Below are 288,358 nucleotides of genomic sequence, written 5' to 3' on the forward strand. Positions count from 1 at the left end.
AATCATAGTTCAAATCCTTTTACTGCTCAGTCTGAGATGACTTAAAAGTGGCAACGACTAGAGATTGGAAGTTTCTTACACCCCTAATTTTGATATGTGTCCCACTCAGTAAGGGAATAATGCAGACAAGTGTGAGGTTTTGCACTTCGGGAGGACAGACCAGGGTGGGACATACCAGTGGTAGGGCACTGAGGAGTGCAGTAGAACAGAGGGATCTGGAAACACAGATCCATAATTCCTTGACAGAGGCAGCACGGGTAGATAGGGTCACAAAGAATGCTTTTGCCACAATGGCCTTCATAAATCAAAAGTATTGAGTACAGGAGTTGGGATGTTACGTTGAAGTTGTACAAGATGTTGCTGAGGCCTAATTTAAAGTATTCTGTCCAGTTCTGGTCGCCTCGCTGCAGGAAAGATATCAGTAAGATTGAAAGAGAGCAGAAACTATTTACAAGGATGTTACCAGGATTTGAGGACCTGAGTTATAGGGAAAGGTAATGTAGCAACCGAGATTCAGGCAATTTGCCCATCAGTTAAAATATGCTTCAGTTTTTGAAGTCTACCCCATTTAAAGGCCTTGTATTCGTTGGAATGTGTTGTGTATGTGGCCTGGTTACACAACAATGCTATTAGTAAAAACACTGGAGACGGGAGCTAAGGTTCATAGTTCTTTACCGGCAGAAAACCGAACTCAGCACACACATACAGATCATTACGCACCTAATAGTGCATGCTCAATATGCGCCTAATAGCGCATTCAACGACGTGTTACTATAACATAAAGCAGTCCCTCAATATACTGCAGGCGATACAGTACACTCCTCCCCTTTTATTTTAATAGTGTATCAACTGTTTTCTTTTACTGGGGCATTATGCTAAACAGATATGTTTACTCTTAACATACGAAAGCCTACCATTTGTTTACTTAGTAACTTAATAATATCAAATTATAATGAAGTAACATAATAATATCAAATTATAACAAGCCTTTTTTTAACTTCTGGTCTAAAACCCATTTATAACTCAAGTCTCGGGGGTGGGGGGGGTTTTCTCTACCTCTCCGGGTAACATCTGTCAATAAACATGTTTGTTTTAATACAGATTTCCATATGAAAGTCATGAAAAGTTCACCTCTGAGTATAGGGAGTTAAGAAGATGTGCGCCTCCAACTTGCTAAGAGTTCTAGGCAGATCGCCTCCATATAATGTAAACTCCTCTGTGCAGCTGTCCTAGATAGAAGGAGATTAGTTATATAGCTCTCGTTACAGTTCAACTCTTTGAGTAATTATGCAGAAAGTTTAAAGTAATAACTCATCTCCTTCTACCTTAGGTCGCGAACTTATCAATGACCCCTGCTGTAGACAACTTCCTGGAGGTCCAAGACACTGACTCCAACAAAGAAGGGATCCGTATGCTCCACGACCCCTGGACTAAGTGTGTAAATGTAGGAGGGGTCTATGTTGAAAAATAAATGTGTGAGGTTTTCTAAAATTGACTCCTTCTACCTTAGGCCACGAACTTATCAATCACCCCTCGTATACGCGTCTTTGTGCTATCACTTGTCTTCCTTACCCATATCTCATTTGTTCCAACTGAGCTAATTACACAGCCAATCTTCATATTCTCCTTAGATTCCAAATAGATAGCCTGACCTTTATGATACCATCTCTTGTCGTAATATAACTTCCCATCTTCTACCCGTGCTTCATATCTTTGTGCTGGTGTTTCAGCAGGAGTGTTGGGAAGATGCTCAGGAGAAGATGGAGATGCTGGTCTTTTCGGAGATTTAAGCTTATTGAGAGTTCGCAGATCTTCCATTATCTGTTCATCTGTTAACAAGTAATTTAACTGCGCAGGTGCAGGTTTTCATCTTTTGTCTGTAATTGGAGCAGGGTCATTAGGTTTCCTCCCTAGTTTCCTAGTCATTATTGGCTTTACCTCCATAGAATCTCCTGTGAGTTCCATTGTTAGCCTCTCATTCTCAATCATCTTTTTCTTTTCTTCTAACTCAATATTTTTATCTTCAAATTCCTTCACTGCTGCTTTCTTCTCTTTAATATAATTCCTTCCCACTTGTTCTGTCTCCAGTTGCAGAAAAAGCTCTGCATTTCGTATTCTTTCATAGAAACATAGAAAACCTACAGCACAATACAGGCCCTTCAGCCCAAAAAGTTGTACTGAACATGTCTCTACCTTAGAAATTACTAGGCTTACCTATAGCCCTCTATTTTTCTAAGCTCCATGTACCTATCCAAAAGTCTCTTAAAAGACCCTATTGTATCCGCTTCCACCACCGTTGCCAGCAGCCCATCCCACGCACTCACCACTCTCTGAGTAAAAAAACTTACCCCTGACATCTCCTCTGTACCTACTCCCCAGCACCTTAAACCTGTGTCCTCTTGTAGCAACCATTTCAGCCCTGGGAAAAAGCCTCTGACTATCCACACGATCAATGCCTCTCATCATCTTATACACCTCTATCAGGTCACCTCTCATCTGCTGTCGCTCCAAGGCAAAAAGGCCGAGTTCGCTTAACCTATTCTCATAAGGCATGCTCCCCAATCCAGGCAACATCCTTGTAAATCTCCTCTGCACCCTTTCTATGGCTTCCACATCCTTCCTGTAGTGAGGCGACCAGAACTGTGCACAGTACTCCAAGTGGGGTCTGACCAGGGTCCTATATAGCTGCAACATTACCTCTCGGCTCCTAAATTCAATTCCACGATTGATGAAGGCCAATACACCGTATGCCTTCTTAACCACAGAGTCAACCTGCGCAGCTGCTTTGAACGTCCTATGGACATGGACCCCAAGATCCCTCTGATCCTCCATGCTGCCAAGAGTCTTACCATTAATACTATATTCTGCCATCATATTTGACCTACCAAAATTAACCACCTCACACTTATCTGGGTTGAACTCCATCTGCCACTTCTCAGCCCAGTTTGGCATCCTATCAATGCCCCGCTGTAACCTCTGACAGCCATCCACACTATCCACAACACCCGCAATCTTTGTGTCATCAGCAAATTTACTAACCCATCCCTCCACTTCCTCATCCACGTCATTTATAGAAATCACAAAGAGTAAGGGTCCCAGAACGGATCCCTGAGGCACTCCCCTGGTGACCGACCTCCATGCAGAATATGACCTGTCTACAACCACTCTTTGGCTTCTGTTGGCAAGCCAGTTCTGGATCCACAAAGCAATGTCTCCTTGGATCCCATGCCTCCTTACTTTCTCAATAGCCTTGCATGGGGTACCTTATCAAATGCCTTGCTGAAATCCATATACACTACACCTACTGCTCTTCCTTCATCAATGTGTTTAGTCACATCCTCAAAAAATTCAATCAGGCTCATAAGGCACGACCTGCCCTTGACAAAGCCATGCTGACTATTCCTAATCATATTATACTTCTCCAAATGTTCATAAATCCTGCCTCTCAGGATCTTCTCCATCAATTTACCAGCCACTGAGGTAAGACTCACTAGTCTATAATCTCCTGGGTTATCTCTACTCCCTTTCTTGAATAAAGGAATAACATCCGCAACCCTCCAATCCTCTGGAACCTCTCCCGGCCCATTGATGATGCAAAGATCATTACCAGAGGCTCAGCAATCTCCTCCCTCGCCTCCCACAGTAGCCTGGGGTACATCTCATCTGGTCCCGGTGACTTATCCAACTTGATGCTTTCCAAAAGCTCCAGCACATCCTCTTTCTTAATATCTACATGCTCAAGCTTTTCAGTCCACTGCAAGTCATCACTACAGTCACCAAGATCCTTTTCCATAGGGAGTACTGAAGTAAAGTATTCATTAAGTACCTCTGCTATTTCCTCTGGTTCCATACATACTTCCCCACTGTCACACTTGATAGGTCCTATTCTTTCACGTCTTATCCTCTTGCTCTTCACATACTTGTAGAATGCCTTGGGGTTTTCCTTAATCCTGCCCGCCAAGGCCTTCTCATGGCCGCTTCTGGCTCTCCTAATTTCCTTCTTAAGCTCCTTCCTATTATCTTCTAGATCTCTAACATTACCTAGCTCTCTGAACCTTTTGTAAACTTTTCTTTTCTTCTTGACTAGATTTATTAGAGCCTTTGTACACCACCATAACTTTCCTGTCTCATTGGAACGTACCTGTGCAGAACTCCACACAAATATCCCCTGAACATTTGCCACATTTCTTCCGTACCTCTCCCTGAAAACATGTTTCCAATTTAAGCTTCCAAGTTCCTGCCTGATAGCCTCATAATTCCCCTTACTCTAATTAAATGCTTTTTTAACTTGTCTGTTCCTATCTCTCTCCAATGCTATTGTAAAGGAGATAGAATTATGATCACTATCTCCAAAATTACTACCTTTGCGGTTCTGCTTCTCAACTTCCTTCCTAATTTCCTGTACTCTATTTTTCAGGACCTCTTCCCTTTTCCTACCTATGTCATTGGTACCACCTCTGGCTGTTCTCCCTCCCACTGCAGGATATCTTGGAGGCGTTCTGAAACATCCTGGACCTTGGCACCTGGGAGGCACACCACCATCCGAGTTTCTTTCCTGCATCCACAGAATCGCCTATCTGACCCCCTAACTATAGAGTATCACTACTGCCTTCCTCTTCCTTTCCCTACCCTTCTGAGTCACAGGGCCAGACTCCGTGCCAGAAGCACGGCCACTGTTGCTTCCCCCAGGTAGGTTGTCCCCCCCCCCCCAACAGTACTCAAACAGGAGTACTTATTGTCAAGGGGGACAGCCACAGGGGTACTCTCTAGTACCTGACTCTTCCCCTTCCCCCTCCTGATCGTTACCCACTTGTCTGCCTCCCGTGGACCCGGTGTGACCACCTGCCTATAACTCCTTTCTATCACCTCCTTGCTCTCCCTGACCAAGCGAAGGTCATCGAGCTGCATCTCCAGTTCCCTGACTCGATCTTTACGAGCTGCAGCTTGACACACCTGGTGCAGATATGGCCGTCTGGGAGGTTGGGAGACTCCAGGACCTCCCACATCTGACACCGAGCACAGAAAACTGACCTCACACACATACTTCCTCCTTTCCGTAAATAACACCGGTAAACCTACCTCGCCTTGTCCCATTACCGCCTAAGCCCACTGTATTGTTGATCTAGTTTCTTCATCCTTTTCTGCTACTCCTGCAAAGTGCCTTCCTGTAACTGCTGTAGCTGTCTTTTGGGAGATGTCAATTTCTCCTGGTACATCTGCTCTTTTACTTCCAGGTAGTCTTCATCATCCTGCTTATTAGCTATATCTGTCTCACTTGCATCCTCTGTATCTTCATCCGAGTCGCGGCCACGGATACTGCGTTTGTCCTCATCATCGACGCTGTCTAGCTCCCCCTCATCATTGTAATAGTTGACAATGGGTGAGAGAAGAGCTGCGGACATCTTCCCCACCAAACTGCCCTCCTTTGTTGACACATCTAGTGCCTTGACGGTGTGCCAATCCAACTGAATTTCCCTGAGCCATTCATGTCCCAGCAATGGTGGTCCTCCATTTTTCAGTATAGAGGTTCAGCTGCTGTGTTTTGTCTCCGTAGGTCACTGCCACTTTAATTTTACCTTTGGGATGCACTTTCTGTCCTGTGTAAGTCTTTAGCAGTAGTTTAGTTCGTTTCAGAGGTATGTGAGAATAGTCATTTGTAGTTGTGTACAGAGATCACTGTTAAAGCTGAGCCTGAGTCCAACTCCATTTTCAGTCTCATGCCCGCCACTTGTGGAGTCATCCATATTACTCTTCGATCATCTGTCTCTTTCACGCTGTGAAGTTGTAGACTAGACAATTCACTTTCATCTTGAGTCATTTTCATCAGAACTGCTTTTTTTCATTTTGTGCACATTGTTGTATTTTCCTTTCTGGGGTTTCTTGTTTCTCTGCATTTTGTCCCTTTTCTGTTGTTTACTAGCTTTGCATACTCTGCCAGTGTGGCCGTTTGCCACAGTTTCTGCATTCTTTGTCTTTAAACCAACAGACATCAGGGTCATGTGACCTGTTCCCACAACGGTAACATTTCACAAGATCACAAGACAAAGGAGAAGTAGGCCATTCAGCCCATCGAGCCTGCTCCGCAGCTCCCCCATGAGCTAAACTATTCACCCATCTAGTTCCAATTTCTGGCTTTTTCCCCATATCCCTTGATACCCTGACTAATTAGATACCTGTCAATCTCCTCCTTAATCACCCTCAATGATCGGGCCTCCACAGCTGTATGCGGCAACGAATTCCACAAATCCATGACCCTCTGGCTAAAAAAATTTCTCCTCACCTCTGTTTTAACTGGGTACCCTCTAATTCTAAGACTATGGCCTCTTGTCCTGGACTCACCCACCAAGGGAAACAACCTTTCCACATCTACTCTGTCCAACCCTTTCAACATTCGAATTGTTTCTATGAGATCCCCTCTCATTCTTCTATACTCTAATGAATACAGTCCAAGAGCCGACAAACGCTCCTCATATGTTAGCCCCTGCATTCCAGGAATCATCCTCGTAAATCTTCTCTGAACTCTCTCCAACATCAGTACATCCTTTCTAAGACGGGGACACAAAACTGCACACAGTATTCCAAATGAGGTCTCACTAATGCCCCATAGAGCCTCATCAACACCTCCTTACTCTTATACACTATTCCTCTTGAAATGAATGCCAGCGTAGCATTTGCTTTCCTTACCGCTGATCCAACTTGGTGGTTATCCTTTAGGGTATCCAGCACGAGGACCCCCAAGTCCCTTTGCACTTCCGATTTTTGAATTTTCTCCCCATCTAAATAATAATCTGCCCGATTATTTCTTCTTCCAAAATGTACAACCGTACATTTGTCAACGTTGTATCTCATCTGCCATTTCTTTGCCCACTCTCCTAAACTGACCAAGTCTTTCCTTCATTTCTGTTCAGTGACATTTTATTCATAGCATATTCCAGAGATTTTTGTTGATATTGCAATGTTCAGTGCCTTCTCATATGTAAGATCTTTTTCACACAGGAGCTTCTTCTGTGTGGTTTCACAGTGCATGCCACACACTAACCTGTCCCCCAATGCATCCGATAGGCCAGCTCCAAATTGACAATGTTCTGATAATTTGCACAATTCAGCACAATATTCAGAAATGCTTTCATTTTTGCTCTGATTCTGTTTGTGAAATATAAATCTTTCAGCAATGACCAGTGGTTTGGGGGTTAAATGCTGTTGGAGAGTGTCTATTTGCTTGAACATTTTGTCAGCTGGCTTTTCAGGGGTTAACAAGCTCCATAGCAGCCCGTATGTTTTTGCTCCCATAAGACTGAGTAAGATGCTGGTTTTCTTTTCATCATTAACACCGTTAACCTCATAATATCACTCCACTCTCTCAATGTAAGTTGCCCAGTCTTCAATGGAACCTGTGGAATTCTTCGTGATCGCCTCCTCATTGCATTGTAATGTGGATTTGAATTTTTCTCCCTCCACCCTATTCCGTGGATAGCTAAAACTTTTCAGCTCGCCAACTTAAAACTTTAAGAACTGTTCCTAAGCTTGACGGTTTGGGAGCCACAAATGCATTACACTGTTAACTCTTCTGTTTAGAAGGGTAATTTGTTTAATTTTCTATATTTTGAGTAGATACTAGTAAATATAGTGGTTTAACATTAAACCCTGACTCAGTTTGTGGTCTATTGCTGCTGGTACGTAACACAGCAGAAAAAAAGGGGCAGTGCTTGGGGTCAGATAACCAGAATATAACTAGGAAATAAGAGCAAAGTGATTATGGTGCAACTTTATAAAACTGGTTAGGCCACTTCTAGAGTACTGTGTGTAGTTCGGTCTCCAGACTGTTAAGATGGAATCAATTGCAGTGCAGAGGAGATCTGCCAGGACATTGCCAGCATTGGAGCATTTCACTCATGAAGCGAGACTTAATCAGAACAGAGGAGGCTGAGGATGAGCACGATGGAGGTATACTAAAATACATGGGGGAGATCCTACTGGTTCAGCCCTGCCTGCTTAACTGTTGGCTAAAGATAAGAGGTTTCATCACCTGGCATATCATACTAGACGTGATTGGAGAATTGTTAGTACTCTACCAGGGATTTTATTTAATTCCATGGGTCATCAGGGAGGAATGGCATTCTGTACCGTATAGCCTACAGCATAATAAGGGACTACTTTATGTTTTAGTAATATGTCGTTGAATGCGCTATTAGGCGCATATTGAGCATGCGCTATTAGGCGCGTATTGATCTGTGTGTGCCGAATTCAGTTTCTGCCAGTAAAGAACCATGAACCTTAGCTCCCATCTCCAGCGTTTTTATTAATAGCATTGTTGTGTAACCAGGCCACATACACAACAAATTGGCGACGAGGTTAATGAACCTACATCTTATTGGAATGCCGTGTTTTAGTTGATAACGACACTCTGAGGAAGAGCGCAAGGAACGAGCCAAGGAGCGGGAGAAGGAGGCAGAGCGAGGCCGTGAGTCCAAAAGGAAGCGGGAGCACAGCCGGGGTCAGGAACGTCAGGAGACCAAGAGACACAGTTGGAGCCGCAGCACGTCCAGCGGAGACCACAGCCGGCGCTGACCCCCAGGGGCTGAGGGTCTGCCTGCCCTAGAAGGGAGATAAAACGGAGCGACACACACATCTAGACAGAGTGTGCTGGTGACGCTAGCAAAAAGGACACGTGAGTCAAAAAAAAAGAAAAGGGGAAAACGGGGCTAAATTAACATAACAAAGATGGCAATGATTGGAACCATTACAGCATTTGGACCATTGGAACCATTGGAGCATTTGTGGCTCCCAAACCGTCAAGCTTAGGAACAATTCTTAAAGTTTTAAGTTGGCAAGCTGAAAAGTTTTAGCTATCCACGGAATAGGGTGGGGGGAGAAAATTGCAAATCCACATTACAATGCAATGAGGAGGTGATCACGAAGAATTCCACAGGTTCCATGCTGAGAAAACGTAGTAACAGTCACAGAAGATCTCAGCCGTTGAGTTTTTTTCCAAAATCCACGTAGAGATATTACAAGGCGACAGTCACGGAATATTCCTTAGCACAAGTGGTCACCACATAGCATACCCGAATCCATGTAAGGGTTAACGAAAGTGGTCACCACAGAATACTCCAAAAATCCACGTATGGATCATAAGTGACAGTCACATATCCAATATGCACTGTGTGCCACTCATTCACCCAATTCTTTGAGCATGGGAAAGTATCAAACTTCACCCATTACTGTAGAGAGCTCCTGCTCGCAGTCCGAGGTCTTAACTCCCTCTCTCTCTCTCTCGGAGTGTCCCAGCAGTCTGTCCGCATTTTGTTATACTGACGTCATACTCCTGCCTCGTCCAGGTGCTTAAAGTGATGCCCATAGTAAACGAAACCCGTGGTCACGTAACATGCTGCCTAGCTCTTCACTGTTATCAATGTACCTCCATGTTGTCCTATATCTCCTGTCTCTTTATGCACAGTACTGCTTCTAGTAGTTAATTTCTGAATGAGATATTGAACCCATGAACACTACCTCACTACTTTTTTTATTTCTATTTTTGCATTACAGTACTTATTTAATTTACTTACTACAGGGCATGCCCTTTTCTCACTGTTACCATCAGGTAGGAGATACAGAAGCCTGAAGGCACACACTCAGTGATTCAGGAACAGCTTCTTCCCCTCTGCCATCCGATTCCTGAATGGACTTTGAAGTTTTGGACACTACCTCACTTTTTTTAATATACAGTATTTCTGCTTTTGCACATTTTTTAAAATAATCTATTCAATATACGTAATTGATTTACTTGTTTATTTATTATTATGTTTTATTTTTTTCTCTCCCTCTGCTAGATCATGTATCGCATTGAACTGCTGCTGCTAAGTTAACAAATTTCATGTCACATGCCGGTGATAATAAACCTGATTCTGATTCACAGGTTTTTAAATTATGTACTACTGCCACAAAGTCAATTTCATGACATGTGCTGGTGATATTAAATCTGATTCTGATGTCAGGGAGGTATTAAATTTTAAGATTGGCTGTATGTTTAAAACTTTTTGGCTGGCAACAACTGAGGAAAGTACTGTTAAAATCGCAAGATGCATAATGCTAGTAATACAACAACATGTTTTATAAATTTATACTAGAACCATACAGATAAACAGGTCTGGCAACTTTTAAATATATCCCTTTATAAAAAGATTCACATGAAACACTGACTGCATAGGAAGATTTTTATTACATAATACATTATTTACAATTCTGCAATGGTCATTACGTGTAATTAACCAGTGCACGCAGTTGTTTTTGTTTCCCTCGCACTGGATTTAAGATCTCCAAAGACAAAGACAAAAATCTTTTCAAAACTCTTACCACTTGTCAAGGGCGAATAGTAATTAGGCCTGGAGTATACAAACTTAGACAATAGCAACTGTAAAATATCTAGTGAACAAACTCCAGAAATCACAGTGACCAAATTAGCTAACTAACCTTTTCAGGTAGAAATTACCCAATCAGGAGCCCCAAGCATTACAAAGAATACCTGACCTGCCAGATTTCCAGCTCCAATGAACTTTTAGTCATCCAAAATTGTTTTCTTGTGTACGCACAAAGAAGTTCCTGTGTCAGTAGCTTAATTAACTCTTCCAGTATTGAGAAATGCAACATTTTTTTCGCACCCCCAAAAAAAAAAACACTGGCCTGGGCAGAAATGCCGTATCTGGCCAGATGAGCCCTAAATCCCACTGGAACGTACAGCTACTGTGACACAGATACCAACAACACAGTAGACTAACTGTCTTCTCTGTATGTGGAAACTAACAAGGTGAAATAAAGCATTATATTAAACAGTTAAAGCTTGTAATATGTACAGTCTGTTAATAACTAGTACAGAAAATATTATTAACAGTCATCATGAATATCATACTGAACATTGTGAGTCACAACCTTTAATCAGTGAAAAACAGGAGTTGCCATCTTCAGGCTTGGAATGTTAATGTTGAGGTGAAATCTTTATCAGTGACTTATTTTAGAAACTTTTTTAAATTACCGACACTGTATATAGAAAATAATATAGCAATAAACGAATTTAAATACACATTCAGTTTTCTCAGTCATAATTTAGATGGGATGGAGGTGGTTTTTGTTCTGGATTTAACTGAGGTGGGTATCTGATATGCAAAAAAAAAGCTTCCAAAAAATCTGTCCTTCATCAAGACAGTTTAGTCAACTCCAATTTACTAACTCTCGAGATTTTTTTTGTGAGACAAGATGGGAAGTGACACATAAAAGAAGCCCCTGAGGAAAGAAACAAATGCATAAGACCATAAGAATTAGGCCATTCAGCCCATTGAGTCTGTTTCACCATCCTATCATGGCTGATTTATTATCTCTATTCAAACACAGTGTCACTATTCATGCCAAGGGATTTTACTTCTCAGTAAACCTTGATTGTACAATATAATAAGAAATAAACATGTCTTTGATGCCACCTCTCATCAAAGTGGAGTCATGATCCCAGTGGAAGTTATGGATCTGGAAACTGGGGTGAACTAGTCCCTAACATTAGCTGAGGCAAATGATCCTACCCTCATCCAATTAATGATCAAGATTAGCAGTAGGGCTGGATTTGCTTTTCCCTTGCCCAGGTAAATTGAAACCAATTACAATATAACTGATAATTTGTAATATAAGGAGCTTTCATTTTCCAGACTATTGAATGTTACTTCCAATAACTGGGGAAACAGCATCAGGACAGGAGTTGGAAATCAGGACTCCAGTGGACCAATAGGAATACAGGAACCAAGGCCCTGGTGTACCAATGGGAACACAGGAACTGGGGACTGGTGTACCAATGGGAACACAGGAACTGGGGTCTGGTGTACCAATGGGAACACAGGAACTGGGGTCTGGTGTACCAATGGGAACACAGGAACTGGGGTCTGGTGTACCAATGGGAACACAGGAACCAAGGCCCTTGTGTACCAGTGGGAATACAGGAACTGGGGTCTGGTATACCAATGGAAGTACTGGAACCAGGATCCTCAGGTATTAATGGGAATACACGAACTGAGGCCCTGGTGTACCAATAGTAGCAAAGGAACCAGGACCTTGTAAGGTGATGCCAAACCTTTGGCATTTCTGAACAATCAGATAGTGGACTTGAGGAGTTTTACTGTCCATCTGAAGTGCCTCGGCCCCAAAACATCGACTGCTTATTCCATTCCATTGATGTTGCCTGACCTGCTGAGTTTCTCCAGCATTTTGTAAATGTTACACCGGATCCTGAAACATTTGTTTTATTGAGATATCTTATCCACCCTATCGTATGAATTAACGTTTATTAAAGACTTCTGTGAATCTGTTATTTACTTGCTCAGAATGTTTTACTTTTTAAATTTTGCTGTGGACTTCTTTACCTAGAGAGGGACTTGAGTTACTAGGTAACCGTACCACCAGGGAGTGACACGGTGCTCGAATAAACCTTTTTTTGCACCATTATTTTTCCCAAATAAATCAAGGTACTATTTATCATCTGATAAAGTTTGCACCTCAAGCAGACCCGGATATGTTTGGCAATCAGGCAGATTTGTATAGAGGAATGTTTTACTCATTATTTGTGTAGTCAGACTGCAGTATAACAGACAAAATTACAAGATGCATAGCTTGCTGTTTTATTACATTCAATCAACCACTTCAAGGAGAGATGTTTGCATATACTACAACTGCACATACCAGTAACACAATTAGCCTTTCCATCGGCCATAATGGATGCTACAATTTGGAAAGGAAATCACAAATGAAGTAGCATAATATCGAAAAAGAATTGAGGAAATCTGCCGAACACTTGAATACTATCAGAGATCAATCAACATATAGAATAAATCACAAGGAAGGTGAAACAAGCAAATATTCTAAATGACAGAGAGAGAGGGAAAGAGAAGAGAGAGAAAGAGAGGGAGAGAGGGAAAGAGAGGGCATAAAGAGAGAAGAGAGAGAGAAAAAGAGGGAATGAGAGGGGCAGAGATAAAGATAGAACTAGATAAATTATATAAGAAGGCAAAAAAAAAATGGTTAGCCAAATTGACAGCAACTTTTTGGGTCAAATATCTTTTTCTGAATGCAAAGCTTTTTCTTCACTTTTATGTGACAATGGTTCTAAACATTTCAACTTGCCTCATTGAATGCAAGACAGAGTGTGCAGTTGTGACGTGTCTGAATCTCCTACAAATAACAAACAATGATACTGCACGTTCTCCTGAGTAAATCCTACTAGTCCAAACATAAGAAAATTTGTTATGGCTTGATAAAAGTCCTGTCCAACATTTTCTGCCACTTAACAAACCTGTGAAAACAGCAATCCCAAGGTTTTATTTTCTCTCTGGCAAGTAATGTTGGTCTACATATTGGCATATACAATGTCCTTTGGTAGAAAACAACATTCGTTAAACTTGGAAACACTCATACAAAAGTTTATGAATATCATTTGAAATAGTTCACTTCTTTAAAAACTACTTTGCCATGTGCTGCCTGTGGCAACTGCAGTCTGTGTCTATCAGCACCAGGAAATCATCTGATGAAATTTGTATATCTTGATTTCATTCGAGAATTTATATTGTAGTCACTTTTCAGCCAAACTATTAAAAGTCCTGTCTAACAGATACAAAAATAATTTCACAGTAAATCATTTTGCCAAATTTCCACTATCCGATTAAATGATATTAATTTATGGTCAACAGAAAATCTGCAGATGCTGGAAATCTAAAGCAACACCCCCAAAATGGTGGAGGAACTCAGCAGGCCAGGTAGCACCTATGGAAAAGAGTAAACAGTCGAACTTTTAGGCAGAGACTGAAGAAAAAAAAAGAGAAGCCAGGGAAAGAAGGTGAGGGGGGGAGAGGGGAGGGGCGGGAGTAATACAAGGTGGTAAGGCAAAACGTGGGGTCCAGAACGAGGGGTCACAATTTGAGGATAAAGGGGAAGCCTTTTAGGACTGAGATTAGGAAAAACTTCTTCACACAGAGAGTGGTGAATCTGTGGAATTCTCTGCCACAGGAAACAGTTGAGGCCAGTTCATTGGCTATATTTAAGAGGGAGTTAGATATGGTCCTTGTGGCTAAAGGGATCAGGGGGTATGGAGGGAAGGCTGGTACAGGGTTCTGAGTTGGATGATCAGCCATGATCATACTGAATGGCGGTGCAGGCTCAAAGGGCCGAATGGCCTACTCCTACACCTATTTTCTATGTTTCTATGTTTGAAACTGGGAGGGGGAGGAGGAAGTAAGGAGCTGGGAAGTCAATTGGTGGAAGAGATAAAAGGCTGGAGTAGGGGGAATCTGATAGGAGAGGACAGAGGTCATGGAAGAAAGGGAAGGGGGAGGAGCACCTGAGGGAGGTGATGAGCAGGTAAAGAAATAAAGTGAGAGAGGGAAATGGGAATGGGGAATGGTGGGGGGGGGCATTACTGGAAGTTCAAGAAATTTATGTTCATGCCATCAGGTTGGAGGCTACCCAGGTGGAATATAAGGTGTTGTTCTTCCAACCTGAGTGTGGCCTCATCGCAACAGTAGAGGACCATGGACTGATATGTTGGAATGGGAATGGAAAGTGGAATTAAAATGGGTGGCCACTGGGAGATCCTGCTTTTTCTGGTGGATGGAGTGTAGGTGCTTGGTGAAGCGGTCTCCCAATCTATGTCGGGTCTCACTGATATACAGGAGGCCACACCTGGAGCACCGGACACAGTATATGACCCCAACAGGCTCACAGGTGAAATGTTGCCTCACCTGGAAGGACTGTTTAGGTCCCTGAATGGTAGTGAGGGAGGTGGTGTTGCACTTGTTCCACTTGCAAGGATAAGTGCCAGGAGGGAGGTCAGTGGGGAGGGACGAATGGACAACGGAGTCACGTAGGGAGTGATCCCTGCGGAAAGCAGAAATTGGGGGGGGGTGGTGAGGGAAAGATGTACTTGGTGGTGGGATCCTGTTGGAAATGGCAGAAGTTACGGAGAATTATGTGCCGGACGTGGAGGCTGGTGAGGTGGTAGGCGAGGACAAGAGGAACCCTGTCCCTGGTGGGACGGCAGGAGGGTGGGGTGAGGGTAGACACGTGCACAAAGGAAGAGATGTGGTTGTGAGCAGCATTGAATGTGGAGAAAAGGAAGCCCCTTTCTTTGAAGAAGGACGTCTCCTAAATTTATGGTCTTCAGGGTAGAAACAGTTTTCCATAATGTACAGGCAAGGACAAAAATTGATTTTCTAATACAAATTGGGTTTAATTAAATTTTTGTTATTCCTCAAGGTGCCTTGTAGTGCATCGGGTGGCAACCTTGCCATTTCTTTAGCATTTTGCCTGTTTTTTACGAGGCCGAGTTGCTAGCTCAACTCTCAGCCCAGCGCGGATAGAAAATGAGCAAACAGCCAGCCGGATTCGAACCCGAGACCACTTGCTTCGAAGTCTGGGGCGGATACTTTAATTAAATTACTTTGGATTAACGGTAAACTATAGATTGTCACAGAACACTTCCTCATATTTGACATGCATGCAAATCTTTCTATAACCTTTAACAATTAATTCAAACATTAACAATGATTTTTACATATTCTTACTGTACTGCATGTTAAGCATCCTTTTGCTGTATGTTTCAACAGTCAATTTCTGAAGGAGTCATCAGTAGCACAGGAAAACATGCTCGGCAACACAGCAGCATAGAGCAAGATCAATGCTGGAAGCAGAAAAGATCGAAGTTGAGGTGGAGGAGCAACACTTTACATTCCATCTGGGTACCCTCCAACCTGATCGATTTCTCCTTCTGGTGAACAAAATTCCCCGCTCCCCCCTTCTCTATTCCCCACTCTGGCTTTTTACTTCTTCTCACCTGTCCATTACATCCCGCTGGGTTCCCTCCTCCTTCCTTTACAATTGTCCATCCTCCTCTCCTATCAGATTCTTTCCTCTCTGGTCCTTGATCTTTCCCACCCACCTGACTTCATCTACCACCTGTAGGAAAAGGTGCAGTCGACGTTTCAGGCCGAGACCCTTCGTCAGGACTAACTGAAGGAAGAGTGAGTAAGGGATTTGAAAGTTGGAGGGGGAGGGGGAGATCCAAAATGATAGAAGAAGACAGGAGGGGGAGGGATGGAGCCGAGAGCTGGACAGGTGATAGGCAAAAGGGGATACGAGAGGATCATGGGACAGGAGGTCCGGGAAGAAAGACAAGGGGGGGGGTGACCCAGAGGATGGGCAAGAGGTATATTCAGAGGGAGAAAAAGGAGAGTGAGAGAAAGAATGTGTGCATAAAAATAAGTAACGGATGGGGTACGAGGGGGAGGTGGGGCCTTAGCGGAAGTTAGAGAAGTCGATGTTCATGCCATCAGGTTGGAGGCTACCCAAATGGAATATAAGGTGTTGTTCCTCCAACCTGAGTGTGGCTTCATCTTTACAGTAGAGGAGGCTGTGGAGAGACATGTCAGAATGGGAATGGGATGTGGAATTAAAATGTGTGGCCACTGGGAGATCCTGCTTTCTCTGGCGGACAGAGTGTAGATGTTCAGCAAAGCGGTCTCCCAGTCTGCGTCGGGTCTCGCCAATATATAAAAGGCCACATCTGGAGCACCGGACGCAGTATATCACCCCAGTCGACTCACAGGTGAAGTGTTGCCTCATCTGGAAGGACTGTTTGGGGCCCTGAATGGTGGTAAGGGAGGAAGTGTAAGGGCATGTGTAGCACTTGTTCCACTTACACTGATAAGTGCCAGGAGGGAGATCAGTGGGGAGGGATGGGAGGGATGAATGGAGTCGCCAATATACAAAGGCCACATCGGGATGCTGAACATCACCCGACGCAGACTGGGAGACCGCTTTGCTGAACATCACCCAACGCAGACTGGGAGACCACTTTGCTGAACATCTACGCTCTGTCCGCTAGAGAAAGCAGGATCTCCCAGTGGCCACACATTTTAATTCCACATCCCATTCTCATTCTGACATGTCTATCCGCGGCCTCCTCTACTGTAAAGATGAAGCCACACTCAGGTTGGAGGAACAACACCTTATATTCCGTCTGGGTAGCCTCCAACCTGATGGCATGAACATCGACTTCTCTAACTTCCGCTAAGGCCCCACCTCCCCTTCGTACCTCATCTGTTACTTATTTTTATGCACACATTCTTTCTCTCACTCTCCTTTTTCTCCCTCTGTCCCTCTGAATATACCTCTTGCCCATCCTCTGGGTCCCCCCCCCTCGTCTTTCTTCCCGGACCTCCTGTCCCATGATCCTCTCGTATCCCCTTTTGCCTATCACCTGTCCAGCTCTTGGCTCCATCCCTCTCCCTCCTGTCTTCTCCTATCATTTTGGATCTCCCCCTCCCCCTCCAACTTTCAAATCCCTTACTCACTCTTCCTTCAGTTAGTCCTGACGAAGGGTCTCGGCCTGAAACGTCGACTGCACCTCTTCCTACAGATGCTGCCTGGCCTGCTGCGTTCACCAGCAACTTTGATGTGTGTTGCTTGAATTTCCATCATCTGCAGAATTCCTGTTGTTTTCATCTACCACCTTCTAGCTAGACTCCTTCCCCTCCCCCCAGTTTAATTCAGGCATCTCCCCACTTCCCTCTCAGTCCTGAAGAAGGTTCTCGGCCAAAAACGTTGACTGTTTACTCTTTTCCATAGGTGCTGCCTGGCCTGCAGAGTTCCTCCAGCATTTTGTGTGTCTGCTGTTTTGGATTTCCAGCATCTGCAGATGTTGTCATGTTTGAAAAGACCTAGTGATGTACTCAGAAAAACCATTAACTAAGGCATGTTGTGCAACTAGCAGCAAGGTTTGAAATGGACAGGAAGGTCATTAAACCGCAGTGGCAAAACACTAGGACTAAATGATTGAGGATGTTGTATGGATTATTAGAATCATTAGATTTGGAGGCAAAATTGGAATGTTGAATGGACTGGAAAGTCAGCTGTTGACTGGTATGGATAAATGTCATGAGAGAGAATGAAAAAGTATGTGCGCAATATTACAAAAATGTTAAGAACTGCTTTATATTTAATCAAATGCAAAGCAGTTCCTAACATTGCTTTTTTTTGACAGCTTTGCTCACATAATGTGGCATTTCTTTGGTAAGAAAGCTAAATTACTCCTCAAGTTAAACAAGCACATTATTTGTATCACTTAAGTATAAATGATCCACGTTATGTGACAGTATATTGTTAAATACCTTGTGATTTGATTTCCCAAGAATAATAAGATTTTCCTTTTGTCATTTAAAGTACCTGAATAGAGATTGAGAGTAATGAAACTGCTTTGATATCACTGAATATTCCTGTCGTATGGTTTTCAGTTTATTAGTCTACTTTTGTGCAATTATTCATGAAATATTTTTCCTAACATCCTTTAAGATTAGTTTTTCTTTAATACATAGTTTGATGTGACAGCAAATGGAGATAAAGAGACCAGGATTTAGAAAGAAGCAAGTGTTTCAATTCTCCACAGCTAAACTACACATCTACGTCAGTAATTTAACCTCTGATTTTGGTCATGGATATGAAGTGTTTATAAATCACAATTGCTTTCTTGAGATTCAAATAAGATAATTAAGTAGCAAATTAATCTCTGAGTGTAAAATAGAAAAACAGAAGAAAAAGTCTGGGCACTTATGCCAGGATAACTTCAATTAGATAGCCTGAAGAGACTTACTTTGGCTGAATTACCTACGTTATTGCAAATAGCTTAAACAATGTTTATTTTATTTTATTTAGAAATGCAGTGTGGAACAGGCCCTTCTGGCCCACCAAGCTGCGTTGCCTAGCAACCCAGTGATTTACTTGTTACTGCTCATTACCCCGCTGGCACTTAGGGCAGCAATGAAGGTCCTCCAGCTCTGGTGGTGTTCAGAACACCCCTCATCGGGCAGTAGATTTAACCCTAGTCTAATCGTGGGTAAGTTTACAATGACCAATTAACCTGCTAATCGATACATCTTTGGACTGTGGGAGGAAAACAAGAGTACGTGGAGGAAACCCACGTGCACATGGGAAGAACAGATAAACTTTCTTATAGAGGACGCTGGAACTGAACTCTGAACCTGTACTAATGTCACATTAACTGCTACGCTACCGTGGCTATCTATGTATTGCATGCTGTTGGAATATTAGAATATTTTGATTATTAAGAAAAACAAAAACATAGGATCTATTCAAGGAAATCATGGACTCTGAGGCAAAAAGTTTACATGCATTTAGTACTACTTAGAGCAGTGGCTCCTAATCTTTTTTACGCCATGGTCCCCTACCATTAACAGAGAGGTCTATGGATCCCAGGCTGCGAAACCCTGATTTAGAGTAATGCATGATGAAAGGAGTCAGTGTGAAGTTAAACACCAACAGGAACGTGTTGGGCAGAACGGCCAGTTTTTATTACAGAAATGGTGTGTAATGCTATGTAAAGATGTTTACTTTCAGCTGGGAAATAATTACTGTCAAATCTGCTAGACAAGAAGAATAAAAGTGTGGCCTTGGCTGATTTTAAAACCCAGGAAAATTAGCACCTTGTACTTCTGATGTTTTAGCTCAGTGCAGATAGCACAACGTGACTTAATACAATAAAATGCAGCAGCACCACTGGCTCAATAGGGAATAAGAGCATTCCTATAATTTAGGAAAGCAAATGCCACTTGGGCAACCAATTAGGATAACACAAAGCAAGTTTTCAATATAGTCACAATAGGCATTTTATATACACACACAAATATATATATTTATAAAGTAGGGATGTGCAAACACCCTAACATTTGCTTTTTTTTTCTAAAAATGTCCATCAAACCTCATAATGTTTAATGAACAGGTACTACCTACTTTCTTATGTCCTTAAGTGCATCATTCAGAAATATTGTCACATTTGGTTTAGCAGTGCAAACTAGTCTATGGGAATTGTCACTGGTGGCTATAAAATGCATATTCAGGATTGACTGATTCCATCATATAAGTTACAAACATTGCCACAATTCGCAATCACTATGTATGGTTCCTCAGTCCTCATATCCATATTTTGTAATGCACAACTTTTATATACAGTAATTTTCACAAAATAAATTTCCTGAACAAATTGTGCTTTATAATTAGTCCAAATCTTGGCAGAAACATAGTGCTTAAAGGGCAAGAACTGTGAATAATGATGTGTGCTCCAAAGCCAGGAGAGTCTTATTTGTGTTCCATTGAGTGAAGCTTTTGACACTAGAAAGTGCATTTTGACTACTGCTTTCAAATAAATGGCATCACTATTGCACTTTTTTTTGATTAAAAATGTTCTCATTAACTAAAACATACTTGTGTAATTTAGATATTTTTGTTATTAGTCAGAGGTATTTTCCCTGTTTGATTTTACAAGCTAAAATAACAAAATTTGGAGATTATTCCTGCCTTAGGAACAAACTATCTCAGAATTCCTGATGACTTCAATAAACTAACCATACTGTCATTTCACAAGAATTATTGAAAAGCTATTGAAGTTGGCTGAGGGTTTCCTTGTAACTGGTTTGTAAATAAATTTTCCAATGCACTTAATGGAGTAATATTAACAGAGTAGAAATGCCCCAAGGAAAATTCTTTGAACCCCTGAAACATTCCACTACAACCTAGATATCCAAGTTGGTTTCAAATTAACGATCTCCGCAAATCATCAATAAGGAAAGGCAAGCTTGTCCCTTGGACTTTCCAGAGTTACAGACCACATTTACTTTCTGAAACACTAAAGAAGCTAACCCTAATAGCATCAATTGCTTTCACAATTTTAAATAGTTTTACAAGGTGATAATGATAATGACTTCTAATCTTGTCAGGAATTGCTGTAAAACTGAGGAACATATTAAAAAAAACAGCTGAGCTACATGCAGTGTCTTGCAATGGCAATGTTATTTGGGTGGACCTAATGAAAAATGGATATACTAATTGGCAATCATTCATGTTCCCACAAGGAAAATGGTTTCAGTTATTCTGTAAGCACTTAACTGGCTTAAACAGATTAAATTAGTGGTAAGCATCATATAATTTACAGTTTTATTAGCCAAGAGAAACAATCAGCAATTTATGGCTAATTTTCAGCCTCACAGCCTTCTTAGAAATCTAATGGTGTGGGTAACCACTTGTTCCAGAATCTACTCAATTTTCACTCCATTAATTTCAGGCATGTTCTTCAATAGGTTGAGCTGTTCACTCTTTCAACTCTCTTCCTTGGTGCTACTGACAGTGAACACACACATCAAGATTCTGCCCTATGTTAAGTGCGTTGCCTGCCACACCAAAAATGCGTTGTGCAAGTTTGCTAAGTCAGAAGAGGACTGGAGCCAACATGACAAAATTTAAACAAACCCTGGCACCCTCCAGTGGTAACGATAAACAAAACTGGCATCAATTCAATTGCACATTCCTTGTTCAATAATCCAGTTCAATGCACATCCCTAACAAGTCCACTAGTTTGTCAATCAGAACTTTGTAACATTTGTTACATTTTTTTTTGCAAATATAAAAACAAAGGTTCCTAGCCGATGTTCCACAAGGCCTTCTTAATGTTGCAGCAGAATCAGTTTTGCTTTCATAAAAGTTTATCGCACCAGTAGGGAGAAACAATTTCATCCTCCGTTCCATGGGACCCTGATTGTGCACGTCCCTTAACATCCCAGAAAATAAGACATACTGTACATTCCAATATCTTCAAATAGGATGCAGTATTCCACGTGTTCACCTACATCTAAGTAGCTTATGTGAAGAAAATATAAGAAACACCAGCAGAAGGTAATTAGATTTTTTTTTTACCAGAGTAGTGAAATATCAAACTTGGTATCACATAGAGTGATTAGAGCAACTTTAAGAGGGAAGGTAGATAAGTGCATGAGGATAAAGTACGGAGGAATGTTAATAGAATAAGATCAAGTACTGTAAGTTGTAAGAAGGTTTGTACTATAAAATCTTAAAGGAATTGCATGTAATACTGCTTAGAAAGATAGTGAAGTCATGACAAAAATATAAACCATGTGAGTGTTTCACTTTGTCAACAAAGTGTTCAAAGCCATCAGGCTTCCTGAGAAGCCTCCATGACCAAACGAAAATCTGCAACACAATATCTGGTCAGTCATACTTCAAACCAATAAAAAAGCACGCTACCGAACCGCCTCATCACTCCACTTGCTTATAGCAAGATTTCCAGGTAATGCATCTTCCGTCACAGAGATGTGAGCAAGCTTTATTCTGCTCAGTTCCACATAGACTTCTCGTAAGTGCATCTTGTTTGATATGAGTGTTGCTGCTACAGTTATAAATTTATTTAAAAAAAACATTTAGTGCTTCAAAAAAAAAACATTCTTAGTAGCTGCCCAAACAAAAAAATTCTTCTCAAAGGCTTTTCACAACTCGCCTCTAATCAATAAATCTCTGGCATGCTTTCTTCCAACGGCAGGCAGTGCACCACATGTCTCGGTTTTCCATCCCATACACTTTTCGGCATTTCTTTCCTTCTCCACGGATCTTTCTGGGAGTGAGAGAGACAAAATTTACCTTTGTGCTCTTAGAACTTGCTCTCCTTTCAGTATGGCACTTTTAATGAAAAACATGAGAACCACTGCCACGATAACTAATGACCATCTAATCAAGATGCACTTTCTCAAATCACTCAGTGCAGAAAACCACATTAGGCCGTTTCATCTGTGGATTATTAATTACTAAGGTAAACATTTCCGTTGTTTCTCATTAATAGACTCACCTCATATTTTATTTGCTTGACTTAGCTGAATAATTAATTTTCAGTTGAAGTTAAATTACATTTGCTTATACAGTATTAATCACTGAACCTCAACAAATTGCAAAGGATTATTTTGGTGCAGTAAGCTACCAAAATAGGCTAGAAAATCAAGGACAATTGCTTATGGTCTTTAAATGTTCTGGCTTCTAAGTTGTTACAGCTGGGGGTAGTAATGGGGACAAGCTCCCACTGCCTATTAAATGCTCCCAATGGCGTGCGCTTCAAATAGCCTCTGCCAACCCAGTCCAACTCCTGGCCTTCATGTGTGGCTTAGTTACTAAGCCTGGTGGAACGGTTTCTACTGACAGGGGAAGGGACAAAGGCAGGTTACTGGCACTTTAAAATCAGTTGCTTCGGGCAGATGGGGCTCGTCAGCCATGGTTGGCAGCTCATCTAGAAGGAAGACTCTGATCTCAAACCCCAGCTGTTTTGTGGCCATACCCACTCATAGGGAAGGCTTCGGGAGAAAACTGTGAGGGAAGGTCCAGAGCTGTACTCCCTAAAGCAGGGGTCCCCAACCTTTTTTGCACCGCGGACCAGTTTAATATTGACAATATTCTTGCGGACCAGCCGACCGGTGGGGGGGGGGGGGTGGTGTTCAAGTAGGGTTAAACTCACCTCAACATGTCTTTTACAGTTAGAGTTGCCAACTTTCTCACACCCAAATAAGGGTCAAATCCTGACGAAGGGTCCCGGCCGAAACGTCAACTGTACCTCTTCCTATAGATGCTGCCTGGCCTGCTGCATTCACCAGCATTTTGTGTGTGTTGACGGGACACTTTTGTTTACCTCGAGAAAGACTACCATGACCATGAAGCCTTGTGCGGTCACCTGTGTGCGCATGCGCGCCGATTTTTTCCCACAAATCAGTTTTGGCTTAATCTTCCTGACTACACTGTACATACATTATTTCTATTTATATAGGCTGTGTACTTATCATATCATTCCTGATTTTACTATATGTTAGTGTTATTTTAGGTTTTATGTGTTATTTGGTATGACTTGGAAGGTTATTTTTTGGGTCTGGGAACACTCAAAAATTCTTCTCATATAAATTAATGGTAATTGCTTCTTCGCTTTACGCCATTTCTGCACGTAAGGTTTAATAGGAACGCTCTACCTTAGTGGGGGAAATACAGGACAAGGGCGGTCCATATAGGACAAACCAATTTAGCCCAATATACGGGAGGTCCCAGCAAATACAGGACAGTTGGCAACCCTATGTTCAAGTTCAGCAGTGCGTGACAGGGAATGAGGAAAGGTGCAGCTGACTCATATTGTTTCCTTGCAGCCCAGTAGCACATGCTTTGCGGCCCGGTGGTTGGGGACCGCAGCCCTAAGGCAGTCTTGCACTGAGTTCAACCATGGCTAGTAACTCCTGCAACGTTGCTGGTGTCAAACTGTTTCCATCTCTGCCATTCCTTTGGGGTCATCAGCTGTGTGGAGTTGTTACGTGTGCAAAATCTTGCTCTCCATATCGTAGTGCCTCAGCTTGTTCCAGACAGCTAGAACACAACATCTATGGTCGACATTGACCAATGGAGGCCTCAGAGTTTAAACATTCCATCAACTGTAGGCTAATGAACATTTTATTTAGCATCACTTGCTGGGAAACTCAGAAATGTGCACAAAGCCAAAGGTATTCTGTGTTACTGGGAAGGCCTTATAGTTGGAAAAGCTGTCCCCCACCACTGACCAATGTACAAGCGAATCAGAGAATTGACCTAGCCAGGATGGGGATTGTACGGTATGAGGTCGAGGCCGGAGATTGTTAGGGAAGGTCAGGGTGAGTTTCAAGGTCCCTGTGATTAACAGTGGGCTGAAATGCAAGGAAGGTGTTCTGTGGGTGGATTGATGGGTGGGGAACGGCTTTGGTCAGGTTACTGGAATCAGAATGGGAGAGTCTGGGAAGGAACAGGAAAAGTACATTCTTCAGAGGAGATCAACTGAGGCTGCTTTATAGAACTGAATTCCGTGGGCTCGAACATATTCAGCAAGGTACCCTTGAAGTGACGATGAAACAGGCATTGTATAAGCAGAAAAGACTGCTTCTGCATGAGGGGATGGCAGACAAAGTAAAAAAAAAAGCCTAGGTATACAATGCCTCACTGCACGTCTCTCTTCCCTGTAGAATTGCAGGTTTGAAGTACAAAGGAACAGGGGGAAAAAAAACTGCAGAATGCAGTGAGTCTCAGCATTTCTTTTAAATCCCATTTTTCACTAAAACTGAATCACATAACACACAAAGCTAACAAGCCACATAATCATATTTTAGGTGCACCTTTTAATAATAAATGTCCAGAATTATACAGTATTGTGCAAAAGCCTTGAGCACATGTAAAAAAAATTCTGTACAGCAAAGATGCCTTCAAAAATAATGAAAAGTTTCTAAATGTCAGAAAAAAACTATAAAGAGCTGTAAACAGTATAAATCTACATCAAATCAATATCAGATGTGACCACCCTTTGCCCTTAAAGCTGCATCAATTCTGTAAGGTTGACTGTTGAGCAGTTTTATAAGAAAATCGGCTGGTATTGTTCCAAGCATTTTGGTGAACTTGACATAGTTCTACTGCAGACTTTTGTTGTCTCTCCAGGTAATCCCAGACAGCTTTGATGATGTTGAAATCAGGGCTCTGTGGAGGCCATCCCATCTGAACTCCTTGTTCTTTGTGACCATAGCCGTGAGCTTGAGGTTCTTGTCCTGCTGCAGAATGAAGACTGTACTGACGAGACTCCTCCCTGACGGTCCTGTGTGATGGATGAGAATCTGCTTGTACTTCTCAGCATTGAGGATTCCATTCGTGCTGACCAGATCAACAACTCCATTTGTAGAATTGCAGCCCCAAACCTGCAGGGAACCTCCGCTGTGCTTCACTGTTGGCTGCAGGTACTTATCCATGCAGCGCTCTCCAGCTCCTCTACAAACTGCCTCCTGTTTAAGCCAAAAATTTCAAATTTTGACTCATCAGTCCTGAGCACTTGCTGCCATTGTTTAGCATCTTGGTCCTTGTGTTTTTGTGCGTAACTGAGTTTCTTGGCTTTGGTTCCACTTCAAAGGAATGTTTTTTTTTGGCAGCAACTCTTCCATAGAGACCACTTCTCACGGGACTTCTCCGGTGTGTAGAGGGGCATACCTGGGCCCCAGTGGTTTCTGTGAGGTCAGAACTGATAGCAGTACTTCTGATTTAGAAGGGATGCCAGTTTGATGTATCTCTTGTCTGCTACACTCAGTGTTTGTGGCTGACGACTGCATTTTTACATCCTCAACCTTGCCTGTTCCTTTGTGCTTCTTCAGAAGAGCTTGGACCACACATCTTGAAACTCCTGTCGGCCGTGAAATCTTGGGAGAGACTTTGCCGATGCAGGACGACCACCCTGTGTTTTGTTGCTATGCTCACTCTTGCCATAGTGTAAGAATTGATGATTTGAAGGTTAAACGGTCACGTCTGCCACACCCTCACCTTTCAGTTTGGTTGTCCTTCGCCCAGTTTGGTTCCTTCTACACCCATTTCTGTTTCAGTTAAATCAGTTTAGTTCATTCATTGATCACTAGCACCAGTTTATTATATTTGTTTAATCAAGCACTGGGTAATATACCTACAAAGTAATTAAGTTTTTAATTTGAAAAGTGGTCTATCACTTAAAAAGTTACTTACTTTTACGAAATACAAAAATTTCTCTGTAACATTTAATTTTTTGGGCATCAAAAACATGCTCTTTTCTACTGACACTAATGCAGAAGACAAAATATAAATATCAAAACAAAGTCTCTATAAAAAAATCTCAGGTGCCCAAGACTTTTGCACAGTACCGTATACCAACAAAATTATTTCTCAATTCAAACAAGAAATGGCTCATTATTAAAAACATGTAATACCCTGAACAAAAGGTCACATTTTATTCTGCCTCTATCAACTTTGTTTCATGAGTAAGTATTTTGGGTCAACTATAATGAAAGAAATGTGTTTTGAATGGTTTGCAATTGGCCTTGACGATGTATTGTGCACTGACAGTGAGCAATGTATACTGTACCTTGCTCCAACCACAGGTCTTGGTGGAGAGGAAAGAGAAGAGATGGGCTGCTGTCGCTGTTCTCCAGCATTCACGGAATGACTATGGGTTGGCGAAACCTAGCAACACAGAGAGAAATTTCCATCAGTCCCACTGACTTTCGACTCCAGTGGCAAGTGAACTTAGCAATCCCACCTTATGTTAGACAGAAAGCCTGTAAAATGAAGCACGCATTACACTCTGATGATTTATTTTAAAAGGGTGTACAAGATTAAAATTCTTTTAGAAATGTAGTTATGTCTTCTGCCATATGTTCATCAAAAGACTATATATCCTCCAAGAAAATATAAATAAATAAACCTTCTTTCTGAGTCACAAAACACTTCAGCACAAAACCAGGTTCTTTGGTCCATCTAGTCTGTGCCGAACCATTAATCTGTCTTGTCCCATTGACATGCACCCGGATCACATCCCTCTCATCCATGTACCTGTCGAAATTTCTCTGAAATGTTGGAATCAACACCACAGTGACCACTTGTGGAGGCAGCTTGTCCACGCTCTCACCACCCTCTCTGAGTGAAGGAGTTCCCCTTAAATATTCCACCATTCACCCTTACCCCATGACCCCTAGCTCTAATCTCACCCAACCTCAGTGGAAAAAGCCTGCTTGTATTTACCCTATCTATACCCCTCATAATTTTGTATTAAATCTCCCCTCAATCTTTCACTTTCTAGGGGATAAAATCCAAACCTATTCAACCTTTCTCTATAACTCAGGTCCTCAAGTCCTGGCAACATCCTTGTAAATTTTCTCTGGGCTCTTTCAGTTTTATTTACACCTTTCCAGAAGATACTTCACAGGTGTACGTCCTTAGAAGGAACCCATTATTGGAGAGTTTTGAAAATAATTCAATACCAATATGTATTTTGATAGCCAGAGCCCATCAATTTCAATGGCTATAAATTCTAACTGTACAAAAAGCACTCTTTGCATGTTAAAAGTTAGTTTCAAATTGTATAGTCCAGAATTTACTAACAAGAGTCATTGTCTAAATAGAGTAGTTGAAGAGCCGCACAGTATCAAACTCGGAGAGTGGTTTAATTTTCAACTTCATCTCATAGTCTAAGTCTAAGTCCCACTTAAAAGGGGAGGAGACGATGGCAGCGTGACGCAGTGTGCGTGGCCGCTCTGAAATGATATCATATTTGTAAGTAGGATGCTGTGCACAATCCTGATTTGATGGAGACAGACGTGAGAAGCACAGAGGAAAGTCTGGAGAAACTTCTGAAATGCCCGCTTCACTGCTGCTGCTACTGTGCCATTGAGAATCTCCGGAGCGGAAGGCCCCAAATTCTTGGCTTTGCCTATTTCCTATTGCTGGGGTCGGGGTCGAAGCGCTTGGCAAAGATGGTGCTCGGTGCTCAGTGTCGGAGGGCTGGTCGGAGGCTCGGAGTTTTTGGACAGACTCAAGAGTCGGCTGTCGTCGGGTGCTTCCAGGGTGCTGCATCGGCAAGTTTGCGGCGCTGGAAGCTCATGGCAGAGAGAGTTTTTTTCTTCCTTCTACCGTCTGCGTGAGATGATGAGACTTCCGAGAGACTTTGAGACTTTTTTTTACCGTGCCCATGGTCTGTTCTTTATCAAATTACGGTATTGCTTTGCACTGTTGTAACTATATGTTATAATTATGTGGTTTTTATCAGTTTTTTTTAGTCCTGGTTTGTCTTGAGTTTCTGTGATATCATTCTGGAGGAACATTGCATCGTGTCCTCATAATCTAATCTAACCTAAATGTATAAGAAGAGAACTTAGACAGGCACCCAGTGATGTACAAAAAAATGCTGTACTGTCAAGAGACTGTGTATGGGCTAAATGTTAAATTGGAGATTAACATTAAACTATTAAACTAAATACATTCTCAGCAGTATGTTACTAATCTCAAGGCATCATTATCCTGTGTCCTGGCCAATATCTACCCCTGAGGAACTATCACTAAAAAGCTCATTGGAAGGTGATTGACCTGAAGAACACTAGCTCTGTTTCTCCCTAGATGGATGCTGCATGAAATTCTCCTATCACTTTGGATCTCCCCCTCCACCTCCAACTTTCAAATCTCTTACTCACTCTTCCTTCAGTTAGTCCTGACGAAGGGTCTCGGCCTGAAACGTCGACTGTACCTCTTCCTAGAGATGCTGCCTGGCCTGCTGCGTTCACCAGCAACTTTGACGTGTGTTGCTGCATGAACTGTTGAGGCTTTCCAGCACTTCTTCTATTTTTCAGATTTTCAACGTGCAGAATATCACTTTTGCGCTTACAATAACTTACCTGGTACCTTTCCCACTGCTGCTTTTGACAGGTTGCTGTTCACAATGTGGCTGATTGCTTCCAGGTTAAAATAATGATTATACATCAGAAAGGGACCTTACTTGCTGCAAGGCATACTAGGAAGTTTAAAGGTTTTAATAGGTGCAAAATAATACCATTCTTACTTCTGTTGTTTTAAAAAAATCTTCTGGGGTAATATTTAACCACTGTTTGAGAGGTAAGCTAACCAAGTGGATCACAAAGCCAGTATAGTAATAGATTCCATCACGAGTGGAAGATTTGCTCTAAATGTCCACAACCCACTCAGTAAAGATAGAAACTACTTGCAAAAGTCCTTACTGATTGCATGAAAATTAAAGTTGTTGTACTGAGAGCATCCTGAGCAGCTGCATCACTGCCTGGTTCGGAAATTGCACCATCTCAGATCGCAAGACCCTGCAGCGGATAGTGAGGTCAGCTGAGAAGATCATCGGGGTCTCTCTTCCCACCATTACAGACATTTACACCACATGCTGCATCCATAAAGCAAACAGCTTTATGAAGAACCCCACGCACCCCTCATACAAACTCTTCTCCCTCCAGCCATCTGGCAAAAGGCACCAAAGCATTCGGGCTCTCACGACCAGACTATGTAACAGTTTCTTCCCCCAAGTCATCAGACTCCTCAATACCCAGAGCCTGGACTGACACCAACTTACTACCCTCCACTGTGCCTATTGTCTTGTTTATTATTTATTGTAATGCCCCACTGTTTTGTGCACTTTATGCTGTCCTGGGTAGGTCTGTAGTCTAGTGTAGTTTTGTGTTGTTTTACGTAGTTCAGTGTAGTTTTTGTATTGTTTCATGTAGCACCATGGTCCTGAAAATCGTTGTCTCGTTTTTACTGTGTACTGTACCAGCAGTTATGGTCGAAATAACAATATAAAGTGACTTGACTTGACTTGATAGAATACAGTGGTACATAACATAGTAATCTATGAATATCCACTGGTCCTGAAACTCTAAAATGTTTTGGGGCATGTCATTACAACTGGTACAATAACCCTAGGGAACAGGAGTAATCCATTCTTGGCATTAAAAGTCCAAGGGAACACGCATGGAGAATGCCCAATGCAATATCCTCTGCCAGTTCTAGCATCCCCTCTTTTATAGACAAGACAATAAGATGTAGGAACAGAATTATGCCACTCTACCCATTGAGCCTGCTCACTCATTCTATCACGGTCCATTTATTTTCCTTTTCAACCCTATTCTCCCGCCTTCTCCCGTGATCTTTGAAACCCTTACAAATCAACAGCCTATCAACCTCTGCTTTACATACTGTATACCAAATGACTTGGCCTCCACGGCTCTCTGTGGCAATGAATTCCACAGATTCAGCACCCTCTGGCTAAAGAAATTCCTTCTCATTGCTGTTCTAAAAGGATGTCCTATTCTGAGGCTGTGTCCTCCGGGCCTAGACTCTCCTGGATGAGCAGCCAATTGTAGACTGAAGTCAGCATGGTCTGCCCCATCACAACTGGTGTGATCTGGTTCAATTTCCCCTGGGTGCTGTCCAAGACCCATGTATCCTCCTGCCTTCTGTCGAGCACATGAAGGAACTCCAAGGGAGTTCAATAATTCTCTTAATGTATCTTTGTACAGCAGAGTCCCCCTTGTTACTTTCCACCACAAAAAAAAAGTTTTACATTGATTGCAGAGAACCTTAGCATTTCAGATGTAACAAAGCTGGGGTTTTCCCCAGCTTTCAGCTCCTGTTGACAACTGTGCTGGATTAAAATTTCCGGGCAAGATGGCAGAAGTTTCCTTTTGTGCTTTGGAAATGTGGAGATTTCATATCAGTTGAAATCTTGCATAAACAGCCTTCAAGAGGAAATAAAAAAAAGCCTTAGCGCTCAAAACAATAGGATGCTGGTTTTGAGTCATAGGATTTACTCAGCAATGATCGCAGCTATGGGAAATCTTAACCAGACAGCACTACACTGGTGTCAAAGTGACTGTGAATGAAATAGCCAGCAGCTCAGGGTTGGCACATGAATAGCCCACATGCCCAAAATGGCATACACAAATATTTTGCTGCCATGTTACATGCAGTGTTGCCTCCCCACCTCGTTTCATTAGACCCCCGCCCAACTGAAAGTATTTAAACATGACGCTGAAAATGGCACTTTTAAATATTTCCAAACATTAAAAAAAAATCAAATGACAAATATTAAAATTCTTGAAAAGTCATTCAGAGCCTTCCAATGCAACTTATGAGTATCACTGGTTCAGCTACTGGACGACTTTCTTTAAGATTCGTAAGTTCAGGTCATTTGAAGAAACTGATAAATCCATGAAGTATGCAAATAGTGTAACATTAGTCATGGGAGTGGATTGATTTGGATAATTTTGAAATGCAATGAACTGATTTACAGAGCAGCTCAGTTTGGAGACAAAAAGTTGTCGATTTAAGAGCCAAACTAGAAAATATTAAAAGAGGGATGGATCACTAAAATCAAATCTGAATCTCTGAAATCCCATACCTGAAACATTCAAATGACTGAGAAAAATATCAGTGGCAATATTAACATTTCTTTGGACCATAAGAAATAATATATGAAAATATATTTTCATCACCATATGTAAGTCATAAACACAAGATTCTGCAGGTGCTGGAAAACCAGAGCAACACACACAAAATGCTGGAGGAACTCAGCAGGTCAGGCAGCATTGATGAAGAGGAATAAATTATCTACATTTTGAGTTGTGACCCTCCATCAGGACTGGAAAGGAAGGGGAAAGAAGCATTCTGTGTGTGATATTCACGTGAGTCATTGTTTTCAGTGATAAACTTGGTCAAGTCCAATCACTGGAGTAGACTTCCTGAAGGAACTAGTACTATGCACGGCTCTCAAAACAACCAAATACAAGACAGCTATAAAAATATTTGTCATTGTTAGTGCAGCAACACAAGTCCTACTGAGAGTAAAGTGTGTTCATTTTCCTTTCCTTGATCTTTTCTGAATAGGCACCAAAGCTCATATTTACACATTCACATTTCTTATACGTATGAGGCACAACATCAATGCTATTTAGAAATGATGTTAGTTTTCAATTGTCTTTTTAAAAGATTAATATCAATAAATTTTGAACAGGTTTTCTGAAGTGTTTCATTTATTTCAGTCTGTTTCTGTTATTAATAGTAAAAGAATGAATGCACCTAAAAAAGCAACAGGACTCAGCCTTTTTCTTTAAAAGAGTCCATAATAATAATAATAATAATATTATTATTATTATTAAGAAGGGTCCTGATCACGGGTCTCGGCCCAAAACATGGGCTGTTTACTCTTTTCCATGGATGCTGTCTGGCTTGCTGCGTCCCTCCAGCACTTTGTGTGGATTGCCATGATTATTAATTCCATAAGATCGTAAGATATAGGAGCAGACTTGGGCCATTTCGCTCATTGAGTCTGCTCCGCCGTTTGATCATGGCTGATCCATTTTCCCCCTCAGTCCCAATCTCCTGCCTACTCCCCGTATCCCTTCATGCCCTACATAATCAAGAATTGATCAACCTCTATACACCAGTCATTGAAAGTGGGCATGCAGGTACAGCAGGCGGTGAAAAAGACGAATGGTATGCTGGCATTTATAGCGAGAGGATTTGAGTATAGGAGCAGGGAGGTACTACTGCAGTTGTACAAGGCCTTGGTGAGACCACACCTGGAGTATTGTGTGCAGTTTTGGTCCCCTAATCTGAGGAAAGACATCCTTGCCATAGAAGGAGTACAAAGAAGGTTCACCAGATTGATTCCTGGGATGGCAAGGACTTTCATATGAAGAAAGACTGGATGAACTGGGCTTGTACTCATTGGAATTTAGAAGATTGAGGGGGGATCTGATTGAAACGTATAAGATCCTAAAGGGATTGGACAGGCTAGATGCAGGAAGGTTGTTCCCGATGTTGGGGAAGTCCAGAACGAGGGGCCACAGTTTGAGGATAGAGGGGAAGCCTTTTAGGACCGAGATTAGGAAAAACTTCTTCACACAGAGAGTGGTGAATCTGTGGAATTCTCTGCCACAGGAAACAGTTGAGGCCAGTTCATTAGCTATATTTAAGAGGGAGTTAGATATGGCCCTTGTGGCTACGGGGATCAGGGGGTATGGAGGGAAGGCTGGGGCGGGGTTCTGAGTTGGATGATCAGCCATGATCATAATAAATGGCGGTGCAGGCTCGAAGGGCCGAATGGCCTACTCCTGCACCTATTTTCTATGTTTCTATGTTTAAGTATACCCAAAGACTTAGCTTCTACAGCCCCCGTTGCAAAGAATTCCACAGATTCATCACTCCCTGATTACACAAGTACAACCCTCATCTCCATTCTAAAAGGACACCCTTCTATTCTGAGGCTGTGTCCTCTGGTCCTACACACCCCACTATAGGAAACATCCTCTCCACATCCACTCTAATGAGGCCCTTCAACATTAAAAATGCTGGAGGGACTCAGCAGGCCAGGCAGCATCTATGGAAATAATTACAGTCGACGTTTCGGGCTGAGACCATTTAGCAGGATGTCTTCAGTCCGGCAAGTTAACTGTACGTTTTTCCATAGATGCTGCCTGGCCTGCTGAGTTCCTCCAGCATTTTGTGTGTGTTGCTCAGATTTCTAGCATCAGTAGATTTTCTCGTTTGGCTTTCAACATTCGGTAGGTTTCAATGAGATTCCCCCACCCACCCCCTCCATTCTTCTGTATTCCAGTGAGTAGAGACCCAGAACCATCAAACACTCTTCACATGACAAGCCTTTCAAGCCCAGGTAACACACACAAAATGCTGGAGGAACTCAGAACTCAGCGGGCCAGGCAGCATGCTTGCTGAGTCTTTCTTAGCCTGACTTCTCCCCTTACTTTCCAGTCCTGAGGAAGGGCCTGGGCTTGAAACATCGACGGTTTACTCTTTTCCATAGATAATTATTTAGAACTCTCAACAATATAAAAAATTTCACCATGCCTGTCCTATAACGTTACCGGAGCAGGCCAACAGGAGCATCCCCTTCAGCTGCTCTTCGGGCCTGATATTGAAACAGTGAGCTTTGGCTTTATGCAACGTTTACATCTGGATGGACAAGAGGTCAGCGCTCCTCCATACTCCACACTGACATTAAGTGAGAAAGTGTGCTCAGTGTGTGACTTCAGAGCCTCGTGGGAAGGGACTGAAAACCAATCAGAAGGTTGTATTACATGATGCAGTGTGACCTCTCTACAAATCATTAAGTGGATAAATGGCTACTAGGGTGGATTCGCTTCAGATCCTTGTCCCACAGAGTTTTGAGCGTAAAGTCTGTCTTTTTGCATATTTCAGTGAAAGTGTTGATAATGGGCCGGGACTCGCCCTCTGGGTGCACATTAGCACAAGTGTTTTTGTGTATTGCATTCAAGTCCTGAGGTTTGGCCGCCCTGGGTTCTGGAGTGTCGTCCCCATAGGCTGAACAGCTTCCACCCAGTTCTGAAAATTACCTCCACTCTCACAAGTGGTTTGTCAGAACAAGAACCTGGAAAACCTGAACCACTTCCCATTAATTAGAGAGTCACCTCTTGCCACAGGCAAACCTCAGTGCAGACTTTGATTGATTAAGAAAAGTCAAATTTGACCTTGCCTTGTACAAAACTCAAGCTTCATCAGGGAGCAGTGATCTCTACCCCCTTTATATCCACTGAGATCTAGACTATCGACAGCAGCTGACTCAAGACACTGGAACATACCAAGAACAGCATCTCCAGAAAGTCTTCCAAATTCATGGCTTGGCTAAGTGAATTAATGTCAATGTCCTCTCTCAAACCAACATCCACAATATTGAAGATGACAGGGTCAAAAGAAAATTTACTATCGAAGTATGTATATGGTAGCAGATACTACTTTCAGATTCATTTTCTTGGAGGAAAAATAAGCAAATACAGTAGAATTTATGAACAACTATAAAATAACAAATACTGACAAACAACCAATGTGCAAAAGAAGACAAATTGTGCAAATAATTAAAAAAAAATAATACTGAAAACACGAGTTGCAAAGGCCTTGAAAGTGAATCTATTGGTTGTGGAGTCAATTGAGCACTGGAGTGAGTGAGTTATCCAGAATAATGCAGGATTTCAGCAGATCAGGCCGCATCTATGGAAAGGAATAAACAGTCAATGTTTCAGGCCAAGGCCCTTCATCAAGACTTGAATAAAAGGAGGAAGAAGCCAGAATAAGATAGTGGGTACGGGGAAGGAGTACAAGCCAGAAGGTGAAAGGTGAAGCCAGGTGAGGGGAAAGGTAGGTAGGTGGGGGCTGGGATTGAAGTGGGTCTCATCTTGGCGGTAGAGGAGGCCTTGGACCAATGTGTCGGAATGGGAATAGGCACTGGACTTAAAATGGTTGGTTGCCGGGAGATCTTGCCTGTTGCAGACAGAGCAAAGTTGCTGTGCAAGGTGGTCCCTCAATCTACGTTGGGTCTCAGAGACGTAGAGGAGGCTGCACCAGTAGCACCGGATACAGTAGACAACCCTGGCAGACTTACAGGTGAAGTATTGCCTCACCTGGAAGGACTCTTAGGGGCCTTGAATAATGGTGAGGGAGGGACAAATAGACAAGGGAATCACATAGGGAGTAGTCTCTGCGGAAAGCAGGGTGTCTGGTGGGGGAGGGGTGGGAGAGACGTGCTTGGTGGTAGGATCCCGCTTGAGATGGCGGAAGTTGAAGAGAATTACGTGCTGGACGTGGAAGCTCATGAGTGGTAGGTGAGGACAAGAGGTTACAGGAAGATAAGCTGTCTGGGAAATGGAGGAGATGCAGATGAGGGCAGCATCAGTGGTAGAGGAAGAGAGGACATCTCTGATGTGCTGGGAAGGAAAGCTTCATTCTGAGAACAAATGCGGCAGAGACGGAGGATCTGGGAAAAGGGAATGACAATTTTACAAGTCACAGAGAGGGAAGAAGCACAGTTATTCACACTGGTTCAGGAGCCTGACGGTTGAGGGGTAATAATTGTTCCTGAACCTGGTGGTGTGGAACCTAAGGCCACTTTTTGTAGAATTTTCCATTCCCGGGCACTGGAGTGATATAGTCACTCTCCATCAGCAACAATGAGCTAGTCACGTTGATCACATGACTGACACCATACAAGTAACCCAACTCTGTCGTGTTAATGGATTACCAGGTGGACAAAGGAAAAGATTCAAAGGTGTAGTCATAGATTCCACAAAAAAATGCAACACCCCTACTAACTCCTGAGAATCGTGAACAGGTGAGCACTCGGAGTGGAAACAGAGAACTAGAGATGGTATGAGGAACCTCCATATCGGGAGCAGACTGAAGTGTTGTGGAAGCCCAGTTAGGAGTAGGTCACCGCACAAACTATCCACCTGCTGCCCTGTCTATGAAGAGTCTAAGGTTTCCCTTTGGGGCTCACCACGAACCTCAGAACATACAAAACATGAATGGTAGAAGGGCACCCTTGAAACTGAGAAGGCTACTGGCAAAAAGTTTTATTTATTTTTAGAGATACTGTGCGGTAACAGGCTCTTACGGTGCAATGAGCCCGTGCCGCTGATTTACACCCACGTGTGCAATCAATTAGCCTACTAATGTGAAAGAAGAGAGAATCTGCAGATGCTGGAAATCCGAGCAACACACACAAAATGCTGGAGGAACTCAGCAGGCCAGGCAGCATCTATGGAAAAGAGTAAACTGTCAACCTTTCGGACAGCTAATCCGTATGTCTTTGGAATGTGGGAACAAAAGCGGAGCACCTGGAGGCAACCTGTACGGTCATGGGGAGAACGTACAAACTCCTTACAGCGGGAATTGAGACTGGCAATGAAATAGCATAACGTGAACCTCCTACATTACCCTGAATGCTGTTCATTGATAGTAAAGCTTTTGTGCCTCCTCTCATGAATTAAAAAGAACATTATTTAAAATACGAGTATTGGCCAACTAAGGACAAAACAAAGTGATTTTAATCTTTATAAATGTTCCTTTGTGCAATAAAGATTCATTCAACTTATTATGGTCAAAAGAAGCAAAACATGCTTTTAGAGTACAATGACAGCCTACATGCAGTAATGAAGCCATGCTCATTAGTTCCCAGTATCAGGAGGATACATAATGAGCTTTTGAGTTAGTTCAATTTTGCCAGAGGGGGTGGACCTTCAATGGAACAGTGCAGTACAGCCTTGCAACAAAGACATTAATTGTACATAACATAATTCTCAGAGCTGACAAACCCTCTCATTAGTATGCTCTAATGGGCAAAACATGATAATTCTCTAAGAGACATTGAACACAATTACTATAAATCACAATGCTCGTAGCACTAACCATGCTTTCTACAGAGGAATGAGCGAGCGTCTGTACTGTATCAAGTCCTAGTCTTGCCCAGTGAAAGGACTGACTATGCTTGCACTGGGCATCATTATTATGTTCCATGAAAATAATTGAAATCCACAATAACTCTCCTCAAATTGTCACAAGTACTGAATGCACTCATTTTCAGTACATTGAGAATGATTATTATAGGACATTGTAAACTGCTTGTTTAGATCAATGACACTGTGAGGACAGACATTAACTATTGCTGGAAGGGTTATGTCCGTAATTATAGTAAATCATTTCCATCAGCACTGTCATTTTCCAGACAGCGTTGATACTGATGGTCGTCTGTATTCTTCACGAGCACTGGGATACAGATCAATGGTGATCACTGTACCCAGTGTGGTCACTGTTTTTAGGAGATGATCATTAATAGAGGAAAGCACTCTGTAGAGTTCCTGTCATTCCCTCATCCTCCCAACGCAGATCGCTCAAGGATTCAACCACACCTGCAGAAGATGACAGAAAAAAGAGCTTCAAAACACGCTGTTTGAAGCTATAATTTATTAGACCAAAGATAGGCTGATCAAGCTGGGGGTTTTCCCTTTGCAGCTGAGCAGGATGAGAGGTGACTTGATAAGAGTTGTACAAGATGATAAGAGGCATAGGTCGAGTGGATAGCCAGAGACTTTTTGTCAGGGTGGAGATAGGCTATAAAAGGGGGCATAATTTTAAGGTATTGGGTGGGAAGATGGCAGGGGTAATTTTTTTTACACAGAGAGTGGAGAGTGCATATTCCTGGAATGGTGGTAGAGGCAGAAACAGTAGAAGCACTTAAGAAACACTTGGAAAGGCAGCTGGATGACAGAAAAATGGAGGGAAGAGTTAAAAGGTTAGCACAATATTGTGGGCCGAAGGGCCTGTAAAATGTTCTACGAATGCAATGCCGCATCTCTAATGTCCAATGTAATGTTTGATTTCTATAGTGGCACATCTACATTCCAGTAATAAACTACTTTCTCATTGTTTTTAAGGTCTATTACAATCTGTACTGCCTTTGATCATCACCAATCAGTCTGGACCATAAATATCCACAAATAGTAAGCAAAGGCTAGAGGGAGAAGGAATGGGAGGATTTTTGTTTTACATTGCTTGGTTAGAGTTTCACTCAATCCTCAAGTATCAACTAGAAAAGTTCACATCAAGACAGCTGGTGTGCTTGAATGGAAGTTTGCACTGAAGCTTTCAGACTGACACTTGGCTTGCTGGGATCTCATTCTCAGTGTCTCCAATGAACGGTTTTTTAAACACTGGCAATACTTTCACAAGAAGTACCCCAAGACTTCCTACACAGTTCTAACCATATATTGTCTTCAAAATATAAAATTTGGTTTCTACAGTCATTGAATGAAGAGCAGCATACACAAGGGAAAGCACTAGTCCATTTCCTCTTGCAACCCACATTTCAGTCTCGAGCTGGGATCTCCAACCTTTTTTATGCTATGGACCAATACCATTAAGCAAGGGGTCTGTGGACCCCAAGTTGGGAACCCCTGCTCTACAGTTTCTTATTGGTATAAACTTTGAGCACATTATTGTCACAAATTAATATTGGAACATGAACATTTGTCTCATCTCAATCTTAAATTGCAAAACCAACTCACCGAGTCTAAAACACTGAATTCAAGATTCCCCGGAGTGGCTTAATTGCCTGACATCATCAATCTTGTTAAGGTTTTCTAACATTTTGATATATTTTAATAACTGAAGCAGAATGTCACTGAGGACCTTTCCTTTATAAATAAAAGCAGCATTATACCACAATCTACTACTGGAAATTAGAAGAATGACCTTATATTTGTAAGAAAACAAATTTGTGAATAACAACGTCCCAAAAATTGCTATGTGATTAATGATATTACATTTTTTAGTGCAGATGCTGTTTAAAACACCATGAAAACAGTACAGCTTAATGCACTACAACCAAATTAAAATTAAGATGGAATCCTAGTTTAACGTCTCAAATAAAATTCCCACGCAGCGCTACATGGCAATACCATTTTAAATTGATATACTCAAGTTCTGTCTTGAATCTGCCCAAATTTGATAGTGTAGCATAATATCTCTGCATCCTGGCCTTAATCAAAACAGAAAATTCATCCATGTCTATCCTCCAATATGGATCAAGCATACTTCAATGAACAAAGGTGCTCAAAGAACCCAACAAGTACCTAAGTTACCTCAAATGTGAAGCGAGATGGCTTGAAACATCTTCTGTCTTGCAGTGAGACCTCCTGATCAATAATTGCTGTCACGATCCGGCCGGCCTACTCTGAAGTCTGGTCTAAGGCAGTGTTAAGGACCACTGGCGTGAATTCCCAATGGTGAAAAGAAAATGTCACTAATAACTAAGTGTGGCAATTACACCTATGACTGTGAAATGCTGAACGCTGTCCTAGGAAAGCAGCATCCATCACCAGAGATCCCCACCGCCCAGGCCGTGCTCTTTTCTCGCTGCTGCCAACAGGAATAAGACAAAAGAGCCTGAGGACTCGCACCACCAGGTCCAAGAACAGTTACTACTCCTCAACCATCAGGCTCTTGAATAAAAGGGGATAACTATAGTCACTTGCCTATCATCATTGAGATGTTTCCCACAGCCAATGATCTCACTTTAAGGACTCTTTATCTCATTATCTCATGTTCTCATTACTTATTGCTATTTATTTATATTTGCATTTGCACAGTTTGTTGTCTTCTGCACTCTGGTTGAGCTTGCATTGATCCTGTTATAGTTATGATTCTATAGATCTTTTGAGTATGCCCTCAGGAGAATTAATCTCAGGGTTGCAAATGGTGACATACGAGGGGTGATTGATAAGTTCGTGGCCTAGGGTAGAAGGAGATGACTTATTAACTTCAAACTTTCTGCATTTTCACTCAAAGAGTTAAACTGCACGTGCATGTAACAAGAGCGGTATAACTCATCTCCTTCTACCTTAGGCCACAAACTTATCAATCGCCTCTGCTGTGGACCACCTGGAGGTCCAAGACGCTCTCGTTACATGCACGTGCAGTTCAACTCTTTGAGTGATAATGCAGAAAGTTTGAAGTTAATAACTCATTTCCTTCTACTTTAGGCCACGAACTTATCCATCACCGCTGCTGTGGACCACTTCTACAAAGAAGGGATCCGTATGCTCCACGACTGCTGGATTGTGTACATGTAGGAGGGGACTATGTTGAAAAATAAATGTGCTAGGTTTTCTAAAATTGGCTTCTTCTACCTTAGGCCATGAACTTATCAATCACCCCTCGTATATGTACTTTGATAATAAAATTTACTTTGAACTTTATTTTCATTGTACCTATTTTATAAAAGGGCAGACAATGACTTTTCGCTTTTAACAGGCTCTATCACCCTCTTTCTTTCTTTTTAAATCTTTTTATTGAATAAGTATACAAAAAGGTAAGCCATACAGGCACAAATACACTGTTAGAATATAATAAAATTACAGGAGATATTAATACAGAAAAAAAAGTGATACAATGTAATTTAACCATAACATACTAAGGTAACATAATAGTATACTAATTTTTATATATATATATATCAATAGAGAAAAGGAAAAAAAACCCCCAAAAAACCCACCATGCAACTAAACTAAAGGCAAAGCAAAGCAATGGGCTAACTTGGAACCAAGAAGAGTTAAAGAACTTAAAATCACGTCCTCAAACCTGACCTCCATTAAAAACAGTAAAAAAAAACAAGAAGGGTATATAAATATGGAGCAAAAAAGAGAAGAAAAAAAAATTACATTAAATGAAAATATTGAATAAAAGATCTCCAGGTCTGTTCAAATTTAAGTGAGGAATCATAAAGATTACTTCTAATTTTCTCTAAATTCAAACATAATATCGTCTGAGAAAACCAAAAAAAGGTGGTTGGAGCATTGAGCTCTTTCCAATGTTGTAAGATACATCTTTTCGCCATTAAGGTAAGAAATGCAATCATTCTACGGGCTGAAGGAGAAAGATTACTGGAAATTTTAGGTAGTCCAAAGAGAGCAGTAATAGGGTGAGGAGAGATATCTATATTCAATACCTTGGAGATAATATTAAAAATGTCTCTCCATAAAGTTTCCAGAGTAGGACAAGACCAAAACATATGAGTTAAAGAGGCTATCTGCCCCGGACATCTATCACAAAAAGGATTAATATGAGAATAAAAGCGAGCTAATTTATCTTTGGACATATGTGCTCTATGAACAACTTTAAATTGAATTAGGGAATGTTTAGCACAGATAGAGGAAGTATTGACTAATTGTAAAATCTGCCCCCAGTCACCCACAGAAATGATAGAACCCAATTCCTGTTCCCAATCTACCCTAATCTTATCAAATGGAGCTTTCCTAAGTTTCATAATAATATTATAAATCATAGCCGATGCACCTTTCTGACATGGATTAAGGTTAATTATAGTATCTAAAATGTATGTAGGAGGAAGCATTAGAAAGGAAGAAAGAATAGTACTTAGGAAATTTCTAACTTGTAGATATCTAAAAAAATGTATTCTTGATAAATTATATTTATTAGATAATTGTTCAAAAGACATAAGGGAACCATCTAAAAATAAATCCAAAAACCGTGAAATACCCTTAGTCTTCCAAATTTGAAAAGCACGATCCGTAAAAGAGGGAGGAAAAAATATGTTACCTAAAATAGGAATCGCTAGCCCAAATTGGTTGAGATCAAAAAATTTTCTGAATTGAAATCAAATACGTAAGGTATATTTAACTATCGGGTTAGAGACCTGTTTGAGGTGTTTCAAATCAAAAAGAAGAGAGGAACCTAAAATAGAGCCAAGTGTATAGCCCTGAACAGATTGTAATTCCAATGCTACCCATTTGGGAATGGATCCTGGTCAAGTAACCAAAATTTCATATGTCGAATATTAATTGCCCAATAATAGAATCTAAAGTTAGGTAATGCTAAACCTCCATCTCTCTTAGCTTTCTGTAAACGTATTTTACCCAGTCTCGGGTTTTTATTTTGCCAAATAAATGAAGAAATTTCTGAGTCAACTTTATCAAAAAAAGATTTTGGAACAAAAATCGGTAATGCCTGAAATATATATAAAAATTTTGGCAGAAAAAACATCTTAACTGCATTAATACGACCAATCAAAGTTAAATATAAAGGAAACCATTTAGATGAAAGTTGAATAATATGGTCAATTAAGGGTAAAAAGTTAATCTTAAATAAATCTGTGTTTACAAGTAATTTTAATCCCAAGATATGAAAAATAATTATTAATCAATTTAAACGGAAAGTTATGATATAAGGGAAGTTGCTCATTAATCGGGAAAAGTTCACTCTTACTAAGATTTAATTTATAACCTGAAAAAAGACCAAATTGTGCTAATAACTCTAAAACAACAGGGATGGATTTTTGAGGATTAGAAATATATATAAGTCATCAGCATAGAGTGATATTTTATGGGACTTTAAGCCCCGAGTTATCCCAGTAATATTTGGAGATTCTCGAATGGCAATTGCAAGAGGTTCTAATGCAATATCAAATAATAAAGGACTAAGAGGACAACCTTGTCGAGTACCTCGAAAAAGAGGGAAAAAAGGTGAGCTTAAAGAGTTAGTACAGATCGAGGCCACAGGAGAATGATATAACAATTTGATCCAGGATATAAATTTCGAGCTAAAATTAAACATTTCAAGCACCTTAAGTAAGTAAGGCCATTCTACTCTATCAAAAGCTTTCTCAGCATCTAAAGAGATAACACACTCAGGAACATTTTGTGAGGGGGTATAAACAATATTTAACAGTGTGCGAATGTTATAAAAAGAGTAACGACCTTTAATAAAACCCGTTTGGTCTTCCGAAATAATAAAAGGAAGTACTTTTTCTAATCTGTTTGCTAATAACTTAGAAAAATTTTTTAGAATCAACATTTAATAAAGATATTGGTCTATAAGATGCACATTGAGCAGGATCTTTATCCTTCTTTAATATTAGAGAGATTGACGCTCTATTGAAAGGTTCGGGAAGTTTACCAAGTTTTAATGAAGCCCCGAAAACCCTACAGAGCCAAGGGATTAATGAAGGTGCGAAACATTTATAAAATTCTATGGTAAACCCATCAGGGCCAGGAGCTTTCCCCAGGTTCATAGAGGAAATAACATTCCTAATCTCATCAGTGGTGATGGGAGTATCTAGCATAGAAGACATATCCTGTGAAATCTCAGGGAAGTCTAGGTTATCTAAAAAATCATTCATATATTTAGAGTCTCGAGGAGACTCTGATTGATATAAGGAAGAATAAAAATCAAAGAAGGTTTGATTAATCCCTGCATGATCAAGTATCAGTCGATCATTTTGATTATAAATCTGATTAATTTGAGATTTAGCATAGTTAGACTTCAATTGGTTAGCCAACAGTTTGCCAATTTTATCACTATGTACATAAAATTCACTTCTTGTTTTCTTTAATTGGTTTACAATCGAGGATGAAAGTAATAAACTGTGTTCCATTTGAAGTTCAGTTCTTTATTTATATAACTCCTCAGAGGGAGCTGTAACATATTTCTTATCAATTTCCTTAATCTTGTCCACAATTACCAACTCCTCCTGCTTCAGCTTCTTCCTCAAAGCAGCAGAATACGAGATAATCTGACCACGAATATAAGCTTTAAAAGTATCCCAAAGAATGTTCACAGAAATATCCTCTGTATAGTTGATTGTAAAAAAAAGATCAATCTGTTCATTCATAAATTTAACAAAGTCCGAATCCTGAAGCAACAGCGAATTAAAACGCCTTTGTCTATTATTTTGTGTATTGGCCTGAATTTTAATAGAAAGCTTAAGTGGAGCATGATCCGAAATGGTTATAGAGTCATAATCACATTTAATCACTGAAGAAATAAGATGAGAGTCAATAAAAAAAATAATCAATTCTTGAATAGGAATGGTGAACATGTGAAAAAAAAAGAAAAATCTTTTTCCTGAGGATGCAAAAAACGCCAAATGTCCGTCGACCCAGAATCAGAGAGGAATGAATTAATCAAAGTTGCAGATTTATTAGGTAAGGTTCGTAGAGGAGCCGAATGGTCCAAAGCTGGAGATAAACAGGTATTAAGATCTCTGCCCCAGATCAATGAAAACTCATTCAAATTGGGGAACTGATTGAATAATGATTTATAAAATTCCGGATAGTCCATATTGGGAGCATAAACATTAACCAAAACTACCTTCTTATTAAATAGTAGACCACTAACCAGTAGAAATCTACCATTCGGATCAGAGATAATATTATGTTGTATAAAAGTAACTGAGGAGTCTATAAAGATAGAGACACCTCGAATCTTAGCGTTAGAGTTCGAATGAAACTGTTGTCCCTCCCAGAATTTAAAAAAAATGTAGTCTGTCCCCCCTCCGCACATGGGTCTCTTGTAAAAATAGAATTTGTGCTTTAAGTCTCCGGAACACTTTAAAAACTTTTTTCCTTTTAATAGGATGGTTAAGACCATTAGTATTCCAGGAGACAAAATTAATAATAGACTCCATAAACCCTAAAGTCAACCCGCAAAAAGGAGGATTGACGATAGGCTCGACCCACAAACCCGGAAAGGGAACAGAACAAAGAAGAGATACCGGGAAGGAGAACGCAACCAATACTTCAATAGTGTACATAGCCCAAGAAGAAATAAACTAAAACGTGAAGCCCCTCCCACCACTCCCCACCCCATGACCCCAAGGCTAAATCTAAAACAGACCAGCCAGAAAGAAGCAAGCACTAAAACTACCCCCATGACTTCCGATAGACGCTCCCTAAAAAAAAGTGTAAATATAAAAAAGATCAGCTAGTTATAAAACAGTAAAAGAATAAAAAAAGTAAATCAATTAAAACAAACACTTAATATAACAAAGAAAAAGCCAGAAAACATAAAAAAACCGCAACAAACCCCAGACCCTATGAATAAACAAAAAAAGAAATGAAAATATTAACATAAATTAGCTATGAAAACCTACAAAAAAAGTAGATTTAAAAACTACAAAATTTAAGGCCTCAAAGGAAATACGTAGAATGACGCTGAGGACATAACCACCCAGAATCCCCTAGGAAAAAGAAAGGAATGATGCAGATAGAAAGAAAGTTTAGCAACCATATTAATGAATCAAAAATAAACTTTTCTGCCCATATAAGGCAAAAAAAAATTAAGGCTGACAGATTCACAACCTCCGATCAAACGGAGATAGTTAAAAATTACGATTAAGATGTTGAAGGTGAAAATTGATCCAGATAACTCTGGGCATCCGATGGAGATTCAAAAAAATGGAGGGCTCCATCCAACGTACGGATCCTTAGACGTGCTGGGTAAAGCAGCGCTGGTTTTAAATCCATCTTGTAGAGTTCCGACATCACAGATCTGTAACGAACCCGTTGATCTTGAATTGGTTTACTGAAATCCTCCATGAACCGGAAATTAAAATCCGAAAAATCAATGTAACCTTTAGATCGAACGAATCGAAGCAGTTTCTCCTTGTCTTGAAAGTAATGAAAACGTAAGATGACATGTCGAGGTTTATCTGACTTAGACGAGTATGATGGAACTCTGTGAGCCCGATCCAATAACGGTGGTTGGTCAGGAAATACAGTAGGAAATGTATCTTTTAAAAGTTGAGAAAAAAACTTCATAGGGTTGTCAGATTCCACAGCTTCACGTACACCAATCATTCGAAGATTCTGCCGTCGCATTCTGGATTCTAAGTCAGAGTTTTTAAAGGTCAGAAAGTCAAGTTTTTTCTACATTATAGTAATTGTTTCTTCAATTTTCCCCATCTTGAATTCATTTTGTTGCGTGGATTTTTGAAGATTAGATATAGCCGATTGATGTTCCGTAATAGATAATTGTATCTTATCGATTGAATCGGCAATCTTCTGGAAATTAGTTGAAATTTCCGAACGAATCAGTTCCGTAATAGAGGTTGAAATTTCCCTTTGAATTAGATCCGATATAGCTTTCAAAGTCACCTGTGGTTCAGTCGGAGGAAGATCGGTACCTTTCGGTCTAACCGGAGGTTTGCCGTCTTTCCCATTTTTTCCATTCTTAGACATAGCAGACCTTAAAAACATCCGATTATCGAAGAGCCCAATTTGTTTCAAAGTATTGTAAAAGTCGATGCCTTAATGGTTAGTTAAAATATAGCTGATCATAAGAAAAAAACTCAGAGGTAATGGAGCGAGTCAAGAACACGACTTCACTCCATGAGCTCTACCGGAAGTCCCCCTCTATCACCCTCATTATGTAATTAGCCCCTTTTAAGACTGTTAATTGCAATTCACTCTTCCTTTCTAAGGGCTATTAACGACATAATTTTTTAATATACTGCAATCAAATTTACAAAATGAACTATATGAACACAATGACTTACTATAAGCTATGTTTGGAACATTACAGGAGGCAAAGCATACTTAGCAATTGATGTGTCAAACAAACCAAAAAATATTTCATTCATAGTCAATGATATAGCCAAGTTGTAGTTTGAAGTGGAAATTTAGGAATATTTCGGACAAGAAGAACTCAGCAGGGAATGGAGTCCTGGGTAGAAAAGGAGGAGTTATTTAAAGAATAGTAGAATCTGTGATGCCAAGATAGAGAACGTAGGTTCCATCAGTTACAAATGACTGAATGGCCTATTTAAACATTTATATTCTTAAAAGATGTTGGTGAGGCAAGAGATAAAATCTGTTCTTTTAATCAATAAATCACAATACATTATTTTTATTTTGTTAACTAGCACAGGGAAGAAAGCAATCCTTCTATCTTGAACACAAGAGATTCTGCAGATGCTTGAAATCCAGAGCGAGAGGAACTCAGCAGTCCAGCCTGAAACGTCGACTGTTTATTCCCCTCCATAGATGGTGCCTAAGTTCCCCCAGCATTTTGTGTGTTGCTTCTGCTATCTGTCACCTATTCCAAAAGATTACACCTCCCTACAGTCTGACCTATTTTGTTTATTGTCCACAATCCAATGTTCAATTAAAATGGCTTTGCTGCATTTGATACTCTATGTGACCCAAAGCAACACAGGGGCATAGAAGGACTAATCAAAACTTTGCCTAAAAAAAAATTAGTTTTAAACTTAATAATGCCAATTTAAACCATGAATCCAAGAAAAAAAATTCCAAAAGGACCTTGAATGGAATTGTCTCCCCTACATTCATTGCCCAAAAATGAATAATGTAAATCTATTTCAAAAAAGAAAACACTGTAATGCTGAAACACTTGTTCAAACTACTGTATTTGCACCAGCACGATTACGATACAAAACACTTGAGAGGGCTGGAAACAAATGCCAACCGGAAGATGTATTTATGCAAGTTGTGAGTTAGGATTGCAGGCGATATACTGTACATGTGTTTGGCTGCCAAAACATCAATGGTACTTTTAGAAAAATGCCAATATTTATCGAGTTCCTGTAGCAGTGACCAGTTTAGATCTGTCAATAAAGCAAAATCTGAAGCAATAATAGGAGGTAGTGCCATTCTGGTGACTTTATCAACGAACTCAAGCTCCTTAAGTAATCAATACTGTTGCATTATTTTAGAGAGGAAATAAGAAATTTTTCATTCAAAGCACTAATATGCATCTTCCTGATGGAAAAAATGTCCAAGGCCTTCCAGAGAGGAAAGATGATGCTGTACTACAGGAAAAATTAGCAGGGTTTTCTAAAGAGAAGAGTTAGGGAAGGTCATAATGTCAGGGATGGTGAGGCAGAGAGGTTTTGCAAAGAATTTTGCAATGCCATTAGTGTGAAAATCATGAAGCTGCAGGTGCTTAAAACAAAAAGAGAAAATGTTGGAAAAACCCAGCAGGTCTGACTGTGACTGTAGGAAGAGAAAAACATTTCAGGTTGAAGAACTTTCATCAAGAGGTAGGAGACTGGGAAAGAAGGATGAGTCTGATTGGGTAAAACTGGGATGACCACAGGGATAAACAAGATTACCTGGTCAATGAGTGAATGGATGCAGTTAAGGAGTAAGCAAACAGTGATAATATGTGGAGGGAGGGGTGTTGAGAAAGAGTCACAAGCTTCAGTGGGAGTGATGGGGAGTGAGGGGGCAGGAGGAATGCTGGTCATTGGATGAAACTGTAAGGGTTCCTATCTATGGACAGAACCTGCCCCAGGCAGTAGCGTTAAAGTCACACTAGGCAGGTTTCACAGCACTGTGAATATCTGCTTCTACCCAAATGGCTCACGGAAGGCACACTGTGGAGTGAAAATCAAAGTTGCCAGTTGTTGGGCTTATCTGGGTCTTTCACACATGAGAACCTCAGACATAGAGGAGCTTGACTGAAAAATCACTGCCTCCAACTCACCTGGACAACTACTGTCAATGGATGCAGTTAAGGAGTAAGAAAATAGATTGGACTTGCAAAATGCAGAGCAGAAAGATCAGCTCAACTATACTTTTCTCATCAATACAGTTTGTTGTTACCTTTATACTGTGGACTGATTTGCTAACATCCCTTTACATGAATTGGATCAAAAAGACAAAATTTGAACATTGCACAATTTTGTTTGAAAAAATATAAAACTTAATAAAATGAAGTACATTTTTCGTAATTTCTCAATGTCTTCAGCTGCCTGAAAACTTCACTGTTTGGAAAAACTCAAGTGCCGGTCAAGCGTTAAGCTTCTCATACTTACTGGGATGCCAGTGAAAGTAACCGGTGGAGATTGCCAAGAGATGCTGAACCCATTGCTGGTAGGTGTGAACTTTGATCCAGGGATATTAACAGGTGCCGTGGCCTATTAGAAACAATATGAATGTAATGACATCGCTTTGCATAAGAAGATAAAGCTCCTCAGAGCGAGTATAACTTATTTGTGTAGATTTTTTTTAAAGTCCAGGCATTACAAATTATGACCAGAAATAACAATTAATAAATTAGGAGCTTGCAAAGATTCGGTATGATATCTAAAATTCTGACAAACTTCTATAGGTATGTGGCGGAGAGTATTGGTAAAGTATTTTGACAGGTTCCATCACAGTCTGGTATGAACACCAATGCCCTTGAATGGAAAGTCCTACAAATAGTGGATATAGCCCAGTTCATCACGGCTAAAGCCCTCCCCACCATGGAGCATTGTCACAGGAAAACAGCATCCATCACCAGGGACACTCACCACCCAGGTCATGCTTTCTTCTCACTGCTGCCATCAGGAAGAAGGTACAGGAGCCTCCAGTTTCAGGAACTGTTATTACCCCCTCAGCCATCAGGCTCTTGAACCAAAAGGGTTAACTTTATTCAACTGTACTTAACCCATCATTGAAATGTTCCCACAACCTATGGACTCATTTTCAAGCACTCTTCATCTCATGTTCTCAATATTTATGATGTATGACTATGAGGCCACACAGTCCCCTTTTATTGTCATTTAGTAATGCATGCATTAAGAAATGATAACATGTTTTTACTGCTTATTTATTCATCATTATCATTTCTTTCTTTTTGTATTTGCAGAGTTTGTTGTCTTTTGCACAGTTTGAACACCCAGTTGATGCAGTCTTTCATTGATTCTATTATCGTTGTTATTCTACTATGAATTTTATTGAGTATGCACGCAAGAAATTGAATTTCAGTGTTGTATATGCTGACATATATGTACTTTACTTTGAACTTTGACTTTTGACTTTTGAATATGCACAATGGCATCCAATAGTCAGCAATTTTTATCTGGATTGACTTATTGGATTTTCCATCGCCTGTGGCAAAGACAAGTGATCTACAAGGACATTCTTCAACTCCATGTGAGGGCAAGACCCAGCTGACTGAGCAATATTTAACCCATGGAGTCTGTCACTGGGAACTGGGAAGCCAGCACTGGTAGGCCCCTAAGTTAGGTACCTGTAGCTCACAATGCTGTAGTTCAGGATCCCAACAATCAATTCTCTTTACAACCGCCATCTCCTCCCCGCCCCCCCCGCCCCACTAGTGTCAAGCCTGACTTTCACTCCCAATAGCTGGCCACGATCTGCCTGATGATCTACTCCAACCTGATCCTGACCTTGCTTATATCTTATCAACGGAAAAACCAATGGTCATTCTAAAGGGTAAGCTGGTCATCCTAAACCCAGGTCTATCTTACTGTGACCATGGTAGCTTTACAATGCCAGCTGTAGGACCGGGCTTCAGTTCCCTCCGCTGGCTGTAAGCAGTTGTAAACTCTCCCCATGACTGTGTGGGTTTCCTCCAGGTGCTGTGGTTTCCTCCCACAGTCCAACACAGAGGCGTATGGTTAGGGTTAGTGAGTTGTGGCCATGCTATGCTGTGCTGGAAGTGTGGCGACACTTGTATGTTGGCCAACACAATCCCCGCTGATGTGATTTGACACAGACTATGCATTTCACTCTATATTTTGATGTACATTTGACAAATAAAGTTAATCTTTTAAAAAAAATTCTAATCTTTTAGGCAACCCTAAGTGAGATCCTGACTTCCCTGTTTCATATGCTTACCCTGCAGCTTACACAGGAAGTCTGGAACACCAAGTGGGCATGGCCCTGATCTATACTATACAATGCTTTGGTTCTCAGTGCTACGGAAATCTGCCATGACTAGCACTCAAAAGAGGTTCTTCTGTCTAGCTTTCACTGCTGAATCCAGAAGACCAAGTATTTCTAGATCAGAGTTATACTTGGAAAATGTCTGCTACATTCTTCTGACTATGGAGTGAACTAATCACCACATAGGTGGTTAGTCTGTAAATACAATCCTCTTGTCTCACAAAGCACCACTAGAGACAAGCAAGGGTGACACTTTACAGGACAAATGACCCAGGTTCAATTCCCACCGCTGCCTGTAAGGAATTTGTACGTTCTTCCCGTGACAGTGTGGGTTTCCTCCGGGTGCTCTAGTTTCTTCCTACAGTCCACAGATGGACCGGTTGGTAGGTTAATTGGTCATTGTAAATTGTCCCGTGATTAGGCGAGGGTTGAACTGGGGGTTGCTGGGCAGCAGGGTCTGAAGGGCTGAAAGGGCAGAAAGGCGCTGTACTTACCAATCAATCAATAACTACAGCTTATAGTTTGCAGTTGAATGGGTGAGCTGGTCGGTCGCGGAAGGGAGGAGTGAGGAAGCCAGGTACACAGTGAAGGGCAGCAGCCAGAGCGAGGAGCCGAGGGGGCAGAAGTGAGGAGTGAGGAGGCTGGGTACAGAACGAGGGGCAGCAGCCGGAGTGGGGAGAACGGGAAGGCAGACGCAGCTTGACTTGCGGTGACGACGACTGATTTAAAAAAAAATGTTGAAAGGCATGGACAGAGTGGATGTGGCAAAGTTGTTTCCCATGATGGGGGAGTCTAGCACGAGAGGGCATGACTTAAGGATTGAAGAGCGCCCTTTCAGAACAGAGATGTGAAGAAATTTTTTGAGCCAGAGGTTGGTGAATCTATGGAATTTATTGCCACGGGCGGCAGTGGAGGCCAAGTCATTGGGTGTATTTAAGGCAGAATTGATAGGTATCTGAGTAGCCAGTGCATCAAAGGTTATGATGAGAAGGCGAGGGAATGGATCAGCTCATGATAAAATGGCGGAGCAGACTCGATGGGCCAAATGGCCGGCTTCTGCTCCTTTGTCTTATGGTCTTAATGTTCACACATATTAGGACTGGTTAAAAGTACTCTGCAAGATGTGTACTCATACTGCCTCCTTCTGACTGGTCACAGGCATGCAAGTAACCCCAGGCTCATAAAAAGTAGTTGAAGGGGAGATATGCCTTTGTAAGACCCAGCTGACTGAGGGTTTATCTCTCTGCATGAAAATGCACTTCAGGAACTGCAACACAAACCCCCATTCTCACCCAAAGCAAAAGCACCTCGGGTGTAGAGAGAGGAGCTCTATGTTTTGGTTATTATGGATGAACCCCTTGCTTACAAGAAATGAATATTAAGTGGTGAGTCGTCAGCTTGTCATCTGCCCTGACGTTTGGCCATAACCTCATTCAGATAGAGTCATACAGTACTACAGCACAGACAGAGGCACTTTGGCTCATCTCGCCTGTGTCGAACTGTTATTCTGCCTAGTGCCATTGACCCACACCAGGGCCACAGCCCTCTATCCCACTCCTGGCCCGTGTTCTTATTCAGTTTCCCTTAAATCTTGAAATCGAACCCGCAACCACCACATCCACTGGCAGCTCGTTCAACACTTACACCGTGCTCTAGGCGAAGAAGTACCCCCTCAGGTTCCGCTTAAATATTTTATCTTACACCCTTAACCTGTGACCTCCAGTTCTCATCTCACCCAGTTTCAATGGGGGAAAAAAACTGCTTGCGTTTACCTCATAATTTTGTACACCTCTATCAAATCTGCTCTCGGTCTCATACACTCTGGGGGCGGGGGGGGGAAGAATCTCAACCTATTCAACCTTTCCCTGTAACTAAAATCCTCAAATCCCAGCAACATGCTTGTCAATTTTCTCTGTACTCTTTCAACCTTACTGACATTGATAGTTGGAAGACATGTTCGAAAGAGGTGGGAGACTCGTGCAAAAAGGAAATTGGGATCCAAAGTTACAATTTTTATACCATTTTTGTCTTAGCTACCATGACTGCTTTCTGCCATGGTTGCTGAAAGACCAGAAGCCTTTGCGGGGAGGGGAGAAGGTTCCAAATGATATTAATTTAGGCTTCAATTCAAATGGCAGATCAATTGATAATATGTGGAGGGAGGGGTGTTGAGAAAGAGTCACAAGCTTCAGTGGGAGTGATGGAGAGAGAGGGGGCAGGAGGAAAGCTGGTCATTGGATGAAGCCTATAAGGGTTCCTATCTATGGAATGAACCTGCCCCAGGCAGTAGCATTAAAGTCACACTGTGGAGTGAAAATCAAATTTGCCAGTTGTTGGGCTTATCTGGGTCTTTCACACATGAGAACCTCAGACACATAGAGGGCCTTGACTGAAAATCACACCCTTCAACTCACCTGGACAACTACTGTCGACATTTTTCACCGAAATTTTATCACATGGCATACAGTTTCTAGGCAATTATCCTTCAAATAGTTTAGAAGACAGTTGGACATGTCATGCTAGTACAGATTTATGAGGGACTACTACAAAAGTTCAGAACTGTTTTGGATATGAGAGTCCTCCACAGTGTTACAATGATGGGTTTTCAAAAACGTGAAGTTAATCCAGGCCAGCTTTTTAATACAAGAGATATAAAAAGACAAAGTTTAAAGATAAAGATCAGCTTTACTTGTCACATATATATCGAAACATTGGGACATAGAGTGAAATGTGCTGTTTGTGTCAATGATTAACACAGCCCATAAGTGTCACCATGCTGCTGGAGTCAACACAGCACCCGGACAAACCCACACGGACACAGGGGGAGTGTAAAGACTCCTACAGACAGCAGTGGGAATTCAGCCACGATTGTTGACATTGCAAAGTACTAGGCTAGCTGCTACTGTGACGCCCTGCTCAGATACACGGGCAGTCAATCCGTCATAAAAGAGTAAGTCACAACCAATAACCTAATCGTCATACATAGATCATGGAATAAATCTCAAAGGATGCTTGGAATTGGATTTTAAAATGGTTCGGGGGCAAACAGATCCATTCTCTAATTAAGGGACTGAACGGGAACCAAGCAGGAAGAGAGGGTCAGTAGCCGAAAAGAAACCTGTTTGGGGGCCCTTTTCCTGTTGGCAAGTATTCTTGTTCCGCCAATATTATCGTTAACATAAGCACAAGAGATTTATCATTAACATTACTTATGTTGTGCCTATGCATGTGTCAGCAGTGCACTGCAGTTCTAAAGGGTTCAGCAGAAGTGAAGTTTCATTCCAGCAGTCCGGAATGGAGTGCCCAGGGATGAAAGATGCTATCATCAACACGAGTAGCAGATTTATACAAATTTTATATAACCCAGTTTAAAAAAAGAAGTCAAATTATTCTCTCTAAATTCCAACTGGCTTAATGTTTAAGGAAATAATCAAACTTAAGAGGGATGAAACAGAGGTGCCTCCTCAGAGCATCGGTGACTCAGATTCCATCCTGATCTCCCATGGTGTTTGTACATTCACCCTGCGGGCTTCCTTCGGGCTCTCCCGTTTCGTTCCACAGTCCAAGACGATGTAAGTGAGTAGGCTGACTGGCCAGGATAAATTGCAAACAGCTAGTAGGTGAGTGCAAGAATCTGAGGGGAGTGGATGGGTACGTGTGGATAATAAAGCTGGATTGGTATAGATGGGCAGCATGGATCAAAGGGCCGAGAGATGTCCCTCTACAGTGGGCATGTCTCAAGAGATGATTCAAGGAGTTGACCATTTCAGATGAAGGGATTTAGTCCATTTGAGGAAAAAATATTTGAATTATAAATGAATCACCAGCTTGCATGCTGAGTTTCTAAAATCTACCTTTTACCACATCTAGTTTGTATTGGGAGTGCTAAATAAAAGAATTATTTACCTAGTACATGTTATGGTCTTAGGAGGTTCCAAAGCATCTTATAGCTATTGATAACCTTTTTGAAGCAGTTATTAATAATTAAAATATTGCAGCAAAGTTCTGCACGGGCAGTCTGTAGGAATATTAAAGTGATAACGAGCAGAGTTTTCTATTCGTTCTGACTGAAGGATAAGTATTGGTCCAGCTCCAGGGGAAGTTCCCCTGTTCACCTAAGAAACAGCGAGAACAGCACACCCAGACCTCTTAACAGTCTGAACTCAGTCTGACATCTCATCCAAAAGCCACGGATCATAAAGTATGCACTATCCTTTAACTTCGGTAGTTTTTTCCTTGCGTTTAATCATTAAAACCTTTGCAAGTTAAGCGAGTCGCCCCGAGCTGCACCTTATTACCTGATAAGCGTGGTCAGTGTGGACAAGGTAGAGGCAGGTTGGTGCTGACCGACTGAGAGGGGTGGAGGTTTTGGCCTCGGTTCTGGTGACGGTGGTTTCAGATCGTCCTGAATCCAAGCTTGAGAGTGTAGGTGGTGACGACACCGATGGTGACACCGGAGACAGGCTACCCAAACCCTCAGCTGCAGAATCCGTGTTCAGTTTGATCTCCTGGTAATAGAAGTCCTCTTCACCATCACTGCAATCTGAGTCTACGTTACGTCTGTTGGGAGAAAATAAAAAGCCACTTAATGTCCAGCGCTGATCGTAAAGTAAGTTCAACACAAATCACACAAAGCAGTCGGCACCCTCTCCTTTTAGTGCTACAGAATGCTTGGCTTTGCTTTCACAATGAATGCCGACTTTCCAACAACATGACCACATTTCTTGACATTTGCTACCAGCACCTATTAATGACGGGACAAGAATTCCGGCAACAGTTTTCATTTTACGATATTACAGGGCCTGCAAAGAGAAAAAGAGGCTACAGTAGGGCATTGACAGGATGCAGAGCTGGGCTGGGAAATGGCAGATGGGTGTTAAATCCAGAAAAGTGTGAACTGATTCACTTTGGAAGCTTGCACTTGAAGGCAGAATACAAGGTTAAAAGCTGAGTGGAGGAACAGGGGGATCTTGGGGGTCAATGTCTACAGCTCCCTTAAGGTTGCCACACAAGTTGATTGGATGGTTAAGAAGGTGTGTGGTGTGCTGGCCTTCATTAGTCAGGGGACTGAGTTCAAGAACCGCAAAGTAAAGTGGCAGCTCTATACAGCTCTGTTCAGAACACACAGAAACGTAGAAAATAGGTGCAGGAGTAGGACATTCAGCCCTTCGAACCTGCACCGCCATTCAGTATGATCATGGCTGATCATCCAAATCAGAACCCTGTACCTGCCTTCCCTCCATACCCCCGATCCCTTTAGCCACAAGGCCCATATCTAACACCCTCTTAAATATAGCCAATGAACTGGCCTCAACTGTTTCCTGTGGCAGAGAATTCCACAGATTCACCACTCTCTGTGTGAAGAAGTTTTTCCTAATCTCGGTCCTAAAAGGCTTCCCCTTTATCCTCAAACTGTGACCCCTCATTCTGGAGGGGTCACATTTGGAATATTGTGCTCAGTTCTGGTCATCTCATTATAGAAAGGATGTGGAAGCTATAGAGATGATGCAGAGGAGATTTACCAGGACGCTGTCTGGATTAGAGAGCATGTCTAATGAGGATAGGTTGTGTGAACTTGGGCTTTTTCTCCTTGAAGTGAAGGAGGATTAGAGGTGACTTGATAGAGGTATACAGTGCAATATGATAAGAGATATAGATAGAGTGGACAGCCAGAAACATTTTCCCAATGCAGGAATGGTTATTATGAGGGGTTATAATTTTAAGCTGATTGGAGGGAAGTGTAGGGGGGGACATTGGAGGTACCGTAGGTTTTTCACACAGAGAGTGGTAGATGTGAGAAACATGCTGCCAAGGGAGGTGGTAGAGGAAGATAAATCAGAGGCCCTCAGAAAGGCACATGGATGAAAGAAAAATGGAGGCCTATGTGGGAGGGAAGGGTTAGACTGGTCTCAGAGTAGGTTAAAAGGTTGGCACAACTGGGATGAAAAGTTTTACGTTCTTTGTTCTTTTCACTCCAGCTGGATCCCGAATTCACCTCAGTAGGACTGAACTCAACTGACACAATAGGTTGGTGATATTTGAACAGAGGAAGCCTCCTCCCATGAAAATGATCTTTTGGTCAGCTCAGTGAGGAAGTGTAAATGGAATGAAAAGTCATTTGTTTATCTTGATGAGGTCACTGAGCAACACTTACTGGAGCAAAACAAAACTGCATATGCTGGGGATCCGAAATAAAATTAGACAGTAGAAAGTGACAAGAACTCAGCAGGTTAGGCCACATCCTTGGGGAGAGGAACAGAGGGGAAGAAAGAGACAGGGAAGAGAGAAAGAGAGGGAAGGGAGAGAGAGGCAGAAGAGAGAGAGAGAAAGGGGGAAGAGAGAGAGAGAAAGGGGGAAGAGAGAGAAAGGCGGAAGAGAGAGAAAGAAAGGGGGAAGAGAGAAAGGGAAGAGAAAGTGTCGCAACCATGGATTCAGCAGTGCAGCAGACACGGCAACTGTGCTCGTGAATATGCACATATCAGCTAATTATTATTTCATTGTGATAGTGTTTAATTCCATTCATTCCGTCATAGTATTTGTTGAGACTTGGACACGGGCACAGCAACGCTTCGCTACCGGCCTGCATTCCACTTTGCCTGAGAAATTAGACTGTCAAGTCAACTGACTCTGAAGACTAGCGGTATGCGTTCTATTCTTAGTTGTTCTTTACAGCTGCAGTGTAGGCTTCGTTTTCCATTTGAGAGTTTTAGTTAACGGCCCTGTTTGGCCTAGTGTTTATTGTTTTTTTTCCCCCTTTAACACTGTTTGTATTAAAGTCTGTGAACTATCGACCTGCTTCAGTGTCTCTCTTCTCCACACTTGGGCTGTATCCCAACCGGGTGACAGAAAGAGAGGGGGAGGGGGACGGAAAAATGACTCCTCCACATTTCAGTGCAAGGAAAAACAAGCACGTTTTAAAACTTCAAAAGGAGGGAGTCATAGAACAGTACAGCAAAGAAACTGAATTTTCAGCCCATTTAGTCCATGGTGAACCATTAATCTGCCCAGTCCCTTGGCCTGCACCCAGACCACAGCCGTCCATATACCCCTCCCATCCATGCATATATCCAAACTTCTCTTAAATGTTGAAATTGACCCCGCATGCACCATTTGCACTGGCAGCTCATTTTACACTGGAGGAATGGAGAGAAGAGAGGGAATGACTGTGATAGGATGCAGATTAAGATCGTCAACTTTAAACACCAACAGTTAGAAACTGGAGAGAAAAGAAGCAAAGTGAAAGTGAAATATCCAACAATTCGCAAACACAAGAGATTCTGCAGATGCTGGAGATCCAGAGTAACACACACAAAATACTGGAGGAACTCTGCACCTCTATCAGCATCTATGGAAAGGAATAAAGAGTTGATGTTTTGGGCTAAGAGCCTTCACCATGACTCAGGCTCTGTGGAAAGGAACAGGAAAATGATTTCCAGAAATTGTTGAATATTGAGTTCTAAGGGTCACAACTAGACCAATGAGGTGGGGTTTTGTTTAATTTAACTTTCATTTTTGGAACACTTTAGGAAGCCAATGATAGGTTAAAGCTGGTGTAAGCATTAATTAAACTAATAGAGGGTACTTACAGGTGAAAACAGGGGTTCAGTTCTTTCTTCTTGTTAATGGGACTACTCAGCAACTACCTCTAAAACTCTTTGATCATTTTTTATTGAAGGCCTCACAGATTTGTAGATTTGCATCTATTGTCATAAAACTCAATCTGAGTTAAAGGATGTGTATCTTTATTTAATAGAAGAATCTACAGAACTTGAATATATTTTCACTGTAAAATGCTAACATTTTATTGATCTTTACATTCCACTTTCTGATATATCCTACTGTTAGTGAACTGATACAGACAGGCTGAAAATAGCAGTCATTTTCAGACTTACAATCTAAAAAATTACGTTAATGAATTACATATTTTATTTAGTTGAAATAATTTATCTATAGTCCTACAATAAAGAGAGCTACTGTTACAATCTAAAAAGATAATAGATAAATTTATTTTTTAAAAGTGTTTACTTATTAAAATTTACTACAGTATCAGATGTATTTTCAGGAAACCACCATTATTAACAGGTAGCAGTTTAAATTCTATGTGGTTAGCTTCTCGTGAGCTGGAGAAATGATTCTATCTGTCTAATAGCTCTCTTATATGGTGATGTTTTGCTTTGGTTCCACAGTTAGGGAGTTTTCTTCCCGTAACTGACTATTCACCTTTAACGTACCATTAGTTTATTTCCACATCTTTCCTCATGTATTGCATTGTAACTGCAAAGCTAACAAATTTCATGACATAGGCTGGTGACATTAAACCTGATTCTGATACTGCTCACACATAAACCTAGAGAATAATTCTGTCATAACATAGCCCTTCTCCCTCACTCCAAACTATCACCTCAACTGCCTGTCTCCCTACCCTGTCCTACACCTCCCCCTCTTCTCCTCAAAATTTGTATTTCAAAGTTTAAAGTAAAGTTATTATTAAAGTATGCATCTTTCACCATATACTATCCTGAGATCCTTTTTCTTGCAGGCATTCACAGTAGAACAAAGAACTACAATGGTATCAATGAAAAACTACACACAAAAACTGACATATAACCATTATGCAAAAGAAGACAACCTTTCGTGAGTATTTGCTAACAATTCATAACCCTGTAACATTTTCCAGTTCTAATTAAGGTCGCTGACATAAAATCTCAAGTCTGCTTCTTGGTGCCACCTGATTTTCTAGGAATCAAGTCAAAGGTAATGGGGGTTCATGATCATTGGACAGGTTCCATCATCAAGAATTCCCTCATTACAATGTTCTGCTCTGGACTCGTGGAACCTGCAGATGGTTGGTAAACACTGCCCAGTCCGTCAGACTTGGGAACAGCTTCTTCCCTGCCTCTAGCAGACTTATGAACCAATCACCTCTTTCATACATCGTTCCCAGTGGTGCTGCCATGTTCTCAATGCTTAATTCTATCTCCCTCAGTTATTCCATTATTAACAATTTAACGCTTCTAATTGCACTGTTTTGTTGTTCTGTGCTTGTCACTATATTTATTGCAGTATTTATTTGTATCATGCTCTGTGAGGTTCAGACTGGCATGGAACTTCACTGCAAATCTTTCCCATTTGCTGCTAAATTACAGGTTGAACACAATTAAATTTTCAACAGAAAATTTCTGGTAAGATATGATTATAATTAGAGGAAGATTTACCTGTAGGAAACCCAATTAGGTGTTAACACGATTTGTATTTTGGAGTCAATAATAGTCAATCTTAAAGGCCAGAACCAGAATCGTGTTCATTCTCACTGACATGTCATGTAATTTGTTGTTTTGCCATACCAGTACAGTGCAATACATAAAAAATCTATAAGTTACAATAAGAAGTATAAAACAAATAAATCAGTGCAAAAAGAGAGCAAACTAGTGAGGTAGTGCACATGGGTTCATGGACCATTCAGAAATCTGAAGGTGGAGGGAATGAAACTGTTCTTAAAATGCTGAGTGTGCACCTTCAGGCTCCTGCACCTCCTCCCTGATGGCAGTAATGAGAAGGAGACATATCTTGGGTGGTGGGGTCCTTAATAATGGATGCCGCCTTACTGAAGCACAGCCTTTCAAATAAAGGTAGTAAATTCTCGAATTTTAACAGCAGAGTATTATTCCATAACTAAAACTGCTTGCGGCAACATCATGTCTAGGTAATGCAATGATGCAATTCTTTTCTCCAGTGAGTGCCAAATTCCAAGGCCTTCACAAAATTTTGTAACTGGTCCTCCTTAACACCTTAACGCCTTGTGTTAAGGACAGTTACAAAATCAGCTCTGAGACATCTGCCAAAAGTGCTTTAAACTTACTAAAAACTGCTGTTGAGTCTCTATATGTCTGGCCTCCAAGATACCTCTTCTTAGTAAAGCTTAAAGATTAGCTTTGTTTGTCACAAGTACATTGAAACTCAGAAATATACAGTGAAATCCGCTGTATGCGTCAACAGTCAACACAGTCCGAATATGTACCAAGGGTAGCTGCAAGTGCCTCTACACTTCCGCCCACCAACATATCATGCCCACAACTTATTAACCATAACCTGTACATTTTTGTAATGCGGGAGGAAACCAGAGCACCCTGAGGAAACCCACGCGATCACAGGGAGAATGTACAAATTCCTTACAGACCGCAGCGGGAACTAAACCCTAATCGCTGATCGCTGTTCTCCGGCGCTGTAAAGCGTTACACTAACCCCTAGGCTACCGTGTCGCCCGAGTAAATCTAGAATAAGAATATCTACACTTGCAACTCACAAATGATGGATCAATGATCTAACTCACTTCCTGCCAGAAAGTTGCTGCATTTGATACTTTTGCCACATGGAACTGACTGATCCATTTTGCCGAATAAAAACGTCGCAAGTCATATCCATACCATAAAAGTTCTGTAAAATTATGCTCCTTCCCCGTGGCTTGACTCTTACCCCAAGTGCATGGTCCGAATATGTTTCTGGATCCCTGCAGCAGTGCTGAGCACCTTTCCACAATTCTTCCACAAACACTTGAACATAACTTTCATCGAGTTCTGTAAAACAAAATACAACAGAGGGCAATAAACATAAAAGTATCCTATACTATTGACCTGCTGCGATGCTGCGATTGGACCTTATATGAAGCAAACTATTGTGTAACAGGCAAATAAGATGTTAAAAGTTTGAACGAGGGGCTAAAAAGTGGGGCTTTTGAGGAGGTGATCAGTATTGTGCATGGGGAAATTACTTATTGAGTCAATAAGGATGGGAGCCAGCAGGACATGGTCATGAAACCAAAGTTCAAAAGTTGAAAAGGTTTGTAGTAAACTTATTATCAAAGTACTGTATGTTACCATATACAAGCTGAGATTCATTTTCTTCCAGGTCCACTCAATAAATCCACAACAGAACACTAACCATATTAGAGTCAAATGAAAGTCTGCATCAACTTGGGCATTCAGTCAGTGTGCAAAAGGCAACAAACCGTATATGTCTGTTTGTACAAAAAGAAAGAAAGAATAATAATAATAGATAAATAAGCAATAAATATCAAGAACATGAGATGAAGAGTTCTTAAAAGTGAGTCCATAGGTTAGAAGACAAACATAGAAACATAGAAAACCTACAGCAAAATACAAGCCCTTCGGCCCACAAAGCTGTGCCGAACATGTACTTATTTTAGAAATTACCTCGGGTTACCCATAGCCCTCTACTTTTCTGAGCTCCATATACCTGTCCAGGAGTTTCTTAAAAGACCCTATTGTATCCGTCTCCACCACCGCTGCCGGCAGCCCATTCCACGCACTCACCACTCTCTGTGTAAAAAACTTATCCCGACGACTCCTCTGTACCTACTTCCAAGTACCTTAAAACTTTGCCTTCTCGTGCTAGCCATTTCAGCCCTGGAAAAAAGCCTCTGACTATCCACATGATCAACGCCTCATCTTATACACCTCTATCAGGTCACCTGTCATCCGCCATCGCTCCAAAGAAAAAAGGCTGAGTTCACTCAACCTATTCTCATAAGACATGCTCCTCAAAAAATTCAATCAGGCTTGTAAGGCACGACCTGCCTTTGACAAAGCCATGCTGACTATTCCTAATCATATTATGCCTCTCCAAATGTTCATAAATCCTGCTTCTCAGGATCTTCTCCATCAACTTACCAACCACTGAAGTAAGACTCACTGGTCTACAAGTTCCTGGGCTATCTTTACTCCCTTTCTTGAATAATGGAACAACATCCGCAACCCTCCAGTCCTCTGGAACCTCTCTCATCCCCATTGATAATGCAAAGATCATCATCAGAGCCTCTGCAATCTCCTCCCTCGCCTCCCACAGTAGCCTGGGGTACATCTCATCCAGTCCTGGTGACCTATCCAACTTGATGCCTTCCAAAAGCTCCAGCACATCCTCTTTCTCAATATCTACATATTCAAGCTTTTCAGTCCACTGTAAGTCATCCCTACAATCGCCAAGATCCTTTTCCATAGTGAATACTGAAGCAAAGTACTCATTAAGTACCTCCGCTATCTCCTCTGGTTCCATACACACTTCTCCACCGTCACACTTGATTGGTCCTATTCTCTCACATCTTATCCTCTAACTCTTCACATACTTGTAGAATGCCTTGGGGTTTTCCTTAATCCTGTCCGCCAAGGCCTTCTCATGGCCCCTTCTGGCTCTCCTAATTTCTTTCTTAAGCTCCTTCCTGCTAGCCTTATAATCTTCTATATCTCTAATATTACCTAGTTTTTTGAACCTTTCGTAAGCTCTTCTTTTCTTCTTGACTAGATTAACAAGAGCCTTTGTACACCATGGCTCGTATACCCTACCATCCTTTCCCTGTCTCAGTGGAACGTATCTATGCAGAACTCCATGCAAATATCCCCTGAACGTTTGCCACATTTCTTCCGTACATTTCCCTGAGAACATCTGTTCCCAATTTATGCTTCCAAGTTCCTGCTTAATAGCCTCATAGTTCCCCTTACTCCAATTAAATGCTTTCCTAACTTGTCTGTTCCTATCCCTCTCCAAAGCTAAGGTAAAGGAGATAGAAAGGAGTTAGGTTGTGGGAACATTTCAATGATGGGGCAAGTGAAGCTGTGTGAAGTTATCTCCTTTGGTTCGAAAGCCTAATGGTTGAGGGGTAATAACTGTCCCTGAACCAGGTGGCCTGAGTCCCTGAGGCTCTTGTACCTTCTTCCTGATGGCAGCAGCAAGAAGAGAGCATGGTCTGGCTGGTGGGGGTCCCTGATGATGGATGCTGCTTTCCTGCGGCAAAGTTTTGTATAGATATGCTGAACAGAGGGAAGGGCTTTACCCGTGATGGACTGGGCCATATCCACTACATTTTGCAGGATTTTCCATTCAAAAGTTCAGGTTGAGGCTCGTGGAGGGTAGTTTTGCATCAAAAGAATGGCAGGACAGACCAGAGGACATGCATTCAGGCTCAGGCCACAGTAAGAAAGGGTAAAGGAACTCAGCTGAGTGGAAGGTCTTACAAGAGAGACTGAAGCTGCTGAAAATGTAGAACAACACACATAAAATGCTGGGGGCATGCTCAGCAGGCGAGGCAGTATCTGTAGAGGGAAATAAACAGCCAATGTTTTGGACCAGAAGTGTTTTGACCCGAGGCATTGACTGCTTATAGGCCGAGCATCCATAAATGCTGCCTCACCTGGTGTTTTCCTCCAGCATTTTGTCTGTGTTGTTCCAGTGGATGATCTTGGTCCTAGTGAGTGAAATAATTGTGCGGCTCCCTCTTGCAGCCAGAGGAGAAGGTTGAGGGAGTGATGAGAATCCACCACCAATCCTTGTCGCACAGACACTTACAACCGAGAAAAAGACCAACAGCTGCTTAATCTCTTACTTCCTACTAGCCAACTGCGCTTAAGAGATGCACAATAAGACAGGAGAGCAAGATTTAGAGAAACGATTGTAACTTTACCTGGACTTCTTCAGCACCAGCCAAAAAGTCCCAAGGCTACTGAACAGTATGGATTGGGGCTATGTCAATTCAGGCAGCAAATGAATGGCTCAGGACTGATACACTCACACCTGAACAGATCTAATGCTCACTGAATGCACTACTTCTGTCCAGGAATGGAGGACCTTCATGTAACTTTTTAAAAGAAGAATTGAGAGTGTTTAAAAAGACAGTGACATTTGAGTGTAGGAGTAGAACCTCTGACCCCGGGAACAATCACTGCAGTGCGGCTTGTGTTCCACTCAATTTGGACCTCATTGGCATGAAGTTACTAAGTCACCATTGTTATAATATTTAATAAGTTTAAGTTTAACTTACTAAGTTATAATAAGTTTAATATTTGTTTAGATTTCCGCTGACTGCTTCCAATCCACAAAGAATCTTTGCTAAGCTGTTAGAAAGAGGCTCCGACCCTTTGCCCTGCAATACTTGTCAAGTTGTGTTGGTTGCTTTGTTTGGGCAAAGCAGCTAAGTGACAGGAAGAACTGAACCTTCCATGTGTGAGAACTTGTACATGCCTTTCTCTTCCTTGGAATGGGCTCATCAAACAACAGGTTGCTGGATTCTGCCTCATCGATACTGTCATCTGGCTGGATGGTCGCACGGAAAGGTTTGAAGCTGTCGGCTGATAAAGGTGGTGACGGGGTGGATGGATTTGACTGGTCACTTGGTGCCCCCCAGCTCCAGTTGCCACTGCTGCTGTAGCTCGATGACATGTTGGCTGGTTCCTTCCAAGAACCATTCTGATCTGTTACACAAAAGGCGAAGAATTGATTATTCACCTGAAACAATTTGTAACAGGAAATGGCTTAACGTCCAGTGTTACTTTTCAGTATTCACTAATGGCAAGAACAGAGCGATATTAACCTGGACGGTAAAAGGTAAATTGCCCTTTGAAGAACATGTTCTACAAAATGTAGTAATGGGGGACACAGAAATGGAGGATGAACTTAGGAAGTATTTTGTGTCGGTCTTCACTGTAGAAGTCACTAGCAGCATGTCAGAAATGTGCGAGTGTCAGGGGGCAGAAGTGAGCGTCATTGCTATTACTAAGGAGAAAGTGCTTGGGAAATTGAAAAGGCTGAAGGTCGATGAGTCACCTGGACCAGATGGACTACACCCCAGGGTTCTGAAAGAGGTGGCTGAAGAGATTGTGGAGGCATTAGTAATGATCTCCCAAGAATCACTAGATAATGGAATGGTTCCCGATGTCTGGAAAATTGCAAGTGTCATTCCACTCTTTAGGAAGGGAGAGAGGCAGAAGAAAGGAAATTACAAGCCAGTTTGGCTGATTTCAGTGGTTGGAAAGATGTTGGAGTCTATTATTAAGGATGAGGGTTTGGGGTACTCGGAGGCACAATAAAACAGGCTGAAGTCAGCAGGGTTTTCTAAAGCAGAAATCTTGCCTGACAAATACGCTGGAATTCTTTGAGGAAATAACAAGGAGGATAGACAAAAGAGAGTCAGTGGATGTTGTTTACTTGGATTTTCAGAAAGCCTTTGACAAAGTGCTGCACATGAAGCTGTTTAACAAAACAAAAGCCCATGATTTTATAGGAAGTATTATAGCATGGATAGAAGATTGGTTGATTGACAGGAGACAGAGTGGGAATAAAGAGGACCTTTTCTGGTTGACAGCCAGACACTAGTGGTATGCCGCAAGAGTTGGTGTTGGGACCACTTCTTTTCACATTATATGTCAATGATTTGGATGAAGGAATTGATGGCTTTGTGGCCAAGTTTGCAGACAACATGAAGATAGGTGGAGGGGACGACAATGTTGAGGAAGCAGGCTATCTACAGGACTTACACAGACTGGGGGAATGGACAAAGAAGTGATAGATGGAATATAATGAAGGGAAGTACAAGAACAAGACATGGAATATTTTCTAACTGGAGAGAAAACTCAAAAACCAGAGGTGCAGAGGGACTTGGGAGTCCTCATGCATGATTCCCTAAAGGTTACCTTGCAGGTTGAGTCAGCGGTGAGGAAGGCAAATGCAATGTTGGCACTCATTTTGAGGGGACGAGGATACAAAGCGAGGATGTAATGCTGATGCTTTATAAGGCATTGGTCAGACTACATTTAGAATATTGTGAATAGTTTTGGGCCCCTCTTCTGAGAAAAGGCATTGAGAGGTTTCAGAGGAGGTTCACAAGAATCATCCCAGGAGTGAAAGGAGCATTTGATGGCTCTGGGCCTGTACTCGCTGGAGTTTAGAAGAATGAGGGGCGATCTCATTGAAACCTATCAAACATTGAAAGGTCTGGATAGAGTAGATGTGGAGAGGACGTTTCCTACAGTGGGAGAGTTTAGGACCAGAGGGCACAGCCTCAGATTTGAGAGATGTCCATTTAGAAGAGAGGTGAGGAAAAATTTCTTTAGCCAGAGTGTGGTGAATCTGTGGAATTAATTGCTACAGATGGTTGTGCAGGCTAAGTCATTGGGTATATTTAAAGTAGAAGCTGATAGGTCTTGATTAGTCAGGGCGTCAAAGGTTATGGGTGGAAGGCAGGAGAATGCGGTTGAGAGGAATAATGAATCCTCTCCTGGAGACCACACTTGGAGTACTGTGTGCAGTTTTGGTCTCCAAACTTGAGGAAGGACATTCTTCCTATTGAGGGAGTGCAGCGTAGGTTCACAAGGTTAATTCCTGGGATGGCGGGACTGTCACATGTTGAAAGTTTGAAGCGACTGGGCTTGTATACACTGGAATTTAGAAGGATGAGAGGGGATCTGATTAAAACATATAAGATTATTAAGGGATTGGACACGCTAGAGGCAGGAAATATGTTCCCGATGTTGGGGGAGTCCAGAACCACAGGCCACAATTTAAGAATAAAGGGAAGGCCATTTAGAACGGAGTTGAGGAAAAACTTTTTCACCCAGAGAGTTGTGGACCTGTGGAATGCTCTGCCTCAGAAGGCAATGGAGGCCAATTCTTTGGATGCTTTCAAGAAAGAGTTAGATAGAGCTCTTAAAGATAGTGGAGTCAAGGGATATGGGGAGAAGGCAGGAATGGGGTACTGATTGTGGATGATCAGCCATGATCACAGTGAACGGTGGTGCTGGCTCGAAGAGCCGAATGGCTGACTCCTGCACTTCTATTGAATCAGCCATGATGGAGTGGCGGAACAGACTGGATGGGCCAAACGGCCTGACTCTCCTCCTATGTCTTATGGTCTCATGTTTGTTTTTCACTTCCTCCACCAATTTCTTCTCCTCCTTCCTATTCACTTCCCACCCTAGCTATGTGTGCCTCTGCTTCCTTCTGGCTTTCAGTCGAGCGTGTTCGAAGATTGGTTTCATGCTGCCCCAGTGGCCTCAGCTTATATATTTCCCAAAGTCAGGAGACACAGATATTGAACAAAGCCATTGTGTCCCTGACCATCTCATGCTGAAGCCTTTGATTCTACATCGAGCACCTTCATTTCATAGAGCAGTTTAATTTTATTGATGGTTTGAGAAAAAAGTAGTTAATTTTGAGTACATGATCAGCAGTATTCACAAATATGAGACAATGTTAAAACAGTCTTAGAAACCACCGATGGTAATGAAAAATTCTTACTCGTAAAGCTGAAACCTCTGAGTTACAGGTCTGCAGCAAATATTTCTGCCAGCAATGAAATTATACCTCCTTAGTCGGTTATTCTCATAAATATCTTCCTCTCTTCATTTTTCAGGCCCTGTTTTGATGCATTAAGATGTATTATCTTCATTGATTTAAACACCAGAAATCTGGATTTCATTGCTTTGACAACCACTAAACTTTGGACCAGGCCTCACAGCCAGACAAGACCATTCAAGACAGAACCATCGTTTCCCTACAGAAAGGCGCCGTGTTGCACAAGGGCTTGTTGGTCAGCTGGGAGCCAGCTCCCTCTTCGCAGACTGCTTCTACCCCCACCGCCCCGAGATCAGACAGACGGAATGATAAAAATGCAGGTGGGCACATTGAACATCAGGGTTTACATGTGTTGAAATGTCCCAAAGGAGGAAGTAAAAGTATGCCCTATTTAACAGAGTGAACCTGATGTGAATGAGATGTTTTCCAGAGTGCACCATAAGTAAACAAAAATCAAAGTCAAAACCCATCGGTATTTAATAATAATTAAAATTAAAGTTATACTCATAGAGAAAGAACCTGAATTTATATATGCACCTTTCATAAATTCAGTATTGCCTAAGAGCTCTACAGCAGGCAACTTGCCTAGTAGTGACCTGTTTTGACACAATACAACAACTGCATTGGATTCTGTTGGAATGTACAGATACATTTCATTTGAACAATTACTAGACTTTACTAATGACTCACTAGAGTGAGTCTACCATTACCTTTTGCTGCCTCTGATCAACACACAATTTATGTTCCCAGGTTCACCGTTGTTCTGAACTTACTTACTGACTGTTACGCTGCTGGCATTTAGGGCAGCAATGAAGGTCCTCCATCTGTGGCGATGTTCAGGGCTTCCTTCATCGTGTCAGTAGCCTCCTCTCGGTTTTCACTACAAGTCCTGGGTGGACTCTCAGGAATACCGTCGCACACAGATGTAGAAGGATTCTTCATTGCTGTTTCTGTCAGGGTTGTTAGCCCTGAGCTGAACCCCCAAACCTGGAGGACCGGTGGACCACTCTTAGTCTGGCTTCTACCCTTTGACCTGTTTGGCATAGGTGACCCTACCACCAGCCAAAGCATAAAGCCCTGACTCCAGCCAGCATAGCTCTCCTGGTCATTGAGGAGTGCAAGCCTCCAAACCCTAAAAACAAGGCTGTGGTCCTCTTGGAGGACTGTTGCTCTGTATACACATAATAGTGCTCTATGCTTTTTAGAAATTTATTCATTAAGCTCTATTCCAATCCCATTGGTACTTGCAAGGCCTTGCTATGGACAGATGCTGTTTCTTACAAAAGTAAGTACATTTTAAAATTACTTTCCATAACTATAGAGTTACTTTCCAGAACTGTATTGTGCTTTGGAGCATCCTAAGATTGTGAAAGGCATATAATGTCCAAGTTCCTTACCTCTAATTGCTCAGGTATTTAGCTGATAGCTGGTCATCTACTTGACATGTTTCCTGTTTGTTAAATTTAATCACTGGAAAATGGAGAGCTGTGCAAGCCATTGCCACCTATGCCTAATCCTACAATCTGCAGCCCCATCATCCAAGGCACCACACAGGAAGTGCAGCCCACAAAATTAACCCATAATCCTTTGAGGTATCATGTGAACTATATAAACAAAAACACTTTGAGAAGTCAGAAAGTGATTTTGGTTTTACTAAAGTGGCCACTTTATAAATAATTCCACATTAAGCACATTGCTAACATTTAACTATACCAGCTTACCTGCTACACGGACTGTGGAGGGAGGACTGCGGACCAGTGGGCTGGTGGACAAGCTAGTTAGGACCATTGCTGCAGTTACTTTGTCCATCTCTCCTTCTTCAGAGAAATTTCTGTAAAAACAATAAAAACAGAAACATCAGCTACTGACAGCCTATATAAAGACCCGTATCTCAGGGAGACTATAAAAAGTAACAACAGTTTTTAAAACACGAGCAACACACATAAAATGCCGAAGGAATTCAGCAGGCCAGACAGCATCTATGGAAAAAAGTATATTCGACGTTTCGGGCCGAAACCCTCTATAATGGCAGTAGAGGAATAAACAGTCGACATTTCAGGCTAAGACCCTTCATCAGGACAACAATTTTTAAACAATGTTGTGACTAGAAATGCTGTCAATACAGCATCATCCAAGTGTCAGACAAACACATCCTACGATAGGCCTGGAAAAATTACTGTGCTAATTACAGAGCAGACTACTAATATAGAAACATAGAAAATAGGTGCAGGAGTAGGCCATTCGGCCCTTCGAGCCTGCACCGCCATTTATTATGATCATGGCTGATCATCCAACTCAGAACCCCGCCCCAGCCTTCCCTCCATACCCCCTGATCCCCGTAGCCACAAGGGCCATATCTAACTCCCTCTTAAATATAGCCAATGAACTGGCCTCAACTGTTTCCTGTGGCAGAGAATTCCACAGATTCACCACTCTCTGTGTGAAGAAGTTTTTTCCTAATCTCGGTCCTAAAAGGCTTCCCCTTTATTCTCAAATTGTGACCCCTTGTTCTGGACTTCCCCAACATCGGGAACAATCTTCCTGCATCTAGCCTGTCCAATCCCTTTAGGATTTTATACGTTTCAATCAGATCCCCCCTCAATCTTCTAAATTCCAACGAGTACAAGCCCAGTTCATCCAGTCTTTCTTCATATGAAAGTCCTGCCATCCCAGGAATCAATCTGGTGAACCTTCTTTGTACTCCCTCTATGGCAAGGATGTCTTTCCTCAGATTAGGGGACCAAAACTGCACACAATACTCCAGGTGTGGTCTCACCAAGGCCTTGTACAACTGCAGTAGTACCTCCCTGCTCCTATACTCGAATCCTCTCGCTATAAATGCCAGCATACCATTCGCTTTTTTCACCGCCTGCTGTACCTGCATGCCCACTTTCAATGACTGGTGTATAATGACACCCAGGTCTCGTTGCACCTCCCCTTTTCCTAATCGGCCACCATTCAGATAATAATCTGTTTTCCTATTTTTGCCACCAAAGTGGATAACTTCACATTTATCCACATTAAATTGCATCTGCCATGAATTTGCCCACTCACCCAACCTATCCAAGTCACTCTGCATCCTCTTAGCATCCTCCTCACAGCTAACACTGCCACCCAGCTTCGTGTCATCCGCAAACTTGGAGATGCTGCATTTAATTCCCTCATCCAAGTCATTAATATATATTGTAAACAACTGGGGTCCCAGCACTGAGCCTTGCGGTACCCCACTAGTCACCGCCTGCCATTCTGAAAAGGTCCCGTTTATTCCCACTCTTTGCTTCCTGACTGCTAACCAATTCTCCACCCACACCAATACCTTACCCCCAATACCGTGTGCTTTAAGTTTACACACTAATCTCCTGTGTGGGACCTTGTCAAAAGCCTTTTGAAAATCCAAATATACCACATCCACTGGTTCTCCCCTATCCACTCTACTAGTTACATCCTCAAGAAATTCTATGAGATTCGTCAGACATGATTTTCCTTTCACAAATCCATGCTGACTTTGTCCGATGATTTCACCGCTTTCCAAATGTGCTGTTATCACATCTTTGATAACTGACTCCAGCAGTTTCCCCACCACCGACGTTAGGCTAACCGGTCTATAATTCCCTGGTTTCTCTCTCCCTCCTTTTTTAAAAAGTGGGGTTACATTAGTCACCCTCCAATCCTCAGGAACTAGTCCAGAATCTAACGAGTTTTGAAAAATTATCACTAATGCATCCACTATTTCTTGGGCTACTTCCTTAAGCACTCTAGGATGCAGACCATCTGGCCCTGGGGATTTATCTGCCTTCAATCCCTTCAATTTACCTAACACTACTTCCCTACTAACATGTATTTCGCTCAGTTCCTCCATCTCACTGGACCCTCTGTCCCCTACTATTTCTGGAAGATTATTTATGTCCTCCTTAGTGAAGACAAAACCAAAGTAATTATTCAATTGGTCTGCCATGTCCTTGCTCCCCATAATCAATTCACCTGTTTCTGTCTGTAGGGGACCTACATTTGTCTTTACCAGTCTTTTCCTTTTTACATATCTATAAAAGCTTTTACAGTCAGTTTTTATGTTCCCTGCCAGTTTTCTCTCATAATCTTTTTTCCCCTTCCTAATTAAGCCCTTTGTCCTCCTCTGCTGAACTCCCGGTCCTCAGGTGAGCCACTTTCTCTGGCTAATTTGTATGCTTCTTCTTTGGAATTGATTCTATCCCTAATTTCTCTTGTCAGCCACGGGTGCACTACCTTCCTTGATTTATTCTTTTGCCAAACTGGGATGAACAATTGTTGTAGTTCATCCATGCAACCTTTAAATGCTTGCCATTGCATATCCACCGTCAATCCTTTAAGTGTCATTTGCCAGTCTATCTTAGCTAATTCACGTCTCATACCTTCAAAGTTACCCCTCTTTAAGTTCAGAACCTTTGTTTCTGAATTAACTATGTCACTCTCCATCTTAATGAAGAATTCCACCATATTATGGTCACTCTTACCCAAGGGGCCTCTCACGACAAGATTGCTAATTAACCCTTCCTCATTGCTCAAAACCCAGTCCGGAATAGCCTGCTCTCTAGTTGGTTCCTCGACATGTTGGTTCAAAAAACCATCCCACATACATTCCAAGAAATCCTCTTCCTCAGCACCTTTACCAATTTGGTTCACCCAATCTACATGTAGATTGAAGTCACCCATTATAACTGCTGTTCCTTTATTGCACACATTTCTAATTTCCTGTTTAATACCATCTCCGACCTCACTACTACTGTTAGGTGGCCTGTACACAACTCCCACCAGCGTCTTCTGCCCCTTAGTGTTACGCAGCTCTACCCATATTGATTCCACATCTTCCCGGCTTATGTCCTTCCTTTCTATTGCGTTAATCTCTTCTTTAACCAGCAACGCCACCCCATCTCCTTTTCTTTCATGTCTATCCCTCCTGAATATTGAATATCCCTGAACGTTGAGCTCCCATCCTTGGTCACCCTTGAGCCATGTCTCTGTGATCCCAACTATATCATAATCATTAATAACAATCTGCACTTTCAATTCATCCACCTTATTACGAATGCTCCTTGCATTGACACACAAAGCCTTCAGGCGCTCTTTTACAACACTCTTAGCCCTTATACAATTATGTTGAAAAGTGGCCCTTTTTAATGCTTGCCCTGGATTTGTCGGCCTGCCACTTTTACTTTTCTCCTTAGTACTTTTTGCTTCTACCCTCACTTTACACCCCTCTGTCTCTCTGCACTGGTTCCCATCCCCCTGTTGTGAACTAACCTCCTCACGCCTAGCCTCTTTAATTTGATTCCCATCCCCCAACCATTCTAGTTTAAAGTCACCTCAGTAGCCCTCGCTAATCTCCCTGCCAGGATATTGGTCCCCCTAGGATTCAAGTGTAACCCGTCCTTTTTGTACAGGTCACGCCTGCGCCAAAAGAGGTCCCAATGATCCAAAAAACTTGAATCCTTGCCCCCTGCTCCAATCCCTCAGCCACGCATTTATCCTCCACCTCATCGCATTCCTACTCTCACTGTCGCGTGGCACAGGCAGTAATCCCGAGATTACTACCTTTGCGGTCCTTTTTCTCAACTCCCTTCCTAGCTCCTTATATTCTCCTTTCAGGACCTCATCCCTTTTCCTACCTATGTCATTGGTACCTATATGTACCACGACCTCTGGCTCCTCACCCTCCCACTTCAGGATATCTTGGACACGATCAGAAATATCCCGGATCCTGGCACCAGGGAGGCAAACTACCATCCGGGTCTCTGGACTGCGTCTACAGAATCACCTATCTGACCCCCTTACTATCGAGTCCCCTATCACAACTGCCGTCCTCTTCCTTTCTCTACCCTTCTGAGCTACAGGGCCGGACTCTGTGCCGGAGGCACGGCCACTGTCACTTCCCCCAGGTAAGCTGTCCCCCCCAACAGTACTCAAACAGGAGTACCTATTGTTAAGGGGCACAGCCACCGGGGTACTCCCTATTACCTGACTCTTCCCCTTCCCCCTCCTAACCGTGACCCACTTGTCTGCCTCCCGTGGCCCCGGCGTGACCACCTGCCTTCCACTCCTCTCTATCACCTCCTCACTCTCCCTGACCAGACGAAGGTCATCGAGCTGCAGCTCCAGTTCCGTAACGCGGTCCCTTAGGAGCTGCATCTCGATGCATTTGGCGCAGATGTAGACTTATAAGGTTCAGACAATGCCTCTCTCCAGAATTTCCTGGTCAGGATGCACTAACATCTGGGTCACAGAAGGTTTATTTGTCATTGTAAATTTGTCCTGTGATTAGGTTAGGATTAAATAGGTGGGTTGCTGGGCGGTGTGATTCATTGGGAAGTATCTCTACATTATAATAAAAAAACAGTAACTGTTAATGCAAAGTCCCTAAATCTTTTTAACCCAGAAGATGAACAACTGTTAACTTCAATTCAAGTTTAATCGTCATTCAACCATACTTGAATACTCATGGATACAGCCAAATGAGTCAACGTTACTCGGGGGTCAAGGTACAAAATACAGTACCAAAATTCACGCACAGCACAAAGCACATACAGCATGTTTAAGATAGGAAGATACAGACACTCAATAAAAGAGACCAAACTGAAGCCATCCAACGCCACCAAAGCCTGCAGATGACCACAACAGAGCTTGTCTGAACAGAGTTGAGTCTCAGTCATGTATATTATAGTTATTTGTTAATAATTTTTATTTTCATTTTTTTTCTATTATATTCTGAAACATTTGTTTCCCTCTCTTCAGCTAAATGTTCTTCCCCTCTCTTTTTACACTTTACTTACTTTACTGCCCATTAATCCACTGGCATTTAGGGCAGCAATGAAGGTCCTCCATCTCTGCTTTTGGCCCTTTATTTGATTCTAATTAAAAAGCGAAATATTGCAGGTGCTGGGTATTTGGAATTTAATTTGAAAATAGTGGGGAAAAAAAAAATCAGTGTATCCAGGTTCAGCCAGGAGCGACAAATAGGCGACCCAACATAGCTCCCTTCTGAGATCGCAAGGATCAAGATCAGATGTATTTGCCAGGTACGTTTCCATCCATTAGGAATTTGCTGTGCTGTGTTGGTCAGGGTGTGACACACAACAAAAACATTCAATAATTATAAAGAATAAATTTAAAAAATAAAGCACGGATATGAAGTAAAATGTGCATAAACACATGAATATCTGCACGTTTAGAATGTAAACAATATTACAAAAAGTGGTTTGGGTCTACAGTACAGTGCCCCATCAATTTGACTTACTCAGTAAAATATCACGAAGCAATTGAAACAGCTGATACCGACAATATCTCAGCTGCAGAATAAGGACCTACAATCCAGTGCCAGCTGTTCTCCTACCACGTTCTACCACTACAGCTACAGCACAAACTTTGATCTGGAAATATCCTGTTCACAAAAGCAAGTACACTCTACAAATGCAATCCAATTAATTGCCAGCCTGGATTCTACTGTATTAATCAGTGATGTCTCAAAGCGAGACACAATCAAGGCACTCAAGGTAACACACCCAAATGCTGAATGAATTCTGCAGGTCAGGCAGCATCTATGGAGAAGAATAAAGAATCATCAATTCAGACATAGACCCTTCATCAGGCCTCAAAGATGATTCCATCTTCAGAGGCAAAAGTGTAAAAGAGTGTCGTGAAATCTGTTGTTTTGCACCAGCAGTATACTGCAATACACAAGAGTAAAAACACCATTATGGGAATCATATATAGGCCTCCAAATAGTAGCCAAGATGTGGGGTTGAGATTGTAAAGGGAGCTGGAAAAGGCATGTAATAAAGTAATGACACAATTGTAATGGGGGGCTTCAATATGCAAGGGGATTGGGAAATTCAGGTTGCTGTCAGATCGCAGGAGAGGGAATTTGTTGAATGCCTACGAGTTGGCTTTTTAGAGCAGCTTGTGCTCGAGCCTATTCAGGGACAGGCTTCTGCTAGGTGCTAGAAATACGTAGACATAAAAAAGAGAAAATTAAACTAAATAAGTAGTGCAAAGAGAGAGGTAAAAATACTGAGGTAGTGTTCATGGGTTCATTGTCCATTCAGAAATCTGACGGTGGAGGAGAAGAAGCTGAAAGATTGGGTCTGAGTCTTCGGCTCCTGTACCTCCTCCTTGATGGCAGGAATGATGGCAAGAGAGCATGTCCCGGGTGATGAGGGTGATTTTGCGTCAATCTTCACAGTGGAAGACGCCAGCGGTATGCCAGAAATTTGAGAATGTCGGGGGCAGAAGTGAGTGTAGTTACTATTACTAAGGAGAACATGCTTGGAATGCTGAAAGGTCTGAAGGTAGCTAGGTCACCTGGACCAGATGGACTACATTCCAGGGTTCTGAAACACGTAGCTGAAGAGATAGTAGAAGTATTTTTGTGGTCTTTCAACAATCACTAGATTCTGGAATGGTTCTGGAGGACTGAAAAATTGCAAATGTCACTCCAATCTTTAGGAAGGGAGAGAGGCAAAAGACAGGAAATTATAGGCCAGTTAGCCTAACCTCGGTTGAACAGATTTAGATGCCCTTTACTAAGGATGAAGGTTCAGAGTACTTGCAGACACATGATAAAATAGGCCAAAGGGGGGAAGGTTTTCTTAAGGGGAAATCTTGCCCGACAAATCTGTTAGAAATCTTTGAAAAATAACAGGCAGGATAGACAAAGTATCGGTGGATGTTGTGTACTTGAATTTTCAGAAAGCCCTTGACTAGGTGCTGCACATGAGGCTGCTTAGCAAGAGCCCATGGTATCACAAGAAAGGTACTAGCATGGATAGAAGATTGTCTGACTGATAGGATGGAAAGAGTGGGAACAAAGGGGGGGGGGGTTTCTGTTTTGCTACTGGTGACTAGTGGTGTTCCGCAGGTGTTGTAATGGAACCACTTCTTTTTACATTAGATGTCAAATATTTGGATGATGGAATTCAAGCATCAAACACAAAATGCTGGAGGAACTCAACCGGCCAGGCAGCATCTACGGAAAAGAGTAAACAGTCGGCATTTCAGGCCGACGCCCTTCATCAGGACTGGAAAAAAAGATAAGCAGTCCTGATGAAGGGTCTCAGCCTGAAACGTTGATTGTACTCTTTTCCGTAGATGCTGCCTGTTGAGTTCCTCCAGCACTTGATGGGTGTTGCTTGGATTTTCAGCATCTATAGATTTTCTCTTGTTTGTTGATGTTGGAATTGATGGTTTTGTGGCCAGGTTTGCAGACGATATGAAGATAGGTGGAGGAGCAGGTACAGCTGAGGAAGCAGGAGCGTGCAGAAGGACTTAGACAGATTAGGAGAATGGGCAAAGAAGTGGTAGATGGAATATAGTGTAGGGCAGTGTACGGTCATGCACTTTGGTGGAAGGGATAAAGTGTAGTCTATTTTCTAAATGGGGAGGAAATTCAGAAATCAGAGGTGCAAAGGGACTTAGGAGCCCTTGTGCAGGTTTCCTTAAAAGTTAACTTGAATGTTGAGTCAGTGGTAAGGAAGGCAAATGCAATGTTAGCATTCACTTTGAATATGAAAGCAAGGGTGTAATGCTGATGCTTTACAGGCACTGGTCTGAACACTGTGGGCAACTGTGGGCTCCTTATTTAAGAAAGGACGTGCTGGCCTTGAATAGGGTCCAGAGGAGGTTCACGAAAATGATATCAGGAATGAGAGGTATAACATATGAGGAGTGTTTGATGGTTCTGGGTCTGTACTCGAGTTAGTAGATCTAATTGAAACCTATTGAATACTGAAAGGACTAGACAGAGTGGACACGGAGATGATGTTTCCTACAGCTGGGGAGTCCAGGACCAGAGTGCACAGCCTCAAAATAGCAAGACATCCTTTTAGACTAGAGGTGAGGAAGAATTTCTTTGGTGAGAGGGCGGCGAATCTCTGGAATTCATTGCCATAGTTGGTTGTGGAGGCATCGTCATTGCTATAATTAAAGAGGAGGTTGATAGGTTTTTGATTAGTAGAGGCATCAAAGCTGACAGGGATAAGGCAGGAGAGTGGCGTTGAGAGGAGTAATGAATCAGCCATATTGAATGGCGGAGCAGACTCAATGGGCCAAATAGCCTAATTCTGCTCCTGTGTCTCACAGTCCAATGGTCTAAAAAGGTAGTTCTATTGATCCAAGCTGGGAAGGAATAATAAGACCATCAGATATAGCAGCAGAATTAATCCATTTGGCCCATCGAGTCTACACCGCCATTTCATCATGGCTATATCCAGTTTTCCTCTCAGCCACAACCTCCTACCTTCTCCTCATATGCCCTGACCAATCAAGAATCTATCAACCTTTGCCTTAAATATACATAAAGACTTGGCCTCCACAGCTGCCTGTGGCAAAGAATTCCACAGATCCATCATTCTCTGGCTAAAAAAATTCCTCCTCATCTCCATTCTAAAAGGACGCGTCTCTATTCTGAGGCTGTAACCTCCAGTCTTAGACTCTCCCACCATAGGAAACATCCACTCTACATACATCCACTCTATCAAGGCCTTTCACCATTCGACAGATTTCAATGAGGTCACCCCTCATTCTTCTGAATTCTAGTGAATACAGGTCCAGAGCCATCAGACACTCTTCATATGACAAGCCATTCAATCCTGGAATCATTTTTGTGAACCTTCCACGAGCAGGATGTAGGAGATCAGGGATCATGGAAAGAAATGTAAGAGGTGCAGTTCTCTAAACAGTGCTATTAAGTCGTACTTTTCACCAAAAGGCAGTATGGATACCGTTTGGATCACTTGATTCCAGGCCTCTTCACAGGTTTGAACCAAACAGCTGCATTCCTCAACAGGCCAGGCAGCATCTATGGAGAAGAGTAAGCAGGTAACGTTTTGGGCCAAGACCCTTCAGGACTGGAAAAAGATTAGAAGTCAGTGTTAGAAAATCAAATACATGGTCTTGAAAAATGAATAAATAAAAAAGCCCTGAAAGATTCTTGAAATTCTATTATGCAAAAAAAAACTAAATAGTTAAGGAAAAATCACTTTCTGGATCATTCTGGGCGTAGGCTTCACCCCAGAAAATGGTTCCAGCTTGGGGAACTACAGAAAACTCTGCGGGCAACACTCCAAGGTTGCCAGGCAAAGTGCTGTGGATCTACCTGCAGCACTGTCTGATTATCCAAGGTGACACTAACAGAATGCAGAATTAATCCACTCACTGGAGTGCTGGTCACCACGCATCACCAAAGTGGAGAACCACTGCAGCTAGAGAAATGGCTGGGATACGTTTGATGGGATTTATTTGATACCAAGGATACCAGTACTGAAAGGAAGTCAGAGAAGGCTACAGTACACAGGAGTTATTCATGTGTAAATCTTGAACATTTGAGGAGAGTCGATGCTTAAAATTAGCAAAACTGATTCAAATACAAGTTCTAAGAATGAACTAGAAACCATGGGAACCTAAGTAGCATATTCTGTGATGATCTTCTGTACCCACTGGAATTTAGAAGAATGAGGGATGACCTCATTGAAACTTAATCGAATGTTGAACGGCCTCAGTAGAGTGGATGTGGAGAGGATGTTTCCTATGGTGGGGGAGTGTAGTACCAGAGGACACAGCCTCAGAATAGAGGGGAGTCCATTTAGAACGGAGATGAGGAGAAATTTCTTTAGCCAGAGAATGGTGTGTCTGTGGAATTCGTTGCCACAGGAGGCCAAGTCATTGGGTATATTTAAAGCAGATATTGACAGATTGGTCAGGAAATGAAGGCATGAGATTGGGGCTGAGAGGGAAAATGGATCCGCCATGATGAAATGACAAAGCAGACTTCATGGGCCAAATGACTGAATTCTGCCCCCATGTCTGATGGTTTTATGATCCTCACACTATCACTGAAATTACTGGTATGACTACTGATCAGATTCCAAAAGTAACCACTCAGGCTGAGGCTATGACCATGGACAATTGGAGAGTTAGTCATCTCAAGGACAACATCTAATTAAAGGATACTAGAACAACTTTTACTTATATTGCAAAGCTGGTGTATTTGTAAGACACATTGGTTAAAACCTCGATATAAGCAATGCAGAGAGCAGCTAACGAGAAACATAATCCATTTTCCCACCCTGTATTTCATGACTGAAGAGAACAGCAGTGATTTTCACTAGATAATTAAAAAAATGTATTGTGGCTGACAAACAAATGGGTGTCTGAAAACTGTGCAACATGAAATGAGATTAGAAATTGTCCCTGCATATCTGTCCAGCCCCACTTCTCTCAAAAGAACAAATATGTGGAACAAAATCTCATCAAAATTAGCTCATGAGGGCTGATTAACTTCAGTGAAAAAGTGCTGGACAAGACCTGATTAAAAATATTCTAAGGTTATGCTTACAGACTTAGTCAAATAGTTTTTAGCACTTTCTTGTTTCTGGGGTGCTGTGCCATGGTAACAGGAAAGCATTCAATAACTTGTGCTTGTAGCTTCTATGATTTGATCATGATTGGTACAAACAGCTTTTGCAGGAATTTCATCTCAGTCATGCAACACTGGGGGGGGCTGAAATATATTGTGTTTGTACAGCCACCAGCAGTGGAGGTCCAAAGGTACAGAGGAAGAAAGGACATTATACAGTACTGGTGTCAATGACACATCACTATTGCTTATGATTAAATCACACTAACTACGTCCTTCCTCACCGCCTTTCAGGGCCAGGAACAGTCATTTCAGGTGAGGCAACACTTCACCTGTGAGTCTACACTTCACCTGTGAGTCTGTTGGGGTCATCTCCTATACCTGGTGCTCCTGGTGTAGTCTTCTTGACATTGGTGAGACCCAATGTGGATGAGGGGACCATTTCATCAAGCACCTTCGCTCTGTCTACAATGAAAAGCAGGATTTTGCAGTAACCACTCACTTCAATTTGACTTCCCACTCTCATTGTAAAATCTCTACTGCCACAATGAGGCCACACCTAGGTTGGAGGAGCAACATGTCATATTCTGTTTGGTAGTGCCTCCAACCTGATTGGATCAACATCGACTTTTCTAACTTCCAGTAATTTATTGCCCCGCCGCTTCTCTCTCTTTGCATTCTCCATTCTGATTCCCCTCTCACCCCTTCTCTTTTCTTCACCTGGCCATCACCTCACTCTGGTGTTCCTCCTCCTATTTCTTCTACAGTCCACTGTCCTCTCCTATCAGATTCCTTCTTCTTCAGCTCTTTGCCTTTTCCACCTATCACCTTTCAGCTTCTGACTTCATCGCCCCCCCCTTTCCCATTTATCCTTCCTCTCCCCTCACCCAGTTTCACATATCACTTGCCAGCTTGTACTTCTTTTCCTCTCCCACCCTCTAATTCTGGCTTCTTCCCCTTCCTTTCCAAACCTGATGAAGGGTCTTGTCCCCAAACGTTAACTGTTTATTCTCCTCCATCGATGCTGCCTGACTTGCCAAGGTTCTCTAGAATTTTATGTGCATTGCTCAAGATTTCTGGCATTTCCAGAATCTCTTGTGTTCTTAACTTCATGGGGCTGGACTTGTTTTGCATTTTGTGGACAGCACATAACCTGGCAAAATTCAGTTTGCCAGTTATGTGCCAGGATGGGGAAAACTGTGAAAAAAGTTTGAATGGAACTAGTTCTGGTGTGCAGGTCTTCAGTATGCCTGCTGGGATGTTGTCCGATACCATTCCTCTGCTGTATCACTGTTCTCATCCAATTCTTAATATCACTAAGAGTGAGTCAAACTGGCTCCAGGCTTATTTCTGTGCTGGAAAGTCTAGTCTTGGCACTCATGTCAAGTTCCTGGTGTACTTGATATGGAACCTGGTATGGAAGTTGTCCTGCCCAAGACCGAAAGAAGCTACAGAAGATCGTGAACACGGCGCAGCACATCACACAAACCAATCTTCCGTCCGTGAACTCACTTTACACCGCACGCTGTCGGAGCAGTGCTGCCAGGATAATCAAGGACACGACCCACCCAGCCAACACACTTTTCGTCCCTCTTCCCTCCGGGAGAAGGTTCAGGAACTTGAAGACTCGTACGGCCAGATTTGGGAACAGCTTCTTTCCAACTGTGATAAGACTGCTGAACGGATCCTGACCTGGATCTGGGCCGTAACCTCCAAATGTCCGGACCTGCCTCTCGGTTTTTTTGCACTACCTTACTTCCCATTTTTCTATTTATGATTTATAATTTAAATTTTTAATATTTACTCATTTTAACTATTTTTAATATCTTTAATATTTGTAATCCAGGGAGTGTGAAGCACAGAATCAAATATCGCTGTGATGATTGTATATTCTAGTACCAATTGTTTGGCGACAATAAAGTATAAAGTACTTGTGGAAGTGCAGGAAGTTTACAACAGAGGACTGATTACCATTTTCACACTGAGCTCGACAACTGCCAACTTCGATTTGCATGGATTGAAAACTTGCAAAGTCAGGAGTTACCAGGTATAACCAGAAGTTGATTCTCCAACAATCATGGTGAACGTACTGCACCAGGAATAATGAAAGTAAGGTTCCTAGGCACACCTTTTTTCTGTTGCAATTTTTGTGAGACTTTGATTGGGGTGGACTTGCCTTGGGGCTGCAGGTAATGAACATACAGCACTTGGTTAGATTTAACTGAGCTGGACTGAATATACCTGGTCTCTTTTGATAACTTTGTCATTTGGTGTTTTATATTCTGTGTTTTTCTCTCATTTTTTGCCATTTGTGTGATTTTTTTTCCTTTTTTGCATGTTGGGTGTTTATTGTTTTTATTTGAACAGGTTTCATGGTTGTCTGTGAGAAGACAAATCTCAGGGTCTGCATACATACTTTGATAATAAATGTACTTTGAGTCTTGAGTCTTTGAATCTCTTAAATACAGGGAAGAACAAGCACAAATCAAAACTTTAGAGGAAGGGAACAGGCAAACCAAAAGCAAAGAGAATATTTAGAAATCCCAAAACCAGAAATGACTAAGCATTACTCGGAAGTAAAGAATTAAAGAGGAAGAAACTATCAAATCAAATCATTGAAAAACTACACAAGCTTTTCTGAGCCACAGTGATAAATTTTCCTACAACAGAAGAGCAATCAGATTTTATAAAATAATTTAGTGGCTGTAAAATGCTTTGGAACATTCTGTGATGGGCTTTATTTAAGTGCAACTATATTCTTCTTTTGTTCCTACCATTAAAATCTCCTGTTACAGAGATTTTCAGAAATCTGTCAAATCTTTAATGATATACATTGCTGTAAACATTTTCTTGCAGAGACTCACCATTGGGTTAGGATCTGGACATCTGTAACCCTGAACTCTTTATGATTTTGCAAGTTCTGGTAAATATGATGTGACAAAATGAAACCTATGAAATCCCAAGGTGCTTTGCTGGTTTGGATGGGAGGCTTACAAGTCTGTGTGTGTGTGTGTGTGTGTGTGTGTGTGTGTGTGTTTAGTTTATGACAGGAGATGTGTTTTATGGCTGAGGGAGGATGTTTTGACAACAGGGGTAAACAAGACACAGCTTCTAAAAAAGCAAATGTTAGAACAGGATAATGGAGGAATGTTATGGAATAGAACAACCTAATCATTGTTCTCTAAAAAGTATAAAAGTGCTTTGTTTGAGACATAAGATCAAAGCTATTTCAGACAATACTCGTGCGGAGTAGCTTCCCTCGCAAGTAAAATAACCAATACACAATAATGTTCTCCACTCTGAATTTGTTGTAGTTTGTTTCTGTGTATTAGAAGACCTAGCTGAACGGTATGCGACAGAATCTAGAGATTCAATTGTTACAATCTAAGTCCCTATATGTACTGTAAAATGCCTGGCATAATCCTCGCTGATTTGACTTGATGCAAAATGATGCCTTTACTGTATGTTTTAATGTATATGCTACCAATAAAGCTAATCTTTGAAATGTGACAAGGCCATCCCATATTTTCAAGCATCCTAATGGTGCAGTAACGGAGACCTCATTCCCCACACCCCATGGTATTCCTGAACCTTGGAACTGCGTACAACATCTGCCTGTCTTTTTCTCCAGTGCTTCAAAGCTTCAGATAAACTTCAGAAATACTTAAGTCTTGTCCACCAGTGCTATCAATCAATGGTGCTCTGCCTTTGAAACTTCTGCATTCCTTAAAATGGGTAGAATAATTAAATAACTAAATTCCCAGAACTCAAGTATAAAGATTAGTGTTACCCAGGATATCTACTGACAAATGTCCATGCTCTTCTCGAAATGCTGAAAGCCTTTGAACATTATCAGTAATTAGCTTATTGTAATACGCTGTAATGACTGTAATAATTACAGGAAGCGAAAGAATAAATGTTTTTTTTTGTTTCTGATTTCAGTGGAGCTGATTAAAGTAATTAATCATCAGGGCTCATTTCTAGAGTTTCAATAGAGCACAGCAGCTATGACTATTGTGTAACAAAACGCTCCACTTCTCTGTTCAACTTTCCGACTCTGTTGCTGGATCTGAGACATGCACACCAATAAAGAAGATAACAGATGGATGTCTGATCATTCATCCAATCATGCAACCCTGATGAAGTCATTAACTATGAGAGAAATGCAATTCTCTGGAAAAGCAGACGGATATGATTATTATCGGGATCATTAAAACTGAGTTACAATTAAAATGTTAGCAAAACATTTTACATTCAAATTGAAGAGACTAGGAGAGAGGAGGTTAGTTCACAAATAGAGAAAGCTAGTAGACAGTGTGTGAGGGAGGATAGGCAGGGGACAGAAAACGGGAGCACCCAGACTGAAGATGTAGGGGAGAAGGAAGAAAAAGATAACAAAGTTGTTTGCACCATTAGGGATAAACAGAGAGTAAGAAGTGGAGGGTTTCTTAAATGCATCTTTTTTAATGCTAGGAGCATTGTAAGAAAGATGGATGAGCTTAGAGCATGGATTGATACCTGGAAATATGATGTTGTAGCTATTAGTGAAACGTGGTTGCAGAAGGGGTGTGATTGGCAACTAAATATTCCTGGATTTCGTTGCTTCAGGTGTGATAGAATCGGAGAGGCAAGAGGGGGAGGTGTTGCATTGCTTGTCAGAGAAAATATTACAGCGGTGCTTTGTCAAGATAGATTAGGGGACTCGTCTAGGGAGGCTATTTGGGTGGAATTCAGGAATGGGAAAGGTATAGTAACGCTTATAGGGGTGTATTATAGACCACCTAATGGGGAGCGAGAATTGGAGAAGCAAATTTGTAAGGAGACAGCAGATATTTGTTGTAAGCACAAGGTTGTGATTGTGGGAGATTTTAATTTTCCACACAAAGACTGGGAAACCCATTCTGTAAAAGGGCTGGATGATTTGAAGTTTGTAAAATGTCTGCAAGATAAGTTTTTTGCAGCAATACATAGAGGTACCAACTAGAGAAGGGGAAGTGTTGGATCTCCTGTTAGGGAATGAGATAGGTCGGGTGATGGAGGTATGTGCTGGGGAGCACTTCGGGTCCAGTGATCACAATGCCATTAGTTTCAATATAATTATGAAGAAGGATAGGACTGGACCCAGGGTTGAGATTTTTGATTGGAGAAAGGCTAACTTTGAAGAGATGCGAAAGCATTTAGAAGAAGTGGATTAGGACAATTTGTTTTATGGGAAGGATGTAATAGAGAAATGGAGGTCATTTAAAGGTGAAATTTTGAGGGTACAGAATCTTTATGTTCCTGTTAGGTTGAAAGGAAAGGTTAAAAGTTTGAGAGAGCCACAGTTTTCAAGGGACATTGGAAACTTGGTTCAGAAAAAGAGAGAGATCTACAATAAATATAGGCAGCTTGGAGTAAATGAGGTGCTCGAGGAATATAAAGAATGTAAAAAGAATCTTAAGAAAGAAATTAGAAAAGCTAAAAGAAGATATGAGGTTGCTTTGGCAAGTAAGGTGAAAATAAATCCAAAGGGTTTCTACTGTTATATTAATAGCAAAAGGACAGTGAGGGATAAAATTGGTCCCTTAGAGAATCAGATAGGATGGCTATGTGCGGAGTCAAAAGAGATGGGGGACATTTTGAACAATTTCTTTTCTTCAGTATTCACTAAGGAGAAGGATATTGAATTGTGTAAGGGAAGAGAGACAAGTAGGGTAGTTATGGAAACTATGATTATTAAAGAAGAGGAAGTACTGGCGCTTTTAAGGAATATAAAAGTGGATAAGTCTCTGGGTCCTGACAAGATATTCCCTAGGACTTTGAGGGAAGTTAGTGTGCAAATAGCAGGGGCTCTGACAGAAATATTTCAAATGTCATTAGAAACGGGGATGGTGCCGGAGGATTGGCGTATTGCTCATGTTGTGCCATTGTTTAAAAAGGGTTCTAAGAGTAAACCTAGCAATTATCAGCCTGTGAGTTTGACGTCAGTGGTGGGTAAATTGATGGAAAATATTCTTAGAGATGGTATATATAATTATCTGGATAGACAGGGTCTGATTAGGAACAGTCAACATGGATTTGTGCGTGGAAGGTCATGTTTGACAAACCTTATTGAATTTTTTGAAGAGGTTACTAAGAAAGTTGACGAGGGTAAAGCAGTGGATGTTGTCTATATGGACTTCAGCAAGGCCTTTGACAAGGTTCCACACGGAAGGTTAGTTAGGAAGGTTCAATCGTTAAGTATTAATATGGAAGTAGTAGAATGGATTCAGCAGTGGCTAGATGGGAGACGCCAGAGAGTAGTGGTACATAACTGTTTGTCAGATTGGAGGCCAGTATCTAGTGGTGTGCCTCAGGGATCTGTACTGGGTCCAATGTTGTTTGTCATATACATTAATGATCTGGATGATGGGGTGGTAAACTGGATTAGTAAGTATGCAGATGATAATAAGATAGGTGGAGTTGTGGATCATGAAGTAGGTTTTCAAAGTTTGCAGAGATTTAGGCCAGTTAGAAGAGTGGGCTGAAAGATGGCAGATGCTGATAAATGTGAGGTGCTACATTTTGGTAGGACTAAACAAAATAGGACATACATGGTAAATGGTACAGCACTGAAGAATGCAGTAGAACAGAGGGATCTAGGAATAATGGTGTATAGTTCCCTGAAGGTGGAATCTCATGTGGATAGGGTGGTGAAGAAAGCTTTTGGTATGCTGGCCTTTATAAATCAGTGCATTTAGTATAGGAGTTGGGATGTAATGTTGAAATTGTACAAGGCATTGATAAGGCCAAAATTGGAGAATTGTGTACAGTTCTGGTCACCGAATTATAGGAAAGATGTCAACAAAATTGAGAGAGTACAGAGAAGACTTACGAAAATGTTACCTGGGTTTCATCTCCTAAGTTACAGAGAAAGGTTGCACAAGTTGGGTCTTTATTCTTTGGAGCGTGGAAGGTTGAGGGGTGACTTGATAGAGGTATTTAAAATTATGAGGGGGATAGATAGAATTGACGTGGATAGGCTTTTTCCATTGAGAGTGGGGGAGATTCAAACAAGAGAACATGAGTTCAGAGTTAAAGGGCAAAAGTTTAGGGGTAACATGAGGGGGAACTTCTTTACTCAGAGAGTGGTAGCTGTGTGGAACAAGCTTTCAGCAGAAGTGGTTGAGGCAGGTTCAATGTTGTCATTTAAAGTAAAATTGGATAGATATATGGACAGGAAAGGAATAGAGGGTTATGGGCTGAGTGCAGGTCGGTGGGACTAGGTCAGAGTAAGAGTTTGGCATGGACTAGAAGGGCCGAGATGGCCTATTTCCGTGCTGTAATTGTTATATGGTTATATGGCAATCCTCCTTTTAGGGATCAATTTCATAGAAAAGGATGGGCGCATAAAGTAAATGGTGATCCTGAAGGTAATAGTGATAAATCTCGTACCGGGATTGCTTTGATGTTCGGAGCGTGGTGAACCAGAATTCACAGCTGTAATGGATATCCAGGTGGCACTGCAAGCTGGTAACCCCAAGGAGTTAACCCATAGTAGAAACCAGTGCAATGAGCCTTACAGCAGTCATTAAAACCCGAGGATGAAATTGCAATGTGTCCTCTATGTTTTGTACAGTCATGAGTTCACCCATTTTGTCTCTTGAAGTTGGTTGCTAGGATTGGGTACACGAGCACTACAAGTCTTCTGACACTTCACCCTTTTGGTTATTCTTCAATGCAGCCTCGCTACCACAGACTGTCACCCACCGTGTACTGGCAGAAGTACTCTGCATTTTCCGGGCAGCTAGTTTTCAGCAATAGTCCCACTTCTGACAGATTAATATACATTAGTCAAAAGGGAAAGGTTAAAGACTTAAAGAGATTTAAAGATTAGTGTCAGTTGTCACAAGTACCGCACATGAACTCAGTGAAACATACAGCGAAATGAGTGTTTGAGTCAACAACCAACACTGAGGATGTGTGGGGGGCCAGTTCGCAAGTATCGCCATGCTTCGAGCAGCAATGTAACATGCCCACATCTTACGAATCCTAAACCTACATCTACATAGATAATCCTACGTACATCTTTGGAATATAGGAGAAAACGGGAGCACTCGGAGGAAACCCACACTATCTTGGGGAGAACATGCAAAAACTGCTTAGGGCCAGCAGGAATCGAACACTGATTGATGGCGTTGTAAACCGTTATGCTAACCACTATGCAACTGTACCGCCCTGTACTGGTGCACTGAGCTTTTAAAGGCTCACAGAGGGGGAGGGAGTGTGAGGGAAAAAAAAACAGAAAAAAAATACTTGTCCGTGTATTCTTCATCAATCGTGGGGTTGAGTTTAGGAGCCAAGAGGTAATGTTGCAGCTATATAGGACCCTGGTCAGACCCCACTTGGAGTACTGTGCTCAGTTCTGGTTGCCTCACCACAGGAAGGATGTGGAAGCCATAGAAAGGGTGCAGAGGAGATTTACAAGGATGTTGCCTGGATTGGGGAGCATGCCTTATGAAGGCAGGTTGAGTGAACTCGGCCTTTTCTCCTAGGAGCGACGGAGGATGAGAGGTGACCTGAAAGAGGTGTATAAGATGATAAGAGGCGTTGATCGTGTGGATAGTCAGAGGCTTTTTCCCAGGGCTGAAACGGCTGCCACAAGAGGGCACAGGTTTAAAGGTGCTGGGGAGTAGGTACAGAGGAGATGTCAGGGGTAAGTTTTTTACACAGAGAGTGGTGAGTGTGTTGAATGAGCTGCTGGCGACGGTGATGGAGGCGGATACGATGTCTTTTAAGAGACTTTAGGAAAGGTATATGGAGCTTAGAAAAATAGAGGGCTATGGGTAACCCTAGTAATTTCTAAGGTAGGGCCATGTTCGGCACAACTTTGTGGGCTGAAGGACTTGTATTGTGTCATAGGTTTTCTATGTTTCTATGAAAGAAGGACCATTGAATGGTTTTCGTATCTCTGTCAGCACTGCAACTACCCCTTCCCCACAAAACCTGCCACCTACCACCAGACTTTCAGAAGCTTCTGATAAATCCATCTAAGGTCAAGGAAAATGAGACGTTTTGACAAAAATAGTGTTGGTAATATGAAAAGAGGTGGTACCACCACACCATGGACAATCACAATGAGAACGTCTAATTGGTTTCATATGCATAAGGTCTCAAATCCCATTGCATACCCACCAAAAAATACTAGAGCACCCACTTGTATAAATAAAAAAAAACTGAATATTCACAAGGAACAACAGATCCTCCCTGATTTACTTATCCCACAAGCACAAACCATTTCTGAGATCTATTTCCAGCGCCTAAATCCATGGTTGGGAGTGTACGACTGAAAAGACTAGAGAATGCTTCATGTCTCGCAGCTGAAATTACTCACAGCATGGAGTGTCTGAAGGCAACTGAGCGAAATTATATGTTTGAGCCAGATAATGTTTCCGTCAGTATTTCTCTTGCAAAGTAACAATTAGCAGCAATGAAATACCACACGGAAAGGCATGGGTAGTATCTTAATGACTAATTTCTTTCTCGGATAAGGAAGCTCCTAGCTGATTATCGTCATTCTGAGGGCCAAGTGGATCCTGAAATTGACCTGTAACAGAAACTGGAAAGGAACATCTGTGAATTCCACTATCTCACTGTTCAAAAATCCTAATGATTTAGCATCTAGCTCATCATTTCCCACACTCACTTTCTATATAATAGGGCTCTGTTCTAACACTCACTTTAACCTCAATAGGTCCCCATTCCCACATTCACCATAAACACATGGGGCCTCATTGGTACACACTGGGAGCCTATTCGACCCAATTTAACCTCAGAAGATCTCTGTTCCCACACTTATATTAACCTATTCCCACAACCACTTTAAACAGATGAGCACCTCATTTCCACACATCTGAAGGTCATGCTCCCTTCTTGTTGTTGCCATAAAGAAGAAGTTACAAGAGCCTCGGGACTCATACTGCCAGATTCAGAAACAGTTATTACCGCTGAACCATCAGGCTCTTGAACCAAAGGGGATAACTTTACTCATTGTCACTCACCCCGTCATTGAAATGTTCCCACGTCCTATGGACTCACTTTCAAGGATACTTCAACTCATGTTCTTAATATTTATTGCTTATTTATTTATTATTATTCTTTCTTTTTGTATTTGCACAGTTTGTTGTCTTTCGCACACTGGGTGAATGCCCGAGTTGGTGCAGTCTCTCATTGATTCTGTTACGGTTAATATTCTATGGATTTATTGAGTATGCCTGCAAGAAAATGAATCTCAGGGCTGTATATGGTGACATATATGTACTGGGATAATAAATTTAGTTTGAACTTTGGGACCCTGTTCCCACAATCCCTTTAAGTGCACCAACAGCCCATTCCTACATTTGCTGTCAACTCATCTGGTTCAGTGGAAAATTTATTACACTACTATGCCATCTAAAGAAAAGGTGAGTTATATGAGTGATGGCATAGTATAGTAGAGATTAGCATAATGCTTTACACTACAGCACCAGCGGATTGGATATCATGACAAACAAACACCAGCGTTCCAACCACCACCGTGTCTAATTGTGCAGCCACTTTTAGTGAACTGTGTACTTGTATTCCCCAGGACCCTCTGTTCCACAACACTTATCATTCACAGTATAGGTCCAACATGGGTTGAATATCCAAAATGCATCATCTCACTCTTATCTACGTTGAAATCCATTTTCCATTCCTTAGCCCATCTGCCTAACTGATCAAGATATCTTCATAATTCATACATCTTGCTTCAGTATCACCATGACCCTCTAATTTCGACAGTAAATGATGGCCCAGAAATTCTCTGAGTATTCAGCAATAGTTGGGTGCATAAAGGGAGGATGGGAGGATGAACACAGGGCCCTGGTTGAGGACTTTAGGCAGGCTAAGGCTGTACTCCTGCCTGTTACAACTGATGGTGAGGACGTGGGGGTGCAACTGGACAACAGACTTGAGTGGACCACCAACCAACACAGAGGCTGTGTACAAGAAAGGCCAGAGATGCCTCTACTTCCTGAGGAGACGAGATCCTTTGGAGTATGCAGGCCTCTCCTTCACATATTCTGTCGTTGCCAGTACAATCTTCAATGCGGTGGTGTGCTGGGGCAATGGCATCAACAGGGGTGATGCAAACAGGCTCAATAAACTGATTAGAAAGTCTCCAGACATAATCGATTTTCAACCATTGCCCTCTTGAGCCAATTCTGAATCCACTTCGTAGATCCCCTCAATCCCATGTGACCCAACTTTCCAGATCAACCTTATCCAAGGCCTTACTAAAATCCATATAGATGAGCTTCACTGCCCTACCTTCACACATGCCCTTACCACCTCTTTGAAAAACTCCAAAGGATTTGTTAGACATTTTGTCGCGCACACAAATCCATACTGACCATCCAATAGGTGGGAGACCTCATCCCTCAGAGCTCCTTCCAGAAACTTCCCTACAACAGACGTTAGGTTCACCAGCCTGTAGATCCCTGGTTTGTCCTTGCTACCCCTTTTGAACTACGTAACAACATTTGCCACCCTCCAGTCCTCTGGAATTTTTGCCAATGCCTAACCACGAAGCAAGTATCTCCATAATTGTTTCCATGATTTCTTCCCAAGCCTCGCATAAGGTTTGAGGAGGCACTTGACCATGCCCTGGGGAACTGTACACCTTAATGCACTTCAAGTCTGCAAATATCTCCTTCCTCATAATTTTCATATGATCCAAGACCTTGCTACTTAATAACCTTATTTGCATCCATGATATTTTCCTTTGTAAAAACACTGAGGAGAAATGAGCCTTGAGGCAAGAATGCTGGGGAATTAGCTCAAATGGTAGAGTGCTCGCTTAGCATGCGAAAGGTAGCAGTATCGATGCCCGCATTCTCCATTCCTCTTTAGTGGGTGGTGCAGCAATGTGGTGGTTAGTGGAACACTAATACCGCGCCAGTGACTTGGGTTCAATTCCGCCACTGTCTGTAAGAAGTTTGCATATCCTCCGTGACATTACCTCTGGATGTTTCATAGAAACATAGAAACATAGAAACATAGAAAATAGGTGCAGGAGTAGGCCATTCGGCCCTTCGAGCCTGCACCGCCATTTATTATGATCATGGCTGATCATCCAACTCAGAACCCAGCCTTCCCTCCATACCCCCTGACCCCTGTAGCCACAAGGGCCATATCTAACTTCCTTTTAAACATAGCTAATGAACTGGCCTCAACAGTTTGCTGTGGCAGAGAATTCCACAGATTCACCACTCTCTGTGTGAAGAAGTTTTTCCTAACCTCGGTCCTAAAAGGCTTCCCCTCTATCCTCAAACTGTGACCCCTCGTTCTAGACCTCCCCAACATCGGGAACAATCTTCCTGCATCTAGCCTGTCCAATCCCTTTAGGATCTTATACGTTTCAATCAGATCCCCCCTCAATCTTCTAAATTCCAACGAGTACAAGCCCAGTTCATCCAGTCTTTCTTCATATGAAAGACCTGCCATCCCAGGAATCAATCTGGTGAACCTTCTTTGTACTCCCTCTATGGCAAAGATGTCTTTCCTCAGATTAGGGGACCAAAACTGCACACAATACTCCAGGTGTGGTCTCACCAAGGCCTTGTACAACTGCAGTAGTACCTCCCTGCTCCTGTACTCGAATCCTCTCGCTATAAATGCCAGCATACCGTTCGCCTTTTTCACCGCCTGCTGTACCTGCATGCCCACTTTCAATGACTGGTGTATAATGACACCCAGGTCTCGTTGCACCTCCCCTTTTCCTAATCGGCCACCATTCAGATAATAATCTGTTTTCCTATTTTTGCCACCAAAGTGGATAACTTCACATTTATCCACATTAAATTGCATCTGCCATGAGTTTGCCCACTCACCCAACCTATCCAAGTCACCCTGCATCCTCTTAGCATCCTCCTCACTGCTAACACTGCCACCCAGCTTCGTGTCATCCGCAAACTTGGAGATGCTGCATTTAATTCCCTCATCCAAGTCATTAATATATATTGTAAACAACTGGGGTCCCAGCACTGAGCCTTGCGGTAGCCCACTAGTCACCGCCTGCCATTCTGAAAAGGTCCCGTTTATTCCCACTCTTTGCTTCCTGTCTGCTAACCAATTCTCCACCCACACCAATACCTTACCCCCAATACCGTGTGCTTTAAGTTTGCACACTAATCTCCTATGTGGGACCTTGTCAAAAGCCTTTTGAAAATCCAAATATACCACATCCACTGGTTCTCCCCTATCCACTCTACTAGTTACATCCTCAAAAAATTCTATGAGATTCGTCAGACATGATTTTCCTTTCACAAATCCATGCTGACTTTGTCCGATCATTTCACCGCTTTCCAAATGTGCTGTTATCACATCCTTGATAACTGACTCCAGCAGTTTCCCCACCACCGACGTTAGGCTAACCGGCCTATAATTCCCCGGTTTCTCTCTCCCTCCTTTTTTAAAAAGTGGGGTTACATTAGCCACCCTCCAATCCTCAGGAACTAGTCCAGAATCTAACGAGTTTTGAAAAATTATCACTAATGCATCCACTATTTCTTGGGCCACTTCCTTAAGCACTCTGGGATGCAGACCATCTGGCCCTGGGGATTTATCTGCCTTCAATCCCTTCAATTTACCTAACACCACTTCCCTACTAACATGTATTTCGCTCAGTTCCTCCATCTCACTGGACCCTCTGTCCCTTACTATTTCTGGAAGATTATTTATGTCCTCCTTAGTGAAGACAGAACCAAAGTAATTATTCAATTGGTCTGCCATGTCCTTGCTCCCCATAATCAATTCACCTGTTTCTGTTTGCAGGGGACCTACATTTGTCTTTATCAGTCTTTTCCTTTTTACATATCTATAAAAGCTTTTACAGTCCGTTTTTATGTTCTCTGCCAGTTTTCTCTCATAATCTTTTTTCCCCTTCCTAATTAAGCCCTTTGTCCTCCTCTGCTGAACTCTGAATTTCTCCCAGTCCTCAGGTGAGCCACTTTCTCTGGCTAATTTGTATGCTACTTCTTTGGAATTGATACTATCCCTAATTTCTCTTGTCAGCCACGGGTGCACTACCTTCCTTGATTTATTCTTTTGCCAAACTGGGATGAACAATTGTTGTAGTTCATCCATGCAACCTTTAAATGCCTGCCATTGCATATCCACCGTCAATCCTTGAAGTGTCATTTGCCAGTCTATCTTAGCTAATTCATGTCTCATACCTTCAAAGTTACCCCTCTTTAAGTTCAGAACCTTTGTTTCTGAATTAACTACGTCACTCTCCATGTTAATGAACATTCCAAAGACATACTGGTTAGTAGATTAATAGGTCATTAGGGCATAATTGGGTAGAGCCGGCTCTTTGAAGAAGGGCCTGAAAACCGTATGATATCTCTAAATAAAATAATATATTAAAATATGTAAATATCAAAAGTCAGCCAGCAACTGGGCTGTTATACTTCCCAGCAGTAGGAGCCTCTTCCTATAGATGCTGCTTGGCCTGCTGCGTTCACCAGCAACTTTGATGTATGTTGCTTCAATTTCCAGCATCTGCAGAATTCCTGTTGTTCACCTGTATTCTATGTTGTGTTTTTATTATAGTGACTGGTCACGAGTGCGAGCGCCGTAAAAGCAAAGAGAATAAGTCACATTTTCATACTGTGTTCACTGCAGCGTGTTGTAGCAGGGACCAATGGAGGTCATATCTTTTGTTGACTGCTCAATAATGCTTAGTTACACTTGTGTACGATTAAACTTCACTGCTTCAAGATTGTATGTTTGCTAATTGCTAATAAAGAGCTGAATGCATATCCTTGACTTTTGGAGCAACCATTATTAAGAGTAAGAATGTGTCATGCAAGTATAACAAAGCCGTCGGGTGTCGGCAGCAGCAATTGCTTTGGCTTTGATTTCGATTTGTCACGACAACAGTCAATTACCTACAAGAAGAAAGTCACAGTCTCAAATTCCTACTCGGTACTCAATTAATCAATGCCAATTAATCCCCCCAAATTCTGCTGAAACCCCAAACTTCCTCTGGAAGAACATAAACGTGGAAATCAGAGGAGATAAGGGTCAGGCGAGGCCGAATTTCCCCACGCTCAAGCAGAGGCAGAGGTCACGTCAGCGAAGTCAGGATACAGCAGCATCTTAGAACTGGAACTTCAGTGTAACCAAAGGCAGAAGAGAAATCATGAACAACAGGAATTCTGCAGATGCTGGAAATTCAAGCAACACACATCAAAGTTGCTGGTGAACGCAGCAGGCCAGGCAGCATCTGTAGGAAGAGGTGCAGTCGACGTTTCAGGCCGAGACCCTTCGTCAGGACTAACTGAAGGAAGAGTGAGTAAGGGATTTGAAAGTTGGAGGGGGAGGGCGAGATCCAAAATGATAGGAGAAGACAGGATGGGGAGGGATAGAGCCAAGAGCTGGACAGGTGATAGGCAAAAGGGGATATGAGAGGATCATGGGACAGGAGGTCCGGGAAGAAAGACAAGGGGGGGGACCCAGAGGATGGGCAAGAGGTATATTCAGAGGGATATTCAGAGGGACAGAGGGAGAAAAAGGAGAGTGAGAGAAAGAATGTGTGCATAAAAATAAGTAACAGATGGGGTACGAGGGGGAGGTGGGGCCTTAGCGGAAGTTAGAGAAGTCGATGTTCATGCCATCAGGATGGAGGCTACCCAGACGGATTATAAGGTGTTGTTCCTCCAACCTGAGTGTGGCTTCATCTTTACAGTAGAGGAGGCCGTGGATAGACATGTCAGAATGGGAATGGGATGTGGAATTAAAATGTGTGGCCACTGGGAGATCCTGCTTTCTCTGGCGGACAGAGCGTAGATGTTCAGCAAAGCGGTCTCCCAGTCTGCGTCGGGTCTCGCCAATATATAAAAGGCCACATTGGGACCACCGGACGCAGTATATCACCCCAGTCGACTCACAGGTGAAGTGTTGCCTCATCTGGAAGGACTGTTTGGGGCCCTGAATGGTGGTAAGGGAGGAAGTGTAAGGGCCTGTGTAGCACTTGTTCCGCTTACACGGATAAGTGCCAGGAGGGAGATCAGTGGGGAGGTTTGGGGGGGACGAATGGACAAGGGAGTTGCGTAGGGAGCGATCCCTGCGGAATGCAGAGGGGGGGGAGGGAAAGATGTGCTTAGTGGTGGGATCCCGTTGGAGGTGCCGGAAGTTATGGAAATCATGAAGGGTTTTAGGTGAAGTGTCCTTATGTTTCTTGCATATGGGCTAACCTTGAACTTAACCTTAACCAGTTAAAAAATACTGAGAAGATGCTGAGCCATACCCACCTGGAAGAATTATATACTGATTATAATATCTGCTGTCCTTGTCTACAAAGCATTCCTACCTAACTTTTCAGGTCAGAATCAAAAGATCTAAAGCAGTACAACACTAGCAACTGCATGAATTAAATTTAAGCAGCAGAATATCAAGTGACTCTTTCACATTCCAAGCAAGCCATCTAAAGCAGAATTTATCAGGAATACCAAGCAGGAAGTAAAAGCTTTGAAAATCTTGAAGAAAATTTTAAATATTTAAGTCTGCCATAGATCAGAAATAATGAATAATGAGCTTATCCTGAAAATACATGTTACCTCATCCCAATATTATTTGTCTCAGTCTCAGAATTTTCTCTAAACAGTCTAGTATGTACTTTCCAAGTCTACGTCAAAGTAAATTTATTATCAAAGTACATATATCACCATATACTACCCTGAGGTTCATTTCTTGCAGGTATTTACAGGAAAATGAAGCAACACAAAAGAATTTATGAAAACTGTGCACAAAAACTGACAACCAGCCAACGTGCAAAAGAAGACAAATTGTGCAAATGAAAAAAAACACAATAATATTGAGAACATGAGTTGCAGAGACCTTGAAAGTGAATCTCTAGGTTGTGGAGTCAGTTTAGAGTTGTATGAGCGCAGTTATCCATGTCAGTTCAGGAGACTGATGGCTGTAGGATATAGTCATAACTGGTTCAGGTGATGGTGGCTTTGTTAACTTGGGCGGTGTTTTCTAATGAAATAAACACATGTTCAAATACAAAATGAGAGTCAACCATTGTAAAAATGCCTCCATTTTTAAGATAAAGAATCAGATTAAATAAAAATATTTATTTGTAAAGTGGTGGCAGATCTCTGAATTTGTCTGCTCTGTAAAATATGTCAATGTGGCAACACAGTGGAATTTGTCGTTAAATGGATAAAAACAGCTAGTTAAAAGTGGGTCATAAAGAAGAGAAAATCTGCAGATGCTGGAAATCTAAGCAACGCACACAAGATGCTGGAGGAACTCAGCAGGTCAGGCAGCATCTTTGGAGAAGAGCAACCAGCCGATAGCTCGAGCTGAGACCCTTCATCAGGACTGGAGAAGAAAAGATGAGAAGTCAGAGTAAGAAGGTGGGGGGAGGGGAGGAAGAAGTACAAGGTAGTAGGGGATAATTGAAACTGGGAGCGGGGGAAGAGGTGAAGTAAAGGGCTGGGAAGTCGATTGTGAAAGAGATAAAGGGCTGGAGATGGGGGAATCTGATAGGAGAGGACAGAAAGCCATGGAAGAAGGGGAAGGAGCACCAGAGGGAGGTGATGGGTAGGTAAGGAGATAAGGTGAGAGATGGAAATGGGTATGGTGAAGGGCAGTGCAATTACCAATCAGGTTGGAGGCTACCCAGACGGAATATAAGGTGTTGTTCCTCCAAACTGAGTGTGGCTTCGTCGCGATGGTAGAGGAGGCCAGGTATTGACATGTCAGAATGGGAATGGAAAGTAGAATTAAAGTAAGTGGCCACTGGGAGATCCTGTTTCTTCTGGTGGACGGAGTGTAGGTGCTCAGCAAAGCGGCCTCCCAATCTACGTCGGGTCTCCCCGATGTACAGGAGGCCACACCGGGGGCACAGGATACAGTAGATGACCCCAACAGACTCACAGGTGAAGTGCCACCTCACCTGGAAGGACGTTTGGGGCCCTGTATGGTAGTGAAGGAGGAGGTGTAGGGGCAGGTGTGGCACTTGATCGGCTTGCAAGGATAAGTACCAGGAGGAAGACCAGTGGGGAGGGGTGACTGGACAAAGGAGTTGCATAGGGAGCGATCCATGGAGAAAGCGGAAAGTGAGGGGGAGGGAAAGATGTGTTTTGCAAGACTGAAGTTACAGAGAATAATGCACTGGATGTGGAGGCTGGAAGGTGGTAGGTGAGGACAAAAGGAACCCTATCCCTGGTGGACTTCATGAGTACAGATGAAGAAAGTCAGCCTGAAATACTGTTTGCTCTTTTCCGTAGATGCTGCCTGGCCTGCTGAGTTCCTCCAGCATTTTGAGCGTGTTGCTTGGACCTCCAGCACCTGCAGATTTTCTCGTGTTTGTGTTTTTTCTTCATGATTTCATTTAGTTATCTAGGTATTTCCTACAATACCAGTAAAGAAATGCTGTACCTATCTATACTAAAATTAGAAGGCTCACATAACTACGTGTTTCTACAAGTCGGGACCATTTGTTGACATCTTTTTATCAGATGTAATAACTTTTGGAAGCTGTTAGTTGGCTTTAGGGTGTATGGCAGCATTCTTTCCGACAAACCGATGTCTGCAGTTGGCAACAAGCTTCACTCTTTATGAGTGTCAGCCTTCACCTCAACGAAAAGGAGATAAAAACAATCACAACAAAACTTCAAATGAAAACAGGTGGGCGGAAACAAAGGCAGCCCGAGAACTTTACCCAATTTTGTCCCACTCTGGCACTTTGGCCTCCCGGTGTGCTTTAAGCACCCCTGTGATCATGAGCTTGGTCTGACTCAGAGCCTCTCTATCAGCAGGTTTATACACACAGTCCAATTCATGAATAATCTAAACCAAAGAGCTGCCATCCTACTTGTGAGAGCGATAGAGAAAAATAAGAACTAGCACATTTTCAGTTCAGCATGGAGCCTATTTGAATAAATTGTTTTGTTGTTGTTGATTTACCCTTAATTTTTTAATGAATGGTTAAATGCAAACTGTAAAAAAAACACCAGTTTCCATGTTTAAGCTCATTGCTTTGTCTGAACTCAGTCATCTGTTTTAATGTGACCTACTTTGGCTAATCTCACTTCAACACACTTCCATGTGTTGAAGTGGATTTGTAATCCTCCTTACTTATGTGTATCAAGCACACATCACTTCAGTCGAGATGGCGCCTGCGCACTACGCTCCCTCGGTCGACGTCTTCTAGATAGACCACGAAACTGTTCATTTCACTTCTTCTACGTCTGTTTTTCATTTTAAATGTGTTTCTGGAACCGTTAGAGCCTGTGATTTACAGTTTGGAGTTGACTGAGTGATCCGGCACTTTCCTGTCTCTGAGAAGATTCCGGGAAGGGGCGTGAGCCTTGAGGTGAAGAAACTACAAGGCGGGATGTGTTTGGCTCCATTTTGCTGATTAAAACTTCTATTATTCACCGACTAAAGTGACAAGGATAAGGAAGACTGAAACATTGAGGCCAATGCAGAAGGCCAGCGAGGGTTCACTGCCAACTTCCCGCTTTTTCATCGCTGATGGGATCCCTCCACTGCTGAAGAGAAAGGAGCCTATCACTGTGCCGGGAGGGTAGGCCTTTGCGTTCAAGTGCTGTCTCTCTCTTTCAATGATGTTGGAGGATGCTAGTGAGGTTCTGTGTTTATGGATTTGGACAATGAACTATGGACTTTTTCAGTCTTATGGTTATTATATTCCATGGGGGAATACGTGGGGGAGGGAGATTTGGGGGTCGATGTTCTTGTGTTTCTGTTAGTTTCTTTTGTGCAGGGGAAGAGGGTTTTGGGGGTCGATGTTCTTGTTACATTTTGTGCAGGGGAAGAGGGCTTGGGGCTGATGTTCTTGATGCATTTCATGCAGGGGAGGCAGGGTTGAGGGTTGATAATCGTGTTGCCATTCTTTTTTCGTGCAGGCGGTGGTGGGTTTGCTGTTTCTCTTCGAATCTGACTTCTATGGTTATCTTTGTTTCGTGGCTATTTGGAGAAGACGAATCTCAGGGTTGTATACTGCATATATACTTTGATAATAAATGAACCTTTGAACTTTTTTAACATTTCACTAAAATTAACTGGGGTTTCTTTGCAGTGTCACTTGGTATGCCTTATATCTTTAAACCCAAGGTCATGTGTAGAGTCATGACTGTGGATGTTTGTGCATGGCTTTGACAGTGCTGAAGAATCAGTGTATGTCATGGTTATAGTGAGTTGAAGGGACTCGTGTTTTCTCTCCCACCGCCATCTGTTCTTCAGATCAGACTTAATGCTGGACCACAGCCCTCAGATGCCTGTACAACTGCTTCTTTTCCCTTGAGGAATGGCGGTGCTTCAAACCCAAAACAGACATTTACAATTAATCAGAGTCGTAAAGAGGTCAGAATCAGAAATCAGATTTATTATCACAGACTTACACAATGTGAAAATTTCTGTTTTGCAGTAGCAGAGTGCAAAGACATAAAACGTCTATAAATTACTAAAATAAATAGTGAAAAAGAACAAAAAGGCAGTGTTCATGGACCGTTCAGCGATCTGACAAGCTGCTTTTGAATCACTGAGTGTGGGTCTTCAGGGCCCCTGTATCTCCACCCAGATGGAGGTAATGAGGAGAAATGCATGTCCCTGGTGATGAAGGACCTTAGTGACGGATGCCACCTTCTTGAGGCACCAGCTTCTGGAGATGTCCTTGATGGCGGGGAGACTTGTAGCTTTGATGGAGTTAGCTTGATCTACAACCTCCTTCATCCACTTCTGAACCTGTGCAGAGAAGCCTCCACACCAAAGCTGTGATACACCAGTCAAAATACTCTCCACTCTGGAAATTTCTAAGAGTCTTTGGTGACATGGCTGGCTGGTGGCGTAGTGGCATCAGCGCCGGACTTTGGACTTTGGAGTTCGAATCCAGCCAGCTCCCTTGCACGCTTTTCATCTGTGCTGGGTTGGGTGTCGACCTGGCAACTTGGCCTTGTAAAAATAAGAAAGCCTGCTAAAAAAAAACGCCGTCATGATGGTGTCCCGATGTCTCCACTCGGAGTTAAGGGCTTTCTTCTTCTTCTTTGGTGACATACCGAACCCTCTCGAACTCTTTACAAAGTAAAGCCGCTGGTGTGTCTTCTTTGTGACTGCATCAACATGAGGATAGGTGTGCTGAGATGCAGATGCCCAGTTATGTGAGACTGCTCCTCTTTTCCACAGCTGACCACTCAATAAGGACTGGTGTGTGTCCTCCTTGTGGAATACAGCATAGGAACAGACCCTTTGGCCCAGTGAGTTTACATCAACCATCAATCACCTATTTTTCTATTAATACCATGGTAAACCTTTTTATTCTTTCCCCATTCATGTCAGCCCCCCCCCCCAGATTCTGCCAGTCACTTTCATGTTAGGACAATTTGCAATGGTCAACTAACCTGCCAGCCTACAGGGTGCGGGATAAAACCGGAGCACATGGGGAAATTCCAGGTGGTTTCAGGAAGAATGGGCAAACTCCACACTGACAGCACCGGAGGTCAGGATGGAAACCAGGTCGCTGTAGCTGTGAATCAGCATTTTACTGGCAGAGCTGTTGCGTCACCCTAACTACCTCTCGCATCATCACGGCTATTATCATCAAAAACAATGCAGCTGTTTTCTGGTAGACAAGCCGAAGAAAAGTCTGCAATTACGTTTGCACTTCAGGCTTGTCCAGAAGCTATAGAAACATTTAGTGGTTTGCACTGCTTGGGGCTCAACAGATTGTCTGTGAATTGCTGAGTCAAGACTTGAAAGTGAAGTTCTGCTCTGCCAAGTTTCAGAAAGACTGCCTGCCTTGCTGCTTTGTGTCCCTGCTGAATGAACAAGATCTCTGCTTCACCTCCTTTGGGAAGTGTTGAGCTTAAATCTATTTATATAGCCTTTGTCACTTGGTGTGGGTGGCAGAGAGGTTGTCACTCCTTACCAGGGAGTTTCTCGTGTGTGGCGGTGACGGCCACTCCTCGCCAAGAAGCAGCACTCCTCAAGGACAGCACCAGAAGTAACAGGGCTGACTGTCATTCCCCTATCATACCTTGGGCACTGGACATCTTTGATCCCAGCGCTGCTCTCCTGAGCGACACATGTTGGATGGGGATGAGCAGCTCGGACAATATGACAAAGGTAAACCTTCTTCCCAGAGCAGAAAGTGGAAGAGAGATTGTGATCTTTGCTAGCCCAGCATTGATTTTGTCCATATAGCAGCTCAGAAGGCATCCTCCTACACTTTAACACCAAGGGAAGTGCATGGAACGGCATCAACTGCTACTTATTGCTTTTTGCATCTTCACAAAAGCTTTTGACCATGCCTATCAAGAGGGATCATGGTGCTTTACTCTCAAATGTGGCTGCCTGTAAGAAATCTACCTCCATCTTACTACATGATGTCCAGGCCAAAATCTTAATCAATGGATCCACAACATATCCAGCCTCAATCCAAACGCATTGGAGTTTAAAGAATGAGGGATCTTATTGAAACCTACCAACTACTGAAAAGCCTGGATAGAGCAGATGTGGAGAGGATTTCCATTAGTGGAAGAGTATAGTACCAGCGGACACAGACTCAGAAAAGAAGGACGCCCCTTTACAACAGAGATGAGGAGGAATTCTGACAAAGTTGGTGATATCCCTGCCCAATGAACACGATCTCTGCTTCACCTCCTTTGGGAAGTGTTGAGTTTAAATCTATTTATCTTTATAGCATCTGTGAGCCACAGTGAGAGTTAATTTAGACAGGAACTGAGCTTCTCATAGATGGGCTACTGAGGAAATTACAAGAGGTAAAGCACAAGAGAATGTTTAAAGAGGTTGTGTACATGATAGTCAGACATACATTATTACTTACTGTAATTCCAAAGATGAAGAAGTATTCTAAATGGAGGATGAGGCAACTGTGCTGACAGGAAATGAAAGGCAGCATAAAAACAAAAGAGAGGGCATATAACAAAAATTGGTGGGAATGTAGAGGAGTGGGAAGCTTTCAATGACAGCATGAGGAGCATTTGATGGCTTTGGGCCTGTACTTGCTGGAGTTTAGAAGAATGAGGGGTAATCTAATTGAAACTTAACAAATACTGAAAGGCCTAGATGGAGAGGATGATTCCTATAGCAAGGAAATCGAGGACCAGAGGGCACAGCCTCGGAATAGAAGGACGTCTCTTTAGAACGGAGATGAGGAGGAATTCCTTTAGCTAGAGGATGGTGAATCTGTGGAATTCATTGCCACAGACGGCTGCAGAGGCCAGGTCATCGGGTATATTTAAAGCAGAGTTTGGTAGGTTCTTCATTAGTAAGGGTGTCAAAGGTGACGGGGAGAAGGCAGGGGAATGGGGCTGTGAGGGATAACAAATTAGCCATGATAGAATGCTGGACCAGGTTCAATGGGCCAAACTTTGCTCCCATGTCTCATAGTCACATGCTCTCCAGGCATTCCCATTCCCAGTAACCTATGGTAATCTCTTGTCTATGATGGCTTAACACAGAGAAAGTGGATTCAAGATGGTGTTGAGAACCTATCGTCCATTCACTGAAAGAATCCTAAAAAAGCAGGAGGAGCACTCTAGTTTCCAACAATTACTTCTTGACTCTTGAATACAGTTCCCACACTGGCCTCATCCACAGAAGTACTGTCAAAGCAAGTCAGCAAGTCAGTGAGAGACTGCCAATGCACATCCTGAGGAAATAAGTACAGCTCTGTGATTATATCCACTAGAGGGCCTCCCAAGAAAACCAAAGACCCAGATTTTCAAATTCAAATAAAATTTTATGTTAGTGCAACTTCAAAGTTAGGACAGAGGAGACAGAAAGAAATAAAAATAGATTAGTACTGGCAAATGTTTGAAAGCAACTACAAATCAAAATTATGATACACAGCAGTGTTGTAAGAGTATTATCGTGAAAATTATCTTTTCAAGTGTACAGACCAGGACTGCTTTTTTTGTGCCTCACTCACTGCTAGTTTATACGGCTGCCAATTCGGTGATGGTATTTCCATCAGCGCCTGACTAAGTATCTATCACAAACACGTGGAAATCTGCAGATGCTGAAAATCCAGAGCAACACACACAAAATGCTGGAGGAACTCAGCGGGCCGGGCAGCATCTATGGAAAAGAGTTAACAGTCGATGTTTAGGCCGAGACCCTTCATCGGGACATGTCGATGGTTTACTTTTTTTGCACAGACGCTGCTTGGCCTGCTAAATATTTATCACTCCGGCTCATTGATGCTATTGATATTGGGCTTAAAACAGACAATTCCTGAGGGAAGATGAAGCAAAGACTTGTTAAGTAAGAGGGATGCAGGGTGAGGCTGTGGGGCGGGACAGTGATGTCAAAAACATGAGCTAGGGCTGAATGTGTAAAGATGCTAAAACGGAGAGTGCTAAGATACTCAATAAAGAGGTTAAAGCAGCTCGTGTGCAAATCTTTAGTGAAAGTATTTTCATTAATTTTCAGGTTCTCAGTGCTTCAGGAGAAACACATACAAAATGCTGGAGGAACTCAGCAGGTCAGGCAGCATCCATGGAAATGAATAAACAGTCGACATTACGTTCATGATGAAGGGTCCGGGACCAAAAGGGAGCTAGGGCTTTACTCTTTGGAGAGAAGGAAGATGAGAGGAGACATGATAGAGGTGTACAAGATAATAAGAGGAATACATAGAGTGGATAGCCAGCGCCTCTTCCCTAGGGCATCACTGCTCAATACAAGAGGACATGGCTTTAAGGTAAGGGGTGGGAAGTTCAAGGGGGATATTAGAGGAAGGTTTTTTATTCAGAGAGTGATTGGTGCGTGGAATGCACTACCTGAGTCAGTGGTGGAGGCAGATACACTAGTGAAGTTTAAGAGACTACTAGACAGGTATATGAAGGAATTTAAGGTGGGGGGTTATATGGGAGGCAGGGTTTGAGGGTCGGCACAACTTTGTGGGCCGAAGGGCCTGTAATGTGCTGTACTATTCTATGTTCTAAGAAAATATCAACTGTTTATTCCTCTCTATAGAGTTCCTCCAGTATTTTGTGCGTTTTGACGTACACAATATTGGACACACAACCCGTGCTTCAACTGTTGACTCATCTGCTTCTATAATTTGCCGCCTTCACACCCTCAGAGCCCCAAATCCATACAACTCAGCATCATTCATGCCCTATATTAATAGCACCAGCATACATCTACAAGTTTCACATGGCATCAGACATAAAAAGGAAGTGAAAACAATAAACCATGGGACCTGCTCAACAAGCTTCTCCATGGCCTTCGATACTGGTATTGGTATTGGCTTATGATTGTCACATGCACCAGGATACAGTGTAAAGCTTACCTTGCTCACAGCTTATGCAGGTCAAATCATTACACAGTGCACTGAGGAAAATAGAACAATAATAATAGAGGCAGGGTATAGATCTGTGAAGGGGACAGCTCGCAACCAGTCGCCAAAATTCAGCAACATCTTGCATCAATCCTCTAATATTTTCTGTTTCCAGATATTGATTAAAGATAATGTTTGGCTTTATTTCTCACGCATTCATCAAAATATTGAAACCTACAGTGGAATGCGCCTTTTGCGTTCAATCAAATCAGCGAAGATTGTGCTGTGGCCAGACTGCGAGTATCATTATGTTTCTGGCACCAACAATGCATGTCTGCAAACAGCACCAACAATGCCCACCCGCAAACAGCACCAACAAAGCATGCCTGCAAACAGCACTAACAAAGCATGCCTGTGAACAGCACCAACAATGCATGCTTGCAAACAGCACAAAGCATGCCTGCAAACAGCACCAACAATGCATGCCTGCAAACAGCAAACAAAGCATGCCTGCAAACAGCACCAACAAGTCATGCCTGCGAACAGCACCAACAATGCATGCCTGCAAACAGCATGACAAAGCATGCCTGCAAACAGCACCAACAATGCACGGCTCGCAAACACAAGAAAGTCTGCAGATGCTGGAAATCCAAAGCAAAACTCACAAAGTGCTGGAGGAACTCAGCAGGCCAGGCAGCATCTGTGGAAAAGGTAAAAAGGGAAAAAAGAGTTTGGGCAGAGACCCTTCATCAGGACTAATAAAGGGTCTTGGCCCGGAAGGTCGACTATTTGCTCTTTTCCAAAGACGCTGCCTGGCCTGCTGAGTTCCTCCAGCATTTGGAGTGTGTTGCTTGGCATGTCCACCACTTACTACTCCCACACCCTTTGGAGTGCTGAAGGAAACTGGAGCAACCAGAGGCAACTCAAGGGGAGAACGCACAAACTCCTTACCGGCAGTAGTGGAAACTGAATGCTGATTGGTGATTGCTGGTGTTATAGAGCAACTGTGCTAAACACTACACCACCATGCCACTAATATTGCTCAATATTCATTGCCAATCTGCCTCAGATTTAGGCAGCGGGATCAGAAGAGGAGCTGGTTCCTGTTGTCCACAAAGCCAAGAACCAGATAGCTGGCATTCTCAGGACTGATACTTGAAGCTACTGTGTTGGAGCACCAATCTTTAAAACATGGTGACTTATGCAGCTATACAGTAACTTAAAATTAATGACCTTTCCAGTAAAAAGAGACAAAGGGCCACCTCAGCACTGGGAAGTTCCAAGGAGAACCTGCAATCAGGCATTAAACTTGAGGAGGGGAAGGAATTAAAGAGCAGGTTGGGAGAGCTTCGAGAGAAGATAAAACATGCAAGTCACTAAAAGAAGCACCCGGTCATAAAGTCTACACACAATAGATGATTAAACCTGCCTACAGTTTTTTTGGGAGGGTGTTGAATGATGAACACAATTATTGCCTGGGGGCTGCTGCACGGGGTAGTACTGATGAATATGCAACTGGTCACTGCCTGCATGTATTAGACTACTAATGCATTAAACAGACAAGGAATGCAAGTTTTACCAAAAACTGACTGCTGTACTACACCAGCTGGCTGATCATGTCCCTCTGCAGGAATCCCCTCTGGCTCCTTGTCATCAACTGCAGACACCCGAACCCTGCTCGCTAATGATTCTGATTGCTGTACACATCCTGTTGCTGACGAGTCAGCCATCAGGGCTTAAGAAGGTAGGCTTGGAGCCACCCAGGTTGTTTTTGTTGTTAATTATCCCTGGCACAGGTCTCTTGAAGGATGAGGACATTGCTGATGATGTCTAGGTAACCACAACTAAGCCTTCTACCCTTTTGGTACACTACTCTACTTGTCTCAGCTCTCACCTGTGGCTCCAAGTAGCTGTAACACGTGCAGCAGCCACACCCCCAGTAAACCGTCTCGGCAGATGGGCCAAACCAGGTGAGGGTAGCCGACAGGTCTTTGATGCTGGGTGAGGTAGGGGATCTGTCTGTCCCAGCGTGTGAAGTCTGGCCCTGGCAGATTGAGCGGAGGAGACCTGATTAATGGTCCAACCGTCAAGAAGGCAGGCCAGCAGGCGTCGTGGAGCGCTAAGAGCACGACAAGGCACTTAGACGTCCTGGTCATCCACTGCAGCAGGAGAGGTCTCCAGCCGTAACGGTTGTCCGTGCCACTGGATCAAGGTCTCTTCTGCTGAGAGTGGGATTGCCCGTGCAACGGCGGTTCCACTTAAAACCCCATCACACACAGGTTTCCTGTCTTCTTCGAATGCAAAGCACTACCACTACTTGTCTCTAACCATAAAGCCACGATTCTGACTGTGTTTACAGAGAGTAATCAGCAAGTTCATGATTACAAGTGAGCATCTATACTTTTTTTTATCAACTTTTAAACACTTTTAGAGTTACACAAGTGCAGAGCGGTTTTGCAAAATAAAGAAAGTTTGGACTCGTTTACTTTTTCCATTTAAAAAAATATATTTAGAGTACAGCATGGTAACAGGTTCTTCCACCCCAAAAAGCGCACACTGCCCACTTACACCCATGTGACCAATTAAACTACTAGCCTGTACGTATTTGAAATGTGGGGGAAACCCACACAGGGAGAACATACAAACTCCTTACAAACAGTGAACTGAACCTGGATCATCGGCGCTGTCATAGCGCCACGCTACCGAGCTGCCCTAATCATACTGTTGCCTACGCTCAATCTGGGGCTTGCTGACCAGGCAGAGGAGCAACCAACCCCCCCACCCCCCCCCAATCTGCTCAGCATATCTGATAACTACAGAAGATAGTCTGAGTGCAGCTTTGGTTGAGCTAGATACAAAAAATATAACAAAATAATTTTTTTCATCCAGTTCTGGTAATAAGGTATGCAATCTTTAACAAATCTTGAATTCTCACAGACTTCTGGATTATTTGATTGTTGTCTAACTCCATTTCAGAATCAGGCTACGTCCACACTAGACCGGATAATTTTGAAAACGCCGGTTTCGCGTAAAAACGATAAGTGTCCACACCAGGCGCTTTTCAAAATACCTCCGTCCACATTAGAAAGGATATTTGGGCGAATCTCCTCCTACTGGGCATGCGCAGGACACACAGAAAACAAGCGAAGAGGAAATGGTATACTTGATGCGCGTTTGTCCAGTTACAGACTAGAAAGACTTTAACGGAATTGCTGTCGGCTCTCGTGCAGGAGGACTTAAAAACTAAAAACAACAAATACTGGAGCGTATGGACGCAACCGACAGGGAGTTCACGGTCAGTATGACCCAGCTGATGATAAACATTGAAAAACTGACTAACTCTGTTGCATTAATAAAACACCTTGTTAAATGTATAAAACATGTCTGCGTCAGTGTTATCTTGTATTTCCATACAATGTCATATTAAGCTGTTACACATCTATTGTCAGAGAAGTAGTTGCATAAATAGGTAAACCACCTTCATACAAGCAAGGACAGAAAACAGGGCAAAGTGAGTATACTTATTTATTCAGTAAGCTATGGGTCAAAGTATTTGGTGAGTACATTTCTAACTCTTCTGGCTGCAGTCTTGCTGCCGTCTGTTCTGAAATTGTTAGGTTGTGTGCGGGTTGCGTTCAAGAAAACAACGAAATGCCGCGCTGCGACCATCTGTTCCGGCACGTCATGACAGCATTTTAAAAAATATCCGTTTACCCCGTCCACACTGCTCTGCACAATCTGCATTTTCAAATTTACACACTCTGGAGGGCGCTTTAGTAAATCTCCGTTTTCGGGGGAGGAGAATGCTGTTTCAGTGTGGACGGAGGGTCAAAACGAAGAGAAAAAGCTTTGGTTACGGATTTATCCAGTCTAGTGTGGACGGAGCCTCAGAATCAGGTTTAATATCACTGGCCTATGTCGTGAAATTTGTTAACTTAGTGGCAGCAGTACAATGCAATACATAATAAATAAATAGAGAAAATTAATTACAGCAGGTCATTTGTTGTATTTTTTTCACAGTAACACGTTGAAGCTGCACCCTCTCTAACATGCTGGTGGAGAGAGTTTTATCTGGGTTTTTAGCGCTGGAAATAGTTACATTCCGACACGTCTCATTAGCGGGACAGCAGTATGGTCGCATTGTTTATTCTAGTGACCAGCTGATTGCGCTTATGCCGGCCGGTTTAGCAAACCGAGTAGCGGACACCCTGGCTGAAATCTGGAGGAAAACACAGAGGATGCAGAGGGGGATCAAAAAGGCGAGGAAAGTGGACCGGGTCGAGACAACTGAGACTTATGGAGAAGAGGAGTTATAAGCCGTGTCTTCCCTCTCTCATTATGGGCAATGTGAGATCGCTGAGTAATAAAAAGGACAAGTTGACGGCGCTAGCCAGAAGTGAGAGAACATTTCGGGAGTGCAGTGTTATGTGTTTTACTGAAACGTGGCTGCACGAGGATATAACCAACCAAAACGTTTCCATGGAGGGCTTCCAGACCGTTTGGGCTGACCGGAAGTGCACTGAGAGCGGTAAGCGTAAAGGAGGGGGGCTTACTGTTCTGGTTAACATTGGATGGTGCAATCCTGGTCATATTATGATCGAGGAACGTGTTTGTAGACCGGATATTGAACTTTTTGCTGTTGGACTCCGGCCATTCCACCGAGATCCAACACTGGGCGTCATGGGAGGTTGTTCCTGCCTGTGGCCATCGAACTTTACAGCTCCTCCCGTGGAGGGTCAGACACCCTGAGCCAATAGGCTGGTCCTGGACTTATTTCAATCTGGCATAGTTTACATATTGTTGTTGATTGTTTGTGGTTTTTGTATTGCTATATTTACGCTCTATTCTTGGTTGGTGCAGCTGTAATGAAACCCAATTTCCCTCGGGATCAATAAAGTATGTCTGTCTATCTATCTATCTATACAGTGGCATGCAAAAGTTTGGGTACCCCAGGTCAAAGTTTCTGTTACTGTGAATAACTAAGCGAGTAAGAGATGAACTGATTTCCAAAAGGCATAAAGTTAAAGATGACACATTTCTTTAATATTTTAAGCAAGAAAACTTTTTTATTTCCATCTTTTACAGTTTCAAAATAACAGAAAAGGAAAAGGGCCTGAAGCAAAAGTTTGGGCACCCTGCATGGCAGTACTTAGTAACACCCCCTTTGGCAAGTATCACAGCTCGTAAACACTTTTTGTAGCCAGCTAAGAATCTTGTTTGGGGGATTTTCACCCATTCTTCCTTGCAAAAGGCTTCTAGTTCTGTGAGATTTTTGGGCCATCTTGTATGCACTGCTCTTTTGAGGCCTATCCACAGATTCTCGATGATGTTTAGGTTAGGAGTCTGTGAGGGCAATGGCAAAACCTTCAGATTGTGCCTCTTGAGGTAGTCCACTGTGGATTTTGAGGTGTGTTTAGGTTCATTATCCCGTTGCAGAACCCATCCTCTTTTCACCTTTGGCTTTTTTACAGACGGTGTGATGTTTGCTTCCAGAATTTGCTGGTATTTAATTGAATTCATTCTTCCCTCTACCAGTAAATGTTCCCCGTGCCACTGGCTGCAACACGAGCTCAAAGCATGATCAATCCAGCCCCGTGCTTAACAGTTGGAGAGAGGTTCTTTTCATGAAATTCTGCACCCTTTTTTCTCCAAACATACCTTTGCTCATTGCAGCCAAAAAGTTCTATTCAAAAGGTTCAAAGGAATATCTAAACAAGCCTGATGCATTTTGGAAACAAGTCCTGTGGACTGATGAAGTTAAATCCACTGCATCTTTAACTTTATGCCTTTTGGAAATCAGATCATCTTTTACTCACTTAGCTATTCACAGTAACAGGAATTTTGACCGGGGTGCCCAAACTTTTGCATGCCACTGTATGTCTATTAAATCGTTGAACTAAAAATAGTAGTGCAAAAACAAAAATAATAAAAAAGTGAGGTACTGTTCATGGGTCGTATGTCCGTTTAGAAATTTGATGGCAAAGGAGAAGAAGCTGTTCCTGAATTGTTGAGTGTGTGGCTTCGGGCTTCTGTATCTTCTTCCTGATGGTAACAGTGAGAAGAGAATATGTTCTGGGTGATGGGGGTCTTTAATGAGGGATGCCAGCTTTCTGAGGCACTGTTCCTTGAGTACTACGGAGGTTCGTACCCATGATGGAGCTGACTACTTTGACAATTTTCTGTAGCTTCTTTCCATCCTGTGCAGTAGCCCCTCTCCCCATACAGCCTGTCAGAATGCTCTTCATGGTCCACCTGTGAAAGTTTTTGAGCGTTTTATCCCCTCAAACTCCGAATGAAATACAGCCGCTGTCTTGCCTTCTTTGTAGCTGCATTTCTCCCCCTTTGTCAGGTCTTTGCTGTCCATTCCAATGATCACTTCCCCATCCTCAGGTGACACCTCAGTTTCAGCAGCCATCTTTGCACCTATGCCCGTTTCATTCGCCAGGAATCTTCACCCCTCATCTGTCTTCAGAATTTCCAATCCACCTGTATCCCTCCTCCAGACATCCTTCCCCCCCTCTCAATCTAATCACTGCTACTGCTGGCACAGCAATCACCACCCTACTTCTTCTGTCACCCTGACCCCCACGTCTACTGCTTGGCAATTGCTCTCTATCCTAAAGCAACTGAACCTCAGCTTTCTGACACTGGCACAAGCCTCTCTGCACCAAAGAATATCAGAACCTTGTCTCCCACACACTCATTTTGGAGATCTGCACTTCGCTATATCTAGCTTCATAGTAACACCCCCCCCACCCCAACCCACTCCGGCCCAGAGGCAGTACCTGCTTCTAGTTCCTCCCGAAATTTCCTAAGTAGGATTCTCCTGATATAGACTTCCCATTTCATTTTGTTGCACAGAATTTATTTCTTCATAATGTCACTACTCTTGCTCCTCATTTTACAGCCAGAATGTCCCTGAGGCCCTCAACTACTTTCACAGTTTCTTGGACCCAATTGTCTCACTTTCACCATGAACATCCTTTACACCACCATTCCACAGCAGGGCATCTGGAAAACTTTCACTTATTCCTTGGATTGAATCCCAACAAGACCCCTCCTCCGTGGGGACTGACTCACTCCCACAGCGAACAACCACATTAACGCCACCTCCTTCCTCCTAGTGGAAGACTTTTTCAGTCTTATGGTTATTATATTCCATGGGGGAATATGTGGGGGAGGGAGATTTGGGGGTCGATGTTCTTGTTAAGTTTTTCTTATTTTTTTTCAGGGGAAGAGGGTTTGGGGGTCAATGTTCTTGTTACATTTTGTGTAGGGGAAGAATGCAAACAATGCATTTTATTGCAAGTTTCCATGTGCATGTGATAAATAAATCTGAACCTGTGCACCACCACCAAGTGAGTTACTGTTTCCCTTCTATTCACAATTGTGGAGGAAATACTTTGATATTTTTTAATGTATTTGACTCAGTGGGCAGGTACAATTGATTAACAAAATTGCACATCATGCTTGCAATGTCCATAAATAATAATAAAGGCATCCGTTAGTCTTGCGAGACCATGGATCTGCGCCTGGAATGTCTTCACTCTCCAGGGCGCAAGCCTGGGCAAGGTTGTATGGAAGACCAGCAGTTGCCCATGCTGCAAGTCTCCCCTCTCCATGACACCAATGTTGTCCAAGGGAAGGGCATTAGGGCCCATACAGCTTGGCACTAGTGTCGTCGCACAGCAATGTGTGATTAAGTGCCTTGCTCAAGGACACAACACGTTGCCTCAGCTGGGGTTCGAACTCACGACCTTCAGGTCGCTAGTCCAATGCCTTAACCACTTGGCCACGTGCCCACCCATAGTCATATTGCAGGCAATAATCCCCCCACAATCCAGGCTATGCTCTCTTCTCATTACTTCCTTTGGGAAGGAGGTACAGGAGCCTTAGGTCGCACACCATCAGGTTCAGGAACAGTTATTATCCTTCAACTATCAGGCTTCTGAACCAGTGTGGATAACTTCACTCACCTCAATACTAAACCTACTGACTAATTTTCAAGGACTCTACAACTCATGTTCATTATTATTATTATTATTATTTGTCCTTGCACAGTTGGGCGAGGTTGGAATGCTCTGGGGGGCTGAGTTGATTTGCAGAGGTCGAGAACAGTTCATTCGGCAGTGAAATCTAGGCCTGGATCAATTCGCCACCAGCGGTGCTGGGTCCTAGTGCAAGTTTCGGACGATTTAAACGCCACCCCAGATCGCCTGGGGGCTTCTCTCACTGCGACGCTAATGCTGTGAGTTTGTCCCTGGCTGCCGTGCTTTGTGTCTGCAAACTTTGCGGCGACTTGCCCCACTAATATGATGAATGGAATACCGAGACTTTGGGCCTACTCCAGGGATTTGGATCGAAGGACTCAATTTGGTTTGGAATGCTGTTGTTGTTGCTCGCTTCTATTATTTATATGATTTGCTTTGTGTTTTATTTCTTCTTCTTTGTGGGCAGGGGGGTGGGGGGGTGGGGGGGGGCTGTTGGTCTTATTTTTCTTTAATTGGGTCCTTTCGGGTTCCTTGCTTTCTGACTGCCTGTAAACAAACAAAACTCAAGGTTGTATAATTTATACATTCTTTGATAATAAATGCACTTTGAAACTTGAAACTTTTGCACATGGGTTGCATGTCAGTATTTGTTTGCATGCAGTTTTTCATCGATTCTGTACCATTTCGTTGTTCTACTGTGAACACCCAAAAGAAAATGAATCTCAGGGTGGTATATGGTGAAATGTACGTTCTTTAATAATAAATTTACTTTGGACTTTATAATGCACTTGATAAGTGCTGCAAAGTCTGCAAGGAAATAGCTAGTTCACCCTATGTCTATTGACTGAAGCTGCCTGCAGACTCAACCCTCAGACAAAATCAAGAATAAAAGTGACCTCGATCCACTTCTCTAAAGCTTTGGTGTGTTTCTCAGGTACGCACAGCATCAGCCGTAAGCTGAGTCACACTCAGGTTTACATTACAGGATTTGCTAAACTCTTAAATATTCCTCTCCATTCTTCAAATAGCATCAACAGAAGCTCCTCTCCCTGCAGGAGATAAACAGGCATACTCAACAACAGGTGAGATAAATCTAACAAATACCATTCTGCAGCCACCCTGAATATGACACTGTTGGCAAATGTTGCCCCTCTGAAGCCGATGGAAGGACTTAAGGCTACTGTCCACATTACTTTAGTATTTTAGTTGAAATAACCATCTCTTTTTTGTTCCACACCATGTCCATTAGTGCTACTTTTAAGGTTATGTTTTCTGCAGAATGTGGGAGATTGAGAAGAGACTTGATGAAGTTATACAAAATTATGAGGGGTACAGATTGGGTAAATGCAAGCAGGCTTTTCCTACTGAGGTCGAATGGGACTACAACCAGAGGACATGGGTTAAGTGTGAAAGGTGAAAAGTTTAAGGGGAACATGAGGGGAATCTTCTTCACTCAGAGGGTCATGAGAATATGAAATGAGCTGTCAGCACAAGTGGTGCATGCGAGCTCGATTTCAATGTTTACGAGAAATTTGGATACGTACATGGATAGGAGAGGTATGGAGAGATAGGGTTAAAGGTTCACTTTATTGTCAAAGTATGCCTGGTATAATACAACTCTGATAACCATGAAATACTGAAAAACCGTGGCAGTTGTTGAAAAGAAAAGCTATCACTCCCCCCACCCCAACACGAAAAGGAAAAGAAACAAAACTTGCAAACCCCAAAATCTCCCCACCCCTTCCCTCACAAAACATCAAACCCCCAGCCCGATCCTTCGCAGGTCCAGGTGCAAGTGAATGGGAGTTGGCAATTTAAATCATTTGGCACAGACTAGATGGGCTGAAGGGACTTTTTCTATGCTGTACTTTTATATGACTCTATGGGTGGTCTAAAACTTGCTTGTTGGTGGGCCATAGTTCCCAGTGGACTTTATACACAAGTTTTAAAAAGCGAGCGGTGCCTATTGGGAATTGGCTGCGGACCAGGAGATTGTTTGGGTTACTATTAACTTAGTAAGTGCCAATAAAAAGAAGTTAAGTTTAAGTGGAGCAGCCATTGTGGGAGCGGGCCAGGAAAAGAGTGGATGGCTTTTGCTCAACAAGCTTCAGCGAGAAGGGGCTGAAGCGCACTGAGTGGTTTGGAATCATTAATTAGATTGTAGAACTTAAGCTTATGAAGTTAGAGTCAAAGGTACTCATCCACTGAGCCTTTGTAGGTAAACTCAAAAATAGGAAAAGTGCAATCACTCTGATGGGATTGTACTTCAGAAACCCCAATAGCCATAGGGATATTCGGGAACAGATCTGCAGACAGATTAAGGAAAGGTATAAAAGCAATAGGGTTGTTGTCATGGGGGACTTCAACTTCCCTCATATAAGACCACAAGACGTAGAAGCAGAATTAGGTCTTTTGGCCCATCGAGTCTGCTCCGCCATTCAATCATGGCTGATCCCTTTTTCCCCTCCTCAAGCCCCACTCCCCGGCCTTCTCCCCGTAACCTTTGATGCCGTGTCCAAGCAAGAACCTATTAAGTTCTGCTTTAAATACGCCCAGCTACCTGGCCTCCACAGCTGCCTGTCGTAATAACTTCCACAAATTCACCACCCTCTGGCTAAAGAAATTTCAATGCATCTCTGTTTTAAATCGACGCCCCTCTATCCCGAGGCTGTGCCCTCTTGTCCTAGACTCCCCCACCATGGGAAACATCCTTTCCACATCTACTCTGTCTAGGCCTTTCAACATTAGAAAGGTTTCAATGAGATCCCCCCCTCATCCTTCTGAATTCCAGCGAGTACAGGCCCAGAGCCATCAAATGTTTCTTGTATGATAACTCTTTCATTCCCAGAATTATCCTTATGAATCTCCTTTGAGCCCTGTCCAATGCCAGCACATCTTTTCTTACATGAGGATCCCAAAACTGTTCACAGTACTCACGGTGAGGCCTCACCAGTGCCTTATAAAGACTCAGCATCACATCCCACCTCTTGTATTCTAGACCTCTGGAAATGAATGCTAACATTGCATTTCCTTTCCTCACCAACAACTCCACCTGCAAGTTAACCTTTAGGGTGTTTCGTAAAAGGACTCCTTAGTCCCTTTGCACCAAGTCTCCGTAACCTCATCCTGAACAATTGACTCCAACATCTTTCCAGCCACTGTGAGCACACTAACTAGTCTATAATTTCCTTTTTGCTGCCTTCCTCCTTTCTTAAAGAGTGGAGTGACATTTGCAATTTTCCAGTCCTCTAGCACCATGCCGGGATCCAATGATTTTTGAAAGATCATTTCTAATGCCTCCACGATCTCTACTGCTACCCCTTTCAGAACGCTAGGGGCAGTTCATCTGGTCTGAGTGGCTTATGTACCCTTAGGTCCTTCAGCTTTTTGAGCACCTTCTCCCTTGTAAAAGTATCTGCACTCACTTCTCTTCCCTCACACCCTTCAGCATCTGGCACACTGATAGTGTCTTCCACAGTGAAGACTGAAGCAAAATACTCATTTAGTTCATCTGCCATCTCCTTGGCCCTCATTATTATTTCTCCAGCCTCATTTTCTAGCGGTCCTATACTCACTCTCATCTCTCTTTTATTTTTACATACTTGAAAGGGCTTTTACTATCCACTTTGATATTGTTTACTAGCTTTTCCCTCCTAATGATTCTTTATCTTGCTCTTCGTAGGGTTTTAAAACCTTCCTAATCCTCTGATTTCCCATTAATTTTTGCTTTGTTGTATGCCCTCTCCTTTGCTTTTACATTAGCTTTGACTTCCCTTGTCAGCCACGGTTACACTGTCCACCATTTGAGAATTTCTTTGTTTTTGGAGTATATCTATCCTGCACCTTCCTCATTTTCCCCAGAAACTCACACCATTGCTGCTCTGTAATTTCCTTTATTCACTGAAATACTGCTACGTCAGAGTTTAACCTGGCCAAATGTGAAAAAGCAACAGTACACTGTGAAGGGCGAGACCCTTGACAGTGCTGATGATCAGAGGGATCTTAGGGTCTAGGTTCATAACCCCCTGAAAGTATCCACACATGTTGATAGGGTGGTTATAAAAGCTTATGGCATGCTTGCATTTAGTAGTAGAGGCACTGAGTTTAAAAGTCAGGAAGTTAGGCTGCAGCTTTATTAAACTCTATTTAGACCGCATCTGGAGAATTGCACACAGTTCTGGTTACCCCATTATAGGAAGAATATCGAGGCTTTGGAGAGGGTGTAGAAGAAGTTCGCCAGGATGTTGCTTAGGTCAGAGAATATGTGCTATAATGAGAAGCTGAACAAACTTGGGTGGTTTTCTCTGCAGCGACAGAGGCAACTGGAGATCTGGTAGAGATTTGTAAGAGTTTGAGTGACAGAGGTAGAGTAAATGAACTATCTTTTTCCCAGGATTGAAAATACCAGAGGGAACGCATTTAAGGTGAGAAGGTGTCATTTCAGAGAGGATGTGGGTGCCACATATTTTTACACATAGATTGGTGGGTGCCTGGAATAAGCTGTTTTGGGTGGTGGTAGAGCCAAATACACTAGGGACTTTTAAGAGACATTTAGATAAGCACATGAATGTGAGGAAAATGGACGGATCTGGACATTGTGCAGGCAGATGCATTTAGTTAGCCATTTGATTACTAATTTAATTGGTTCAGTACAACACTGTGGGCCAAGGGGCCTGTTCTTGTGCTGCACTAATCTACAGTACTGTCCAATAGTCATAGGCACATATATACAGCTCAGCTGTCTAGGACTCTTGCACAATACTGTAGTTACCAAAGTGGAGTGGAGAGGATAAATATGGCAGGAGCAAAGGATATTGAGAATGGCAAGGGGGGAGCACCACGGGAGTAGTGCAGGACAGGTTGCGGAAAAGGAGTGCCAGATGCGGTGGGGGGGGGGTTAACATGGGTGCAGACACACCCAGCCCTGAGATACCATGCAAGGCCACTTCATTCCAAATAATTGGTTTATTGATCATTACAGAATGTCTCTCTGGTGCTTCCTACTTCCCATTTTCCTAACCATGATTCCTCTCTCCCTGCCCCCTTCCCACTCTCAGTCCACAATAGAGACCCACACCAGAAACAGGTTTATCATCACTCACATATGTTGTGATTTTTTTTGCAGCAGTACAGTACAATACATAAAAATTACTACAACACTGTGCAAAATTTTGGGCACCCTAGCTATGAGCAAAGGTCTACAAAATCTTAAAATATAATGATCAGTTCCTTTTTTTCCTGTAATTGTTGAGACTGTTTAATTGGATGGGAGAGGGGTTGGCATTTTATCCTTTAAGTACCCACTTGAAAGATCTTCCATGGCAGGAATTGTTTCTACGCAGCAGTCTGCCTGATACTCCTCAGTTAGAAATAAGGCCCTGACTAGGGGAAGGAAAACACTGGTCTAGCTGCTGCTTATCTGATGCACGGCCAGTCTCATAATAAGGACGTAATGCTGCGAGGGCTTCGGCTCTCTTCTTTTGCAGACACTAATGCCTGGAGGACATTAGTTATCTAGTCCCGCCCCCATTCATATCGACCAGTACAAACTGGTTCTAACCACTATAGCTGCCAGGAAATGCTGCCCGAGTGAATTTCTGAAGAGTTAGCTGAAGCAGTTTGTCGTCGACAACGATAAAAAACCCACCATAACTTTGGACATTTTTTCGGCATATAGGGCATTAAAAGAACCCAAAGAGCCCCGAGGAGAAAATCAAATGCAAGGAACTATTAGTCTGTTGTCTCCAGGCTTCTTTCTCGCCAAGGTTTAACACAGTTGCCTCAGCCTGAAGCAGAGTTACCACAGGTCACTTGAAGGCAGGAGAAAATATTTTCTTCTCATTGGCTGGCCCCCTGCCAACAGTCCCACACACCCCCTCAGCAAAGTAAGCATAAACAAGAGTCTGGTTTGGCCAGTGTCCATTGCAAATCCAGGCTCAGACAGTAATTTGCTTAATATCTGTAATACTGACTTCAAGACTGGCAAAAAGAACTGAAATCTGTCAGATGATAAACTACACACAACCATTAAAATGTCAAATGCAGCAATAAAAGCTATTCTCTGCTTCAGCACAATAAAGGCTTTGCTCCGAAGATTTTGCAAAACTCCTTGTGGCTCTTTGAATGTAAAGTACACTCAAGTGATTTTTAATCTTTAAATACTTATTGACTTCATAATAATGTCTTTCCCACTGGGAGTACAAGTTTTAAAGCTTTTAGTATGGTAGGGATGGAATGAAAGTCCAAAGGCAATAGAAGGAATAAAACAAAGTTACGTTCTGACAGAATGCAGGAAATCTGAAAAGGAAAAGCAGACAGAATTTAGGTTTACACAGCAGAAATGAGTTGATATTCCGGCAACTGCTAAACATTATATATCTACTTCGGACAGAAAACACAAACACGACAAAATCTGCAGATGCTGGAAATCCAGAGCACCACGCATAAAATGCTGGGGGAACTCAGCAGGCCAGGCAGCATATACTGTTTACTCTTTTCCATAGATGTTGCCTGACCTGCTGAGTCCTTCTAGCATTTTGTGTGGGTTGCTTAGGACAGAAAATGCAATATGCTGGGTAATTGTGTAACAATGGAGACATTTGTCATCAGGATCTGCATCCTCACTCCAAATGTAGAAGCAAGATCTGTAATAAAACCTGCCAGTGCCAGCATCTATCTGAATTCTTGATTGCTTCAGGAAAGAAAAGGAACAGGGCAGAAAGAACCTAGTTTAATGTCCTTTCCACCCTCAATTGGCAGCTGGGGACAACCGGTCACTCGCTATTCATGTTACTTGCAACCTGAAGATGAAAAACACAGACAAATAACTTAAGATTAGATTCCAGTCAGAATTAGTCAGTGCAAGGCTCAGTTTTGTAGTCCACATTTTGACATCGTTAATGTAATTTTTAAACCAAAATCAAAAAATGGCAGGTTTGATGCCTAGAATCATGAACAGAGTGTAGAAATTCTTGACATTAGTCACAATGCAACGTTGATTTATCGAAAGTGCTACTCATGTTGACCTCAACACTGCTGAACGTATAGAGAGAGATATGGTGAATTTCCCACGTGATAAATAAATTATTTATTATTATTATTATTAGTAGTAGTATTATTAGATACACAACTATGACAGATTTAGGTGGGAATAATTTCTCTCAATCTATCCTATTAGTAAATGGTCCCAGGATTGAATAATTGATTGATTGAGATACAACAGAGAACAGGCCCTTTTAGCCCTTCAAGCTATGCCACCCAGCAACCCCCGATTTGACCCTGGCCCAATCAAAGGACAATTTACAATGACCCATTAACTGACCAACAGGTACATCTTTGGGCTGAGGAAGGCAACTGGAGCACCCGGAGGAAACCCATGGAGCCACAGGGAGAATGTACATACTCCTTACAGATAGCAACAAGAGTTGAATAGTCAATGGTACTGTAAAGCACTGTGCTGACCACCATGCTACCGTACCGCCCTATGGTAATGTGGGACTAGGAAACAGGTGTGTCCAAAGTGCTGAGCAAAAGACATGGGGGAGTTAGGGAGTGATGTAAGGGGCATTCTGTATTGCACGGAGTAGTTCTAATCTGAAATGCATTGCCCACAAAGCAAATGATCACCATGAAATGTCTTCACCGTTTATGTGTGCGGTTGGAATTACAAGGACAGAGTCTAGAGCAGGGGTTCCCTACCTGGGGTCCACGGATGCTTTTGTCCACTGGTATTGGCATTAAAAAAAAACACTGGGAGCCCCTGGTCTTGAGCCATCTCAAATGTCAAGTAAGAACAGAAAGAGAAGCAGACGTTACAATTTAGAGCTTCAAACCTGTTGCACCATTCATTAAAATCATGATTGATTTATCTTGGCTCCACCTTCCTTATGGTTCATGCAGTGATATGTACCTATATCACCGTGGCCTGTATCCTGAATGTACCTTACGACTAGGTATCCCTCTGGGTAATGAGTTCCGAAGATCAACAGTCCTTTGGAAGGCAAAGTTTCTCACCTCAGTCCTAATTTGCTGATCCCTACCTCTGAGACTATGCCTTTGGTTCTAGATTACTGTGCCAAAGAAAACAGTTTCCAAGCAAGTATCCTAACAAGCACTTAATACACTTCAATGAGATCACCTCCCATTCTTCTAAACTCAGGGGAATATTGATCCTTCTATTCCATGTCTGCCTCAAGTGTTGCCCCCTCCTGCATTTCAGTCAACCTAGATAAGACCGAAGGTGACGAAGTCTTACTGCTGTTGTACAGGCCTTGCTGTGATGACGCCAGGAGGCTCCAGGAGTCATCACAGCAAGATCTGTACAACAGCAGTGTGACTGCACTCTTAAGGGTAAAAAAGCATTTACGTTTCAACTGTTTGATGTGCCTCCATGTTAACTTGCTAATGCCAGGTTCCTTGGAAGCTGTAACATGACACTTCTCTTAACATCTTAAAATATTCTGCTTTACTATTACAAAATTAAAAGGCATCGCATTCCTTGATTTTACATTCTATCTGCAAAAAATGTAATCCTTTGCCACCTTGCTGTACCCTCTTCTCAAATTATTTACCTGCAGATATTTCCATCAAAAGCAAAATTTGGGCAAATTACACTTGACTCCCTCATCCAGTTCACTGACTAAGAAAATAAATATCACACATCAAAGTTGCTGGTGAACGCAGCAGGCCAGGCAGCATCTCTAGGAAGAGGTTTGAACCCGGGAACCTCTGTTCCAGAGTCTGGCGCTGATGTCATTGCGCTATCAGCCGGCCCCCCAAGTCCCTTTGCATATCAGATTTTTGGTTTTTCTCCCCATTTAGAAAATAAGTCTGCACATTTACTTCTACTACCAAAGTGCATGACCATGCATTTTCCAACATTCTATATCATTTGCCACTCTCTTGTCCATCCTCCTAATCTGTCTAAGTCCTTCTGCAGCCTACTTGTTTTCTCAACACTACCTGCTCCTCCACCAATCTTTGTATCATCTGCAACTTGGCCACAAAGTTATCTATTCCATTATCTAAGTCATTGATATACAGCATAAAAAGAAGCAGTCCCAACACCGACCTCTGCAGAACACCACTAATCACTGGCAGCCAAACACACAAGGATCCTTTTATTTCCACTCACTGCCTCATACCAATCAGCCAATGCGCTAATCATGCCAGTAACTTTCCTGTAATACCACACACTCTTAACTTGGTAAGCAGCCTTATGTGTGGCACCTTGTCAAAAGCCTTCTGAAAGTCCAAATATATAACATTCACTGCATCCCCTTTATCTATCCTACTTCTAATCTCCACAAAGAATTCCAACAAGCTAATCAGGCAAGATTTTCCCTTAAGGAAACCATGCTGACTTTGTCCTATTTCATTTTGTGTCACCAAGTATACTCCATAACCTCATCCTTAACTATTGACTCCAACACCTTCCCAACCACTGAAGTCAGGCTAACTGTTCTAAAATTTGTTTTCTGCTGCCTTTCTTGAACAGCACCATGCCAGAGTCCAATGATTTTTGAAAGATCATTGCTAATACCTCCACAATCTCTAATGCTACCTCTTTCAGAACCCTAGGAGGCAGTTCATCTGGTCCAGGTGACTTATGTACCTTAAGGTCTTTCAGCTTTTTGAGCACCTTTTCCCTCGTAATTGTAACTGCACTCACTTCTCTTTCTTCACACTCTTCAACACTGCTAGGATCTTCCACAACGAAGACTGATGCAAAATATTTAGTTCATCTGCCACCTCCTTGGTCCTCGTTATTATTTCTCCAGCTTCATTTCCTAGTGCTCCTATATCCACTCTCATCTCTCTTTTATTTTTTACATACTTGAAAAAGCTTTACTATCCACTTTGATATTGTTTGCTAACTTGCTTTCATATTTTATCTTCCCTCCTAACTATTCTATTAGTTGCTCTCTGTAGGGCTGTAAAGGCTTCCCAATCCTCTGTCTTCCCACTAATTTTTGCTTTGTTGTATGCCTTCCCTCTTGCTTTTACATTAACTTTGTCTTCCCTTGTTAGCCTCCTTTCTCATACCACTGTAATTTCCTTTACTCCACTGAAACATTGCTACGCCAGACTTTACTTTTTCCCTGTCAAATTTCAACTTGAACTCAATCATATTGTAATCACTGTCCCCTAAGGGTTCTTCTACCCTAAGCTCTCTAATCACCTCCAGTTCATTACCTAACACCCAACCCAGTATAGCTGATCCCTTAGTAGGCTCAATGACAACTTCCCTCTCCTGAGGTCTATTTCCAACCTGATCCTATGTCACATCTTTCTACTGGTTTGATGACATTCTTTACCAGCACAGCTACGCCACCCTATCTGCCTACCTTCCTATTCCTCCGATACAACATGTAAACTTGAACATTTAGCTCCCAACTACAACCATCCTTCAACCTACGACTGATTCCTATTTTCCTTACATCCTTTTCTGAATGGATGTGGGAGAATTCTAAAGTCTTGGAAATATTCAAAAGCTAAAACAAATGCATCCACTCTCACTTCAGCTACCTCTTTTTAAAACCCCAGAATGTTAGCCACCCAATCCAAGGAATATACTGAGTTTTAGTCCCTTTAATCTCTTCTGTTCTATTGTTTTATTTATAATAATTTCCTACAGTTCATTTTCATTAAGCTCTTCATTTCCCATTCCCTCTGCAATTATTTTGTCTACTACTGTGAAGATAGGACCAATGCTTTTTAATGCCTCCACCATTATCTTATTCCTACTAGTCCTAACTAGAGTTTCAAATATAAACATTGAAGCACCTGCAACCTTTTATCAGGATTAGAAATAATATGTTCCCTAGCTAATTCCTCAACAAAACGATCGAGAAATGATCTTGAATGAATTCTATGTATTCATCTCCACACTATTATTGCAAATTTGCTTTGCTCAATCATTTATTGAAAAGGAAAGGAATATAAATACTAGAAATCTGAAATAATACAGATGACCTGAAATGTTAACTCTTTCCATAGACACTGTTTCTCTTTCTATACAGTACTGCGCAAAACCCTTAGGCACCCTAGATTTTTTATATGGTTTCAGAGGGTATGGCCTCCACAGAGCCCTGATCTCCACATCATTGAGGCTGTTTGGGATTACCATAAGATACAGGAGCAGAATTATGCCATTGGGCCCATCGAGTCTGCTCCCCAGACATCCTTTCACATCACTGCCGCTGCTGAACAGTTAGCTCGGGCAAGGAAACCAAGGTGACTTCTTCGCTCATGCCCCTACAACAGCTTTGGCAAAGCCTCTGTACTTCACGCTGGCACAACCAGGAAAAGCTGTGCAGGAAATTACCTGGAGAGACAGAAGCAAGTGAGACAGCCAAAGTCTGCAGAAGAACTGTGACAAGTTCTCCAAGATGCTTGGAACAACCATCAGCCAATTTTCTTATAAAGCTGCACAACAGAGTACCTGAAGATGTTGAAGGGAAAGGGTGGTCGCAGCAGATATTGAATTGATTTCGTTTTTTACCGTTTACTGCTCTTGATAGTATTTTTTTCATATTTAGAAACTTCTCATTTCATTATTTTTGAAAGCACCTTTGCTTTACAGAATCTTTTTTACATGTGCACAGACTTTTGCACAGTACTGTAGATACTGCCTGACCCATTGAATATCCTGAGCATCTTTATTCTGATTTTATTTACTCACTCTATGTACATTCTATAACTCTACACAAACTGTTTCTACTTCTTCAGCTAAACATTTCAAGCTAAGTATTTCTTTATCCCACCTTTTAACATTGAACATTACAACACAGTACAGGCTCTTTGGCCTTTCATGTGGTGCTGACCTCTTAACCTGCTCTAAGATCAACTGGTATATTAATGTATATGCAGCCAAATGCAAACAGTTACTTGCACGTTGTGCTTTGTAGGATTGTATTATATTTATTGTGTTTTTACTCTGGTCTTTCTGCTGCATTGGATCAGGATTTCAAACCCCTTTACACTGGTGTATTGCAGAATGACAGTAAACAAACTTCAGTCCTGAATCTAACTCTTCCCTGCAACATAACCCTCCATTTTTCAATCATCCATGTGCCTATCTTAAGCGCCACTAATGTATCTGCCTCTACCACCACCACTGGCAACGCGCTCCACTCTATAAAAAAACCTAACTCTGATATCCCCCCTATACTTTCCTCCAATCATCTTAAATTTATGCCCTCTGGTATTAGCCATTTACTTTAATCAATGTTATCTTTACTCCTTTTCTATTTTGCCTATCTGCTTTAAAAATTAAGCCTCAAAGTTTTATTTAATTCCTAATCATTAGTTCTAATTGAATTTTTTTAAAAACTGCTGCCGCTGAAAAACTAAACTAGAACAGAAAACACTAGAAATACTTAGCAGATCAAGTTCTATCTGTAGGAAGAGCAACTCTTCATCAGAACTATTTTAACATCTCTCCTCCACTCTCTCATACGCCTTATTCATTCACACTATTGGCCCATAAAATACTGAAACTCTCTTCTATTCACTTACCTATATAGAAAGACTTCAAAAAAAAATCACAGCCATGAAAAAATAAAAATGTTCCAGATTGCTGCAAAATGAAACACATTATTGGCGTAGATCCCTCTAGTGAAAAATCTAAAGTAACAACTCCAGTCTGCTTCAGATGTTTAGGCTCTAGTTTTTGCTTTCTTGGTTGACTGAGCACAGGAGCACACCAAGGGAACATTTAGTCAGAAATAATTTTCCCCCTTATTTTTCAAGTAATAGCTTCATTACACTAATCCCTAGATATCCTTTCACATCTCTGCTGCTGCTGCTGAGCGGTTAGCCAGGCCAAGGGAACTAAGGCGACTTCCTCGATCATGTTCCTATAATTGCTTTGGCAAAGCTATGTACTTCACACTGGCACAACCAGGAAAAGCTGTGCAGGAAATCATAAGCACAAACTCGGTGAAACTGCTGAGGTTCAGTATCAGAAAGCAATGCCGACAAGCTGTTCAGCTTCTCTCTTCCTCAGCTACACGGTCTACATGTCAAATACTTGAGTATCAGGAATATCTGAGTTAAAGCATGGGGGGGGGTGGGAGAAATGTTGCCATGGTAACCCCATTTAGGCATGGTAGCCAAACAAAATATGCAAGGCCAACTTAATTAGTTTGACTGTAACACACAGCAGACCACATGGGAATTCAGATTTTTGTCAAAATAACACACTATTTAATAGAGCTGACAAAAGTCTGTAGTGTTAATGCTGATGAATTTTTTAACAATTAAGTTAGCTGCTATGAATTTGTGTCCTCGCATCCTTCAGAAATTCCACATCTTACTTTACTAAGAAGAATGTGCCCTGCAGTTATAAGCTATAGGACTACAAAAGTTGGCACCTAAAAGGAACTTCTGTTCTGTACAACAAAGTTAGATGTGTTAAATTGGTGAGGAAATCAGAAGTCAGTCAGAGAAAAGCAGTACATAGCAGACAAAATGTCCTACAAAATGTTTCTCCACTCTCTTCAGCACAACCTTGGCTCACACTTTGTCCTGCTGCTGAAATTTAACCGACCTATCCAGTAAAGTTTGAGAGTCTGCCAATGCCTACACAGCAATTGTTTCTTTTTCTGTTGTCAGAAAACAAGAACCTCCCAAGTACACCAGGGGCAATGCATCGTTAGATCAGCCTGACAGAAATAGAACACTAAAATATGGCAGCAACGTGACTTATTTACACACCCAAAACAACTGCTTGTTGTTTTGATTCATAGGAAGCAGCCACAACAGCACATTGCTCTGGCAAAGCTTGAGTGCAACAGTTTGGAAGCAGGAAACTTCCAACATTCAAATCTCCTGCAGCACTAGTAAATTAATCTTCTACCAGTTAGCACCATTAATGAGTTTCAGCGCTGAATGGTGTAGCACCTGAAATGTTTCCTCAACAGCAGATACAACCGGGATCATGTACACAAAATAAAAACAGAAAATGCTGGATACCCAGCAGACTAAATGTTTCAGGACACTGGCTTTTCATCAAAACAGTGGAAGGTTTGGGGGTTTGGGGTTTGGCGTTCTTCTGCGTGGATGATCTGTTAGTTTTTCATGCACAAGATAGGGGGTTGGGGGATTGATGCTACTGTCGCTGTATTTTTCCCCTTGTGGGCGAAATGTTAGTTTTTTTTTACAAGGGAGGGTTTGGGGTTTGATGTTCTAGCTGCCGCTTTCCAGGAGGGCTATCTTTTAGTTTTTGAGTGATGGAAGGGTTACAGAGTTTTTGTTTCTTTTTCTTTTTTGAGCATGGGGTGCGATATCTTTTCTTTCAATGACTTCCATGGTAATTCTGTATTTCCTGGCTATCTGGAGAAGACGAATATCAGAGTTGCAGTCTCTATACGTACTTTGAAAATAAATAGAACATTCGAACCTTTAGCCTGGAATAGACAATTCCTCCTATACCAGGCTCCTCTTTTGACTCACACCATTACAAGAGATGACAAATTGAATTCAGACTCTTCCAAAAAGGAAGGTTGACTGTACCCAAGTAATATGATATCCCAGACCACAGACAGCAAGCTTGGCAACAGGTCAGCTTCTTTAAACATATTGAAACATTGCAATGGCAAGACAGAATATCTGAAAAGACTATAGTTTACTTACTAAAATGAAGAGGCAAAGAATTGGATTATATGATTCTTGCTCCCCCAACGTACAATTTTACCCTCATCCCTGTACTTTATCTTAAAGAATCAGATGCTACAGAAAGCAGAAAAACACAAGCATGAAATGAAAATAAATTTTTAAAAAATTGTATCAGTAACTTCAAGATATCTTATGGCTAACACTTCAAAATATACCTAGTGGTTGCTTTATTAAGTACTTTCTTTGGTGCCCATTATGCCTAACTGGTATGTAGGGCAGCAACAGAGGTTCTGGGCTAACTTCTGGATGGTACCCCAGGTGTAGTTCAGCTCTCTCTCTACAGTTTGACGCCAGGTATTCTTGGGTCTTCCTCTTTTCCTCTTTCCTTCTGGTGTTCAATGGAGGGCTATACATGTGATGTTGTCAGGTTCACTTTCTCAGCACATGCCTGATCCAGCACCATTGCCTTCTCATGAGGAGGGTTTCAATGCTCTCTTGACTGCATTGAGCAAGTAGTTCGTCATTTGAGATGGTGTTTGGCTAAAATATTCTTAAGATTCTTCTCAGTTTCTTTATTAAGTACACCCGCTCATTAATGCAAATATCTAATAAGCCAATCATATGGCAGCAACACAATGCATGAAAGCATTCGGACATGTTCAAGAGGTTCAGTTGTTCAGACCAAATATCAGAATGGGGAAGAAATGTGATCAAAGTGACTCTGACCGTGGAATGATAGGTGGTGTCAGATGGAGTGATTTGAATATCTTGAAACTGCTGATCTCCTGGCATTTTCATACACAACAGTCTCTAGAGTTTACAGAGAATGGTAGAAAAAGCATCCAGTGAGCGTCAGTTGCATGGGCGAAAATGTCTTGTTAGTGAGAGAGATCAGAGCAGAACGGCCAGACTGGTTCAAGCCTGACAGGAAGGTGACAGTAACTCACCAGCGGTGCGCAGAAAAGTATCTATGAATGATCAACACATCGAACCTTTAAGTGGATGAGCTACAGCAACAGAAGATCACAAACATACACTCAGTGGCCACTTTATTAGCTATATGAGGTAGCTAATGAAGTGGCCACTGAGTATAGTTCCAGTCTGCAGAATACTCAATCAGAATCAGAATTAGGTTTATTATCACCAGCACATGACGTGAAATTTCTTAACCTAGCAGCAGCAGTTCTATGCAATACATAATCTAGCAGGGAAAAAAATAATAATAATAAATAAAATAAACAAGTAAATCAATTGCATATATTGAATAGATTAAATAAACGTGCAAAAACAGAAATAATGTATATTTTTTAAAAAGTGAGGTAGTGTCCAAAGCTTCAATGTCTATTTAGGAATCAGATGGCAGAGGGGAAGAAGCTGTTCCTGAATCGCTGAGCGTGTGCCTTCAGGCTTCTGTATCTCCTGCCTGATGGTAACAGTGAGAAAAGGGCATGCCCTGGGTGCTGAAGGAACTTAATAATGGACACTACCTTTCAGACGATAGGACGTAAATAGTTGCGTGTTATTTACTGCTTGGATCCTTTCTGAAGGTTAATGATTCAGACTGACAATTCCAATAGAACTTCTCACAGATTGTGTTGTGCTTGTGGCAGCAGTCAGCTGCATATAATGTGTGTGCTTTCTGTGCGTGCATGAGCTTCTCATTAAATAAATGCAACACACCAAACAAGCAGACGCTGTTGCTAAATAGCTCAGTAAATATATTACTGAGGAAGGAGGGGAAGGCAGGAGATTGGGGCTGAGAGGAAAATTTGAACCGCCATGATGAAATGGCAGAGCAGATTTGATGGGCCAAATGGCCTAATTCTGCTTCTATATCTTATGGTCTTAATATTCCTAGAAGTTCAAAGTAGATGGCATTGCAGGTCCATTTTAATCCTTTCATGGAAATTACTGGAGCGTTCATCATTTTGATGCAAATGAACTCTAACATCTTGCGTTCTGCAACAGTGTTTGAACTTGGCTTTTGAACTCCCACTGTGGAATGCAGGGAGACACGTTTTTAAGTTTTGATGTGATGGGCAGAACTTTAATTTATTTAAAGGGGTGGTGTTGAAGGCAGGTTAATTGCACCCATAGTGACAGCAGGTCATGAGGTTGCTTTGGAGCAGTGGTGTCTGGATTCAATGCGAGAGCGATTCCCCTCGGAGAGGCAGTATGCCAGTTTTGATGTGATAATAGGACTTGCCAACATTGGATCAAAGGGCTCGGCACAGAAGGTAGCCACTCAACCCTAATGCCAGCTCTCCAGAAGAACAAAGCATCAAGTCCCATCCCAAGTCCTTTTCTGCCCTCAATTTTAGTGACATTTCCACACATTTGGGATTTTACCTTTTACTGTGGGTATGTAGGGCTTCCTACACCAGATAGACAGTTGAAAGCACAGTGCAGCTGAAGAAGTGACAGGTGTATCTGGCAACAGGTGCTGAGAGGAAGGAAATGCTTTGTTGAACAACTCTGCTGAAAGCTGGCTTTGTAAACTAAAATGTGGAGGGCTACCTGTGCAATGTTGGCACTTATTTCAAGGGGAATAGAATATAAAAGCAAGGAGATAATGCTCAGCCTTTATAAGACATTAGCCAGGCCGCACTTGGGAGTATCGTCAACCGTTTTGGGCCCTGTATCTCAGAAGGGATGTATTGTCATTGGAGAGAGTTCAGAGGAGGTTCACAAGGATGATTCCAGGAATGAAAGAGTTAACATATGAAGAGCGCTTAGCAGCTTTGGGCCTCTACTCACTGGAATTTAGAAGGATACGTGGGAATCTCATTGAAACCTATGAATGTTGAAAGAACTAGATAGGATGGATGTGGAGAGGATGTTTCCTATGGTGGGAGTTCCAGAACGGGGGGCACAGCCTCAAAACTGAGGGGGCGACCTTTTCAAACAGAGGTAAGGAGGAATTTTCTTTAGCCAGAGAGTAGTGAATTTGTGGAATGCTCTGCCACAGACTGCGGTGGACGCCAAGTTGTAAGGCGGAAGTTGATAGTTTCCTGATCGCTCAGGGCATCAAAGGACATGGCAAGAAGATAGGAGTTTTGGGTCGAGTGGGTTCCAGGATCAGCCATGATGGAATGGAAACCAAACAAAACAGCATTACTCTGGGGGCAAGAGCAAAACACAGTACCAACAGTCACACAGCGCACAAGGTACATATGAGACAACATGCACATATATCAGCAAAATACAGTCACACACAAAAAAAAAGCCCAAAACCCTGAGTCCCCGAATGTTGCAGCAGTCTACGGTCAAACACTGTAGCTTGTTTTCTGTCAGGCGAACACTGGGGAGGTAGGGGGGGATGGGGGCAGCACTGACGGCAACAGCCACAGCGCCTCTGGTGGAGCGTACTGACTTTGATGCCTCTCTCGTGGGTGGCTGTAAATAGGCGACCCTGCGGCTTGAGGCCTACTCCCCACCATGACCGAGGCCACGCAGCTCCCCCGCCGTCCATCAGTAAATCAGTGAATTGGCCTTGCAGCATTCCACACTCACAATGTCTAACTCTGTCTTGCGATGACAAGAATAATGACTAAGATGATCACTCGCCGTTAGACTGTGCACCTCCTTCACGCCTACCGACTCCTCCAACGCCACTCTGACGCAGGCAGCAGCACGATCCGCTCCTTCAGTTTCTCTGGCATTGAGCAACTCGCTGGAGGGGTAGACCTTTAGTACTTTAAGTTCTTAACGTCCAGTAGAGTCTTGCTCTCGTAAAAAAAAATGCTTAAAAAAGACAGTTACATTTTTGGTTGAACCTGTAGAAGCTGCTGCGGTTAAACGCCCCGCCATCTTGTTCTGTATGTGTAAAATCCAAGCAATCTATATTGACAATCAAACTATTTGTCATAATTTTGCTTTGGTTGACTGACAGCATGTACTGCAATCAACCAATATGTTTAATGCAAACCTGATGTTAGTGATAAAACCTCTTGCTAAAGTTAACCAAAAATGTTCCACAAACTTAGATCATAGAGCCAGGAAGTCAGAGTTAGGGAGTTATCGAAGGGGTTGGTAACCGAAGGAGCATTCAAAGGGAGACATTCTGGTGGCGGTGCTGACCAGGGAGTTTTGGGCGTACTCTACCCAAGCGAGATGGGTGCTCCAGGATGATGGGTTGTTGGCGGTTATGCAGCGCAGTGCTGCTTCCAAATCCTGGTTTGCTCGTTCTATTTGACTGTTAGTCCGCGGACAGAAGCCGGAAGACAGACTTACTGAAGCTCCAAAGGCTTAACAAAAGGATCTCCAGACTTGCGAGATGAATTGGGAGCCCCGGTCAGAAATAATGTCAGAGGGAATTTCATGAAGGTGGAAGACGTGATGTACAAAGAGGTCGGCTGTTTCACGGACTGTAGGGAGTTTGGGAAGGGCTACAAAGTGCACGGTTTTGGAGAAACAGTCCGCCATGGTGAGTACAGCCATGTTACCACGAGAAGGTAGTCCAGTAACGAAATCCAGAGCAATGTGAAACCAAGGGCAGCCAGGGACGGGTAGGGGACGAAGCAACCCAGCAGGTGGCCGATGGGAGGCTTTTCTGCGGGCGCATACAGAACAGGCAGAGACGAAGGAGTGAGTCTCAGCATCCATGGTGGGCCACCAGAAATGTCTCTTCAGAAGGGACAGAGTTTGTTCGATTCCGGGATGGCAGGCGAAATGAGAAGTATGCCCCCACTGGAGAACCTGAGACTGAACAGAGTCAAGCACGAAGAGGCGACTGGGGGGTCCATTGCCTGGGTCAGGTTGAGTCCGTTGGGCCTCTTTGACTATGGATTAGATCTCCAGGTGAGGGCAGCCACCACACAGGATGGTGGAAGGATGGTCTCGGGGTTGGGAAGGACCTCCTCGGAGATGTATTGACAAGAGAGAGCATCGGGCTTCTCGTTCTTGGAACCAGGACGATAGGTGAGTGTGAATCTGAAACGGCCAAAAAAATAATGCCCAATGGGCTTAGCGGGAATTGAGGTGTTTAGCACTTTGGATGTATGCCAGGCTCTTATGGTCCATCCAGACGATGAATGGATGTTCAGCTCCCTCCAGCCATTGCCTCCACTCCTCCAAAGCGAGTTTGATGGCCAGTAACTCCTGGTTCCCAACGTCATAGTTCTGTTTGGTGGTGAGAGAAGAAGGCGCAAGGATAGAGCTTTTGGTCTGGGACAGAGCGTTGGGAGAGGACCGCTCTCACCCCAGAGTCAGAGGCATCAACTTCCACAATGAATTGGCGAGAGGAGTCAGGTTGGACCAGGATGGGAGCGGAGGTGAAACGTCTCTTTAGCTCCGAGAAGGCTGAGTCCGCTTCGGGGTCCCAGTGAAAAGGGGTCGCAGGAGAGGTGAGTTGAGTAAGGGGCGCTGCCACCCAGCTGTAATCCCTGATGAAGCGACGGTAGTAGTTTGCGAACCCCAGAAATCGCTGGAGTTGCTTGAGCGGTCTGGGTTTTGGCCACTGTACCACTGCCCGGATCTTTTTGGGATCTGCCCTCACCTGCCCGCTCTCAATGATGTAACCCAGGAAACTGACAGAAGGGACATGGAACTCGCACTTCTCTGCCTTAACGAATAGCTTTTTCTCCAAAAGCCTCTGAAGAACCTGACGTGTTGGCTATGTTCCTGAAGACTGCGTGAGAAGATTAAGATGTCATCCAAATAAACGAAAACAAAACGGTGAATGAAGTCCCTAAGGACGTCGTTTACCAGGGCTTGGAAGATGGCGGGGGCATTGGTGAGACCGAATGACATGACCAGATATTCAAAATGACCGAGGGGGATGTTAAAAGCTGTATTCCATTTGTCTCCCTCCCTTATCCTGACCAGGTAATAGGCACTCTGCAGGTCCAACTTAGAGAAAATTGTAGCTCCATGAAGGGGCTCGAAAGCAGAGTTGATAAGGGGCAGGGGATACTTATTGTTTATGGTGATGCTGTTCAGGCCACAGTAGTCAATGCAGGGGTGCAGTGAGTCGTCTTTCTTCCCCACAAAGAAGAAACCTGCGCCTACAGTGGAAGATGAGGGTCGGATAATGCCAGCCGCCAGAGAGTCATTCAGGTAAGCCTCCATTGCTTCCCTTTCTGGTCGAGACAGGTTGTACAGCGGACTGGTGGGTAGAGGGGCTCTGGGGAGAAGGTCAATTGCGCAATCGTAAGGGCGGTGTGGAGGCAGCGAAAGAGCCCGTTGTTTGCTAAACACTTCTCCCAGATCGTGATACTCTGCTGGAACCTTGGATAAGTCAGGGGATTCAGATGCAGACGAGGTCACGGTGACCTCCACTGGGGAAAGGGCTGATTGTAGACAAGTGGGTTTGCAGAACAAGCTCCAGCTGACTATCCTCCAGTGGACCAGTCAATATGGGGGTTATGACGGCTTAACCAGGGGTACCCAAGAACTATAGGAGCTTGAGGATAGGAAATTAAATTGAATCGCACCTGTTCCAGATGGTTCCTGGAGAGAAGGAGAGACAGGGATGGTGTGCAGTGTGTGACTCGGGCCAACAGTCCACCGTCCAGTGCCTGGGTTCCAGGGGGGCACTCAACGGCTCACGAGGAATTCCAGCCCGGAAAACTAAGTCTTGATCCAAAAGGTTTCCCTCAGCACCGGAGTCCACTAGTGCTGACAGAGGCAGGGACCATGGGTTGTAACGCAAAGTAGCTTGAAGCTGCATCCGGGTTCGGGGAACAGAAGGGAATATTGTCTGGCTCACCAGGGTCCCCCTTTCACCTGGTGAGTCTTCCCTTTTGGCCGAAGGGGACGGGTGGCACGGAAGTGGCTGGACTGGCTGCAATATAGACACTCACCCGCTTTCAGTCTCCGGAGTCATTTAATGGGAGAAAGGCGGTTCCGTCCCAGCTGCGTGGGTTCCTCTCCCGGGGCGGTGGAAACGGCAGGGCTGGGAGCCACTCGAGGTGCAGGAGGAGGAGAGAGGCTTGTTCTGGCGGGAGGCGGTAATGAGTGCCGTGGAGTGGCCAAAGGTGGTGGACGACCAGTTCTGTCTCTATGGCATTCTCAGAGACGATTGTCCAACCTGGTGGCTAGGGAGGTCAGGGAATCCAGGCTGTCGGTGTCGTCTCTTGCTGCCAACTCGTCTTTCACCAGGTAGCTGAGTCCATTCCAAAATACCCCTTGGAGTGCCTCATCGTTCCACCCCAAGTCGGCCACTAACGTCCGGAACTCCACGGAATAATCGGCAACACCGCGTGAGCCCTGGTGGAGAGTGAGTAAACGCTTGGCGGTGTATTTACCACGGACTGTGTGGTCAAAGATCTTTCTCATTTCCGCGATAAAGGTGATGAAAGAGGAGCAGATATCCAGTTGGTTATCCCAAACAGCTGTGGCCCAAGCTAAGGCACTTCCCCGCAACAACCCCATGATGTAAGCAATCTTTGACTTATCCGTGGAGTGCGTGGACGACTGCTGTTCGAACACCAAGGAGCACTGAAGAAGGAAGGCCCGGCACTCCCCCAAATCCCCAGCGTAGTGTTCCGGTTCAGGTACGTGAGGGCCTCTTGGCGAGGGTATTGCTGGCATGTAGGGGGTTGCCACTACAGGCTGTCTGGTCTGGTTAGACAGGGTTCCAGGAGTGGATGGGGTAAAATGGGTGGATACACGGTCCACCTGGTCACCGATCTTCATTACGTCAGCAGACGGGGAACGGAGGTTCTCCATGACCTCCCGGAGGAGTTGGTTGTGCAGGCCCAGTAGGGAACCCTGGCTGGTGAGGGCTTGCTGAAGGGGATTCGTGTCTGTTGGGTCCATAGTGGCCAGATCGTTCTGAGGCAAACCTAAGCACAGGACACTGGCACAGAGATCTAGTTAGGATGCAGACGCGGGCGTGAGCGTTGAACAGCAAACAGGAGGGAGAGCAGCAATGCAGGAGGCAGGTAGGATTTTATCTTGACATGGAGAGACTGGGTTTCACAGGTAAAACTCGGAACTGGTGGAGGAGTAGAACTTAGGACACACAGTCCTAAGCGGCCGAGAAGCATTAATTACCACACTGGCAAAACCAACGATCTGGCAACTAGTGGGTGCAAAGCCAGGCTTCTTATGCTGCAGGCTGCAGGTCTTGATGAAAACCAGGTGTGACATCACCAAAAATCGGAGCAAGAGGCTGAGAGTGAGGGAGTAAAGGAATCTCGGAGAGAAGTCTTTTTTTTTTACACTGCTCGGGGAACAGAGGCTAGACTGCGCAGGCGCGTGACGTGGAGCTCCAAAGGTTTAAAACAAGACCACCATATACAGCAGGCAGCGTTGAGAGTGGGCAGCGGAGTGAGAGGGAGCAGAGTGGGACGGCTTTGGCTCAACAGGCTTTGGCGTGAACAGGCAGAGGCGAGGGTAGGTTCCGGTAAGTTTTGTTTTGTTTGTTTATAGTAGAGAGAATTCCAGGCAAGATGTTGGAATGCTCCTCTTGCAGGATGTGGGAAGTCAGGGAGACCCCCGGTGTCCCTGACAACGACCCCTGCAAGAAGCGCATTCAGCTGCAGCTCCTAACAAAAACAACAGGAATTCTGCAGATGCTGGAAATTCAAGCAACATACATCAAAGTTGCTGGTGAACGCAGCAGGCCAAGCAGCATCTATAGGAAGAGGTGCAGTCGACGTTTCAGGCCGAGACCCTTCGTCAGCTCCTAACAAACCACGTTAGGGAACTGGAGCAGGAGCTGGATGACCTCCAGATCATTCGGGAGAATGAGGAGTTTACAGATAGTAGCTTCAGGGAGGTAGTTACGCCAAAGGAGCAGCACATAGGTAATTGGGTTACCGTCAGGTGAGGGAAGGGCAAAGGGCAGGGTACCCCTGTGGCCATTCCCCTCAACAACAAGTATACTGATTTGGATACTGTTAGGTGGATGACTTACCTGGGACAAGCTGTAGCAGCCAGATCTCTGGCACTGAGTCTGGTTCTGCAGTACAGAAGGGAGGGCGGAAGAAGATGAAAGCGGTGGTGATAGGGGACTCGATAGTTAGAGGTACAGATAGGAGGTTCTGTGGTCGTGACAGAGACTCCCGGATGGTTTGTTGCCTCCAGGGTGCCAGGGTCAGGGATGTCTCTGATCACGTGCACAGCATTCTGAAGTGGGAGGGTGATCAGCCAGATGTCGTGGTACACGTCGGTACCAATGACGTAGGAAGAAAGAGTGAGGAGGTCCTGGAGAGTGAGTATAGAGAGCTTGGTAGGAAGTTGAAAAGCAGGACCTCGAGGGTGGTAATCTCAGGATTGCTACCTGTGCCACGTGCCAGTGAGGGTAGGAATAGGATGCTCTGGCGGATGAACACATGGCTGAGGAACTGGTGTAGGGGGCAGGGTTTCAGATTTCAGGATTATTGGGACCTCTTCTGGGGCAGGTGGGACCTGTACAAGAGAGACGGGTTACACTTAAACTACAAGGGGACCAATATCCTTTGAGGGAGGTTTGTTAGTGCTATTGGGGAGGCTTTAAACTAAATTTGCAGGGGATGGGAACCAGCGTGCCAGAGCAGATAGTGGAGCAGGCGTGAAAATAAATGATCTTAAAAGTTCATGCAAAGTCACAAATAGAAGGGTTGTGTGTGGTGGTAATAATCTTCTGAGGTCTGTCTATTTCAATGCAAGGAGTATTGTGGGGAAGGCTGACGAGCTGAGGGCATGGATTGACACAAGGAATTACGACAATATAGCCATTAGTGAAACTTGGCTGCAGGAGGGGCAGGACTGGCAGCTTAATGTTCCAGGGTTTTGATGTTTCAGATGTGATAGAGGGGGAGGGATGAAGGATGGGGGCGGGTGGCATTGCTAGTCAGGGATAATGTTACAGCAGTGCTCAAGCAGGACAGATTAGAGGGCTTGTCTACTGAGGCCATATGGGTGAAGCTGAGAAACAGGAGAGGTATGACCACATTAATGGGATTGTATTATAGACAACCCAATAGTCAGCAAGAATTGGAGGAGCAAACCTGCAGAGAGATAGCAGACAACTGCAGGAAACATAAAGTTGTGATGGTAGGGGATTTTAATTTTCCACATATTGATTGGGACTCCTATACTGTTAAAGGTCTTGATGGGTTAGAGTTTGTAAAATGTGTTCAGGAAAGTTTTCTAAATCAATATATAAAGGCACCAACTAGAGAGGATGCAATATTATATCTATTAGGAAATGAGTTAAGACAGGTGTTGGAAGTGTGTGTAGGGGAACACTTTGGTTCCAGTGATCATAACACCATTAGTTTCAACTTGATCATGGATAAAAATAGATCTGGTCCTCGGGTTGAGGTTCTAAACTGGAAAAAGGCCAAATTTGAAGAAATGAGAAAGGATCTAAAAAGCGTGGATTGGGACAGGTTGTTCTCTGGCAAGGATGTGATTGATAAGTGGGAGGCCTTCAAAGGAGAAATTTTGAGAGTGCACAGTTTGTATGTTCCTGTCAGGATTAAAGGCAAGGTGAATAAGAATAAGGAACCTTGGTTCTCAAGGGATATTGGAACTCTGATAAAGAAGAAGAGAGAGATGTATGACATGTATAGGAAACAGGAAGCAAATAAGGTGCTTGAGGAGTATAAAAAGTGCAAAAAAATACTTAAGAAAGAAATTAGGTGGGCTAAAAGAAGACATGAGGTTGCTTTGGCAGTCAAGGTGAAGGATAATCCAAAGAGATTCTACAGGTATATTAAGAGCAAAGGGATAGCAAGGGATAAAATTGGTCCTCTTGAAGATCAGAGTGGTTGGCTATGTATGGAACCAAAAGAAATGGGGGAAATCTTAGATGGTTTTTTTGCATCTGTGTTTACTAAGGAAACTGGCATGGAGTCAATGGAAATAAGGCAAATAAGTAGTGAGATCATGGAACCTATACAGATTGAAGAGGAGGAGGTGCTTGCTATCTTGAGGCAAATCAAAAGATATAAATCCCCAGGACCTGACAGGGTACTCCCTCGGACCTTGAAGGAGACTAGTGTTGAAATTGCAGGGGCCCTAGCAGATATATTTAAAATGTTGGTATCTACGGGTGAGGTGCCGGAGGATTGGAGGATAGCTCATGTTGTTCCATTGTTCAAAAAAGACTCTAAAAGTAATCCGGGAAATTATAGGCCGATAAATTTGACATTGGTAGTAGGTAAATTATGGGAAGGAGTACTAAGAGATAGGATCTACAAGTATTTGGATAGACAGGGACTTATTAGGGAGAGTCAACATGGCTTTGTGCGTGGTAGGTCATGTTTAACCAATCTATTAAGAGTTTTTCGAGGAGGTTACCAGGAAAGTGGATGAAGGGAAGGCAGTGGATGTTGTCTACATGGACTTCAGTAAGGCCTTTGACAAAGTCCCGCATGGGAGGTTAGTTAGGAAGATTCAGTTGCTAGGTATATATGGAGAGGTAGTAAATTGGATTAGACATTGGCTCAATGGAAGAAGCCAGAGAGTGGTGGTGGAGGATTGCTTCTCTGAGTGGAGGCCTGTGACTAGTGGTGTGCCACAGGGATCAGTGCTGGGTCCATTGTTATTTGTCATCTATATCAATGATCTGGATGATACAGGTTTCCCCTGCCATCCGAAGAAACGGTTCGTAAGCCAGAATGTCGTAAAGCGAAGAAGCAATTACCATTTATTTATATGGGAAAATTTTGTGAGCCTTCGCAGACCCAAAAATAACCTACCAAATCATGTCAAATAACACGTAAAACCTAAAATAACAGTAACATATAGTAAAAGCAGGAATGATATGATAAATACACAACCTATATAAAGTAGAAATACTTCTCTACGATTGCCTGCACAGATCTCCGCAGCGAAAATCTCACGCAAGCGCTCTCGGCAGAAAATCTCACGCAAGCGCCGTTGGCATAAACACGCTCTCCAGTAACCTTTAAACTATGAAGTTGCCAAATCTACCAAATAACACATAAAAATACACAGCCTATATAAAGTGGAAATAATGTATGTACAGTGTAGTATCACTTACCGGAATCGGGACAGCGCCGAGCACACTGATGATGGTGTGTTAGACTGAGTCGTCGCAGGTTGGGTGGTGCAGTGGCCCCCACCCTCCGGGCCGCTGACCCGATACATTGCCGCGAAGAACGCAGCGGTAGCCGGGAGGCACACAGCACATCTTTAAGAAAAAAGCCGAAATAATCATGCTAATTAATTAGGTGCTGCCCGGCACGTAAATGTCGGCGCAGATCAGAGGTGATTGCCGATTGCGTCGCCTCTGATCTGGGCCGACAATTACGTGCTAGGGTAAGGCATTAGTGAGGCCGAATTTGGAGTATTGTGTGCAGTTTTGGTCACCAAATTACAGGAATGATATTAATAAGGTTGAAAGAGTACAGAGAAGGTTTATAAGGATGTTGCCGGGACTTGAGAAACTGAGTTACAGAGGAAGGTTGAATAGGTTAGAACTTTATTCCCTGCAGCGTAGAAGAATGAAGGGAAATTTGAAGAATGAGGGGAGATTTCATAGAGGTATATAAAATTATGATGGGTATAGATAGAGTGAATGCAAGCAGGCTTTTTCCACTGAGGCAAGGGAAGAAAAAAAACAGAGGACATGGGTTAAGGGTGAAGGGGGAAAAGCAGTGGCGGCGCCAGAGATTTTTTCTTGCTGGTGCTACGGAGGGGCAAAATGATTCAGTGATGGTGCTGAGGGATGCACTGTCTGGTAATATGTATTCACAAGGCCAGACGCGTGGCGTTAAAAAGTCAGTTTCAAGCATTATGTGCCTACTATAAATGCCTCTGTTGATTCACAAGCAACAGCAATTGACAGATCTAATATAGAAGTTACAGTGTCAATGGCATCGGAGACAACCTGGGCTACATGGAGCATAAACAAAAAACAACAAACAGAGCATCCGAGCAACAGCAGACAACGTGAATCACGCACCAATCCCGCAATCAGCGTCAAATGCATGCTTTTCAACTGAAAAACACAACACAAACCCACTGCTATTCACATTACATAGACAGCAATACCAAAAGATACACCATTATTAAAGTCAAATAAGGCAAACAACAACAGATGCAAGGCTTTACCAGGAGTTGGACAAATCGTACTCTGACCATGCAATACCTCAATTAATTCGGCTATTGAATTTAAACAAAAATCAACAGAGTCACCGCTTGGAAGTCTAAGCAAAACCAGTAGTCTTAATAGCAGTAAATGTAATATTTTAGGATTTACAGGAAACATAAGGACTATGGGGTATCCACCACAAAATAATAATAACAATAATCAGCATTAGTCTTGGCCCAAATTTTTAAAAAATCAACTGCACTCACCATTAATGTTTTCAGAGAAGCACAATCCGTCTGTTGTTGTGATTGGTGGCAAAAGCATCAATGATTTTCTGGATGTCAAGTGCCTGGGTCCTCCGGCTGTTTATGGCCAAGAGAGCCAAGTTGCTGTTCCGAGCATTGCCGCTGCTATTCCTTAAGTAGTTTTTGACGCATCTGAGGCAAGGGAAACTCTGTTCGCATGAGGATCTATACTGACCTATACATGCGTTCTTATCAATAACACACTGGGCGAGTGTCTGTTCAATGCTTTTAAGAAGCGACTCTGCGTCGAACCCTTCTGCCAGAGTGAAGTGCAAGAATTCTTCAAGCACTGTTTTGTTATTCAAATACCGCACCACCACTGGTATTTACTCCTTTTTAATCAAGTCTTTACTTATCCAGCCTCCTTGATTTCTGCACTTATTTGACATCTGACCATATCTGCCATAATACCCACAATTTCATTTTGGATATCATGATGGGTGTTTTTTGCATTTCCAGGATTGTCCTCTATCTTTTTAGCTGCAGTCTTATCAAACTTCCCAATTACACTGAGCAACTCAACAAAGTTTCCCCTATTGCCAGATCCATCTTTCTCCCGGTGTCCTCGCTGGGCAATGCCTTGGCACGCAGTATAGCATAGAGACTCAACCACTGCTCTCATATACTCTCGATTTTCTTGGACAATCTTTGCAAGTCCTTTATCAAGCTATTTCCCAATCTTGAACCGTCTTGTTTTATCAATCTGAATTTGGCCCACGCCTCCATCGCAAACTTATGAGCTGCACTTACATGGTGGGTTTTGAAAGCTGTTGTAGCTTTCCGCCAGTTGCGGTAACCGGTGACAGTGAAGGTAGACTCAGAATGGAACCCATGTCCTCCACACAGGAAATGCCTGCATGCGAAGTAGAATGTAGCATCTTTTGTGATTGAATATTCCAGCCAGGAGTACAGGTCAAACCAGCCACGAATAAAACTCCTTTGCTGATTGCCAAACTGTTGCGAAGGGTACTTTTTCAATGCTGGCCGATGGGGTCCTTCCTCAGGCTGCTGGCTAACATCGCTAACAGTATTCCCACTAGCACTAAGAGCGGCTTCATCCATGTTCTCTTCCGAATCCCGCTCCATTTCTTGTTCCTCTACTTCGCCCTCGCACTCCTTCGATGAACTGCTGTCGACCTCATCCCCACTTACTTTTTTCTGCATGTCACTTTCAATTAAGACAGGCTCAGGCTAAGACACCACTGATTCCTCTGGATGAGGTCGTTTTCTGACTAAAAATCAATCCGATTTTCCACGCCACCAATATAATGCATGTGCCAGGCCCACGCTAGCTTGTAAAAGCACAATGTGCGCGTGTGACATCCGTTAGTCTCGCGAGACCATGGATCTGCGCCTCGATGTATACTATCAATCTCTCGCGTGGGTGAGAGTGAGTGACATCACCACTTTAAGTGATCTTAGATCAGCTTAACTGATCTGAGGACAGCAACGGTAAGACATTGACAACGAACGAATAAGCAGAAGTGTAGGGTAGATCTGACAGAGTTTATAACTTTATTGCTGCGTGGGTGCTATGGTAATTGGGGGCGCTGTTTCACTAGATCGACTGGAGAAACAAGCTGTATTCAAAACTATACAGAGAAAGCAAAGCAGCCGCAGTTAATTTCTTGGTGGTGCTATGGTGGGGCTATTGCAATTTCTGCTGGGGCTATAGCCCCAGCTAGCACCACCTTAACGCCGCCCCTGGGGAAAAGTTTAAAGGGAATGGGGGGGCGCTTCTTCACACAGAGTGGTGGGAGTGTGGAATGAGCTGCCAGATGAAGTGGTAAATGCGGGTTCTTTTTTAACATTTAAGAAAAACTTGGACAGGTACATGGATGAGAGGTGTTTGGAGGGATATGGTCCAGGTGCAGGTCAGTGGGACTAGGCAGAAAAAATGGTTCGGCACAGCCAAGAAGGGCCAAACAGCCTGTTTCTGTGCTGTAATGTTCTATGGTTCTATGGTTCTAAAGGGAATTAGGAGAAAATGGGGAATTAACGGTCAGAACCATGGCACAATCAAAGGGAATTAGGAAAAAATGGGGAATTGACATTCAGGACCGTGACAGATGAAAGCACATGGGATTAGTGCAAATGGGCAAGGAGGATGTGAAGGGGCACAGGCTATGTTTTTTGTCATGTACACAGGTCTATTGATCGATGACTCTACTGATCCGGTGGAACTGATGAGTATATTTCTGCTAATTTTGCACCACGCTAGTCTTTCTGATACTACTGGCTGAGTAAATTCACTAACTTCAATTAATAGCCAAGGAACAGGGGGCTCTGGATAGGTATTGAACAAAATGAGAAAGAAATGCGTATTTATCGAGAGCCTCCCATAAACTCAGGCTAACACCCCTAAACCTCACCTCCCAAAGTACTTTCTTTCAAAGTGCAATCATTTCTGGGATGTGTCAAACACATAGTCAATTTTGACCACAGGTTGCCAAAAAGTACAATGAATAATTCATCTTAGTGTTGGTGACTAATTGACATGTGCACAGATAGAACTCTGCAGTTATTTTCTGAAACAGTGATCCTGGGACTTTTCATGTTGATCTGTGAGAACAGACTGATAGCCTGATCCAAAAGGCACCAGCTAACACAGTGCCTCACAGAGAAGTATCAGCATGCCAGACCAGACTTCAGTGCAGAGACCTCTACAGTAAGACCTGAACCCACAATCTATCTACCGATCCACATGTAAGAGAGCCTTGGCTGACACAAGGAAAGATTATACTTTAGAGGTTTTGAGCGGTCCAAGAACCTCCTGAGGTGAAACTCTACATGATCTTCTTTTCTGAGGATCATCACCTTGTTGTGAGTTCCCAAGATCCTGAGAGAGACGCCGTCTGGAGTTCAGCCATCTGGCGTTTAGCTCTTGGTAGTCACCCATGGTTATAAGGTTAGGGGGAGGTTTCAGATAAAGAGTGATCCAACCAAGACCTCAGTGGTGGAGCCGGGGGAAGATGATGACACATCACAATGACAGTGAAGGCGGAGGAAGGATGCAGCAGGTGAAGGGTCCCTGGTTGTCTTCTACTCCATGCCACTGAACCTTGATCCTGATCTGTCACGAATCATGTGGTGGCTGCCCATGCATCAGCCTCCACACGTTAAACAAAGTCACACACAGGCGTTCTCCATTAAGGGAAACTAATTAAGTCCCATATCGATCAGCAAGTGGCGAAGGGACGAGGATTGTGAGGTCTGGAAGCCCCTGGTCACAAACTGGCATCACAACCTGTGGATCCCAGATCAGCCTCTACAGCCACCTTAAGATCCACCGATAACAAACCCCTCAGGAGAACATCATTCTCAAACTGAGTGATCACACTAGTACTACCTCATCCCCAAAGGAAATCCAGAAGCCCTCCATGCAATTGTGTGTCAACCACTCACTCCTACTGCTCTTATATCAACCCAACTGAGTATTCAACTCTCAAGTTACAGATATTCTTTTAGACTCCAGTTAGAAAGAACTTACTTCTCCATCTCATTTATCACTTGTACAAATTCTTGTATCTGAAGGAACACAGTAAGTGCCACTACACATCCTGCAGGCCCCACAGCTCAAAACCTATTATAAGTATAATGTGCACCAAATAACTGCGTTTCCCTTAATAGAAACATAGAAAACCTACAACACAATACAGGCCCTTCAGCCCACAAAGCTGTGCTGGACGTGTCCTTACCTTAGAACTACCTAGGCTTACCCATAGCCCTCTATTTTCCATGTACCCATCCAGGAGTCTCTCAAAAGACCCTATCGTTTCTGTCTCCACCACCGCCGCCGGCAGCCCATTCCACGTACTCACCACTCTCTGAGTAACAAACTTACCCCTGACACCTCCTCTGCACCTACTTCAAACGCCTTAAAAATATGCCCTTTTGTGCTAGCCATTTCAGCCTTGGGAAAAAGCCTCTGACTATCCACATGATCAATGCCTCTCATTATCTTGTACACCTCTATTAGGTCACCTCTCATCCTCTGTCGCTCCAAGGAGAAAAGGCCGAGTTCACTCAACCTATTCTCATAAGGCGTGCCCCCCAATCCAGGCAACATCTTTGTAAATCTCCTCTGCACCCTTTCTGTGGTTTCCACGTCCTTCCTGTAGTGAGGCAATCACAATTGAGCACAGTCCTCCAAGTGGGGTCTGACCAGGGTCCTATATAGCTGCAACATTACCTCTCAGCTCTTAAACTCAATCCCACAATTGATGAAGACCAATGAACTGTATGCCTTCTTAACCACAGAGTCAACCTGCGCAGCAGCTTTGAGTGTCCTATGGACTCTGACCCCAAGATCCCTCTGATCCTCCACACTGCCAAGAGTCTTGCCATTAATGCTATATTCTGCCATCATATTCGACCTACCAAAATGAACCACATCACACTTACCTGGGTTGAACTCCATCTGCCACTTTTCTGCCCAGTTTTGCATCCTATCAATGTACTACTGTAACCTCTGAAAGCCTTCCACACTATTCAAAACACCCCCAATCTTTGTGTCACCAGCAAATTTACTAATCAATTCCTCCACTTCCTCATCCAGGTCATTTACAAAAATCACAAAGAGTAGAGGTCCCAGAACAGATCCCTGAGACACACCACTGGTCACTGGCCTCCATGCAGAATATGACTCATCTACAACCACTCTTTGCCTTCTGTGGGCAAACCAGTTCTGGATCCACAAAGCAATGTCCCCTTGGATCCCATGCCTCCTTACTTTCTCAATAAGCCTTGCATGGGGTACACCCTATCCTCGTTATATGCGGGGGGATACATTCCTCACAGTCGACGCATAGTATGGAAAACACATAATGTGAATAGTTATTTAAATGGAAAAAATAGGGATGTGTTCTTGAAGACTTCCTAAATATGTTTTATCTGTAATTTATTCACATTTTCATACCAATACGACACAAAACCAGTACCACAAGGCAACATTCGTATTATAGTTAATCAATTTAAGGTAATATTTAACGTAATAAATCACAGAAAGTTAACATACTAGGGTGTACGGTACTCACCAACAGCGATAGGAGAGATAAGTGGTTGTTGTGGTGTCGGGCAGCTTTACGTGGAAGAGGTGGATGGTTGTGGGTCGTCAGGATCATCAAGGACAGCAAGGGGTGAAGGAAGACTCACAGAACTCTCAGAACTGCCGGCAGCAGGGGATGACACCGGTTTGGAGAAAGTGGTGAGGGTTGTTTTCTTGGCAGCATTTTGTTTTTCAGCATAAATTTACTTGTAGGGAAGAAGGATTGACTGCAGGGAACGACTGAAATGCTGACTCCGTTCTAAACTTGGGTCCATGTCCATCGCCATTTGTGTCAAGTGTTTCACAGCCTTAAAAAATTCTGCCAGTTGCTTCAAAGTAAAATCCTTCACCTGCAACTTGACACTTTCTTCTTCATGTCCTGACGAAGGGTCTCGGCCTGAAACGTCGACTGTACCTCTTCCTAGAGATGCTGCCTGGCCTGCTGCATTCACCAGCAACTTTGATGTGTGTTGCTTGAATTTCCAGCATCTGCACAATTCCTCGTGTTTACTTTCTTCTTCATCGTTGTTATCACCTTCAGTCTGAGTTAAACGCAGAAGGTCATCCACACTTATTTCTTCGTCACGAGAATCCAGGAGTTCTACCACGTCAGCAGTCTCAAGATCTGAGAATCCTTCTTGTTAGCTGCCCAGTGGACAGGAAGCATATTCTTACTCAAACCCTTATGAGCACGGGGGTTTAGTGAATGGTAAACTAAGAGGGGCTTCATCTTACAGTGTCCTTCGGCATTGGAACACATAAGCAGAGTCAACTTATCCTTTGCTGCCTTGAAACCTGACGCAGTTTTTTCATCCTTACTTATGTAAGTGCGTTTCGGCATACGCTTCCAAAAAAGCCCGGTCTCGTCTGCGTCACACCTGCTTTGGTGTGATGCCTAACTCAGCTATCATAGCCCCCAACTGCAAAGGGTAGCGTTCAGCAGCTTCATGATCAGCACTAGCTTGCTCACCACACACAGCTCAGTTATGAAGCCTGTGACAATTAACAAACTTAGAAAACCATCCCCTACTTGCATTAAAGCGAACAATATCACTTGACACTTCCTTACCAGCACCGTAGGTAACAACAACAAAAGTTTAAGAGCGCAAGATCGCACATTCACACGCTGCCAAAACCAGTGCAAGACTGGCGGGAGTGAGACTGTGAGGCATGCGCACGTGACTTGTATCGGTGGGAAAGCGGTGCTTCTCGTCCCAACAGCCTCGCATAACTGTGAGTTTTGGACGCATATAAGGAGAAGTTGGTAGAAATAGGTTCGACGCATAACTGTGAATCCGCATTGTCTGAAGACACATATAACGAGGATAGGGTGTACCTTATCAAATGCCTTGCTGAAATCCATATACACTACATCTATAGCTCTACCTTTGTCAATGTGTTTAGTCACATCCTCAAAAAATTCAATCAGGCTCGTAAGGCACGACCTGCCTTTGACAAAGCCATACTGACCATTCCTAATCATATTACACTTCTCCAAATTTTCATAAATCCTGCCTCTCAGGATCTTCTCCATCAACTTACCAACCACTGAAGTAACAGGTTTTTTACCAACCACTCAATAATGAGGGTTTTGTCAATAGTTTCTCTTAATCTGCAGATGCAAAATAAATAATACTATATTTTATTAAATAACATTCACAATACCAATCTTTAACTTGCGTTTCCATTACTTACTGCAAAATCGACTCGCCATTCATCCTGACTACTAACCAGAACTCAAGCTGATTTAAAGATGAAGGTGACAACAGCGAACTATTCGTTTTCAATTTTCGAAACATCAGCTTTCATTTATGTGTTTCATTAGATTCCACCCTCTGACGTTCAAGAAGCTGAATCATGCTAGTGAGGTGTTGCAAGTGTCAAGGTGGTTTCTGCATTGAGAGAAATTAGGTCTACCCACAAATCTAAGTTATGAAAATGCAGAGACAACATCATAAATGCACTGTATCAATTTCTAGGCATATCTCTCCTGTTAGACCGCTCTGTTAGAATCAGATTCAGGTTTGTTATCACTTACATATGTTAAGAAAGTTGTTGTTTTGCAGCACCACGTTGCAAGACAAAATTGCTATATGTTACACTAAGAAATATATTTAAAGATAAATAATTTGTTCAAAAAGACAGCAAATAGTGAGATGGTGTTCATGGACTGCCCAGAAATCTGACTGCGGAAGGTAAGAAGCTGTTTCTAAAATGTTGAGTGTGTGGTCTCCAGGCTCCTGTACATTCTCCCTGATGGCAGTAATGAGAAGGGCGCATGTCCTAGCTGGTGACTGTCCTTCAGGATGCTGTCGCCTTCTTGAGGCCACGAAGGTGGGAAGCTGGTGCCCGCAACAGAGCTGGCTGCTTACAAATCTCTGCAGCTTTTTCCAATCCTGTGCATTGGTGCCTCCATACCAGATGGCGATGCAACCAGTTAGAATGCTCTCCACGTTGTATCTATAGAAATTTGCTAGAGTCCCTGGTGACATACACATCTCCCCAAACTCCTAATGAAATAGAACCACTGATGCGCCTTCTTTGCAATTGCATCAATATGTTGAGCCCAGGAGAGATCCGCTGGGATACTAACGTCCAGGAAACTGAAATTGCTCAGTCCTTCACTGCTGACCTCTCAATGAGGACTGGTGTGTGTTACCTCGACTTCCCCTTCCTGAAGTCCTCAATGAATTCCTTGAGTGCAAGATTGTTTTCTGAGGTTCCACAGCTCTTCAACTGCTAGACAGCATCACTAGAGAGATTCACTCTCAAGTCGTGTGGTCAGAAGCACAGCTACGTTTTGTCTCCTCATTCCCAGCCTCACAAAGCTCCATTTGTAACAAGCATCTGCTTTAAGCCTGCAAGATCAGACCCTGGGCAAATATCAGTAATAACTTTGTGAAAAAATAAGAGCAGTTTGCAGGTACTGGCGTACTATATAAAAGCTCTGCCGCTCAGCTGAGAAGATTCCCAATTTATTAAAAAACTCTACCATACAGAAGCAAATGCATAACAAATGCGTAACACAATGGAGACTTGTTTCACGGTTGTCCAACAGGGCCTAGTCAGTTGCAACAGGGCAGCGGTTCAATGAAGTCATTGTTCTCGCAAAACTATTCCACAGTGATAAACACTTTTAATAAAGGACACAAGTATAACTTAATTTGCACTAACTTAATTTGCAGTCATCTGGAGCCCTGCCTATGTGTGACCTGTTTTTGATCCCCGTCTGTATTTCAGTTTTCTTTTTTCTCAACTTGCTTCTCGTGGAGTATTCCGATTCAGGTTCGTCTATTTATCACATATTGAGGCCCTCCACGGTCGGGGTCGACCATGCATATTGTGTTCTAGCTGTATTAACATGACTCGCAAGTCAGGACGGTGCGATATGGAGGGCAAGCTTTTGCCAACGCGGCAGGCTCCTCCCCCCCACGCAGCTGATGAATCCAAAGGAACTGCAGATACCGATACAGCCTGGTACAGTAGCAGCAGTGTTGCAGGAGTGGCCAGTCAGCGGTGAACTTAATGTAGGACTGCCTTAGGGACTCCAGCACCGGATTTTCCCTTGGGGTTTACTCCCGAAGCCTTCCCCATGAGTGGGTATTGCTGCAAGGCAGCGGAGGTTTGAGATCAGAGTTTGCCTTCTCCTAGCTGAGCTGCCAACCAGAAGGCCAGGAGCTGGACTTGGTTGTCAGAGCCTATTTGAGACGCACGCCATTGGAAGTATTTAATGGGTAGTGTGGGCATATCCCCACTATCCACAAGGGGGAAGAAGCTGCTCCTGAATCGCTAACCATGTGCCGTCAGGCTTCTGTACCTCCTCCCTGATGGTAGCAATGAGGAGAGGGCATGTCCTGGGTAATGGGGGTCCTTAATGATGGATGCCACATTTTTGAGGTATTGATCCTTGAAGATGTCCTCGATGCTGGGGAGGCTAGAGCCCATGATGGAACTGACTGAGTTTACAACTTCCTGCAGTTTATTTCAATCCTGTGCAGTTCCCCCCCCCCCCCGAGCCCTTACCAGATGGTGATGGAGCCAGTTAGAATGCTCTCCACAGTACATCTGTAGAAATCTGCGAGTGTGTTGTGACATTCCAAATCTCCTCAAATCTCTAATGAAATATAGAGGCTGTCATTCCCTCTTTGTAACTGCACCGATATGTTGCACCCAGGATAGATCTTCAGAGATGTTGACACCCAGGAACTTGAAATTGCTCACCCTTTCCACTTCTGATCCCTCTGTGAGGACTGGAGTGTGTTCCTTCGTCTTACCCTTCCCGAAGTCCACAATCACCTTTTTGGTCTTACTGACGTTGAGAGCAAGGTTGTTGTTGCGATACTACTCAACCAGCTGAGCTATCTCACTCCTGTAAATGGAGAGCATTTCAATTTGTCCAAAGAATCTTGTTACTGCTGTGCCAAATTGGCAAACAATGACTAGAATGCGAAGTGTACCATCCCAGGGAGCGGATGACACAAAAGGAAGTAGCTACTTAGCAGTAAACTGCTTAAATATAAGAGGGAAAAAGGAATAGATTGCGTTTTTGAATAATGAGTATGGAAGGAAGCTCATTTGGAGCAACAGCACAGATATGAACCATCCGGACCAAATGGCCTGTTTCTTCGCTGTATATTCAAAGTGATTCTATTAGTTGATTTGGTGTAGATTACTGTAAACAGTCCGGTTGGGCGCTGGACGCTCGGAGAGATTCAGCGGCGGGGGTGGGCCGGCACTCAGCGCTCGGTTGGGGGCCATGGTCCAGTGGTCAGTGACTTGGGCCGGCTCCCCCACCGGACTTAGTCTGGTCAGGAGGGTGTGAGGACACCCAGCAGGACTAAAAAACAAGACCTGACAAAGGGCGGATGAGCTCCTTGTGAGCCAACGGCCATCTTCCGTGGAAGAGATTAAAGCCTCACCACGTATCTACGAATCGTATGCTATACACCTAGTTAGAAGAGACATGATGGACTTGGGCGCTGCACCGTGTGCCTGGACCCGCCCAAGGCCTCCGCCTAAGGAAGGGCCGAGCTTGAAGAAACGGCTGCGGCTGGAGGCCGACACGGCCTCGGGCTCGAGTTCGGCGGGGGTGGTGGCAGGCGGTGCCAAGGCGGACGGCGAGAACAAACTGGAGGAGAGGCTGTACTTGGTGCTGTCGCAAGATCGAAGAGGATGGAGGTGCAGAGCCACCAACCCCAGATTCGGACGGCACCCACTGACTGACTGTAAAACAGGTGGATGCCACCAGAGCTGTGGACCAAACAGCAGATGATGTTTTTGCCTGAAAACTGCCCAGTGCATGAGAAGTGAATGGGGGCGGGGGTACAGTTCGCCCTGTGAACACACACAAAATGCTGGAGGAACTCAGCAGACCAGGCAGCACCTATGGAAAAGAGTAAACAGTCGACGTTTCAGGCTGAGACTCTTCATCACCCAATGAATACTGTTCTGGTTGTTGTCCTAATCTAAACACACACTGAAAAAACACCTCTTGCTGAGACTCTGCCTTCTTCATGGTGAGAATGTCAGGTTAAAGTTCCTGATACCTATCGCCACTTTTCCAAAATGGCTGAAAAATTACTAACAGAATCACGATTTTGTAGAGCCTATTTGATTTAGACTTAAACATTTGTCAAGTGTCAACTTTTAACAAACCTGATTCTATTTTAACTTTGTAAGCTTAAACACAGCGGTTCAAGAAGGCAGCTCATCAACACCTTCTCAAGGGCAACTAGGGATGGGCAATAAATGCTGGCTTAGCTGGCGATGCCCACATCCCGTAAATTTAAAAATATGGTTTCATTGCACATCTGCATTTTGCACTATCACTTTTTAATGTACATTTCGTACTTTTTCATACCTCAATGCTTACATTTTGTATTTAAAGTATATATTCTGACTGAGCAACCTTGCAACGATAATTTCCTTTGGGATCAATAAAGCTTTATCTTACCTTAGAAAGAAAGGGGAAGATGACAGAAAGATTCTGAGAATTTCAGAGGTCTTACTTGTTTAAATGTGCAAAGTATTCAGCTGGTGAATCATATTGCGCCCATCATACCTGCTGGAAATGGTATGAACATTTGAAGCAGTGGGGCCCACAGCGTCACTTTTGCTTTCATTAATGTCCTTTTTGAAGATCATGGAAGTTGACTCATTCCCTGCTGCATCTGTGGGACGACCTGATATTTTCCCCTGACCTCGTCCTACCCACACATTCAGACCAGTCTGCTGTGATGTACATTGCTCAACCTTTTCCTCACTCTTGCAGTTTGTCCAGCTACCACTGCATTCCATGGTAAACCAAACACAATACAAACATGCATTTTATTACCATCAGGAAGAGTTTCCCAACAATGTATCGAAGCCAAGTATTTCGCTTATAAGGTGTTCCAGTAATTTTAGTATTTGTTTCAAAACATATTGAAACTTAATTGCATCACTCTCCAGTGCTAACAGTCCTTGCCCCAATGAGATCAATGCAGCAAAACACACTCTTACCAAGGGTAAGATGCAGAATAAAACTCTCCATGGCCAGCACTGGGAAGAACACATCAATGGGAGCTGAACTCTGTGGCTTCCCTCACACTGACACATAACTACGCCTGAAGTATTGTTAATGTCCTCTCTTTGCACAAAAACAAAGATCTGCTTCCAGGCCAAAAAACGTTAACCATACTTTTGGGGGTGAAAGTGACAGCTAATGAGAAACCATGCTGCTACACTGATTCCCTGTGGGAAGATCCCTTTTCCTCTGCACTATTCACCTTGCTTGAGGTCAGTGCTGCGAGATGCTGATCATCATAACTCTTCTACCTTCTGGCTTTTCTAAATAAAAATCTTTGTGACTTCTCTAAGTAAAAGTTTTAAACTGCAATTATAAGAGAATAAGACGCAAGAGCAGAATTAGGCCATTCAGCATCCCCCCCCCCGCCCCCCACAAGTCTGCTCTGCCAATCAATCATGGTCGATTTATTTCAACACATTTCTTGTATTGAAAATGCTGGAGGAAAACACAGCAGGCCAGGCAACATTTATGGAAAAGAGTAAACAATTGATGTTTCGGGCTGAGACCATTCATCAGGACTGGAAAAAATGATGAGAAGTTGGAGCAAGAAGGTTGGTTGTGGGCGGGGGGGGGAGGAGAGGACAAAGTAGTAGGTGATAGGTAAAACCGGGAGAAGGGGAGAGGTGAAGTATAGAGCTGGGACGTGGATTGCTGAAAGAGATAAAGAACCTTCATGGAAGAAAAGGAAGGGGGCGGAGCACCGGAGGGAGTTGATGGGCAGGTAACGAGATAAAAGTGAGAGAGAGAAACAGGAATGGGAAAATGGTGAAGGAGGGGGGCATTACCAGAATCTCGAGAAATTGATGCTCATGCCATCAGGTGGAGGCTACTCAGACGGAATATACTGTAAGGTATTGCTCATCCAACCTGAGTGTAGCCTCATCATGGCAGTAGAGGAGGCCATGGACTGACATGTCGGAATGGGGATGGGAAGTAGAGATGAAGTGGGTGGCCACCAGGACATCCCACTTTTTCCAGTGGACAGAGCGTAGGTGGTCAGCAAAGCAGTCTCCCAATCCACATTGGGTGTCACTGATATACAGGAGGCCATAGTGGGAGCAACAGATACAGTAGATAACCCCAACAGACTCACCTGTGAAGTGTCTCCTCAACTTGAAGGACTGTTTGGAGCCCTGAATAGTAGTGAGGGAGGAGGTGTTGAGGCACTTGTTCCGCTTGCAAGGGTAAGTACCAGGAGGGAGATCAATGAGGATGGACAAATGGACCAGGGAGTTGCGCAGGAAGCGATCCCTGCAGAAAGCAGAAAGTGGGGGGGAGGGAAAGATGTGCTTGATGTGACCCTGTTATCATGTGCCTCCAAGTACATCGACACCACATCCTTAACAATTGACTCCAACACCTTCCCAACCACCGAGGTAAGATTAACTAGCCTATAATTTCTCTTCTTCTGCCTCTCTTCCTTCTTGAAGAGAGGAGTGAGTGACATTTGCAATTTTCCAGTCTTCTGGAACCACTCTAGAGATTCTTGAAAGATCATTACTAATGCATCCACAATTTTTTCAGCCACCTGTTTCAGAATACACCATCTGGTTCAAATGACTTATCTACTTTCAGACATTTCAGTATCCAAAGAACCTTCTCACTAGTAATGGTAACTTCACACACTTCATGATCCCTGACACCTGGAACTTCAATTCTACTACTAATGTCCTTCACAGTGAAAACTGATGCAAAATACTTATTCAATTTGCCGCCACTTCCTTGTACCCCAACACTACCTCTCCAGCATCGTTTTCCAGAGGTCCGATATCCACTCTTGCCTCTCTTTTACACTTTATGTATCTAAAGAAACTTTTGGTATCTCCTTTAATATTATTGCCTAGCTTACTTTTGTATTTTATCTTTTCCTTCTTAATGACTTTCTTAGTTGCCTTCTGTTCGTTTTTAAAAGCTTCCCAATCCTCTAACTTCCCACTAATTTTTGCTATATTATATGCCCTCTCTTTGGCTTTAATGTTGGCTTTGACTTCTCTTGTTAGCCACGGTTGTGTTATCTGGCCTTTAGAATACTTCTCCCTCTTTGGGATGTTAATATCCTGTGACTGGAATTTCTTCCATAAATTCCATCCATAGCTGCCCTGCCATCATCCCTGCCAGTATTCCTTTCCAATCAATTCCAGCCAACTCCTCCCTCATGCCCCTGTAATTCCCTTTACTCCAATGTAATACCAATACATCTGACATCCTTCTCATATTTCAGGGTGAATTCAATCACAATATGATCACTTTCCCCTAAGGGTTCTTTTACCTTAAACTCTCTGATCAATGCCCGTTCATTGCTTAACACCAAATCCAGAATAGCTAATCCCCTAGTGGACTCAATCACGAGCTGCTCTAAAAAGCCATCTCATAGGCATTCTAGAAATTCCCCCTCTTGAAATCCTGCACCAACCTGATTTTCCCAATCTACCTGCATATTGAAATGCCCCAAGACTTTTGTAACATTGCCCTTTTGGGATGCATTTTCTATCTCCCGTTGTAACTTGTAGAGTACATCCTTACTATTATTTGGGAGTCTATATATAAATCCCACCAGGATCTTTTTAATCTTGCCATTCCTAAACTCTATCCACAATGATTCAACACCTTCTGGCCCTATGTCACCTTTTTCTAATTATTTGATTTCATTTCTTAACAACAGAACAACGCCACTGTCTCTGCCTTCCTGCCTGTCCTTTCAATACAATGTGTATCCCTGGTATCCCTGGATGCAAGCTATAATCTTCTTTCAGCCATGATTTAGTGATGCCTACAATATCAAACCTGCCAATCTGTAACTGTGCTACAAATTCATCTAACAACAACAAACAACAGGAATTCTGCAGATGCTGGAAATTCAAGCAACATACATCAAAGTTGCTGGTGAACGCAGCAGGCCAAGCAGCATCTATAGGAAGAGGTACAGTCGACGTTTCAGGCCGAGACCCTTCGTCAGGACTAACTGAAGGAAGAGTGAGTAAGGGATTTGAAAGCTGGAGGGGGAGGGGGAGATGCAAAATGATAGGAGAAGACAGGAGGGGGAGGGATAGAGCCGAGAGCTGGACAGGTGATAGGCAAAAGGGATACGAGAGGATCATGGGACAGGAGGTCCGGGAAGAAAGACAGGGGGGGGTGACCCAGAGGATGGGCAAGAGGTATATTCAGAGGGACAGAGGGAGAAAAAGGAGAGTGAGAGAAAGAATGTGTGCATAAAAATGAGTAACAGATGGGGTACGAGGGGGAGGTGGGGCCTAGCGGAAGTTAGAGAAGTCAATGTTCATGCCATCAGGTTGGAAGCTACCCAGACGGAATATAAGGTGTTGTTCCTCCAACCTGAGTGTGGCTTCATCTTTACAGTAGAGGAGGCCGTGGATAGACATGTCAGAATGGGAATGGGATGTGGAATTAAAATGTGTGGCCACTGGGAGATCCTGCTTTCTCTGGCGGACAGAGCGTAGATGTTCAGCAAAGCGGTCTCCCAGTCTGCGTCGGGTCTCACCAATATATAAAAGGCCACATCGGGAGCACCGGACGCAGTATATCACCCCAGTCGACTCACAGGTGAAGTGATGCCTCACCTGGAAGGACTGTTTGGGGCCCTGAATGGTAGTAAGGGAGGAAGTGTAAGGGCATGTTCATCTACCTATTCTGTATCCTGCGCACATTCAGATATAACACCATCAGTCCTGTATTTGCCCTTTTTGATTTTTTCTGCCTTTTATGTTGCAACTCATCCTGTCGACTGCAATCTTGACCCATCATCAGCCTCTCCGTATTGCCTCTGTTTGTAAACCAACTACCTCATCTTCAGCACTATCACTCCAGTTCCCTTCCCCTTGCCAAATTCAGCCGACCCGAACAACTCCAGCCAACCTGCCCACAAGGATATTGGTTCCCCTCAGGTTCAGGTGTAACCCATCCCTTTTGTATGGGTCATACCTTCCCCAGAAGAGATTCCAATGATCTGTAAATCTGAAACCCTGCCCCCTGCACCAGTTCCTCAGCTACACATTCACCTGCCAAATCATCCTATTCTTACCCTCACTGGCATTCGGTATAGGCAGCAATCAAGAGATTACTACCCTGGAGATCCTGTTTCTTAACCTTCTTCCTAGCTCCCTAAAAAATCTCTTCAGGATCTCCTCACCTTGTCTACCTATGTCAATGGTGCCAATATGTACTAACATTTCCAACTGCTCACCTTCACCCTTGGGAATGCCACAGACCCAATACGAGACATCCTTGATCCTGGTACCAGGGAGGAAACATAATACTCGGGTGTCTCTATCACGCCCACAGAAGCTCATCTCTGTTCCTCTGACTAAGGAATCTCTCTGCTCTTCTGAGCCACAGCACCAGACTCAGTGCCAGAAACCCAGTCACCCTGGCTCCCCCGGAAGGTCATTCCCCCGTATCATCAACCATATCAGCACCATTCAATGTGGGACCAGTAAATCATCCAGTTCACCATACCAAAGTAAGGAGTTAGGAATAGTTTTGCTTTCGTCTGAATAAATTGTTGCTGGAAATCCCCCCAAATAAATGGCGGCACTAATTTGCTCCCCAAGTAAGCATTTTTTACACCTGCACAACTACTCGTTAATTTATCCCTGTTCATTTAAAATCTATAATCAAAATCAAATCAAGTTGTAAAGATGTTGCAACCAAGGTACCTGGTGCATTTCATCATTTCTGACTGCGGGTACCAATTGGGGATAGCTTATGACATGACAAGATTTCAACCTTCCTTTCTTATCAAGTGAATGTGGTCTCATTGGGGACACACACAAAATGCAGGAGGAACTTAGCAGGACAGGCAGCATCTATGGAAAAGAGTAAACAGATGACTTTTGGGCCAAGACTGGAAAGGAAGGGGAGTAGTCAGAGTAAAGTCAGTAAGATTATTCTGGCTTCTCTCTTTCCTTTCTAGTCCTGATGAAGGGTCTCAGCCCAAAATGTCAACTGTTTACTCTTTTCCATAGATGCAGTCTGGCCTGCAAAGTTCCTAAAGCATTTTGTGTGTGTTGCTTTGGATTTCCAGCATCTGTAGATTTTCTAGTGTTTGAGGTCTCATTGAATTAAAAAAAAATCAAGAGCATCTTACATTTTCTTCTGGAATTTAGACCCAAAGTAATAACACTTTTTATCTCTTTCTTGGTCAGAAATCCTCCACTGCCTGCAGAAGAATCAAGGAATGATGTCAATCCTGACAGAATTCCCAATGTCAGAGGTCATTAACAGAACAATAATGTGTCCTGCAAACCATCTCAGGATGCAATAAATCAAGAAAGCAGTGTTTTGATTAATGCTGATAATGTAATATTAGAGTGAAATACAAATGCATTAAGTAAATACACAGTCCACTGTTATAACCAGATATAAATATCAGGGAGGTGTCAGCCTACGTGCATCATCTTTGGCCAACTAGCAGCATTGAGGTTGCTATAATCACCCTAATTGAGAGGAACTGTACCTGCACCTGTTTCTTTGAGATGCGCACAGGAATGACAGATGAGGGAAGGATCACACTCACTAGAACAATTTCAACTGTACTTACTTCACTGCCAAACATGGGGACAATAACCTCCTGGAATCCACACAGCTCAGAAAGCTAACATGTAAACATAAACTAAAATTGTCTCTGATATTCATATAAGTTATAAATAAGCAATTAAGTTATTTAAACCGAATAACTTATGTGGCAATAAATATTGACAGTGAAGCTATTCTTTGACACTGGGGTAAATTTCTCAAATAGTTAAGCTTTCAAAAGATTCTTCCATGTATTAACATATTCTCGCACAGGACACCATAACATTTTCTGAAGTGCAACCCCATACAATACACATTAACATTATTATTTCTACTTTAACCAGAACACTAAAAGGCAAAGAATAAAGACGTGTGTCTTCCTTTGTCCTCTCCCTGTTCCAAACCGAGTGGAGAGCAGGAATATATTCCTCAGGATCAGAACTAAAGCTATGTTCTCTAATCTTACTGACCTTTGCTCTGTGTTTTTATAGCACAATTCTTCCTTGGCAAGCACACTGAACCTTTTGGAGCTGAGCCACTTTCAAGCACTTTGGTACATGTCCAGTACATATCCCACACAAAGACTGATAAGAACTCCAATTCTGCAGCTTGAAGCCACAAGGCCTTCAGAATACAGTATCGCCCTTGTGTAACAGTACAGCTCTACTATGTCCTCTCTGATTAAGATGTCAATGGCTGAACAATCTGTGTGTTAGTAACTGTTAAAGACAGTTCATTTTAAACAGAATCAGGGTTAAACAGAAAAGCATCAGATGACAGATTACAATAACTTGAATTTACATTGCACTTTATTAAAAATAACCCAAAGTTAGGAATTACTAAATAATATCTGGAACTTAACAACAACGGCTCATGAAAACTAGTCAAAAATATTGGATAAAGATGAAGACTTCCAAAAACTCTAAGAAATGCTGAAAGGTAGTTAACAACACCAGAGCAGCACAGTGGTTAGCACAATGCTGGGTTCAGTTCCTGCCACTGCCTGTAATGTCCTCCCGTGTTTTCTCCCCATAGTACAAAGATGTAGTGGTTAGTAGGTAAATTGTCCTGTGATTTGGCTAGGATTAAAACTGGGCAGTGTGGCTCGAAATCCAGAAAGGCCTATTCTGTGCTGTTTGACAATTTTAAAAAAATCACAAAAAAAGATCAACTACAAAGGGAACATGAAAACAAACTTGCCAGGATTGTCAAAATCTACTCAAAAATATTTCACGATTATTTTAGGAAAAGGGGGGCAGTCAGGAGCTTAAGACCTTGGAACCTGATAATAGTGATATTGTAGATGAAAATAAAGAAGTGACTATCAATTACTTTGTGTCAAATAGTTTTGCCATCAGGGAAGGGAACAGCATTGCTGACATCTCAAGGAGAAGAAAACCAAATAAGGCAGAGGCTTATCAAAACTAAGTAAGATAGTAATAATGAACAAAAGAACATTACGAACAGCTGTGGCCAGTGCTTCCATTCTGGAATCAAGCAGGATTGTTTCAAGTGCCTTCAGGATTGTCTTCTAAGTATATTTCATTCAGAAACCATTTCCTTATGCTGGAAAATTATGCATGTTGTTCTGCTACTTAAGAAAGAAAAGAAAATCAGCATATTAGCCAAAAACTTGTTCTGGTTGAGTAATAATCTACAGATTAGTATAGGGGAATTTGTACTGCTTTAACACCACTCAAAGCTGAAAAACTATTGTTATTTGTGAAGGTCAGATTGTGAAGTTTACAGAAGAGGACGAAAGAGATCCTCCAGGGTTACAGCCAAGAGCTTCTGGCAGCAGGTGACTGCAAGGATTCAAGATTCAATTTATCACTTCTGATCCTACCACCTTCTAGTTATCCTCCTTACCCTCTCCCCACCTTTTTATCCTGGCATCTTTCCCCCTTCCTTACCAATCCAGAAGAAGGGTCACGGCCTGAAACACTGACAGTTTATTCTTTTCCTTAATTGCAGCGTTGACCTGCTGAATCTCACCTCAGATTCAACCTGCAAATTAACCTTTATGGAAATCCTGCACAAGGACTCCCAAGTACCTTTGCGCCTCAGATTTTTGAATTTTCTCTCCATTTAGAAAACAGTCTACCCTTTTATTTCATCTCCCAAAGTGCAAGACCATACACTTCCTGACACTGTATTCCATCAGCCATACCTTTGCCCATTCTCTTATTCTGTCTCGGTCCCTCTATAGCATCTCTACTTCCTCAAAACTACTTGCTGCTCCACCTATCTTCGTATCAGCTGCAAACTTTTCAACAAAGCCATCAACTCCATCATCCAGATCACTGACAAATAATGTAAAAAGAATTGGTTCCAACACAGACCCCCCTGAGGATCATCACTAGTCACTGGCACCCAACCAGAAAAGGCTCCCTTTATTCCCACTCTTTGCCTTCTGCCAGTCAGCCACTGCTTTATCCATGCTAGTATCTTTCCTGTAATACCATGGGCTCTTAACTTGATAAGCAGCCTCATCTGTGGCATCTTGTCAAAGGTCTTCTGAAAATCCAAGTACACAACATACACCATTTCTCGTTTTCCTATCCTGCTTGTTATTTCCTCAAAGAATTCCAACAGATTTTTCAGGCAAGATTTTCCCTTGAGGAAACCATGCTGACTACAGCATATTTTACTATGTGCCTCCAAGCATCCCGAAACCACATCCTTAACAATTGACTCCAACATCTTCCCAACCACTGAGGTCAGACTAACTGGCTGATAATTTCCTTTCTTCTGCCTCTCTTCCTTCTTGAAGAATGGGATGACATTTGCAATCTTCCAGTCTTCCGGAACCATTCCAGAATCTAGTGACTCTTGAAAGAGGGGTTCTAATGCCTCTGCAATCTCTTCAGCTACCTCTTTCAGAACCCTGGGGTGTACACCATCTGGTCCAGGTGACTTATCTACCTTCAGATCATTCAGTTTCCCAAGAACTCCTTAGTAATGCCAACTTGACACACTTCTATCCTGACACTCTCAAACTTCCCCCATGTTGCTGGTGGCTTCCACACTGAAGACTAATGTAAAATACTTATTCAGTTCGTCTGCCATTTCCTTGTCCCCCATTACTACCTCTCCAGTATCGTTTTCCAGAGGTTCAATATGCTCTCTCGCTTCTCTTTTACACTTTATGTATCTGAAGCAAGTTTTGATATCCTAGCATACTAGCTTACTTTTGTATTCCATCTTTTTCTTCTTAATGACACTTTTAGTTGTCTTCTGTTGGTTTTTAAAAGATTCCCAATCTTCTAATTTCCCACCAATTTTTGCTCTATTATATGCCCTCTCTTTGGCTTTTTTGTTAGCTTTGACTTCTCTTGTTATCCACAGTTGTGTCATCTTTCCTATAGAATATTTCTTCCTCTTTAGGATCTATATATCCTGTACCATTGAGAGCATACTAACCAACTGCTTCTCAGTGTGGTATGGCAATTGTCCTGTATCGGACCGCAAAGCACTCCAGCGGGTGGTGCGAACTGCCCAGCGGATTATTGGCACCAATTGCCCACCATTGAGAACATCTACCATAAACGCTGCCTGGGCAGGGCGAAAAGCATTATCAAGGATGCATCTCACCCTAACCATGGACTTTTTACTCTCCTCCCATCTGGTAGGCGCTACAGGAGACTCCGCTCCCGCACCAGCAGGCTCAGGAAGAGTTTCTTCCCTGAGGCTGTGACCCTGCTGAACCTCACATCACAGCGCTAAGCAGTATTGCACCCATATTGCACTGTCTCAGTACTTTTATATTTGTGTGCTGTAGCACTTACTTTTTATTCGCAGTTATTTTGTAAATAATACTATTCTTTTGCACTTCTGGTTAGATGCTAATTGCATTTCATTGGCTTCGTATCTGTACTCGGCACAATGACAATAAAGTTGAATCTAATCTTCTGAATTGCTTCCAGAAATTCCAATCGTTGCTGCTCAGCCTTCATCCCTGCCAGTGTTCTTTTCCAATCAATTCTGGCCAACTCCTCTCCCATGCCTCTGTAATTCCCTTTACACTACTGTAATACTGACACATCTGACTTTAGCTTCTCCTTCTCATATTTCGGGGTGAATATTAGGATCACATTCCTCTAAGGGTTCTTTTACCTTAAGCTCTCTAATCAATTCTGGTTTGTCAATCCAGAAAAACTGATCCACTACTGGGTTCAACCACAAGCTGCTCTAAAAAGCCATCTTGTAGGCATTCTAGAAATTTCTCCTCATGGGATCTAACACCAACCTGATTTTCCCAATCTACCTGCATACTGAAGTCCCCCATGATTATTGTCCTTTTGGCATGCATTTTCTGTCTCCTGTTGTAATTTGTAGACCACATCATTACTACTGTTAGGGAAACAACATATAATTCCCATCAGAGTCTTTAGCTCTACCCTCAACGATTCAACACCTTCCGACCCTTTTCACCTCTTTCTAATGATCTGATTTATTTTATTTTACCAAGAGCTATGCCACCCCAACCCCTCTGCCCACCTGCCTACCTGCCTGTCGTTTTGATACAATGTGTATCCTTGGACATTAAGCTCCCAGGTATAAACTTCTTTCAGTCATGATTCAGTGATGCCAAACAACATCATTCATGCCAAACTGTAACTGTGCTATAAGTTCATCTACCTTATTCCGTTTACTGCATGCATTCAAATAGAACACATTCACCCTTTTCAATTCCGTCTGCCTTTTACATTGCAACTTATCCTGCTGACTGCAATTTTGCCCTAAGATTAGCCAGGAGTCTCCCTACACACCGCCTCTGTTTGTAAACCAACTACCTCTTCCTCAGCACTATCACACTGGTTCTCATTCCCCAGCCAATTTAGAATAAAGCCTCCCGAACAATTCTAGCAAACCTGCCCACAAGGATATTGGTCCCCCTGGGGTTCAGGTGTAACGATCCCCTTGGTGCGGGCTGTACCTTCCCCAGAAAGGGGTGTGGGGGTGGTAAACTTGTATTTGAATTTTCAGGAAAGATAAAATACCACACCAAAGTTATGAAACAAGTTGGATCACATAAGATCGGAGGTGACGTGCTGGTGTGGATGTAGGATTAGATAACAGGAAACAGCAAGTAGAAATAAGTGTGTAATTTTTACATTAGGACTGTGATTCCTGGGATACCACTGGGATCAATGCTAGGTTTCCAGCTGTTCACAATCTATACAATGTTTATGGATGATTTTGAAGAAGGCACCAAACATTTGCTGATGACATTAAACTGGTAACTGTATGGGGTGCAAGGATGATAGAAACATAGAAACATAGAAAATAGGTGCAGGAGTAGGCCATTCGGCCCTTCGAGCCTGCACCGCCATTTATTATGATCATGGCTGATCATCCAACTCAGAACCCCGCCCCAGCCTTCCCTCCATACCCCCTGACCCCTGTAGCCACAAGGGCCATATCTAACTCCCTCTTAAACATAGCCAATGAACTGGCCTCAACAGTTTCCTGTGGCAGAGAATTCCACAGATTCACCACTCTCTGTGTGAAGAAGTTTTTCCTAATCTCGGTCCTAAAAGGCTTCCCCTCTATCCTCAAACTGTGACCCCTCGTTCTGGACTTCCCCAACATCGGGAACAATCTTCCTGCATCTAGCCTGTCCAATCCCTTTAGGATCTTATACGTTTCAATCAGATCCCCCCTCAATCTTCTAAATTCCAACGAGTACAAGCCCAGTTCATCCAGTCTTTCTTCATATGAAAGTCCTGCCATCCCAGGAATCAATCTGGTGAACCTTCTTTGTACTCCCTCTATGGCAAAGATGTCTTTCCTCAGATTAGGGGACCAAAACTGCACACAATACTCCAGGTGTGGTCTCACCAAGGCCTTGTACAACTGCAGTAGTACCTCCCTGCTCCTGTACTCGAATCCTCTCGCTATAAATGCCAGCATACCATTCGCCTTTTTCACCGCCTGCTGTACCTGCATGCCCACTTTCAATGACTGGTGTATAATGACACCCAGGTCTCGTTGCACCTCCCCTTTTCCTAATTGGCCACCATTCAGATAATAATCTGTTTTCCTATTTTTGCCACCAAAGTGGATAACTTCACATTTATCCACATTAAATTGCATCTGCCATGAGTTTGTCCACTCACCCAACCTATCCAAGTCACCCTGCATCCTCTTAGCATCCTCCTCACTGCTAACACTGCCACCCAGCTTCGTGTCATCCGCAAACTTGGAGATGCTGCATTTAATTCCCTCATCCAAGTCATTAATATATATTGTAAACAACTGGGGTCCCAGCACTGAGCCTTGCGGTACCCCACTAGTCACCGCCTGCCATTCTGAAAAGGTCCCGTTTATTCCCACTCTTTGCTTCCTGTCTGCTAACTAATTCTCCACCCACACCAATACCTTACCCCCAATACCGTGTGCTTTAAGTTTGCACACTAATCTCCTGTGTGGGACCTTGTCAAAAGCCTTTTGAAAATCCAAATATACCACATCCACTGGTTCTCCCCTATCCACTCTACTAGTTACATCCTCAAAAAATTCTATGAGATTCGTCAGACATGATTTTCCTTTCACAAATCCATGCTGACTTTGTCCGATCATTTCACCGCTTTCCAAATGTGCTGTTATCACATCCTTGATAACTGACTCCAGCAGTTTCCCCACCACCGATGTTAGGTTATGATGCAGAGAAACTTCAAGGCAATACAGACAAGAAAAACAGTCAAAGATATAGAGGGCAATATACTGTGGGAAAGTGCAGGACCATCTCCACCACAAGAAAAAAGTAAAAAGACACGTTATTTTATAAACATTGAGAGACTGAAAGGTACAGGTGTTCACAGGGTATGGGAAATCCCTCAACAAAGACCACTGAAAATTAATATATGGATACAGGAAGCAATTGGGAAGGCAGTGGTATTGGGACAAATAAAGCTTTATCTTTTTCTTCTTTGGAAACGTTCAAAATTCCTATGGGTCTTAACTTGGCGGTAGCTACAGAATTGATGGTTACCCTGGCTAAACTTAGGTGTCGAAGTATCAAAATGTGTGGTGTGCCTGTCAGGGCTGCAAGGAGGAGAATCTATGTCAGCCAGACAGTAGCATGCCTCTACAATTCTCCACCCAGGAGGGATTTAGTGGCTCAGGCAATAATCATATTCAAGAAAGAGACTTTTAGACATTAAACAAATGAAAGGGTAGGTCTTACACAGTAAATGGTAGGGCACTGAGGAGAGTGGTGGAACAAAGGGATCTGGGAATACAGGTCCATAACTCATTGAAAGTGGCTTCACAGTTGATAGGTCGCAAAGAAAGCTTTTGGCACATTGGCCTTCATAAATCAAATATTCAGAACTGGCGGTGGGGTGTTATGTTGAAGTTATATAAGGCCTAATTTGGAGTACTGTGTGCAATTTTAAACACAATAGGTGTCCAAAGATGTAAATAAGGTGGAAAGATGGAAAGAAGGTTAAAAGAGTACAGAGAAAATTTACAAGGATGTTGGCAGGACTGAGTTATTAGGAAAAATTGAATAGGTTAGGACTTTATTCCTTAGAATGTAGAAGATTGAAAGGAGATTTGATAAAGATATACAAAATGACGAAGGGTATAGATAGGGTAAATGCAAGAAGGGTTTTTCCACTGAGGTAGGGTGGGACTACCACTATAAGTCATGGGTTATGGGTTAAGGGTTAAGGGTGAAAGGTGAAAACTTTAAAGGGAACATGAAGGAAAACTTCTTCACTCATAGACAGAGCCATGAGAGTGTGGAATGAGTTTCCAAAGCAAGTGGTGCATGCAAACTCGATTTCAATGTTTAAGCAAAATTTGGATAGGTACATGGATGGTTGGTGTATGGAGGGCTATGGTCCCAGTGCAGGTTGATAGGAGTAGGCAGTTTAAATGGCATGACATGGACTAGATGGGCCATAGGGCTTGTTTCTGTGCTGTACTTTTCTATGACTCTAAAGGAATAGGGTTAGTCTTGGAAATTACACAAACTTATTGAGTAGTTGGGCAGACAGAAGGGCTGAATAGGTTACTCCTGCTACTTTTTCTTGTGTTTGAAGCCATATCACTACATATAGCCAGCGATGTCAATGAGAGTAGATTTTCTTCATTGAAGTGCATTTGTGAACAAGATTGCTGTTTTTTATATACCAAACCTGTAGCCTGTTCTCTGTTGTGAAATTTGCCTCAGTGGTTAGTGCGACGCTAGTAATGCTTGGGATTTCGGAGTTCAGAGTTCATTTCTGGTGCTGTGTGTCACAGGTATGGCACTACTGGCTTGTAAATTATTGATTGCTATTGTGTTTTCTGTTATACTACTGTCCTGTGTTTTGTGCTCGGCGCCGAACCTCAATTAATTCTGCTATGTTTCACATACTGGCAATAAAGTGATTCGGCTTCCAATAAGGAACTTGTGCGTTTCCCCTGTGTTAGTGTGGGTTTCCTCCGGGTGCTCTGGTTTCCTCCCACAGTCCAAAGACGTACTGGTTAGTACGTTAATTGGTCATTGTAAATTGTCCCGTGATTAAACTAGGGTTACATACAGCTGGGTTGCTGGGCAGCACAACTCATTGGGCCAGAAAGGCCTGTTCTACACTGTATCTCTAAATGAATAATGAAATGAAAGTGAATTCTCTTCACACAGTGGGTTTGAACACAGGCCACAAATCGTTAATCCTGCCTCAGGACTATGAGCCCAACAAACATTACCACTAAACTATGACAGCTCTGTTCTTCCGGTGTGAACTGTCATCCCCAGCGATGGTGCTGAAGGAATTCAGGATATTGTATGGGAGTTCTAGGTCTGTGTAGTGACTGTTTCAGCCTACTGCCTCACCAGTCTCTGGGACAGTACTCCCTAAGTTGGCACTAATCTCCAGAAGTTGGTGAGGGGGATTTGGTCAAATAAGTGAGGCTGAGTGTGTCTCTGTTGGGTTTTGATTCATTTCCTAAGTGACACCTTGGTGTTACAAAGTCATACTTGCTTCCCTTTCTAGCAGGTGGAATGCGCAATGGCTACATTGATTGCATCAATGAATGTGATTAAGAGTCAACCACCTCAATATGGAATTTATCACAATGGCAAAAAGAGCATGTTTCCTTCCCTGAACAACATTGGCAAACTAGATAGGTTTTTATGGCAGTTGTATGATCTAATTTTGTTGAAAGCAACTTTTTAATTCTTCTGAAAAGAAAAATGAATTACATATCTTTATCTATTGATCTCAAACTCTTTGCATTATTAGTGTAGGCCTCTGTGTTACTAGTCTAGTCATATAAGTACAAACGTTTGCATTTCACATTATCAATTTTTTATTGTGAAGATAGAGAAGCATAAGTGGCAAAAAAAAACTTATTTGCTGTTAAACAAATGGAACTGATCCATTATTGTACTTCAGCCAAAAATTTCACTACTATAACTGATTTACTGAACTTCACTGGAGAGCAACAAGAAGCAGTCTTGATTCTTTTACAAAATCTGCTTTAAGTTTATTTTAATGCTTCACCTCACCTATTTGACATGCTCTAATTCACTGAATGTTGGGACATTGACAATTCCTCATTTGTCAAAAGCAACCCACACTAATTCAGCACGTTATCTTTTCCTTAAAACATCTCAAACCCTTTCAGCATTATTGAGTTACCTTGTCAATGCATTAACCGTTGTCATCTACGCAAATAAAGTAAGCACTTGTACAGAGCTGGCCTCCACAATGGGGTAATGAAATTTCACACTAGTTAATTTATTTCTGGATGGAGGTGTTACATGCCGACTGCTGGAAGAAGAAACTCCGTTTGGAATGCATTCCCGGTTTGTCCAACAGTGGGAAAGACAAATCAAAGTCGTGGTACCATGCTACACATCATTAGATCAGACTTTTCTATGTTCAGAGTAAATTTGTTATCAAATGCCATAACCCTGTGATTTATTTTCTTGCAGGCACACTCAATAAATCCAATAACCATAATGGAATCAATGGAAGACCGCACCAAAAAAACAATCAGTGTGCAAAAAACAAGCTATGAAAATACAAAAAGAAAGAAAATAATAAACAAACAACAATAAATATCGAGAACATGAGATGAAGAGTCCTTGAAAGTGAGTCCATTAGTTGTGGGAACAGTTCATTGATGGGGCAAGTGTAGTTATCCCCAGTGGGTCAAGAGCCTGATGACTGAGGTGTAGTAACTGTTCCTGAACCTGGTGCTGTGAGTCCTGAGCTCCTGTACCTTTCTTCCTGATGGCAGCAGCCAGAAAACAACATGACCTGGATGGTATGGGTCCCTGATGTGGATGCTGCTTTCCTTCAATAACACTCCAAGCAGATATGCTCAAAGGACTTTTCTTATAAATCCATCCAAAACTGAGGTCCTGACAGCAGGAAGCTGAGCAGCAATGGTATGCTTAAAAAGGGAGTTCCTTCTGACTGGCTAATAGAGCTTTCCTGAAAAGCATTTCCAGTTGGCTAATTGTGAGACACACCGGCCAATGAAAGAAAACCAGGCCCTGGCCGAGTTACCATGTGGGCCAGTGTTTGAGAGGCTTTGGCGAGCAGAGGTGCATGTAAGGTTCTTTGAATTTCTTTTTCAGTCTTAGAGCATTCAGATAGTAGTTAAGGCAGTGGTATACTCCCCCTGCAAGATGTGGAAGATCTGAGAGGCTACTAGCATCCTTGAGGTCCTCCCCTGTGGGAAATGTATGCAACTGCAGCTCCTGACTGACCACATGAATTTGAATTTAAATTTGAATTTGAATTTGAATTTATTTAAATCTTACATCTATCCCACAATGTGAGGGAGTAAAAATCTTTGTGTTATGACTCCGTTACAATGTACAGACATGTGAATTTATAAATCTTATGGCTTGTGGAAAGAAGCTGTCCCATAGCCTGTTGGTCCTGGCTTTTAGGCTGCGGTAGCTTTTGCCGGACGGAAACAGCCAAAACAGTTTATGGGTGGGGTGACTGGTGTCCTCGATGATCTTCCAGGCCTTCTTTCTGTATCTGCTGCTATAAATATCCTCAATGGAGGGTAGTTCACATCCACAGATGAGCTGGGCTGTCTGTCCCACGCTCTGCAATGCTCAGTGAACAAGGTTGGTGCAGATCCCGTACCAGGCGGTGATACAGCCAGTCAGGAAGCTCCCAATGGTGCTCCTGCAGAAGGTCTTGAGGATTTGGGGGCCCATGCCGAACTTCTTCAGTCGTCTGGGGTGGAAGAGACGCCATTGTGCTTTTTTTGCCACACAGCCAGCGTGTACATTCCAGGTGAGATCTTCAGTGATGTGTGTATCGAGGAACTTGAAACCATTCACCCTCTTAACTGCAGTTCCATTGATCAGGCCGAGCCTGTCTCTGCTCCTCCTGCAATCCACAATCAGCTCTTTTGTTTTTTGGACATTGAGGGAGAGGTTGTGATCTTGGCACCACTGTGTCAGGGTGTTAACCTCTCCTCTGTAGGCTGTCTCATCACAGCTAGAAATAATGCTGATCAGTGTTGAGTCATCTGCAAATCTGATCAGCAGATTGGAGCTGTGTGTGGCAGTACAGTTGTGGGTGTAAAAGAAGTAGAGAAGGGGACTCAGGACACAGCCTTGGGGTCCCCTGTGTTGAGGGTCAGAGGAGCAGAGGAGAGGGAGCCTATCCTTACCACCTGTTGGTGATCCAATAGGGAGTCTAGGATCCAGCTGCACAAGGTGGGGTGCAGGCTAAGGTCTCTGAGCTTCCTGTCAAATCTGGAGGGAACTATGGTGTTGAAAGCTGAACTGTAGTCCAGGAACAGCATTCTAATGTAAGCATCTCGCTTCTCCAGGTGAATGAGGACGGTGTGTTCTGCTGTGGCTATGGCGTCATCAGTAGACCAGTTCCGTCGGTAGGCAAATTGTAGGGGGTCCAGTGTGGGTGGTAGCATGCTCCAGATGTAGTCTTTAACCAGCCTCTCAAAGAATTTGCTTATAATTGGGGTGAGTTCAGGCATGCTACCCTGGTTTTCTTAGGGACAGGGACAATGATGGATGATTTGAAACAGGAGGGCACTACACACTGGGAGAGGGACAGATTAAGAATGTCTGCAAAGGACTGGGGTTGGAACTGGATGAATGTGGGATCATCTGAGATGCTGAGAGTTTTAGTGAGGTGGTCACACCTAAGGTACAGGCAGAAAATTACTGGATGACCACCAGGAAAGGAAAAGGGAGAAGTCAGATAGTGCAGGATTCCCCTGTGGCCATTCCCCTCGAATGTAAGTATACTCTTTTGCATATTGTGATGGGGTTGGGGTGGGAAATGATCCCTCAGAAGGCAGATTCTATGTTAGAAAAGCTGAAGTCCCCTACTGTGACAATCCTATATTCTTACAACTCTGCACAATCTCCCAGAATATTGGTCTTCTAAATTCCATTGAGTATTTGGGGACCTTTAGTACAATCCCAACAATGTGATCATCCCCTGCATGTTTCTCAGCTCCACCTCAGCTTCACAAAGTGATCCTTTGGCTAGTGTAATTGTCGGTTGAAATGGCGGTTCAGGAGAAGCCAGCTCTGTGGCAACAAGACTGGCTCTAAGAAAGAAGTAAAGGAGCGTAATGGTAGACACAATAATTAAGGGGAAAGACAGGAGATTTGAACTTTGAACTTTCTGTGGCTGCAGAAGTGACCGGAATGGAGTGTTGTTTCCCTGCAGCTACAGTCCAGGATGTTACAGAGTGCCTATAAACACTCGCAAAGGGGTGAGTGAGCCGCTAGGAGACAGAGATAGACTCTACCACAGTAAAGAAGAGTAAACAACAAATAATCCAGTTCCTTTCATGTTGTTCCACAAGAATTCTGGACTTGATGTGCTGCTATTTGCATTAAACACATGCTGGTAGTACTCTGCATTTTCTGAAACGATGGGGTGTTTGGCTTCCAGCCCTTGTGAGTTCCAAGGCTCGAGTATTCGCTGCTCGTGAGAAACTAAGCAACCACAGCTATGACTGGCAACTGTTCTGCACAACTGCAACCTTTTAAAACAATGTTAATTCCTCTGATGGTCCAGCAACTAAGCATACAGTTTGGTGGAGTGTGACCCACTAAATCAGAGGATCCCTGACTTCTGCTTATTTACACTTGCTGGTCGGGTGAGCAACACATGGGTTTTTTTTTCCTGATATCTCCTCACTGTCAAGCTGCCAGCCAAGACTTTGTCTAGATTAGTGAAAAACATGGGCTCTAACACCAGGGTATGAACCACAGTTCAATGATTCTTACCCATCAGCAGCAGATTCAGGTGTGGAGGGGGGAACTAGAGGAAAAACTGTCACTTGACTCATTATTGATGCAACGTTCAGAAACATTGACATAGTTTTTCTTTTGCACCACCAGACACGGAGGGAAAATCTAAAGAGAAGGTGTGCACATAGACCGGGCATGCAACTATTTCGTGGTTGCGATTCATCTATTTATAGTCATAGTCATACTTTATTGATCACGGGGGAAATCGGTTTTCGTTACAGTTGCACTATAAATAATTAAATAGTAATAAAACCATAAATAGTTAAATAGTAATATGTAAATTATGCCAGTAAATTATGAAATAAGTCCAGGACCAGCCTATCGGCTCAGGGTGTCTGACCCTCCAAGGGAGAGTTGTAAAGTTTGATGGCCACAGGCAGGAATGACTTCCTATGACACTCTGTGTTGCATCTCGGTGGAATGAGTCTCTGGCTGAATGTACTCCTGTGCCCAACCAGTACATTATGTAGTGGATGGGAAACATTGTCCAAGATGGCATGCAACTTGGACAGCATCCTCTTTTCAGACACCACCGTCAGAGAGTCCAGTTCCATCCCCACAACATCACTGGCCTTACGAATGAGTTTGTTGATTCTGTTGGTGTCTGCTACCCTCAGCCTGCTGCCCCAGCACACAACAGCAAACATGATCGCACTGGCCACCACAGACTCGTAGAACAGTTCGGCAACCTGGCTTTTAAGTAACTGGATATTTCAGAAATCAGGCACCATGATGTGAAGGCTTACAAGTGACTATCATTCTGCTTCTTGGTGTCAATGCTTTGTTTTGCAAAATAACTTTACTGCACAAAAGAATCAAAGTAAATTGCTCCTATTATTGGATATGTACTTTAGTCATTGCAGTAATCGCTAGTCATGAAAGGGCCTAAGCTCACCAGTGGGGCATTATGCACTCTCTGTAGGGACAAACATAACTTCAGAAGATAGACAATCAAATGGATTGACCATTTAACTGTCCTACTTTGGGGGTGACAGAAAGACAAATGGCACTTTCAAGAAACCAAAGACCTAGTGTAAACGTAACTTTGCTGGATCAAATAACGACAGCACAAGAAGATTGTTACTTATCTCTTCACCCGTTTATTTCTTCGAGCTCAGCCAGCGAGTGAACTTGGACCCGACATCAGGGAGAGAATCTCTCTTATCTCCCCGGCGGTTCTACAAGTTCACTGCCTGATGTCAGAATTGTCAGAAGTTATAAGGCCACCAATACAAAAGAACAATCAGTTTGATAACCATTCTGGTCAAGTCAATCGACTATCGATACAAAAGTACAATCAATTTGTTAGACACTCCAGCCACCTTAATTAAAGAAAAGAATGTCCTACCTGGTTTGCTGGAGCCACAACTTAATTACAAGGATAAGAACATCCGTCAAATTTATGCTTTAAATAAAAAGGAATGTTCTGTCTGACTTCCATCAGGTACTGCTTTTTGTCAAAATCAAAAGGTGTGAAAAGCCCAGAGACATCTGATGTGGATCTGGGCAAACTTTTACCCTTATCTTGCACCAAAGAAAGCAACTGTGAGACATTATTCGAACACACTGCAGTCACAGACATAGTCAGTACTGAATCCATTGTTTACAGGAATCTGAGAATGCCCCATTCCCTTAAACTTTATCACTAGTACTAGCGTGCTGCCTTCTTTGGGATGGAACTTGGCTTGGATGGCCTGCACTCCTATTGAAAATATTGTGAATATTATTAAAAGCTTATGGCACATTCTGAATCTAGAGCAATTTTGGTGGCAATCCTATATCATTTAGTTTATAAATTAATAGTCTGGGATTAAAAGATTGGAGTAATTTCTGTGGTGGAGAACTAGGGGCGTTACAACATGAAGGGAATCAGTGAACATAGGATTGGTGCAAAGTAGCTCTGACAGGAAGTATCAGCCATTATCTTACTGAAGAACAGAACAGGCAAGAGGCGATGAATTACCAGCCACTGCTTCTGTTTCTTATGTTCTTTAAGTACAAAAAATGATCAAAAGTCTAATGAATGATGCACTCTATATTTAGTTTGCAAGGCAATTGGGGTTGTGCTCCAGCTGAACACACCTGGAATACCGTTGGCACTAGGCTTCACACCATTGGAAGAACAGACTGGCTCTGGAAGGAGTGCAGCAAAGATTTACTCCAATGATACCCAACCTCCAAGGGGAAAGCACAAAGGAGAGATTCTATAAATTCTTGCTTTGGGGGAAAAAAAACCTGAAAGCATTTACCACCAGGCTCAAGGACCGCTACGCTCCCAGTGTTATAAGATTACTGAACTGGTTCCCAATTACGATGTGATAGACTCTCGACCTCATGATCTACTTCGTGACCTTGCACCTTCCTGTCTACTTGTACTGCACGTTCTCTATAACTGTGACACTTTATTCTGCACTCTATTACTGTTCGAGCTTGTACTACCTCAATGCGTTGTTATAGAGACCAACAAATTGTTTTGTATGAGTGGTATATAAAACATGTTTTTCATTGTATCTCAGTACATGTGACACTAATAAATCAATTTACCAATTTATTCCCTGGAATACTATAATTCCCATTGCTATGTTCTGTCTTTAGATCAGCTGTTAAGCCAAAGTCTTGCCTACCTTCTGAGGTATTTTTCAGTCTTTCATGGTTGAGTGTATCATTAGTGAGTCCAGTACTCACTGGCTGTCCCCAATTGTCCAATCAACTTCACTTCTGTCCTTGTGATGAAGGTACTTTCACAATACCAAGGGTGATTGATATGTTCGTGGCCGAAGGTAGAAGGAGTCAATTTTAGAAAACCTAGCACATTTATTTTTCAACATAGTCTCCTCTTACATTTACACACTTAGTCCAGCGGTCGTGGAGCGTACGGATCTTGGACCTCCAGAAAGTGCCCACAGATAGGTGATTGATAAGTTTGTGGGCTAAGGTAGAAGGAGATGAGTTATACAGCTCTTGTTACATGCACATGCAGGTTAACTCTTTGAGTGATTACGCAGAAAGAGTTTAAAGTTAATAACTCATCTCCTTCTACCTTTGGCCACAAACTTATCAATCACCCCTGATGAATTATTAACTTCAAACATTCTGCATAATCACTCAAAGAGTTGAACTGCATGTGCAGGAAACATGTTCCTGATGTTGGGGGAGTCCAGAACCAGAGGCCACAGTTTAAGAATAAGGGGTAGACCATTTAGAACGGAGTTGAAAAACTTTTTCACCCAGAGAGTTGTGGATCTGTGGAATTCGTGAGAAGGCAGTGGAGGCCAATTCACTGGATTCTTTCAAGAAAGAGTTAGATAGAGCTCTTAAAGATAGCAGAGTGAAGGGATATGGGGAGAAGGAAGGAACGGGGTACTGATTGTGGATGATCAGCCATGATCACAGTGAATGGCGGTGCTGGCTCGAAGGGCTGAATGACCTACTCCTGCACCTATTGTCTAATGTCTATTGCATGTAAAGAGAGCTGTATAACTCATTGCCTTCTACCTTAGGCCACAAACTTATCAATCACCCCTGCTGTGGACACTTTCTGGAGGTCCAAGATCCGTATGCTCCACGACCACTGGACTAAGTGTGTAAATGTAGGAGGGGACTATGTGGAAAAATAAATGTGCTAGGTTTTCTAAAATTGACTCCTTCTACCTTAGGCCATGAACTTATCAATCACCCCTCGTACCATTGTTATAGAGTTCCCCCTGAGCCTTGTCACCTTGTTGAGACAGACAGGCTTGTGAGTTCCTGAGATCCCGACAGCGATGCCGCCTGGAGTGTAGCCATCTGGCGTTTAATTCCTGGTAAGGTCACCAGTAAGGTCAAGGGGGAGCTTCCAGACAGAGTGATCCAATGATGGAACTGGCAGAAGATGATGACACATCACAACGGCAGCGAAGGGGTCCCAGTCATCTTGCACTCCATGCCACTGGACCTTGACCCCGATCTGTCAAGGACTGAGTGATGGCTGCCTTCCCACATTAAACAAAGTCATGCACAGGCGTACTCCATTACAAGAATCCACTCTAACATCCTGCCACTGAGTTCCAGGATTTGATCCAGTGATAACTGTGGAGCAACAGTACGTTTCCAAGACATATTCTCGTGTGTCTGCTGCTCTTGTTCTTCCAGTGAGTTTTATCCAACAACTCCAAAACCAGGTTACCTTCTAAATTACTTGGCTGTAATTTTGGGGACCTTGCTGCACACATATTGGCTTCGTGAGATAATGAAATCAAATCCTTTGCATATTAATTTCTGAAATGTTAACAAATGTCTTCCTCCACTGTAAAACAGGAGAAATACTCATAGAGGACCTCACCCATCCCCTATGGGTCCATACACTGGTGTTCACTTTAGCCTTTGATGGTTCCTATTCTCTCTCTAGTTACTCCATTCCCCTAATACACTTACAAAACCACTTTGGATTCTCTCTAATCTTCTCTGCAAAAGCAATCTCATGCTCCCTTTCTGTCCTTGGTTTCCTTCGTGAGTAGACTCTTGCAACTCTACACACCTTCTTGGGTTCACTTAGTCTCAGCTGCCTGTATCTGACCTGTGACTCCTTTTCCATGACAAGAGCCATGTCATCACTTAACATCTGGGGTTCCCTACTCCTGGCAGCCTTGCCCTTTACTAGCACGAATGTACAGACCTTGAACTCTCAACATCTCACTTTTAAAAGGCTCCCGCTTGCCAAATATCCTATTCCAGTCCATTTTTACAACTGCCTGCCCAATTATCATCAAAATTTGCTTTTTCCCAACACGTGGACCCAGATCTGTCCTTTTACAGCACTAGGTTAAGTTGAATGGTCACTGCAGTCTCTGGTCCCAAAGTGCTCCCCCACTGTCACCTCAGTCACTTGTCCTGCCTTATTTCCCAGGCTTTTCCCCCTCCCTGGGACAGCCTTCAATATAAGACCATAAGATACAGGAGCAGTATTAGGCCATTCGACCCATCGAGTCTATACTACTATTTCATCATGGCTGATCCATTTCCCTCTGCATAAGAATCAGTAGCTCCAGCCAAGATACAAAAATGATATAATCATTTACCTCCATGAACCAAAGTACAACTCTTCATTTAATTGTGATATTAAGACATAAATATACAGTGCCTAAAAAGTATTCACTCCCCCCTCCCCTGGACTTTTTCATGTTTTATCATTTTACAACTAAAAGACCACTAAGAGACCTATGATAGCTCTGGAGGAGTTACAAGCTTCAGTGGCAGAGATGGGAGAGACTGCACATACAACAACTGTTGCCTGGGTACTTCACTATTACAGCTTTCTGGGAGAGTGGCAAAGAAAGAAACTGAAATCACATGAACTCACATGAAATCTCGGCTAGAGCTTGCCAGAAGGCATGTGGGAGACTCTGAAGTCAGCTGGAAGAAGGTTCTATGGTCTGATGGAACCAAAATTGAGCTTATTGGCCATCAGACTAAATGCTATGTTTGGCGTATGCTGAACACAGCACATCATCAAAAACACACCATCCCTACTGCAAAGCATGGTGGTGGCTGCATCATGCTGTGGGGATGCTTCAACTGAAGAAGGCTCTGGGAGGTTTGTGAAGGTAGAAGGTAAAATGAATGCAGCAAAATACAGGGAAATCCTGGAGGAAAACCTGATGCAGTCTGCAAAAGAACTGCGACTTGGGAGAAGATTTGTTTTCCAGCAAGACAATGACCCCAAGCATAAAGCCAAAACTACACAGGAATGGCTTAAAAACAACAATGTTAATGCCCTGGAGTGGCCAAGTCAGTGTCCAAACCTCAATCCAATTGAGAATTTGTGGCTAGACTTAAAAAGGGCTGTTCACTCACGATCCCTATGCAGTCTGACAGAGCTTGGGCAGTTTTGTAAAGAAGAATGGGGAAAATTGCAGTGTCCAGATGTGCAAAGCTGATAGAGACCTATCCACACAGACTTAAGGCTGTAATTGTTGCCAAAGGTGCATCTACAAAAAACTGACTTGAAATGGCATGAATCCAATCACAAACAAGAGAAAATCTGCAGATGCTAGAAATCCAAGCAACACACACAAAATGCTGGAGGAACTCAGCAGCCCAGGCAGCATCTATTGAAGAAGGTACAGTCAGTGTTTCAGACTGAGACTCTCACGAGTTCTGTCAAAAGGTCTCGGCCCATAAAGTCAACTGTACTTTTTTCCATAGATGCTGCCTAGCCTGCTGAGTTCCTCCCGCATTTTGTGTGTTGTTTGAATGGGGTGAATACTATGCAATCAATTATTTTGTGTTTCATATTTGTAATTAATTTAGATCTCTTTGTAGAGATCTGTTTTCACTTTGACACAAAAGAGTCTTTTTCTGTTGATCAGTGCCAAAAAAAAGCCTAATTAATTCCACTGTGGTTCAACGTTGTGAAACAATAAAACAAGAAAACTTCTAAGCAGGGTGAATAATTTTTATAGGCACTGTAAATAAATGTAAGTTTTATTGAGCCTTCACAGCACAAAATACATAAAGGTTATAACTTCAGCCAAGATAAAAGGTTTCACTAAACAGCAAATGTGCTTTAGATTATTGTTTTTCTACAAACGAGATAAATGTGTGTTTTATCAGCGAGGCAAAGGAAATTGTCAGTAAAGTTGGAACAAACTAACATGGTCCAATTGTGATTTCCAAAACACTTCGCCATCATGGGATTCAAATGCAATCCCATGATATGACAGATTTCTGGAATGAACTAAGAAATTGTCAGAATCAAAACAAGCTTGTGAAAGTTAATGGAACAGCCTTTCTAAGGCTATTGATTTAAATCAATTGTTTACAGGCACTTGACCTTAGCAGGACTGGATACAGGATACATCACTTCTTAGTTCAATCTATAACTTGTCAGAAAAATTACTTCTGAAAATGGACTGTTCTTTCAGGAAGTTAATATGTGGCAGTTTGTAATCTGACAACAGAACCTACAATTGTCCAAAATATTTCTTGCAGCTGCAAATGCGGTTAGGCGTGAAGCTCTTAAGGATTAAAGTAGCACATTACATAACATCTTTTTTCATAATGCATAGTTTTGCAGAATGTAGTCACAGAATCTGCAAACAGAGAGCAGCAGCGACTGTGCTCACAATACTTCATCTTCCTGTTTCTCAATGTTCCCCACCTTGTATACAAAACCTACAGGAACTTCACCACACGGAGGTGGTGCACTTAACATGTATGAGGGCACCTTGTTTAAATCACAGCGTCCAAATGATGCTGATGGATGTGTATTTTACAGCTCACCTTGGGACATGGGTGACACTGTTAAGGCAGGCATTTTCCTTCGCTAGTTATACCAAGGGTAGCAGGGACTAACCATGGTCTTCATACAGCAGTATCACACAGGAGTGCCCGACACCCTTTAGATCAAAGTTCAAAGTAAGTATATTCTCAAAGTATGCCTCAGGGAAGAGGCAGAGTGTCAGGACCGGAGGCAAGGGTTGGGCTGGTCTTCAAAAAATCATATACACTTATCCAGGTGTTTCTGTAAGCAGATTTAAAAGCTGAAAGTCTCCATTCAGTAGTGGGATATAACTTGTATTTCTTTAAGATTGGTCTTCAACAGGTTTGCTTTGTTCTATAGCTAACATTGGAGAGGTTAAAGTTAACAACTAGAGTGAGTATGGTTCACTTTGAAAAACAAACAAAAACGGTAAAACAAAATGATGGAAGGATTCTCATTTATCCTAAAGTAATGAAAGATGAAACAGTGAACTTCTCTTTGACACCTTCACTGTTACCTTTTGGTGATAGAAAGCCCAAGAGATCCTGTATAGATTTGCAGGCAGCACCAGACGACAACAAGCTGCAGGGCAACTTCATCGTACACACTGCTAGGTCCTCTCATGACAATGGAAATGTCAGTGCCACCTCCCTTTATTGAAATTAGTCCTGATCTTGTTATGAGACACACCCAACTGTGCCAGCTTCCGGGGTTTAGGTGCTCTAACTCTCTGGAGTACAGATAGCTGGCGTGGCCCCTTTAGGGGTTTGGGACTGTCTCGCAAATTAGCATTCATGTTTTGGCGCCAAGAACACAGTATTTAAAGAGCACCTGAACGGAACATCAGTGCTCAAACATAAGCTCAACTTGGGATATCATCTGGTGATTTGTTTTGTGCTCAGTTCTCGATCCAGTTTGATACCATGTCTTGATTCTTGCCTTGGATACTCCAGCTTTTGGGTCCTAACCGTCCTCGTCAAAGACTCTCATCACAGATCCAGCAAAAACATTGTGAACTAAACGAGATAGTGTAATTCCACACTGATGCAACCATCTCAGCAATCGAATCCCTCTCCTTTTAGTTTCCAGGCTAATGTTTGGAGGATGAATCAGAAAGTTACTGATGATAGAGAAAGACACCGAACAAAGTAAATCAATTCAGGGAAGACCGGCGAGAGGAGAAAAATTAGAAAGAATGTAACAAAGAGAAAAGATATGTCATGAGAGAGGATAAAACTTTTGATTTCACTTCTAATTAGTAATACTTCTGAATTCACTACCCAGAGATGCTGAATCATTAACAAATCAAAGCTGAGCAAGATGTTTGGAATAGAGACAAATCAAGTATTTTGGGGAATAGCAGGGAAGTGGAGTTAATCCAATAGCTGGATGAGCCGTGGCTTTACTCATTGGAGAAGACTTATTCCTACAAATATACTGATTATTTTGCTGACGGATTAACTTATTGAAGGCTGAATACTGAACAGTTTTAAGGAATCAGAGCAGAAGGACAACATTGGGAGTATTCTTGCTGAATTCCTAGCCACTCATTAAAATATAACCACTCCTGATCCATCAACAATTTATTTTAAAATTCAAATCCCTGTTTACAATAAGCCCACCATCCCACACTCCATCCCTTTAACCACATAATCTGTTTAGCTCCACCACTCCTACGAAACCAGGCGGCTGTGCAGGCCGAGTCATTGGGCCGGTGGGTATACAGGTTGATAGATACTTGATTAGTAAGGGTGTCAAAGGTTACGGGGAGAAGCCAAGAGAACAGGGTTGAGAGAGGAAGTTAATTAGCTCTTAGTTGAATGGTGAAGCAGACACAATGGGCCAAGCGGCCTAATTCTTCTCCTATGTCCTATGGTCTAACTCTAACTCTGGACATAATAAACACACCACCTTCCCTTGTGGGTCATTTGCTTTTGCTTTTCGTCACTCCAGGGTTCTTGTGCTGTCAACCAGAAAAAAAGTGACACCACATCAACAACAGAGTGGTTGAATGCAATGCTCTTCAACAGTCTAGTGTTCTGGAGTTCAAGTACAACTTTTATCCTCAAATGATTTTTAGTTATTCCAATTTATTATACTACCCATATTAGTGATTCTGGAGATAATTCTTTGGATTACTGTGATGTAATCATATATATCACAGCTTGTTATCTCATATGATCAACATTACCATGCCCATCCCTGGACTTTAATATGAACCAAAAACAGCACTGCAGAACCACACAAAATTATGCACTTCTTTTTTTTAAAAGATGTTGACCCAAACTGCACTGCCTCAAATGTAGCAAAAGGCTTCCAAAGGTCTTTATAAACATTTATTACATAATTATAAAGCAGTAAAACTCCGATAAGATCGTGACTTTGGTGGTGCTGGTCTGGCAGACTATTGGATGTTATTCTTTTACACTTTTAACCAGTTCTTTTGGATGTTATAATAAATTTGGTGACTCAAGAATTGCAGAAACAAAGGCTCAGGGGAGCATGGTGAACTAAGTCAGCAGGATTTCTGAAAAAGTCAGACAGTGGATTACTTGAGTCTTCCTTCAAAGTATTTTCCACATAAATCCCTGGAAAAACTGGTTTATAAAGGGTTCAATAATCCCAGTAATTCACCATGACTGATGTGACGCTATAAAGTGCCTACATTTTAAACAAACTAATTGACTGAAGTCAACTGAGTATTAACTCTTTTAAAAACATGTCCCCTTTGTCCAAGCCTTTGTACAAAATCTGAAATTACTTTCTCTTCATTTTCCTGGTTTGTAAATTGGATTTGTACTTAACAATTAGAAAGGCAATCACATGGCATGGTAGTGTAGTGGTCAGCACAATGCTTTAACAGTACCAGCGACCCGGGTTCAGTTCCACCACTTCCTGTAAGGAGTTCATATCGTTGTTGTGTTCTTATATTTATACGTACCGTGGGTTAACAATAAAGAATCATATTCTAGAAGAATTAGAACTTTTACTTACAGCAACAAAACCAAACCACGTTTTTACCAAGCCATGTTCCAGATCACTCTATCATTTCTGCACATGCTCAGAACTCTTTCCAAACACGTTCTGACACATCATATCACCACAATCGTGACCGCGTGGGTTTCCTCCGGGTGCTCCAGTTTCCTCCCACAGACCAACGATTTACCGGTTGGTAGGTTGTCAGAAGACCTACAGATCCTCCTAGACAAAGTAGTACAAACAAGTGCAGATTTTGGTCTAACCATCAACTGTAAGGAATCCAAATGTATGGTAACATCAAAACAGCAGGATGCTCCCAACTGCCAACTGTATATCGATAACCAAGAGATTGAACAAAAGACCAGCTTTAATTACCTTGGTAGCTTTATATCAGAAGATGCTAGAAGTAAAGTAGAAATAAAAAGAAGAATTGCCATTGCCAAAACCAACTTCCAAATAAATGAAACCCAGTTTTACCAACAGACACATTTCTATGACAACAAGGCTTAGGCTACTAAAATGTTACATCTGGTCAATCTTGTTGTATGCTTCCAAAACATGGACTATAACACCAGAACTCCAAAGAAACTTAGAAACAACAGAAATGTGGTTTCTTAGAAGAATGCTGAAAATATCATATAGAGATAGGGTAACTAATGAGACAGTATTCCAACGTGCCTATACAAAAAGATCTTTAATGAGAACATTAAATGAGAGGAAACTTAAATCCCTGGGCCATGTCAGCAGAAAGGGAGAAATAGAATGCCTTACATTACAAGGCCGTATGCCTGGGAAACGCGGAAGAGGAAGGCAAAGAAGAAAATATACGGACACTGTGAAAGAATTAACAGATCTAAGTGTGCGAGATATCATTGACGCTGCGTGGGATCGTTCAATGTGGAAAGCCATGATCGCCCAAGCGTGTAACGCATAAGGCACATGAAGAAGAAGCTTAACTGGTCATTGTAAATTGTCCTGTGATTAGGCTAGGGTTAAATCGGGGGCTGCTGAGTGGCACGACTCGAAGGGGTGGAAGGGCCTATTCCACTCTGTATCTCAATAAATATATACTTCTAACATGTAGACTTTTAATATGACGAATCGGCTTCTTTATTAAGTCAGATCTACGAGCTCAGCCCCCAGGAGTCCAGGAGACTTCTTCGTTCACTGAACAGTGAAACAATTATTTTCCCCTTGGCTGACATACATCCTTGACAATTGTGTGTATTTTGTTTCAATCTCTGCTGTCGCTCCACTGAGTTTAGTTATTGCAATGAGAAACTAATGGATTGGCAGCTTAGTCTTTTGTGAATACATTTTGGCAATGTCGCACAGTATCACTTAAGAGACATGGAGTGGAAAAAATATGAGTGATTACCTAGTCAAACAGTTAACTAACTAAAGCAAACCTACTGCATATAAGCAGCATTATATTAATTACTTTTCTTCAGAGCTTTGTTGACTAAATCTTATCAATGCTGTAGAAACCAAATTATGTGTCAGTCTACTGTTTGATTCTAACTATTGAGAAATGTTGGTTTATAAAGGGTCCAGCATTCCAACAGTTCTCTCGGGCATGAAAGACTAAAAAGCAGTATCAACAACGTGTCTAAAAGATGGATGGACTGGAGTGTCTGTATGCCAGACTACTCCAGTTGACCATAACTTCCTCCCACCTCCAATTGGCTGCAATAATTCAGAGGTTACATATTCTTTAGATATTAAAGTTTAATATTCAAAGTAAATTTATTATCAACGTACACATATGTTACCATATACAACCCGGAAATTCATTTTCTTGCAGACATACTCAGTAAGTCCAAGAGCCATAATAGAATCAGTGAAAGACCACACCAACTTGTGTTCAAAAGACAAGAAACTGTGCCAATGTAAAAGAGAAAAGAAGTAATAAATAAATAAATAAATACATAGATAGATAGATAGATAAAAAAAAACATGAAGTGAAGAGTCTGGAAAAGTGAGTCCATAGGCTGTGGGAACATTTCAATAATGGGCAAGTGAAGTTGAGTGAAGTTATTCCCTTTTGTTCAAGGGCCTGGTGGTTGAGTAGTAGTAACTGTTCCTAAACAGGATGGTGTGGGTCCTAAGGCTCTTGTACTACCTTTCTGATGGCAGCAGTGAGAAGAGAGCATGACCTGGGTAGTTGCGGGGGGGAGGGTGTTGTCACTAGTACTAGGTGCTGCCTTCCACTGACAACGCTCTGTGCTCAATGGTGGGGAGGGCTTTACTTGTGATGGACTGGGTCATATCCTCTACTTTTGTATGATTTTCTGTTCAAGAGCAGAACAACCAGTCAATCTACTCTCCACCACATGCCGAATCTTTGCAAAGATCTAAGGAAGTAAAAGGCACCACTGTGCTTTCTTCATAATTGAACTGATGTGCTGGGCCCCGGACAAGTTCTCTGAAATGATAACAACCAAGCAATTTAAAGTTGCTGACCCCCTCCACGTCCTGGGTAGTGGGGGGTTTCTGGTTGTGGATGTTGCTTTCCTGTGAGAACATTTTGTGTAGATGTGCTCAGTGGTGGAGAGGGCTTTACCTGTGATTTACTCATTCACACAAAGAGCTCCAGTTCAACTGTACATCAAGGATGAACTGCTCACATGCATAATTCCTGCTGGGATAAATATCACCTTTCCTTTCCCTTACACTCCACTACCGTTTCATTGTTCTCATCTGCTAACAAACCGAATTGTTGTGTGTTGTATGACAAAACTTCATTATTTGATAGCAGCTACTCAGAAACAGCTGTTCCAGTCAACAGCGAAGGTTAGTTCTGGACACTGTCCTGCTGAAACTTTTAGGGGGCTGTATGGTAAGGATTCCCATTTTAGAACATAGAACATAGAATAGTACAGCACAGTACAGGTCTTTCAGCCCACATTGTTGTGCCGACCCTCAAACCCTGCCTCCCAAATAACCCCCCACCTTAAATTCTTCTATATACCTGTACAGTAGTCTCTTAAGTTTCACTAGAGTATCTGCCTCCACCACTGACTCAGGCAGTGCATTCCACGCACCAACCACTCTCTGAGTAAAAAACCTTCCTCTAATATCCCTCTTGAACTTCCCACCCCTTACCTTAAAGCCATGTCCCCTTGTATTGAGCAGTGGTGCCCCAAGGAAGAGGCGCTGGCTGCACACTCTATCTATTCCTCTTAACATCTTGTATACCTCTATCACGTCTCCTCTCATTCTCCTTCTCTCCAGAGAGTAAAGCCCTAGCTCCCTGACATTTTCTGACATGACCTTCTGTCTGGCCCCTACAGAAACATCCTGTTAAAGGTCATACCATCAAACTGGTTGGACAACCAACTAAATTCGCACAGGCAGCAAACCAGCAGTAAAAAATACAAAACTTTTCTGAACATCTTGCAAAAGATGAAATTAAAAAATGGGCAAATCTTTGCACTGAGATTGAAATGGAAATATTATTAGTAAATTTTATAGAATAATATAAAATTATATTTCATTATTTAAAAATTCAAGCAACTTTAAACTAATTTTCTTAGAGAATTAGACCACATATAAAAATTTAGTTTTTCAAAACTACAGAAGTTGTTTAGAAGTAATTATGTTGAAGTTTAAAAGGGACTCTACTGATTATTGTGGCAAAGACTGCAACAGTGCACCCTGTGGAGGAACAGAGAATTACTAATCAAATTAATCTAACTGAGCATGTGTGGAATGCCTTTGGTGAATGCTGACGTAACCTGGAAGTTCACTGTTAAAATTTAGAGAAAGGATGCCACATTTCATTATTATCCTAAGGAAATATACCCATAAATTTATTCTTCATAACAGCCAAGGTGATTTTTCAAGTTCAAGTTTATTGTCATCTGACTGTACATATGCAACCAAACGAAAGATGTTCCTCAGGACCATGGTGCCCCCACAAAACATATCGCACACACAGCACATAAACCAAAATATTACCATAAATGAGTTAGTATTACCATAAAATGCATACAGCACAGGTAAACAATAAACTACACACTGACCTAGTGACAAAACCTCAGTACTGGCAGGATATTCATTAGTCTCACATCCTGAGGGAAAAAGCTGTTACGTAGGCTAGCTGTCCGAGTAATGATGCTCTGTCCTGCCTTCCTGACAGGGGCAGGTCAAAGAAATTGTGGGATGGGTGCTGGGGTCTTCAACAATGCTTTGGGTCCCTAGTCTGCAACGCTCTCAATAAATCCCACAAATAGGGGATGGGAGACCCTGGTGATCCTCTTGACAGTTTCAACTATCCTCTGTAGGTCTCTGTACCACACAATGATGCAGCCAGACAGGACACTCTCAATGATGCTCCTGTAGAAAGTTGTTCGAATGGGGGCAGGGAGACTTGAACAGCTCAATCTCCCCAGAAAACATAGACACTACCGTAGCTTCTTGACTAGTGAGGGAGTATTATGTGTCCAGGTTAGATCGTCCATTATGTGCACAGTAAGGAACTTTCTGTTCTACAATCTCTCCACGGTAGAGCCATTGATGTACAATAGAGAGTGGTCGACCCAAGCCTTCCTGAAGTCTCTCTCGTCTTGTCCACGCTGACACTCAGGTTGTTGTTCTCGCACTATTTGACAAGCCTCTCAACCTTCTCTCTGTATGCCAATTCATCATTGCTGTTGATGAGGTCAACCACTGTTCTATCATCAGCGAACTTTGAGCCGAATCTGGCAGCGCAGTTGTGAGTCAGCCGCCGACTCAGCACACAACCGGGGTGGAGGGCAACTTGGTCTTTCTGTTGAGAAGTCCAAGATCCAGTTACAGAGAGAGGTGTAGAGTCCCAACAAGGACATTTTACCCACAAGCCTCTTAGGTACGATCATGTTAGACGCCAAGTTTAAGTCAATGAACCAGATCCTGATTTTTGAGGCACTGCTCTCTAGGTGGAGCAGGACCGAGTGGAGGGCTGAGGTTATCGCATCATAAGTGGACCGGTTTGAGCGGAAGACGAACTGGAAAGGGTCCAATGTAGCTGGAAGATGGCATTTTACCAATCACTCAAAACTCATCATGATTATGGAAATCAGTGACTCTGGGCGATAGTCAATGAGGCCAGTTACCATTGCTGTCTTGGGTAGCGGAATAATGGTGGCTGCCTTGGAGCTTGCAGGGACAGTGGACTGTTTCTTTCTTTCTTTCTTTTTAAATCTTTTTATTGAATAAGTATACAAAAAGGTAAGCCATATAGGCACTAATACACTGTTAGAATATAATAAAATTACAGGAGATATTAATACAGAAAAAAAAAGTGATTTTTTTTTTCTTTTTAAATCTTTTTATTGAATAAGTATACAAAAAGGTAAGCCATGTAGGCACTAATACACTGTTAGAATATAAGTTTCAAGGTGATATTAAAGGTATCAGTGAAGACCTCTGATCCGGACAATCCCTCACCACCTGACCAAGTATGTTGTCCAGCCCTGCAGTGCTGGGAAGAGGGGGCTTTCCTTGATGTCACATCGTTTAATGGATCAAATCGTGCATAGAGTCCATAAGGAAGGGAGGCCTCACTGCCATTGATGCACAGGGTGGACATGTAATCTGTTATGGCTCGAATACCCTGCCACACATGTGCCACGTGTTCCTGTTGTCATAAAGGTGTCTGTGAACTTTCTGTGCCTACTCATGCTTTGCCTTCCTAGGGGAGCGCGGTTCTAGCTGGCCTTAGAGATGTCCTGTCTCCTGATCTGAAGGCAGTGTCCCGATCCCTAAGCAATGCACAGACTTCTGCAGTCAATCAAGTAACGTGCTCGATGTGCTTCCCTATGTAGCCAGTCACCGAATCTGTATATTCATCAATGTTGACATGATTATTGTAGGTAGGGCCTCCCTGAATATCCTCCAGTCCGTACTTTCGAAGCAGTCCTACAATGCTGAGGTGGTATTTTCTGGCCAGGTCCTGATCTCCATGGAAACACTCACAACACTCTGGAGGAACTCAGCAGGTCGGGCAGCATCCGTGGAAACTATGAGTTGACGTTTCCACGGATGCTGCCCGACCTGCTGAGTTCCTCCAGCGTGTTGTAAGTGTTGCTTTGATCCCAGCATCTGCAGATTATTTTGTGTCCTGATCTCCATGGAAACTGGTTTCAATTTTTTAATCAGCGGTCTGTGTGCAGGGATTAGCAAAATGATTAATTGGTCTGAGTATCCAAGGTGAGAGTGGGGGCAGCCTTGCAGGCTCCACGAACGTTGGTGCACACCAGGTCTAGTATATTGTCACCTCCGGTTGCAAAGCTCACGTGCTGGTAGAACTTCGGCAGTACTGTTTCTACTTAGGCATGATTGAAGTCACCAGCGACAATGAAGACATCATTGGGGTGAGTGGTTTTGAGGTTGCAGATGGAACTGTAGAGCTCCTGCAGTGCTTCCCCAGCACCAGCACAGGTTGGGGGGAGGGGGATGTAAACAGCAATAATCACAATGGCAGTGATTATTCTCTTGGTAAGTAGAAGGGCCTGCACCTCACTATTAAAAATTCTAGTTGCGGGGAGCATGGTGTTACTAACAAGGTGTTCAAACACCAGTTCTTACAGACCCCCTCTGTGGGTCATACCAGAGGTTGTGGCATTTCTGTCCACCTGAAAGGAGATTAGGCCTTCTAGCTGGATGGCCAAGCCTGGAATAGTGCCTTGAAGCCATGTTTCCGTCAGGACGAGTCCCTCATCTCCCCTTGGTTCAGACATACAGTAGATGCGGGTAATCCAGTTTATTTCCCAGCGATTGGATGCTAGTGAGTAGAATCAACGGGAGTGTAGGCCTGCAATGATCCATTTTAAGTATTGTTTTAATGGTGTGCGCTAACCGCGTTTCTGCATGAGCGCACTGCTCCTGACAACCACGTCCCCGAGTAGCTGTAGTAGACTGCGAAACGGAGCGAGAAACAGCTCCCCACGTTAGTCTGCAACTGCACAGCACCCTTTTATTCCTCTCACTACACTTTATACTTTATTGTCGCCAAACAATTGATCCTAGAACGTACAATCATCACAGCGATATCTGATTCTGCGCTTCCCGCTCCCTGAATTACAAATTGATAGTAAATATTAAAAATTTAAATTATAAATCATAAATAGAAAATAGAAAAATGGGAAGTAAGGTAGTGCAAAAAAACCGAGAGGCAGGTCCGGATATTTGGAGGGGACGGCCCAGATCCAATTCAGGATCTGTTCAGCAGTCTTATCACAGTTGGAAAGAAGCTGTTCTCCCAGAGGGAAGAGGGACGAAAAGTGTGTTGGCTGGGTGGGTCGTGTCCTTGATTACCCTGGTAGCACTGCTCCCACAGCGTGCGGTGTAAAGTGAGTCCAAGGACGGAAGATTGGTTTGTGTGATGTGCTGCGCTGTGTTCGCGATCTTCTGCAGCTTCTTTCGGTCTTGGACAGGGCAACTTCCATACCAGGTTGTGATGCACCCTAGAATGCATCTATAGTGCATCTATAAAAATTAGCGAGGGTTTTAGGGGACAGGCCAAATTTCTTTAGTCTTCTCAGGAAGTAAAGGTGCTGGTGGGCCTTCTTGGCAGTGGACTCTGCTTGGTTGGACCAAGTCAGGTCATTTGTGATATTGACCCCAAGGAACTTAAAGCTTTTGACCTGTTCCACTTGTGCACCACTGATGTAAATCGGGTCGTGTGGTTCACTACTCCTTCTGAAGTCAACAACCAATTACTTCGTCTTGCTGACGTTGAGGGATAGGTTATTGTCTTCGCACCATGCCACCAGGTTCTTAATTTCCTCTCTCTACTCAAACTCATCGTTACCCAAGATACGGCCTACAATTGTTGTGTCATCAACAAACTTATATATTGAGTTCAATGGAAACTTGGCTACACAACCATGGGTGCACAGTGAGTACAGCAGGGGGCTGAGAACACAGCCTTGTGGGCACCGGTGCTCAGAGTGATTGTAGAGGAGAGCTTGTTCCCTATTTTTACAGCCTGGGTCCTGTCTGTGAGGAAGTTGAAGATCCAGCTGCAGATCTGAGTGCTAAGGCCCAGGTTCCGGAGCTTAGGAATCAGTTTATTTGGAATGATGGTATTAAGGGCAGAGCTGCAGTCAAAGAAAAGGAGCCTTACGTATGCATCTTTATTCTCCAGGTGTTCTAAGGAGGAATGTAGGGCCAGAGAGATGGCATCTGCCGCTGACCTGTTGCTCCTGTAGGCGAATTGCAAAGCGTTGAGGTTGACCGGTTGATGTGTGCCATAACCAATCTCTCGAAACACCTCATAGCAATTGATGTCAGAGCCACAGGTCGACAGTCATTCAGGCATGCCACCTTGCTCTTCTTCGGCACTGGGATTGTCGTTGCCTTCTTAAAACACGAAGGGATCTTAGGCTGAAGCAAGGAGCAGTTGAAGATGTCAGCAAACACTCCAGCTAGCTCACTTGCACAGGCCCGGAGAACCCGTCCCGGGATGCCATCTGGACCCGTCGCCTTCCTTGGATTTATCTTCAGGAAGGCACTAGCAAGGTAGACTCACAGAATTTAGTGTTCTTAATGTTCGGGCTTAGAAAAGATGAACAGGACAAGAAATTGCCAGCGTTAGCTGGAGCCAAAGTGGCTGGTGCATCCATGTGCACCAACATCTTGATTACTTTAAAATTTTGAAAAATTACTTTGACCAGTTATTGGAGTACTTGATGTTGTTGCTCTTTTATAACATTCGCTTTGACAAGCAGTTGAAGGTACAACACTGTCATTGTAACTGTTAAACTATTTATGCCCAGTAAATAACAATAAAAGCCTGCAGATGCTGGAAATTTGAAATAAAAACTTAGTTTGCATAAAGGTTTTTCGATGTTAAATATTAACAGTTTCTCTTTCAACAGATGAAGCCCACCCTGCCGTGGTTCTAACATTTTCTGCTTTTGCTTCATTTTGTTTATGCCCCATACTGTTATTGTTTTTAATTCTTCACTTAAGGTCCTGGTCCTTAGATTCCCAGAACAGACTAACAGACTTTCCCGGTGGAGATCATTGAAATTGTACCAGAGGATCTTGCTTCACCAAGTTATTGTAAATTGTAAATATAAAATATAATTATCTTGGGACAGTTTGAATAATAAAGACCTTCTAATAATAATTTCAGAAATCCTTGTTGAATCAATGATTTTCTAAGGATTCAGAATCTGGACTAGTCAATGCATAAATAGCTTGAAAATAAAACTTTGCATTAATATGTAACATGTGCCTATAATTTTGTCCCTCACTGCAAGCTTTAACACATTTTGCCAGTTTGGTACTACTGCAGTAGCACTACGGACTGTGTTAAATGGTTCCGGTGTTGAAATCAGGTCCAGTTGCATCACCAGATGTGATGTGGCATCATATCCCTGAACACTTTCTTCTATCACCAAGCAGGTTTCGAAATCAAACGTTACCTCACATCGGCACAGTGGGAGAGGTTATGGGAGAAGAGGAGGTCTGAGCTTAAATGATGTGTTGTGGCAAGACAGGGGAAGGTTTCCAATGGATTTGATTTACAGTTGATGCAGATGTTGGGTAAAAAGGTTTCACCCTGCAACACGAACTTCCCTCATCATATTCCGAGATTATCTACACAAGAAAAACGAGGGGATTTTTTTCTTTTTGAACAACAGTCAGGAAACAATTGACAATGTCATTAAAACATTATTTGAATTAAAAAGTAAAGAACCCCCCTTAAAAGCAGATACCTGCCACAATGGCCGTTTGATAAAGGGATGGATGTTTCTGCCCATACTTTCAATGTCACCACTGACCACAAAACTCTGTCACTAATGGCTGAAGAAAAATAGTAAAAAAAATTTAACTGCAAAAAAAAAACACAGCATCTTTGACATAAGGCCTCAAGAAGGCATTCAAAGATTATTAACATTTAACATTGAATCATACATGGATTGAAAACAGAGAATATAAAACATAGAAATCTACAGCACATTACAAGCCCTTCAGCCCACAACATTGTGCCAACCATGTAAACTACCCTAGAAACAGCCTAGAATTTCCCTAGCACATAGCCCTCTGTTTTTCTAAGCTCCATGTACCTATCTAAGAGGCTTTTAAAAGATCCTATTGTATTTGCTTCCACCACAGTGCATTCCACTATCAGGACATCGGAACCAGAGGTGAGGGCTGGGCCGGTTCTGCTCACTGCTTGGTGATGTTTACTCCAGTCTGCGCCGCACTGAAGCTATGGCCTGCTCCGGCTGCACGGGGTTCATATCTGCGGGCTCCGCGATACTTATTCCGCCGTGCGCTGAACAGAGCCTGAGGCTGTGGGCCTGCTCCAGATGCTATTTGCTTACTTTTATTGTTTGCACAATTTGCTATTTTTTTCTCCACTATGCATATTGGGTGTTTGACGGTCTTCTGTTTTTTTTTGGGGTTCTTTGGGGTTTCTTTGTTTTGTAGTGGCTGCCTGAAAGGAGGCAAATCTCAAGGTTGTATAATACAGCGGTCCCCAACCACCAGGCCGCAAAGCATGTGCTATCGGGCCGTGAGGAAACGATATGAGTCAGCTGCACCTTTCCTCATTCCCTGTCACGCACTGTTGAACTTGAACATAGGATTGCCAACTGTCCCGTATTTGCTGGGACATCCCCTATATTGGGCTAAATTGTTTTTTCCCGTATTTCCTCCACTAAGGTAGAGCGTTCCTATGAAACCTTTCGTGCCGAAATGGCGTGAAGCCAAGAAGCAATTACCATTAATTTATATGGGAAAAATTTCTGAGCGTTCCCAGACCCAAAAAATAACCTAACAAATCATACCAGATAACACATAATACCGAAAGTAAATAACACTAACATAGAGTAAAAGCAGGAATGGTATGATAAATACACAGCCTATATAAAGTAGAAATAATGTATGTATAGTCCGGAAGATGAAGGCATACAGTAACCGATTTGTGGGGAAAAAATTGGCACGTACATGCATGCGCACAACACACATGCACCTCGTGCATGCGCACACAGGTGCCCGCGCAAGGCTTTATGGTCATGGTGGTCTTTCCTGGGGTAAAGTATCCCGGGATTTGACTGCTACTATTGTCCCTTATTTGGGAGTGAGAAAGTTGGCAACCCTAACTGTAAAAGACATGTTGAGGTGAGTTTAACCCTACTTGAACACCCACCCCTCGTTGGCCGGTCGCAAAAATATGTCAATATTAAACTGGTCCGCGGTGCAAAAAAGGTTGGGGACCCCTGGTATAATATATACACACTTTAATAATAAATGTACTTTGAACTTTGAACATGCAGGTATTGGGCTGGAGAACCAAAACTTGGCCAAGGAGAATGGCCTTAACAGAAGAAATGCAACGGAAGTAAGGAGGTTTAGAAATGAAGCTATAACCAAGCAGCAGGGCATGCAGCTTCTACAATCTGCAGCACAAAAGAAGAACCTCAGCAGATGAGATTTCCCCACTATTGCAAACTGCAGATTTCTGGAACCTAAGGGTATTCCTATGACTATCCTAGAAGGGGTGGCCTTGTCAGGAATTAACCATTGTTGCTTCCCATCTGATGTAAAATGAGCAGGTTTTAAGGATGTCTTTGTTTTTTTTCTGACAAATTAATGGTCATGACACAAGAGGTTACAATTGAAAGGCACACCCTGATTTAACAAAATTGTAAACTCTTTTATTATTGTCACCCCTACCGAAGTAGAGTGTAAAACATATCTAGCAAACGATTCATACAGATTATTTCATTACATCCCTATTGTTACAGACCATAAACCAAGCCAGAAACCTTGGTGTTGTGATGGACCCCGACTTGAATTTTAACTGCCGCATAAAGACAGTTACAAAGTCAGCCTACTACCATCTTTAAAATATAGCGAGAGTTAAAGGATTTATGTCTCTGCAAGATCCAAAAAAAACTCGTCCATGTATTAATTTTTAGTTGGCTTGACTACTGTAATGGTGTTTTCACAGATCTCCGTAAAAAATCCCTGAGACAGCGGCAGCTCATTCAGAACACTGCTGCTAGAGTCCTCTCTAAGACCAAGGAAGTAGACACATCACTCCAGTTCTCAATCACTACACTGGCTTCCTGTCTATCAGAGGATTGACTAAAATATTACTACTGGTTTATAAAGCACTGAATGGTCTAGGGCCAAAATGCATCTCCGAACTCTTGCTGCATTATGAACCTTCCTGAGCTCTCTGGTTGTCTGAGAGGGGTCTGTTTACTGTCCCCAGGGTCAAAACTAAACATGGTGAAGCAGCTTTTAGTTACTCTGCTCCACATATCTGGAATAACCTTCCAGAGGATCTGAAGCCTTCCCCAACTTCAAGCTCTTTTAAATCGAGGCTTAAAACTTTTCTTTTCGCTGTAGCTTTTAATTAGAATCTCCTGCACTGTAACTTCTATATATCATATCTATTTTTTGTGTAACTTTATTCTTATATAGTCTTAATTTGATGTTTGATTTTTATATCTTGTTCTATGTAAATCACTTTGAACTGCTTTGTGTTTGAAAAGTGCTTTACAAATAAACTTGCTTGCTTTCAGGAGTGCAATGAGGTAGTACAAGATAAGCAATAACAGAATGCAGAATAAAAGTGTTACAGTTACAGAGAAAGTGTATTGTGAATAGACAGTAAGGTGCAAGGCCATAATGAAGTAGATGGTGAGGCCCATGGTTCCATCTTATTGTACAAGGGAAGCACTCAATCACCTTATATCAGTGGAATAGGCTGCAAATGAGGAGCAGAGAGTGGGGGGGGGGGAACACAGCCTATATCATTGCCTCGAGACCTTCCACAGTCTTGTTATTAATGTATGTATTGAGGAAAAAACTATTAAATAATGCATAATAACGCTTTTTTAAAAAAAATTAAACATTACAGTTTCTTCAAAAACTTTATATTGTCAATTAAACTTGAGGAAAGCAGCTGAGGTTAAAACATTCAGCAACCAAACACAGGTTAGGATATACACAAGCTCAGGAAAAAAAAATCTCTGAATAGTCTGATCTAATTTAGCATCTCTGTATTAAATATTCAATCATTTAAATTCAAATGACAATGAATTCCAGTTAGTGGGACACATTGGGACCAGTACCATGAGACCATAAGATTTTGCTGGAGAATTAGGCCATTTGACCCATCAAGTCTGCTCTGCCATTTCATCATGGCTGATCCAATTTTCCTCTCAGCCCCAATCTCCTGCCTTTTCCCTGTATCCCTTCATGCCCTGACCAATCAAAAATCTATCAACCTCTACTTAAACATACATAAAGATGGCCTCCAGAGCTGCCTGCGGCAAAGAATTCAACAGATTCGCTACTCTCTGGCTAAAGGAATTCTCCATCTCCATTTTAAAAGGACGCTCCTCTATTCTGAGACTGATCTTAGACTCTCCCACCGTAGGAAACACCCTCCCCACATCCACTCTATCAAGGCCTTTCACCGTTCGATAGGTTTCAAGGAGATTACCCCTCATTCTTCTGAATTCTAGTGAATACAGGTCCAGAATCATCAAATGCTCGTCATATGACAAACCATTCAATCCTGGAATCATTTTCGTGAACCTTCTTTGAACCCTCTCCAGTTTCAGCACATCCGTTCTAAGATAAGGGGCTCAAAACTGCTCACAATCCTCCAATTGAGGCCTCCACTAGTGCTTTATAAAGTTTCAACATTATATCCTTGCTTTTATATTCTAGTTCTCTTGAACTGAATGCTAACATTGCATTTGCCTTCCTCACCACAGACACAACATGCAAATTTACCTTTCAGGAATCCTGCACAAGGACTCCCAACTAGCTTTGCATCTCAGTTTTTTGTATTTTCTCTCCATTTAGAAAATAGTCAACACTTTCACTTCTTCTACCAAAGTACATGACCAACACTGTATTCCATTTGGCAGTTTTTTGCCCATTCTCCTAATCTGTCTAAGTCCTTCTATTGCCTCTCTACTTCCTCAAAACCATCTGCCTCTCCAGTTATCTCCATATCGTCTGTAAACTTTGTAACAAAGCCATCAATTCCTTCATCCAAAGCATTGATATATAACATAAAAAGAATCAGTCCCAACACAGAAGCTTGCGGAACACCACTAGTCACCAGAAACCATTCAGAAAATGTTCCCTTTATTCCCACTCTTTGCCTTCTGCCAGTCAGCCACTATTTTATCCATGCTGGAATCTTTCCTGTAATACCATGGGCTTGTTAAGCAGCTTCAAGTGTGGTACCTTGTCAAAGGCCTTCTGAAAATCCATATTCACAACATCAACCAATTGTCCTTTCTCTATCCTGCCTGTTACTTCTTCAAAGAATTCCAACAGATTTGTCAGGCAAAATTTTCCCTTGAGGAAATCATGCCGGCTACGGCCTAGTTCATCATGTGCCTCCAAGTATCCTGAGACTTTATCCTTAATAATCTACTCCAACATCTTCTCAACCAATGAAGTCAGGCTAACTTTCCTTCTGCTGTTTCTTTTCCTTTTTTGAAGAATGGAGAGACATTTACAATTTTCCAGTCTTCTGGAACCATTCCAGAATCTAGTGATTCTTAAAAGATCATTACTAGTGCCTCCACAATCTTTTTTTTCAGCCATCTCTTTCAATACAGGTCCAGGTGACTTATCTACCTTCAAACCTTTCAGTTTCCCAAGAACCTTCTCTCTAGTTATGGTAACTTCATAAACTTTATGGCTCCTGACACCTGGTACTTCCACCATACAGCTAGTGTCTTCCATAGTGAAGACTCATGCAAAATATTTATTCAGTTCATCTGCTATTTCGTTGTCCCCCATTACTACCTCTCCAGCATCATTTTCCAGTGGTCCAATATCCACTCTCACCTCTCTTGTATGCTTTATGTATTTTTATACTTTATACTTTATTGTCGCCAAACAATTGACACTACAACGTACAGTCATCATAGCGATATTTGGTTCTGTGCTTCCCGCTCCCTGGATTACAAATCGATAGTAAATATTAAAATTTTAAATTATAAATCATAAATAGAAAATAGAAAAATGGAAAGTAAGGTATTGCAAAAAAAAACAAGATGCAGGTCCGGATATTTGGAGGGTACAGCCCAGAAACTTTTGGAATCCTCTTTAATATTACTGGCCAGCTTTCTTTTGTATTCCATCTTTACCTTTTTAATTACTTTTTGGTTGCCTTCTGTTGGTTTTTAAAAGCTTCCCAATCCCCTAACATCCCACTAACCTTTGCTCTATTATATGCCTTCTCTTTGACTTTTATGTTGGCTTTGACTCGCCTTGTTAGCCATGGTTGTGTCATCTTTCCTTTAGAATACTTCTTCCTCTTTGGGATGTATATATCCTGCGCCCTCCAAGTTGCTTCCAGAAATTCCAACCATTGCTGCTCTGCCGTCATCCCTGCCAGTGTTCTTTTCCAATCAATTCTGGCCAACTCCCAGAATTCCTTTTATTCCACTGTAATATGGATACATCTGACTTTAGCTTCTACTTCTCAAATTTCAGGGTGAATTTGATCATATTATGTATGATCGCTTGTCCCAAAGGGTTCTTTTTCCTTAAGCTCTCTAATCAACTCTGGTCCATCACACAACATCCAATCCAGAGTAGCTGATCCTCTATAGAGAGCTCAACCAAGAGTTGAGCTGAAAAGCTATCTCGTAAGCACTATAGAAATTCCCCCTCCTGTAATACAGCATCAACATGATTTTACCAATCTACCTGCATATTGGACTCCCCATGCCTATAGTAACATTGCCTTTTTGGCATGCAGTTTCTATCTCCTGTTGTAATTTGTTGGCAACATCCTTACTACTAGGGATTTGAGATCTATATACAACTCCCATCAGTCTTTTTACCCTTGCTGTTCCTTGGCTCCCTCCACAATGATTCAACATCTTCCAACACTATGTCACCTCTTTCTAATGATCTGATTTCATTTTTTTACCAACAGAGTAACGCCTCCCCCTCTGCCTTCCTGCCTGTCCTTTCAATACAATTTGTATCCTTCCACATTAAGCTCCCAGCTATAATCTTTCAGCCATGATTCCATAAAGCCTACAACATCGTACCTGCCAATCTCCAACTGTGCTGCAAGTTCATCTACCGTATTCCATATACTGTGCGCATTCAGATTCACCCTTTTCAATATTGTCGCACCATGCTCAACCTTTTCATCCCTAACTTTGTCTGAGATCTTACCAAAACCTGCCTCCACAACCACTCCACTAACTATTCTGGCACTCTGGTTCCCATCCCCCCTGCAACTCTAGTTTAAACCCCACCGTGCAGCATTAACAAACCTTTCTGCTAGGATATCAGTCGCTCTCCAGTTCAGGTGTCAACTATCCCTTCTGTACAGGTCCCACCTTCCCTGGAAGAGAGCCCAATGATCCGAAAATCTTATGCCCTCCCTCCCACACCAACTCCTTAGCCATGTACTTAACTGTAAAATCTGGCCTCCCTAGCACATGGCACAGTTAGCAATCCTGAGATCACAACCCTGGAGGTCCTGACTTTTAACTTAGCACCTAACTCCCTGAACTCCCCATGCAAAATCTCGTCACTCATCCTACACGTGTCATTAGTACCTACATGGGCCACGACCTCTGGCTGTTTACCCTCCCACTTAAGAAGTCTTGAGGACTTGATCTGAGTTATCCTGGATCCTGGCACCCGGAGGCAACATATCATCCGGGAATCTCGTTCTCACCCACAGAAACCCCTTTCTGTTCCCTTAACTAGTGAATCCCCTTTCACCACAGCTCATCTCTTCTCCTCTCTTTCCTTCTGAGACAAACAGCCAGACTCAGTGCCAGCGACCTAACCATCGTGACTTTCCTCAGTTAGGTCATCTCCAAAGTGATACACCTGTTGCTGAGGAGGGATGGCCATGGGGTACTCTGCACTGGCTCCTTAATCCCCTTTCCCCTTTCTGACTGTCACCCAGTTTCCTGTGTCCTGCACCTTGGCTGTAACTACCTCTCTATGTGCCCTATCTATCACCCCCTCAGCCTCCTGAATGATCCAGAGTTCATCCAGTTCCAGCTCCAACTCCTTAACGCAGTTTGTTAGAAGCTGCAGCTGGATGCACTTCTCGCAGTTGCAATGGTCAGGGCTACTGAAGGTCTCCCTGCCTTCCCACATCCCGCAAGAGGAGCATTGTACTATCCTGTAGCATCTCGACATAGTTATGAAGAAATTAAAAAAACACAAGAAGTATATTTTGGCCCAATTAAGCAGCTGCCCTAATTAGCAGTGATAAAACAGCCTACAGAGGAGAGGTTTACACCCTGACACAGTGGTGCCAGGATAACAACCTCAATGTCCAACAAACAAAAGATCTGATCGTGGATTACAGGAGGAATGGAGACAGGCTCGGCCCGATCAACATCAATGGGTCTGCAGTTGAGAGGGTGAGTAGCTTCAAATTCCTCGGTACACACATCACCAATGATCTCACCTGGACTGTAGACATCGGTTTTGAGGCAAAAAATGCACAACAGCATCTCTTCCACCTCAGGCGACTGAAGAAATTCAACATGAGCCCCCAAATCCTCATTGAGAGCATCCTGACTGGCTGTATCACTGCCTGGTACAGGAACTGCACCAACTGTGATCGCTGGGCACTGCAGACAGTGGCATGGACAGCCCAGTGCATCTGTAGATGTGAACTTCCCTCCATCAAGGGCATTTACAGCAGCAGGCGCAGAAAGAAGGTCTGGAAGATCATCGGGAACACCAGTCACCCCAACAAGTAACCGTTTCAGCTGCTTCCATCCGGCAAATGCTAACGCAGCATAAAAGCCAGGACCAACAGGCTATGGGGCAGGTTCTTCCTCCAAGCCATTAGACTTTTAAATTCACATGTCTGTACATTGTAACTGAGTCATAACGCAAAGGTTTTTACTCCCTCACATTGTGGGATGGATGTAAGATTTAAATAAATTCAAATTCTGAAAAGACAAACTACCATTTAATGGAGTAACGAATTATTTATATTCAAATTACAGTGGATTCCAGTTAAATGAAATACACAAATTAGAACACTACCAATACTATTACAGTACTATAAAAATATGTATTAGTTCCTAAATAGTTCAAAGTGCAATGTAAAATTTATTATTAGAGTCACTCCTGTGGGCATACTGAGTGAATCTATGGAACAATAGCTGTAAACAGGATCAATGAAGAACAAGCAACACACACTAAAAACGCTGGTGAATGTAGCAGGCCAGACAGCATCTATAGGAAGAGGTACCGTCGACGTTTCGGGCCAGGACCCTTCGTCAGGACTAACTGAAAGAAGAGATCAAATCTCTTACTATCTCTTCTTTCAGTCAGTCCTGATGAAGGGTCCCAGCCCGAAACGTCGACTGTACCTCTTCCTATAGATGCTGCCTGGCCTGCTGCATTCACCAGCATTTTGTGTGTCTTGCTTGAATTTCCAGCATCTGCAGATTTCCTCATGCCTGCGTCAATGAGGAACAAACTGTGCAAATGCAAATACAAATAAATGGCAATAAATAACAACAGCATGAAATAACAAGATAAAGAGTCCTTAAAGTGAGACCATTGGTTGTGGGAACACCAGAAATAGAATGAGTATAGTTATCGATAGATGAATCCATCCAGTGTACATTGCTGTGTTCTTTTGACTGATGTAAATGAACAAAATCATTGCAACCACCTAGTGCTGATAATGGACGGCCGTCATTGCCTTCCCGCATGAAGTGGTGGTGTAATCCAACAATAAATTCCCTGGCATACAATTATCAAAAAAAAAATCACTGCTTTTTGAGTGAGCGTCCATTGGCCCAAATTGGTAACATAACACAAGAACTCACAACTGACACCATTTGAAAACTTTTCTCTCTGAGCATAGTGTGGTGTCTAACAGCCACAGAAGCGCATGCAACTGATGCTGGTTAGAAACTGTTTCACAACAGTCTCCCATCCCATCCCAATTAAGTGGCATAGTGCCCAAGTGAACGAAGGGAATCCCGGCTCCTTTCTCAATTAGTATTTGTTCCTTAAGAGTTGTTCCAGATAAGCAGCTGCCCAGATTAACCAATGGCCCAATTAACTGGAATCCAGTGTGTTGTGATGTAAACAATAATGAAAACTGTCAGGACAGCAGAACTGCAGGACTTGTATATGGCCCAGATAATGAAATGGACAAGAAAAAAAATCATTGTGGGCACTACTCACCAAGAAAGCTGCCTTTTCCATGTATGTATTTATGCACCATTAATTCCCAATCTGTAGTTCTAACTTAATTTTGATTAAAATCTTTTTTCTTTATAATTGTTGAATGTTGTTTTTTGATGCATGTTGTGACAACCAGCACAGCAAACTTCTAATACATACGGTGAATAAAACTGATCCTTGACGTATTATAGCTAAAATAGTCACTGCCAAAGAGCTGATGTAATGGCAATTAAAGGACAAAAAAAATGTTCAGAAGAAGGCTGATTTAACTTGAAACACAAATTGTTTCTCTGTCCCAAGATGCTGCCAGACCTCCTCTGGATTATCATTTTCTAATTTTATTTGATGTTACACCATTGCTTTACCAAACATGAATATGACTAAGAAGGCAGAAATCTGATTGCTTGCCGGCCAAGGTTAGCCACAGCTGACCAAATGCACGTCAGCAGCCAGCAGCCAATGCCACTAAAACAAAATGCAAAAGCAGCAAAGATGTGCGCAAAGATTAGCAGCTGGGTAGCACAACTACTGCATTTAACCGTCTGAATCAAGCTTAGGGGAAGGTAGCAGAAACTTTACGTTTTGTCCTGAATAAAAATATCTCCAATTGCTGTAAACTTCTGTGGTGCTCAGATGGCATGCCTCCTAGGTTTGTAGGCTGCACATTCTCCAAGGAAAGATCAGATAAATCTTAAAAAGTCATAGTGATTGGAAGATCACTGTACTTCCATACCATATAACAATCCAATTGTATGCAGTGCAAACACACCAACTAGAACACAGACAAACAGAAACCTATGTTTGAAATGAAAAGCTGGGTGCAAGCACATTCATTTTAACTGCTTCAACAAAGTTGTAAAACCACAATAGTGAGAATTTAACATACGCCACTTGCACACATCAAAGGAAAGCAAGCACTTCAACTCTGCATCAAGAGCACTGCTCTAATCTTTAAAACCAACTATCAACAGCATAATCATCTCCTCAGTTGGTAAACCTACAAGTTGAGGTGATACTCCTTAATCAGATCATCATTTTTTATTGAAAGTATAAAATTGTCCATCACAGATGCTGGAAATCCAGAGCAACACAAACAAAATGCTGTAGGAACTCAGCAGACCAGGCGACATCTATGGAAAATAGCAAACATTCAACATTTTGGGCCCAGACCCTTCATCGGGACTGGAAAGGGAGGAGAGAAGTCAGAGTAAGAGGTGGGAGAAGGGGAGGAAGAAGTACAAGCTGGTAGGTGATGGGTGAAACTGGAAGAGGGAGAAGGGGTGAAGTAAAGAGTTGGGAAGTTCATTGGTGAAAGAGATACAGGGCTGGAGATAGGGAATCTGATAGGAGAGGACAGAAGACCATGAAAGAAAGGAAGCATCAGATGGAGGTGATGGGCAGGTAAGGAGATAAGCTGAGAGAGGGAAACAGGAATGGGGAATGGTGAGGGAGAGAGCAATTACCAGAAGTTCGAGAAATTGATGTTCATGCCATCGTGCATTTATGCATGCTATTTATATTGTAAACACATGCTAGTTTTTATGTAATTATGCACATTTTATTACATATCCAGACTTAAACTAACTTATTTTTATATGATCCTTTAATCTTTAGAATTGTTGAAAGTTATTGCTTTTTGTAGCACACTGTGCCAACACACCACAGCAAATCCCTAATACATGTAAATGTATATGGCAAATAAATTTGATCCTTGATCTGTGAGCATGCTCCTGACTGCCTGGGGAGACAGTATTTGGAAAGTTGACTGCAATTCTAAATCCAAAGTTTATGTGCCCTATAAACAATTTAATTTCTTTCATATGCAATTTTCATGTTTTAACAAAATAGCTGAAACTTATTTTATGCTGTTAATGGTTTTTTTATTACAACTAACTTCCTGAGTATAATAGTAAAATTTCTAGATCAAACTATGCAAAATATATATGCATTGAAAAATCAAAGTGAAAAATATTTGCTTTCAGCCCTTGTATAACTCTCCTGATTAATGTACATGTAAATTCATGACTTTCAAAATGAGTCACAAAGCATCATTACATATTCTCAATGTACACAACTGTGTTGTTGTAATTACAACTGAATTATTTAACTTCATGACTGTTGGTACTGCGTTTTTGTACCTTGGCCCCAAAGTAACCCTGGCTGTATTCATGAGTATTCATGCATGGTTGAAAGACAATTAAACTTAAATTGAATTGAATAGGTCAGAGATGCAGGTTCATGCCATTTTCAGACATACGCTTTTTGGGGAATCTGCCATTTTTTTTCTCCCCCAATCAACAGGGTCAGCATTTCATAGTTTTATGAATTGGTATGACCCAGCTGGTGGTGTAGTGGCATCAGTGTCGGACTTCAGGACGAAAGGTCCCGAGTTCGAATCCAGCCGGCTCCCCTGCACGCTTTCGATCCATGCTGGGTTACGAGCAGGTGATCTCTTTGGAAACTCACCCGGCAGAAGGCAATGGCAAACCACTGCTGTAAATTGCCTCGTACGCGACTCCCCACTATGTCAGAGAGGTGTGGAGGGAAATCGCTCGCTAACTGGAGAAACTTCGGATGCGACGCACAGTTCCTTTTTTTTAATGAATTGGTATTTCAAATTATGTGGGGCAGTAAATCTCCATTGCCTTGTGTCAGATGAATGGCAACGTTTTGCTGGATTTATTATATTTTCTGCTTGGCTCCAGTTTCTGATCCCAATAATGCTCCACATATCCATCCAATGTAGCTGAGTCATTGGTTTGTGTTAGGCCTCTGTCTTTTGCTTCATAATCGTAAGCAGGAGATTATTGAGAAAGTGCACTGTTGTCACATATTTTGCTCAAAATATTATAAAAAGATTCACGCCATTTTCTTTTGGAAATTTTCCACAGAAACAGATACTTAAGAGTATTTTCTTATAATGTTTTAATATCTAAATACATTGGAGCCTGGTTAATTGGGACACATTGGGACCAGTACATTATGGACCAATTAAGCAGCTGCCTCAATTAGCTGAAGTTTCATGGAACTGGTGAAAAAGGTATAAAAAGACAATCTACCATTTAACTGAGTACCAAATTATGTATTTAAATGAAATACAGAATGAACTAGAACATTACCAACACTACTACAGTTGTATAAAACTGTAAATTAGTTTCTAACAGTTATTAATAGAGGAATTCATAAAGCATACGCTGCCGTGTTCTTTTAATTGACTGTAAATAAATAAAATCAGTATAGACACCTAGTGTAGATAATGGACTACCTTCATACAATACTTTTGACAATTGCATCCTTCAAATCTTCATTTTCATTGTACTATTTAGGATTATTGTCGATACCTTCAAATTCTTCGTAATTCCTAACTTGCTGAAGTAGTGAAATAGTTTCATTTTCACTCCCAGCCATTTCTGGCATCTTCAAGCCTGATTGCATGAAACTGCACCGAGCAAAACAGTTCTGAATTGCCTTGCTGCTTATTTCTTGACAACTATCAGCGACAAAAATCACTACTTTTTGATCACAAACACAAACAACTTACACTATTTTAAAATTGTCTGTTCTATGTACGGTGTAGTGTCTAACAGCCACAAAAGGGCAGCGACTGACACTAGTTTAGAAGCTGTTTGGCAACAGTCTTCTGTCCCAATTAAATGACAATAGTGTCCCAAATAAACAAAAGGCATTCTGGCTATCTTCTTGATTAGTCGGCCTTAGTAAGCAGCTGCTCCAATTAACCATGATGGACTGTGCTGATTTTAGACGTGGATTTTGGAAGCACACCAAATAAACATTATGTTTCCCTTTCTCTGCAGATGTAGAGTGTTTCCATCATTTTCTGTTTTTAACTATAAAAATAAATTTTACTGTGACAAAAGGTTTGAGTATTTCACATTTTCTTATTTTAAAAGGATAATTCTCCTACCTTGCACGAGGGACATCAATATTGGAAGAAACGACTTTTCTCTTCTGATCAGAAACAGCACCAATCGGTCGTACGTGGTCCTTGTCGTGATCTTGAATCCTGCCAATCTTTTTAGTTTCTAGTATCTTCATGGCTTCAATCTTTCTCACAAGGGGCAACTGCTGCTCCAACACCTTCTGGTGGTTCTCGGTGTGACTTTGATCACATGACAGTGTGACAGAAGATGAGTCACGGCCATTGCAATAGAGCTGCAGGAGCAAATTACAACGTTGAGGTTACTGCCGTACCTTTGGCAATCTGCAAAATCTCTCTGAAACATTGACAAAGACCTTTCACATCACACAAATATAAAGATATACAATGTACTGTAGAAGGTATGCTGTAAAGTCTTTATAGATACCACAGAAATAGAGAGAATTCCGCGGTAAACTTTTCCCTGCTAATAGATGTAAACATAATATAAAGGTCGATGGGAGAAGGCAGTTTAAATGTTTCAGCGTGGACTAGATGGGCTGAAGGGCCTGTTTCTGAACTGTACTTTTCTATGACTCTATATTATGCCAAATTTTAATAACAACAGAGGAATAAAAAAGTAAACATTTCCCATGCCATTGGCAGTGGACTCCGTAATTAACAAAATCCATTGTCACACTAATTTATTATTTATTTATTTAGCGATACAACAGAATAATGGGACCTTCCAATCCAAAGAGGCCACACTGACTAATTACAACCATGTGACCGATCCCTTGTTGTTTGTCATCTGTATTAATGAGTCAGATGACAATATGGAAAACTGGAGCAGCAAAGTTGCAGATGACACCAGGACTGGAGCGAGACATAGTGGACAGCAAAAAAAGTTATCACAGCTTACAGCACAATCTGGACCAGCTTGAAAAATGGGCTGAGAAATGGCAGGTGGAATTTAATGCAGACAAGTGTGAGGAGTTGCACTTAGGGAGGTCAAATCAGAATAGGACTGACAGTAGAGCATTGAGATTTGATGGTGTTATACAAGTTATGAGAGGTATGGATAGGGAAATGCAAGCGTGTTTCTTCCACTGAGATTGGATGAGACCAGAACTAGAAGTCAGGGGTTAAGGATGAAAGGTGAAATATTTAAGAGGAACCTCACTCAGAGAGATGTATGAGTGTGGAACAAGCTGCCAGCAAAAGCACTGAATGCGGATCTGTTTGCAACTTTGAAGAGAAGTTTGGTTAACTACGTGGATAGGAGGGGTACAGAGGTCTATGGCCCAGATGCAGGTCGATAGGACTAGGCAAAATAACAGTTCGGCACGGATTAAGTGGGCTGAAGGACCTGTTTCTGTGGCTGTAGTACTTTATGACTCTAACCTGTACATCTCTGGAGCATACAAGGAAATCGAACACACAGACAAACGTAGGAAGACCGTACAAACTCGTCACACACAGCAGTGGAATAGAACCCAGGTCGCTGGTGCTGTGATACTGTTACGCTAACTGCTAACATACTGGCCAACATCAATGTTCTGAGAAAAAATTATCAAGTAATGTGAGAGAATATTTATCAGTCGACATGTACCAGTTATTAATTCTGGCTTTGACAGATAACAGAATAAGGAAGATGACTCAACAGCCTTGATTTTGTGGTTGTGATGATGGTTAAACTGCCTATTCTTCATCAATGTACCAAAAAAAAATGACATGGCTGATTCAGTGCACATTGCCATGGCTAAAATATGGAATCCAGAAATTGCCATCCATAATTTCCTGCTACTCAATCAAGAGGGAATGTGCAGTTTGCAAGCTTCTATTTATTTTTCAGAAAAGAGTGTTTCTTGTTGTATGATACTTCAGAAAGAAGTTGTTCCCATTTGTTCAGGAACCTAGGGACAAAGATTCAAGAAATACAGAGGGGAAACGTTATTTCTACCATGTGATCATGCTCAGGGAAATACTGCCTGTATCAGGGTGGTAAAGGAAGCAAAGAAGCTTTCAAGTACGTAGTTGTCCGGTAAATAACTCTGGACAACAAAGATTTTGTTTCCTGAATACTTAGGGTGTATCTTATGGAATTTGGGCTGCTGATCCTGAAAATCGCCATGAACTTTCCCTATCATGCACTATTTTTTTTGAATTTGACTATTTTTTTTATTTCAATACATTACTTAAGTCAGAATAACTGATGCCAAGATTAAGGAAGGCATTTTTGTTGGTGCACAAAAATCAAACAGGTCATCAATGACACGCAATTCGAAGGACTTCTAGGATGTTGTTAAAACTTTCCTTGGCAATTACAGAGCACAAAACTACATGCAGCTGGTTGACAACATGCTTCAAGCATACAAAACTATGTAGTGCAACATGTCACTAAAGATTCATTTTCTGCATTCCCATTTAAACTTCTTCCCTGCAAATCTTGGCACAGTCAGTGACGAGCATGGTGAAAGGTTTCACCAGGAAGTTGCAACCATGGGAAATGTTATCAGGGCAACTGGAATCCATCAATACCGACTGATTATTGTTGGACACTTAAGTTATAACCCTCAGACACTGAGTACCAATGAAAATCATAAATAAAACATTTTTAGCTTAGTTGAACTACTGCAAAGCGTCAGCACCATTATGCAATTAAATGCATTATGTTCAATAAAAGTTAATTTCTTGTTTCTCTAAATTCCTACATGATACAAGTAGTCTGAAGTTATATTTGTGTTCAGCTTCAAGTGGTCTATAATAAACTAAACAAATTCTGAAGAACAATTCCACAAAAAAACACAAAAGATTTGTTGTCCAATATAATTTGCAGGTACAAGAAAAAAGTAGGGGAATAGCATTGAATAGACTGGTCTATGAATGATGGACCAGATGACCTCTTCAATGTTTGAATTCTTCTATGACTGCGTCACGCAGATGAGTAGTTTTTAGTGGCACAACTGCACTGGTCATTTGCTTTCGTAACCTTCACATGATGCAAAGATCCAAGGTACATTTATTATCAAAGTATGCATGCAATATACAACCCTGAGATTCGTCTTCCCCAGACAGTCACAACATAAAGAAACACTGTGAACTTGTTCAAATAAAAATATCAAACCCCCAACGTGCAAAAAGAAAGAACAAAGCATACAAACAGCGAAAAAAAAGTGAAAAATACATAACATAAAACATCAAACAACAAAGAAATTGAAACAGTTTAGTTATATTCCGTCTGGGTAGCCTCCAACCTGTTGGCATGAACACTGACTTCTCTAACTTCCACTAATGCCCCACCTCCCCCTCGTACCCCATCCGTTATTTATATACACACATTCTTTCTCTCACTCTCTCTCCTTTTTCTCCCTCTGTCCCTCTGACTATACCCCTTGCCCATCCTCCCCTTTTCCTTCTCCCTGGGCCTCCTGTCCCATGATCCTCTCATATCCCTTTTGCCAATCACCTGTCCAGCTCTTGGCTCCATCCCTCCCCCTCCTGTCTTCTCCTATCATTTTGGATCTCCCCCTCCCCCTCCCACTTTCAAATCTCTTACTAGCTCTTCCTTCAATTAGTCTTGACGAAGGGTCTCGGCCTGAAACGTCGACTGTACCTCCTCCTAGAGATGCTGCCTGGCCTGCTGCGTTCACCAGCAACTTTGATGTGTGTTGCAGTCTAGTTCAGTTCAGTTTAATTTAGCACTCTGTTGGCCATTAACTGCAAGCCGTAGAGCCAGTCTAGATTGTACAAAATAGGAATTTTAAAAAGTAGTAACTAGAAACCAGAACCACATCATAACATGAACTACAGAGTCCAATCCACAAACCGTATTGATTAAACCTTGCCCAAGACCCAGGACTCCAGCACCATCCTCCGGCAACAATGAGCAAGAGGGAGAGAGAGACTGGTCAAATGCAGACACTCTCCTCCGGGAGCAACGAGCAAAAGTGAGAGAAAGAGCTGATGTCGGTATCCTACCCATCTGTGCAGAATGGATACTCATTCTTAATATTGGACAAATATCAGCACCATAAAAACGATGTTATAAGTCCTGATGAAGGTTCTCGGCCTGAAACGTCAACTTTTTACTCTTTTCCATAGATGCTACCTGATCTGCTGAGTTATGGCTCTACTGCCGCGATGAGGCCACATTCAGGTTGGGGAGCAACACCTTAAATTCTGTCCGGTTGGTAGCCTCCAACCTGATGGCATGGCCATCAACTTCTCGAAATTCCAGTAATGCCCCCCACCTCACCATTCCCCGTTCCCATTTCTCTCTCTCATATTATCTCCTTACTTGCCCATCACCTCTCTCAGGTGCTCCTCCCCCTTCTCTTTCTTCCATGGCCTTCTGTCCTCTCCTATCAGATTCTCCCTTCTCCAGCCCTGTATCTCTTTCACCAATTGACTTCTCAGCTCTTTACATCACTTCCTCCCCCTTTCCTGGTTTCACCGATCACCTGCCACCTTGTACTTCTTCCTCCCCTCCCCCCAACTTCTTACTCTGACTTCTCATCTCTTTTTTACCAGTCCTGAAGAAGGGTCTCGGCCCAAAAGGTTGACTGTTTACTCTTTTCCATAGATGATGCCCGGTTTGCTGAGTTCCTTCGGCATTTTCCAGCAGCCGTAGATTATCTCATGTATGGATACCCATGGCTGCTTGGATTTGAGCTGTTTATTGAAGTGCCAATTAAGAGTCCTGTGGAAGATTGGCAAGAACCCATTGGGTCCAATGCACATCTTATTGCTTGATTCCCTTGATATACCTGAGCAAGTTGTACCTGTCAGGAGGCATCGTTAAGTTCAAATTTATACTATCTCAACTTCTTAATATTGCTCTGGATTCCTAGTATCTGCAGATTGTCTTGTGTGGGGATGCCATGGATCTGAGCTGTTTACTGAAGTACCAATAAAGAGCTCTGGCAAGAACTCATTAAATACTAGCACCATAAAAATAAAAGTGTTATTACATGTTGATGTATAGAGATCAAGATTAAGTGTTATACTTTGCATCCCTATAATTGTGCTTGCATCAAATCATACAATGATCGATCAGAATTCAGAAAAGATCTCCCTTTCTCAATGCTCCACCATATGTGACTTCTAAATCAGGTTATGCAAGTAAGTCGTCACTCCCAGGCAACTCTAGACACCAGTCAACTGTTTATTCCTCTTCATAGATGCTGCCTGACTTGCTGAGTTCCTCCAGCATTTTAAGTCCGTTGCTCTAAATTTCCTGCATCTGCAGAATCTCCTGTGTTCGCGTCTGTTGTAACTCTGCACAGCAACATTCTAAACCAATCCACCACCTCAGCAACAGCTGAGCGACACAGATGAGTCACAGAGTGAATAGTGGGAAATCTATGCTACGTTCTGCAGTTGCAGTGTGTATACAAACAGAGAAAAGTGAGAAAGAAACTGCAAAGCCAGTGCGAGAAAGCACACATCCAGCAGAACAATGGGTACAGCTTGCCCACAGCACAATAATAAGCGCACGAAAATTTAATTTTAGGGTAACACACACAAAATACTGGAGGAACTCAGCAGTTCAGGCAACATAGACAGAAATTAATAGTCGACGTTTCCAGCCAACACCCTTCTTTAGCACTCAAGGTGATTTTAAGGTAATTGGTGAAGAGTATAGAGGGGATATCAGAAGTAAGTTTTTATTTACACAGAGAGTGATAGGTGGAACGCACTGCCAGGGGTGTTGGTAGAGGCAGATACATTAGGGACATTTAACAGACTCTTAGGTAGGCACACGGATGAAAGAAGAAGTGCACGAGACGTGGTCGCAGACCAAGTTGGTGTCGCTGTTGGATGTGGAGAGGAGTCAATGTGGAAGGGTTTCGATGCACATCCGCCTAATCCGGTTGCAAGGCTGGATCGCTCCAAGTGCGGGGCCGATTTGGTGACCCATCTGTGCTGCCCAAACATGTCACTGCGCCAGGATCTGGGTCTTAGAGCGAAGCACTGTCTGGTGCTTGGACAAGTTAAACATCGGTCCAAGGAGACTAGAAAGCCCGAGTGCCAGGACCAGAGGAGAGGGCCGGGCTGATTTTGCTCGCTCTCCTCCTCCTCAGTGCAGTGGTCATGATCTTTCTGTTTTTTAATTTGGGTTCTTCAGGTTTCTTGCTTTGTGGCTGCCTGTAAGCAAACAAATCTCAAGGTGTATAATTTATACATTCTTTGATAGTAAATGTACTTTGAGTCTTTATCACAGAGATTGTCTGAAAGATGACTGAACTAACATCATCCAGGATAATTCTCTTGACAATGCACTGACCTTCTTTAATGACAATTCGATTTGTAATTCGAAGTGACAGGTCTCCATCACTGCTGCAAAAATTAAATTATGTAACACAACATTCCTTTCATGGCATATGCACACATGTACATTTCACTAAATGCCTGGCAAATGTCACATTTCAAACAATCGACAAAGAGATAAGAATCATGTCATTTCCTACAGATTTCATCTGGCTGGATCTTTATAGACAGATGTTTTTATTTCCAACCAATCCACTGGGACTGGTCTGGTTCAAGAAGGCGATTCAACATCACGTTCTCAACGATGACAGGGGTGAACAAGAACAGTATAACTGCACCAGCCACTCAGGGGCTAATTGAAGAGCAACGACTCTGTCTTTGTACAGACACAATGAGGTTTAACTCCAATTCCTTCTTTTTGTATTTGCATGGTTTGTTATCACTTGCACACTGGTTAAACGCCCAAGTTGGTACAGTCTTTCACTGGTTCTATTATGGTTCTAATTCTATTGTGGATTTACTGAAGCAACACACATCAAAGTTGCTGGTGAACGCAGCAGGCCAGGCAGCATCTCTAGGAAGAGGTACATTGACTTCTCTAACTTCCGCTAATGCCCCACCTCCCCCTCGTACCCCATCCGTTATTTATTTTTATACACACATTCTTTCTCTCACTCTCCTTTTTCTCCCTCTGTCCCTCTGACTATACCCCTTGCCCATTCTCTGGGTTTCTCCCCCCCACCTTTCCTTCTCCCTGGGCCTCCTGTCCCATGATCCTCTCATATCCCTTTTGCCACATACCTGTCCAGCTCTTGGCTCCATCCCTCCCCCTCCTGTCTTCTCCTATCATTTTGGATCTCCCCCTCTCAAATCTCTTACTAGCTCTTGCTTCAGTTAGTCCTGACGAAGGGTCTCGGCCCGAAACGTCAACTGTACCTCTTCCTAGAGATGCTGCCTGGCCTGCTGCATTCACCAGTAACTTTGATGTGTGTTGCTTGAATTTCCAGCATCTGCAGATTTCCTCATGTTTGTGGATTTACTGAGTTTGCCTGCAAGGAAATGAATCTTGAGAGTTGTGTACAGTGACATATATGTTTTTGTGTGTTAGTACAACAAAGCACAGAATCACCTTGAAACATAACAAAGGCTACAAAAAGCACTGGCCCGAGTGAGTTTCTCTCTATCATATTAACCGTTTTACGAATCAGTTGTATTAATCTCTGGCAGACCTTTTCAACTGTTCTATCGCTTTGTAACACCTGGAGTCTGCAGGTGCTGAGGTGAGCCCCAGAAAGAAATGTTCATACTTTAGGAGACCCCCGTCTACTACACAACATTTAAAGCAACTGGTTCTCTCGCGAACACAGACTTCAAACTGGGCATTCACTCCCACCAGGGAACAGGTGCACAGGTACTGACAGGGATTTCCGCAGGCAACAACTTGCCTGCGATTTCAGACTCAGAGCACAGGGACTGGCTGTCAGAGACCTAAATGAACAGACGGCTTTCGTTGTCGAACAGTTGTGCAGACACAGCTTGTCACAGGTGAACACTTACAGAGCCACTGGCCTCTGCTGGGATACAAATGCACTTACACGTCAGTGCAGATCACCACACACACACAAGCACTGGTGTATACAAGAACTCAGCTTCACCAGGGTGATTCTCACGGGCAAAGTTTGACGCCCACTGATTGGTAAAACAAGCAAGTAAAGCAAACATTAACACCCACTGGGAACAATGGCAGAGGCAGTAATGTCCACTGGGTTCAGTGCCACAGACTGTAACATCCACTGGGATCAGTGGCAGAGACAGTAACACCCACTGGGAACAGTGACAGACTGTAACATCCACTGGGAGCAGGGGCACAGCCAGTAATGTCCACTGGGAACAGCGCCAGAGACAGTAACGCCCACTGGGAACAGTGGCAGAGACAGTAACACCCACTGGGAACAGTGGCAGAGACAGTAATACCCACTGGGAACAGTGACAGACTGTAACACCCACTGGGAACAGTGCCAGAGACAGTAACGCCCACTGGGAACAGTGGCAGAGACAGTAATGCCCACTGGGAACAGTGACAGACTGTAACATCCACTGGGAACAGCGCCAGAGACAGTAACGCCCACTGGGAACAGTGGCAGAGACAGTAACATCCACTGGGAACAGTGACAGACTGTAACATCCACTGGGAACAGCGCCAGAGACAGTAACGCCCACTGGGAACAGCGCCAGAGACAGTAACATCCACTGGGAACAGTGGCAGAGACAGTAACACCCACTGGGAACAGTGGCAGAGGCAGTAATACCCACTGGGAACAGTGACAGACTGTAACACCCACTGGGAACAGTGCCAGAGACAGTAACGCCCACTGGGAACAGTGGCAGAGACAGTAATGCCCACTGGGAACAGTGACAGACTGTAACATCCACTGGGAACAGCGCCAGAGACAGTAACGCCCACTGGGAACAGTGGCAGAGACAGTAACATCCACTGGGAACAGTGACAGACTGTAACATCCACTGGGAACAGCGCCAGAGACAGTAACGCCCACTGGGAACAGCGCCAGAGACAGTAACATCCACTGGGAACAGTGGCAGAGACAGTAACACCCACTGGGAACAGTGGCAGAGGCAGTAATACCCACTGGGAACAGTGACAGACTGTAACATCCACTGGGAACAGCGCCAGAGACAGTAACGCCCACTGGGAACAGTGGCAGAGACAGTAATACCCACTGGGAACAGTGACAGACTGTAACATCCACTGGGAACAGTGCCAGAGACAGTAATGCCCACTGGGAACAGTGGCAGAGACAGTAACATCCACTGGGAACAGTGGCAGAGACAGTAACACCCACTGGGAAGAGAGGCACAGACAGTGACTCCCGTGGGTGATTGTTGTATGGGCATTGACTCTGACAAACAATTACTCAGGCACTAACTGTTACAGTTGCTCAGATACTGATCCTCCACTGCATAATTGTTCAGAAGTGAGCCTCAGAGACTGCAAGTAATTCCTGAGTGGGAGCAACTATTTATTTAATTGTTCTCCTGGGAGACTCAGTGTTACCCAACTGCTCCTTAAAGCCAGTCAGCACCTGTAGAACTGTATGCCGGGGGGGGAAGGGGTCAATGTTTGTGTAACTACACCAGTGAGAATCTAACACCTATGTAGCTCTTCAGCAACGAATCAGTGACAGTCCCACAGTCAGTGGCTCCCACTAGGGAACTCTAAGTTCCACTGGTGCGCGGCGCCAGAGGCACTGACTCTCACCGGGGAATGATTACACAGACACTGACTCTCACTGGGGAAAGATTACACAGACACTGACTCTCACCGGGGAACGATTACACAGAGACTGACTCTCACCGGGGAACGATTACACAGACACTGACTCTCACTGGGGAAAGATTACACAGACACTGACTCTCACCGGGGAATGATTACACAGACACTGACTCTCACCGGGGAACGATTACACAGACACTGACTCTCACCGGGGAATGATTACACAGACACTGACTCTCACCGGGGAACGATTACACAGACACTGACTCTCACCGGGGAACGATTACACAGACACTGACTCTCACCGGGGAACGATTACACAGACACTGACTCTCACCGGGGAATGATTACACAGACACTGACTCTCACCGGGGAATGATTACACAGACACTGACTCTCACCGGGGAACGATTACACAGACACTGACTCTCACCGGGGAACGATTACACAGAGACTGACTCTCACCGGGGAACGATTACACAGAGACTGACTCTCACTGGGGAAAGATTACACAGACACTGACTCTCACCGGGGAACGATTACACAGAGACTGACTCTCACCGGGGAACGATTACACAGACACTGACTCTCACCGGGGAACGATTACACAGAGACTGACTCTCACCGGGGAACGATTACACAGAGACTGACTCTCACCGGGGAACGATTACACAGAGACTGACTCTCACCGGGGAACGATTACACAGAGACTGACTCTCACCGGGGAATGATTACACAGAGACTGACTCTCACCGGGGAACGATTACACAGAGACTGACTCTCACCGGGGAATGATTACACAGACACTGACTCTCACTGGGGAACGATTACACAGACACCGACTCTCACTGGGGAATGTTTACACCGACACCGACTCTCACTGGGTACACGTACAGTGGCACTGACCCTCACTAGAGAACAGCGTTTCAGGTGCGCCCTCGTGCTGGATCATATGTGCTCACTTTCACCGAGGAACGGCTGTGTGCAGACAGATTCTCAGAGGTGGACACCGACCCTCAATATACAAAGATTCAAATAACATGTATTATCAGGGGTGCATAAATTATACACCTTGAGATTTGTTTGCTAACAGGCAGCCACTAACCACTGCTCTGAGTAAGAGGGAAGAACACACACAAACAAACTCATCATACGAACAACAGAAGTAAACGACAGCATTCCGAACCAGAACAAGTCCTTAGATCCACTCCCCAGATCACCTGGAGTAGGCCCAAGCCTCGGTCTCAGTTCATCATATTAGCGGACGAAACTGGCAGGGACGACAGCCGTCGGAGCAGTGCACAGCCTCGGTGCTTCCAGAAGCATAAGCACTCAACAACAGTGGCATAGCCTCTGAATCCCAGTGAAGTACAGTTGCAAAGACAGATACCAGAGCATAAAACCCACACTCAACACTTTCAGAAAAACTTCTTCCCCTCTGCCATCAGATTTCTGAACCCATGGACACTCCCTCACTATTCTTCTTTTGAACCGCCTACCTATTTATTATTGTACCTCATAGTAATTCGTTATGAGGTAAACTGCACTGTACTGCTGCCACAAAACAACATATTTCACAACTTATGCTCAGTAACTATGAAACTGATTCCGATGTACTTGTGTCAGATTCCAGCACCAGATTACAATGACTAAGCTAAAGAAAACTTCGAAATAAAGTCCTTACAACATTATCTACTCAAGCTTCTGTCATCATTAAATCCCACTTTAACTCCTTACTAAAAGATAATAAATTTCCTTCTCAACAAGAGTGGTGCAGTCCTCCAAAGTACAATGGAATAAGTTAGTCTCTTCATGAAAGACCTCCAAGAGGACTACCACCTTGTCGTTGGGTCTGGAGGCTTGTTATCTTCAATGACCTGGGGAGCTATGATGGCCGGTCAGGTCTTTAAGCTTTGGCTCTTGGTAGGGTCACCCATGCCAAACAGGTCAAAGGGTGGAAGCCAGACTAAGAGTGGTCCACCGGTCCTCCAGGTTCAGGGGTTCTGCTCAGGGCTAACAACCCTGACTGGTAAATTGTTACAGAAACAGCAATGAAGAACCCTTCTACATCTGAGTGCGACGGTATTCCCGAGCCTCCACTCAGGACTTGCAGGAGTGAATACTGATAGGGTGTCACCAACGAAGGAAGCCCTGAGCATCACCAGAGATGGAGGCCCTTCATTGCCGCCCTGAACGCCAGTAGCGTAATGGACAGAAGGTAAGTTCATAGAAGTACAAACTAAGTACCGGTCAGAGACCCTGAAAACTCTTACACTACACTTTACACCACACCGCCAAACAGTATCCCCAGTGAAGGTTTATGGATTCCCCCTTATTACTATAAATGGGCAACCATTCCAAGTTGGGGTTGGAGCTGGCTGAGTTTACAACTTTCTGCAGTTTTTACCGATCTTGTGCAGTGGCCCCTCCTTATAAGATGGTAATGCAACCAGTCAGAATGCTCTCCATCTGTAGAAATTTGCGAGACTTTAATATCCTAACAAACCTCCCCAAACTCCTGATGAAATATGGCCGCTGTTGTGCCTTGATATTGCATCAATATATTGGTCTTCAAAAATGTTGACAGCCAGGATCGTGGAATTGCTTATCCTTTCCACTGCTGATCCCTCGAGGACTGATGTGTGTTTCCTCAATTTCCCCTTCCTGAAATTCACAATCAATTCTTTGGTCTTCCTAACACTGAGTGCAAGGATGTTGTTGCATCACCACTCAACCAGCTGATCTATCCCACCTCTGTACACCTCCTCCTCACCACTAACAACAGCTGCGTCGTTGGCAAATTTATAGGTGGTGCTGGAGATGACCTTGACTTATACTTAAATAAAATTTGGATCTGCATTGCCTCTCCTTACATACTGTCCTGCCAGTATCTTCTGTCAAGGCCAAAGAGACAATATTTTCCTTTTAGCTTAATCCAAGAATGTCAGAAATCAGAGTCTATGCCCTGCTCCTGTGCTCTTCAAAAACTGGAAACGTTCGATGGCAAAAATAGAACAAGGCACTTGAGGAACAATCAAACTTTGTACCATATAGTTCAGCATGTGATTGGTTGAAGCCAAGTAATAGAGGCCATGGGTTAAGGGTGAAATGTGGCATGTTTAAGAGGAACATGAGGGGGAACTTCTTCACCCAGGGGGTGGTGACAGTGTGGAACAAGCTGCCAGCGGAAGTCGTGGATATAGGTTGGATTTCAACATTTAAGAGAAATTTGAATAGGTACATGGATGGCAGGGATATGGAGGGCTATGGTCCAGGAGCAGGTTGATGGGACTAAGCTGGACTAGATGGGCCAAATGGCCTGTTGTGTGCTGAAGCGCACCATGGCTCTAATTCAGAATTCTATTCCCTTTGTTTATTTCAGACTGACAAAGATTTAAGTCTGACTCTACTATCAATCCTGAATTCTTTCCAGCTTCATTTATTTCAGATTATTTGATCTATACATAAAGTACCAATTAATTAATCCGACAAGATCGAAGGTCATTTTCCTGTCAGTATTTTACGCACTTGCTTCTATTAGTTGAACTCATTGTGAGTCCTAACTATAACCTTTGATTTAACCAATCATCCCTTCAAATGAATATGCAACAAGGCTGCACAAAGTTCTTGAACCACAATTGTTAAATCATGGTACAACGAGCCTAACACTGCCCCTTCAAGTGACATCTTTGCCTTAATGAAAACCCACTAATTTCTATCCTCAATCAGTTTCACTATAGTAATGAACTTTATCGAATGTTTCATGGAAATCTGGAAAGATAATGGCAAATAAACATCTTCAATGGTAACAGGCACTAACACTCCCTGAAAAGGACGTACAAAGAGGATACAATATAGTTGGTCAATAAAGGGACAGCAGACAGTTAATGGTAGACCCTTAATAGTGTTGATATAGAGATGGGTCTAGGACCATAGCTCCCTGAAAGCAGCTGCATAAGTTGATAGGGTAGTGTGACGATATCCTGAGTGATTCATTATGGACTGTGCTTTTAAAAAAAGAGAGAGAGAGAGAGAGAGAGAGAGAGGCGGGCGAAGACTGCTCACAGTTTGTTTGGAATTTCTGCAAGGACACTGCCAGCTTCTGAGTTCCTACAGAGAGAGAAGGGAGGAGCTACTTGATGGACAGCTGGTGTTCAGCACAACAGTATTTAAATAGGCGTAATTGCCTGTTTCGCAGGACACGCGAACGCACTAAGGTGTGGTGATGTTACCACTGCTCTGTTCAGCTGCCCATGAGTGTGGGACTGAGGATCGATTGACAGGAATTGATCTGTGATTATTAGTGCGTGAAAGAGCGACCCTGTGGAGTCTACCTGTGTGTCTAACCCTTGCCTGGGTTGGTAGATTATCACTTGAAGACGGCGCTCTTAAGTTGGTCAAGTTTGGCTAACTTGGAAGTTTCGGAGGACAACAGGAAGAATCAATGGCATCGGCTTACGTGGACAACAAAACACCTCTCTATCTCTCCTCAATTCTACTCAACTCAATAACATGAACTGAACTGATTTCATTTACCTACCATTGTAAGACTGCATCACTTGCCACCTAAGCTTGAAGAAGTTTGGGTTTTATATTTCCACACCTATATATATGCATAATCTCTGCTAACCTGTTTGATTTATCTGGTTTTATGTTACTTTATTACGTAGTTATTAATAAAATAGAATTCATTGAGAGCAGAACCAGGCTCCAGGTGTGTTCCATTTCTGCTGGTTCTTTAACCCGTTACAGAGTATGTAACAGTAGTTAAGAAGGTGTATGGCATGCTTGTCTTACTTAGTTGAGCCACTGAGTACAAGTGTCAAGAAGTTACGTCACTGGTTTATCAAACTGTTTAAGCCGTATCTGCATTCAATACTGGTCACCCCATTACAGGAAAGATATGGGGGCTTTGGAGAGGGTGCAGAAAAGAGTCACCAGGATTAGAGAGAATGTGCTATAAAGGAGAGGTTAGACAAACATGGGTTGTTTTCTGTGGAGCGGCATAGTCTAAGAGGAGACATGATAGAAGTTTACAAGATTATGAGAGGCACACATAGGCTGGACAGCCAGAAATCTTTTACTCCCAGATCAACACGCCTATAAAAAGAGAAAAAAACAATCACAAGAAGGAGTTGGGCTCTCTAGGAGCAATGGAAAAGCTACATACAGCAGCAGATCGTGGAGTGAATTCTAATTTTGGGAGAACAGAAAGGCTTAAATAGAGGGTGGAAGGAATAAGACAAGAGACTTCAAAGGAGCATCATCCTAGCAACGTTCAATTTCTTCTACCAAAACTATATTTGCATTAGTTACGCATTTTGATATTTTCTAAAATTAGATGAACCTATTTACTAAAATCTGTCTATTGTTATGATCACTCCAGTGGTTAAAAAAATTAACCGAACATTTGAAACAACAACTCCAAGCTCTACAGCACTTAGCAAAGACCAAAAATTATTTGCATTGAATTACAGTCACAGATAGTCATTGAACTGTACAGTACAGAAACAGAAACAGGCCTTTCCCTAACAACCAAGTGTCTTCCTGAACCCCTTAGTTTCTCACTCAATTTTTAGACATCAAAAGGCAGTACACCTTACCACATTTTCCATATGATAACTGTACATGCATCCCACACGGTGTTCGTACGAAAATTGTCTGTTCTCTTAACATTGGATAAAATACATGTTTAAATATGCATAATGAGAAAACACTAATAGATTTCTTCCCAATAAAGTATTTTGAGTTGAGCATTCCAAAAATGAAAGGTTAAGTAAATTCCTAGATACAAGACCATAAAATATAGAAGCAGAATTAGGCCATTTGGCCCATCGAATCTGCTCCCCCATTTCATCATGGTTGATCCGTTTTCCCTCTCAGTCCCAATCTCCTGCCTTTCCCCCAGATATAGCTTTAAAAAGATTGCAATGCAGTGGTTGTGTGTCTCAAGACGTCCACAGGATATAACATGGAGGGTGGACCAATACATTTAAGTAAAGAATTTTTCAGAAGAAAGGTGAAAACAATAATTACCATGAAAATTACAGGAGAATAACACTATTTAAGAAATGGAAATAGTTTGTGGCACAAACTATTTTTATATGCAAATCCCATTGCAAATCTAAACCACCGCTTTAAGTTACCAAATGGGTAATAATCGAACTTTAAAACAGGAACAGAACACTTGAAGGTTGACAACATGTACAAAGTAACGGCACGTCCCTAGAAACGGAACCACTTGCTGAAAAACAGATATGTTAATTATGTGAATTGAAGATTGGTTTGGCTCTGGAAGGAACATTCTTGCCTCTGAATCAGTCACTGTGGTTTTATGTACCATTTCAGAGGCATGAGCCATGATTTCGACTGGCACTTAATGCAATACTGAAGGAGCACTTGATCCAGAAAGTTCCCATCTTTCAGGTGAGAAATTAAAACAAGGCCACATTCACCTTCTCTAGGATGCCTAAATATTTTATCACATAACATTGTTTGAAGACCAATATTTATCTCTTCATCAATACAGCTCAGAATTTTTTTTTGTTATATATATCCACATTTTGGGTGGTGGAGTGGTGATACGTCTCTACCAAAGAAGGTGTAGGATGCTCCTTCCCTCTGCTAGTCTGCAGGCCACCCTTGGACAAGGTCTAGCACCTGCTTAGCCCCTCGATCTGAGTCACATGAAGCCATGAAAGCAGCTGGTGTATAATACAAGTGTTGGTTATGTGACCACTGAAGCCAGGCAAACAATCTCTGAAGAGTATTGATAACACTGGATAACAAAGATTTTGCTTCCTGAATTCTTTCAGGTGTATCTTATGGATTTTGGGCCGCCGATCAAGAAAGTCACTATGAAATATCCCTATCTTGCACCATTTTTTTCAAATTGCTTGTATTTGTTATTTTAATTCATAATTCAAGTCAGAATAACTGATGCCAAGATTAAGGCAGGCATTTTTGTTGGTCCACAAATCAAACAGGCCTTCAATGACAGACAATTGGAAGAACATCAAGTGGGATTGGAGAAAATTGCATGAAAGGCATTCAGAGTTGTTGGTTGGAAATTTTCTTGGTTATTTCTTCAGCGGTTTGAAAGGGGCACAACTGCACAAGCATGTGGACGTCAGCCAGTGAGAACAGCAAGAAGAGTTTAAAAAGAAGAGAGGTTTATACAGTAGAGGGAGTAGAGTAGGAAGGCTTTGGCTCAACGGGGCTTCAGCGACAAAGGGTGGAGGCGAGGTAGGTTAACTGTGTAGAATACAGACAGAAAGTACGTGAGTGAGGCTGGTTTTCTGTGCTCTCTGTCAGATGTGGGAGGTCCTAGAGACTCCCAGCCTCCCAGATGGCCACATCTGCGCCAGGTGCGTCGAGCTGCAACTCGATGACCTTCGTCTGGTCAGGGAGTGAGGAGGTGATAGAGAGGAGCTATAGGCAGGTAGTCACACCGGGGCCTGGGGAGACAGATAAGTGGATAACAGTCAGGAGAGGGAACGGCAAGAGGCAGATACTAGAGAGTACCCCAGTGGCTGTCCCCCTCAACAGTAAGTACTCCTGTTTGAGTATGGGGGAGACGGCCTACCTGGGGGAAGCAACAGTGGTCGCGCCTCTGGCACAGAGTCTGGCTCTGTGGCTCAGAAGGGTAGGGAAAGGAAGAGGATGGCAGCAGTGATAGGGGACTCTATAGTTAGAGGGTCAGACAGATGATTCTGTGGGCTCAGGAAAGAAACCCGAATGGTAGTTTGCCTCCCAGGTGCCAGGGTCCGTGATGTTTCTGATCGCATCCACAATATCTTGAAGTGGGAAGGAGAACAGCCAGAGGTTGTGGTACATATTGGTACAAACGACATAGGTAGGAAAAAGGAGGAGGTCCTGAAATCAGACTACAGGGAGTTAGAAAGGAAATTGAGAAGTAGGACCTCAAAGGTAGTAATCTCGGGATTACTGCTTGTGCCATGTGACAGTGAGTATAGGAATAGAGTGAGGTGGAGGATAAATGCGTGGCTAAGGAATTGGAGCAGGGGACAGGAATTCAGATTTCTGGATCATTGGGACCTCTTTTGGGGCAGGTGTGACCTGTACAAAAAGGACAGGTTGCACTTGAATCCCAGGAGGACCAATATCCTGGCGAGGAGGTTTGCTAAAGCTACTGGGGAGAGCTTAAACTAGAACTGCTGGGGGGTGGGAACCGAACTGAAGTGACCGTGGAAAGGGAGGTTGGCTCACAAATAGAGAAAGCTTGGAGAGAGTGTGAGAGGGAGGATAGGCAGGTGATAGAGAAGGGAGACACTCAGACTGATAGTTTGAGATGTGTCTATTTTAATGCGAGGAGTATTGTGAACAAAATGGATGAGCTTAGAGTGTGAATCAGCACTTGGTGCCATGTCGTGGCCATTACAGAGACTTGGATGGTGCAGGGGCAGGAATGGCTACTTCAAGTGCCAGGCTTTAGATGTTTCAGAAAGGACAGGGAGGGAGGCAAAAGAGGTGGGAGCGTGGTAATGTTGAACAGGGATTGTGTCACAGCTGCAGAGAAGGAGAAAGTCATGGAGGGGCTGTCTACAGAGTCTCTGTGGATGGAAGTTAGGAATAAGAAGGGGTCAATTACTGTACTGGGTGCTTTTTATAGACCACCCAATAGTAACAGGGACATCGAGGGAGACAGATTCTGCAAAGATGAAATAATAACAGGGCTGTTGTGGTGGGAGATACTAATTTCCCAAATATTGATTGGCACCTCCCTAGAGTTAGAAGTTTAGATGGGGTGGAGTTTGTTAGGTGTGCTCAGGAAGGTTTCTTGTCACAATATGTAGATGAGCCAACAAGAGGAGAAGCCGTACTTGATCTGGTATTGGGAAATGAACCTGGTCAGGTGTCAGGTCTCTCAGTGGGAGAGCACTTTGGAGATAGTGATCACAATTCTATCTCCTTTACCACAGCACTGGAGAAGGATAGTTACAGACAAGTAGGGGAAAAGTTTAATTGGAGTAAGGGGAAATATGAGGCTATCAGGCAGGAACTTGGAAGCATAAATTGGAAACAGATGTTCTCAGGGAAACGTACAGAAAAAATGTGGCAAATATTTAGGGGATATTTGCGTGAGGTTCTGCATAGGTACATTCCAATGAGACAGGGAAAGGATGGTAGGGTACAGGAACCGTGGTGTACAAAGGTTGTTGTAAATCTTGTCAAGAAGAAAAGAAGAGCTTACGAAAGGTTCAAAAAAACTAGGTAATGATAGAGATCTAGAAGATTATAAGGCTGGCAGGAAGGAGCTTAAGAATGAAATTAGGAGAGCTAGCAAGGGCAATGAGAAGGCCTTGGCGGACAGGATTAAGGAAAACCCCCAAGCATTCTACAAGTATGTGAAGAGTAAGAGGATAAGACATGACAGAATAGGACCAATCAAGTGTGTCTGGAACCAGAGGAGATAGCAGAGGTACTTAATGAATACTTTGCTTCAGTATTCACTACAGAAAGGACCTTGGCGATTGTAGGGATGACTTGCAGCAGACTGAGAAGCTTAAGTATATAGATATTAATGAAGAGGATGTACTGGAGCTGTTGGAAAGCATCAAGTTGGATAAGTCACCAGGACCGGATGAGATGTACCCCAGGCTACTGTGGGAGGCGAGGGAGGAGATTGCTGAGCCTCTGGCAATAATTTTTGCATCATCTAAGAGGACGGGAGAGGGTGCGGAGGATTGGAGGGTTGCGGATGTTGTTCCCTTATTCAAGAAAGGCAGTAGAGCTAGCCCAGGAGATTATAGACCAGTGAGTCTTACTTCAGTGGTTGGTAAGTTGATGGAGAAGATCCTGAGAGCCAGGATTTATGAACATTTGGAGAGGCATAATATGATTAGGAATAGTCAGTATGGCTTTGTCAAAGGCAGGTCATGCCTTATGAGCCTGATTGAGTTTTTTGAGGATGTGACTAAACACAGTGATGAAGGTACAGCAGTAGATGTAGTGTATATGGATTTCAGCAAGGCATTTGATAAGGTACTCCATGCAAGGCTTACTGAGAAAGTAAGGAGGCATGGGATCCAAGGGGACATTGCCTTGTGGATCCAGAACTGGTTTGTCCACAGAAGGCAGAGTGTTTGTAGATGGCTCATATTCTGCATGGAGGTTGGTGACCAGTGGTGTGCCTCAGGGATCTGTTCTGGAATCCCTTCTCTTCGTGATTTTCATAAATGACCTGGATGAGGAAGTGGAGGAATGGGTTAGTAAATTTGCTGATGACACAAAGGTTGGGGGTGTTGTGGATAGTGTGGAGGGCTGTCAGCGGGACATTGATAGGATGCAAAACTGGACTGAGAAGTGGCAGATGGACACCTCACTACAGGAAGGATATGGAAACCATAGAAAGGGTGCAGAGGAGATTTACAAGGATGTTTCCTAGACTGGGGAGCATGCCTTATGAGAATAGGTTGAGTGAACTCAGCCTTTTCACTTTAGAGCGACGGAGGATGAGAGGTGATCTGATAGAGGTGTACAAATAATGAGAGGCATTGATCCTATAAGATAATGAGAGGCATTGATCATGTGGATAGTCAAAGGCATTTCCCCAGGGCTGAAATGGCTAGCACGAGAGGGCACAGTTTTAAGGTGCTTGGAAGTAGGTACAGAGGAGATGTCACGGGTAAGTTTTTTTACACAGAGAGTGGTGAGTGCATGGAATAGGCTGCCGGCGGCAGTAGTAGAGGTGGAAATGGAGGGTCTTTTAAGAGACTCCTGGATAGGTACATGGAGCTTAGAAAAATAGAGGGCTATGGGTAAGCTTAGGTAATTTCTAAGGTCAGGACATGTTCGGCACAGCTTTGTGGGCCGAAGGGCCTGTATTGTGCTGTAGGTTTTCTATGTTTCTAACTACAGAGCACCAAGCCACATGCAGCTGGTTGAGAGCATGCTTCCCATTTAGACTTCTTCCCTGCAAATCTTGACATACATTGAGGTCATAGAGAAATAGTATCAAGGCAACAGGAATCCATCAATGCCGGCTGATTATTGTTGGACACTTAAGTGAGAAGCATCAGACACTGAGTATAAACAAAAGCATCAACTAATTCGCTGTCCAGTGTAATGGCTGGGGTCACCAGTCATCTAAAAACACTGCCTAGAAGAAGGCAATGGCAAACCACTTCTGTAGAAAAATTTGCCAAGAACAATAATGATCAAAGACCATGTCGCCAACATCATACGGCACAGCACAATGATGTATACAAATTGTCCTGCACTTTTTAGATTAGACAGTGTTAATATTTCAAATGCATTTCAATGATTGTAAAGTGCTTTTAGCAAAGTTGTTAATTAAATTAACAGAATTATGTTTTTTATCTTTACTGCTCATTTCCTTAATAAGTTTATCAGACGCTGTTAAAATGTCAGACAGCCTGGAGCAGCCTATTTTGTTTCTTCCAAGTTATGGATGAGTGAAAGAGATGACAAGTTGGTAAGCAAAAGAAACAGAAAGAAACGACTACCTCTGAAATACTGGCCGTTCTAGATGTAATGTTCAACAAATGACAGATTAATTGCTTTTCAGCACTTTGAGTTAAAGGATGCTACAATCGAAACTTTCTGCATTCAGTAAAAACAAAGGGACAAGTTGAGGTTTAACAAAATGCACATAAAGTTGATTTAAGACAAAGATAGTTTTCATCTGAGCTAATACAGCTGCCAAGAAATTCCAGCCAATGGTTCCTATGCACTAACCATTTGAAGAATTGACCTGCTGTTGGGTGTTGCATGTAATGGTTGTGTGCAACGTTTCAATCTCAAATTCTAAAATGGCAAATAAATTAAATCTGACAATTTGCGAGCTAACGCCAAATTTAAAAACTTGATAATGAGAGCTGCGATACTGATGCAAGAACCCTACTGAATCACTCAGGTCCGTGGAGTAAGGGAAACCTCCAATGCTTTGGAGTCCCATATTGCATGGCTGGTCAGGATAATGAGGGATTAATGGAGCCTTAAGAACAAAAACAAAAAAATACTTCTCCTTGAGTGAAAAATCACTTTGCTCTGAAATACAAGAACAAACCTTCCTAGTTACCTGTCACTATTAAAACTTACAATCCATTCACTGATGAAACTATGACAACAAGGAGATAGCCAATTAGGACTCAAAATGAGGAAGTATATATTCACTTAGAGAGTTGCAAACAGAACATAGAACACCACAGCACAGTACAGGCCTTTCGGCCCACAATGTTAGGCCGACTTCGAACCCCATCTGCCACTTCAAAGGAGTCAAAGAATTTAAAGTACATTTATTATCGAAGTATGTATGCAGTATACAACCCTGAGATTTGTCTTCCCCACAGACAGTCACCAAACAAAGAAAACCATGGAACCTGTTCAAAGAGAAAACGTCAACACCTGCCCCCTCCCACCAATGTGCAAAAATACAAATTGCACAATCGGCAGCAAGATCATGAACCCATTCCCTCCCACGCAAACAACACAAGAAGGAGCAAGTGAAAACACAGAACGTGAAGCACAAAATCATAAGAGTCCATATTCATTTCAGCTCAAGTGTTCATCTTCTACAGGGCCACTCTGATTCAAAGCAGCCCAAAATAGCAACAGAAAAATGACCGACCAAGAACTACAGTCCAAACTACAAACCGCAGACACAGAACTGCGGTACCATCCTCGGACAACATAGAGAGTGAGAGAGTGAGAGACTGAGGGTGAAAGTGTGAGAGTGAGGGAGAGAGTGAGAGTGTGAGAGTGAGAGTGAATGAGGGAGAGTGAGAGTGAGAGAGAGAGAGAGAGAGAGAATGAGAATGAGAATGAGAAAGAATTCAAACACAGGGGCTCTCCCTCGGGGGCAGCAAGCGAGAGGGAGAGAGAGACTGGCACACGTTGACACCTTCTTCCTCGGGCAGCAGCAAGAGACAGGCTGGTAGACAGCGCTGCAATCTCGCTTCGATGGTTTCGATCTCCTCGGCCCAACTTTGCATCTTGTCAATGTCCTGTTACAACCTACGAAAACCTTCGACACTACCCACAGCTCCACTCACCTTCATGGCATCTGCAAACTTGCCAACCTACCACTTCCTCATCCAAGTCATTTATAACCCCCCAAACAGCAAGGGTCCCAGAACAGATCCCTATGGAACACCACTGGTCACCGAGCTCCAGGCAGAAAACGCTCCACCCACAGTCTTTGGGGTTTTCGAGACCAGAGGATTCTGTAATTGCTCAATCACTGAGTATATTTAAAACCAAAATTGATAGACTTTTAGGCACTAAAGGGATCACAGGATCTGAGGATCAGGCCAGAAAAAGGAATTGATACGCAACATCAGTCATAATGTCGTTGAAAAGCTGAGTGAGCTCAAGGAGCCTGTGGTGTGTCTCTTACATAACAGTAAACATTCATTTGCTATTTGGAAAAGTGTTGTTAAATATTACAGAAATGCACTTAAATAGTCAGAACCAGAATCAGGTTTATTATCACCATCATGTGTCATGAAATTTGTTAACGTAGCAGCACCAGTTCAATGCAACGCATAATATAGAAGGGGAAAAAACAAAATAATAATAATAAATAAGTAAATCAATTATAGTATTGAACAGATTAAAAATCATGCAAAAAAACAGAAATAATATACGTATATTAGTGAGGTAGTGTTCACAGGTTCAATGTCCATTTAGGAATCGAATGACAGAGGGGAAGAAGCTGTTCCTGAATCGCTAGGTGTGCCTTCGGGCTTCTGTACCTCCCACCTGATGGTAATGGTGAAAAAAGGGCACATTCTGGGTGCTGGAGGTCCTTAATAATGGACGCTGCTATTCTGAGATACCGCTCCTTGAAGATGTCCTGGGTACTTTGTAGGTGGAGATGGAGCCGACTAAATTTACAACCCTCTGCAGCTTCTTTCAGTCCTGTTCAGTAGCCCCCCACCACACCAGACAGTGATGCAGCCTATCAGAATAGTTCACTCCATGTTATAAAATAAGATAATAAATTAAATTATCTATTAATTCTGTTTTATTTTGGATCTCCAGCATCTTTTTATTTAATTTTCACTTACTGAATAATTAATCAGACCAGGGGTGTGCACATTTTGTGGATTTCACCTAGGGCAAAGAACACCTTCAGGCTTGTTAGTCAAATGTCAACCAGAGTTCCCATTCCTGGTCAATTCTCAGTAAGCCCTGCACCTACACATAGACTACTGTATGTAAACTAATCTTTGTATATACGGCCACACTCAGTTATTTGTACATTGTGTTTTACAGGATTGCTTTTATATTTATATTCATTGTGTTTTTACGCTTATTGGGTTTTTTTAATGCTGCATCAGATCTGGAGTTAACAATCGTTTTGTTCTCCTTACATTTAGTGGCAATAAGTAATCTTAAATCCTGAATCTTGAAGAAATGTTTCTCCACATCAGAAATATCTAAAATCTGAGGATATAGATTTAGAAGGGAAAAGGGTGGATTTTTTTCTCACTCAAAGTGCATTTGAAACCTGGAAGACACTTCCTGATGGGGTGTCAAAATCTGGGAGAAACTTCCTGTTGGGAGGCAGGTACTCTCACAGTACTTACAGTAACTCAGCATTTGAAATGCTATGGCATTGAAGACTATAGGCAGAGCGCTGGAAGATAGGATTAGCGGGGACTGAAGGGGCTGGTTCGAGAGTTTTATGACACTTGAAGATCTCAGCATTCCTCCAATTGTACCCTAGTGTTCCTCCCAATTTTGATTTCTCCACCACTGGTGTCAATGTTTTTGGCCAAACTCAGTTTTAATTTCCTCCAAGATTCTCCATGTCTCCCTAAGTTAGTCCTTAACATTTGCTTTCAAGTTTTAATCATGTGACTCAATATCCTCTACTGCAGTTCTGCATCTGAAATGTTTCGATAACTCTCTTGTGTGGCAGCTTGGAATGGTACACCAGACTGAAGGCACTAAATAAATGCAAGATGTTCAAATTGCCCTGTGTCACTTTGCAGTGCTCATCAATTATCATAGAATTCTAGCCTGATCTGTGAGCAAAGTGACTTTAGGTAGGGCCACTCTGAGCGGGATTTTGTAGGTGATCTCCCTTACAGGTCACTGGTGAACCTTGTTATGTATTTTCCCTTTCCATGTAAATGTATCATTGTATTTGCTCTTCCTTCTCCTGGTAACTCCACTGTGCAAAATTGGGGCTCATCACAGTCTGTAACACTAGCTCCTTATTGCCCAGGGCACCTGGAGTTCATTTTCATCCTGCCTCTCAAACACATTCGCAGCATCACCTCATGACAATATTCTGAAATGCCCTTGCTTCTGTACAACAGGCTAACATTAAAAACTCAGCTCCTCACTTTTATAAAAATCGTCACCCTTAATCTGCACTGCACCTAAACTGAATCCATTTCTATGTCCACATTCTCAACAATCTTCCAAATTCCATGACCTCCATACCTACAAGGAGTTCTGGTTTACTGCTAATGAATTTAACAGCAAGATTTCATTGTAACTTTCCTTTCTCTTTCGGCATCCAGCTGGTTAAGTAAATAAGGATGTGGCGGCCTGGTCTGGGACACGACAAAAGGAAGGGGCAGAAGCAGAAGGCTTGAATCTCCTCCATCATTCAGTAGGATCAAACATAATCCCATGCTTTCATTTTCCTAACTGATTCCCACGTCTCGCAGTTCCCTCAGCATCCAAAAATCTATCAATTTCAGCCTTGAATTTTGTTAGTTCTCTAAGGGGGGGGGGTGTCTCCAAAAAATTACAGCCATCTGCATGATTAACCCTGGCAATAGTTGCTTGGCAATTAGGAGGGAGATTGGAACTTGAGTTTGGAGAGACGCACAGAGAGGCAGAGAGAGATAGACAGAGTCAGAGAGAGGCAGAGAGAGAACTTGTGATTGCAATGGGAGATAAAGCAAAATAAAGGTTTACTTTTTCCAAAATTGAACATATTTTATTCAAATGAAAGATAAAATTGGAAATAACATACTAAAATCATTCTTACTATTCATATATACTTGCGGTTCATGAGAATTTGCTGTCGTTAATTTTTAAACACTGACTTACTGACAATTGTCCTTGTGCCAACTGCATTATGGGAAACAAGGCCAGAATGCAAACGGTGGGGGGGTGGGGAAGGGAAGATGAGATGCCAGCAGCATAGAGTTGTAGCTACCACAGCCTGTCCAAGTCAGATAGAGCCACATGCCAAGGCGGCAGGTGGCTGTTTCACTTTTAATTTATTATTTTTAAATGAGAGCACTTAAAAATGCAAATTTAAATTTGGTGAAGCAACAATAACAGTGTTGTAGCATCCGCACACCTATTCCAATAATGCTATGCAACATGTAAACTTACTGTGTGGGCAGTGAGCAGATTATAATTGCAAAATAAATAAATTTATTATGCCAGCAGCAGTCAGCTGGAAACCCACAAAAGTAAATTTTTTTAACTAGAAAAATATGAATCAGCTGATCTAAATAGCAAATCTACGTCATGCAGAAGAACCAAAGATTTTCCATCCTATGTACATTCTAACATTGCTATTCTAATACAATGTTATGCCTCTCTAAAGACCAGTATCAAATCAAGTTTATTATCATTTAACTATATACTGTATATGTATGTAACGTATATAACCAAATAATGTATATAGAAACAAGACAATGTTTCTCCGAATCAGGGTGTAAAGTGCATAACACACAATAACTTAACAAGGTAAGAATAAAATCTACAGATGGATTACACATAAATAACAAACTATAGTGTATTAATATTAAATATTGTACTAGAACAGTGACACTTCAAATACGATGTGGCAGGGAGCTCAGAAGCCTAATGGCCTGGGGGAAGAACCTGTTTCTCATTCTAACCATTCCTGTTTTTATGCATCGTAGTCTTCTGCCTGACTGTAGAAAGTCAAAGAGGATGCTAGATGGATGGGTCGGATCTTTAATAGAGCCCTGCATATACAGCGCTCGTGATAAATGTCCCTCATGGATGGTAGGCAAATTTCTCAATATTTTAGATTGAAATTTCTTTCTCCATGAAGAAATGACAGTCTTTCGAGTTAAATCACTTCTTTGAGAAGCTTAAGCTAACTAGAAAATATGATTAGCAATTTGCGAATTATGCAAAGCTTTAAAAAAAAGTCCTTGAGATCTGTTGGGCAATATCACTCATGGTCATAAGATAACCAAGTGGCCTCCTTGTGATTCACCTCCCTCTGAACTGTACTCCCGGCAGTCTTGCCATTCCAAATGCCTTTGTATTTCAATAAAGATTGAGACAGCAGGGATTTGTGGTAAGAAAGGAGCAGACCAGAAGAATGTTAAGAAATTAAACAAATGAAGTGAATTTACATCTGGAAAAGTAACCAGTGAGAATTATCACACTGAATTATGGCACAGATTGTGTAGAATCTCAGACTTACACAATTAAATGAAATGCATGCAGGGTTCCAGAAGCATGGGGTGGGGGGCAATCTCATGAAAACTACTGAATGTTCAAAGGCCGCAACAGAGTGGATGTGGAGAGGATGTTTCCTATGGTGAGGGAGTCTAAGACTACAGGACATAGCTTCAGAACAGAGGGATGTCCTTTTAGAACAGAGAAGAGGAGGAATTTCCTTAGCCAGAGTGGAATTTGTTGCCATAGGCGGCCGTGGAGACCTGGTCATCGGGTGTATTTAAGGTGGAGGCTGATAGATTCTTGATTGGTAAACACAAAATAATCTGCAGATGCTGGGGCCAAAGCAACACTCACAACACGCTGGAGGAACTCAGCAGGTCGGGCAGTATCAGTGGAAAAGATCGGTCGATGTTTCGGGCCGGAACCCTTCCTCAGGACTGTAGGGGGAAGGGGCAGAGGCCCTATAAAGAAGGTGGGGGGAGGGTGGGAAGGAGAAGGCTGGTAGGTTCCAGGTGAAAAACCAGTAAGGGGAAAGATAAAGGGGTGAGGGAGGGGAGGCAGGGAGGTGATAGGCAGGAAAGGTGAAGAAAGAATAGGGGAAAACACAATGGGTAGTAGAAGGAGGCGGAACCATGAGGGAGGTGGTAGGCAGCTGGGAGAGGGGGCAGAGTGACATAGGGATAGAGGAAGGGAGGGGGAGGGAATTACCGGAAGTTGGAGAATTCTATGTTCATACCAAGGGGCTGGAGACTACCTAGACGGTATATAAGGTGTTGCTCCTCCAACCTGAGTTCAGCCTCATCATGGCAGTAGAGGAGGCCATGTATGGACATATCTGAATGGGAGTGGGAAGCAGAGTTGAAGTGGGTGGCTACTGGGAGATCCTGTCTGTTTTGGCAGACAGAGCGGAGGTGCTCGACGAAGCGGTCCCCCAATCTGCGTCGGGTTTCACCGATGTAGAGGAGGCCGCACCGGGAGCACCGGATGCAATAGATGACCCCAACAGACTCACAAGTGAAGTGTTGCCTCACTTCGAAGTACTGTTTGGGGCCCTGAATACTGGCAAGAGAGGAGGTGTAGGGACAGGTGTAGCACTTGTGCTTACAGGGATAAGTGCCAGGTGGGAGATCCGTGGGGAGGGACGTGTGGACCAGGGAGTCGCGGAGGGACCGATCCCTGCGGAAGGCGGAGAGGGAAAGATGTGCTTAGTGGTGGGGTCCTGTTGAAGGTGGCGGAAGTTGCGGAGGATAATGTGTTGGATCCGGAGGCTAGTGGGGTAGTAGGTGAGGACAAGGGGAACTCTGTCCCTGTTGTGGTGGCGGGAGGATGGGGTGAGAGCCGAAGTGCGGGAAATGGAGGAGATGCGGGTGAGGACATCATTAATGACAGCAGAAGGGAAACCACGATCCTTAAAGAAAGAGGACATTTGAGATGTCCTGGAACGGAAAACCTCATCCTTGGAGCAGATGCAGCGGAGACGGAGGAACTGGGAATAGGGAATGGCATTTTTGCATGTGCCACCCCAAGCCAAGCTCCAGGAGCCCAAGCCTTGAGGATTCCAAGTCAAGCTCCAAGAACCCAAGCCTTGAGGATCCCAAGCCAAGCTCCAAGCCTCGAGGATCCCAAGCCAAGCTCCAAGATCCCAAGCCTCGAGGATCCCAAGCCAAGCTCCAAGAACCCAAGCTTCAAGGATCCCAAGCCAAGCTCCAAGAACCCAAGTCTCGAGGATCCCAAGCCAAGCTCCAAGAACCCAAGCCCTGAGGATCCCAAGCCAAGCTCCAAGAACCCAAGCCTCGAGGATCCCTAGCCAAGCTCAAGACCCAAGACCCCAGCCTGCAGCCAAGCTCAAGACCCAAGACCCCAAGCCTCGAGGATCCCAAGCCAAGCTCAAGATCCAAGACCCCAAGCCTTGAGGATCCCATCCCAAGCCAAGCTCAAGACCCAAGACCCCAAGCCTCGAGGATCCCAAGCCAAGCTCAAGACCCAAGACCCCGGCCTCAAGCCATGTCATGTACTTGCCTGGTTCTGGGGTCCGAGCCTGAGGAAAGACCCAGGTTCTGGGTCCTTGTCCAGTCTCGGGCTCAGAGTCCGAGCCTTGTCTCCTCGTCCATGGTTCCTAGTTCGGGTCCCGCTTTCCCTAGCCCAAGTCTGCGTACTTGTCCCTGCTCCTTGCCTGTATCCTGTCACGTCCCTTCTCCAGTCAAGTCCTGTTCATTGTACTTCAGTGTCTGTGTCTTGCATTTGGGTCGGTTCCCAGCACCCCCATTGTGACAGATAAGGTAGAGGAACAGAATTAGGCCATTTGTCCCATCGAGTCTGTTCTGCCATGTCATCATGGCTGTTCCATTTTCCCTCTCAGCCCCAATCTCCTGCCTTCTCCCCGTATCCCTTCCTGCCCCGACTAATCAGGAATCTATCAACCTCTGCTTTAAATATACCAAAATGACTTGGCCTCCACAGCCACCTGTGGCAATGAATTCCAGATTCACCACTCTTTGGCTTAAGAGATTCCTCCTGATCTCCGTTCTAAATGGACTCCTCTCTATTCTGAGGCAGCGTCCTCTGGCCCTAGACTCCCTCACCAAAGGGGACATCCTCTCCATATCCACTCTGTCAGGGCCTTTCAACATATGATGGGTGTCAATGAAACGCCCCTTCTCTCTTCTGATATGGCTTTCAGGACTTGGCAATTGAACCCTGATAAAAGACTCTGACCATCTAACCTGTCAATGCACCTCACAATTACAGATTCGATCAAGTCCCCCTCCCACAGCCTGTGACACTCCAGAGAAAAAAACAACCCAAGTTTGTCCAACCTCTCTTTATAACTAAGAGATTCTAAACCAACATCCCAGTGTCTCCCTTCTACATCCCGTTCAAAGCCTCTGCCTTTAGTGTGGTAAACAGAACTGCACACAATGCTCCCAATAAGTATGATTGTTTACATTACTAATGGTAGGAGACACAGGGGTTGGGCCAGGAGAGCAGGAGTGAATTTGGTAATGAACTGTTACAGACTTCATTGCTTCCAGAATCAAAAAAGGTCTCTAACTTGAAAGTGATTTTTAAGTAATTCAAATACTGATTTTAAACAATTCGTAGGCTATGTTTGGCGACAGCTTTTGAGGAGAATCCAATTAGATTCACCAAAAAGTCATTCAGAAGTCAACAACACCTGTATTGGGAAAATGCATGTATATAAATTTACAAATAATTATGAAGAGCACCCACCTGCTATACAGATTTTAATTTCTTCACAACAATTCCAATATTTTTCTCCTGCTTTTTTTATTGTGGAACATCTTTCATGACAGAAAATCGGTTGAAAATATGAATATTTCCAATGAGTGCCCTTCTCCCCTTCTCTTATAAAAGTTGCGCCTGAGAACCTGGCACAAAACCCCCTCCATTTTATACTCCCTCCTCTAGGAGGCAGTTGAAGTATCTGCAGAATCTTAAGCACAACCCTCAATGCTCCCACCTAGGGCACAGTTTAGTGAACATACAGGTCACTAATCCCAATGCACTCACAGCACAATTGTTCATAGTTGCTTTTCAGTAGAAAAACCCGTAAACTACATTTTGCAATCCTAATTCCAGAAATAATATAAAAGAGATCCATGAAAAACAAAGGAGACAAAGACAATTGGGTTACTAGCATTATGTTTGGATGCTGTGATGGAAGAATGAATCAACTGAGGAGTGTTCTCTTGTCGGCCTATTTTAGCTCTTTTTTAAATGTTTACCTGAGTTATATTTAGGAATTTTAAAGAATCTGGTGTGAGCACGTTTAAAGCAAGCAACACACAAGATTATTAAATAACAATTATCAAACACAATTAGACAAGAATGATGTGGTTGAAATACAGGCAATCTCAAGCATTACTTTAATAGGCTATTTTGTGTGGTTTAATAAGCTATTGATCTATCAATGTGCCTTTGTTGCAATCGTTTCTAAATACAGACCGGTGCCAATCCTCTGTAAACAATCTAACACTGCATAATATTGATGAAAGCCAACACCATGCGCAACGAGGGGCTCACAGTCCTTTACAAAATATTTTTCTACGCAAGTATTTCTACTTCCTCATTTTCTGCATACACAGTTGTTGAATGTAATCTGCAACAGTTAACATTTTGAATGGTTCCGAAGTGACCGCACCAGGAGGTGGGGCCTTGCCCTTTGCTCATGATCAGGCCAAAAGACCACGGCCAATTGTTTTGGTTACTTTGTTCTTCCCCGAGTAGGGCAGCGCACGTACTGTCAGTGCAGCAACTCCAGCACACCCGCGCACAACCTTTCAATGAAGCTTTTCATTCAATCCAGGTTTGATTGACTGCAGTGTTTACTTAGAGCTCTAGTAAACAGGCGGCACACACACACTGCGGCTGATCTACAATAACCCCGGCTTGTTAAATAGAGAGAGACAGCAGCAACGCTTCCTCTCCTCTCAGAACAGAGAATTTTGGCGCTATTTTTCCCCCAAGGTTTCCTCTGTGTTAATTTGTGTTCCCGTCTGTTGCTGCCGTGCGTGGGTGCCCGTGTCCTGCTTCACGAAGCTCCACTGCCCAGGTGAACAGCGACACGTTCTGCAGACCCCGAGCCACACGCTCCCGTTTGAGGTGCCCGCCGCTCTTCGCTCTCGCCAACTCAAAAAGTGCGGCGGCAGACAACCAGACGAGACGCAAAAACCTTACATATCTGCAAACAAAGCGACGGCAAAAAGCTGCCGGTGAAGGGTTTCTCCTCGACCCGGTGTCACTGCGGAGAAGGGGAAGAGAACAACCCCCACCAGCAGGCAGACCATTGCCAAGTAACACCGCGTGGTTAACCTTTCCAAGTAGCTGACTAGCCGGGAGTCAGATGGAGGATGAATGACCCACCCTCCCAACAGGATAAGACCCACAAAGGGTCCAGCGGGGGGCTCAGCAGCCTCCAAAGGTGCCCGGGGGGGAGGGAGCTCGCCTCGGCTTCGGACGCCGGATCTCAGCGGGAGGGTGGTGGTGCAGGTGGTGCTATGATTCTCTGCCTCTTACTGGAGGTATGACAATATTTGGAAGCACACGGTGGCAAAACCGGCACATTCCCAATCCACATTCTCCGTTTTAGTTACACACCTTTTCTCTGCATTTCATCTGCACTTTGCTGACGTGGTGGTGGTGCAAACCAGGTCCCATCACGACGATCTCCTCCTCCGGGTATTCCCGCAGGGTGCCATCCTCCAGCATGACCATGTAGAGGTTGCATCGCCCCCCACACTCCTTGTTTTCGGATTTCAGCGCCTGGATCACCCCGGGGATAAGCTGCCCATCTCCGGCCGGACTCGGAGCGCAAACCCGGCTGCCCAGAATCGATCTCTTTGCAGAACGACGAGCTTGCATCGCGAGGTTTCTGACCCCCTTCGATTAGTTTTATTATACGAAATTATATGCAAAGATGCAATTGCAAAAATAACTAAATGTTAATTTTTTTTCTCTCAAAAACAAACCAAACCACAAACCGCCCGGCATTCAGAGCAGAGTTGTTTGTTTTCGTAGCCCTCGCAAAGCTGACATTGCAACTTGCAAAATTAGAAATGGACTTCAGAACAGCGGAATGAATGCCTATATTTTTCTCTGAATCAATTCTGAAAAAAAAGGGGAATGAACTGCAGTATTTTAATAGATTTATAAGCGGAGAAAATAGAAAATCGAGATTGAGGGATAAATAGAGATGAACATTTAAAAAAAACAACTTGGTTTCTCAATTCAAATTTATTTATTCACTGTGTAAAATAATCTTTTCATATACATTTTACATCTTCCTCTGTTATTTAATCCCATTTAGTGTTCATAAATACTGTATTCACCTGTTTACGTTAGTCAAAACCAACAATAATCTACAAGGTAGAGTTTTATTAAATAAAAGATAGTATAGGTTCACAAAAGGAGATACTGAGTCATAGAATAGTGCAGCACAGAAATAGGCCCTTCGGCCCATCTAGTCCACGCTGAAACCATTTAAACTGCCCACTCCCATCGACCTGCGCCGGGACCATAGCCCTCCGTACCCCTATCATCCATGTGCCTATTCAAACGTCTCTTAAACGTTGAAATCGAGTTCGCACGCACCACTTGCGCTGGCAGCTCATTCCGCACTCTCAGGACCCTCCGAGTGAATTAGTTTCCCCTCATGTTCCCCCTTGACCTATTCACCTTTCACTGTTGACTATTAACATACGAGGTATTCCCACAGCGGATCACAACTTTGCTTAAACTGGCTGTGGGATTTAGGAGTGGAATTTGAAATTTAGGCAAACACAGTTGAATGAGTGAATACGCGTGGGAATAATCAAAAGGCCAGAAATTCTAATTTCAGAGAGTGATAATGGAATTTAGGAGACAAAGTGGAAGAAATATCAATTTGCAAGTAAAGATGAAAGTTATGAAATTCAGGTGCTATTGTAGAGCTAATGTGGGTCTGCAGATTTTGGGTGCCTCGAGCTGGGACACCACCAAGAGTTTTGAATAGCATCAAGTTTTACATCGAGTTAAACCTTGCACAAAGACGGGGAAAACACTGATACATTCGGAGATTATGAAAACTAACTAACATAGATTCGCAGTAGAGCTAACTCATGGCCTTGTTTCTCCTTTCAGAGTCCGGCCAGCCGATCCATACTCCGGTTTAAATTATTTTCCGCGCTTTCCCTGGGAGTGGCCCTCCGTACCGGCGGAATGCTGCCCGCCCCCTCACTGTAACCATGTGCTACTCCCGATGGTGCCCCGAGCCCATTGGCTGCATGCGGTGCACGCCTCCGGCAGTCATTCACTGTACAACGCCGTGCGCTCGACAGAGCGGCTGCGGAGCTGCTGCCAAGTGGACGCTGCTGGGCGGGTGTTCCACTCTCCCGTCCCCGGCCCGGCCTGCTGTTGCAGTCTCTCGATGCAGAGAGGATGAGTATCAAGCTGTAGGGTCTGACCACTAGCTCGGTGATCACATGTATCGAGCCTGAAATAGTTCAGGCTTTCAAATTCCCACGTCGCTGAGATCGTTCCGCTTTAAACAATAGGACAATTTAGAGGCTGCGGGAAACTCCAACTAGATAAAGTAAACCATACCTACTAAAGTGCAAAATTACTTCGCCACTGTGTATATTCAACAGCACGTGTTTCAGAACAATCTGCTGCAGGGATTCAGTGGGTCGAGCAACATCTGTGAACAACGGGTCCTATTGCCGGTTTTCCACCCGAAATTCCTTTCCAACAACCCCACCACAGATACTGCCTGAGCCGCTGACATCCTCCAGCAGATGTTGCACCGGATTCCTGCATCTCCCGCGTCTTGACAAATCCAGGGTAGGTTTGAGGGTTAACAGTAAAGTCTAAATTATTTTATTAGGAATTATCTGCATTACAGCAGTTTTGTTGCTAAGGCTAACCGACCTGCTTTCTGTGAACACTGGGACGCTGGGCAGAAAACTCCGATAGCTCAGTCGGTTAAAAAAAATACGACGGAGTTTTTTTTCTGTTGCTTTTGTTAGTCAAAGTTCAAAGTAAATATTATCAATATGCATAGATGCCGTAAAACGAGTAATTTTAAGTAGTCAAGTAAACTTTGTGAGGTGAATAGTTGAGATTAGGTTGTGAACCACTTCCTGATTAGATGACTTTGTTCCTATCAGTATTTTTGGATAAAGAATGGTGATTTGTTGTAGATGCCAGTAACCTGCTTGAAATCCTGAATGTCAGGAATGGAAGAATGCGTGACATTTTGTTAAAACAAAACAAATTTAGGGCAACCATCAACATTACAGTGTGCACAATGAAATAATATTTTAAATGACAGATACTTACATTTTTGTTTATTGTATAATGAGTTTTGGTAGGTGTTCTTTTTTCCAAATTCTTTATATTGATAGGCACGTCTTTATTGACCGGGGATGACTGGTCGCGTAAAGAATACGTTCAGAGGTGATACGATGGTGACGCTCTCAAGCAAGATGTCTAATAGTGAAAGCTACAGAGGAGTGCCCCATAAAACCATAAGGCATAGGAGCAGAATTAGGCAATTCGGCCCATCAAGTCTGTTAGAACCATAGAAACTACAGCACAGAAACAGGCCTTTTGGCCCTTCTTGGCTGTGCCGAACCATTTTCTGCCTAGTCCCACTGACCTGCACACAGACCATATCCCTCCATACATCTCCCATCCATGTATCTGTCCAATTTATTCTTAAATGTTAAAAAAGAACCCGCATTTTCCACCTCGTCTGGCAGCTCATTCCATACTCCCACCACTCTCTGTGTGAAGAAGCCCCCTCTAATGTTCCCTTTAAACTTTTCCTCCCTCACCCTTAACCCATGTCCTCTTTTTTTTCTCCCCTTGCCTCAGTGGAAAAAGCCTGCTTGCATTCACTCTGTCTATACCCATCATAATTTTATATACCTCTATCAAATCTCCCCTCATTCTTCTACGCTCCAGGGAATAAAGTCCTAACCTATTCAACCTTTCTCTGTAACTGAGTTTCTCAAGTCCCGGCAACATCCTAGTAAACCTTTTCTGCACTCTTTCAACCTTATTTATATCCTTACTGTAATTTGGTGACCAAAACTGAACACAATACTCCAGATTTGGCCTCACCAATGCTTTATACAACCTCATCATAACATTCCAGCTCTTATACTCAATACTTTGATTAATAAAGGCCAATGTACCAAAAGCTCTCTTTACGACCCTATCTAGCTGTGACGCCACTTTTAGGGAATTTTGTATCTGTATTCCCAGATCCCTCTGTTCCACTGCACTCCTCCGTGCCTTACCATTAACCCTGTATGTTCTATGTTGGTTTGTCCTTCCAACATGCAATACCTCACACTTGTCAGTATTAAACTCCATCTGCCATTTTTCAGCCCATTTTCCCAGCTGGTCCGAGTCCCTCTGCAGGGTCTGAAAAAACCTTCCTCACTGTCTACTACTCCTCCAATCTTTGTATCATCAGCAAACTTGCTGATCCTATTTACCACATTATCATCCAGATCATTGATATAGATGACAAATAACAATGGACCCAGCACTGATCCCTGTGGCACACCACTAGTCACAGGCCTCCACTCGGAGAAGCAATTCTCTACCACCACTCTCTGGCTTCTTCCATCGAGCCAATGTCTAATCCAATTTACCACCTCTCCATGTATACCTAGCGACTGAATTTTCCTAACTAACCTCCCATGCGGGACCTTGTCAAAGGCCTTACTGAAGTCCATGTAGACAATATCCACTGCCTTCCCTTCATCCACTTTCCTGGTAACCTCCTCGAAAAACTCCAACAGATTGGTCAAACATGACCTACCACGCACAAAGCCATGTTGACTCTCCCTAATAAGCCCCTGTCTATCCAAATGCTTGTAGATTCTGTCTCTTAGTACTCCCTCCAATAACTTACCTACTACCGACGTTAAATTCACCGGCCTATAATTTCCCGGATTACTTTTCGATCCTTTTTTAAACAACGGAACAACATGAGCCACTCTCCAATCCTCCGGCACTTCACCCATAGACAGCGACATTTTAACTATTTCTGCCAGGGCCCCCGCAATTTCAACACTAGTTTCCTTCAAGGTCCGAGGGAACACTCTGTCAGGTCCCGGGGATTTATCCACTTTAATTTTCCTCAAGACAGCAAGCACCTCCTCCTTTTCAATCTGTACAGTTTCCATGGTCTCACTACTTGATTCCCTCAATTCCATAGATTTCATGCCAGCTTCCTTAGTAAATACAGACGCAAAAAACCTATTTAAGATCTCCCCCATTTCCTTTGGTTCCGCACAAAGCCGACCACTCTGATCTTCAAGAGGACCAATTTTATCCCTTAGAATCCTTTTGCTCTTAATATACTTGTAAAAGCTCTTTGGATTATCCTTCACTTTGACTGCCAAGGCAACCTCATGTCTTCTTTTTGCCCTCCTGATTTCTTTCTTAACTATTTTCTTGCACTTCTTATACTCCTCAAGCACCTGATTTACCCCGTTTCCTATACATTTCATACAACTCCCTCTTCTTCTTTATCAGAGTTGCAATATCCCTTGAGAACCAAGGTTCCTTATTCCTATTCAATTTGCTTTTAATCCTGACAGGAACATACAAACTCTGCACTCTCAAAATTTCCCCTTTGAAGGCTTCCCACCTACCAATCACATCTTTGCCAGAGAACAACCTGTCCCAATCCACGCTTTTTAGATCCTTTCTCATTTCTTCAAATTTGGCCTTCTTCCAGTTCAGAACCTCAACCCTAGGACCAGATCTATCCTTGGTCCATGATCAAATTGAAACTAATGGTGTTATGATCACTGGAACCAAAGTGCTCCCCTACACAGACTTCTGTCACTTGCCTTAATTCGTTTCCTAACAGGAGATCCAATATTGCATCCCCTCTAGTTGGTCCCTCTATATACTGATTTAGAAAACTTTCCTGAACACATTTTACAAACTCTAAACCATCTAGACCCCTAACAGTATGGGAGTCCCAATCAATGTATGGAAAATTAAAATCCTCTACCACCACAACTTTATGTTGCCTGCTATCTCTCTGCAGATTTGCTCTTCCAAGTCTTCTAACTCATCATAACATTCCAGCTCTTATACTCAGTACTTTGATTAATAAAGGCCAATGTACCAAAAGCTCTCTTTACGACCCTATCTGTGACGCCACTTTTAGGGAATTTTGTATCTGTGTTCCCAGATCCCTCTGTTCCACTGCACTCCTCAGTGCCTTAGCATTAACCCTGTATGTTCTACCTTGGTTTGTCCTTCCAATGTGCAATACCTCACACTTGTCTGTATTAAACTCCATCTGCCATTTTTCAGCCCATTTTCCCAGCTGGTCCAAGTCCCTCTGCAGCCTCTGAAAACCTTCCTCACTTTGGTAGGTGTTCTTTTTCCAAATTCTTTATATTGATAGGCACGTCTTTATTGACCGGGGATGACTGGTCGCATAAAGAATACGTTCAGAGCTGATACGATGGTGATGCTCTCAAGCAAGATGTCTAATAGTGAAAGCTACAGAGTGCCCCATAAAACCATAAGGCATAGGAGCAGAATTAGGCAATTCGGCCCATCAAGTCTGTTCTGCCATTCCATGATGACTGATCCATTATTCCTTTCAGCCACATTCTGTCCTCCCCATAACTCTTGACACCATGACTAATCAACTAGTCAACCTATCAACTTTTAAATATACCCAATGACTTGGCCTCCACAGCCATCTGTGGCAATGAATTGAAATTCACCACCCTCTGGCTAAAGAAATTCCTCTCCATTTCTATTCTGAAAAATGTCCTTCTATTCCGGGGTTGTGCTCTCTGATCCTGAACTCCACCACTATATGATACATCCTCTTCATATCCACTCTCTAGGCCTTTCAATATTCAGTTGGTTTCAGTAAGATTTCCCCCCTCATTCTTCCAAACCTCAGCAAGTACAGGACCAGAACCATCATGCACTCCTCATATGTTAACCCTTTCATTCCCATGGTCATTCTCATGAACCTCTGGACCCTCTCCAATGCCAGCACATCCTTTCTAAGATGAAGGGGCCCAAAAAGCTCATAATACTCCAAATGCAGCCTGACCAATGCCTTATAAAGCCTCAGCATTATATCCTTGCTTTTATATTCTAGTCCTCTCAAAATGATTGCTAACATTGCATTTGCATTCCTTACTACCAAATCAACCTGCAAGTTAACCTTTAGGGCATCCTGTAAGTAGACACCCAAGTCCCTTTGAACCTTTGATTTCTAAATTTGCTGCCTGTTTAGAAAGTAGTCTAATATACTCATTCCTTCTACCAAAGTACATGACCCTACACTGTATTCCATCTGCCACTTCTTTGCCCATTCTCCAAACCTGTCTTGTCTTTCTACAGACTTCCTGCTTCCTCAGCACTGCCTGCCTCTCCACCCATCTTTGTATCCTCCACAGACTTGCCCTGAAAGCCGTCAACGCACACAAAATGCTGGAGGAGCTCAGCAGGTCAGGTAGCATCTATGGAAAATGGGCAGTTGACGTTTCAGGCCAAAACCCTTTGGCAGGACTGAAGGGTTTTGGCCCGAAACGTCAACTGTACCTTTTTCCCATAGATGCTGCCTGACCTGCTGTGTTCCTCCAGCATTTTGTGTGTGTTGCTCAGATTTCCAGCATCTGCAGATCTTCTCTTGTTTCTGAAAGCTGTCAGTTCCTTCTTCCAAATCACTGACATATAATGGGAAAAGAAGCAGTCCCGACACTGACTCCTGTGGTACACCACTGTCACCGGCAGCCAACTAGAGAAGGCTCCTTACTGTAATATTATGGTGTCTTATCTTGTTAAGCAGCCTCATGAGTGGCACCTTGTTCAGAGGCCTTCTGAAAATCCAAGTAAACAAAATGCAGTGATTCTCCTTTGTCTCTCCTGCCTGTTATTTTGTCAAAGAATTCCAACAGATTTGTCAGACAAGATTTTCCCTTAAGGAAACCATGCCAACTTTGGCCTATTTTATCATGTGCCTCAAAATCTCATTCTGTATAAGCATCTTACTTGCCAACTACTGAAGTCAAACTGACCTCGCTTTTACCTCCCTCACTTCTTTAAAGAGTGACATTTGCAGTTTTGCAGTTCTCCAGAACCATTCCAGAATCTAGTGATTCTTGAAAGATCGTGAAAGCGTTCTTCCTGTTGCCTGACACAGGGAAAGATATTGCCAGCATTCTTCTCAACTGCCTTTAAACTACTGAAAAACTGCTCCCTAAATCAATGCAAGATGTCACCTATCTGGAGGCACAAAGACAGCACTAAGAAAATTGCCAGGAGTAGCCAGCTACTTTACAAGGCCTTCTTTGGTCTCACCAAAGCCTTTCACTCCATCACTCATGAGGAACTACAACCCACCCCAAAAACTTAAGCTGCTGACAGAAATTCCAGCGTCCCCGCCATGACAGCACGCAACCCGTGATACCAACCAATGGATGTACACTCTCCGTGAAGACTAGTGTCAAACAAGGCGACGTCATTGCCCCAGAACTTCTCTCAGTATTTCTTACCACAGTGCTGCAATCCACCTCCATGAAACTTCCCGTGGGATAGGAGTAGAGCCATCCTCAGAATTAACGGGAAACTATTCAACTTAGGGTAACTACTCTCCAGAAGCTTGGTCAGCCAAGCTTCAGTAATTGAACTGCTGTATGTGATGATGTTTGCATTTGTACCTGCTCGAAGGCAGAGCTCCAAGGTAAAATTGATTTGTTCACTGATCCATACGGAATGATGAACCTTGCGTTCAATATCCACAAGGTTATCTACCTAACTAGCTCCACCATACCAATCTGTTCTCTGACAACAAAAGTTCATACCAATGAAACACTCTGGTACTGTCGGCTGCGTAAGTGTAGGGAAGGCAATCTTGGGCCCCGCCAAACGTGTGAGATTGAGGTGCGAGCCCACCCTGAAACCCCCCGTTTGTGTGGATGCTGCGTGATTTGTTACCCTGTCAGAAATCAGTACCACGAAACAACAGATAGTACACCGCATACAATTAAACGATTTAGCGTTATTCTGAATTTGACTAAAGAGTTAGTGAAGAAAAAACAAAAAAAAAGAAAAGGGCCCATATTAATGAAACAATCTAATGTGCACAAGTTGGAGCTCACGGTCTCCCCTTTGCCGATCCTCCTTTGATCTGCCCGGGCTTCGTCAGATCATGGCTCCACTCCGGGTTGAGTTCTGCGGTGTCTTCTCCCTTCATCTCCCGCCGAACCAAAGACCAGCTTACATCGGCGTCAGGCACACAACATGAAAACACGTTCCCTTCATTGGATGGCTCACATTCCAAAGCACCCTTTATCTCTAATCATAACCCAAAGACTACTTCTAAAGAAAAACCATTACGTTAGAAGTGAAACCTTTCCCAGAATGTTACACCAAGACCCTATAAAACTTTCACATCTTCCACTGTGTTGGGAGCCATAGTCATAGAAAAGTATAGCACAAAAACAGGCTATTTGGCCCATTTAGTCTGTGCCAAACCTTTTAAACTGCCTAACCCCATCATCCTGCACTGGTACCATAGCCCTCCATATGCCTATCATCCTTGTACCTAGGAAAACTTCTCTTAAACGTTGAAATTGAAATGGCACGCGCCATTTATGCTGGCAGCTCATTCTCCGCACTCGCAACCCTCTGAGTAAAGAAGTTTCCCTTCATGTTCCCCTTAAATTTTTCACCGTTCACCCTCAACCCATGATCTCAAATTGTCGTCCCATCCAGATGTCCTGCGAAGTGAATTCAGGGAGCAGACTCAGTGATCAAATTCATTTAAAGTAGAGCTGGAACAGGTGAAATAGTGTAGATGGAGTCATAGAACACAACAACACAGGAACAGGCCCTTTGGCCCAATTTAGTTCATGCTGAAATATTATTCTGTCCAGTCCCATTGACCTACATTCGGACATCAGCCCTCCATACGCCTCCCATCCATGTACATATATAAATTCCTCTTAAATGTTGAAATCAATCCTGATTTTCCATTTCCACTTCCACGCTCAGCTCGTTCCACACTCTTACCACCCTCTGAGTGAATAAGTTCCCCCTAAATATTTCACCTTTCACCCTGTGTACATGACCTCCATTTGTAGTCTCACCCAACCTCAGAGGAAAAAAGCCTGCTTGCATTTACCATATGTACACCCCTCTTAATTTTGTATACCTCTATCAAATCCCCCCTCAATCTTCTATGTTCCAAGGAATACAGTCCTAACCTATACTTTATACTTTATTGTCGCCAAACAATTGATACTGGAGCGTACAATCATCACAGCGATGTTTGATTCTGCACTTCCCGCTCCCTGGATTACAAATCGATAGTAAATATTAAAAATTAAAATTATAAATCATAAATAGAAAATAGAAAAATGAAAAGTAAGGCAGTGCAAAAAAAAAACCAAGAGGCAGGCCCGGATATTTGGAGGGTACGGCCCAGATCCGGGTCAGGATCCGTTCAGCAGTCTTATCACAGTTGGAAAGAAGCTGTTCCCAAATCTGGCTGTACGAGTCTTCAAGCTCCTGAGCCTTCTTCCTGAGGAAAGAGGGACGAAAAGTCTGTTGGTTGGGTGGGTCGTGTCCTTGATTATCTTGACAGCACCGCTCCGACAGCATGCAGTGTAAAGTGAGTCCAAGGACGGCAGATTGGATTGTGTGATGTGCTGCGCCGTGTTCACGATCTTCTGCAGCTTCTCCCGGTCTTGGACAGGACAACTTCCATACCACGTTGTGATGCACCCTAGAAGAATGCTTTCTACGGTGCATCTATAAAAATTAGTGAGGGTTTCAGGGGATAGGCCAAATTTCTTTAGTTTTCTCAGGAAGTAAAGGTGCTGGTGGGCCTTCTTGGCAGTGGACTCTGCTTGGTTGGACCAAGTCAGGTCATTTGTGATATTGACCCCGAGGAACTTAAAGCTTTTGACCTGTTCCACTTGCGTACCACCAATGTAAATTGGGTCGTGCGGTCCGCTACTCCTGAAGTCAACAACAAATTCCTTCGTCTTGCTGACGTTGAGGGATGGGTTATTGTCTTCGCACCATGCCACCAGGTTCTTAATTTCCTCTCCACTCAAACTCATCATTACCCGAGATACGGCCTACAATTGTTGTGTCATCAGCAAACTTATATATCGAGTTCGATGGAAACTTGGCTACACAATCATGGGTGTACAGTGAGTACAGCAGGGGGCTGAGTACACAGCCTTGTGGGGCACCGGTGCTCAGAGTGATTGTAGAGGAGAGCTTGTCCCCTATTTTTACAGCCTGGGTCCTGTCTGTGAGGAAGTTGAAGATCCAGCTGCAATCTATTCAATTTTTCCTTATAACTCAGGTCCTCTAGACCCAGCAACATCCTAATAAATGTCCTCTATATTCTTTCAGCATCTTTCCTGTAGGTATGTGACCAAAACTGCACACGATACTCCAAATTAGGCCTCACTAACATCTTTTCAACTTCAGCATTACATACCATTTCCTGAACTCAGTACTTTTATTTATGAGATCCAATGTGTCAAAAACTTTCTTTACAACCCTGTCTACATCTGACACTACTTTCAATGAATTATGGACCTGTATTCCCAGATACCTTTCTTCTATAGCAGTCCTCAGTGCCCTACCATTCACTGTGTAAGACCTACTCTGGCTGGCCCTGCCGAAGTGCAACACCTCACACTTGTCTGCATTAAATTCTGGCTGCAGTTTTTCAGCCCATTTTCCCAGCTGGTCCAGATCCAAGCTTTGATAGTCTTCCTTGTTGCCCACTACATCCCCAGTCTTGGTGTCATCCGCAAATTTGCTGATCTAGTTAACCACATTGTGATCCATATCATTGATATAGATGGCAAACAACAATGGTCTCAGCACCAATTCCTGTGGCACTCTACTAGTCACAGGCCTCCAGTCAGAGAGGCAACCATCTACTACCAATCTCTGGCTTCTCCCACAAAGCTAATATCTAATCCTCATTTACTACCTCATCTTGAATGCTGAGCAACTAAATCTTCTTGACCAACCTCCCACGCGGGACCTTCTCAGATTCCTTGCTAAAGTCCATGTAGACAGCACCCATGCCTCGCCTTCATCAACCTTCCTGCTAACTTCCTTGAAAAACTCTATAAGATTGGTTAGACATGACCTACCATGCACAAAGCCTTGCTAACTATCCAAATACTCGTAAATCCAGTCCCTTAGAATACCTTCCAATAACTTCCCCACAACTGATGTTAGGCTCACCGGCCTATAATTTCCTGGTTTATTTTTAGAGCCTTTCTTAAACATTGGCTATCCTCCAGTCCTCTGGTACCTCACCTGTCGCTAAGGATGATTTAAATATCTCTGCGAGGGCCCCTGTAATTTCTGCATACCCTCCGCAGGGCCCGGCGGAACACTTTGTCAGGCCCTGGGGATTTATTCACCCTAACTTGCCTCAAGACAGCAAACACTTCCTCTGTAATCTGTTTAGGGTCCGTTATCTGGATGCTGCTTTGCCTCACTTCCATAGACTGTGCTGAGAACCACAGTTCGAGGCACTTCCACCATTGCATACTGTAGGGTTGGAAGGTGTGGAAAACCCATCAGTCTACTTCCCCAAGGAACAGATAAAGGTGAAATGTGAAATGTTTAAGCGGCACATGAGGGGAACTTCACTCAAAGGGTGGCGAGAGTGTGGAGCAAGCTGCCAGTGCAAGTGATGGATGCAATTTTGATTTCAACATTTAAGAGAAGTTAGGATAGGTACATGGATGGAAGGGATATATGGAGGGCTATGGTAAGGGTCGATGGGACTAGGCATTTTAAATGGTTCAGCATGGACTAGAAGGGCCAAAGGGCCTGTTTCTGTGCTGTAGTTTTCTATGACTGCTCCTTTATCTTATATCTTATGACTCTATGACTATAATGGAAAATTGATGTCATGGTGATGTAATATTAATGAAATCAGTTGTTTTCAACTAAAAGTGGTGATAAATTCTGCATAAAATAAGTTTGCAAATTTTATAGGTAATATTTTTGAAGAAAAAGCTGGGTTTATGCACTAATTCATTGCCACAGACAGGCCAAGTCATGGGGTATATTTAAAGCAGAGGTTCTTGATTCCTAAGAGCACCAAAGGTTATGGGGAGAAGGCAAAAGAATGCAGTTGAAAGGGATAATAAATCAGCCAGATGGCCTATCACTAAAGAGATAGTGATGAGTAAACTAGAGGGCCTGCAGGTAGATAAGTCCCCTGGTCCTGATGGGATACATCCCAGGGTGCTGAAGGAATTGGCAGAGGTTATAGTAGACGCGTTGGTAATCATTTATCAAAACTCTCTAGACTCTGGGCAGGTCCCGGCGGATTGGAAGACAGCAAATGTCACGCCACTTTTTAAAAAAGGATGTAGGCAAAAGAACGGGCAACTATAGGCCAGTTAACTTAACATCTGTAGTTGGGAAAATGCTTGAAGCTGTCATTAAGGAAGAAATAGTGAAACATTTAGAAAGGAGTGGTTCCATTAGACAGATACTGCATAGATTCAGAAAGGACAGGTCCCGTTTGACAAACTTACTGGAGTTCTTTGAGGACATAATGAGTGCAGTGGATAGAGGAGAACAGGTGGATGTCGTATACTTGGATTTTCAGAAGGCGTTTGATAAGGAGCTGCACAAGAGACTTATAAATAAGATATGGGTGCATGGAGTCAGAGGAAGTATATTGGCATGGATAGTGCATTGGTTAACCGATAGAAGGCAGAGAGTTGGTATAAATGGGCATTTCTCTGGTTGGCAGTCAGTGGTGAGTGGGGTACCGCAGGGGAAGGTGCTGGGCCTGTAGCTGTTTACCATTTACATTGATGATTTGGAAGAGGGGCCTGAGTGTAGCATAGCAAAATTTGCTGATGACACTAAACTGAGTGGAAAAGCAAATTGTACAGAGGATGTGGAGAGTCTGCAGAGGGATATAGATAGGTTAAGTGAGTGGGCCAAGGTCTGGCAGATGGAATACAACGTTGGTAAATGCGAGATCATCCACCTTGGAAGGAATAATAGAAGAGCAGATTATTATTTAAATGGTGAAAGATTGCAGCATGCTGTTGTGCAGAGGGACTTGGGAGTGCTTGTGCATGAATCACAAAAAGTTGGCTTGCAGGTACAACAGGTTATTAAGAAGGCAAACGGAATGTTGGCCTTCATTGCTAGAGGGATTGAAATCAAGAACAGGGAGGTCACGCTGCAACTATACAGGGTACTGGTGAGGCCTCACCTGGAGAACTGCATGCAGTTCTGGTCTCCATACTTGAGGAAGGTTATACTGGCTTTGGAGGCAGTGCAGAGGAGGTTCACCAGGTTGATTCCAAGGAAGAAGGGGTTAACCTGTGAGGAGAGATTGAGTCGCCTGGGACTATACTCTCCGGAGTTCAGAAGAATGAGAGGGGATCTTACAGAAACATACAAAATTTTGAAAGGGATAGATAAGATAGAAGTAGGAAAGTTGTTTCCATTGGTAGGTGAGACTAGAACTCGGGGACATTGCTTCAAGATTCAGGGGAGAAGATTTAGGACGGAGATGAGGAGAAACTGTTTTTCCCAGAGATTGGTGAATCTACCGTGCCCATGGTCTGCTCTTTATCAAATTATGGTATTGGTTTGCACTGTTGTAACTATACGTTATAATTATGTGGTTTTGTCAGTTTTAGTCTTGGTTTGTCCTGTGTTTTCTTGTGATATCATTCTGGAGGAACGTTGTATTATTTTTTAATGCATGCATTTCTAAATGACAATAAATGAGGACTGAGTGTCCTCATAATCTAATAATCTAATCTAATCTGTGGAATTCTCTCTCCAGGGAAGCAGTTGAGGCTTCCTCACTAAATATATTTAAGATACAGTTAGATAGAATTTTACATAGTAAGGAAATTAAGGGTTATGGATAAAAGGCAGGTAGATGGAGCTGAGTTTACGGGCAGATCAGCCATGATCTTATTGAATGGTGGGGCAGGCTCCATGGGCCGGATGGCCTACTCCTGCTCCTATTTCTTATGATGTTATCTTCTATGTATTGTGATCTTAATGGCAGAACATGGATACAGTGAGAGAAGTGGTAACAAACAAAACCTTTTTTTTGCAAAACATACCATTACAATTTTCATACAGACAAATATAAGAGAGAATGTCCAGCAAAAGAAGAAATTAGGACGGAATTGGCTGTGAGATAAGTTTTAAGGAATGTCTTACAGAGGAGAGATGTGGAGGGTGAATGAGGTTAAGGGAGTGAATTACATTGCTTCAGGTTCAGACTGCACCACCTCCTCCAAAGGCTTAGTCCAATTGTTCATAACTGAGCTCTTCTGCTCCAGGATCCTCCAACTCCGCTTTGGGGATGGATGCATTCTGTACTCTGGCCTGGAATAGAGGGTATAAGTTAGAAGAAGAAGAAAGACACTCTTGGTTTTCTTCTGGAGCTGTAGAGGCTAAGGGGAGACCTTTTCGAAGTTTTTAGGATAATGGAGGGATAGATAGAGTAGAAGCCAGTATCTTTTTTCCAGGGTCGATAAGTATAACACTACAGGGCACGCACTTAAGGTGAGAGGGCGGTAAGTTCAAAGGAGATGCACAGGGCAAATTTTTTTTTACAGAGTGGTAGCTGCCGGCGTGATAGTGGAGGCAAATTCACTTAGTGGCCAATTTATTATGCACCTTATGTACCTAATAGAGGGGCCATTGAGTGGGTATATCTGTGGTCTCCTACTGCTGTAGCCCATCCGCTTCAATGTTTGATGTGGAGGACAACATTCAGAGATTATCTCTGCGCACCACTGTTGTAATGCGTAGTAATTTGAGTTACTGTCGTCTTCCTGTCGGCTTGAATCAGTCTGGCCATTTTCATCTGTCCTCTCATTAACAAGGTGTTTTTGTGCACAGAACTGATGCTCACTGGGTGTCTTTTTGTTTTGTTTCTTGCATCATTCCCTGTAAACTCTAGAGATCGCTGTGCATGAAAATCCCAGGATATCAGCAGTTTCTGAGATACTCAAACCACCCTGTCTCACACGGACAATCATTTCACGGTCAAAGTCACTTAGATCACATTTCTTTCCAGTTCTATGTCTGGTCTGAACAACAACTGAACCTCTTGACCATGTCTGCATGCTTTTATGCAGTGAGTTGCTGCCACATGATTGGCTGATTAGATATTTGTAGTAACATGCAGGTGTACCTAATAAAGTGGCCACCGAGTGTACTTTTTCCGATAGTTAAGGAGAGCTACAGCAAATTCAGTTTATTTTATTAATCTGTTCAATTTGAAGTCAGTAAGTACATTGCTACTTGTTAGCAATGAAGCCTAAAGGGCTCCCTTGTAATTGGCAATGATCCAGCCATATTAAATATTTGTATCTGCCTCACTTCCAAATTATTTGTATGTTGAATAAATAACTATCTTGAAAACCTACCTCAGTGTAACTAATTTTGACTTGCTCATGCATTTTTAACATACTTAAAATAAAGGTTGTCATCTACGGGAAGTAACAGTGCAGTTTCAATGGGAACAATGGCATTTGCTGCAGATTGTGTATCACTGAGGAGACATTAACCCGAATCTGTCTAAGCAGATAACGCGATGTAAGATGCGGCAGGTAATAGAGACGGAGTGTGCAAGGAAGAAGAGTTGGATAGAGAGAGAGAAAACGAAGAGGCAGAAGTACAAATCCAGGAAAGCACTAGTAGGTGCAGAATTCATCTATGTGGTGTTCATTGTTGATTCCAATACAGTCACAGCAAGAAGCCCAGCCAACAGAGAAGGCTTGCATGGTGGAAAGGTGCAGGTTAGAGAACTCATAGATCAGTCATCAATGCAGAAATCCAGAGTCACACACACAAAAAAATGCTGGAGGAACTCGGCAGGTCAGGCAGCATCTACGGAGTGGAGTAAAGAGTCGACTTTTCAGGCCGACACCCTAGTTGACGTTTCGGGCCAAGGCCCTTCATCAGAACTGATGACAAACACAAGAGATTCTGCAGATGGTGGAAATCCAGATACCGCACACAGAAAATGATGGAGGAACACACATAAAAGTTGCCGGTGAACGCAGCAGGCCAGGCAGCATCTCTAGGAAGAGGTACAGTCGACATTTTGGGCCGAGACCCTTCGTCAAGACAGATAAAAATAGCAGTTGTAAGTATAACAATTTCATGAAAAATGTGTAAATTTGAAATAAACTAGTTTGTACTATTAATAGAACTTCACACAACATCCCCCGTTGCAGCCCAAGCCACTCCATTCAGATTATTCTCAATACCTTTGGCCATAGTCTGAACAACATTCTCTACCCTTCAAAAGATACTAAAGAACTTGTCCAGATCACATGCTGTAGATGTATTATCAAAAAATGTTGCTATACAAGAACATTCACTCAGTCATGCATAAATTATACAATGGCCTTTGCAACAATTAACTGGAAACAAAATACATAATTTATCAAGATTTTATCATCAGTGAGTATTTATACTTTGTATATTGAAGAAATGGCCTTCATAAACAAATGATAACTTACCTGTAGAGTCCTGGAACCACACAGCACAGAAACAGAGGCTTTGGCCCATCATATCCATGCCAATACATCCATACTATTCCTACTTCTAGTGATTGACCTACAGATCCTTTTATACCCTGGATTTTCAAGGAATCTTAGCCTGCACTCCTTCAGGTCATGTGTTCCAAATTTCATTGTGTGAAACAAAATCTTGTCAGATTTCCTCTAAACCTCCCGAACCTTACCTTAAACCTATGCCCTCAGAGGTTTTTGGCATCTCTGCTATAGGGAAAAGTTTCTTACTACTCACCTTATCAATGCTCATCATAACTTTAAATACCTCGGTCAGATGCCACTCAGCCTCTTCCACTCCAAGACGAACAAACAGAATGTCTATTGAAACAATCTATCCCAGGCAGCATTCCAGTGAATCTCTCTTGCACCAGCTCTATTGTAATCATACCCTTACTCTCATGTGCCAGACAACTGGGAAGGTGTGGCTCAAAGGGCCTGAGGCACCTACACCGTGTTGTATCACTAAAGAATACTTGGCAGGATACTTGGTGGTGTGGAGGAGCAGAGGGATCTGGGGGTACATGTCCACAGATCCCTGAAAGTTGACTCACAGGTAGATAGGGTAGTTAAGAAAGCTTATGGGGTGTTAGCTTTCATAAGTCAAGGGACAGAGTTTAAGAGTTGCGATGTAATGATGCAGCTCTATAAAATACTGGTTCGGCCACACTTGGAGTACAGTGTCCAGTTCTGGTCGCCTCACTATAGGAAGGATGTGGAAGCATTGGAAAGAGTACAGAGGAGATTTACTAGGATGCTGCCTGGTTTAGAGAGTATGGATTATGATCAGAGATTAAGGGAGCTAGGGCTTTACTCTTTGGAGAGAAGGAAGATGAAAGGAGACATGATAGAGGTGTACAAGGTATTAAGAGGAGTAGATAGAGTGGATAGCCAGCACCTCTTCCCCAGGGCACCACTGCTTAATACAAGAGGACATGGCTTTAAGGTAAGGGGTGGGAAGCTCAAGGGGGATATTAGAGGAAGGTTTTTTACTTAGAGAGTGGTTGGTGCGTGGAATGCACTGCCTGAGTCAGTGGTGGAGGCAGATGCACTAGTGAAGTTTAAGAGACTACTAGACAGATATATGGAGGAATTTAAGGTGGGGGTTATATGGGAGGCAGGGTTTGAGGGTTGGCACAACATTGTAATGTGCTGTACTATTCTATGTTCTATGTTCTAAGATCTATAAACTCTTAACTGTGGTCTGAGCACAATATAGTTTCATAACCTCCCTCCTTATACTGTATACTATTCCCCCCCACCCCCAAAATAAAATTGAGGCCAGTATTTTGGCCTGCTTATCTATCTCTGCTGCTGCCTTCAGAGATTCTTGGATTTGTACACCTACATCCTTCAGATCAAAGTTGATTGGCACCCTAACCCTATGTACGTTGACTCTGGAAGCTTTTATACCTTGAAGTAATAAAATAAACGGTCTTAAATTTGAATTATTTAATTGTCTAGATTCATTGACTGCAGATAATTAAACACTTCAATAACTACCTGGAGGAGGAGTTCGTAGATCCCACCACCTTCACATCAAGAAATGATTTCAGACTTCACCTTCGACATTATTGCAATGCACTTCTTACAAAGCAATCTAATGACAAACTTAAACTCATTCAGAATGCCATTGCTAGACTTTTAACTAAAACCAAGGTGACGGAACATATCACTCCTGTTCTAACTACTCTGCGTGATCTTCCTGTATCTTTTAGAATTGATTTTAAAGTTCTTACTTGTTTTTAAACCTCTTAGTGGTCTGGGACTGGAGTACATCACAGAAACACTTTTGTTTTATAATCCTGCTCGAGCTCTCAGGCCCTCTTCTGCCAATCTCTTAAATTTAAACTATCTCCCTCAAAAGATCATTGGCAAGTCAGCTTTTTACACTAACAAACTGTGGAACTCAATATCTAAAACTATAAAATACTTAGCTCAAAACCTAATTATTTGACCTTGCTTTTAACTACCATCTCTATAATAGGTGCTCTATAAATAAGTTATTATTAATATTATTATTAAGTGGCCTGACACAAACGTATCGTTTTATTCCTGACTCCCCAATGAATAACTCTTGATTGCCTTGAACATCTCTTAGTTAGATTGCCTGTAAAGTAGGTTCAGGGTGACACATGCCTAGTTTACATCTTTTCTCCTAAATTGTGGTTCTGAAGTCAACAAATCCTTTCCAAAAACTTGGAAAAAAGAGGCACAATAATTGATGAGTTGGCTTAATCACTTTTACTTGAAACGGTGGAACTTCCAACACCTAAATGGGGTGTTTAGGGCTGTGGAGTTTTTTGTTGGTCATGATAAATGTTCAGAGATGTATGCATTTTTGTCTCTCTTTTTATATAGATTGAATGGCCAAGGCACCAAATTCCTACCTCTCAATGGTCTGGGACTGGAGTACGTCGCAGAATTGTTATTGTTTTATAATCTGGATCCAGCTCCAGGTCTCCTTCCACTGGTCTTTTAAATTTAAACTATCTCCCTCAAAAGATCATTTATTTTGTTAGGGTGGAACAATGGCACAGCTAGCAGAACAGTGCCAGTGACCTGGGTTCAATGTTGACTTCAGGATTGTGTGGGGTTTGCTCATTCTCCACAAGTTTCTTTCTCGTGCTCTGATTCCCCCCCCCCCGAGGTTGATTGGAAGCTTAATTGTCCACTATAAATGATCTCTTTTAAAGGTGAGTGGCAGAATGAGAATATCTGAAGAATAAAAAACAGGATTAATATGTTATTAGTTTAAATGGCGGGTTGGTGGTTAATTTCCATGCTGTATCACTCAATGACTTTAGAGTTGTCCCTAGCTCACTTGGGGACTGGTTCCAAAGGTTCTTCTCCATTTTACTGCTGATAAGTAATTTTCTTAATAAAACTCACACAAACGCTCCAAGCTTTCCATTTAAAGGAGCAAATACTAGTTTTGATCAGCAGCAAAACATCTTGTCTTAAACCAAACCTCTGCCTTGGGAGGCTCATTCTACCCACAATGTTCAGAACTAAAACTGTTCTGAAATGTCAGTTAGTAATTTCTTCTTCAACGACATACAATATCAGGGTGCCCAAGCGAAGGCAAAAACTTTATAAACATTTTATTTGACAGGAATTCTCTGTTCTTCAGACCCACAACATTGATCCAAATCACATCTACCTCTAGCTAGCAGTTCTGTAGTGAACCATCAGCTATCTCCCATTCTCTGTGCCTGCAGTTCCAAGTGGGAGCTCAGATGCCTGTGTACCTGACCTCCCACTCCACTGGTTGACCCACCCTTGAGCTCAGCTGTGGAGAGCTGACTTACTGAGCAGAGCAAGCAGATGCAAAGTGTTTCTGTCCCTTCCATTATACCCCAGGGATGATGACATAAAAAGTGTGAGCCCATTCATTTGAATGAGATGTGTTGGATTAGGGTCTAAGTTGTTGTTTTTCTTGTTAAACTTTCATAGAACAGTACGAAACAGGAACAGACCATTTGGCCCACAATGTAATGCCAAACTAATTAATTTAGTAATCAAGTGGCCAACTAAACTAATTCCTTCTGCCTACACAATGTCCATATCTTAACATTTTCTTCACATTCATGTGCTGCCCTAAATATCTCTTAAAGATCCCTAATGTATCTACCTCTACCACCACCCAAGGCAGAGCATTCTAGGCATCCGTCACTCTGCATGAAAATCTTGTCCTTTGAAATTACTCCCTCTCATCTTAAATGCATGCCCTCCGGTATCAAACATTTCAACCCTGGGTGAAAGAAACTGTCTGAGTACTCTTATCTATTACTTATTATTACTATCAATTTGTAATCCAGGGAGCAGGAAGCACAGAATCAAATATTGCTATGGTGATTGTACATGCTAGTGTGAATTGTTTGGTGACAATAAAGTATAAAGTATCTCTGTCAAGTCAAGTCAAATTTATTTATAAAGCACATTTAAAAACAACCCATGTTGATCAAAGTGCTATACAAACCATAACAGGTAGCTAATATCACAAATACAAGAAACACAGATATGAACAACAAGGCACACAGTTTATAGGCACAAAATAAACAACGCATGAGCCTGGGCACAAGCCAAAAATCAGCCACATCAGGAAGATTCAAATGCTAGTGAATAAAGGTAAGTTTTGAACCTGGACTTAAAAGAGTCAAGGGATGGGTCAGATCTGATAGGGAGGGGAATGCTGTTTCACAGTCTAGGGGCTACAACAGCAAAGGCATGGTCACTCCTGAACTTAAATTTGGATCGCGGGACAGCCAGGAGCCCCAAGTCAGCCGACCTCATAATCCTATTAACCTTTATCAAATGTCCCCTCAGCCTCTACCACTCCATAGAAAACAACCCAAGTTTGTCTAACCTCCCGTTATAGCACATAACCTCTAATCCAGGCAGCATACTGGTAAACCTCTTCTGCATCCTCTCCGAAGGCTCAATGTCCTTCCAAAACTGGGGTGACCAGAACTGTATGCAATACTCCAGAGGCAACCTAACTAGAGTTTTATAAAGCTGCAACATAATTTCCTGACTTTTGAACTCAATGCCTCGAGTAATAAAGGCAAGCATGGGTCTTCCCATAACAGTGTACTGTCTCTTTACATTTGACCTATCGAGGAGCAACACTTCATGTTTGGCTGGATTAAACTCCATCTGCCGTTTCTCCACCCGTATCAGCCATGATGAATGGGGGAGCAGATTCAATAGGCCAAATGGCCTACTTCTGCTCCTCTTTGCCAGTCTTCGTCACTATCTACAACACCATCAACCTTCATATCATTTGCAAACTTTCTTACCCACCCATCTACATTTTCATCCAGGACATTTATATACATCACAAACAGTAGAAGTCCCAGTACGGATCTGTGCAGAACACCACTAGTAACAGAATTCCAGTTAGAATAATTCCCTTTGACCACTTCCCTCCGTCTTCTATAGGCATGCCAGCTCTGAATCCAAACATCCAATTCACCTTGGGTCACGTGTGTCTTAATCTTCTAGAAGAGCCTCCCATGAGAGAACTTGTCAAACACCTTACTAAAATCCATATAGACAATATCCACACTTCTCCCTTGATCATTTACCTTCATCACCTCATCAGAAAACTCTATCATGTTATTAAAACACAATTTGTAAGTACAAAGCCTTGCTGGCTCTCCCTAATTAAGCCATGGTTACCCAAATGCTTATAAATCGTATCCCTAAGAATTCTCTCCAGCAACTTGCCTATGATTGACGTGAGACTCCACCGGTCTATAGTTTTCAGGATTATCCCTAGTTCCGTTCTTGAATAATGGAACAAGACTAGCTACACGCCAGTCCTCCAGGTTCTTTCCTTTAGCTAGAAAAGACATGAAGATGTTGGTCAAGGCCCCAGCAATCTCATCCCTTGTTCCTGTCAATAACCAGGGGTATATCCCATCAGACCCTAAGGATTTACCCACTTTAAGAGACCCAACACTACTTCCTCCTTTACCTCGAAATGCCCTGGCATATCAATATGCTCAGCACTGATCTGCCTACCATCCACGTCCTTCTCCTTGATAAATGCTGACGTAAGGGACACATTTCTGCTTGTTTAAATGTTGTTATAATTAGCTGTTTGCCTGTAGTGAATTTTTAGTCACGTGTACTATAGCTGGTTCTGTATGTAGGGTTCTCAGTAATATCAACTGGAATGTTAACTGCTAACTGCTAATTATAAAATGGCTTCTCTGAAGTGTTATAATGAAATGACTTCCTTGTAATGTTAACTATGAGGTAATGTTCTCTGGAGCTGAAGTGTTTTGAGTTATAGTTATAGATAACAGAGGAAATAACCAATGGAAGCTATGTTATGCTACCTTGTATATGTGTGCTGAGCTGGGGTTCGTGGGCTTTTTCGGGAGCCGAGCGGAGAGGACGGACGTGTGGGGAATGGACAGCGGTTCCAGGGTGGCAGATAACCGTGCCTTGGTGGTTCGGATGGTGGCCAAAGTCTCGGAAGGATGTTGTGGATAGAATCGGACGGATGAGCTCCAACATATTAAAATATTATGTGCACAAGACTGATAGACTTACTTATGTGGCGCCTTTTCTTTTAGCTGTTTCTACTAACTCATCACTAAGAATTACTATAAAGTATATTCCTTTACTCGCACATTGTATATTGTTTGATATTTGTGTCACAGCTGATATTTGGGGTGCCTCACACCGTATCCGCACCAATGCGTTTGCACTGTTTGGCGGGGTTGATAGCGATTCACCCTAGGCAATGGGAGTCAGTTGGGGTTGCAGACGTTACATTGTGGGGGCTCGTCCGGGATTTGAATTCTGTCGGATACGGTGTAATTCGCCCTGTTTAAATTAGAAGAGATGGACGCGGATAAGATTGAACTTCGGTGTGAGATCAAGGATGTACAAGTTATTAAATGGGGTGGATATACATACCTCAGACGATGTGTTAATTCAGTATTTGCGTACCGTCAGAGCTATCGGTAAGGTTGAAATTGTAAGCAGAAAGGTTGGTAAAATGGGAGACTCAGCATTTGTGCTGGTACAGACCAGTGTTGACATCAAGGAGGTGGGACTGCCACCGTGTATCGGTGACCTCAGTGAGGTGGGGCCATGGGGCATGCACACTGTCACGGAGGAAAGGTCTGATGGGACACCAGAGGAGTTGCCCGAAGCTAGGGGCGGAGATTTTAGAGAGCGGGTCCAATCATCTTTGAAGGATGAAAGAAGGGAGTGGTCAGATTTGGAGAATGTAGTTGGTTCTCATTCCCCACGGAAGGGGGAGGGCTCTGAGTTGGCCTCAGCCATTAACTCCCTGGTGAACAGGGCGTTGGGTCCGCCACAGAAGTTAAGAATTTTCTCAGGGAGGGTACCCAACCCCGAAGGGGAGGATGATTATGAGACCTGGATAGAACATACCTCTCAGTTGCTAGGTGAGTGGCAGTGTTCTGAGGAGGAGAAGCGGCAAAGATTGGGGGACAGTTTGAGAGGGGTGTCAGCTGAGGTCGTAAAAGGCGTGAAAGTTAACCAGCCCCTAGCTTCTTGGAGGGAGTGTCTAGAAGCATTAGAGGAAGCTTTTGGGCTGACGGGGGGCATGGTGGAGCTTTTAGGGGGATTCAAAATCTGCGTCAGGAGAAAGGGGAAAAGCTTTCTGAGTATCTTTTCTGGCTAGAGCGAAGGCTAAATTGCTTGAAGTGCCGGGGGTTCATTTTGGGGGATGAGGTGGATCGGATAAGGATCGACCAGGTAGTCAGGGGCACACAGGGACATGATGCGATCGCTACGAGCCTCCAGCAGTCCCGTAGAATGCGTCTCCCCCCGTCTTTTGTTCAGTTGCTCAGAGAGGGCAGGGAGGAGGAGAACGCATTGGAAGTGGAAGAGGCCGCGTTAGTACGGTGCAGTCCTCAGTAGTAGCTCCTTGTGGTGAAATGACCGGGGCCAGCTCCACGCGGGAGACACATAAGGGGGTCGCGGCAGGTGGGGTCCCTCTTGGAGAGGTCTAGTAGAGAAGGCCCCCCCCCCCAGGGCGGGATGGACAGCAATAAGGCCAGGCGGAGGCCGGGGTCCCGCGAGACAAGGCGTGCGGTATAACTGCGGGGAAGAGGGGCACTTCAGTCGGGAATGTGAATGGCAAGGAGCCCCTCGGAGGGAGAGCCCACGACTGCCCCAGCAGGAAGCGGGGTTGGGGAACTTAGAGGAGACTCGGTGAGGGAATGGACTAGAATCTCTGGGAAAATACGTTCCCAACGATGTGCCGCAGGGCCCTCAAGAGGAAAAGTCCCTATCCCAGAAGGATTGGTGGGACCCTGACCCAGCGTGTCGATACGGATCGAGGGGATAGATGCAAAAGCCATACTCGACACCGGGTCACAGGTCACCTTACTGTACAGTTCATTCTACAATCAGTATCTGGTGCAATTACCCCTGACACCTTTCAGTGCACTGGAGATTTGGGGCATCAGTGATGGTGATTCCCCATATGATGGCTATTTGTCTGTAACATTGGAGTACCTGGAAGCTGAGGCTCATGAGGCCCTGGTACTGGTTTGTCCAGACCCAGGTGAGACTGGAGGTGTGTCATTTCTGGTGGGGACCAACACCTCTATTGTGTGGAGACTTCTGGGAGCCTGTAAGGAGAAGGCGGGTGAAGACTTTTTGGAGACCCTGTCAGTGCACCCAGTGTTCCGAGCTGCTTTTGAGGAAGCATGGGGTCGCCCTGGGCTGGACGCGGCGTGTGAACGAGGCACTGTGTGGTGTGCCCAGTCGAAGCCCAGGGTGGTACGGCCGGGTGAAGTACCGAGAGTGATGGGGATCCCTAGATTCCTGGGAGTGCCTGAGGGTGAAGCCCTTTTAGTGGACTCCGCGGAAGATCTTGAAGGGGAGTTGAGATTCCCGGTTGAGGTGCTGGTGAGACCCGAGTTGCAGAAGCCCTCGGTGGGACAGGCACGCAGGCTGCTGGTGATCGTCAGGAACACTACTGCACAGGAGGTCACCTTTAAACGAGGGATGCCTCTGGCACATTTGTTCTCAGTGACTGTGATGCATAGCGCCCCCGTGAGGCCAGTTGGGGGAGAGCTATTGGAAAAAAGGCCTAAGTTGACCGCTGAAGCTTTTAACTTTAGGGCATCACCTGTGCCGGAGGGTTGGAAGCGGAGGCTGGTGGAGAAGATGTTGATGATGACAGATATGCAATCGGCAATTGGCACTGATCTGCGCTGACATATACGTGCCAGGCAGCACCTAATTAATTAGCATGTTTATTTCGGCTTTTTTCTTAAAGATGTGCTGTGTGCCTCCTGGCTACCGCTACGTTCTTTGCGGCAATGTATCGGTCGGCAGCCCGGAAGGTAGGGGCCACTGCACCACCCCAGCCTGCGACGACTCAGTCTAACACACCATCATCAGTGTGCTCAGCGCTGTCCCGATTCCCGTACGTGATACTACACTGTACATACATTATTTCTACTTTATATCGGCTGTGTATTTTTACGTGTTATTTGGTAGATTTGGCAGCTTCATAGTTTAAAGGTTACTGTAGAGCGCTTGCGCCGTGTTTTTGCCAACAGCGCTTGCGTGAGATTTTCGCTGCGGAGATCTGTGCAGGCAATTGTTGTAGTGAAGTATTTCTACTTTATATAGGCTGTGTATTTATCATATCATTCCTGCTTTTACTATATGTTACCGTTATTTTAGGTTTTATGTGTTATTTGGCATGATTTGGTAGGTTATTTTTGGGTCTGTGAACGCTCACAAAATTTTCCCATATAAATAAATGGTAATTGCTTCTTCGCTTTACGACATTCCGGCTTACAAACCGTTTCATAGGAACGCTGTACCTTCGGATGGCGGGGGAAACCTGTACTGGGTAACATCACTCCCAGACCGACCTCGGTGTTGGCAGCTGGTCCTGCCTGATAAGTATCGGATTGTTGTGTTGAAGTCACTCCATGATGACTCTGGACACTTGGGGGTGGAAAAGACCTGTGGATTGCTCAAGCATCGGTTTTACTGGCCCTGAATGAGGATGGAGGTCGAAGAGTACTGCAAGTCCTGCATTGGTTGCATACGGCGGAAGACGCTGCCCAGCAGGCTGCCCCTTTGTCCCACTTGCAGAGTGCGGGGCCTTTGGACCTGGTGTATATGGATTTCCTGGCCATAGAACCCAATGCCAGCAACACGACGAATGTCTTGGTCATTACGGACCACTACACCAGGTACGCTCAAGCTTTTCCTACCAAGGATCAGAGGGGGCCTACAGTGGCGTAAGTGCTATGGGAGAAGTACTTTGTGCATTATGGCCTTCCTCGGCAGATACATAATGACCAGGGACGGGACTTTGAGAGTAAGCTCATCTATGAGTTACTGGGCATGCTGGGGTTTGAGAGATCGAGGACCACGCCCTATCATCCGCAGGGCGATCCCCAGCTGGAGAGGGACTCTGGAAATCAGCAAAAAGAACCGTTGGAGTCGACATATTGGGCATCTGGTTCACTGTTACAACTGTACATTCAACGAAGCTACTGGATACTCGCCCTATTATCTTATGTTTGGGCACAAGGCAAGGTTGCCCATTGACCTTTGTTTCGGGACTGATGCGGGTGAGGTGTCACCGAAGCCTCGCCTGAAGTATGTGTCTGATATGGGGAAAGAGCTGAAAAGAGCTTATGAATTGGTTGGGGAGGTGGCCACCAGGCAGAATCGAAGAAATAAGAGAAGGTATGACCAGAAAGTAAAGTTCTCTCAATTCCTACCAGGAGACTGAGTCCTCATAAGGAATCTAGGATTACCTGGAAAGTACAAGTTGGCCGAAGCTGGGCAGCCACGCCCCATGTGATGGAGAGTCAGATGCCAAACCTACCGGTTTTCCGGGTGCGGCCCAAGGATGGAAAGGGGCCTATCAAGATTCTCCATCGGAATCACCCCTGGGGCAAGATGTGCAGGTAGAGCTGCACTCAATACCAGGACTCTGCGTCCCCACAGGGTGGAGGACATGCCTACCCCGGGAGAGATGGGCCCAGACCCAGCCCCTGTGAGGGAGACTGATTCGGAGAATGATGACTGGGATGGTTAGTACATTCTGCCATTCACTGATGCTCCCGTGATGGAGGAAGAGACTCCTGGCCTTTCCCCCACTGGGTTAGATGGCGTAGGGGGGCTCGTGATGGGCAGACCGTGGTACCGCAGGGCACTGAAGGAGAGGATGTAGGGCCTGAACCAGAGATAGAGGGCTCTGAGGTGCAGAGGGGCTTGGGTGACCGCTCGGGGGAGGGTTTGCCTCGTAGTTTCAAAGAGTCCCCTGTAGTGTCTGAGGCAGGAGAGTTAGAAGAGGGGGTACATAGGTCTCAGAGAAGTAGGAACCCCCCTCCCCAGAGAGGTTGGCCTATGTAGTACCCAGGGAACAGGGTGTGATCTCTGCTGTTTTGGGGAGCTATGTCACTGCTTTCTACATGTGGATTGGGCTGTGTGTTCTGCAGGAAGGGTTGGCGAATTATCTGAACATCATGAGGGCATGATTTAATTCGGTGGGGGGAGAATGTAGGGTTCTCAGTAATATTAACTGGAATGTTAACTGTTAACTGCTAATTATAAAATGGCTTCTCTGAAGTGTTGTAATGAAATGACTTCTTTGTAATGTTAACTATGAGGTAATGGTTCTCTGTAACTGAAGTGTTTGGTTTATAATTATAGATAACGGAGGAAATAACCAATGGAAGCTATGTTATGCTACCTTGTATGTGTGTGCTGAGCTGGGGTTCGTGGGCTTTTTCGGGAGCCGAGCAGGGAGGACGGACATGTGGGGAACGGACAGCGGTTCCAGGGCGGCAGATACCGGGCCTTGGCTGTTCGGACAGTGGCCGAAGTCTCAGAAGGATGTTGTGGATAGAATTGGAGGCGTGAGCGCCAACGTATTAAAGTACTATGTGCACAAAACTGATAAACTTACTTTTGTGGCGCCTTTTCTTTTAGCTGTTTCTACTAACCCATCACTAAGAATTACTATAAAGTATATTCATTTACTCGCACATTGTATATTGTTTGATATTTGTGTTGCGGCTGATATTTGGGTGCCTCACACCATATCCGCACCAAAGCATTTGCACTATTTGGCGGGGTCAACGGCGATTCACCCTAGGCAACGGGAGTCAGTTGGGGATGCAGATGTTACATGTATTTTTTGTAGTTTAGTTGTTTGAAGCCTCTGTCATGCCATAAATCGAACTGTCTCATCAGCTGTTCCTATCAAAGGATTTTTTTTAACTGTCTAGTTTGAGCCAGTTCACAGTATAAAGCTGACCACAAGTTCTTCAATCTCTGTGTTCTTTCTTCAGTTCTTTCTTTGTTCTTACAGTAGAGTGAGTTAGTTACCATTATTTCTTGGTTATGAACATCTAGTAAAAGGTTTATAACCACAAGATTTATGTCTCGTTTCTCTGAAGAAACCTCTGGACAGTATCATCTCCAAATCCAGCAGAAGGCTGACTCTGAGTTAAAGTCAGAACGGGAGACCCGAAAACAGTAAAGATAAATGGGATGGCAGTCAAACACCCAGTGCAGATTCAACACAGGACATTATGTCCATATACACCTATGCTGACCTTTAATAAACCTGCATAAAAGTTCTCCTATATATGCTTATTAAAGCACCAAATTAGGGTGGATAATTCCTCTATATTTTAATGTAGGTATCATAACAGAAATATTTCAAATGGTGCTGCTCTAATTTGACACTGAACTCTACCCAAATAATAAATCTCCTCTTTTAATATGTCCAGACGTAGAGTATATTTGTCACAAGGTCATTTACAATAAACTGGCAGCTATACAGAAAAGTACACACTCAGTGGCCACTTTATTAGGTACACCTGTTCATCGGCCTGTTAATACATTAATTTAGCTATCTTTAGAGAAATATTCCACATGTGGCAGCAACTGAATGCATAAAAGCATGGTCAAGAGATTCAGTTGTTGTTCAGACCAAACATCAGAATGGGGAAGAAATGTGATCTGAGTGACTTTGACTGTGGAATGATTGTTGGTGACAGACAGATGGTTTGATTATCTCAGGAACTGCTGATCTCCAAGGAATTTTCATGCACAACCGTCTCTGGAGTCATACAGAAGTACAGAACAGAAACAGGCCCTTCAGCCTGTCTGGTCTATGCCAAACCAGTTAAACTGCCTACTCCAATGATCTGCACTAGAAGCCCAGCCCTCCATACTCCTACCTATCCAAACTTCATCTGAACGTTGTAATCGAGTTCTCATGTAGCACTGCATTGTCAGCTCGTTCCACACTCTCATGACTCTCTGAATGAAGAAATTCCCCCTCATGTTCCCCTTAAACTTTTCATCTTTCACCCTCAACGTATGACCTCTAGATGTAGTTCTACTCAACCTCAGTGGAAAAAGTTTGCTTGCATTTATCCTATCTATATCATAATTCTTTATAGCTCTATTAAATCTCCTCTCAATCTTCTATGTTCTAAGGAATAAAGTCCTAACCTTTTCAATCTTTCCTTATAACTTAGGTCCTCCAGACCCGGCAACATCCTTGTAAATTTTCTCTGTACTCTTTCGATCTTATTTACATCTTTCCTGTAGGTAGGTGGCTAGAACTGCACACAATACTCCAAATTAGGCCTCACCAATGTCTTATACAAGTTCAACATAACATCCAAGCTCCTGTGCTCAATACATTGATTTATGAAGGCTAATATGCTGAAAGCTTCCTTTACAACCCTACCTACCTGTGACACCACTTTCAACAAACCATGGACCTGTATTCCCAGATCAGTTTGTTCTACCACTCTGCTCAGTACCCTACCGTTGGCTGTGTAAGATCTACCCTGGTTGGTCCTACTGAAGTGCAACACCTTGCATTTGTCTGCATTAAATTCCATCTGCCATTTTTCATCCAATATTTCCAGCTGATGCAGATCCCTTTGCAAGCCATGATAGCCTTCCTCGCTGTCCACTACACCCCCAGTCAAAGGGATCTGCAAATTGCTGATCCAGTTAACCACAATATCATCTGGAATGTTGACATAGATGACAAATGACAATGGACCCAGCACCGACTCCCTTAAATATACATAAAGATTTGGCTTCCACAGCTGCCTGTGGTAGTGAACTCCAGAGATTCACCACTCTCTGCCTAAAGAATTTGCTCCTCATCTCTGTTCTAAGGACGCCCCTCTATTCTGAGGCTGTGTTTTCTGATCTTAGACTCTCCCACTATAAGAGACATCCTCTTCACATCCACTCTGTCAAAGCCCTTCACCATTCAAAAGGTTTCAATGAGTTCACCCCTCATTCTTCTGAATTCTAGTAAATACAGACCCAGGGCCATCAAACACTTTTCATATGACAAGCCATTCAATCCTGGAATTATTATCATGAACCTCCTTTGAGCCCTCTCCAGTTTCAGCACATCCTTTCTAAGATAAGGGCCCCAAAACTGCCCACAATACTCCAAGTGAGGCCTCACCAGGGCTTTATGAAGTCTCAACATTACATCCTTGCTTTTATGTTCTAGTCATCTTGAAATGAATGCTAACATTGCATTTGCCTTCCTCGCCACAGACTCAACCTGCAAATTAACCTTTAGGGAATCCTGCACAAGGACTCCCAACTACCTTTGCACCTCAGTTTTTTGTATTTTCTCTCCATTTAGAAAATTATCAACCCTTTCATTTCTTCTACTAAAGTGCATGACCATACACTTCCCGACACTGTATTCCATCTGCCATTTTTTTGCCCATTCTTCTAATCTATCTAATTCTGGGGTAATGCCTTCTAGAAAAGCTATTTGGGGTCTGGTGTTCCAATCAGTGAGATGAGATCGGAGGTGTGGGTTGTAGAGGTGCCCTGGCCGATGAAGAAAGACACATGAAAGTCAGGTTACTGACAGAGCCTGCTCTTCTGAAGGAAGATCAGTTTATGTGCACCATGCCTCGATCAAAACAACTTTCAGAGGTCCTTAGAAGAAGAATTGTAGATATGTATGAAGCTGGAAGAGGCCACAAAAGCATTTCTAAAGACCTAAATGTTCATCAGTCCACAGTAAGAGGATTGTCTACAAATAGAGGAAACTCAGTACTGTTGCTACTCTTCCTAGGAGTGGGCGTTCTGCAAATATCACACCAAGAGCACAATGTGCAATGCTGAAGGGGGTGAAAAAAAACCCCAAGGGTAACAGCAAAAGACCTGCAGAAATCTCTAGAACGTGCTAAAGTCTCTGTTCATGTGTCCACTATAAGAAAAACTCTGAACAAGGACGATGTTTGTGGAAGGACATCATGGAGGAAGCAACTACTCTCCGAAATAAAACATTGCTGCATGTCTCAAGTTTGCAAAAGACCACCTGAATGTTCTACAACAATTCTGGGACAATGATCCGTGGGTGGATGAGACAAAAGTTGAACTTTATGACAGAAATGCTTGGTGAAAAAAGGGCACTTTACACCAAAACCTCATCCCAACTGTGAAGCACGATGGAAGGAGCATCATGGTTTGGGGCTGCTTTGCTGCTTCAGGGCCTGGACAGCTTGCGGTTGTTGAGGGAACAATGAATTCAAAATTGTTGCCTGCTGCCGCTTACACATGGGGGGGGGGGACTTTGGGGTCCTCACGTTTAACTGTCATTCATTCTTTGGGGCACTGCTCTGTTTTTGTGGATGTTTTGCGAAGGAAAAGCATTTCAGGATGTCTATTGTATACATTTCTCTGACATCAAATTGAACCTTTGAACCTTTCAAAATTGTATCAAGATATTTTACAGGAGAATGTCAGGGTAGCGGTCCGTCACCTGAAGCTTAACAGAAGTTGGATAATGCAACAAGACAATGATCCAAAAGACAAGAGTAGATCAGCAACAGAATCTTTTAAGAAGAAGAAAATTAGTGTTTTAGAATGGCCGAGTCAAGGACTTGACCTTAATCCTATAGAAATGTTGTGGAAGGACCTGAAGCAAGCAGTCTATGCATGAAACCCACCAACATCCCAGAGGTGAAGCAGTTTTGTAAGGAGGAATGGCCTAAAATTCCTCCAAGCCAACGTGCAGGACTGATCAGTTACTGGAAACATTTGGTTGAAGTTATTGCTGGTCAATGGGGTCACACAAGTTACTGAAAGCAAAGATTCACATACTTTTTCCAACAAATACATGTCATATTGGTTCATTTTTTCTCCAGTTCCTTAACGTGGATTGTTAGAAGCTGCAACTGGATGCTCTTCTCGCAGTTGTAGTCATCAGGGACACTGGAGGTGTCCCTGCCCTCCCACTTCCCACAAGGGGAGCACTTCACCATCCTGGTATTCCATTATCCTGCTTGTCATCTCTACTTTTACAGAGACTGGTGCAAAAACCAAAAAATATCCAGTGAGCAGCAGTTCTGTGGGTGAAAACACCTTGTTAATTGAGAGAAGTTCGAGAAGAATGGCCCACGTGTTACAACAGTGGTGTGCAGAAGAGCATCTCTGAATGCACAACACATCGAACCCTGAAGTGGATGTGCTACAACACCAGAAGACCATGAACGTACACCCAGTGGCCACTTTACTAGGTACAACAGATACCTAATATGGTGGCCACTATGTATATGTTTCTCCAATTTCCTGCAACTCAGGAACAACTTAGACTCCTCTGCCATCCAATTTCTGAATTGACATTGAACCTATGAACACTACCTCACTACTTTTTTTATTTGTTTTTTTTGCACGACTTGTTTTAACTTAACTATTTATTAGACATAAACATACCTATTGTAACTTGTTTTTTACCTCTATGTTTATTTATGATGCATTTCATTGTCAGTCAGTCAGTCGGTGGATGCCGTCCCGAATCCAGGGTTGGCGGCTATGCACCTCCATCTTCTTCGATCTTGCGCTCTTTTTCTGGCCTCAGCATAACTCAACCCAGTCCATTGCCTCACATTATCGTACCAAGTGGTTCGCTGCCTTCCTCTTTCCCTCTTTCCTTCTATCATCCCTTCCAATGTCAATTTCTGCAGTCCACCACCTCTTAACAAGTGCCCGGCATATTCCAGCTTCCTTTTCTGCACATTCTTCAGCAGCTCCTTTTCTCTCCTCGCTCTCTTCAACACGTCCATATTACTGACCTTCATCACCCATCTAATTTTCTGCATTCTCCTTAAACACCACATCTCAAATGCCTCCAGTCGTCGTTGCACTTCCTTGCATAAGGTCCACGATTCGACTCCATACAACAGACTGCTCCAGACGTAGCATTTCCAAATTCTACAACGCAGCCCAAAGCCTAACCTCTTGCCACACAGCACGTCACTCAGGCTCCAGAACGTTGATCTTGCAATTTCAATTCTTCGTCTAATTTCTGTATCACATTTCCCATCCTTTGTGACCATCTGTCCCAAGTACACAAACTTCTTGACTTGCTCTATGCCTACACCGTGAATTTTGATACTGATTTTGGGGACTTCTTTCTTCCATCATACTACCATCATCTTTGTCTTTGCAGCATTTATTTTCATTCCAAATCGTTCTCACTGCTGTTGTAAAGTTAACAAATTTCACGACATATGCTGGTAATATTAAAACCAATTCTGGTTCAATGTTTGCTGAACTTGCTCAGTACTTCTTCCACAGGAAAAACCATGCTTATCTCCTCATAATAGCTTTATTACACGAAGGATTATTGTGTTCTGATGTAGTACAACAGATGGCAGGCGTCTACATAAAAATCTTGCGGTTATAAAAACGTGGATTATTTAATATGATGAAACCATCAGGATTTTCCATTGACACACGATGAAACCAGGGATAACTAGAGCATACACATAATGTCAAATGTGGAAATCCAAAAGCTGTTTTTAGTGACTCCCTGCTCCCCAACAGAATGAATTATTTTGCATATAATCGTGATTAACCAGCAGACTGACCAAAATATTGTGAACATGAAAGCAAAGATCTTGTGGTTTTTGAAGCGCATTGAAGTGCTCTCTCCTGCCACCTGCATTTGTCCACAAGAATTTAAAACAAAGCATTACTGCATCAGAGCTAGTACTCAGAACAGAGGAATGCAGTTTGCTTTGTTCCTTCAGAGCTCCTCTCCCAGTCAGGGCCTAAAGATACCCAAAGAACAAGTTCCCTGCCTTAAACTTCAGGCTCACGCAGGTTAAGCTTGTGATGTGCTGGGATACTATGAAGTTCAGTGTGCTTTGTTGTATTGGCAGCTCCATCTTGCAGCTACTTAATTCACTCCGGGAAGGACTCTGTACCCAAGATTTCACTGGGGGTTATTGCTGAGCAAGGCAGTGGGAAAAACGTTCCCCTTCCCCCATGCTATCTATAACTTTGCTTAAGCGCACAATCTGTAGACAAACAAGAAGTGAAATTAAACCTCACAATTTGCAAAACAAAAATTTAAAAAAAGCCTCAGCAAGTAGAGTGAGATCACCAGCATTTGCAGTCATCTGTTGAAAGATTGGCTGAGCAGATTGAAAAAGTATCTCAGAATGCATGCCAAATAAGTGTCTTTAAAAAGATGTGGCAAGATAAAATGCAGAAATAATACTGCATTTCGTAGATCGTAAGGAGTTAAGCTTGTAACCTTTAGAATGTCAACTCATAATATTTCCCTTTTAATTCCTATGAGTAACAATAACTCAATGGCAAAGTCTCAGACTAAAGGGACATCTCCTTAAAGCTGAGAGGAGGAACTTCTTCAGCCAATCTGTGGAATTCATTGCTAGGAGGATTATTGGAGGCCAACACACTGGGTATATTTAAGCAGAAATTTATGGGGAGGGGGTTGGTTAAGGGTTCTGGGGAGAAGGTAGGAAAATAGGTTGAAAATAAAATCAGCCATGGGGAACAAACTCAATGGCTGAATGGCCCAATTCCACCTCATGATCTTCATGCTGATTTGATCCAAGTTATGATACAGACAGCACCAGTAAGAGAAATGAGGAGAACAACTTAGTTATTGTATTGGGACATAGTAGTTGACTTGCACGTGATGCATCGCATGTTGGGATAGGCTAGGTGCAGACTGGTGTAGGACACTAGGGATTCTCGCATCTCATAAATGTTTTAAGAAATTTTCAGCTAATTAGAAAATTATAAATACTTTAATGAATGATTTCAACTAATCTCCAAGGGTATTGACAAAATGATGTGCCTGCATTTCCTTTGGGGAACTATTCAGTAAACAAATAGGTAATTAGTGAAGAGGTCGGGGAAAGGTACTTACATTTTGAAATGAAAATCCCGCACATTACAGCTTTCCAATAGAAACAAATATCATTGTAATTATATCAATGTGATGAAGAATCTTGCAACATTTAATGAAGCCCCCTTCAGATGGTGTTCATATTGTTTAATTAGTGTCCAAGTGTTAGAAAACAGTAAGCTGTATCTTTTTCCTGGATGTACTTGAGAGGGAGATAGATATGAGAGTTCATGCTTCAGCTAAGGTACAAACACAGGACATTTCTACTATAATGTTTCTTAATTGTACAATTTCTACTATTTTTTAATGTTTCTTAATTGTACACATGATTTTTTTTGTGTTCTATCGCTGAGCAGCAGTGAACCATCTGATTGGCCTATCAGAGTTCTCTTTGAGAACTAGTTGACTTGATCAGCATTTCTGATCTGGCTATTGTTCATGATTGCACTTAGTTAAAAAAAAATTCAGCACAGCACAGGCCTTTCAGCCCACAATGTTGTGCAGACTTTGGAGAAACTTCAGAGCCATCAAGCGGTTGACAACGTTTAACGTGGTGGTTGGGCGTTCATTATGACATAACACAGTAGAAGGTGTGACAGAATACAAAAGTAACAAACTGCTGGGAAGAGTGACATATCAATTACCACAACAAAATTCAAACCCTAGTGCTCAAATATATTGAATATTTTAAGACTTTAGCATTAAGGTTTAGAATTTAAATATAATAGAGAAATTTGGATCGGTACATGGGTGGGAAGGGTATGTAGGGCTATGGTTGATGGACTAGACAGAATAAGAATTCAGCACGGAGTGAATAGACAGAAGAGCCTGTTTGCGAGCTGTCGTGCTGTGTGACTGCATGACTAATTTTCAGTCAATAATAGTTACCATTCTAATTACAGAATTATAGGGTACTGATTGCAGGTTCATTACATTGTACTGTCTGTTTACATTGGTCATGAAAAGCAATGATTACATAATCAGCAGACTGGACAGTACGCAGCCTAAGTCAAAATAATAAACAACAGATTATTTTAGAACATGGTGCACACATTCTGTTAATAGTCTTTCCTTCAATTATTTTATGTTTTCCATACATTTCCTGCAAGACATCTTCATTTTTACTTGATGAAATCAGTTTTCTAATTCATCAGCTGTGGCTTCCCTTTGTATTTCTCTTGCTTCAATAACATGAAAGTGATCATTGTATTTGTCGACGTGACCAGCTTCAGTTCCGAAGCTTATGGCCCTTTGAGAAATGGGTTCATTCCACTTAGTTTGGACTGATAGGAAGAGTCTGGAACAGGGATGCCAGAGTGATGGCTCCTCCACAAAATAATACCCTTGTCACTAACTCTATTTCCTTTCTTTGCCATTGGCTTGTGATCGTACAGATTGAGCATCCAAGCCTAAAGCAAGCTTCAAAACTGCATCCTCTGCATGGCAAGGTCCACAGCAAGACGTAGAACGGACCAGCTCACTACCATAGTGGACATGATACTGAACTGATGTTATCATTATTATCTTCATTTTCATTATGTGCCATGTTGTATGGTGTAGGCGATCATGGTCCTCCATCTGTCCTGACCACGATTATTCTTGGCAAATTTTTTTCCTATAGCTGTGGTTTGCCATTGCCTTCTTCTGGGCAGTGTCTTTACAAGACAGGTGACCCCAGCCATTATCAGTACCCTTCAGTGTTTCTCTGCCTGGCATCAGTGGTCGCATCACCAGGACTTGTGATCTGCGCCAGCGGCTCAAATGATCCTCCATCACCTGCTCCCATGGCTTCACGTGACCCTGATTTTGGGGGGGTGGGGGGGGGGCTAAGCAGATGCTACACCTTGTCCAAGGGCGACCTGCAGGCTAGCAGAGTTAGGAGGAGTGTCTTACACCACCTTTACAGAGACGCATCTCCATCCCGCCACCCAGAACGTATGTACATGCCTTATTAACTCATAAAAAAAAGAACAGTACAGTGCACAAACAGGTGTTTCTGCCCACAATGTCTCCGTTGAACAGGATACTGTGTTAAAATAGTCCTCGTCTGTCTGCTAGTGATCCGTACTCCTCCGTTCACTGCAGGATCACTTGTTAGCGTCTTAAATCCACTGTCACATTTGCATCCTTCCAGCAGGATGTTCCAGGGACCTATCCCTCTCTGTTTTAAAAACAAACTTGACCCCTCCACCTTAAATGCATGTCTTCTAGTGCTTGACATTTCTCATAATGTCGCATATTTCTTCTGGGTTTCTCATCAGCCTCCAGCATGCCACAGAAAACAACCCAAGTTTATTCAACCTCTCCTGATAGTTCAAACTCTCCAATCTTGGCAGCCTTTTCAAAGCCTCCACATTCTTCCCGTAATGGAACAAGTAGAATTGCACTCAATACTCCAAGCATTGCCTAACCAGAGTTTTATGTACAATGACCCTGGATATTTTTCAACTGCCAATTACATGATATCCAGCTCTGACACTGGCTGCCTCCAACTCCAGGCCGAGACCTTTCACACTGCTGCAGCGCCACTGGGCCGCTGGGCACCCCTTCCCCCCATCACTACTCCCCAATCATGGATCTCTCGGGCTTCCCCATCACTATTTGGGCCCTCCGAGCCTCAATATTCCTCCCACCCTACTTTCGTTGAACACCCCGACCCTCTCCTCTCCTCTGATCCCAGACATGTCTTCACCATTGCCGGGGAAGAACGCTCTGTGCTCAGCGAGGGCCTTACCTTTGTCCTCCTTCACCTACACCTCAGTGAGTTCTGCACTCACCACAATAGAGCTTTTCTTCCGTCGTCTCCATCTCCACATCTACTTCTTTGGCCAGGATTCCCCTCACCGCACCTATGACCCCTTCTCTTGCCTCCACCCTCCTCCTCCACTTCCTCTTGGACACCCCCCACTCTGGTTCTCTGCCTGCTCTGGATCTTTTCATCTCGAATTGCTGACGAGATGTCAACCGGCTTGACTTCAGCACTCCTCCTCGAACCTTGCCCCCTCTGAATGCACCGCCCTCCACTCTCTCCACACCACTCCCAACCTCACTATCAAACCTGCAGACAAAGGGACTGCTGCTCTGGTCTGGCAGACTGACCTCTGCCTTGCTGAGGCCAGGCGGCAACTCTCAGACACCTCCTCCTACCTATCCCTTGAAAGGTAACCACTCAGGACCGTCAAGACATTGTCTTTGGCACCATCACAAGCCTCATCATCTCTGGAGATCTCCCATCCACTGCTACCAACCTTATAGTTCCCCCACCTTGCACTGCTCCTTTCTACCTCCTACCCAAGATCCACAAACCTGACTGCCCGGGTAGACCCATTGTTTCTACCTGAGACAGTCCCACTCAACTCAGGTCTGCATACTTAGACTCCACTTTATCCCCATTGGTTCAGACCCTTCACACCAACACATTTCACGTGCTCTCAATTTCCTCAACAACTGACAATTCCCAGGCCCTGATCACCTCATTTTCACTATGGACGTCCAGTCTCTCTACATTTCTATCTCCCCATCAAGGCAGCCTTAAAGGTCTCTACTTCTTTCTCAACAAAAGACCCAACTAGTTTTCCTCCACCCCCACCTTCCTCTGTCTGGCTGAACTGGTCCTCACCCTCAACAGTTTCCCTTTTGGCTCCTCCCACTTTCTTCACACTTAATGTGTAGCTATGGGCACTCACATGGGCCCCAGTTAAGCCTGCCTTTTCACAGGCTACGTGTCATCGGCAAGATCCGTGTCATCTTGGTGTCATCCGCTAATTTGCTGATCCAGTTTACCACATTATCATTCAGATCATTGATGAAGATGACAAAAAACAATAGACCCAGCCCTGACCTCTGCAGCACACCACTAGTTGCAGGTCTTCAGTCAGAGAGGCAACCCTCTACCACTAGCTTCTGGCTTCTTCCACGAAGCCAATGTCTAATCCAATTTGCTACCTCATCTTCAATGCCAACTGACTGAATCTTCTCGACCAACCTCCCAGCCTTGCTAAAGTCCAACACCTACTGCCTTGACTCCATCAACTTTCCTGGTAGCTTCCTCCAAAAACTCTAAGATTGGTTAGACACGATTTACCATACACATGTTAACTATCTCTAATCAATCAGTCCCTGTCTCTCCAAACACATATATATCCAGACCCTTAGAATACCTTCCAATAACCTTCCCAGCACTGTTGTCAGGCTCACTGGCTTATGATTTCCTGGCTTATTCGTAAAGCCTTTCTTAAACAACGTAACAACACTAGCTATCCTCCAACACCTCACCCACGGCAGAGGACATTTTAAATAAGCACATTGATGAAGGTAGAGCAGTAGATGTAGTGTTTATGGATTTCAGCAAGGCATTTGATAAGGTAACCCATGCAAGGCTTATTAAGAAAGTAAAGAGGCATGGGATCCAAGGGGACATTGCTTTGTGTACCCAGAACTGGCTTGCACACAGAAGGCAATGAGTGGTTGTAGATGGGCCATATTCTGCATGGAGGTCGGTGACCAGTGGAGTGCCTCAGGGATCTGTTCTGGCACACCTATTCTTGTGATTTTTATAAATGACCTGGATGAGGAAGTAGAGGGATGGGTTAGTAAATTTGCTGATGACAAAAGTTGGGGGTGTTGTGGATAGTGTGGCGGGCTGTCAGAGGATACAACAGGACATTGATAGGATGCAAAGCTGGGCTGAGAAGTGGTAGATGGAGTTCAACCCAGATAAGTGTGAAGTGGTTCATTTTGGTAGGTCAAATATAATGATAGAATATAGTATTAATGGTAAGATTCTTGGCAGTGTGGAGGATCAGAGGAATCTTGGGGTCCAGGTCCATAGGACGCTCAAAGCTGCTATGCAGATTGACTCTCTGGTTAAGAAGGCATACGGTGCATTGGCCTTCATCAATCGTGGGATTGAGTTTAGGAGTAGAGGGGTAATGTTGCAGCTATATAGGACCCTGGTCAGACCCCACTTGGAGTACTGTGCTCAATTCTGTTCCCCTCACTATAGGAAGGATGTGGAAACCATAGAAAGGGTGCAGAGGAGATTTACAAGGATGTTTCCTGGATTGGGGAGCATGCCTTATGAGAACAGATTGAGTGAACTCAGTCTTTTCTCCTTGGAGCAATGGAGGATGAGAGGTGACTTGATAGAGGTGTACAAGATAATGGGAGACATTGATCATGTGCATAGTCAGAGGCTTTTCCCCAGGGCTGAAGTGGCTAGCACAAGAGGGCATATTTTTAAGGTACTTGGAAGTAGGTACAGAGGAGATGTCATGGGTAAGTTTTTTTTAACGCGGAGAGTGGTGAGTGCAAGAAATGGGCTGCTGGCGGCGGTGGTGGAGGTGGAAATGATAGGGTCTTTTAAGAGACTCCTGGATGGCTACATGGAGCTTAGAAAAATTGAGAGCTATGGGTAAAGCCTAGGTAGTTCTAAGGGAGGGACATGTCTGGCACAGCTTTGTGAGCCAAAAGGCCTGTATTGTGCTGTAGGTTTTCTGTGTTTCTATATCTCTGCTAGGGCCCCTGCAAATTCTGCACTAGCCTCCCACAGGGTCCGAGGGAACACGTTGTCAGACCCTGGGGGTTTATCCACCCTGATTTATCTCAAGACAGTAATTAAGGGTACTTCCATATTATCCTCTTACATTAGGCCCCCCAAAGTGTACCACCTCACATTAGCTCAAATTAAACTCCATCTACCATCTTGTCCAGCCATATCTGTAACTTATCTCTATTCTTCTGTATCCTTTGACAGCACTCTATACTGTCCACAACTCCACTAATCTTAATGTCTCTGGCAAACTTAGTAACACACCCATCTACATTTTTATCCAAGTCATTTTTATACATCACCATCAAAAGAGGACCCAACACTAGTTCTTGGAAAGTACCACTGGTCACAGATCTCCAGCTATAGTAACACCCTGACACAACTACTCTCGTCTTCCATGGGAATGCCATTTCTGTAGCCAAACTACTAAGTCACTGCTGACCCATACATCTTCCCCTCTCAATCTACCTGCCATTAGGGACCTTGTCAAATGCCTCACTAAAATTCATGTGGACAACATCTATTGCCCTATCCACATTCTCAATTCTCCATTTTTAAAAAATTCTTGGTAATCCTACAATCTTCAAAACCTTCAGGATTAGTCTACTTTATTTCGAGTCATGAAAATGAGAGGGACTTCAGTTCTTTTTTTTTTACTGTTTTTACAAAATTATGTTATTCTTGGTGAAAATTAATTTCTGCTCTCTTTGCATCATCTTATATTATGATCTTATATTATGGCCAAGTGGTTAAGGCATTGGACTAGCGACCTGAAGGTCCTGAGTTCGAGCCCCAGCCAAGGGAACATGTTGTGGCTTTGAACAAGGCACTTAATCACACAGTGCTCTGCGACAACACTGGTGCCAAGCTATATGGGTCCTAATGCCCTTCCCTTGGACAACATTGGTGTCGTGGAGAGGGGAGACTTGCAGTATGGGCAACTTGCTGGTCTTCCATACAACCTTGCCCAGGCCTGCGCCCTGGAGAGTGAAGACTTTCCAGGCGCAGATCCATGGTCTCGCAAGACTAACGGATGCCTTTACTTTATATTATGATCTTGTAAACTCAGTGACACAGCTGACACTAGGTGTATGTTTTGATGTATTTGTGATTAATAAATTTGAATCTTGAACCTTGGATAACAAATAGAACCAAAGGTTCTTCTTTAACCAATTGTAAATGAGATTAGCTTTTCACATTTGTGTCTGATGGAGCAGCTTGCTTTGAAATTTAATTAAAAAGTCATTCAGAACATCTGGGGATGTTTTTGATGTTTTTAGTACTAAGTACCTGAATACTTCCTTCCAAATAAAGCAAATTGGAAACAGGCTATGTTCCCCAATAACTATTGTTACCAATAACTAGCTTGTTTTGTTTCATAATAAGTTCAAGCAAGTAGAGAATTGTCTCTCCCTCCCCCACCAGACATGTAAATTACAATAGCATTGGAGAGAGATAGGAACAGACAAGTTAGAAAAGTGTTTAATTGGAGTAAGGGGAATTATGAGGCTATCAGGCAGGAAATAGGAAGCTTAAATTGGGAACAGATGTTTTCAGGGAAAAGTATGGCAGAAATGTGGCAAATGTTCAGGAGATATTTGTGTGGAGTTCTGCAAAGGTATGTTCCAATGAGACAGGGAAGTTATGGTAGGGTACAGGAACTGTGGTGTACAAAGGCTATAATAAATCTAGTCAAGAAAAGCTTACAAAAGGTTCAGAGAACTAGGTAATGTTAGAGATCTAGAAGATTATAAGGCTAACAGGAAGGAGTTTAAAAAGGAAATTAGGAGAGCCAGAAGGGGCCATGAGAAGGCCTTGGCAGGCAGGATTAAGGAAAACCCCAAGGCATTCTACAAGTCTGTGAAGAGCAAAAGGATGAGACATGAAAGAATAGGACCTATCAAGTGTGACAGTGGGAAAGTGTGAATGGAACCAGAGGAAATAGCAGAGGTACTTAATGAATACTTTACTTCAGTATTCACCATGGAAAATGATCTTGGTGATTGTAGTGATGACTTGCAGCAGACTGGAAAGCTTGAGCATGTAGATATTGAGAGAGAGGACGTGCTGGAGCTTTTGGAAAGCACCAAGTTGGATAAATCACTGGGACCAGATGAGATGTATCCCAGGCTACTGTGGGAGGTGAGGGAGGAGATTGCTGAGCCTCTGGCGATGATCTTTGAATCATCAAGGGAGAGGTTGCGGAGGATTGGAGGGTTGCGGATGTTGTTCCCTTACTCAAGAAAGGGAGTAGAGATAGCCCAGGAAATTATAGACCAGTGAGTCTTACCTCAGTGGTTGGGAAGTTGATGGGGAAGATCCTGAGAGGCAGGATTTATAAACATTTAGAGAGGTATAATATGATTAGGAATAGTCAGCACAGCTTTGTCAAGGGCAGGTTGTGCCTTACAAACCTGATTGAATTTTTTAAGGATGTGACTTAACACATTGATGAAGGAAGAGTAGTAGATGTAGTGTATATGGATTTCAGCAAGGCATTTGATAAGGTACCCCGTGGAAGGCTTATTGAGAAAGTAAGGAGGAATAAGATCCAAGGGGACATTGCTTTGTGGATTCAGAACTGGCTTGCCCGTAGAAGGCAAAGAGTGGTTGAGAACGGGTCATATTCTTCATGGAAGTCGGTGACCAGTGGTGTGCCTCAGGGTTCTGTTCTGGGACCCTTACTCTTTGTGATTTTTATAAATGACCTGGATGAGGAAGTGGAGGGATGGGTTAGTAAGTTTGCTGATGACACAAAGGTTGGGAGTGTTGTGGATACTGTGGAGGGCTGTCAGAGGTTACAGCGGGACATTGATAGGATGCAAAACTGGGTTGAGAAGTGGCAGATGCATTGGCCTTCATTAATCGTGGAAATGAATTTAGGAGCCGAGAGGTAATGTTGCAGCTATATAGGACCCTGGTCAGACCCCACTTGGAGTACAGTGCTCAGTTCTGGTTGCCTCACTACAGGAAGGATCCAGAAGCCATAGAAAGGGTGCAGAGGAGATTTCCAAGGATGTTGCCTGGATTGGGAAGCATGCCTTATGAAAACAGGTTGAGTGAAGTCGAGTAACACACATCAACGTTGCTGGTGAACTCAGCAGGCCAGGCAGCATCTCTAGGAAGAGGTACAGTTGACGTTTTGGGCCGAGACCCTTCGTCAGGACTAACTGAAAGAAGAGCTAGTAAGAGATTTGAAAGTGGGAGGGGGAGGGGGAGATCCAAAATGATAGGAGAAGACAGGAGGGGGAGGGATGGAGCCCAGAGCTGGACAGTTGATTGGCAAAAAGGATATGAGAGGATCATGGGACAGGAAGCCTAGGGAGAAAGAAAAGGGGGAGGGGGGAAAACCCAGAGGATGGGCAAGGGGTATAGTAAGAGGGACAGAGGGAGAAAAAGGAGAGAGAGAGAAAGAATGTGTCTATATAAATAAATAACAGATGGGGTACGAGGGGGAGGTGGGGCATTAGCGAAAGTTTGAGAAGTTTGAATAAGGTGTTATTCCGTCTGGGTAGCCTCCAATCTGATGGCATGAACATTGACTTCTCAAACTTCTGCTAATGCCCCACCTCCCCCTCGTACCCCATCCATTATTTATTTATATACACACATTCTTTCTCTCGCTCTTTTTCTCCCTCTGTCCCTCTCACTATACCTCTTGCCCATCCTCTGGGTTTACCCCCTCTCCCCCTCTTCTTTCTCCCTGGGCCTCCTGTCCTATGATCCTCTCATATCCGTTTTACCAATCACCTGTCCAGCTCTTGGCTCTATCCCTCCCCCTCCTGTCTTCTCCTATCATTTTGGATCTCCCCCTCCCCCTCCCACTTTCAAATCTCTTACTAGCTCTTCTTTCAGTTAGTCCTGGTGAAGGGTCTCGGCCCGAAATGTCGACTGTACCTCTTCCTAGAGATGCTGCCTGGCCTGCTGCATTCACCAGCAACTTTGATGTGTGTTGCTTGAATTTCCAGCATCTGCAGAATTCCTCGTGTTTGAGTGAAGTCGACCTTTTCTCCTTGGAGCTACGAAGAATGAGAGGTGACCTGATAGATATGTATAAGTTAATGAGAGGCATTGATCATGTGGATAGTCAGAGGCTTTTTCCCAGGGCTGAAATGGCTGCCACATGAGGACACAGGTTTAAAGTGCTGGGGGGTAGGTACAGAGGAGATGTCAGGAGTAAGTTTTTTTTCACGCAGAGAGTGGTGAGTGCATGGAATGGGCTGCCGGCAACGGTGGTGGAGGCGGATACGATAGGGTCTTTTCAGAGACTTTTGGATAGGTACATGGGGCTTAGAAAAATAGAGGGCTATGGGTAAGCCTAGTAACTTCTAAGGTAGGGACATGTTCGGCACACATGTCTGTATTGTGCTGTAGGTTTTCTATGTTTCTAAAACACACAGAGTTAATTAATGAAAATAGGCTATTTCAATTCCTTAAAGTTCATATTTCATTTTCATGTTGAGGTTATCAGACTGGTGTAAGGCTTGACTATAACCAAAAATACATTTGGAAAATACTTTTTTATTTCCTTCCTTCCTTAAACTATCCTTTGTCACCTTAGATTAGATTAAGTTATCACATCGAAACCTACAGTGAAATGCATCATTTTATGTTAACACCATCACAGCCTAAGGATAAACAAGAGAAAATCTGCAGATGCTGGAAATCCAAACAACACATACAAAATGCTGGAGGAACTCAGCAGGCCAGGCAGCATTTCGGGCTGAGCCCTTTCTTCAGGGCCGAGGGTATGCCTCATAAGCCTAAGGATATGCTGGGGGCAGCCCGCAAGTGTTGCCTCACATTTTGGTGCAAAAATTACGTGTCTACAATGTCCAGCAGCATAACATGTATCTAACATACAACAAGTGACAGGAAGATGACATGGTGAAAGCAGAGAGACAGAAAACATTTAACAAAGGCCACTGTTCCAAGATCACTTATCAACAGTGTAAGTTGTGAATAAGCCAGTATGTTTTTTTTCCCTTTAGAAACATAGAAAGTAGGTGCAGGAGTAGGCCATTCGGCCCTTCGAGCCTGCACCGCCACTCAGTATGCTCATGGCTGATCATCCAACTCAGACCCCTGTACCCGCCTTCTCTCCATACCCGCTGATCCCTTTAGCTGCAAGGGCCATATCTAACTCCCTCTTAAATACAGCCAATGAACTGGCCTCAACTGTTTCCTGTGGCAGAGAATTCCACAGATTCAGCACTTTCTGTGTGAAGTTTTTCCTCATTTCGGTCCTAAAAGGCTTCCCCGTTATCCTTAAACTGTGACCCCTCGTTCTGGACTTCCCCAACATCGGGAACAATCTTCCTGCATCTAGCCTGTCCAATCCCTTTAGGATTTTATATGTTTCAATAAGATCCCCCCTCAATCTTCTAAATTCCAGAGAGTATAAGCCTAATCGATCCAGTCTTTCATCATATGAAAGTCCTGCCATCCCAGGAATCAATCCGGTGAACCTTCTTTGTACTCCCTCTATGGCAAGAATGTCTTTCCTCAGATTAGGGGACCAAAACTGCACACAATACTCCAGGTGTGGTCTCACCAAGGCCTTGTACAACTGCAGTAGTACCTCCCTGCTCCTGTACTCGAATCCTCTTGCTATAAATGCCAGCATACCATTTGCCTTTTTCACCGCCTGCTGTACCTGCATGCCCACTTTCAATGACTGGTGTATAATGACACCGAGGTCTCGTTGCACTCCCCCCTTTTCCTAATTGGCCACCATTCAGATAATAATCTGTTTTCCTGTTTTTGCCACCAAAGTGGATAACCTCACATTTATCCACATTAAATTGCATCTGCTATGAATTTGCCCACTCACCTAACCTATCCAAGTCACCCTGCATCCTCTTAGCATCCTCCTCACAGCTAACACTGCCGCCCAGCTTCGTGTCATCCGCAAACTTGGGGATGCTGCATTTAATTCCCTCGTCTAAGTCATTAATATATTTTGTAAACAACTGGGGTCCCAGCACTGAGCCTTGCGGTACCCCACTAGTCACTGCCTGCCATTCTGAAAAGGTCTCGTTTATTCCCACTCTTTGCTTCCTGTCTGCCAACCAATTCTCTATCCATATCAATACCTTACCCCCAATACCGTGTGCTTTAAGTTTGCACACTAATCTCCTGTGTGGGACCTTGTCAAAAGCCTTTTGAAAATCCAAATATACCACATCTACTGGTTCTCCCCTATCCACTCTACTAGTTACATCCTCAAAAAATTCTATGAGATTTGTCAGACATTATTTTCCTTTCACAAATTCATGCTGACTTTGTCCGATGATTTCACCACTTCCCAAATGTGCTGTTATCACATCTTTGATAACTGACTCTAGCATTTTCCCCACCACCGATGTTAGGCTAACCGGTCTATAATTCCCCGGTTTCTCTCTCCCTCCTTTTTTAAAAAGCGGGGTTACATTAGCCACCCCCCAATCCTCAGGAACTAGTCCAGAATCTAAAGAGTTTTGAAAAATTATCACTAATGCCTCCACTATTTCTTGGGCTACTTCCTTAAGCACTCTGGGATGCAGACCATCTGGCCCTAGGGATTTATCTGCCTTTAATCCCTATTCTTTTTCTTTTCACTTATCTATAAAAGCTTTTACAGTCAGTTTTTATGTTCCCTGCCAGTTTTCTCTCATACTCTTTTTCCCCTTTCCTAATTAAGCCCTTTGTCCTCCTCTGCTGGACTCTGAATTTCTCCCAGTCCTCAGGTGAGCCGCTTTTTCTGGCTAATTTGTATGTTTCTTCTTTGGAATTGATACTATCCCTAATTTCCCTCGTCAGCCACGGGTGCACTACCTTCCCTGGTTTATTCTTTTGCCAAACTGGGATGAACAATTGTTGTAGTTCATCCATGCAATCTTTAAATGCTTGCCATTGCATATCCACCATCAACCCTTTAAGTATCATTTGCCAATCTATCTTAGCTAATTCACATTTCATACCTTCGAAGTTACCCTTCTAAGTTCAGAACCTTTGTTTCTGAATTAACCATGTCACTCTCCATCTTAATGAAGAATTCCACCATATTATGGTCACTCTTACCCAAGGGGCCTCTCACGACAAGATTGCTAATCAACCCTTCCTCATTGCTCAAAACCCAGTCTAGAATAGCCTGCTCTCTAGTTGGTTCCTCGACATGTTGGTTCAGAAAACCATCCCACATACATTCCAAGAAATCCTCTTCCTCAGCACCTTTACCAATTTGGCTCACCCAATCTATATGTAGATTGAAGTCACCCATTATAACTTCTGTTCCTTTATTTCACGCATTCCTAATTTCCTGTTTAATGCCATCCCCAACCTCTCTACTACTGTTAGGTGGCCTGTACACAACTCCCACCAGGATTTTCTGCCCCTTAGTGTTATGCAGCTCTACCCATATCGATTCCACATCCTCCCGGCTAATGTCCTTCCTTTCTTGTGGAGAAAAGCCTGACTGTGTTTCCATTTCTTCTAGGTTATTTCCCAAACAAAGAAGTTGATTCCCATTATTGTCCCATTGACAGCATAGGGAAATTGCCAAATTATAAGCACACCAGCTGGGAATAAAAATGTCCTGAGAATGGTAGATGGTATTTAATGCAGATGGCTTACTCCTGCTCCTACTTGTTATGTTCTTAATGCAGATAGTTGTGAGGTATTGCACTTTAGGAGGACAAATCAGGGTAGGACTTGCATGGCGAGCGGTTGGGCACTGAGGAGTGTAGCAGAACCGAAGGATCAGGGAATACAGACCCATAATTCCTTGCAAGTGGTGTCACAGGTAGATGGGGTCATAAAGAATGTTTCATTAACCTTCATTTAATCGGAGAATTGAGTACAGGAGTTGGGATGTTGTTTTGAACTTGTACAAGACGTTGGTGAGCCTAATTTGGAGTATTGTGTCCAGTTCTGGTCACTTACTACAGGAGAGATGTAAATAAGATTGAAAGAATTCAGAGAAAGTTTACAAGGATGTTGCCAGGATTTGAGAACCTGAGTTTCTGTATATGTAAAGGCTGAAGAGGTTAGGAATTCATTCCCTGGAGAATGAGGGGGAGATTTGACAGAGGTATACAAAATTATGAGGGGTATAGATAGGGAAAATGCAAGCAGGCTTTTCCCACTGAGATTGGGTGAGACTACAAATGGAGGTCATGTGCTCAGGGTGAAAGGTGAAATGTTTAGGGAGAACTTATTCACTCAGAGGGTGCTGAGAATGTGGAACGAGCTGAGAGTGGAAGGGAAAATCAGGTTTAATTTCAACATTTAAGAGAAATTTATATATGTACATGGATGGGAGGCGTACGTAGGGCTAATGTCCAGATGTAGGTCAATGGGACTAGACAGAATAGTGGGTCAGCATGAACTAGATGGGCCAAAGGGCCTGTTTCTGTGTTGTTGACTCTATCTACATTGCTGCACCTGTTCCAGCTCTACTTTAAATGAACTTGATCACCTAGCCTGCTCCCTGAATTCACTTCGCATCTGACCTTTAATCTCCAGTTTGTCAGTGACTCCTGCATCTTAAACATGCAGGTATGGAAATTAGAGATGAGCTAAAGAGTGAGAGGAGATGTCTGGTGACTCTCTATAGAACTGCTAGCAAATGAATAGTGCAGACTAACACAAAGTTCATACAACAGAAACACAAGTATCCTGAGAAAACAAACTTGTGAATTTGCATCTCAACATGTTTCACAAACGTAGGGAATTCCAATGTGTTTTGTAGCCAATAAAACATTTGCATGCACAATATTAGTGCAGCCTAAAAGTTGCAGGGATTTCTTTATAATAAATTTGGCATCTTTATATGGTGAACCAAAACACAATTTCACTGACATTCTCATTATGATGTGGTACTTCATTAAATTTAAAGACCAGTACTTCAGGGATTCAAACAGCACGGAAATTTGCACTTTGGCCCAATGCGTTCACATTGACGATTCTTTTTTACCCATCCACACTTATTCCATTTGACAGCGTTAGAACCAAACCCTGCTATCTCTTGCCTATTTCAGTACATCTAAGTGCAACTTAAATGCAGCAATTGTATCTGATTCTACAATTTCCTCAGTGAGAACCAGATATCAACCTAAACGCGAGGAATTCTGCAGATGCTGGAAATTCAAGCAACACACATCAAAGTTGCTGGTGAACGCAGCAGGCCAGGCAGCATCTCTAGGAAGAGGTACAGTCGACGTTTCGGGCTGAGACCCTTCGTCAGGACTAACTGAAGGAAGAGTTAGTAAGAGATTTGAAAGTGGGAGGGGGAGGGGGAGATCCAAAATGATAGGAGAAGACAGGAGGGGGAGGGATGGAGCCAAGAGCTGGACAGGTGATTGGCAAAAGGGATATGAGAGGATCATGGGACAGGAGGTCCGGGAAGAAAGACAAGGGGGAGGGGGGGGAAAAACCCAGAGGATGTCAACCACTCTGTTCAAAGAAAATTTACCCCTCAGATCCTCTATAAAACTTCTTCCTCTAACCTTAAACCTAAAATTGCTTTCAATTTATTGTTATTCCATT

The 288,358-nt window shown here is 43.0% G+C and overlaps 1 protein-coding gene and 1 pseudogene across 1 annotated transcript; both read right to left on the reverse strand.

Annotated features, from left to right (window-relative positions):
* Positions 1–1,182: 1,182 nt before the first annotated feature.
* On the reverse strand, positions 1,183–5,402 carry LOC134343424 (sin3 histone deacetylase corepressor complex component SDS3-like; annotated as a pseudogene).
* A 12,038-nt stretch (positions 5,403–17,440) lies between these two features.
* On the reverse strand, positions 17,441–237,968 carry znf704 (zinc finger protein 704). Its single transcript, XM_063065602.1, has 9 exons — positions 237,559–237,968; positions 205,521–205,768; positions 69,887–69,996; positions 65,058–65,287; positions 61,503–61,603; positions 55,328–55,589; positions 49,169–49,270; positions 26,801–26,898; positions 17,441–22,495 (listed from the first exon to the last, which is right to left on the reverse strand). Exons 1-9 carry the CDS (start codon positions 237,820–237,822, stop codon positions 22,384–22,386), a joined length of 1,527 nt encoding a protein of 508 aa, XP_062921672.1. The 5' UTR covers positions 237,823–237,968; the 3' UTR covers positions 17,441–22,383.
* Positions 237,969–288,358: the final 50,390 nt, after the last annotated feature.

Source organism: Mobula hypostoma, chromosome 1, assembly GCF_963921235.1.
Source record: "Mobula hypostoma chromosome 1, sMobHyp1.1, whole genome shotgun sequence".
Lineage (NCBI taxonomy): Eukaryota > Metazoa > Chordata > Chondrichthyes > Myliobatiformes > Myliobatidae > Mobula > Mobula hypostoma.

Bases quoted from the DNA above. Each gene is read 5' to 3' on its own strand.
- znf704 (XM_063065602.1), bottom strand. From the start codon at position 237,822: ATGCAAGCTCGTCGTTCTGCAAAGAGATCGATTCTGGGCAGCCGGGTT. The intron at 55,590-61,502 runs GTAAGAGTCAAG...TTCTCCCAACAG, and splicing joins ATTCGGACCATGCACTTGGG to ACGTAACGTAGACTCAGATT. The intron at 26,899-49,168 runs GTAAGTATGAGA...CTGTGTTGCTAG, and splicing joins TTACTTTCACTGGCATCCCA to GTTTCGCCAACCCATAGTCA.